The sequence below is a fragment of the Lissotriton helveticus genome, chromosome 2_1 (genome assembly GCF_964261635.1).
Source record: "Lissotriton helveticus chromosome 2_1, aLisHel1.1, whole genome shotgun sequence".
Lineage (NCBI taxonomy): Eukaryota > Metazoa > Chordata > Amphibia > Caudata > Salamandridae > Lissotriton > Lissotriton helveticus.
The window spans coordinates 2,125,410,501-2,125,698,858 of record NC_136059.1 but is presented as its reverse complement, the minus strand read 5'-3'; positions in this window follow the sequence as shown (position 1 = coordinate 2,125,698,858).

Here is a 288,358-nt window from a genome sequence, read left to right as displayed (position 1 = left end):
AAAAAATGAGTGCCCTTGGGGAGATCGTAAGAGATCAGACTGTGAAGCTTTCTGCAATTTGCACCAATGAGCTGGGACCCTGTCAGGCGGATATAATTTATGCTGAAACAATTGATATGATGGGTGCTCTCCTCCTTGATACTCGGGTTACAAGCCAGCCCAGGAACAGGAAACCTGCAGCCAAGTGGTATAATCAGGATTGCAGGGGGGCAAAATCAAAATTAATATCTGCCATTAAAACTCGCGATGCTGTTGAGGTACGCTTAGCCCGACTCCTATACAGGCGAGCATTATTGGTGGCAAAGAGGGCTTGGGAGGACACTCATTGGGATGAGCTGAAGTCGGCTAGTCAGTCCAAGAATGGTGAGCTGTTTTGGGCTCTGGTCAGAAGCTCAAATGGTGGCGACACTGATCCAATACCCAACCATATCACTGATAGGGAATGGTTTGACCACTTTAGGAGTTTGTATGAAGGGGCTGAGGTAATAGATAAAAGTGGGTCCCTTGAACACGTTCGACTTCCCATGAAAAATATTTTGCCCTCCGTTGACCCTGTAGGGCAAAAAGAGGTCGAGGTTGCCATTAACAAAATTATATCTGGGAAGGCACCGGGCCAGGATGTCATTTCAGGCGATCTATTCCGTGCCAATATTGAGCAATGGGCTAAATACTTCTCCCTCTTGATTAATGCCCTTCTCCATGGTTCTCCGGTTCCGAGCTCTTGGAAAGGGGCTGAAGTGATCCCCATTTACAAGAAGGGACCAAGGGGAGACCCTGCCAACTATCGTCCAATCAGCCTTATTGATGCTGGTCAGAAGGTGGTTGGTAGGGTTCTTCTGGAGAGGATCCTTTCGTGGGCGGAAGAGAACAATATCATCTCGCAATTCCAGGCAGGCTTCAGGGCGTGCACAAGCACTGTCGACCAGACATTTAGGCTGGTTTTGCTGCACTGGAAGATAGTAACCATTGACAAGGGCGGTCTGTATTTAGCCTTTATCGATTTAAAGACCGCGTTTGACTTGGTTCCCCGAGAGCGCCTGTGGACGGTTCTGCGGGAGATGGGGTTTCCCTTGCCCATTTTGAATTTGTTGGCCCGTATGCACAATGGAAATTATGCATGTATCCGGTGGGGTTCCCAGGAGCAGAAAACCGATAAAATCCCGGTAAATAGAGGTGTCCGCCAGGGATGTGTCCTGGCAACCAACCCTCTTTTCGTTGTTTGGTAATGGGGTTGTTTCATTTTTGTCTGACGCTGATGCACCTACTCTCCGCGGTACAAAAGGGGGTGGTGATGGACGGAGCATCAGAACCAATCAAACACTCACACCCAGTCAAAAGATCTGGGTTTGATCCATCACCGTTCTTTAGCCCACTCTGCCACCCTACTCTGGCCGGGGTCAAAGTCCCTGCTATGCTTTTTGCGGATGATACGTTATTGGTATCCAACGGGGCTCCAGAAGCTTTTAGATCGTTTTTGTCTATTTTGCAACCTGAGGGGCTTGGTAATTAATACCACCAAAACCATGCTCCTTTATTTTAACCCTAGCAGGAAAGCCAAATCTACGCTTACACTTGACGAGGTGCCCCTAGAGCGTGTCAAAATGTTTGACTATCTAGGGATAAGGATATCAGATCAATTGAAATGGTACCCACACATTGAGACAATGGCCTTAAACCACAAGCGCGTTTTGGGAGTCATTGGGAGGGAACATAGAGCTTCAATATCCAGACTCATAGCCCCTGCACTGGAGAATTATGCTGCAAAAGCTGTAGGTTGCGCATTGTATGGAACTGAGCTCTGGGGCTTTAACAATGTTGATGCCCTCGTTATGACAGAAAATACGTTTTTTAGAGAGCTCGTTTCATTACCTAGGGGTACTCCAACTAAGCCACTCAAGTGCGACTTGGGTCGCCGAGCAATCAAAGACCTAATCACTCTGCGCCCGCTTCTCTATTGGGCCCGTTTGTGGCGCACAGCGGAGCTATCTAGCTACGCAGATGGCCCAAGAGAAGTCATGAACATGCAGGGGTCCCACAAAATCGTCTGGCTTGCTAGGGTAAAAAAGTTCTTATTGGCTATTGGTTTTAATATTGCATGGGAGTCAGGTGTTTTGGTGTCAAAAACGGATATTAAGAGAGCCTACTGGACATGGGTTGATGCCCAAGATCTCAGAGATACCAACTTGGGCAGGTTGACAGATGAGTTCCGCTTACACAAGACAGTACATCGTCTTGAACCCTATCTGGACTTCATTAGGAAACCCAGAGATAGGGCACTTTACATTCAGTTCAGACTGGGAACTCTCCCAGTTCGCAAACGTACATGTAAGTGGAAACCACCTAACCAAACACCTGTTAATTGTCGGTTTTGTACCGATGTACCTGAAACTATCGCGCATTTTTTCTTTGTATGTCGCGCATATAACAAACCTAGGTCGAAATGGTTAAAACCTGTCTACCGTCAGCTTGAGACCAAGAACTACTCTTCTGCCTTCAGAATTTCGCAGACAGATCTTAACTAACCCTGGGCTTAAAACTACGCTACGCTGACGGAGCATGCAAAGTTTGTACTAACTCACACTTTGCAAATTGTAGGTAGCACTGTACCAAAACTGTGCTTAATCACATAGCGTAGCATCTAAATCAACACTATTCTCAGATGCTTTAAAAAAGCAATTTCACATGCTTAACAGCATATAACCAATTCACAAAAATGAACTTTTACAATGAAAACATTAGGTAAAGAGAGAGCTGATGATTTTGGGCCCCCCCCCTAACATAGGGGGAGCACCAAGCAGATGCCTTGAACACAAAGAGCATAAACAAAAAGCACATTTTGTTGAACTTCAGTGGTGATCCCATCATTTTAGGACCACCCCAAGCACAGTTATTGGCAAAAAAACATACCCAACCAAAGGCCCTGCAAAGCATTATGGGACGAGATTAGCAGTGGCAGTGAATATTATAGTATCCAATATCAAAATAATTCTACAAAGAGCTGCAGTTCACCTAGGGCCAGATGTAGGTAGGCTTTTACCGGTCGGTAACGGCCGAATTCGGCCGTTACCGACCGGTAAAAGGCATTTGAGATGTAGGGGGCAGAATCGGTAAATTTACCGTTCTGTAAATTTACCGATAGGTAATTTTACAGAATCTGTAAATATACCGGTCGGTAAATTTACTGACCGGTATATTTACAGAATCTGTAAAATCGATATGTAGGTGGGACTCTTATGAGTCCCACAAGGCCTTAGAAATCGGTATTTTACCATCAAATTCAATTTGATGGTGAAATACCGATTCAGGTGTGCATGCAAATGTGCGCATGCACACCTGTGCCATATGACAGGCAGACCTGCCCTTAGGGCAGGTATGCCTGCCATATGGCCCCCGAACCTTTTTTGGGGGTGCTAGAGGGTGTCAAAGTGACACCCCCTGCACCCTTGCCAAAAATCTGTATTTACCGATCGGTAAATACCGACCTGTAATGCCCCATTCATTCCTATGGGCTTCATAGCCCATAGGAATGAATGGAGCATTACAGGTCGGTATTTACCGATCGGTAAATACCGACTTTTACCGATTCGGTAAATAAACATCTGGATTTCCCTACATCTCCCCCCTTCATATTTACCGACTTTTAAATACCGAATCGGTAAAATTCGGTATTTAAGGGTCGGTAAATATGCTTTACCTACATCTAGCCCCTAGTTGTTACTAGATGTCCCTCACAAATCAAATGCAAAGCATTGAAATTATTCTTACATCAAGCTGCAGTTCCACTGGTCGTCCCTAGATGTCCCTCACGAGTCAAATGCAAAGCATTGAAATTATTCTTACATAAAGCTGCAGTTCCACTGGTCGTCCCTAGATGTCCCTGACGAGTCAAATGCAAAACCATTTAAACTCTTTCATCAAGCATTTGCATTTGACTCGTGAGGGACATCTAGTAACCACCAGTTGAACTGCAGCTCTCTGTAGAATTCTTTTGATATTGTATACTATATAATATTCACTGCCCACTGCTAATCTCATCCCATAATGCTTTGCAGGGCCTTTGGTTGGGAATGTTTTTTTGCCAAATACTGTGTTTGGGTTTGTCCTAAGAGGATGGCACCACAACTAAATCATTCAATAAGATGTACTTTTTTGTTTTCAAGGCATCTGTTTGGTACTTTCCCTAGGCTAGGGAGGATCCCAAAATCATCACATCTCCCACTGCTTGCTTATTTTTCAGTTTCACCATTGTGAAAGTACTATATGCACTTTAGCATATAAAGATAGAAATACTTATATTATCATATCTAGTCAAGTACAGGAAGCTTTTTGCAATTTTTGCACAGTGCAGACAAGTACACAGTGTTTTCAGCTACGCTATGAAAACTACGTGTACTGCGCAAAGTTTAAAGCATACTACGTGAAGCTACGTGTAGTGCTGCTACGCAAACTACGCCCAGGGTTAATCCTAACACCACCCTAGCTTGTGGGGTGGCCAATTTCCTTAGTTGGGCGTGGGTGATCAGACTGAAAGACTTACGTTAACCTTATAAGGCGACCACTTTTTAACTTGGTCCAAAGCTGTAATTGGTTTAATAGAGTTTTATTACTGCTGTATTCTTGTTTAAGTGCTATTTTAATCTATGTCTCAAATGAATTGTGTTTTTAACTGTAAATGTGCTTTTTAAGATATTTCATATCGAAATAAAGCTTTGTACTACTACTATTCACAACAATCTGTTGTTGGTTGTTTGTGACTAATATGTATTGGCAGCCCCACAAGGTGAGCTCGGGTTACCTTTTTAAATGTTGCTGCACAGTTTTTGTTACCCCGATTCTGAGTTCTCACTTATTGAGCTGTGTCTATCACATTGACTGAGGGATGGGGGTGTTGTGCAGGAGAGGTCTAATGGGCCTGCCTGATTTGGCCTTGGCAATTGTGACCTGTGTGTGAGAATTAGCTGGTTGATGTTTCACCATGCAATTCCCCTGTGATGATGGACAGTGCTTTCCTTTGGGGTTTGACAGCCTATGTCATTTGTTTCCAGACATGATTGTGCCTCATTCATTTTTGCCACATGGATGTAGTTCTGGTGCAACACTGTTTGGTCTTATTGTGCACACTACTGTGTTGACATTTTGCCTGGGATAAGGGTGTGTCCACGATGCAGCAATGATTTTGTTCTTCACAATTGCAGGCCCATTAGCTTGAGCATTGTTCTGATTTGAGACATGTGGGCCACTTCACATGACAGCCAGTGGGTCTTATGTGCTAGCAACTGTATGATCAGGTAATAGATGCCCCTGTGAGGATTGACACATTTCAAGTTGTCTCACATTGATGAATGTACCTTGGCACTCCCAACACTTGTTAACAGTTGTTTATGTTTTGAACTTGTTCATATGACGAATTGTGTAGGTTACACTTATGTGCCTGCATGATAGTTGTCTCACAAGGTAGTGCACACAAAACAACATTTGCAATTTTTTGGAAGAAGCAGGCAGCTTTTGAAGGAGGCCAGTGTTAATGATTAATGATGTTGTGCCTTGATCTCAATATACATGTCCCCACAGCGGTCTTGAGTTCTTGAGACTCCTTTGTTGTCAATTGTACAAACTAATGTGTGTCAAGCCATGAAGACCACCATTGGACCATGTATATGGCAAATCTGCTACGCCTTTTATTTCTAATAGTATTTCATCTTAAAGTGTGCTAGCTGTTTCAATTAATGTGTCTATGTTTTTTGCGTGCATTTCCTTGTGAGAGATCTTTCATGCAGGCACATACGTGTTCTCTTCACAAGATGGTGACTCCCAAGATGCCAACAATTTGTGACATTATTTTTCAGCCAAATGTACTTACAGGGCTCTGAGTGTGGTGTCACCTTAGAGAGTGCGGTGGGTTAGTTTGCCCTGAGGGGCACCACAACTGTTTATTTGTTTGTGAACTTGAGGTGGCATCACTTCATTGTATAGATCTGCTGTCCTGTAAACAAACAGAAGCTTCTCAGTGTAACTCTCATTCAAGTTAAGGCCTGGTGAGTTCTTTTGATCCTTGTGTCCAAGTACCATTGTGTCTATACCAACTGGGCAGCACTAGTCTCAAATATGTGCAGAGCTATCTGGCTGTTACTCATGATGCATGCCATGATTTGCAGTGTGACCAACTGATTCTGTGCTCATGTGTCAGATGTGTACAGGTGACTGATGCATTATTTTTCCTTCTCCTTGCCCACAGCATCATCAACCGACACAGGAGGAGACATGAGCACGGAGGGATCCAGCCACAGTGCCACCACAGCTGAGGAGTCGGAGGAAGCCAGTGGCACGGAGGGTGAGTGGAGTCAGGCGGCCGGAACTTTTGAAGGCGACACTTTCTACCATGCGGACGGATCGGCTTCTGACTCCCAGGAGGAGAGGGAATAGGCAGCGACACCATCTACTATCACTGTGTCTGTCCCCGCCTCCTCCAGACCCATCTCCACCCTCCAATTGCTAGGGTCGCTTCTGTCCGTGCTGCCCCCCATATATCCTTCGGCCCCGGCACCGCAGCCCCTGCCCCTGTCTCCCCTGCTGCCCTCAGTGCAGAGTCTGTGGACCTACTCCGGCAGATTCAGGTTGGTCAGACCTCAATGCTGACTGTCCTCCATGGCCACACTTGAATACTGACACAGTTGTTGTCATTCATGGAGGGCATGTCAGCTACGATGTCTGACCAAATTTGGATTCTATCGTCCATGGACTACTCACTGACGGCAGCAGTTTCCCTCCTGCACCGGTCCATCCCACCCCCTCCTTCGAACCCATCCACACCCCCCTCCCATACCTGTCTAGAGCACATGCAGAACAACCAGATCAAGCACACCAACGGACACAACCAGCACACCTCCACAGAAGTGTAAGCGCAGATCTCCTGGCACGCAATCTCAGTGGGATGCAGGCACACCCACAGGGACTGGGGTCAGCCGGCAGGCACGCAGCCACAGACAAAGTCCACAAGACACACAGCCCTCTACCTCCACTCCCATTGTGTCCCCGGGTGCAGGTGGTGGTCTGGCCGAACTGGCAGCAGTGTGCAGCTCTGAGTTTATTTCCACCTTTGGTGCTGCACAAGCCACTGAGGAGGATTCCTCCCCCCTGCACCCACAACACCTACCCTTCCAACTACTGTCCCTGCGGTGCCTGGCCCTGACCCAGATTATGCCCCCCATGGGTCAACAACCGTTTAGGTCCATCATGTGCAGGCAAGTTAGGGTTGACGACCTCCCCAACGTCCCCCAACCAGACTTTAAGGTGGACTGGCCATTGGCCTTGTTTGAGCCGGGACTCATTTTTTACACTCATTTTCTTTCGGATCTCGATAAAGCATTTTGGGGCACATTACCAAGCAATAGCGATAATTATCGCTATTGCTTGGTTAGAGACACAAATTTACCGCTGAGTTGCGGCGATTTTTATCGCAAATAAACCTTGGTATTACGAAGGTTTATTGCAAATGCAATAAAAATCGGCCGCAATGCATGAATATCGCTGAAAAGTCAGCGATATTCATGCATTACCGAGCTAATGCTCTTAGCCATGTTATCCACCTCCCATTGGATAACATGGCTAAGAACTGCTCAGGGGAGGTTTTAGCTTTTGGAGATATTCGCGCTTAGCGCGAATATCTCCATAAGTTGGTAATAGGAGATAGCGATGTTAGCGACTGTTTCCAGTTGCTACCATCTTGGCACGCCCACTTTGCATGTCAATAGTGATAAATATCACTGACATGCAAAGTAGGGCCCAAGATGGTCGCTATCTCCTACTAGCTGTCGCTAACTGGTGTTAGCGACAGCTAGGTAATAGGGAGATAATTTTATCTCCGCTTTCTTGGCTTTTAAAGCCAAAAAAGCGGAGATAAACCCCCTTGATAATATGCCCCTTTATTTTTCATTCTAAACTATTGCATTTCAGGTACTTGCTTTAGGTGCTGAGGGCCAAGGAGTTGGTATCATGGTAATGTTTTGGGGTTCTGAATTATGTCTATTTTATGATGGTAATGAGGTGGACCCTGGTACCTATGTGCCATCACAATGTCTCTGCAATTATTCTTTGGTTGTGTGTGTTCAGTTAAGCTAGAGACATTGTCCCAAGGAGTGTTCCTTCCTCTGTGACACATGAGATCTTCACTACAGACAGTTGCACAATTGTTGTGCTGACATGTGTGCAGATTTCATATATTGTTGGCCGTTCCCTTCAGCCATGGCCATGCCTGCTCACAGATGACTACTGCTCATTAGTCTGTGCCATCCATGCTACTCACTGTACTTGTATTTTTAGTATGTAGAAATACCTTCATGGACACATTCACCCTTTTTCCCACTATGCAGTTGTGTAATCACAGCCTACCCCTATGTTGGGAATTGTTATGCAGGGTGTTTGTGTCCCTGATTCACAATTGTGTACATTGAATCTAAGGGGTTTCAACCCTATTCCTTCCATGAGAGAGTACATGTTGGTGGTCTGACCACCACCTGGACATTCATATCAGCCCAGGGATGTGCATGACAGTGTGTATTCCCTTTCGCTCTCTTTGTTTGGTGGGCTGTTACATGACTATACACTATTGTGTCATTATGGTAGGGTGTGTAGGTTGCCTGCAACCTCCATGGGTGGGTATGCATGTGGGATCTGACATCACACCCACATGTGGTGTGTCACACAGTGTGTGACAGAAATCCATCCTCCGTGGAGTGGGACACTGCTGTTAGTGATGTGTTGCTATGGGACTATCAGGAAACTCACAGGTTAGGGATGTAAACATACACCCATGTAGTTGTGGTATGATGATTATAATGCCCCCCCTATATCTAAACACTGCTGGGAGTCCTGTGCACCCACCCCTCATAGGTCTGGACACTGCTGAGAGTCATATCCACCCACCCCCATACTGTAGGCCTATGCTGGGAGTCATATCCACCCACCCCTCATATGTGACGCACCGTACCCCAACATACATGGTGCGGTTCGTATCACTATTGCAATGGTGGTATACGCGAGCGTGTATGACGCACCGTACAGGTACACTTGCGTTGTTGAGGTACGTTGTGCTCACCGTCTGCGCCGTCGTTGGTTTCTATGCACCAGGTCGTAGGTGTACAGGACTGGGATGACACGAACGATGGGGTTCATGGCGTGTATGTCGCGTACCGGGTTGCGATTCGAGCCGGACTCTCCTTTTACAGCTGTTTTCGGGTCCCGTAGAAAAAGGGTCGTATGGAGTGTCACAGAGACAAATCATACACTTGCTTGGCCGGAAACTGCTGCTTGTTTACGTACAGACATAGCGTTCTGCGTGACCCGGATACAAATCGTATGTATTGTTGTGTCGTACGGTGTTTGGTACGATTCGTACAGGGATCTGCTTTGGGTTTGGATCGTACTTGATCGTACATACGGGGAACTTGAAGGTGTGCGATTCGTACGGGGAAGACGCTCCGTACAGCTATTCGGAGTTCATTTTCCCGAATCGGAATCGGCCCTTAAATGTCAGCCTAACTATAACGTTCCTGTAATCTGTGGTGATTTCTGCAAATTTCTAAGGTTTTTTTAATGGTAATTCCTAACTATAACATCTCTGAAACCTGTGTTTTTTTCAGTGTGTGTATATATATATATATATATATATATATATATATATATATATATATATATATATTCACTGAAAAAACCATAGGTTATAGACCATATATAGTTAGGAATTAGCATTTAAAAAACCTTATTTTACTCACACAAAACCATTGAAATTCCATATATAGTTAGTTGCACTAACTATATATCGCGCACCCGCAATCCACTGCTGATGATGTCACATATTACATCATTCATGACATGGTCAGTGACATCACTGATGACATCACTGATGACATCTCAAATGACATCACTGATGACATCACTGATGACATCTCATTTGACATCAATGACCACATCACTGATGATATCATTCATGTGACAATACAATGCATCTCCTCACACTTTAATATAACCTCTGTTACACCCAGTGTTAAATACAGAGTATAATTTTTGAAACCATTGACACACCAATACTAGTTACTACATACGCATTCAGTGATTCCTATGTTTACACACACATTCACTCATTTACCCATACAATCATTCATACATACAATCACTCATCTTTACAACACTATCATATGCACTCATACACCTATACAGACTCTCACACTCTGTCACTCATCCATGGAGTTACTCACACACCTAGTCAGTCCTGTAAAGAATCAATCACACTTCCATTTTCTAATCTATACAGTTAAACATAGAGCACCTTACATTTTGAAACATATACTAACACATAATTACTCTCTTATACAATCATTGATACAAGTACACATTGATCTGCACAGAGTCACACACCTCCCAGCCAGCCACACACACACTCAGTCTCCCATACAAATACTTGGGCAATCAATCAATAACCCATATAGTTACTCATATAGCTACTGATCAACACATGCAGCAGTTTACAGAACAACAGACATAATGATGCACAAATTAAGACAGTTTAGTCACTAACCCATGCACTCAGTGAGACACATTTAATCACTCACTCATACAGTCAGTCACGCACCTACTAAATCCTTCATCCAGACACTTCTACATCTACTCATTCTTCAATATGTAAAACATATTTAAACTTTACAGAAACACACAGTCACTGGATGATGTCATCAGTGATGTCATTTGAGATGTCATCAGTGATGTCATCAGTGATGTCACTGACCATGTCATGAATGATGTAATATGTGACATCATCAGCAGTGGATTGCGGGTGCGCGATATATAGTTAGTGCAACTAACTATATATGGAATTTCAATGGTTTTGTGTGAGTAAAATAAGGTTTTTTAAATGCTAATTCCTAACTATATATGGTCTATAACCTATGGTTTTTTCAGTGAATTTTCAAGGTTTTGTAAATGCTAATTCCTAACTATATATGGTCTATAACCTATGGATTTTTCAGTGAATTTTCAAGGTTTTGTAAATGCTAATTCCTAACTATATATGGTCTATAACCTATGGTTTTTTCAGTGAATTTCAATGGTTTTTTAATAGCAAATATCATAAGCTGTCGAATGTCAAGTACGTGGTAAGTAAAAACATTTTTGTGTTTATGCACACTGATCTGCTTTGAATGCTGCCCCCCACCCCTCATTTCTATTAGGAGTACTCTCTCTTTGCAGATAGTGAAGGGTAGTTAACGCAGCCCTTTGCCCCCTTTGTAATCCGTCGTGCCTGCTTCTCTCTCCATTTGATTGATTGTTCTCTTTGGTTCATTCTCTATTTACAAACAAGCACAGAGTCGCAATACTCTGTTTAGTCTTTGCAGATAGCGAAAAATCGTGTAAAAAAACAAAAGGAATCGAGCAAAATCAGTAGGCCACTAATGGGATCTCTTTTTGACCTCGCTAAAATAGAAACATTAGGAACAACCTGTTGAAAATAGCAATGCGTATGTATATAAGCGGCGTTCATTTGTGTTCACAGTACCCCTTGTTGATTGTTTCAATCGAGCATTGAATTGTTCGAAGTTAATTCTCTTAAGGATCTTCTCTACCTGCAAACGAGGAAGAATAGGAATATTCTCTCTCCCTTTGCAGATAGTGAAGGGTAGGTAACGCAAGCCTTTAACACGTCGTACCTATTTCATTCCTCATTGATTGATTGATTGTCCGAACATTGACTGTTTGGGAATTAGTTCTTTTTGGAGGTATTCCCTGTTTGCAAATAAACGTAGGAAAATCTTTGCAAGTAGTGAAAGGGTACGTAATGCGGACCGTTCTCCCCCGTTGTAATCTGTCATGCCTATCTACTCCCCACTGATTGATGCACCTTTTTCACCCGGACCATTTACTAGAGATACGTCATCTGGCCCGACCAGAGAGCACCCCTAGTGAAAAGGACATATGCAATAATAACGAAGTGATCACTGTATCCTGTTAACAGAAACTTTACCATGAAACAACCTGGAAAGAAAAAAATAGGAAAACGAAAATCAGTAGGCCACTGATGAACATGAACTTTTATTAAACAACGAACAAAGAAACGATAACATAACGTAATGATAAAACCTATTAATGTCCTAGAAACAAGAAAACGTTAAAATATGCCAGTGGTGAGAGACCAGAAAAACAGTAAGAGAAACCAAATCACCCCTCGCTGTCCCACCGCCTGCCACGCCAAAAAAATCGATAGACTAGGGAAAATGCAAGTCAGTAGAACATCCACCCCCACTCTGGAAACTTCCAAGGTGGGGCAGGGTTCCGGCTACGCCCAGCCGGGAGCAGCCCATATAAGGCAGGTCCTGCTGCCACGCCCAGGAGATCCTAACGTAGGGTGTAGCCGGAGGAGAGGCCGAGGCCAGCGGGACCCGGCCAGGGGATTGCCTTTACAACGCTGAACAGTTGCAGGGGGGGGGAATGTCTCCTCGACCCTCCCCTCTCTCTCCCAGTCCGGCCGCGGTGGCCCTTGAGAGTTGCAGGTAGTCCCGCCACATGCTCTTCCGGTCCGACCACCAACGGTCGGGGGGCCGAGGCCGACGGGATCCGGCTGCAGCCGATAAACCAAGAAACCCGTTCATGGGGCCAGAGCCAGGGGCGTCCGGCCGACATCCACCGGAAGCCCGGCCCGAAGACGGACGGGACACTTCTTTCTTTTATAATGGCTGCGACAACACTGGGGGGGATGTCTTGCACATGCCTCCGACCCCCCCCCCCCCCCTCGTCCTCATCGCCTGGTCCGGCCATAACAAATCTCAAGCGAGACGCCGTGGGGTGCACTGGGAGGGAGAGACGGTGCGAACAGGCCTCTCCCGCCTCCCCAGGTGGAGGCTTCCCAGCTGCACCCTCAGCGCTCCAGGCGCCCGGAAAAGGGTTCTTCCACTGTGGCCATGCTGCAACGTCTCGCCCGGCAGGGTGGAGCCCGTCCGCTCATGTGACCCCGCGATCGCCGGTAGCTGCCGAACTCTCAAAATGGCGGTCGACCTGGCAAGAGCGGGCCCAGCATAAAGAAATGGCCCGGTCACTGGTTGACTCCACCACCGTAGTCCTCCACGACCTTGAAGATTCTAGAGGAGCCGCGGGAGTCTCCGACCCCCGATGGGGAATGACTGCCATGATCGCCCGTGGAGTGACGAAACTGTATCCGCGGGACGTCGGCGCTCCCATGCTGGCGCCAGCCTCACTTTGAATTACTAGAATCCTGCAGACCTCACTTCCGGTGAAAGCACAGTGTGACCCGGTAGGAAAAATTATTGCACCCCCTCCCCTTTTTGACTGATAGTTCAAACCACCGATCCTTTCCTTTGCCCTTTTAACGGAACTTTGGACTGCCTCCCCCTCTTTTACATTTTCTAGAGAAAACAAAACATTAACCACTACATTAGCATAGCAGTTGACACCAGAACTGTTTTCAAATTGAAAACCAACAACATCTTCAACAGAATCCTTTTTGTTTCTGCTGTGACCCTGCTACAGCACAGGCATTGTCCCCAGCAGTAATTCTGCAATGCCGGTAAGAATAGCTGTGGTGCCTACTGGACTCACTCACCCCCGCGGCGCCCCACGCCGTTTTTTGCTGGGCGGCAACTTACTAGACATCACTTTCGTGCCATCTAGATTTCAGCGCGTTCTGCTGCCTTGGAACTATTCGCACAACAGACCGCTACTGACAAGAATATTTCATTATTGGTGCTGTCAATTTCAATAAATCTATTGGATAATTCAAAAGAAATTGCCACGGTCTCTTCGTTGTTTAAATGTTTTTACTGTTTTTGTTTTCTTGTATATATTTATATGTTATTAAAGTTTTATATTCCTACTACTTTGTTGGAGTGCTATATATTTTTAATGTGACACATAATTGTAAAAACTTTGATGTACAAAGAGTCATTCCTGGAATCTTCCGCTTCAGGCTCGGTCCCCTCCCCAATCACAATACAGGATGGTTTTCAGATAGTAGGAACACGTGTGGTGTGACGGATCTCATCGGGTGTGGGCCTTGATCTACTATAACTCCTTTGAAGAGGGGTGATTCTTTACAGCTGGGGCCATAAACTACATCTGCAGGGCTAGCTGATAGCCTGGACAATCGGACACAGAGAAAGAGGAGTGTCAGAGGGTGCGGTAGTGAATAGGGCGAAAGGGAGGTGTCGGGCGGGCACAGAGTGTGATTCTCAGGGAAGAGCAGCGCAGATGGGGGGAGGTTTATTGCCCATGCATAAGACAGAGAGCGGTGGTGACCAGTGCCTAGGGAAGATGCTTGCGTGGGTGAGGAGCCATGCTACGAATCGACAGCGTGCAGAGAGTGGGTCTGGTCAACACATCTAAAATGGCTGCCGTGCACGACAAAAGTGTGGCATTTCAAAAAAGGCAAGATGGCGCAGACAATGTTTTTCAACACTTCCTCATTTCCTTCGAATCGAACGTTAATAGACGTTGGGGCATATTACCAAAGTTAAGCGATATTTATCGCTAACGATGCTTACCAACCAATTTTTTACCACTAAGCATCGTCAAAAATTATCGAAGATAAACCTTGCTATTATCAAGGTTTATCGCAAATGCGATAATAAACGGCCGCAATGCATGAATATCGCTAAAAACTCAGCGATATTCATGCATTACCGAGCTAATGCTCTTAGCCATGTTATCCACCTCCCATTGGATAACATGGCTAAGAACTGCTCAGGGCAGGTGTTACTTTTTGGAGATATTCGCGCTTAGCGCGAATATCTCCAAAAGTTGGTAATAGGAGATAGATATCTTGCATGTTGTAATGCAAGTTATTGTGGTATATGGAACTCATACCATAATCTCTCAGGAAAGCAGAAACTGATCCTTTTGGGACCGCCTAAAAAGGCCTAGGGGGTGAGGAGTACTCTACTTTGCCCCCTTTTCACGTTCCGAACTATTTTATTTTACTCTCTTCTGTAATTACACAAAATAGCAGCGATAAGATGCATCGGAGACACACAGTGAGAGAAAGGAGGCCGGAGATGAAGAAGAGATGTCAAATACACATTGGAGATAATATAGTGGCAGAAGGGAAGTAAATATGAGTAAACTTACCATGTAACATAAAAATGTTGCACTCTATACTATAAGTCTCATTTTATACTACAATCACTTCGCTACAACCTCATAAATTAAAAATAAAAATGAATAATGTCTCAAACAATTTTTGATTTCTAAATATAAATTTATTCTTCAGAATTTTCTAAATTTGAAAGAACTAGTAACATGTCCTCATCAGCAATGTCCTCATTAAAAGTCTCCAATGATGATTCTTGTAACTCTATGGTCTCCAAACACTCGATAAATTCGCCATCAAGAGATTGATCAAAAAAATCATTCAAGTCATCTCCTCCTTGTGACAATATTTCATTATTGGTGCTGTCAATTTCAATCAATGTAGTGGAATCATTCAAGTCATCTCCTCGTGACAATATTTCATTATTGGTGCTCTCAATTTCAATCAATGTAGTGGAATCATTCAAGTCATCTCCTCCTTGTGACAATATTTCATTATTGGTGCTGTCCATTTCAATCAATCTAATGGAATCATACAAGTCATCTCCTCCTTGTGACAATATTTCATTATTGGTGCTCTCAATTTCAATCAATGTAGTGGAATCATTCAAGTCATCTCCTTGTGACAATATTTCATTCTTGGTGCTGTCCATTTCAATCAATCTAATGGAATCATACAAGTCATGTCCTCCTTGTGACAATATTTCATTATTGGTGTTCTCAATTTCAATCAATGTGTTGGACAATTCAAAAGAAATTGCCACGGTCTCTTCATTGTGAGCCATTTTATTTTGAAATTGCTTGCTGTAAATTGCAGAAAAAAATAATCACTTTCATTTATCGTTTTTAGTAATACATAATATAAAACTAACTTTATCAAGTATTTAGTATAACAGAAGGACTGCAAATAAATAACAGAAAACATTTTTCAAATTATCTTCAAGTGTACAACATAGTTCCCCTTACAAATTAACAACTCACCTTTTTAAAAGTAGCAGAAGTGTTAGTACTGTGTAAATCAAACACCAGAAATTCACCACCAAAAATTCCTCACAAATGTACCTCAGACAGTAGTATCACAAAATGGCTGTGGTTTCCTCTCATTTTAGATATATACATAACCAATTAACTTTCATCACACACAAATACAAAACCAAAGTAACATTTTAATTGGTTCTAAATTTTAACACTTTCAAATGTGTTTTCCCCATGCAATTTTCCATAGGACATTTACATACGTCTACAGCCTGAATGGCTGAACGGAATTACACCAAACTTGGCAAAATGGTACATCAAACCTAAGAGGTCAGGAAGGATCTACTATGCCCCCTTATGGTCATTTCCCCCTTCGCTTTGGCCTCCTCTTGTCTCTCAATCCTACCGAGAGACAAGATGGCGGCCGCTACGGACTGTTTGGAATGTTGACAGACGCCGGAGAACCAATCAGCTTCGCAAAGCTCCGTAACGCGAAAAGTACGCGAAGCGGAGCGCTGTTACAGATATATATCTTTTTTTGAACGTTAATTTCTCAAAATCCACTGGAGCACATATATTGAGACCTAGCAAAGGCACATCGGGCTACCAGTCCCTAATATTTTGCCAAGTTTCGTGCAAATCCATTCAACCGTTCGATTATTATTATTTTGTTTTTTTTTTGCCCCGCGGGGCCCTTTTAAAACCTCCACATCAAACCTAGGGGGTCAGCGAGGATCTACTATGCCCCCTTATAGTTATTTCCCCCTTTGTTTTGACCTCCTCTTGTCTCTCGATCCTACCGAGAGACAAGATGGCGGCCGCTACGGACTTTTTGGAATGTTGACAGACGCCGGAGAACCAATCAGCTTCGCTTCACAAAGCTCCGTTGCGCGTAAAGTACGCGTCCTGGGACGCTGCCAGGTCCGCTGTTACAGATATATATCTTTTTTTAAACGTTAATTTCTCAAAATCCACTGGAGCACATATATTGAGACCTACAAAAGGCACATCGGGCTACCAGTCCCTACAATTTTGCCAAGTTTCGTGCAAATCCATTCAGCCGTTCGGGCTAAAAGTGAGGCCAACCGCCCTATGGAAAACTCAATGTTAAAAACACGTTTTGGGACCCCCCTTTTTTCTCGGCCCCCCCTTGACAAACCCCCCCCAAATTTTCAAGGGCTGCTCAGAAACAAAATGTGCCATTTTCCTGAAAATTTCAGCCAATTCCGTCCACAAACGCCAAAGTTATTAGACATAGAATTTTCAAAAATCCCATAGAGAAAAAATCCTAACTATATATACCTACTGGCGACCGCCAGTAGGTAATATATATATATATATATATATATTCACGCTCCAAGGTTGTCCACCTTATGAGTAGCACGCGAGCAGCAGCTTTATTTATGTGTAGGTGAGGACGGGGATCCGCTCGTAGACGCCGCTCCGTAATGGATCTGCCGACGCGTTTCGAAGCTCCATCTGCTTCTCTTCAGGGGCTTTAACGGAAGCGGTGTGCGCACCCGTTACACTTCTCCAATTTCATATAACTCACCCGCCAATGGGAGGCTCCAATGAGACTTCTGGGAAGTGTAGTGCGGAAAGTACACAATCAAGTCCTGAATGGACTCCACGAGTGGGCCCGTCCTCGATCCCATGTACGGCTGCTACTTCACTGCCGTGACCCCCACGTTAACGGGGTGGTGCATACTCTGCGGCTGGACTGGAGCGGCGTCTACGAGCGGATCCCCGTCCTCACCTACACATAAATAAAGCTGCTGCTCGCTTGCTACTCATAAGGTGGACAACCTTGGAGCGTGAATATATATATATATATATATATATTACCTACTGGCGATAGCCAGTAGGTATATATAGTTAGGATTGATTTCCATAGGGAAATCGCAACATTCTATTGGGAATAACTTTGGCGCCGGTTGAGGAATCTGCCTGAATATTTCAGCAACTTTGCCTCGCGGCGCTCCGGTCCTTCCCTGAAAGTTTGGGGGGGATCCGTCAAGTGGGGGCCAAGATAAAAGGGTGGTCCCAAAACGTGTTTTCCCCATGTTAATTTCCATAGGGCGGTCTGTCGCACTTTTAGCTCGAACGGCTGAATGGATTTTCACCAAACTTGGCAAATTGTAGGGACTGGTAGCCCGATATGCCTTTGCTATGTCTCAAGATATGTGCTCCAGTGGATTTTGAGTAATTTAGGTTAAAAAAAAATTATATATCTATGGCAGCTTACCGGTGAGCTTACCGGTACGCTTACTGTAAGCTTACCTTTTGAGCTCGAGATGCATTCTGATTGGCTGCCAATATCTGTCAACACTCCAAAACAGAAACTGTTGGCAGCCATCTTGTGCCTCGGTAGACTGAGGCACAGGAAAGCAGAAAAACAAACGTGTAGAACTCAAAAAAGGGGCAGGGTAGAAGCACCCCGACCCCCTAGACCTGCTCAGGGGGTCCCACAAGGACCCCCAAGGCATATTCACTGAAAAAACATAGGTTTCAGGCCTTATATATTTAGGAATTAGCATTTAAAAAACCTTGCAAATTCACTGAAAAAACCATAGGTTTCAGGCCTTATATAGTTAGGAATTAGCATATAAAAAAACCTTTGAAATTCAATGAAAAAACCATAGGTTTCAGGCCTTATATAATTAGGAATTAGCATTTAAAAAAAAATTGAAATTGCTCCTATATAGTTAGTTGTACTAACTATATTTCGCTCACCCGCAATCCACTGCTGATGATGTCACATATTACATCATTCATGACATGGTCAGTGGTTGAAAATGAAGAGTCATTTGACATCGTTATAGACATTTTTGTGACTGTTATTGAGGATGTTCCTGTTGATGAGAGTAATCCTGAAGGAGAGCTTTATGATGGAGGAGATGGCATGGACGATTTCTATGATGAATCCTTGGATTCAGATTTAATGGAAGCTTTGGAGTTCATTGAGTTTGAGGATTCTTTTTGGGAGATTTTCAATATTGACATTGCTGTTGATGCAATCTTAGACGATCATTTAAATTTTGGAAATTCCCAACAATAAATTTAAATTTTGTAAATAAATATTGTATGAAAATTTATACTTAACTAAATGTAATTTATGAGGTAGTAGGAAACTGATAATTTTTTGTGTTACATAGTAAGTTTACTCATAAATACTTCCGTTCTTCCCCAAAATGTTATTAAATGTGTATTTGACATCTCTTCTTCATGTCCTGCATCCTTTCTCTCACTGTCTGTCTCTGATGCAGATGATTGCAACATAAGAAAGTTTAAAGAACAGCAAGTGTGTCTCGTCAGAGCAGGAAATCATGCAGTAAGCGCTGTTTCTCTTTCTTTAAATAGTACACTAACATAAAATGATGAATGAAAATGAGGAGCCTACCAACATCTTCTTTGAAATAACAGCAACGTTTATTAAGGCAACTTATTCTGAGGTGTATATTGATCCTATAGATGAAACAAATCATGAAGAACATGAAGGAGATACCATGGCAGATTTTTTTGATGAAACACTAGATATGGGATTAATGGAATGTGTAGACGTTGTTGAGTTTGACGAATCATTTTCAGACACTTTGATGGATGAAATTTCTGATGAAGAAATCCTACAAGTTCTTTTAGATTTTGAAAATTCTGATAAATAAATTTTAATTTAGTAAAGAAAAATTGTTTTGAAAATTATACTTATTTAAATGTAATTTATGAAGTAGTAGCAAAGTGATACAATTTTGTGTTCTTCATGTCCTGTATCCTTTCTGTCACTGACTGTCTCTGATGCACTAGTTTACAACATAAGTAAGTATATAGAACAGCAAATGTGTTTCACTAGAGTAGGAACTCATGACCCCCTACGCCAATTCTGACCACACATTGAGAAAGGAAGGAAACATGTGAACAAATCTATTTCTGCTTTCCTGAAAAACTATAGTATGGATTCAATATACCGCAATAACTTGCATTACAACATACAAGGTATCTACACAGGAGACGATGTCCATTTCCATTTAGTTTTTTTTTTTATTCCAATAGGTCCGCGCACCGCGAGTGCTCGGTAAATGCACTGTGCGCGAACCCTATCACCGCCATTTTGTGGTTTCAGAAGAGAGTGAAAAATATAACTTAAAAACATGGGAAGGGGGTAGGGTAGAGTGTCCCTGACCCCTTATGCCTTCTCAGGGGGTCGTTCAAGGACTCCTAAGGTTTAAAATAATGTTTTTTGTTTTTTTAAATAACAGAAAACACGATAGGTCCGCACACGGGGAGAGCTCGTGAGTGCTCGGTGTGCGAACCTCGGTAAAAATTAATACAAAAAATAAAGTTAAAAATTATATTTGAGTGTTTACATGTTAGTTGGCTCTAAAAAGAGCCGTTGTGTTCATTGTGTTTTTTTTGGTACCTACAAGTAAGTACCAATGCAGAGTCTGATGTTACAGAGATAGACTCTGTTCCCTTCATCAGTGAAATGTACACCATCTGTACTATAAATCCCTTGCACGTTGTAGCGCAAGTTGTTGTGGTATATACAACCCATTCCATAGTCTCTCATGTATGCAGAAACAGATTTATTTACATGTTTCCTTGCTTTCTCAATCTGTGGACAAAATTGATTGGACCAATTCCATTTTTGTCTTTGGCATATATTGGAATAGACAAAGGCAGTTTGAGGAAAAAGTGACATCAATTATCCAAAGATGTCCTTCAATAGCATTTCCAGACCAACCCCAGTCAAAGTTCATAAGTCATTTCCACCACAGTGCACAATTATAAGGTCAGGATGTGGGAGATGCATGAAGGATTTCACCAATGGTATCAATTGTTGACATCTCAATCCTCTCTGGCCAATCCATAAAATATCCACATTTGGTAAATCAAGGTTTAAAATTCCTCTGTTTGTTGCATACCTTTTAGACCAGAATACAAAACTGTGTCCTACAAACCATACTGAAGGCATCTTCAAGGCAGGTCTGGTTGTACTCAGATGAGGGCTGTAAATGAAATGGCAGTTGGAAAGCTTGCATTGTAGAAAAAAAAGAGGAGGACATTCACTGCACTTGAAGCTTAAGAAATGATTGGTGCTTTCTGAAAATGGAAAAGAGCATATTAGGGTGCATAGTTTTGTTTTTTAAAAGAAGCAATTCTATTGGTTCAGAAAAGGTAATTGAAAGGAACATTGCACATGATTAGCTGTTATTTTGAAAGCTCTAACAACCTTGGTGGATTCATTTGCAACAACGTATAATGAACTTTTAAACTCTGTTCTTCCTTAGGTGGGAGTTACCCTGGTGACAGGTTGAATGAGCACTAGGGGGATGGGTGAATATTATGTGAGTTTGAAATTGTGGGAATGTAAAACCAATTGAAATGTTAGTTTAGTTTTGAAATAGTGTGGGAAGATATTTCATTGGTTAAGACCTGAAATATGTGTGAAGAATGAGTGGGAAAGTGTGCCAGCTCTGGTTTCAGTGTCTGAGGTGCATTTCAGAGATTCTGCTTAAGAAAATCTGCTGTGTGTTTGACACTGTTCTATATTTTCAAAAGCGATTTTAAAGGTGAGTAATATAGAGAGAGTGCTGTTTGCAGTATTGGGAAGCATAACAAGCATATTGGGCTTCATTCCTGTTGTATTTTGAAAATGAGTCAGGTTTCTGCATTGTAGTGTAGTGTTCATTTAAATGGGTTGTGCTCTGTGTGTAAAATGATTTACCATGCTAAATGTTTTTTGATAACATGTGTGGCTTAAAGATTTTTGACAAGGATCACAGTGAGTGTCTGTGTGAATTAAGGAATTATTTTTTTACCTTTTTCCATAATGTTAGCTGTGTGTGCTTACAGTTTGTATTTTTTAGTTTATAAGGTAGACTTTTTTTTTAAATTGTTTTTTATGCTTGGATTCAATGCTGGTATAGAGATAGTGTAATGGTTTAATTGGAATTGTAAATATGCTCCTTTTTTAGAAGCGCCTTGTGCAACCTTTAACATGGGTGGAAGCAGTGAATGTATGGAGAGGGATAGGAATGGCAGATAGAAAACCATATGAAATGGTGTGCGAGATGCATAAAGGATTTCACTAATGGCATCAATTGAGATGGAATATAAGATAAAGAGGGGCATATTTACAAGCCGCTTGCGCAATCTTTGACATTAATGCTGGTATAGAGATAGTGTAATGGTTTCATTGGCATATTTACAAGCCGCTTGCGCAATGTTTGACATTAATGCTGGTATAGAGATAGTGTAATGGTTTCATTGGCATATTTACAAGCCGCTTGCGCAATGTTTGACATTAATGCTGGTATAGAGATAGTGTAATGGTTTCATTGGCATATTTACAAGCCCTTTGCGCAATGTTTGACATTAATGCTGGTATAGAGATAGTGTAATGTTTTCATTGGCATATTTACAAGACCTTTGTGCAATGTTTGACATTATTGCTGGTATAGAGATAGTGTAATGGTTTCATTGGCATATTTACAAGCCCCTTGTGCAATGTTTGACATTAATGCTGGTATAGAGATTGTGTAATGGTTTCATTGGCATATTTACAAGCCGCTTGGGCAATGTTTACCATTAATGCTGGTATAGAGATAGTGTAATGGTTTCATTGGCATATTTACAAGGTCCTTGCGCAATGTTTGACATTAATGCTGGTATAGAGATAGTGTAATGTTTTCATTGGCATATTTACAAGCCGCTTGCGCAATGTTTGACATTAATGCTGGTATAGAGATAGTGTAATGGTTGCATTGGCATATTAACAAGCCGCTTGCGCAATGTTTGACATTAATGCTGGTATAGAGATAGTGTAATGGTTTTATTGGCATATTTACAAGCCCCTTGCGCAATGTTTGACATTAATGCTGGTATAGAGATAGTGTAATGGTTTCATTGGCATATTTACAAGCCCCTTGCGCAATGTTTGACATTAATGCTGGTATAGAGATAGTGTAATGTTTTCATTGGCATATTTACAAGCCCCTTGTGCAATGTTTGACATTAATGCTGGTATAGAGATTGTGTAATGGTTTCATTGGCATATTTACAAGCCGCTTGGGCAATGTTTAACATTAATGCTGGTATAGAGATAGTGTAATGGTTTCATTGGCATATTTACAAGGTCCTTGCGCAATGTTTGACATTAATGCTGGTATAGAGATAGTGTAATGGTTTCATTGGCATATTTACAAGCCGCTTGTGCAATGTTTGACCTTAATGCTGGTATAGAGATAGTGTAATGTTTTCATTGGCATATTTACAAGCCGCTTGCACAATGTTTGACATTAATGCTGGTATAGAGATAGTGTAATGGTTTCATTGGCATATTAACAAGCCGCTTGCGCAATGTTTGACATTAATGCTGGTATAGAGATAGTGTAATGGTTTCATTGGCATATTTACAAGCCCCTTGCGCAATGTTTGACATTAATGCTGGTATAGAGATAGTGTAATGGTTTCATTGGCATATTTACAAGCCCCTTGTGCAATGTTTGACATTAATGCTGGTATAGAGATAGTGTAATGGTTTCATTGGCATATTTACAAGCCCCTTGCACAATGTATGTGTGACTCTGTCTAAGATCACAGTGATGGGTGAATCAAGCTTCAGTCACAGTGTGATCTTAGGCACATGATCAGAATGTTACATATAATGTATCCAGCTCACACAGCCCTCACAGCCCTCACAGCCCACACAGCTCTCACAGCCCACACAGCTCTCAGAGCCCACACAGCCCACACAGCTCTCATAGCCCACACAGCTCTCACAGCCCACAGAGCTCTCACAGCTCTCACAGCCCACACAGCTCACAGCCCACACAGCTCTCACAGCCCACACAAGCTCTCACAGCTCTCACAGCCCACACAGCCCACACTCCCGCAGCCCACACAGCTCTCACAGCTCTCACATCCCACACAGCCACTCTCCCACAGCCCACACAGCTCTCACAGCCCAGACAGCTCTCACAGCTCACACAGCCCTCACAGCCCACACAGCTCACATCCCACACAGCTCTCACATGTCTCACAGCCCATACAGCTCTCACAGCTCTCACAGCTCTCACAGCCCATACAGCTCTCACAGCCCACACAGCTGTCACAGCCCACACAGCTCTCACAGCCCACACAGCTCTCACAGCTCTCACAGCCCACACAGCCCACACAGCTCTCACAGCCCACACAGCTCTCACAGCTCACACAGCCCTCACAGCCCACACAGCTCACATCCCACACAGCTCTCACAGCCCACACAGCTCTCACAGCCCACACAGCCCACACAGCTCTCACAGCCCACACAGCTCTCACAGCTCACACAGCCCTCACAGCCCACACAGCTCTCACATCCCACACAGCTCTCACAGCCCACACAGCTCTCACATGTGTGGCTTAAAGATTTTTGACAAGGATCACAGTGAGTGTCTGTGTGAATTAAGGAATTATTTTTTTACCTTTTTCCATAATGTTAGCTGTGTGTGCTTACAGTTTGTATTTTTTAGTTTATAAGGTAGACTTTTTTTTAAAATAGTTTTTTATGCTTGGATTCAATGCTGGTATAGAGATAGTGTAATGGTTTAATTGGACTTGTAAATATGCTCCTTTTTTAGAAGCGCCTTGTGCAACCTTTAACATGGGTGGAAGCAGTGAATGTATGGAGAGGGATAGGAATGGCAGATAGAAAACCATATGAAATGGTGTGCGAGATGCATAAAGGATTTCACTAATGGCATCAATTGAGATGGAATATAAGATAAAGAGGGGCATATTTACAAGCCGCTTGCGCAATCTTTGACATTAATGCTGGTATAGAGATAGTGTAATGGTTTCATTGGCATATTTACAAGCCGCTTGCGCAATGTTTGACATTAATGCTGGTATAGAGATAGTGTAATGGTTTCATTGGCATATTTACAAGCCCTTTGCGCAATGTTTGACATTAATGCTGGTATAGAGATAGTGTAATGTTTTCATTGGCATATTTACAAGACCTTTGTGCAATGTTTGACATTATTGCTGGTATAGAGATAGTGTAATGGTTTCATTGGCATATTTACAAGCCCCTTGTGCAATGTTTGACATTAATGCTGGTATAGAGATTGTGTAATGGTTTCATTGGCATATTTACAAGCCGCTTGGGCAATGTTTACCATTAATGCTGGTATAGAGATAGTGTAATGGTTTCATTGGCATATTTACAAGGTCCTTGCGCAATGTTTGACATTAATGCTGGTATAGAGATAGTGTAATGTTTTCATTGGCATATTTACAAGCCGCTTGCGCAATGTTTGACATTAATGCTGGTATAGAGATAGTGTAATGGTTGCATTGGCATATTAACAAGCCGCTTGCGCAATGTTTGACATTAATGCTGGTATGGAGATAGTGTAATGGTTTTATTGGCATATTTACAAGCCCCTTGCGCAATGTTTGACATTAATGCTGGTATAGAGATAGTGTAATGGTTTCATTGGCATATTTACAAGCCCCTTGCGCAATGTTTGACATTAATGCTGGTATAGAGATAGTGTAATGTTTTCATTGGCATATTTACAAGCCCCTTGTGCAATGTTTGACATTAATGCTGGTATAGAGATTGTGTAATGGTTTCATTGGCATATTTACAAGCCGCTTGGGCAATGTTTAACATTAATGCTGGTATAGAGATAGTGTAATGGTTTCATTGGCATATTTACAAGGTCCTTGCGCAATGTTTGACATTAATGCTGGTATAGAGATAGTGTAATGGTTTCATTGGCATATTTACAAGCCGCTTGTGCAATGTTTGACCTTAATGCTGGTATAGAGATAGTGTAATGTTTTCATTGGCATATTTACAAGCCGCTTGCACAATGTTTGACATTAATGCTGGTATAGAGATAGTGTAATGGTTTCATTGGCATATTAACAAGCCGCTTGCGCAATGTTTGAAATTAATGCTGGTATAGAGATAGTGTAATGGTTTCATTGGCATATTTACAAGCCCCTTGCGCAATGTTTGACATTAATGCTGGTATAGAGATAGTGTAATGGTTTCATTGGCATATTTACAAGCCCCTTGTGCAATGTTTGACATTAATGCTGGTATAGAGATAGTGTAATGGTTTCATTGGCATATTTACAAGCCCCTTGCGCAATGTATGTGTGACTCTGTCTAAGATCACAGTGATGGGTGAATCAAGCTTCAGTCACAGTGTGATCTTAGGCACATGATCAGAATGTTACATATAATGTATCCAGCTCACACAGCCCTCACAGCCCTCACAGCCCACACAGCTCTCACAGCCCACACAGCTCTCACAGCCCACACAGCCCACACAGCTCTCATAGCCCACACAGCTCTCACAGCCCACAGAGCTCTCACAGCTCTCACAGCCCACACAGCTCACAGCCCACACAGCTCTCACAGCCCACACAAGCTCTCACAGCTCTCACAGCCCACACAGCCCACACTCCCGCAGCCCACACAGCTCTCACAGCTCTCACATCCCACACAGCCACTCTCCCACAGCCCACACAGCTCTCACAGCCCAGACAGCTCTCACAGCTCACACAGCCCTCACAGCCCACACAGCTCACATCCCACACAGCTCTCACATGTCTCACAGCCCATACAGCTCTCACAGCTCTCACAGCTCTCACAGCCCATACAGCTCTCACAGCCCACACAGCTGTCACAGCCCACACAGCTCTCACAGCCCACACAGCTCTCACAGCTCTCACAGCCCACACAGCCCACACAGCTCTCACAGCCCACACAGCTCTCACAGCTCACACAGCCCTCACAGCCCACACAGCTCACATCCCACACAGCTCTCACAGCCCACACAGCTCTCACAGCCCACACAGCCCACACAGCTCTCACAGCCCACACAGCTCTCACAGCTCACACAGCCCTCACAGCCCACACAGCTCTCACATCCCACACAGCTCTCACAGCCCACACAGCTCTCACATGTGTGGCTTAAATATTTTTGACAAGGATCACAGTGAGTGTCTGTGTGAATTAAGGAATTATTTTTTTACCTTTTTCCATAATGTTAGCTGTGTGTGCTTACAGTTTGTATTTTTTAGTTTATAAGGTAGACTTTTTTTTAAAATTGTTTTTTATGCTTGGATTCAATGCTGGTATAGAGATAGTGTAATGGTTTAATTGGACTTGTAAATATGCTCCTTTTTTAGAAGCGCCTTGTGCAACCTTTAACATGGGTGGAAGCAGTGAATGTATGGAGAGGGATAGGAATGGCAGATAGAAAACCATATGAAATGGTGTGCGAGATGCATAAAGGATTTCACTAATGGCATCAATTGAGATGGAATATAAGATAAAGAGGGGCATATTTACAAGCCGCTTGCGCAATCTTTGACATTAATGCTGGTATAGAGATAGTGTAATGGTTTCATTGGCATATTTACAAGCCGCTTGCGCAATGTTTGACATTAATGCTGGTATAGAGATAGTGTAATGGTTTCATTGGCATATTTACAAGCCCTTTGCGCAATGTTTGACATTAATGCTGGTATAGAGATAGTGTAATGTTTTCATTGGCATATTTACAAGACCTTTGTGCAATGTTTGACATTATTGCTGGTATAGAGATAGTGTAATGGTTTCATTGGCATATTTACAAGCCCCTTGTGCAATGTTTGACATTAATGCTGGTATAGAGATTGTGTAATGGTTTCATTGGCATATTTACAAGCCGCTTGGGCAATGTTTACCATTAATGCTGGTATAGAGATAGTGTAATGGTTTCATTGGCATATTTACAAGGTCCTTGCGCAATGTTTGACATTAATGCTGGTATAGAGATAGTGTAATGTTTTCATTGGCATATTTACAAGCCGCTTGCGCAATGTTTGACATTAATGCTGGTATAGAGATAGTGTAATGGTTTCATTGGCATATTAACAAGCCGCTTGCGCAATGTTTGACATTAATGCTGGTATAGAGATAGTGTAATGGTTTTATTGGCATATTTACAAGCCCCTTGCGCAATGTTTGACATTAATGCTGGTATAGAGATAGTGTAATGGTTTCATTGGCATATTTACATCCCCTTGCGCAATGTTTGACATTAATGCTGGTATAGAGATAGTGTAATGTTTTCATTGGCATATTTACAAGCCCCTTGTGCAATGTTTGACATTAATGCTGGTATAGAGATTGTGTAATGGTTTCATTGGCATATTTACAAGCCGCTTTGGCAATGTTTAACATTAATGCTGGTATAGAGATAGTGTAATGGTTTCATTGGCATATTTACAAGGTCCTTGCGCAATGTTTGACATTAATGCTGGTATAGAGATAGTGTAATGGTTTCATTGGCATATTTACAAGCCGCTTGTGCAATGTTTGACCTTAATGCTGGTATAGAGATAGTGTAATGTTTTCATTGGCATATTTACAAGCCGCTTGCACAATGTTTGACATTAATGCTGGTATAGAGATAGTGTAATGGTTTCATTGGCATATTAACAAGCCGCTTGCGCAATGTTTGACATTAATGCTGGTATAGAGATAGTGTAATGGTTTCATTGGCATATTTACAAGCCCCTTGCGCAATGTTTGACATTAATGCTGGTATAGAGATAGTGTAATGGTTTCATTGGCATATTTACAAGCCCCTTGTGCAATGTTTGACATTAATGCTGGTATAGAGATAGTGTAATGGTTTCATTGGCATATTTACAAGCCCCTTGCGCAATGTATGTGTGACTCTGTCTAAGATCACAGTGATGGGTGAATCAAGCTTCAGTCACAGTGTGATCTTAGGCACATGATCAGAATGTTACATATAATGTATCCAGCTCACACAGCCCTCACAGCCCTCACAGCCCACACAGCTCTCACAGCCCACACAGCTCTCACAGCCCACACAGCCCACACAGCTCTCATAGCCCACACAGCTCTCACAGCCCACAGAGCTCTCACAGCTCTCACAGCCCACACAGCTCACAGCCCACACAGCTCTCACAGCCCACACAAGCTCTCACAGCTCTCACAGCCCACACAGCCCACACTCCCGCAGCCCACACAGCTCTCACAGCTCTCACATCCCACACAGCCACTCTCCCACAGCCCACACAGCTCTCACAGCCCAGACAGCTCTCACAGCTCACACAGCCCTCACAGCCCACACAGCTCACATCCCACACAGCTCTCACATGTCTCACAGCCCATACAGCTCTCACAGCTCTCACAGCTCTCACAGCCCATACAGCTCTCACAGCCCACACAGCTGTCACAGCCCACACAGCTCTCACAGCCCACACAGCTCTCACAGCTCTCACAGCCCACACAGCCCACACAGCTCTCACAGCCCACACAGCTCTCACAGCTCACACAGCCCTCACAGCCCACACAGCTCACATCCCACACAGCTCTCACAGCCCACACAGCTCTCACAGCCCACACAGCCCACACAGCTCTCACGGCCCACACAGCTCTCACAGCTCACACAGCCCTCACAGCCCACACAGCTCTCACATCCCACACAGCTCTCACAGCCCACACAGCTCTCACAGCCCACACAGCTCTCACAGCCCACACAGCCCTCACAGCCCACACAGCTCTCACAGCCCACACAGCTCTCACAGCCCACACAGCCCACACAGCTCACACAGCCCTCACAGCCCACACAGCTCACATCCCACAGAGCTCTCACAGCTCTCACAGCCCATACAGCTCTCACAGCCCTCACAGCCCACACAGCTCTCACAGCACACACAGCAAAGAAACACTGGCAAAGACAATAACGGCAGCAAATAAACTTTGGCGCCGATTGAGGGATCTGCCTGTAGTTTTCCTTAAATTTGCATCGCTGCGCTCCGCTCCTTCCCTGAAAGTTTCGGGGGGATTCGTCAAGCGGTGGCCGAGAAAAAAGGGGGGTCCCAAAACGTGTTTTCCGGTGCGCGTACCCTCGCGATTTTTCGAAAAAAAAAAATTACAAGACAAGAATATGAAATGCTTTGAGAGATCCGTAAAGGATTTTACTAATGGCATAAATTGAGATAGAATATACAAAAAAGAGAGGCATATTAACAAGCCCCTTGCGCAATGTTTGACATGGGTGCAAGCAGAAAATGCATGCAGAGTAATAAAATTGGCACACAGACAAGAATATGAAATGCTGTGAGAGATGCGTAAAGGATTTTACTCATGGCATGAATTGAGATAGAATATACAAAAAAGAGAGGCATAGCTACAAGCCCCTTGCGCAATGTTTAACATTATTGCTGGCATAGAGATAGTGTAATGGTTTCATTGGCATATTTACAAGCCCCTTGTGCAATTTTTAACATTAATGCTGGTATAGAGATAGTTTAATGCCAATTTTATTACTCTGTATGCATTTTCTGCTTGCATCCATGTTAAACATTGCGCAAGGGGCTTCTAAATATGCCCCTCTTTTTGTATATTCTATCTCAATTGATGCCATTAGTAAAATCCTTTATGCATCTCTTACGGCATTTCATATTGTTTTCTATCTGCTATTCCTATCCCTCTGTATACATTTACTGCTTGCATCCATGTTAAAGGAAGCGCAAAGCGCTTGTAAAAAAGGAGCATTTTTACAAGCCCAATGAAACCATTAGCACTATCTCTATACCAGCATTGAATTCAAGCATGAGAAACACTTTAAAAAGAAATCTACCGTATAAGGTAAAAGATACAAACTGTAAGCACACACAACTAACATTAAGGAAAAAGATGAAAATATAATTCCTAAATTCACATACATACTCAGTGTGATGCTTGTCAAAAATCTTAAAGCCAGTCATTTCAGCAAAAAACATTTAGCATGGTAAATCGTTTTAGGCATTGAGAGTGACATGACACATACACACAAACAGACAGATGGTGTAGGCAGAGATTGAGATGACACACACATACAAACAGAGAGATGGTGGAAGGAGAGAGTGAGATGAGGCATGCAAAGAGGGAGATAGTGCAGGCAAAGAGTGATATGAGACACACAAAGAGAGATGTGAACTAGTGTTTATAATGTTTAGTTAATGTATTTGCTATGTGTTATGTTATTAGTGGTCTATAATATGTCACATTTTTCTTTCCAACAGATTGTAAATATCTACAGAGTCATAATAGATTATGCCTACGAAAGACCGCCAAAAGAGATTTTATAAGAACGTTTTATCGACCAAGAGGACTCAATTAGAAGATTCATGCAAAGGACAATCTTCAGAGAAAAGAAAAAATGCTCCTGGTAAGCAAACCAAGGAATTTTTAAGGAAATTGTTAAAATGCAGAAAAAGTCAAGAAAGTGTTTCTACAAAAAAAAAACAAGTTGTAACTAGAAAGAAAAAGCAGAGGTCACCAAAAAATGGTATAATGGTACAAGGAGATCATAGTGTGTCTGGTAATCATAGGAGAAATCAGTTTATTGACATTCGTAGACGAATGTTTCGTAACAGAGTAGTTTTGAATTTATTAAAAAATCTTAAGAAATATAATAGGAAAACAACTTTTTACAAGAAAAAGAAGAGAACAGAAAAGTTTGTTGATCAGGCTTTTGAAGTGAAGAGAAAGCTGTATATTTTAGTAATCAATAGAGTTCGTACACTAGATAAGGCATTCAATGATTTGAAATCAAAATGTAAGTGGAAAAGAGTAATCAATCAAACTAATTTTTGTGATGTTTTTTCGGGAGAATGGAAGCATAGTTCAAGTACTGAGCCATTTTTTAATGAAGAGAGTTACTTTCAGGATAATGATTGGGTGCATGCAGTTGACACCAGTGGTCGAGCATATGAGGTGAAGGACGGTTGTCCAGTTGAAAAAGAAAAAATTGTGTCTAGAAATGCAGAAGAGGTGTTAGCTGATGAAGTTTTAGGGAGACGTGCTAAGGGTCCGATGTATACTTGGAATTGTAGTAGTATTTGTAGTGTGCGACAGGATTCTATTAATTTGTTTTGCAATTTCTTACGTACATATAGTAAGAAAGTCTAAAACAAAAGTTAAAGATGTTACAAGACTTAGATCCTTGCAGAGTGAGGGAAACAACAGGTTTGCATGGTCATTCATTGGCTTGTCTTTCTAGAAAAGTATGTCAGAGTACTTTTCACCATTTTAGGATGTTAGGAGTGCATCAAACTAAAGTGAGGAAAATAGTGAGAAGGTTGTATTATGCAAAAAGTCCAGCACTTAGGCTAAAACAGTTAAACAGTGCTCTTTTGCATGGATCTGAATTAGATGTGAAGAAGATTTGTGAAGAAATAGAGTTTTGTTACTTTGGTGAAAAAGAGGACACTGCCGTAAATAATACAGTAATAGAAAGTAATGTGGAAGAGAATGTACAGATTGTAAGTACTCAAAATTTTGATCATGAAATTACAAAGTCTAAGGTCATTTCAAGTGAAAGGCCAAATTTTTCTTGTGTGTGTTGTCGACGAACTCATTATAAGAATCAGACTCGGTTAGTTGATTTATATGTTAAAAGTGAAATGGAAAATAATAATGAATGGAAGGATTTTGCAACTTATTTGTTGGTTGAGAATTGTTTTGATTTGGGTTCTGATCTGCGTATTTGTAAATATTGTTATAATAAATTAAATGAAAACAGAATGCCTGCTAGAGCTGTACATAATAATCTTGAGTTGGTAAAGATTCCGTCTAAATTGATGGGTTTAAATACCTATGAGTGTATTCTGATTCAATGGATTGAATTGATTCAATGTGTGCATCCTTTTCAGGCTATTGTTCGCTTGGAGCCTAAGACAGGGAAATTGCCTCCTTCAGATTTACAGAGAGGATTAAAGGGAAGAGTTGTTTATCTGTCTTTAGATTTAAAGAAAAATATTTGACACCATTGGCGTAGAAAAAGTGGAAGAGGAACCTCTAGTTTTTCTAGTTAATGGCGTTCCTACAAAGAGTCAGTAAATCTGACAAGAATTAGTGGATGTTAGGAAGTCAAAAAGGCAACGTTGTATTTAGTAAAAAAACAATCAGCACTACAAAAATGTATATGTAAGAGAAGAGGAAACAGCTGTAGAAGAGGACAGTGATTCATCAGCTGGGCAGATTGAAAAAGTAGATGTGTCTAGAAGTGAACAGATTTATGAGCATTATAGTGTTCATCCTCTGCATTCCAAAGAAGTAATGGGGAATGCTATTAAGTTGTTCCAAATGAAAGAAGCCAAAGTAAGTCCCATAAGTGTATGGGAAGAAAGCTTGGAAGCTCGTTGTTTTCCTCAATTGTTTCCAACAGGTCAAGGTGGAAGATATGATGACCGACCTGTTCGAATTCCTGCGTCGGAATACCGGACTTTAAGATTATATGCAGAAGATCCAAGATTTTGTCAATGCATTCCATATTTGTTTCATCTTCTGTTTGAGAGTGACTTCTCTGGACTATCTTATGCTGTCAACCATATACTGAAATCTGGAGTACATCTTCAAAATGTTTCGGCAAGGGACTTTATGGATTAAGTCCAAGTGGAAGACAGTATTTTGGAATCTCACCTAATCAATCTCATGGCATGTCAGCGTGGTACGAATGAGTATTGGTATCGTCGTCATGGGGAATTGAAATGTATGCTAAGAAACTTAGGAACTCCTACATGGTTCCTCACTCTTAGCTGTGCTGAGTATGCCTGGGAAGACTTACTTGAATTTCTTCGAGAGGCAAATGGAAACATAGAAAATATAGAATTCAAGACACCTGGAGAACTGTGCTCTTTGGATCCAGTTATTGTTTGTAGGTATTTTAATCATCGATTCGAAGCTATGATGTCTTTCATCACAAACAAAAAAAATCCTCCACTTGGAGAGGTTTTGGATTTCTTTTGGAGAAAGGAGTATCAAGCAAGAGGTGCTCCTCACATACATATGCTGCTATGGATCAAAGATGCTCCCAAATTTGGAACAGATTCGGATGACACAGTGATGAGTTTCATTGAACAATATTCCACATGTGTTTTTCCGAAAAGCACAGAAGAAGACAATTTACGACATCAAGTCTTACGCTTTCAAACCCATGGCTGTGGAAAGTACTGTCGTCAAAAGTTCAAATCCAAGGAGAAGTTCTACACAAAATGTCGTTTTGGATTTCCACAACCAGTAATATGTAAAGGAAGAGTGAACAATTTTATGTCTTCACTGCGGCATACTGTGACAAGAAAATCACCGAAAAATACGTACAACTTGAAAAGAAATGAAGAGTCCAAATACATAAATGACTACAACCCAGTCATTTTGTCCATGTGGAATGCTAACATGGATATTCACTATGTTGCTGACAACTCTATTGCTGTGGCTCGATATGTAACGTCTTACATCACAAAAACAGAAAAGACGGAACTGAAGGAAATGTGGGAGGATATTTCCCATGAAAAGAGCCTAAGTAAGAAATTATACAGTTACAATCTTAAGATGTTGTCGCATCGAGAAATTGGAGCATATGAATGTTCAGATCGGTTATCATCAGCAAGTCTGTACGCCAAATCGAGATCCATCATTTGGGTAAGTCTAGGTCTTGGTGCAACACGAAACCGAGTTTTGAAGTCTGCACAAGAAATTGAATATTTGGCGGAGTTTCAACCAAATAGTACAGATATTTTGAAGACAAAGATGTTGGATACATATTATCCAAATAGAAGTAGTCATCTTGAGAATGTTTGTCTCTATGAAGTACTGCAAAGCTATACTTTTAAGAGGAATTTGACAGAAGATATCAATAAAGGAGTATGGGCCAGATGTAGGTAGGCTTTTACCGGTCGGTAACGGCCGAATTCGGCCGTTACCGACCGGTAAAAGGCATTTGAGATGTAGGGGGCAGAATCGGTAAATTTACCGTTCTGTAAATTTACCGATAGGTAATTTTACAGAATCTGTAAATATACCGGTCGGTAAATTTACTGACCGGTATATTTACAGAATCTGTAAAATCGATATGTAGGTGGGACTCTTATGAGTCCCACAAGGCCTTAGAAATCGGTATTTTACCATCAAATTCAATTTGATGGTGAAATACCGATTCAGGTGTGCATGCAAATGTGCGCATGCACACCTGTGCCATATGACAGGCAGACCTGCCCTTAGGGCAGGTATGCCTGCCATATGGCCCCCGAACCTTTTTTGGGGGTGCTAGAGGGTGTCAAAGTGACACCCCCTGCACCCTTGCCAAAAATCTGTATTTACCGATCGGTAAATACCGACCTGTAATGCCCCATTCATTCCTATGGGCTTCATAGCCCATAGGAATGAATGGAGCATTACAGGTCGGTATTTACCGATCGGTAAATACCGACTTTTACCGATTCGGTAAATAAACATCTGGATTTCCCTACATCTCCCCCCTTCATATTTACCGACTTTTAAATACCGAATCGGTAAAATTCGGTATTTAAGGGTCGGTAAATATGCTTTACCTACATCTAGCCCTATATGCTTTAATTGGATGTGAAGGATGTCTGGTGAAACAAAGAAAAGGACATTTGATTAATCATCGTAAATTTAGTTGCGAATCTCCTGATAAAAGGGAATTTTACTATTTAGCTCTTTTGCAACTCTTTAAGCCATGGCTTCAGAAGAGGAAATACTTGGAGATTTTCTCAGTTTTGAAGATTGTTTCAATGCAACTAAGGATACCATAGAATGTCCTGTTTTTTCAAATTATCTGCAAATGTTGAACGATGAAATACAGCAAGAAGCTATCATTGCAGCAGAGATTGCTAGAGACAGTTCTCAAGACAGTCAGAGTTCTGCTTCGTTGAGTCAGGATCCACTAGGAGGACCAATTATCCAAAATGAAGCTGCCACTGCCATGGAAGAGGTGGAAAGAGCCATGTAACAAGCTCAGGAGGATGTAGTTAATTTAGAAGATTTGGAAAATCAACTAAACATGGAGCAGAAAAAAATATATGATGAAGTCACAGAACAGATTGAGCATGGTTTACGTCATGATAAAAAAGAGTGCTCATGTATGTCATTTGAACCTGTCCGACTGTATGTGAGTGGAGAAGCCGGAACAGGGAAAAGTTTTCTGATTAAATTAATTGCAAGTTATCTGCAGAAAAGAACAGAGTAATCACTGTCTTGTGTTGTTACTGCTCCAACTGGGTTGGCAGCACATAACAGCGTGGCTCAGTTGTTAGAGGCGGCAGACCCGGAAGCTGAGATCGACCGTGGACCAGGGTTCGATTCTCCGCCTCGGCGGGTCTCGGGCTCAAAAAATTCCACAGACTCGACAATTCTCGCTCCGGTGCCTACTCGAATCACGGGGTCACACCCTGCAACTCTGGGCAATAGCTTGCTTAATCTCCACTATGGCTCCTCGCGGCGGGATGCCTGGCTTTCACCTTGTGGACACCCTGCCGGGGTTTCTCACAGGGGAATACCAGGACGGGTTCCCTAAGCAATCGCCAGGATGCCCTTTGGGTGACAGGTTTGCGCTATATAAGTACACCTACATTTACATTTACATAACATTAAAGGGATTACTTTACATCATTTATTGATGCTGCCAGTAGAGCATGATAATAAATTACAATAACACAAGCTATCTGGAGAAGCTTGTTGTGAAGTTGGTAGAGTCCTGAAGAAAATGAAACTTCTTATCATTGATGAGGTAAGCATGGTTTCAAATGTGATGCTTGCTTTTGTGCATTTAAGAATGCAACAAATTCTTAAAACAGAGTATGATGTGTTATTTGGAGGCAAACACATAATTGTCTTTGGAGATCTACTGCAGCTAACTCCAGTGAAAGGACAACCAGTGTTTAAGATGCTTACGCATGAAGATACAAGTAAGTGTCTAGGAAGCATTGGAAATGTGAATATCTGGTTATATTTTAAATATGCAGAACTGCTTCAAAACATGCGACAGGCAAAGAATGAAGATTATAAAAATATTCTACAAGATGTAAGAATTGGAAAAGTAACTGAACATGGCAAAGAAGCTTTACAGTCACGATTAATTTCAAATTTGTTTCAAAAGGAAAATATTCTCCCAGAGATTATTTATCAGAAAGTTGCTGAAAACAAAACTGTAATCTGCTTGATGCCAACTCTTCGAGAATGTTCAGTCTTCAACAACAAAATGTTAGTGTTAGAACATCAAGAGATTGTGAAACTGGAAGCTATTGATAAAATAGAGCACGAAGGAGTTACTATTGTTTTGTCAGAAAAGTTGAAATCAAAGTTGGATTCTTTTGAGAAGACAATTTCTAAAACTGCTGGTTTTGAAAAGACTCTATATGTATGTTTAAATTGTTATATAATTTTACGACGGAATTTAAATGTTGAAAGTAGTTTAGTAAATAAAGCAATGGGTCATGTTGTTGATTTTGTGAATTACCGAAATAGAGATGGAATTGAATTTATAAAAATTAAATTTGATGATATTGAAGAAGTACAACAAATCAGTTGTTGTTCTGCCCGATTTTTGCTTGTGAAAGATTTATATGTCCGCAGAAAACCGTTTGCTGTTTCTTTGGCATATGCGGTGACTATTCATAAATCTCAAGGTTTAAGTGTAGATAGTGCTTTGGTGAATATTGGAAGTTCTGTCTTCAAGGAGGGTATGGCATATGTTGCTTTATCTCGAGTCAGAACTTTATCTGGATTGTACTTGATTGATTTTGATGAGACAAAGATTAGTGCAGATCTAAATTGTGTAAAGGAATATAATAGGTAAGAAGAGAGTATGCTCCAAATTTACCTCAATATCCTCTATTTGAAAAGCACGTGGTAGGCCGAAAAAGAAGACAGGAGAAAAATTGTAGCAAGGCTGTAGCAAAAAAAAGAAAACTAGATGAACCAGTAATTGTAAGCAGAAACAAAGAGGATTCTGTTGAAGATATTGTTGGATTTCAGTTTGAGAACAGTTCTGGTGTCAACTGCTATGCTAATGTAGTGGTTAATGTTGTTTTTTTTCTCCAAAGTTTGCAAGAACAGATTGTTGAAAATCGGCATCAAAGTTTTTGTTGTTTGTTGAATACTGTGTCGAGAAATGTAGCAGTGATAGAACAAATGTAGAAAGGGTTTCTGATATTCGAAATGATTTAGACATATGTTCTGGTATAACTCAATTTTCTCAGGATATTCAGCAAGATTGTCAGGAATTTCTAATGTACATGCTTGTTGTATTGCAAGAGGAAGGTATAGATGTTGAAAATATTTTTGGCCTTTCTTATAAATGGCAACATGTCTGCGATAATTGTTCCTTTTCAAGTAGTACAACAGTAGATACCGAAAGATTTATATATTTGACTTTACGAGACTGCAAATCAGTGTCTTTTAATAATCTAGTTAGAGCAGCTGATCAAAACATGGTTTGTACCCAATGTAACTGTGCAATGCTATCAACATTATTTATACAAATTTATGGACAGTACGTAATTTTAATGTTCCAACGATGTAGACCTGATGGAACTAAATTAACAACTTTAATTAAAAATGTTGTGGCTTCTCAATTATCAATTTCAGGAAGAACCTTTGTAACAGTAGCAATTATTTTCCATGATGGTCCTTCAACAACATCTGGACATTATACAGCTTATTTAAAATGTCAAAACGGTTGGACTTATTGTAATGATACTGTTTTGACTTTCAAAAACGTTTGCCTTTTGTTTTGTTTTTTTAACTGGTCTATATCGTACAATTTTGTTGATTAAGCCACCCCCCCCCTTGAACCCTCCCCGTACAGACTGTTTTAAATTATTAAACACGTACATACATCATCTTGATGAATCAAAATCAAAGTTGAAGTTTATTAGTTTAAAAACAAAGTAAGTTCAGCTGGAAATACTTCATACAGAACAAGAGAGAACAAAAACATGGAGCAGAAAGATAGAAGGATCCAGAGTGGAAAAGTGGAAGAGGAGGGAAAAAGGCACCTGTTTATCGTGTTTAAACAATATTACAACATCGATCTCCCCATCCATTGTGTAAGCGGATACCATATTTCAAGCCCTTTCTTTTTCCTTTTTATTCCCTTCATGCTGAATATGGCTATTTCCACGTTATATGCAGCTAGTAGTCGTGCCCGCCATTGATGGAATGAAAGTGGATATGGGTCTAACCAAGTTGATCTCAAGCAAATTCTTAGTATGGCCATTGAGATAAACAGAAGTCCCTGAATGGTAGCAGGTCTAGGATCCCTATCAATCCCAAGTATTATTTCTGATGTCGTGATCACAATTCTAGTTCCAAATATCTCTGATAGAAACAATGAGATTTCTCGTCTAATGGTTTTCAGGGTTTCACATGTGGCCAACATATGAATCAGATCCACCTTGGGCATTGCGCATCGAGGACATAATGTACCTTTACCTGTACTCCATTTAGAAATCTTTTCGGGGGTATAATATAGTTGGAAAAATGTCTTGTAGAATTGGGCTTGAAGTTTAGTGGACATTAGTAAAGAGAATGACATTTCCAATGTTTTTTGTATTGTGGTCTCGGACATGCCTAGTTTATTTTCCCAGTTATGGAAATGTTTCTCTAGGTCATCAGGAAGGCCAATAACTAGGTTTTTTATAGATTTCACCTATTCTAGCCCTATCCGTTTGACCCGTTTTAATTGCCGAAATTTTCCGAAATGCCTCTCTCCCCCCCTTTTTTGAAATATAATCTCTGATTTGTAAATATTTGTAAAAATCGCGAGATTCCAGTCCAAATTTAATTTTAAGGGATTCAAATGATCGAAAGCCCACTGAATCGTACAGTGACTCAACTTGTACTATTCCTGATCTAACCCAGCGCCTCATACAGGAGTCTTTGAATATCTCCGGGAGATTATTATTCCCACATAGCGTAGTGTAGTGGGAGAATCTGCCGATCCCCAGAAGTTTTCGTACTTGATTCCAAGCGATATAAATGCCTTTGAGTGATTTAAAGCGTACTTTTTGAAGTGACAATCATATATGTTAACCTCCACAAATGATTGCTTGCCTCCCCGCCGAGGATCAGTTCCTGTGGCGTTGGAACTAGACTCTCTGAGTTAAATTCCTGCCTGGGCGTTAGGAGCACTCTACAGTATTTAAGGATAGTGGCCCACCAGTATAGTTTGAGGTTTAGTAATGCCAGGCCACCTCTTTCCCTAGGTAAGGTAACAAACCTTTGGGCTCTACGTGTTCTTCCAAATCCCCAAATAAAACGTGCAAAAATGTTGTCTATAGTTTTAAAAATCTGTGGATCAAAGTTTAAACAAATCGTGCGAAAAAAATACAAAAATTTAGGAAAGAATAACATTTTGATAAGATTATATCTACCAATAATAGTGAGGAACAAATTGTATAAATGAGCTAGACTTTTGTCAGTCTGTTTTAAAAGGGGGCTCAGATTTAGGCTCACTAAGTTATCTAAATCTGCTGTGATGTTCACGCCGAGATATACTGCCTTGTCTACGACCCTTTCGTCTGAGTAGTTAGTCTTATTGTTGATTATGATCTGAGTTTTGGTTTGGTTCAATTTATACCCTGATATCTCCCCAAACCTTGTTGCTTCCTCCTCCATCGCTTTAACTGCCGACATTGGATCAGCTGTTACAATTGCAATATCGTCAGCAAAAGCCAAAGTTTTGGTTTCGCCATTAATGGTTTTTATAGGTGGTATGGATTTGTTTATCTCTAACCTCGTAATAAAAGGATCTATGTAAAGGGCAAACAGTAGAGGAGAGCAAGGGCACACCTGCCTTGTGCCTCTTGTCACTTTGATGGTCCCCATTAATCATAACCACTGCTTCGGGTGTGACATATAACATCTGTACAGCTTTGATGAACTGATCCCCGATCCCGCTCCTTGACATGACACTCCAGAGATATTGCCAGGAGACCCTATCAAATGCTTTTTCTGCATCTAGTAGTATCAAGGCCATAGGGTCTCCTGCTACCTCTGCCATGTCAAAAAGCATGATCACTCTCTGGATGTGGTCTGTTGTAGATTTACCTGGGACGAATCCATGTTGCCTAGCAGATATAATTTTATGGATAATTGGTGTGAGTCTACTGGCTAGCATTTTAGAATATATTTTGGAATCATTATTAATTAAAGTAATTGGGCGATAAGCGCCCAGTTCTATAGGATCTTTATTTTTGGGGGGAAAACGATGATTTTTTCCCGGGCCCAAGAGTCTGGAGGACGTCCACCCTGAAAGACGTGTATCCTTAATTTAGTTAGAATTTCTTTCAATGTCTTACTAAATTTAGCATAAAATTCAACCGGAATTCCGTCTAAATCTGTAGCCTTCCCTGGGGCCAGACTATTTATTGATAGGAGAATTTCTATCCAATCTGGGGTCTCCGAGAGATTGTCTTGATCTAGTAGTGGTAAGCGGGGCCTTGGATCTAAATTTAGATATTCCTGTATTTTATTCTGGCTGCTACCTGTCTCTGTATAAAGATCAGAATAATACCCCTTGAACGCTTCCCTGATTTTTATCGGGTCGTTGGTTAATCCAAAGATAGGATGTCTAATAGTTTTAATTGTACTTTCCGAATTTTGTTGTCTTGCATGGACAGCCAGTTGGTGGCCCACCTGCTCACTCATTTCATAGAATTTTTCCCTACATATTGAAGCTTTATAAATCGCTTTCCTAGTGAACATATCAGATATAAGATTTTTTGCTATGGCAACCTCTCTTGCAGCCCCTTCTTAATTATTCCCACCTATGACCGCTCTACTAAATCTTCTTCCTTACTTATTAGATTTTACTGTAGTTTTTAGCTTATCTTTTGCTTCTTTGTTATTTTGAATTGAGAATCTTAATGTTTCACCTCTTATTCCTGCTTTTAGTGAATCTCAGACCATAACCAAAGGGGCGCTACCCATATTGAAATTTAGGAATTCTGTGATCCAATTTTCCATATGGTTACAATACTTATCATTAATCAAAAGAGCCCTTTCAAACGTCCAGGTGCTTTGGACGGACTAGGTCACCCCAATATCTATTCTTAAAGTTAAAGGATTGTGGTCTGAAAGCACTCTGGGAAACCGTTCTATGGAACACTTGGAAACAATAGTGTGTGAAGCCAGTATATAATCTATTCTAGTGAATTTTTGATGAGGATGGGAAAAGAATGTGTAACCGGGATTTAATGGGTATTTAGTCCCCCAACAGTCTACCAACCCATGTGTGTGGCATTCCAAGTTTTTGGTTTTCTGCCTTTATATTTAAAGTTCTGATCAGAGCACCAGTTTCGTGTAAGGTTGAGGTTAAGGTCACCACAAACAATCATGAGTACCGGCCAATGTGCCAGTTCATTACTTAAAAACAGGAATACTTCCGGATCGTCAACTATACTGGCATAGACTGAGCATATCGTAATATTTTTCCCAGTAGAGTATTGGCATTTTGCAATCGCCCATCTGCCCTTTGAGTCTGCTGCTGATCTTATGACTCGAATTCTATTGTCTTGTGTCAAAATAGCCACCCCACGAGTTTTACTTGCCAGTGTGGTAGCGACAACTAATTTATATCCCAGGGTTTTTAGAATGTGTCTCTGGGATCCCTCAACATGAGTCTCTTGGCGACAGATGATTTTGGCCCCGATTGATTTCAGGCCAATCGCTACTTTTTGTCTTTTTTTATAATCGTTAAGCCCACATATATTTATAGAAAGTATTTTAAGTTTAGCCATTACAACTTTTTCCCCCACTTTTTCCCCCTATTCCTGTCCTTTCCCCCTTTTCCTTTCTTTTCTCCTCTAATCGCTGATTCAAGTTATTTCGCCTGTTATAATTGTTGTTATTTTCTTTTTCTTTTTGTCTGTATGGTCGCACCCTCCCCCTCCCCTTAAAACCCCTCCACTCCCCCCCGCCTTCCCCCTGTATCCCACCCCCTACCCTCCACCATCTAATGATGCTACCTGGTTCCCAAGGAACCCGGTTGTGGGCATCTTAGTGGTCAGTAGATAGCTGGCATCTCCGCCACCTAACCCCTGAACCTCAAATCATGTAGAGCGAAAAAGTTATTCTTAACAGTGTCTTCCATTGTATTTCCTGTGCACCAACTTTGATAGCCCCCAATGTGCCCCCGCCACCTTCAACTTCCTATCAATACCCTTTGTGTCATGACTGTCAATATATCGAAATATCATGAGTTTTTTTGTTTCATTTTTCCCCCCTTGTTTTTTTAAAGTTTATCTTTGTCTTTGCTGATTTCCGTTATCTCTTCGAGATAGCTTTGCGCCTGAATTTCACTAACAAAAATTCTAGTGACTCCATTCCAAATAATCTTTAGTCTTGCCGGGTTTTGTAGAAATACTGTGGCACCCAGTTGTTCGAATGGAGTGAAGAGTTGCTGCAACCTCCATCTTCTTTCCACCGGTGCGTGAGCACAGTCAGGTCTGCTAAAAAACGTGAACCCTTTAAATGTTCTTCTGCGAGTTGGACGTGCAAGATCGAATATTTTTTCTCTTAAAAGGAAATTCCCAAAATAGACCAACATAGCTCTAGGGTATTTCTCTAATGAATGTGAGCCCTTTTTGAGTGTAAGTGGAAAACGGTGGGCCCGCTGAACCTCTTTGTCAAAATCCCAATCGGTTAATTCAGGGAATGGCTCTTTGAACAGGGATAACATGTAGCCCCTTGGGTCGTTCCCCTCCGCTCCCTCGGGGATTCCCAAGAGGCGCAGATTGTTCCTCCGTGCCCTGTTTTCCTGATCTTCCACTTTCATCATCAAGTCTCTCACAATTCCCTCATGTTCTTTTCCTTGTTTCTGGAGGTCGGAGAAATCATTTTCCAGATTCTCGGTTCGAATCTCAACAGAAGCCATTCTGTCTGAAATTTCTAAACATGTTTGGCCCACTTTGCTGATTGCTCCTTGGAGTTTCTTATTGTCCCTTTTCACATCTTCTTGGAAGATCCTGATTGAGTTGATGACGTCCCCCAAGGAAAGCTCTGTTTTCTCTTCCTCTTTGCCGGATGTCTTATGTTCAGTTTTTTTCGCTTCTCTCCCTGGATTGGGATTGGGGCCAGACATTGTAACCGACAGTAGAGTTGCTTTAGGGGGTGTATGCCCTTTTCTTTGATTCATCCAATCAGTATTGTTTCATTGATCTGTAGTGTCTTCGTCAAATATGTTTTTTTGTCTTTTTTGTCTTTTTTTCCTCTTTTCCTGTTTTTTTACCTCCACTGTTATCCTTAATAGAATCTTTTATTTTTTCTTCCTTAGCCTTGGGGTTAATTTCGGAGTCGGACTGATCGGAGTAATCGTTAATTATCTGTTCATATCTCACTTTTTCTGTTTCACTCGAAGTGGACATCCCAGTCTCATATACTTCCGACTCAGACTCTACCTCTGACTCTGTTTCCGATTCAGGTTTGCCCGACGGTCTGTCTGGAAGTAAAGCTAGACCGCATAAGATTGGATCAGAGTTCAGATTCGAATATGAGCCAAGTGAGCAATCAGTTTTTTCGGGCTCTGTGTCTTTTTGTGTAACAGTTAGAGACGGGGTAGAAGCTGTAGAACCAGTACATTCCAGGTCTGGGAGGGTACTCCGTCTAGTTGTTGGAACGGTCGAAGATTCTCTGATTGCTAGAGTCGGTTGCCTCATCAAGTTGCCAGGAATTTTTGATACATTATATGGATTGTGTTGGTTGTCAACCGTTTCTATTGGCCCCATCTGACTGTGTTGTTCCTTAATTACTGGGGTAAAGATGTTTGAAATCTTGGGTTGAGCATCATTGGGCAGACCGCTAGTTTTTGCTGCAGATTTTAAGTTTTTAATGGCCTGTAGCCGCTTTGCTTTTCTTTCCAGAAGCTCCATTTTTGCAGTCATTTGGGAGCTATCAGGCCCCCCTTCATTGTCTTTATCTTTATCTTTGTCGCCGGCCTTGTTTCTGTATTTACCCTTGTCTCTTTCCTTGTCCTCTTTAACTTTATCTTTGTCTTTGTATGTGGTCTTGTCTTGATCCTTCTGTCTCTCCAGATCTTTATCAATATCTTTATCTTTTTCTTTTTCTTTCTCTTTGGTCATGATTTTTAGCCTTTCATCCTTATTTTTTACCCCTCTCGTCTCTGGTCGTCTTGCAAGGTTTGGTATCTTGCTCTGTTCACTCTGAGCTTGTTGCTCCTGTGGTGTATTTTCCAAGCTGGCCATGTTGCTTTCCTTACTGGCAACAGGCCTTTGTCTTTGTCTTTGCCGCGCTGTCTCTAGACCAATCAGGCACTAAGAGAATATGTAGCATGAAGTTAGGCAGAGGCAAACTATTTTTTGGGGGGGGTTTGATGTCCGTCTATGTTTTTTATATTTGGAAGACCCAACCCTAAGTTGTGCCAAGGGCCCCCCCGCTTCAGCTTCAGCTCTGGTCACTCTCCCTGGGCAACTCGTACAGCATCCTGAACCTGAACCAGCCTCAGCATTAGCCCAAACATGCAGCGTGATCCCAGTCCCAGTCAGAGTGGCAACTTGGCGGCGTTGATAGCTCCCAGACTTTGCTTTCTTAGCTGCTTTCTTAGCTTCCGGCAGCGTCCCCCTGACAACAGAGGGCTGAAGGAGTCGACCGTGGGAGCGGCAGCACATCGAGCTGTTGCAGGGTTTCTGTACTCACACAGAACTGTGCACAGAGGAGTGGAACCTCGGCAAATTAGGGTGTCCCAAAACTTACCTTAGCAACCAACTCACCCCTTACCGAGCTAGCTACAGTGTCTCATTGGACATATCAAACTCCCAATGTTTAGACAAACCAGAACATGAACTTACAGTACCTCAGGGTACGTGGGACTCATGAACACTCTTTTGTTATATTATCATTACAAACCAGAACATGGAGTAAAGAAGACACATGTGCATTTGAAATGTTTATTTACTAATGCCGTCTTCTCAGGCGCAGTATCTTAGATAATACAAGTATACTTATTATCAGTATCAAAATTATCAGCATAGTTACTAAGACATAAAAAGCGAATGGTGACAGCATGTTAACATGCTGTAATGAATAAGAGTTAACAACACTTATCTCTCACCCTCCCTAACACATATATTATATTATTAGCTAAGAAGGTCTCTTTGGGTTGTTTTAGGGCGGGCCCATACCTTAGTGTCCTAGCATGAAGGAATCACATCAGCATACACCAGCTCTCTCTGCATGTGCACCGCATCAAGTGTGTTAACAATTCTCGTTCAAAGCAATATCAATCCCGCCTCAAGCCCAAGTTGGCAAAGGCTGCACTTGTGTTATGACTATGAAGGCGTGGAGATCAGACCTCATAACAATTCCATATCGTGTTGCTCCTGAAACTTCAGCACTCTCCGTGCAGACATGGTTTATTAAACAAAACTGATATCAGAGCAATAACATATTATTCTCACATACACCACGGCAAACCACTAGGTTGAAAGCTAAGTCAACAATTAAGGGTCGTGTGCAGAAGTTGCAAGAAAGGAAAAATGGCATTTAAATCTCAAATGTACCTATGCTAACTTAACACGATATAAGGATATATAGGAGCTATACAACAGAGCGGTGAGTGGGAAGCACCGATAAAAACGATTATGTTTGTGTGCTGATCCGCTTAGAGCGCCGCGCTGCCTCGAGGACCACTTTTGACTCCCCTTGTTGGAGAAGTTTTGGGTTAGGTCAATCGGACCCCATGAGCGTGAGAACACGGAGCCCAAAAGGCAGCAGCAGCCATGACCGAAAAAAAGGTGCCTTGGCGCATTGGATGCAGGTGGATGCAAGCGGGACAGTCAGAGGCGGGCTTAGATACGACAACGTTGAGGAAGGCAGGGAGCAGAGAACAGCGATGGGCTGACGGCCCCAGGCAACCCCACAAGCACCGGGCTAGCGGACAAGCGATGGATGCAGGTACACAGTGACGATATAATTAGTATGAGTCCGTAGAGTTACAATATGAAAAAAAGTCAAATGTCAGATAGCTCCCCCGGCAATACATTTCTGCTTACAACTCGGCTAACAGCCTGGTAATCTCGAAGCCATTAAAACTGGTAGCAGATGCTAACCTCTGATCTGACCTTACCCGGACACCCAGATACTCCGTGGACTTGTTTTTGCCGTTCCGCTGGTTGGATCAGTTCGAGTCAGCCATCGCCCTCAGATACACTCAGACGCACTCAGCTTCCCAGGGCTCCTGGTCTGATGCCTCTGAGTCTAATGTAATCTCTTCCTGCCTTTTTGTCTCCACAGTAGCGGGCGGTATCAGAGAGACTCCCCGCAGACACCAAGCGACATCAAGCTACATCAGCGGGCACGTCAGGGGCACATCAGGAGGGGGGGGGGATGTAATCACAATCCAACTATCGCTCTGTGCTGCATCTCGGACAAAGACAAGGGGGTCAGAACCTTGCAGAGCTCAGCCTGCTACTCCCGATCCCACTGACGCCATCTTGCCTTTTGACTTAAAAAATTCTTATCTAGTGTTTTTACAACCTAAATTTTAGGAAAAGTAATTGGCCTAGAAAGATTGGAGCAATTAATAAAAGTTAGTCATCAGGATAATATATGATGTTCAGATTCTGATAGTTTACTGGTTGTTTAAGGTTTTATGGACATGATACACATCCTTGGGTGGAAATATAAATATTGTTAGGTGTTACGAAAGACGTTGGAGCTTTTCATGCAAAAGGTCGGGAAATGGAAGGTCAAGAGTATTATTAAGTATTTTCCAAAACAAGGAATTTTTACGTACTATTTGGCCATGTGGGAAAGTACATCAATGAAAAATGAGTTTCTCGGGTAAATGTTGATAATATATGTTTTTACATACTTTTGTAATGATACTCAATTGATTTTCAAACAACGTTTGCCTTTTGACTTAACAAATTCTTATCTAGTGTTTTTAGAACCCAAATTATTGTGTAAGTAATTGGACAATGAAGATTGGAGCAGTTAATAAAAGTATGTGTGTTGTTCAAAATTAGTTTGTGAGTGAAAGTGATCAAGATAATTAGTAAACTGGTAGTTGTCACCGAGGTAGTATAAGTGTATCACATAGTGAGTGATATCAGTATTATAGAAAATGTTTATCAAGAGTAAGTCAGAGTTGTAAATATAATTTTTGTTAGATGATGAAATAGATGTTGAACTTTTCATTCCGAAAGTCGGGTAAATGGAAGTTTAAAACTACTAATAAGTAATTTCCAAAAAGACGACTTTCTGTATACCATTTGGCCATGTGGAAAGGTATGTAAATGAAGATTACGTATTTCGGGTAAATGTGGTTAATATATGTTTCTATATCACTTTAGTTGGAGAGTAAAATAATGAGATACTGTATCTTAGAAATTGCTGTTTGGAAGAAAACATTTAAGATATGTTTTTTCTAAGTTTTATGGGTTTTTTAAACACAATCATTTTCATTGTGGTTTTTTTTGCCCGCTGTGATATGATGAGTAGTATTGAACTCGCTGTTTTTAGTGAAAATCAATATATTCTGAGAACAGTAAAAATAAACGATATAACATGTTGTACAAGTTAATTTGCATTTTGTATTGTGAAATATATATTATAACTGATTTCTTTACTCTCTTCTACAGATATTACATTTATGAGGTAAGTACGACTAATAAAAAATACATTTTCATTACTTTTTTATTTCTGTTTCTCTCTATCCTTCCCTTACTGCCTCTCTCTTAACCTCATTGCTTTCATTCCTTCAGTTTCTCACTCCCTTTCTCTTATGTTCACTCCCTTTAACTCATTCACATTTTGTCACTTGACTTTTTTTTGCTCTTTCACTCAGTCCCCTTCTCTCACTTTTTCCTTCTCTTCCTCTATTTCCTCACTCTTTTACTTTTCTTGTCTCATGCTCACTCACCTTTATTCATCCTCTATCACCTCTGTTTCGTCAAACTTACTGTCATTCTTTTACCCTACGTCACCCCTGTCCCTTTATTTTGCTTCCCTTACTTATCCTCATTCCCTATACTTCACTTCCCTTCTTCATAGTCTTCTCACCCACTAATGTTAAGTCAGTCCTTCTGTTTCACTCCCCTTCACCTCTCTTTCCTTCCTTTGCTCACTCACTAATTCCTCTTCTGTCACTCACCTAACTGCACTTCAAACACACCTTCATAAAACTCCCTGTGTCCTCTTACTTTCTCTGTACTCTTCCATCACTCCCTCTCTCCTAGACTCACTGTTGGTAATGCACCTGCACTAATTCCCCCTTCCCTCTCCCTCATTTTCCTTCCCTAACTTCTCTTTCCTTTTTCTCCTGTTTTGTCTCTTGTATTGTGAATAATGTATTATAACTGATTTGTTTTTTCGTTTCCACAGATATTTCATTTATAAGGTAAGTACGACTGACCCCAAAAACTTTTTTATTTTTCTTTTTGTCTATCCTTCCATCGCTCCCTGTCTCTTAGCGTGACTCTCTTCATCACCTCATTCTGTCACTCCTTTTCCCTCACCTACACTACCTCATTTTCCTTTTTTTGATCCCTCACTGAGTGTCCTTCTATCACTCCTTCATTCACTCTCTGTGTGTAGTCAATCACTCACTCCCATTGTCTCACACTCACTCGACTTTATCCACCCTCTATCATTTGTCTTTCTTCAACTTCACTGTCCTTCTCTCACTCACCTCTCCCTTGTTTCGTTAGGCTGCTTCCCTCAGTACCCTTTATTCCTATCCTTCATTCCCCTTCTCCTTTCTTGTTTCCCTCACTTACCTTTTCTCAGTTTATCTGATTTACTCCCCTTCACCTCTCTTTCCTTCTTTTGCTCCCTTACTCATTAACCTTTCCTCACTTACCTTACTCCACTTCACTTACTCCTTCTGTCACTCCCTTTGAACTCTGACATCCTCACTTCTCTTTCTTCACTGTCTCTCTGTTAGCCTTATTTCCTCTGTCCCTTCACTGTCTCACTGCCCTTCACTTACACTCACTCTCTTTAACTCACCCACACTCCATTACTTGTCTTTCTTTGCTCCCTCACTCAGTCCCCTTCTCTCACTCTTTCCTTCACTCCCTCTGTGTCCTCAGTCCCTTTGTCTCACGCTCATTTGCCATCTCTCTTTTGACTGTGCTAAGTCTTCCTTTGGCTGTTCCATGTTTCTCTCTGTGTGTGCCATCTTACCCTTTGTCTGCACAATATATACTTGTGCCTGTGTCATCTTACTCTCTGCTTGCACCATCTCACCTTCTACTTGTTCTATCTCACTCTGTGCCTGCACCATTTTACCCTCTACCTGTGGCATCTGTCCCTCTGCGTGTGCCATCTAACTTTCCCATCTTTTAATCTTGTTCCTTCTTTCTTGTATTGTGAAATATACATTGTATGCATTGCAATTTATTTTTTTCTTGTGTTTTACAGATATTATATTTTTTTAAATAATTTCCTTAACTTTTTTATATCTTAGAAGGTAAGTATAACAAATAAAAAACTTTTTTCGCAATAGTGTCTGAGTTTTTATTATTTATAAGGTAAGTATGAGAAAGAAAAATAAGTTTGTTATCACTCTGTTATTGTGACAGAATAACTGCCTCACTCTTTCTCAGTCCCTTGATCTCTCTCTCTCTACATATCTCTCCCTGACACTTAATCTTGTATGTTTTCTCTTTCTACCACTCCTCCTCTTTACCTCAGTCAGTTTCCCTCTTTCTTTATTTTTTTGTGTTTGATCTTATTTTGCTTCCTTCACTCTGTTATCCATTTCTTACCTGTTAGTAAGCCTTCATTTATTGTCACTCCACTTTCCCCAGTGCACTTCCTTGGCAAATCTAGATGTAGGTGGCACTGAAAACAGTGCCACAGGCCCTTAAGTATTCGTTAATTACCACCAAATACTATTCGGTGGTTAATACCGAATTCCTGTGTACATGCACATCTGTGCATGTACATTTGTGCCATGTGGCACACATACAAGCCGTAAGAGCATGTATGTGTGTGACATGGCACACAAGTTAGAATCAGGGGTGCAACAGGGTGTCAAAGTGATAACCCGTCCCCCTTGACAATTCAGTTATTTTACCAAATCGGTATTTACTGGTTCGGTAATTGCCATTGATTCCTATTGGCCTCAAGGCCCATAGGAATCAATGGCAATTACCGAATCGGTAAATACCGATTCGGTAAAATGACTGAATTATATAGATTTGGTAATTTCAAAAGAGAAATTAACTACATCCCATTTATCTACTCTTAAATGTTGAACAGGTATGATTTGGAATTTAAAAGTAGGTAAATGGAGATTACATACATGTGGCCCATTGAGTTGTAACATATTTATATACATATGTTACATGACACTGCTTTGGAAGTACTGCAGTATACTATAGGTAAACACCCTATAGATTTATGCTGTACCACATCCTTATAGTTTTGCACTTTTACATTTACTATAACAAACTTTTACATACAAACATAGAAATATAGTTCTTTTTTTGACCAGTAGAGGTAGTTCTAAAAAGAACTGGGTTTTTTTTGTATTTTTTTTGGTTGCTAGAAAAACGGTGTAAAAAATGGACTTTATAACCAAAACAATTGTTCAACATGAACAAACCATGAAAAATAAAGAAAACAATTATTTGGTGCACTTGTGGCTCCTGTTTTTCTGCAAAATAACTTCTACGGACTGTTGTCTAAAGGAAAATAATTTATTGCACTGTATGTACTGCATCATTAGATTTTTCAATTCCGGCTGGATATTGGCAATCGTGGAAGCTGGCATTGGTGGTGCTGTTGAAGTACTAGGAGCAGAGCCCTGCTCTTCAGATCTACGCACCACAGCTCTAGCCCAATTGTTGGGGTGCATATTCTTAACATGGCGTTCCATGCTAAAGGTTCCAAAAGAGTATTTTTTATTTGGATTGCCTCTTGACAATACTGTGTCACAGATTTTGCATGTGACATGCGGTGCATTGACTTTCTTCAAACCTTCTGGGAATGAAAAAAACTTCCAGACTATGGACTCTTTTTTAGATGGATGGGGGTCCTCTTCCACATATTCTTCTGAAGAAGAATGTTCTGATTCCTCACGTTCAACCATTTCCAAAAAAGCCAGGAGCTGTTGAAAGTAGATGTTGCTTCTCTGAAAGCCAAAGAAGAATGATGAACATGGGAGGGTCTGTCTACAATTGGAGTAGGAAGTATTATAAACCAATAAAATGTCTTGTTTTCAGATCACGTGGTTGAACGTAATCTTACGGAGCGTTTACGGAGCGTTTACGTAAGCTTACGGTGCGTTTACGGTGCGTTTACGTATTATTTACGGAGCGGTTACGTCATCTTACGATGCGCTACTTAATACGCACCCTCGCGAGATTTATAATTGCTTTAATAAAGTTATATATGGTCTTTAAAAGTTTAAATTAACATGTTCTTTATTATCCCAGATAATGTATACCTTTACATTGTGCAATGAATACGTAGATATAACGATTTAAAGTTTATAAAACTTTCGGGGGTAAGAGCTTAAAGCTTTCACGGTGCGCGGACGGAGCTCTTACGTTGCGTGCACGTGGGACGCACCCTCGCGAGATTTGTTACTACTTTAAAAAGTAATATACTGTTGGTAAAAGTTTTAAAAAACCATTTTCTACATTAAAGCAAATATTGTCCACCTTTAAAATCAACGATAAAAACGCAGATATTATGTTTTAGAAATTTTTAAAAATTTGTCGGGGTAAGAGTTCAGAGCGTTTACGGTGTGCTTTCGGAGCGCTCACGGTGCGCGGACCCTGTAATCATATAAAAAAAACTTGAAAATAAAAATATATATATTCACTGAAAAAACTATAGGTTTGAAGGCTTACATAGTTAGGTATTAGAAATTAAAAAACCTTGCAAATTCACTGAAAAAACCATAGGTTTCAGGTCATATATAGTTAGGTATTAGCATTTAAAAAACCTTGGAAATTCTCTGAAAAAAACATAGGTTTCAGGTCATATATAGTTAGGAATTAGCATTTAAAAAACCGTGCACATTCACTGAAAAAACCATAGGTTTCAGGTCATATATAGTTAAGTATTAGCTTTTAAAAAACCATTGAAATTGCTCCTATATAGTTAGTTGGACTAACTATATTTCGCGCACCCGCAATCCACTGCTGATGATGTCACATATTACATCATTCATGACATGGTGAGTGACATCACTGATGACATCACTGATGACATCTCAAATGACATCACTGATGACATCACTGATGACATCTCAATTGACATCACTGATGACATCATTCATGTGATAATACGATGCACCTCCTCACACTCTAATCTAACCTTTGATACACCCAGTCTTAAATACAAACTACCATTCTTGAAACCATTGACACACCAATACCAGTTACTACATACACACTCACTGATTCCTAGGTTTACACACACATCCACTCATTCACCCATACAATCACTCATACATACAGTCACTCATCAATACAATACTATCATATGCACTTATACACCTATAGAGACACTCACACACTTTCACTCATCCATGGAGTTTCTCACACACCTAGTCAGTCATGCAAAGAATCGATCACACTCCCATTTCCTCATCTATACAGTTATACACACACAACACCTTACTTATTCAAACAAGTACTAACACATACTTACTCTATTAAACAATCACTGATACAAGTACACATTGATCCATACAGCCACTTGCATAATCACTGGCTCTCATGTATAGTCATTTATATATACCAACTCTCACATGCACTGTGTTTTACATATGTACTTACTTGGACATGTAGCACTGAGATATACATTCACTCACCAACACACCAATGCACACAGTAAACCGCCCATACAGCTGTTTCCATATGCGCTCTTGAACTCATACATCTAGTGAATCAACTGCTCACACATCTATGCACAGAGTCACACACCTCCCAGTCATCCACACACACACTCAGTCTCACATACAAATACTTGGGCAACCAATCAATGACCCATATAGCCATTCATATAGCTACTGATCAACACATACAGCATCTTACACAACAACAGACATACTGATGCACACATTCAGACAGTTTAGTCACTAACCCATGCATTCAGTAAGACACATTTAATCACTCACTCATACAGTCAGTCACACGCCTACTAAATCCTTCATCCAGACACTTATACATCTACTCATTCTTCAATATGTAAAATATATTTAAACTTTACAGAAACACACAGTCACTGGATGATGTCATCAGTGATGTCATTTGAGATGTCTTCAGTGATGTCACTGACCATGTCATGAATGATGTAATATGTGACATCATCAGCAGTGGATTGCAGGTGCGCGAAATATAGTTAGTCCAACTAACTATATAGGAGCAATTTCAATGGTTTTTTAAATGTTAATACCTAACTATATATGACCTGAAACCTATGTTTTTTTCAGTGAATATCTCTATATATATATATATATATATACCAAGGCACTTTTGTTCACAGATTCTTACATGGCAGTCTGGCCATGGGGAGAGGCACCATCCTGGGCTGGAAGAGCAGTGTCCAACCAGCCGAGTGAGGCTGCAGGTTTGAACTATCGGAACTTGCGTGGCACGACGTTCTATATGCCGGAAAAAGAAGCCTGTCTAAATGAACCATATCCTACTAAGGAAATAATGGATTTTAAATTAAGCAAATAACATTTGAATTTACCAAAATAAATACTAACTCTCGCATTAAAGGATCCAGTGTCCCATCATGCACCACAAATGATTGAACTTTGCATACGCCCACTGAAGGGCAGGTGATAAAGAAAAAAAAACGGAAATACTAATCAGCAATGCGAGCCTCTGATGTTATAATTGCTGCCCAGGAAGAAGAGGTTGTTACCTCGAAACGCATTGGCGAACAAGCACTAAATGGATTATGAAGGCAGACTGCATTACACACGAGCGCCATTGTGTGCTCTCCCAAGCTCAAGGCACTTTTGTTCACAGATTCTTACATGGCAGCCTGGCCATGGGGAGAGGCACCATCCTGGGCTGGAAGAGCAGTGTCCAACCAGCCGAGTGAGGCTGCAGGTTTGAACTATCGGAACTTGCGTGGCACGACGTTCTATATGCCGGAAAAAGAAGCCTGTCTAAATGAACCATATCCTACTAAGGAAATAATGGATTTTAAATTAAGCAAATAACATTTGAATTTACCAAAATAAATACTAACTCTCGCATTCAAGGACCGAGTGTCCCATCATGCACCACAAATGATTGAACTTTGCATACGCCCACTGAAGGGCAGGCGATAAAGAAATAAAACTGGAAATACTAATCAGCAATGCGAGCCTCTGATGTCATATTTGCTGCCCAGGAAGAAGAGGTTGTTACCTCGAAACGTGTTGGCGAACAAGCACTAAATGGATTATGAAGGCTGACTGCATTACACACGAGCGCCGTTGTGTGCTCTCCCAAGCTCAAGGCACTTTTTTTCACAGATATATATATATACATATACATATCCACACACAGAGTTTCTCCTACTGGACCTCTTGGGCCCCAAGAAGAGTGGCGCGCACGCCGGAGGAGATCGCCGGCAATCAAATGTTCCAAACTTTGTACAAGATTCAGCGCGCTCTCAGAACAAACTACACAACCAGTCCAAGGAACAGTCGATGGAAATTTAATCACAATGCGTTTCAGTGGCTTGGTCACATCATAGTGTAAAACAAACACCTCATATTTGTAGTTCTCAATGTCCGGACATAACATGGAAAGTAAAATGGGACTAACATGTTGTTTCCCGAGAAAGATGCGGCCATGGTACAAAAAACATGTAAGTATTGAAATAACACATTGGAATCACTTGTGTCACATTTCTTGTGCTTATTGTAATGTAAACACAGTGAACATACACAGAGAAAATAAATACAGATAGCAGGCGTACGAACATGTGTTAAATACTAATGCGTATAATACTCAGTTTTAGCAGCATGGAAAGATTGTAACACGGAATGGTGATCTTCCCCATGACTCATAAATAAAGTACCATGAATGTGTTTTAAATCCGGTACCGACAGATCACGTTGTTGCCTCTTGCGTAACCTCTCGATCACATGATCGTTGGTTTCTAAGGTCCCGCCCCCAGTGAGGCTGCCCGCATCAGGAGTGAACTGTGTTGTTCAAATCACCAAGAAAGTCACAAATGCTATTGCTTGTGTGGTGACTGTACTGTTACCGATTGTGACGATGAACCTAATAAATCATCAAGCTGTATGGATCATTAGTGGCAAGTGCCTGACTTGATCAAATCGTGAAATACTTATTGTATGTCAGACATTGTATAATAAGAACATTTCTGGACACAATTGTTGTTATAGGTGACGTCTGCCGAGTTATAGTGATTACTGTGCCTGGTATGACAGATACAATTGTGACAGATTAAACATGCCAGGTGTAGTAATGACATGTGCACTCATATAGCAGCATCAATAAATCACTATGCTATAAAGTCCGGACAACCATACAATACCCACAAAGTGAGGAGGTGAAAATAAGTGCAGAAATATCCTGGTGCTCGTGAACTATGCAGGAGAAGAAGGGGGTAAAACGCCCCTGATCAAAAAGGTGCAAATGAAATGGGCCCCTATTTTCTTTCCTGAAAGAAAAAGATATTAAAATGATTAAAATTAAGGACTGAAGTATTCATAATAAAAAGCTACAGTCAACTGTGATAACATTGCAATGAAAAACAGGGCATGAGGTAAATATTGTACTAACAGTTGAAACATATCTAACAAAGAGGGAATCAGCACAACGCGTCTAAAGTGCTGCACAGTTGGTCACATGTCTATTCTTTCAAATGGACTGACAATTCTTCTTCCTGATTGAGACCCGCCGGCACCTTAGTTTGGAAATCAATTATAAGTTTAGATTCCCTTTGTCTCAAAGTCAAAACCCTGTTGCCCCCCCCTGGGTTTTTTGATAACTTGCTCCAAAATTATGGAACTCAAATCTTTGGTGTTGGAGAAATAACTCTCTCCTAAATGCTGTGCAACAGGCTACCTGGGATCACAATTGGTGATGGCACGGGTGTGTTCCAGTATCTGTTTTTTGGCCACACACGTAGTGCTTCCAATGTACCACTTGTTGCATGTACACACAATGGCATATACAACAAATGTGGTACTGCACGTCACAAATTGCGATATATGTTTGGCCATGCCATTATACAGAAACTGTTTGTGACTTTTGCTTTGGGCACAGGCTTTGCAATGGCCACAAGGAAAAAATCCCTCGAGACCATGCATGTTAGATGGAGGGTATGACGTGACATCACTATGGACCAGCATGTCCCTAACGTTGCAACTACGTCTGTATGTGATGTTGGGTCTTACTGGAAGATTTTTTCCAATGAAGTTGTTTGCTTTAAGAATGTTCCAGTTTTTTACAATGATCTTTCTAATTGCCTGAGCATCTGAGCTGTAAGTGAGGACCAATCTCGTGGTCTCTCCAACCTCCTCTGTGTCATTACTGGGATCTAAAAGAGTCTGTTTCCTTTCAATAGCATTGGCTCTGGTAAGGCCAGTTTGGAGTACCCAATTGGGGTAACCCGTTCCCTGAACCTTTCCATAATGATTTTACTCTCAATGGTGTAAGCTGATGGTGTCTTGCAATTGCGTTTGGCCCTCAGTAGCTCCCCGTACTGTATGGACCATTTGAGGTTATCCGGGTGGCTACTGAGGGCATGCAATATGCTGGTGCCGGCCATGGCCTTCCGATGTAATGATGTCTGAACTCTGTTGTTTTTTATTTCAACTTTGACATCAAGATATTCAATCTCAGAATTGCTCATGGTGCCACTAAGAACAATATTACGGTCATTGTTGTTGAGTTTTCTGATAAAATTGTCAGCCTCTTCTACTGACCCCTTCCACACAATGAACAAATCATCGATGTACCAAAGCCACATCAAAACTTTCTCAAAATCCTGTTGGAACGTGGGATCAGCTCGTATGTCCTCCTCCCAGCTCCCCATAAACAAATTGGCGAAGCTGGGAGAAAAACATGACCCCATAGCTGAGCCGTTCACCAGTCGGTATAGTTTCCCATTGAATAAAAAGATATTGTTGTCAAGACAATACTCCATCATGGCCATGAGCATGCGGGTGTGTTCTTTAAATCTGATATGGCGGGATGCAAGATATTTGTTGCATGCTGTCAAGCCCTGTATGTGGTCTATGATGGTGTATAAACTCTGAACATCCAGAGTTACAAGCAACAGACCCTCGTCCCATATGAGACGATTTTGGCCCAAAAATCTTTGGTGTCTCTAACATAGCTGTTTAAAGTCATGACACAATGTCTAAGGAAATGGTCAATATACTTAGACACTCGTTCTGACACACTGCCCCTTGATGAAACAATGGGTCTGCCTGGTGGTCTAGTGGCATTTTTGTGGACCTTTGGGAGAAAGTAAAGCACCGGGAGTACCGGATAATCACATTTGAGATAACAAAAATCTTCCCAAGATAAAATACCCCTGTCACACCAATCTATGAGAAGTTCCCATATAATGGTAATGCTGAGGTTATACCGGTCAAAGTTGACATTTTCATAATAAAGACTATCAGTTAATTGTCTCTCAGCTTCCTCCAAATATTGTTCACGATCGAGGATGACGACATTGCCTCCCTTGTCCTCAGGACGAATGACAATGTCATCATCCTCCATGAGTGATTTAAGAGCCTGTCTCTGTGTATACGTGAGATTGGAATCATTCCTGAATTTATATTTCTTTTTTTTTTTTTAAATCTGTTTATTAGCATAGTATTTTGAGCAGCAACATGCACACATTTCTATTTATATACGAGCACATTAACAATCTCGGTGGTACATGTGTGCTTTGCTCAGATCATAGAAAGAAACATAGTGTAATTGATTTTACATTTTCATTTTCATTTTACATCCAACGAACAGTCCCAACTATACCCGAACCCACCCTCCACCCACATGAAATCCCACCCGACACTCTCTCAACAGGTACATCATTTAAAGATCGACAAGTGGGCGACACCCAATGCATGAACACATTATAAGTGGAACACACTGAAAAGGTGTGGTAGCGTGTATTATGGGTCAGGGTCCCTCGTATTCCATCGCAGTGCACCGTGGACTGTACCCTCGCATGGAAGAGTGAAGTAGGGTTTAGCTATACCACAAGTGGCTACTCACTCGTGTCCACTTCATCGTCGGCATTGTCAGCCTCAAATGCCCCCACCATGGCGAACCAATCCAGTGAGATCGGAGTCCTCCTGAGCCCCCTGCGTTCCTCTCTCTGTAGGGCCTCACCCTCCGCCTTACCCCAGCGTACTACCTCCGCCCGCCACAGGTCGGGGTCAGGTGGTTTAGACGATTTCCATCTGATCGTGATAGCGCGCTTCGCCAGTAACATAGCCAGATCTGAGAAGCGCGTCGCTACGGACCTGGTGCGTGTTGATGGCCCCAGCCCCAGTATTGTACGTTCTAGTGTGGGGGACCTGGATAGAGCACCAGCCTGCTCAAGGGAGGTATGTACAGTGGACCAGAAATACCCTAGTTTAGGGCATTGCCATAACATATGCACCAGTTTTGCATCGTCAGCATCACATCTGGGGCAGTTGCTCTTGGAGGCAGGGAACATCACATGTAGGCGGTGTGGTGTCAGGTAAGCTCTGTGCAGTAGCATCAGTTGGATAAACTTGTATTTGGGGTTCCTAGCTACTTTTTTGGGGAACTGCAGTATGCGCCGCCACTCAGTGTCCCGCAACGGCCTCCCCATATCTGTTTCCCACGCCGCCCTCAGTGGCGTTAGTGTAAGTGCCCTTCCCGCTTTTATGCTAGCCGTTAGCCACCTGGACAGATGGCCACCCGTTCCCATGAGGTAGAGCATTGCGACAAGAGGGTTCGTACCAGGCTCCCGCCCGTCCGGCGACCATTTGCGTGTAAGATAATGGCGGAGACCGGCGTGTAGAAGAAAGGAGCCGTCGGGGACGCCCTGCTTGGTCCGGAAGTCCTCAAACGATAACAGGCGCCCTTCTGCATAGAGGTCTCCCACAGTTGTGGCACCTGCGTCATGCCAGGGCCCCAGTAGGGTCGCTGTAAGTGTGCCCAGGCCCAGAGGTATTCCCAACAGAGGTACTGTGGGGGCATAAGGTGTCCCGGGGGACGTGTACTTTATTGCTTTCCGCCAGTATGTAACCGCCAGCTTGAGAAGTGGCGGGGCGTTTCTAGGTAGATCCGAGCCAGGTAGTAGCAAGGTGTGCACTCTCCCCTTAGCGTGGTCATCCTTCGAAACATTAATCTCATGAAGATTACGGCCCGCCACCCAGTAAGCGAGCCATTGTAGCTGGCATGCATAATTATACGCCCTGAAGTCTGGCAAGCTCATGCCGCCGGAATCAGAGGGAAGCTGTAACTTGGCCAGGCCTATGCATCTACGGCCATGACCCCATACAAGGTCGGTGAGGAGGGAGTCGAGGGTCCGAAACGTCACCGCCGGGATCTGGAATGGCAGATTGGTGAAGTAATAGATGAGGCGGGGTAGCATCACCATCTTGGATATAGCCACCCTGCCGGGTATTGAGAGCGGTAATGTTAGCCAGAACTGAATTTGCGATTTCAGCGTCCTGATAGCCCTCCCCAGGTTGCCATCTATCATCATTCCCGCCTCTCTATATATTTGTATCCCAAGATATCGGAAGGTGGTCTCCGCCATCTGGAAGGTATAGGGGGCAAAAGGCAGGGGGGCCGATCCGTCTACTGCTGTAAAGGCGAACCCATAGGACTTAGCTTCACTGATGGTGAGGCCAGAGATCTCCCTGAAATCCTCAAAAACCTGGGAAATCGGACTCAAGTCGCCTCTCAGGTTCCGAAGATATAATATAAGGTCATCCGCATATGCAGATACTATGTGATCTGTACCATGCCGTCGTATACCATAGTGGGGGGCCAGCAACCGAAGTCTACAAAGCAACGGTTCCAGGGCAAGGACGAAGAGGAGAGGAGAGAGCGGGCATCCCTGTCTGGTGCCTCTCGCTATAGCTATGGGGCCTGAAATTTGATGGGAGGTGCGTACTCTGGCCGTGGGGATGGTATACAGCAATCTGACCCAAGCAAGAAATTCTGGTGGTATTCCGAAGCTTAACAGGGTGGAGAACATATAGTCCCACTTCAATGAGTCGAACGCTTGTTTTAAGTCCAGAGATACGCAGCCCTCTGAGTCCGTGTTCACAATCTCTCCGAGCATGAGCTGGGCCAGGCGCCTAAGGTTCATGGCCGTATTGCGGCCCATTACAAAACCACACTGATCCGGGTGGATCAATTGAGGTACATACTGAACGAGCCGTGTCGCTAGTACCTTGCTTAATATTTTAGAATCAGTATTGAGAAGGGACAGGGGTCTGTAATCGGCCAGCTGTAGACCATCTTTGGCTGGTTTCAGGAGGGACGTGATCAACGCTTGCATGGATGATTGCGGTAGAGAGGACGTACGCAGGGCCTCCAAATAAACAGTGTGTAATCGGGGCGCCAGGACTTCTATAAATGTCGCATAAAATTCGGCAGGTAGGCCATCCGTGCCAGGGGTCTTTCCCCTCGGAGGGGCACGTATCGCCTGCCGAATTTCCGCCACTGAAACAGTACGTTTCAAGTCCTCTTTCTGGGCGACAGTAAGTTGTGGCAGAGCCAGACCCTCCATGAAGGCCTCAAGGGCGGGCACCGACAAGGGCTGTGGGGGACCGTACAGTGAGGTGTAATACTCCTTGAACGCCGTATTAATCCCTATTTGGGTGGTAGCCGGGCGGCCCGATTGGTCCAGGACCCTCAAAATGGGTTGGCTGATCGGGGAGTCCCGCAATATGCGGGCTAATAGGGGGCCGGCTCGGTCTGCCTGTGAATGTTGCCTATTCGTGTATTCCCTGTAATCTATAAGCCGCAGGTCTTCCAATAGCTCCGCGTGTCTAATATGTGCTTCCTGTAGTGGTGTAAAGGGAACATTGGTGCCCGCTGCCTCAGTCTCCAGGGACGCAAGCGAGCCCTCCACCTCTTTCAGTTGGCCGATCACTTCACTCCTCCTCCCTACTCTAGTAGCTATGGCAGCCCCCCTAAGACAGACTTTGAAAGTATCCCATTCTATCTGTCGGGAGCTGGCTGTGTGCGCATTTGTGGAGAAATAGGTGTCAATAGTATCGGATAGGGAGGACCGGAAGACCGAATCCTCGAGGAGATCAGGAGACAGTCGCCAAGTTGGGATGGGAGCCAGTTGTCTACCCCACTGCCATATAACCTCCACGGGGTTGTGGTCCGAAAGGGTTTTCCCCATGTGTTGGGTCTGGACAATGAGCGTCATAAGGGAGCGGGAGCAAAAAACATGCTCTATTCTGGTATGAAGCTGATGGGGGGGGGAGTAAAAGGTGTATTCCCTGGCCATAGGATGTACGCTTCGCCACACATCCGCCAAATCCCAGCCCTCCGCCCAACTCGCAAGCGCGTCTGCCTGTTTCCTGCTCTCGGTAGCCTGTAATGGGGGATGTGATCTGTCTAGTCCAACATCAAGAACAGCATTGAAATCGCCCCCGATGAACCAGCGAAGATCAGCCCAACCCGCAATCACCTCATTGACAGTTTGCAAGAATTCCGACTGATTTATGTTAGGTGAGTACACACATCCAATGACAACCGCCTCCCCATCCAACAGTCCCCGCACAAACACATAGCGATCCTCCCGATCAATCCGTTGCTCTAGCATCTGGAAGGGAAGTGAGCCACGTAGCCAAATCGCCGCCCCCCTTGAGAATGCAGAATATGAGGTGGAAAAAAGTTGCCCTCTCCATTTCTTCCGCAGCTTCACCGCTTCATCAGCGTTCAAATGTGTCTCTTGCAAACAAGCAATCTGCGTCCCCCTACGGTTGAGCTGTGCCAGGATTCGGTGGCGTTTATGCACTGATCCCATGCCCCGCACATTCCAGGTGCACAATTGGTAATTGTTAAGAGGCCCCATTACCCATCGTGTGGTGCAGCAATGCGAAACTCCTGGGTGACCCCACAAGCCTTGTTGTACTTAAAAATGAGAGTGTCTCGCAAACTTTGAACCCCTGAACAAAAGGGTCCCTGAGCCAACGTACCCAGGAGCCAAACCATGATGCCCAACGTGGGCACAAGTCAGTCAAGTTCGTGTGCATACCGGGGGTGGTAGGCCTCCGTTGAACGTAACGGACTTCGTGAGTTTGATAGCCCACAATAGTATGGGCTCCCACACATGCAACCCACCATATGTGAAGGAGGGGGGAATAGTCATACGTTACCACCCGGAGAGGATCAATCGCTTCGTGGCTCAGAACTCCGCTGCCATCTGGGCTGTGACCTTTGGGAAGAGCTGTAAGCTGTCAACCGAGCCAGATACCTCAGTGCGGGTGTCGGTGGTGTCGGTGAGTCTGTCTCCGGGTGCTCCCGCGTCGTGGGCGGCCAGCGCCTCCTCAGTTAGACGTCGTTGCGGTGAAGTCGAAGGGCGGTCCACCGCTATGTGCCCAAGGGGATGCACCACCGCCGATGCTCCGTGGGACGAATGGTGGTTGGGACTGTGAGTGGTGCTCCGTCGTCCTGGCGAGCTCCTGTGGGTGTCCCTTCGGCGGTCTGTGGGTGGGTCCTGCGACGTCGGTGGAGATAGGGTGACTTCCATCCATTCCGCTGCTTCTTCTGGCGAGTCGAAGAAATGGGACCTGTTGTTATGCAGGATTTTGAGCCGAGCAGGGAACAAAAGGGCATATTTCATGTTCCTGTCCCGTAAATTGCGTTTCACCCCTAGGAAGTTGGACCTGGCCCGCTGCACAGTGGGAGTGAAATCAGGGTAGACCGATATATTCGTATCCTCGAAGCGTATCAGTGCTTCCTCCCTGGCTGCTCGGAGGACAGTGTCTCGGTCTCTGAAGTGGAGGAGACGAGCGATCAGGGGGCGAGGAGGCGCCCCTGGCTGTGGGGGCTTCGATGGCACTCTATGAGCCCGTTCCACACTGTAGAGGGTGGTGAGGTCCCTCTGGACCACCAGCTTACGCAGCCAATCTTCCACGAATCGCGTGGGGTCCCTCCCCTCGCTTCTCTCCGGAATGCCCAGGATTCGGACGTTGTTGCGGCGGGCACGTCCTTCCGCATCGTCCACCCTATCCCAGAGTCTCTTCAGCTGTTTCTCCACGTTTTCCAATTTTGTTGAATGTTCCGTCTGCTGCGGGATTAGGTCGTCGAGTGCTATTTTGTGCTCTGCCACCCGGTCCGCCAACTTGTTATGATCAGCCTTCAGTAGAGATAGCCCAGTCGCCATGGTGTCCATGCGCGTTTCGAGCGCTTCGCGCGTCGCGCGTATTTCATTCAGGATCAGATCCAGCTTGGCGTCCTGCGATCCCTTACCGGTCGGCGGGATGACTTCCATGTTGGAGGAGGCCAGTGGGTCGTCAGAGCCCGTTGATTGCGCGCCCTGGGCCCGGGGTTTGTCCCTGTGCTTGCCCATGGATCTCGTGAGCAGGGTGGCGCTGTAGTGGGTGCAGCAGTCCGCCGCAGTCCTGTCGGGTGTCTAGTGGGGGTTATGGAAGGACCACCACGTGTTGGGTAGAGGTGGAAGCAGCAAAGACCCCAGGGCTGGTATTCGCAGTGCTGGCTATCAACTCGATGTCACAACGCAGGGGGTGGGCAGGTGCGCCTCCGGTACTCCCTCAAGCAGATATTACCCCAGTGCCACCGAGCCGGTGTTGTGGGAGAAATGGTGGGGTCCAGGCCACTGCAGAGCTAGCCGCACCCGCTGGCAGCGCGATAGGAGTCAGGGCTGTAGCGCTTTGTAAAGGCGTCAAAGCGCTTTGCGTACTGCTCCACTTCCGACCTCTGTACCCGAGGACTGCGAGTTGGCAGCGCGTGTCACTGAGTTGCACGCCCAGGGTCTCCGGCCGGTGGTTCAGGGGCAGGCGAGTCAAGAGCGCTAGGTTCCAGGGACTCGCCGTAAACAAGATGGCGCAGGTCCTTAATGTCGTCGGGCCAGCCTGGTAAGGAATGTCTGAAGCCCGCTATGGACGGAGCCGGACTCGTGGTGGCGGCAGTATATCACATGGGTCGGTCGCCCTCCAGTTTTCGACCCCGTGGTGGAATGCCGGAGTCCCGTAAACTCCGCGGGCGGGGGGAGGACAGACCAGGAGGTTTCCCGCGTCCCGCAGGTCCCCGCAGCAGGCTCTCAGTCCACTTCGAGGCAGTCGGGCCGGGGGGCTGTAGGGTCCCAGGACCATGCAGGGAACCACTCCACTTACCGCAGTCCCGGTCGGGAACAATGCAGGAGTCCAAGCCCGAGTTCCAATCGGACCGCGAAGAGGGCAGGGGGTAGGCCGGCCAGGCCAGTCACTCGAGGCCGGGGCTTCACGGTGGTCCACAGGCTGCAACAGGCTCCGTCGTCAGAACTCGCTGGAGGGGCGGACTGCCAGGTGGAGAGCCGCACCGCTCCACGCCGCACGCCCCCGGAGACAATCCGGGCAGGGGTCAGGTGGGCTGCAGGTAGGGAAATGCAGGATAAATAGCTAGTTTTACAGGGCTAAGGACGGAGCTGTGGAACTACACGTCCACCATCAATGGCTCCAGGCCACGCCCCCTCCTGAATTTATATTTCTTGTGTCTATGGTCATTGAGACTTTTGTTGACACAGTCATGAAAGGTGTCAATGTTGTCATGCGGTAATATTGGTGTGAAGATGGACTTGGGTTTAAAAGGAGTGTTTGCTGCAGCATCAGTAACAATATCTAATTCAGCAAGAAGTTGTGTAGGAGTGATACCTTCCTCACTTGTATTGGTACCCAATTCCATTACAGTACTCAATGTTTCCGAGTCATGAATGTTAAAATTGTCATATACATTGGATATCATGTTGTTAGCTGCATCTAAGCTATTAACATTGCCCTTCAAACTGTGCCATTTTATCAATTTCAATTTCCGTATGAATTTGAACATGTCAATGCGGTTGTCAGTGTACTTGGAGGGATAAGAGGGGCAGAAAGACAAACCGAGACACAGGGTACGTTTTTGACACATACGGAGATCTTTCTTGGATAGATTAATGATGGTTCTATTCACCGTTTCATCATCCATTAGTACACTCTTCTGGAGCGTCTGTTGCTTCCCATTGCGCCACGTGCCTTGCCTCTTTTGCCATCGTTGTTTGATTCTTGCTCTTCTGTTCTTTCGTTCTTCCGCGTCCCTTTCCTGGTCCTTTCTATCCCCTCGTTTTCGGTGTTGGTCTTTCTCTTGTTGTTATCCGACTCCTTCTCAGGGTCCTGTATTCGTCTAAAAAAGACATCTGTTTCTTCTTGGGCTTGGTGACAGTATCGTTCATAATTGAAACGTCTGATTCACTCCCACTTGTGATTCCTATTTCATTTTCAGAGATGTTTTTAGAGTCATCTAAAGTGGTGTTTGCCGTTCCATCGTTCTTGTATAAATAATCATACTTGTGACTGAACGTGAGGATGCGTCCACTGTCATAATCACCATAATCACGGATCAATTTTCTTTCCTTCTGTGCTTTGATGATGTCATCTTCATGTTTTGTAAGTCTATCACGAATAGTTTTCATTGCTTTTTCCAAATCATAAGACTCTGTATTTTTCTTAAGTTCCTCCATTAGCTCATTGATGTCTTTGATCAGTTTTTCTCGATCTATCCATGCATACTTGATAAGAATTTCGAGCATTCTTCTTGAACTGGAAGCTGAGTTGCTCGACCATTCCTCCAGCATAAGGGGATTCGGTTTCTCGTATGTTGGTGTCGTGAAAATTCTGAGTCCCCTTGGTAACATATTCTGGTCCACATAATGTTGTAGGGACGTCGCCTCCCACCATTTTGTGATTTCATTCTTCTTCAGTCTTTCAAATAATTTGAGTTTGTCCTCTAGGGGTTGTGATTGGGTAGTGGGCTCCTTGTTATTGTTTGCGGGAGTTGCCCTTCTTGTAAACATGTTTTTGGCTGCTCTGCTACGTTCCTCATCTTCCTCCATGTTGGCCCTGCGAGCAGACAGTTCCTTGTACTGGTGTGTCTCGTCCCCCTAGTATATACTAGGTTCTCTTTGCCATAAACAATAGATTCTCCCAAAAAGTTGCACAGGTGCAGTAATAGAATATTCACTGTATTGATGTTGCATAACGTATTGCAACCATCTTCAAACGGTGTATATGAAGTGTGGAATCATAAGTCCATGCGTGAAGGTAATGCAGCGGTGTAGACGCAGGAACCCGCTGCCCCGGGTGTGTGGGAGTGAAAGCGTCAAACCGCCGCCGGGCGCCCCACCCCCTCTACCCCGAATGTACGGAGAACCTCGTACCCGCTTACCTTGTTCCCACGCTGATGCTCACACTTCCAATCCCTTCTGGCAACTCGAAAAAGGTTTTAATGGCCGGTCCAACTACTGAGGTCCTCAATTCAAATCCACACACAGAGGTTCTCCTACTGGACCTCTTCGGACCCAAGAAAAGTGGCACGCACGCCGGAGGAGATCGCCGGCAATCAAATGTTCCAAACTTGTATCTTTATTGGTGATTTGAACAACACAGTTCACTCCTGATGCGGGCAGCCTCACTGGGGGCGGGACCTTAGAAACCAACGATCACGTGATCGAGAGGTTACGCAAGAGGCAACAATGTGATCTGTCGGTACCGGATTTCAAAAACATTCTTGTTACTTTATTTATGAGTCATGGGGAAGATCACCATTCTGTGTTACAATCTTTCCATGCTGCTAAAACTGAGTATTATACACATTAGTATTTAACGCATGTTCGTACGCCTGCTATCTGTATTTATTTTCGCTGTGTATGTTCACTGTGTTTAGTTTTGACATTACAATAAGCACAAGAAATGTGACACAAGTGATTCCAATGTGTTATTTCAATACTTACATGTTTTTTGTACCATGGCCGCATCTTTCTAAACAACATGTTAGTCCCATTTTACTTTCCATGTTATGTGTGGACATTGAGAACTACAAATATGAGGTGTTTGTTTTGCACTATCACGTGACCAAACCACTCCGTGTGGTGAAACGTGTTGTGATTAAATTTCCATCGACTGTTCCATGGACTGGTTGTGTCATTTGTTCTGAGAGCGCGCTGAATCTTGTACAAATTTTGGAACATATATATATATATATATATATATGCATTTATTCATGTCTACACAATATCATATATGCAGTAATGAAACTGCCACTATAATGGAGAATTTATGGGCAATAGCTTAAAGCTGTGCCCCATTACTGGGATCCATCTGGACTTCATGGGAGGCGCAGACATTTTTACTGTTCCATAGGGGGCATTCTGTCACTCTAGGCACAGTGGCAAATGTTACTATCTTGAGCACTGTCTACAGTGTTCTTTGAGTCAGTGGTGTCCGGTGCTCAGAACTGGCCCTTAATTCTCAACACAGGCGCTAATAAGAAGTCAGCCACATAGTGGTGCTGTCTATCTAATGGTGAGATCAGCACAATAATAGTGTTTAATACTTCAGTATACATAAAAGATTAATACCTGCCGGCCATGGCATTCTTATAGTTTTGGGTGGGTACACTTGTAGGAATGCAAAAGGTAGTAGCTGTAGTGGCCGGAGCAATCAGTGCTGCAAGCTGCAGTTGCCTCCTGAGAAGGGTTCTGGCACTTAATTTTTTTTAACAAATGGAGCACTGCCTGTCTGTGGTGCCCTAGACAGCTATCTAGTCTACCTTGCTCTTTAAGTGGCCTTATCATTATACCAAATCACAAAATTACACGCAGACCGAGAGTGTACAGCATAGACTCCCAAATGACTACTATTAATTATGGCTTTAATTTTGCAGTATTGATGGGCACTCAGATTTCATTCATGCATGTAATCTTACACTATTCTTTCCTTCATTCATTCTGTTAGTGGAATTACTTGAGAACGGCAATGTTCGATTTCTAGTCTTCTATGTGGAATCTCTGTACACCCTGTGCAACGTCTTTGTCTCAGAGACTGGCCTTCCCCCTACACAGTGGACGTAGAACAGCCACTGACTTTTTAAAGAAAATGATCATTTCCAGAAGTAGGCCCCACCTCTTGTTCGTCTCTAACTCCTAGGCAGATCCTATTGGTTGCAGATTGACCTTTGGAAGGAAAAGTGTCAACTAATGTCCATTTCCATTTTGATGTAATTGTTTACTGAGATACACTGTATCTGAACAAATGTCTACATCTGATGGAGGGAGTCAGGGAAGAAGAAGGTTGGGGAAACATCAATCCCACTGCAGGGAGTAAAGGTGCATTTTTTGATTATGACGTATAGGTGTACAAAGGGAAGAAGGACCTACCTCATTAGAACCACAGTACAGTGGGGTCATGATCATCACAGTAATGAAAATAGACAACAGGCAAGCCACGGGGAAGCCAATGCCAGTGCTACTAGATTTGAACCATTGTGAACAGAGTCAGGAGGTTAAGGGGGAAGGACGTGGGAGTGGGGCGGTTGTTCTTCTGACTCAATGCAGAACCATAGTCAATGCCTTCATTATCAGTTAACTGATATATTGATAAATCTTATCTATCCTGACACCAACCCTGAAATCTTATAAGGCGGGCTGGCAGAGACCAGGGTGATTGGGGGATTATGGGCCCCATCATCCTGCGCAAGTAGCATCATGTGCTGCTCCGGGTAGGAACCTCCTGTGGGACAGCGAGAGACAAATCTCAATGGACCAGAGTAAGTGGTGGGTTCAGGAGCTAGGAAAATGAGCGGGGGAGAGAGGTGAGAAAAATTGTGCTATCTACTGTCTCAAAACCAATGTGGGTTCACTGACACAACATGTACAAAATATTGTTGTAAAAAATATTGAGTGAAAAATATAGACAACACAAATATTGACTTCTATACTTAAACAGGTAAGTAAAAAAATAATGACTAAAAATATAGATGTAAATAATATAGATATATAAATATCCACTTTTGGCTAAATCTAGCATAAAATATATATTAAATATATGAAATATTAAATATCATTTTAACTAAATAAAATAAATGTAATATACATTTAAAAAAAATAACAAATAAATGTAATAAAAAAATAAACACACATACATAATAATTTATACATATATATATATTTACTTTAGAACAATTGATAAACTATCACTTTAAATGTGTGTTAAAAAGTTGAAATAATATACAAAAACAATATCTATAAATCATTTAAAATATTAAAAAACAAAAATCTATAATAAATAAAAAATGTAACTATAAAAAACATTTCAACTTAAATTTCACAATATATCAAGTGCAACAGTAGAGAATGTGTTGGATAGCAAAGGGGTAAAAATAACTATACCCTCTCCACTGAGTGCAAAAGTAGGGTAAGTGTTAGATAGCGGAGGAATTAAATTTACTATTCCAACTCCGGTGATTGCAACAGTAGGGTAAGTGTTGGATAGCGGAGGAATTAAATTTACTATTCCCACTTAAGTGAGAGCAACAATATGGAAAGTGTTGGATAACAGAGGGGAAAAAATACTGTTCCCACTCCAAAGAGTGCAACAGTAGAGAAAGTGTTGGATAGCAGAGGGGTAAAAATTTCAATTCCAACTCCAGTGAGTATAACAGTGGGGAAATTGTTAGATAGCGGAGTGGAAAAAATTACTATACCCACTCCAGTGAGTGCAATAGTAGGGAAAGCATTGGATATTAGAGAGACAAAAAATACTATTCACACTAAAACACTTAAAATAAAAATAAAAAATATTAAACATTTACAAAATCATAAACATAAATAAACAATATTTAAAAAAAAGAAAAAATTTAATATATTGAATATAAAAAAAGAAAACATATTATAATATTGTTACATATAACAAAAACCTACAAATAATATATAAAATAAATGAATAAATAAATGTATAAAAAATAATTATTTTAAAGTAGAAAATATTTACAAACAAAAAAATTAATTAATACATAAACGTATTGATTTTATTTTATACCCTATGACACCACACCAATAACAAAGCACTTCAATATTTTAAATAAAATGTTCTTCCATAATTAACATAATTAATATTCAAATAACAATATTATTAATAAAAAAACTAATAAACATTAATTGACTACACACACTTTAACACTATAATATCCACAACACACCCCTAAATTAAAATATAAAATAATATAACACAATTAAAACGTACATTTAAATCAAAAACTATTTCTATTAACAACTAATAATAAAGTAATTAAAATGTATTTAACACCCACCCTTTAACCCTTTAAAAGTAAAAAGAACACACAAAAAATAAACAATTACCCAAAATAAATATCAAATAAATAACATTATTTAACAACTATATATTAATTAATTAATACACATTTCTTCCCACCCATACTCCTATAAACACCACAACACATACCTAAAATTAATTACCCAATTAACATAATTAATTACCAATTAGTTAATGAAAATTAATTAACAACCAATTATTAATTCATAAATTAAAACTAAATTACTTCCCACCCTTTACACCTATAAACACCACAACACACACCTGCAATTAATTACACAATTACCATAATTAATTACCAATTAATTATAATTCATTAACAACCAATCATGAAAGTATTAATAATACAAAATAATCAATACATTTAATATAATTAAATTACTTCCCACCCTATTCCCCTACAAACCCACAACCAACAACTAAAAACACAAAGTTCAAATAAAAAAAAACTACTAAAAATGTAACACATATATTAAAATACAAACAATTCTTATACAAATAAATACATCACATACATATACGATATATACTAATACATAACATTAACAAACAAATGATATTTTTAACAACTATAGTTTTTGCAAATGATATTAAACACAAAAAATATTTTTTAAATCGATATTACTTACCTCAAGTCGACATTCTTGACCACAATATTCTGGCTGTCGATATTTCTGAACCACGATATTAATGACTCGATATTTGTGCAACTCAATATTTTTTACTCGATATTCTGTCTCTGCACCCCAATGTGCCTATCCTACTAGGCAAGGAAATCAGTAAGGAGTATCAGGGCCCCTGCATCGTTGTCACTCTCATAGGCAGCCACTGGAAGTGTGAGGCGGAGAAGAGGAGGGGAGGTGTGCCAATTGGGTCCTCCCATTCGTCTGGAGGTGGGAAGCAGAGGCAGCAAGAAAGGGTTCCCATATGTGCAATGAAGCTTTCCTCAGTGTCTTGCACCATGAAAATAAGTCGTTCATACGTGGTTGTTATGTTCATCTCCGAAAACCATTTGTCATGGTCTAGTCTGTGCAGCACCCTCCAGTACCGCTGAATGCAAATGTTTGCCGTGGTGAGGCCTGTGGCAAGCAGTCATCTCATAAGGTTACTTACAGATGGAAGGTCAGTTGTGTCATTTAGTTGGACTAACTTGCTCATCAGTGGAATAGGTGTTTACAGGGACTCACCAAGAGAAGTATGTATGGAGGACTAGTACTCAGTCGGGTGAGAACTTATCATGGGTACAACTCCAACAAGTTATACGGTGTAACAACTCAGTAGTTTTAAGCTTCTAGGTAGATCAATACCAGTCCTGGCGGGTCTTGAAGCGGGTACATTTCATCCCGGATTCCCTAACACCACTGTCTAAGTTCACAATTACAGAAGGAGAGGGTGTGAGTTGGTGTACCATTAGGTTACAGAATCCTTAGACTATCCCCTTGAACATCCCTTAGTGTTCCAAATATTGCAGTGAAAGGGTGTCCTTTATCTCCCATGGTGGGGAACCAAAATGCTGGAGAGGTAGTGTTTCAATAGCAAATATTTCCATATCTGACACCAGGGTAGGTGGAATTCCTCTTGTAATTCCTCAAAGTATTTAAGCTGCTTGTCAGCCAGTAGTGGTCCAGCATTAGAATTTCGGTATATTTTCAGAGGACCCAGGAAAGTGGTGATCCTACCACACAGATTATGATGTTACATGAGCCCAATGTCAGATTCTTTTAGGCATGGGGATATTAAGTCACAGGATGTTGAGTCCACGTCAGGACTCAAACCTGGTTTCCCAGTTCTAAATTTAGCAGCTCCGACCAGTAAGCCACATATCCTCCCCACATTTAGTGCCTGATTTCGATGTCAGACGGAATTCCTTCCTCCCCACACTGACTCGGTCCTGGGACCAACCGACACCAGGTCGGAGGTTGCGACCGCCTCATTAGGATGCGACCCAACACTGTTCGGTAGCATTCCTACATTTCACAATGGGAGCATGCCCTTCAGCCATAAACCAGCCATAATGACTGCTCCCATAGTGAAATTGGAGGTGTAGGTCATCACTGCACCACATGGCTGGCACCGCTGGGTGCCTACATCAAGGTGCAGCTTTTAACAGTAGGGCACCATAGGTGCCCCCTCTGCCTGAACCAAAGGCGGTCCTGCTGTGTCAGACCGGCCGGCATGGAAACTGCATCGTCATCTCAAGGGCGGAACAGCCGGCCCTTGAGACTACTAGTCAGTTTCCAACTTGAAAGCCTGTCAGAAGCAAGCCGGAATGACCGGTCAGTTTCCTTTCCGATGCCTCCATCATAATGAAGCAGTCATAAAGGACACCATGTGGCCCATTATGATGCAGGCCTGAAGGCTCCAACCACAGATCAGAACCTTTACTGGCCACATGGTAATCAGCCCCTTATTGTTACATCAATAACCTAATGTAAATCATACCTTTTTAAGACATGATTCTGCATAATCAGTACTCTGACAGTGATAAGCACCCAGTGCCAGCGCTAGCAGTTACCTTGCCACCTGAGGAAGGTGATTTTGATCTAATTCAATTTTGTGTCTGACATCAAGAACATTATATGCACTAAAGTGAAAACAGAGCACTTTGCAAAATTGTATTTTCCCAGGCTTGCCCCTGCTATGCCCAATTTAGATCTAAAGTCATAATTAATCATAAGGCAGTCATGACATATGTTTTCACTTTTCCTCTCATGACACATAACAAAATGTTTCAGCAGTATTATGCTCTGTGTTGACATTCTGTTCTTGAACTCTGGAGGAAGCCTTTTGCAACATCCAAGGCTCTTCCTGCCTGTGTTACTGGATGTCATTGTTTTGAGTGAGGTCAAATTTGCATTGACACATCAGATGACATTAGGTCAAAGGGACAGTTTTAATACTGATATCAGGAGCTGCAATTGGGATAATGCTAGATAATGGTGTATTACATTTTGTGTTCCGATTTGCTAATTTCGCTAATGATATATGACCATTGTTAGACCTGACATCCTTGGTGTGGTTTTCCCTGACTTTTTGCCTCTACCTCCTATGTTTTTGATGCTGTGCTGGATTTCGTTTTTGCTGGCTTGGCACTTTGCCACTGCTGATCAGTGTCAAAGTGCAAGTGTGCCCTGTATATCTTGATATTGTGATTGGTTCTCCATAATTGGCACATTTGTTTTATCAGTAGTTCTCTTGTAGAGTGCACTGAGTGTACCAGGGGTGGTAATAACGCAAATGCTACTAGTGGGCTTGCAGCACTGATAAGTGCCACCCACATGAGTAGCCCTGAAAAGAGGTCTCAGGCCTGCCACCACAGTGCCTGTGGGCAGTTTTGTGAACTGCCATGTTGTCCTGGCAAGTGCACCCACTTGCCAGGGCCTACCCTTCCCTTTCCTGGCACATAGGACACCCCTATGGTAGGCCCAAGGGACCCCCCTGGGCAGGGTGCAGTGTATGTGAAAAGTAGGACATGTACTGATGTGTGTAACATGTCCTGATAGTGAAATACTGCCAGTTTCACTAGTGAAAGGCTATCTTGTCCTTAGGACAGAAAGGGGAATGTTTTGTAACATTTTACAAAGATATCTTCCCATAGGGATAAGACAGGAAATTAGCGTCTGGTATCCCTGAACTCCAATTTAATAACACATCTTTTAGTAAGGATGGTTTTTAACTTCTGTGTTTGAAAATAACATGTTTAGAAAGTGGCTGTTTTCTTGTTCAACTTTTCTGTGTACCTCTGCCTGTTTGTGGATTGACTGACTGGTTTCAGTGTGAGATAGACAGAGGATGTGCATTCCCTGTAGACAGCCTCTGGGGGGGTTGAGGTGTGCATGGCACTTCCTGGATGACCCGGCCATGAGCTGAATAGGCCTGAACTGCATTTGGTGTGGTGAGAGGAGTAGCACCTGTACATGAATAGGGCTGTGCCTGCCTGCCACAATGCTGGCTTTGCCCCCCTGTGGTGCGTCTGAAACCAAGGCTCACACTGACAAAGGATTTAGTTGTGCACTGGCACAACTGGTTTGGACTGGGCTCAGAGCCCCTTGGGCAAAGGGATCAAAGACATTTTGGGGTATACGTATTAGATCTAAAAGCCCTGAACTTTAGACTACTTCTGGTATCAAGAGGAACCTTTGCTGAGGAGAAGAGCTAAGTAAACTGTGGAGAAGTACTGCTCTTGCTGAGTGTCTGGGGTTGGCCTGCAGTTGCTTTTTTTGACATAGAAAGGAGAATTACTTTGGTGTGTGCTGTGGCCCCTGCTTGAGGAAAGTCTCCAAGGGCTTGAAGAAGAGCTTGCCTCCTGTTTTGAAGCCTCAGGGACAAAAAAGACTTTACCCCCAGCTCCCCTAGAACTCACTTGCTGGGAGTACGGTCCTGCCAGGAGGTGCCTGTAACTGTGTTGGGCCTCTGTTGGTTGTTTCTGCTGTTGGGAGCTGAAAGAAACCCAAAAGAAGCAAGAAACCCTGTTTCCGACTCCGACCTGCACTGGGGACTTGGGAGCCGCTAGTGAAGTAACGATGCATCGCCCGGCCTGCTCCACAGCTCTTAGACCCGACGACGCCCGCCAACACCAGCAGTGATCGGCCATGCCCCACACCATTGCTCACATCAACTCCATCCATGCCAGCGCCTGCATCTTGTTATCGCGACACCGATAACCGCCGAGGATGACTCAAGAAACTTGCCAACGTCGCATCATCACCGAAGCTGCAATCGGCCATCTTCGACGCCGTGGATCGTCACCAACATTGTTTTAAAGGTACTGTTGTTTGGAGGTCTGTGTGACTCCGCGCCTGATGCAGCGATCCTCGCGGGAGGGGCCATACTTTGGATTTCGCGCTGTCCTGACATCCAATAGCCCCAGTTGGTTCTAATTAATTTCTACAAGCTTATTTTTGCAATATCCGTTTTAAAGACATTTTTCGGAGTATTGGTTTGTTGGATATTTGTTGTTTTGGTCTTGTTTAGTTTAGATAAAGATACTTTATTTTTCTAACTGGTGTGGTGTCCTTTTGTGGTATTTTCACTGTGTTACTGTGAGTGCTGGTACAAATACTTTACACATTGCCTTTGGGATACACCTGTCTGCTCGGGCCAAGCTACCAAGGGGGTGAGCAGGGGTTATCTAGAGAGTGTATCCTCCTTACCCTGACTAGAAGCAAGGGTCCCTATTTGGACAGTGGTACCTACCTCTGCCAACTAGAGACACCCAGTTCTAACATGCATTGTATATGAAAAGCTGTTTTTGTTATTTTGATGCAGTGCAGTAGGCCGTTTTAAAAATATTTTTATCAGGACTCAAGCATCACTTTGAACCTAAGATAGTTACCTAACTACTTTTTGTGTTGACACATCAAGGAGGAGTGGCCTTGAAATGCCTGTCCTGACATCTTGCAAGATACTAGATTCTACTCTACCCTACAACCCATTGTTAATTTGGCTTTTGGCAGTCCCATCTTCGGCTCTATCAGACCCTCCTCTTCACCACAACATTGCAGTTTAGCATACCCAGTAGCTTCTCTAACTCACCTGCCTTGTATTAATAATTCACAGAAGACTCAGCTTTTGCTTTGCAATATCTACCAGTACCTATTACATGCTTGCTGGGTCACTCATTTCTTTTGAATTTGGAGCACCTGGCAGCCCCTGGGATGTGCTGGTCTTGGCAACGAAGATCCTTGCTACTAACATTACTACCATTACCACCACCATTTTCACACCACAACAATTACTATTACCACCACATCACCATTACAACTACATCATTAATAACAATCATCATTACCATCACCATCATTACCGGTATCAAAACCATCAACACTTAAGGGAACAATAAAAAGATACAAGAACCTTTAAGTTATTCAAATGCACAAAAGTTCATGATAAAATTCTAATGTAAATTCCTCAGAGTTTCAAGAATATAGTGAAAAAATAACATGTTTAGAAAGTGGCTGTTTTCTTGTTCAACCTTTCTGTTTCCAGATCGAATTGATCAAGTCCTATTCAGAAGTACCCGAGAGTCCAGGTTGCAATTTAGAGGAGCGAAGTCCAATCTTTCATTTGGTTGAGGCCAGTGTGTAGGCTACTGATACGCAGGATCCATTTGAGTTCCTCTTTGATGAGTATTGCTGAGATGTCAGTCCCTCGGGGTAGGGGGCTTGATCACAATAATAATCTGCCAATGAAGGTTGTTTCCAATATGTATATTTGCAGTGAAGTTGGCGACCATACGGGCTTTGGCTAATCACAGTCGGCTTCTGTGTTGGCAGATATGTATGTGGATTTTCTTTGTCATCTGGTGAATATAGATTTCAATACAGGGACACATAATAGCATAAGTAACATTCATTGTTTGAAAATTGCCATGAGGCAAATCTGATATTCCCATATACAAATTCCTTAGATTCAAGTGTAAATTGACAAACACTGCAGTTGCCACATTTTGAGTGTAACACTAATGGGGTAATCCTTCAGAGGTCAGTGAGTGTATGACCTGTGTATTTTCAAGAGTACCCTAGCCCTTACGAGATGGTCTTTTATGCATTAGATTACACATGCCATAACCCCACTCTTGTCTAAGGCATAACTTTGTATGTCCTGATGATGATACTAATATTTCACTAAGGATCGAATCGTCGTCGACTATGGTACCTTGACTCAATTGTTATAATTGTTCATACTTGCACACATGAGCATTTGTACTGAAAGACTGTGACTTAACCATGGTGGTTTATTTTGTTACACATATGCCTGAGTTTGTACGTTTTATGTTACCTTCTTGTGTTCGTTTTCCCATACCAATATGTTTTATTTGCATTTAATAAATATTTATGATTTTTCCATTTGGATAACATACATAAGCCTCATTGTATTTATATGTATATTTGATTGGCTGTAGTCTTGCCATGAGGGACTCCTGTTCCTTTATAAATACATAAACTCCTGGTCCCTTATTACCCATGGGTTTCCCTTGCACTTCAGAAATATGCCTATTTCAAAATTAACCAAAATGCAAATGATCAAGTTCAAATCTTATTCACATTTGCCTGAATCAACCTAAACATGCCATTTACTCAATGACGCGTTTACAACTCATGATTGGGAGTCACCCAAATGTCTGCTCTCTGCCTGAATAAAACTCTAATCGATTTATCGGTTTATCATCCACGCTTCAAAAAGATGTATGCATTCATGCAAGCTTGAATATTGCACATGCTCATGCAAGTGTCAGGAAAGAGGTCAGGGAAATTCAATTTAAATGAGGTAAATGCACACTCAGTAATTATTACACCTTACTGTTCATTGAAAAAAGAGTGTAGAAAGTGTTTGAAAATGTAGAATCTATTCTTTTGTCAGGGGATCAATGTAGAAAGAGGGAGTTTACAGGAAGAACTCATTTTAGTTTCCGGAAAACATGGCTGTTGAAGACAAAAATGTACTTTTATAAAGTGTCTAATCTTGCATATGGTTAATGTCTGCAATATGTGGAGTTGAGAAACACCAGTTTACGAAAGGTGTACTATTCTTGAATGTATGTGAATGCCATAAAGTTATATAAGAAAACACTGGAAATCACAATTGTGTCATGATTTACACACATTTTGTGCTTATGACCAAAAGGAAATAAACAGCACATTTTAATGTAGTGCAGCATCCAAAACTCAGCACCTTAAGCAGCTGAATCATCCTGCTAGTGGAAGTATAACAGTGGGTGTTGGACTTTGCCCTTTCTTCAGGGTCATCAACATACTTTTTGCCTTCCTCCTCCTATTTTTGCTGAATTAGTTTTTGCTGGTCTTATGACTCTGTGCATTTTACCACAGCTAACCAGTGCTAAAGGGATCGTGCACTCCGTTTAAAACTTGGTATAATTGGCTTATACCCAATTGGCATAATTAATTTACTTGTAAATCCCTAGTAATGTGGCACAACATGTACCCGGGCCTGTAAATGAAATGCTACTAGTGGGACTGCAGCACTGGTTGTGTCATCCACTTAAGTTGCACTTTAAACATGCCTCAGGCCTGCCTTTGCAGGACCTGTGTGTGATTTGTAAACTGCTAATTCGACCTAGCAAAATAAACCTTTTGCACGCCCCAAATCTTCCTTTTCAATACAAATAAGTCACCCCTACGGTAGGCCCTGGACATCGCAAGGGCAGGGTACAGTGTATATAAAAAGGTAGACACGTACTTTTAAGTTGCACATGGCCTGTTAGTCAGACTCTTAAATGTGTTTTTCACTCCTGAAAGACCTATCCCTCCCATAGGATAACATTGGAGTTACCTTATTACATTTTATAATTGCAATTTCTAAAGGGGACGAGATTATCAGTTCATGTTTGGTGTCTCTGGAATCACAAATTAAAATCCTAAAGTATTGCAAATACAGATTTTGAATTGCAGTTCTGAAAATGCCACTTTAAGAAAGATGGCATTTTCTTGCCTTAGCTATTTAGTGCCTGCAGCCTGTCTCTTGGTCACATGACTCCATGTGAGTGACAGTTGGGATTTGTGTATTCCTCCTAAACAGCCACACACAATGAGAGCTTAGGGATGACTGGATGGGCCATCACTGACAGTATGGGAGGCAGGAGCTTGGCACAATTCTACTTACACTTGAAAAGGCTGTGTCCTGCCTCCACAAGAAGAGCTACATACCCCATGTAGTTAGTCTGGTGCCATGGATAGGAAGGCAGGGCATCTGTGCACTTCAAAGGCATGCCTCTAGTAGCTTTTCCCCACGTCAAAGGCACAACTGCATAGAAAAGAAGGACCTCAGACAAGAACTCTTCAATAGGCTAGAGCGGAGCTAGAAGAGTTCTGCTGAGTGCATAAAAAACTCTACAAGATTCCAGGGAAAACGCGAGTGGGTGAAAGTACTCACCTGGCCTTTCGTGCTGTTTTATTTTATGCCAGTAGCGTGATGCGTACTTCTGAGTGGAAAATCAGCAAGGAACGGCACCCCATGGTTCACATGAGCATGGCCACCCGCCACCGCGGAGGTTTTACCTGCTTTCTGTTCTCTGCATGGTGCTGGGCCTGATTTTCTAATTATTTTCAATCCTCCTCCTATCCCGGTCACCCACTCCTCATTTACCTTTTTTTTGTTCAGTGTGTGTCTTATAGTTTGTGCATTTTATATATATTTATATATATTTTCTTTTTAACTTTTTCTGTGACTTTGGCACTTTTTTATTTTCCTATCTACTTTCTTTTATTATTCCTTTCTGCTTCTGTTCCTTATTTTCTATCCTACCCAGCACCATGACAGAGAACCAGGGAGCTAGCGGCGGCGCCAGTGTGAATTCTATAAGCTGCACAGCTTGCAGTTGCTGGCGCCGCCAAGGGGTGCAGCCCGCCCCATTCTTTCTGACACCGAGTTAGCCACACTTGTTTTCTATGTGCAGCGCCATCTCCCCTCCATGCTTACAGCAGGCTGCGGACCTTGGAGAGGCGTACCCTGCATGAGCATCGGCTGCTGTGGAGGAAAGTGTGCTGATGCGTGTACTGGCACAGTGAGTTGCAGCACATGGTGCAACAGCTGAAGCACTGCTGGTCTGATTGATCATGAACAGGACCTGCTCAACTTGCTGGGTATTGAGGTTGCAGGCTTGGTGAGTAATTATTTATTTCTATTGATATTGTTTTTTTTTTTTAATGCATGTTGCTCACACTCATAGTCAAGTTAAGTTTACAACATTGCAAATATTATGCGATCCAGCTTGACTAGCCATGTACTCGGCGCTACCTAATTGTACTCTTCGGTGCTCGCTAGAGCTAATTATTTTACGAGGTCAGACAGACTCCTCTGTTCTGTACTTAAGATAGTGGTAGTAAGTAATATTAGTGAGTTAGCATTCTTTGCCTTTCCTTATGTAGCTCATACAGCCCCAATCTCCTTTTACGGCCAGGTTTCCCAAAGTGCCTTTTTAACGGGGGTGATAGTAGTAGCTGAGTGCGTACATCAAGTGATGATGTGACATCACGTCTGTCTCCAGTTTGAACAACAACAGGCCCCCCACCCACCCACAACCACATAACAGAGGGAATTCACATTTGAGCCAGCACACACATTCAGTAATATTTACCAAATTAATGCACCTCTCTTCAGTCCACAGAGCTGAGTAAGCCTCTTAGAGTCATCATCATCATGTTGGTTTCCCTGAAGTCGAGAGCCTCCTTCTTCTGGCTGTTGAGGTTGTCTGCCCTGAGTCCTTCCATCATCATGAATCCGAGTAACGTATCATAACAACTCTGTCTCAACCCAAATGAGAGAAATCCACTTGTAGTGCACTGCTGTTGATGAACATGAAGATAAACCTAATTTGAGTATTTTTTTGAGTAGATTTGTGTTTGTTAACTAAACTGACTGGTCCGGTCTCTGAAGATTGGGAACCAGAATACAGGAGTGGGCCTGGCAAGTAAATCTTGCTAAGTGTGTAAGGGCCAATAACATTCAGGAAAAATGATCGTCCATCTCGCCCCAAATATTGCAAGTCATCAAAATCAAATAGTTGAACACCCTCCCTTACTGAATCATCAATCATCAATCATAATCACTCAATAATATATCACTCATTTGTGCAATAGTTACCTGCTTCATTCATTGGTACACCATTGTACCTCCTCTTTGATCCAAGCAACAGACATTGGGAAGACTTGTAAATCAAATGATCTGGGGCAGTCCTGCTAGGGGATGGAAAAAAGGAAAGGCATGAGAAGGATGCAGGCATTGTCTTCAATCTCCTTGAAGGAAATGGGGAGGTCTCTTCACTGCACACTGGTCCAACATCAAGTTAGGCTGCATAACTCAGACATACAAAAACGAAACATATAATGTTCCTCTAGCGATATCCATTTTTTTCTATTGTTTATTTTTGGCAAAGCAGTTTTATAATTAAAAAGTTCTAAGGTGGCTTGCCCAGAATTTGGTTAGCTAACACGCTTGAGTCTGACCAATCACCCTCAACCTCCTCCTGTAGTAGTTCAGGAACAGTGTAATTTTGTGGTATGAAGTTTTAGTTCATTTTGATCATAGTTAATCTCTCTATGTTTTGAGGCAAGAGACTGGTCCTTCTCACTGTAATATCTGCACCAGCTGCACTGAAAATGCTCAGCAGATACACTGGGTACTGGTCAAGCCAGATCCTTTATTGTCAGCCTGTTGAGCTTTGGCCATTGGTGCATCTTCTCATACCCCAATACACCAATGTGCTTTGATCCACATAGACCACTCTTGGGTCATCCATAAAGTCCTGAAAACATCTGAGCACCTGAATGGTCATTTGCACTGCTATTTGCTCAACCTCTTTTGCCTTCGCCTCTGCACTGAACTCAAGACCTGCCACTTGAAACCAAACTAATTGAGGAGTTGGGGCTGACTCTTCTATTCCTGCTGTATTTTAAGTATTTTGCAATACTTATTGCATTATGATATGCCCCTTGGTGTTTGAGAGAGTCATATCACAATCACTTCACAGTGATGAATTAACAAGACGTTTTGCTATTTGTTCATTGGTATAGCTAACTGTTAAACATACTACACAAGAATGCTAGATTAGTATTGCAAATTTACCTAGACTTATTCAATATGCTGGTGTTCCAAGACTGAAACTGCAAAGCGGTGCCTCACCCTTACACATGTGTGTCAGCAAAGAATGCAATAAGAACCAAGAGGTGTGAACCGTTCTTGGAGGAAAAAGCCGTAACTCCCATAGCGGAGCCGTATACTGTGTCAGAAAAATCAGAAAGGAGGGGAAAGCCTGTATAACCGTCTAACGCCTAGGCTACTCAATTATAAACCAACAAAACAAATGTGGCTCTAAAGGATGAATCAAAACATCAAGTTAGAGGAAGACGTATTATTTTTTGCCTCAATGGTGCTACAAGCACCCTTTAGAATGAATTGTTATTGTTCTTATGACCTGTGTTAAAATTGCAATGGGGCATTGTGGTGCTGCAGAAAAAGAAGACACCAGCAAAAAAAAGTAATTCTTATTATCAAAATGTACTTTTTAAATTAGATTTCCATATTTTACCATATACATAAATGCAAAATAATCTTATAATGTGTAAACATCAAGGTAAGCAGTAGATCTGCAATGACGGACAATGTACTGTTGTTGGTAATATACGAAAAATAACAATCGCCAGGTAGCAACACCTAATATTACTAGACCTATTGATACAATATACAACTCATTTGCATGGGACTATTATCTTGACATAGGTCTATAACAACATTTAAATTAGATGCTTGGTCTTCTCAATAGGCGCTGATCCCTGATGATGGAGGGCGACGCGTTTGGGCCCTTTGTGGCCTCCTCTGGACTTTGAGGAACAGGTGTTACCCAAACTTGATCAAAATCTATTTCAATGAAGTTAAAAACTTAGGGGCATATTTACAGGCCCCTTCTGCCACTTTTGCGCCACTTTTAACATGGGAAAAGTGATGCAAAAGTGGTGCAAGAGGCTTGTAAATCTGCCCCTTAGTTAAAAGCAAAAAGAGGAAGGCTTGTACATTCTATCTGCCCATCTTGCCCATGTGATGATCAGTGACAGGCATGTAAACCCTTAGCTTCAGTGAGCAACAACAAAATGTCTGGAGAAAAAATTAGAAAGTAAAATTAATAGGAAAGACTAGAAAAACTGACATAAGAACCCCTGGCTGATAGAAAAAGTAGGGATACATAAGAAACGCTTGCAAAATGTATACTACTGCGGTGATTTTCACAATGAATACTCTCATAAACTTTGGTGTTTTATGTACTGGTGAAAAAATGTATGCTATGAAATGCTTAATTGTCAGATGAATAGTAGATACAAAAAATGGGTCTCCCTGAAGGGGATTAAAAACAGCAAACTCAGTTTTCCAGTATAGGGAAACAGAAAGCGAACTGGTATTGTATATCGCTCTCACTTACATGATACAACTAAGTATGGGTGAATTTTGCAAATTCGCGCAAAAGCGTACTCGCGATCCGCAAAATCCGCAAACTTTCGTTCGATTGCGGATTTTTTTATTTTTGCGAGTTCGCGGGATTATTTTCTCCGCGGCTACCGCGAACTTACCCATGCGGTCTTCTATGGGCGTGGCCATCTTGTTCGCGTTGCGTATTTCCGTTTCCGGTCACTAGTTGCATGCTCGCGTCGTGCATTTCCAGTTCGGGGGCGCAATTACGTATTTGCGTCCGTTTTTGCATGCTCGCGAGGGAAATATTGAGCAAACTTACCCACGTGGTTGCAATGGGCACGGCCATCTAGTTTTTCATTCATTGCTATGGTTCTGGGCATGCCTTTTTCTATCCTGTTTCACTCTTTGTAATCCTTTATTTCTTTGAACTTTTTTTTAACTTTTTTGCTCATTATCTATCTCTCTATTTTTCTACCTCTATATTTAGTTTTTTTCTACTTTTTGTTACTTTAATAACTACTTTTTTTTAGCTCTCTCTTTTGTTTTATTTACTTTTTTTCCCTATTCTTTCGTATTTTTCCTTTCTTCTTTGACCCAGGACCATGGCAAAGGGAGCCGGCAAGTCGAAGGGGAAGAGTCCCGCATCCCGTAGTCGTCTCCCTTGCGGGCAATTAAGGGGGGAGTCAGTAAGTCCCAGGGAGATCTTCAGCACGGTGGAGGTGGCCGCACTGGTCTTCTTTGTTCAGCGCCACCTCCCCAAGAACGTCGCAGCAGGTGGCAGGCCCGGTACTGGGTACGGCCTCCGGGAGTGTTGCCAGCTATGGGGTAAGGTGTGCCGGGCCATGTATCGGGAGTCCGGGGTCCGGCGCACCTACAACCAGGTGACGCACCGGTGATCCGACATACTGGACGGGAACAAGACCTGCTCGACCTGCATTGCGTCGAGATCCCTGGGCTGGTGAGTACTAGTAGCTTTTTAATAACTACTTTGTTTTCTTCTGCGCTGCAAATACATGTTTTTTCCGAAGAGCAAGAATGCTGCCGATTACATTGCAGGTAAATTATGTTTCAAAAGCTTCTGTAATTGCAGGTGCTCGCCTGCTGAGTGGCGGTGCTAGTATGCTTACTTGTTTTAAATTTTGTGCTCATGTGTCCTGAGTGATTATGTATGAGTGTACTTTACAGAACTGCGTAATGCTAGAGAGACTAGAGACTCAAGTCCAGTCCTTCCTTTGTACTCCTGCCAGTAAGAAGAGATAGTGCTGGTGAATTGATAGGTTGAGTATATTATGACTTGTTATTTAGTAGGACATTTGTTAGTGGGCTGCAATCATGACGGACTGTGTCTGTCGATTTGCGTGCTGCTGAGCGCTGCCAGTCCTAGTAGAACCTTTTTTCAGTTGGTTTAGTGAGTTACATAACTTTCCAAGTAGACGGTCTGCGAATCCAGCAATAATATGATAATATCCTAGTAGACCACATCAGATAGGTCAATACATTTAGTGCAATTGTTGTTTATTTCCCCGAAATAATTTGTTATTGTTTTTTTTAAATGTTTGATTTTGTTGACAACAATCATCCATGTTTGTGTCTTTCTTTGATGTACATCAGCTCCTCCCAGGAGCAAGAGGACAGAGGTGGCGGTGGCGGCGCCGGCGGAGCAGGAAGGCCAGGATCAGTCGGCCGAGGGCTCTTCTGCTGGCCCCAGTAAGTTTTCCTGTAAATGTTAATAATTATACTTCTCTAACTTTTACATCACCTATTGATTCCAAACGTTCATCATAATTCTATTTTTTCCTAAATCGTCTTTGATCTTCTTGTAGACTGTTTCTAAATTCTTATTCTGCCTCTACTATGACTCTCTGTGCTACTACTATTTATTATTATTAGTCTGTCTGTGTAGCTAGCGAAGCTTGCACAGTTGCCAAAAGATGTTAAACAAAACTCCTATTCAGCAATAGCTCTAGGCACTCCTCTGGGTTGTCCATAATGTCTATTGAAGTCTTCTTAATGTTTATGCTTTGACAATTACCAACAATAAAATGTCAATGGCCACCAAGAATAAGATACCAGTTTACTTTAAGATTGGATAGGAGGACATACTACTACTGTTGCAGGGACTATTCTACACATACACAACTATGGACAAGAAATAGGGCATTGGTGATAATAGGCGCAGTTAGACTTTCCACATACCTCAGTAATAACAGAAGTTGAACCCCAATCTCCTAACTGACTAGCTAGTGTGTCAGTCATTATTTAACTCCCGAATGCAGCGATGATCCCCAATGATTATACAACCCAGAACATAAGACTATGGAGTCAGAGTCCCGACCTCTCAGAGTCACGGAATCATACTTGCAAATTTCAAACCCTTTCACTCACTCACTCATGACCAAAAACCACAGAGTCTACGTAAGTTTTAAAGCTTTATTAAAAGTAAAACAACTAGCCCTGTGTGTACTCTGTATATTAAATTTCAATTGTGCATTATATAAAAACATTTATTAAAATCAACTTCATATAAGATAAACAGTGAACTCTTGAAAACTGAACAGTGGCTGATTTTACACATTAACTGTGGGAGAGCCCTCACCTGGTTAGAACTTAAAGTCTTGGTGGTGATGATGATGACTCCGAGTGACATATTGCTCTTGTTCGTAGAAGGGAAGCTTCTGTCTGTTATGAGAAAAATGGTGCATGTTAAAAAGCAAGCATTCATCAGTTGTGTCAAAAGTGTAGCATGTTATGGCTAAGCATAAATAAAAACACCCTCCCCTTCCGAAAGGGGAATTTTTAGGTTAGACTAGAGAGTCACAAATAATTAAATTTGTTTATGTAGTAACATATTTTTTCATTCCTAGACAAAATAAGGAGTGGTGTATATGGCATCTAAAAATATGAAATGTATTTTCTAGGCGTAACACCATCGGCACAGCCCACCACCAGTGCCGGGGCCAGCGCGGAGGTGGTCACTCCAGGGGTGGGTGTGGTGCCAGCAGGAACTGCTGTGGGGGATGCAACTGTAGTGGCGGGCAGTGGTAAGCTATTATATTCCTTACTTATTGAGATTGCAGAGTAGGCTCGCTGCAGGGGTGTATATGTTGTACAGTACAAGTACACTTTACTTTTAAGAAGACTTACAAATTTAGAACTAAGTTTTTGTCAACCAGGTCGAAGACAGTCACCCTTGACTTCGCATTAGCAATGGCATTAGCGGCGGGAGTTGACGAGTTACCAATGGCCTCCTCTAAATTTGACTTTAACTCAGCTGTGAAAGTTATATCGAGAAGCCAAGTCAGATCAGAGATGAACTTGATGGATGGGATGAACGAAAAGGGAAAGAAGGGTGTAAGGAAGGAGGAGCGAGTTAAATTAATGACTGGCAAAGAAAGATACGTGTTTTTTAATGCAGGCATAGGTGGCTGGAAATCTGATGCATGGCCGGTTGAAGGCTGAAGCAAGGATGGGTGGAAGGAGAAAGAAAAGAGGACTGCATGGGTGGGTGAAACAGAAACTGTATGTGTGCGCAATATATCCTTTGGTTCAAATTCCAATGCAAGTCAAGAACGGATGCATGGCTGGCGGTTTACAAAATAAAATAAAAAGGGTGTTTTTCGGTGAGAAAAATTAAGGTTTGTCCAGTTGAGACATTAAGAAGAATGATTGACATTTACTTTGAAAGGATGGATGCCTGGGTGGTATCTTCCTCATAGATAGCATAGGTGTATGTAGAGTAGACAGAGTAGACGGTCACTGGATGAAGAGTGTTACTTTGAAGAGCATGTAGCACCGCACGTCTGTGCCAGAGTAGCAAAGCCGAGGAAAGTGGAAGTTGTAATTTTTCAGAATACTCTCTTGACTAACAGTAGTTTGCAAGCACAACATATATTGTGTATCTATATTGTATAGTTCACATTATCAAGTCAAGTCACAAGTGCCTTCCTCCGGCGATTACGGGGACCACTCACTACCTCTGTTAATAATTTTATTTCAACTCTGTCATTCATGTGTGGCCTTTCGGTGTTCACGCAATCAATAAAAACAAAGCACCTAAAGTCATCCCTTATATAAGCAAATATCCTGTGAAGGGATACGAGTCAAACAAGTTTGTCCCCTAACTCTGCATGTGCTGATATCCTCCCCTCAGCAGGATTCCTTGCAGTCTACACAGGTGACCAATATCCCATGTTCACCTCTATCCAATTCCCCCCCTTCTACACGCACCTGGCAGTCAAGGATTCCTCTGGGTACTAGAGGAAGAGAACCGCCTGAGAAAAGGAAAGCACATAGTGCTCCCAAAGGAAGCCATCAGAACTCTAAATAGGCAGGAAATAAAAATCCTGCTCATGGGTCGGGGATACAAATAGAAAAATTAGCGGATCTGGAAAATAACTCTAGGGCGGAGGGAGGGAGCAAGTCTTTGGGACCTATGCTAGGCCACGGTCCCATAAGTAACAATTATGATTTTGTAAATCAAATGAAGGAAAAATTCCGGGCACTTATTGGTCCAGTTATGGCGAAACTTGAATTAATTGACCGCAAACTAAATATTTTAGAAAAGCACTTGCTCAAAGAGCACCCTATTACTAACGGGACCCAATCCACTGATGAACAACCTATTAATGTTGATATAACCTCTATTATTGGTCCGAATTGCCCCTTAGTGGCTCCAACGGCCAACATATTGACCCCGTTAACACACAATGATCCCGGTGTGAAACTAGGACCCCGGGGTCCATTAGGGAGACTACAGGGAGTGGGAAATAGTACCCCCAAGTATGTGTTTCTTCATCTCCCTCTGGAAGCATGTCCTTATTCCATCATTTTGGCAAATGTTCCGAAAATCCCAGATGGTCAAGAGGAGCATTGGTCCTCTCTTAAATATAAGGCACTTCATTTCTTAAATGAGAAAACTTTGCTTGGGGATCACCTCTTCAAAGAGTTCAAAATAGTGAGAAGGGTCACCTGGGTAGGCAAATCACGAAAGTGCATGGTAGGAGACTGTGTAGTTTTAAGTTTTAGCTCTCCAGAGTTTTTGGGGCATATCTTGAGGCAGGCAGGGTCATTCAGGATTCGACCCGACTGCATTAATGTATTAACCTTGGTGTATTTTTACCAATCACTTATTTCTTTGGGGACCAATATAGGAAGATACCACCCAACTCAGGAAGGTACCTATAACAGTCTTGTTCCATTGAGTGATAGGTTTGAGGCTTTAAGCATGCTGGATGTTAATGATTGACTGCCATATAGACGAGATAAGAATCTCTTGGGAACAAGCACAGTTCATCCTCGTAGAGATCCTTCACTTCCAGGACCTAGCATAAATATAGTGAAATATGATATGTACCATTGGGTAGATCTGATACCAATTGCCTGACCCAGGAGTTTCCACAAATTGAGCAAATAGAATTAAATAAAGGGCTAGGTGATAGTGGGTTATCGGGACATAATATCATAGGTATTGGTCCCGATGTAACATCCTTGGTCTCATGGAACGTTGCTGGGCTGAGAAGTAAGGTATAGTCCCAAGATTGGCTGTCTTTTATAGACAGTAAGGACCTAGTTTTGCTCCAGGAAACATGGATGGTTGCACCAGAGTATAGACTAGCCTATCTTAACTTCTTTAAACCAGCGATTCCTAGTCTGCGGGGGAGACCCAAGGGGGGCTTAACCACATGGGTAAGACAGGACAGTAGATACACAGTCAAACAATTGGATACCCAAAGTAATGACATCCTACTAATACAAATACAGTGCCCCGAGTCCAAGTTTCTCTATATTTTTAATATCTATGCAAGGGGTATGCCGGGGGGAAAACCCTCTGATATTATTGTTCATTTAGAAGCACTCCTTGCGTTTTATAATGGGAAAGGTAGCATTTTAGTTGCGGGAGATTTTAACTGCTGCTTCGAACCACTCAACAATAACGACTTAGATCTTACCATGGAAGAGGATCTTTCATGGAATATTCCATAGTTGTCTCTTCCGCCTATCAAAAAGTGGACTGAGGCGGCTTTCAGCTCAAATTCTTATGTGTCGAGCAAGGGTTACGGGTGGTAAATGGCAGAACAGGTTCTGATAAACTAGGGGTTTCTACTTTTAACAATGGTATATGTAAGAGCCGTATTGACTATATCCTCACTAATAAGGAAAACTGGCCCTCTATTAAGGATATGTCGGTGGTAGAAAGAGTTGAAAGTGATCATGATCCATTACTTTTATCCTTTAAGTTACTTACATCCAGCCATCGAGAGGTATCCCCAGATGGTGTCAACATTGTCCTTTCAAATGATACAAGGAGAATCAAATGGGCAAATTGCTTACTGAAGGAGGACAATATAGTGGCAATGAGGGAACTGACAATACATGCAACAATTGATCTCCAGAAATGCACTACACAGGAGGATGTGGTAGCTAATGTCATTCCGATCCATATTACATTTTTTAATCAGAACCTAGGGAATTTTTTATAAAAAAGGTTTCTAATACACAGAAGAGGCCTCTAAATAGGGAAGAACAATGGTATGGGAAGTCATGTAGGGTTGTGTATAAAGCCTTGGCAGAGGCAGTAAAACTAAAGGATAGGTATAGAACTAAGTATGCTCGTGTCCTCTATAAAAAAGCCCAATATGATGCTAAACGGGCATGGGACGAGGAGTACTGGAGGGAGTAGAATTGTGCCAGTAAAGATTGATCTACGGGCACTTTTTGGGATCTGGTTAAATGGGGATGGGGATGGGGATCTCCTTTTCCATTGACCTTGGTGCATCAGAGAAACCCCTTCTATCCAAGAATATTTCTGCTCGAAATTGAAATCGGGTCGATTTTAACTCTCTTTATGCTTCCCTCACTTCTTCTCCTCCTGATCTCTTTGAGCTCCCCCTTGACCTCCAAGCAGACGCCGTGAATTCTTGGCTGTCTTCATCCTGCGATCTGGTTGCCCCTCTCAGGAAAGTCAAGGCCTGCCGCCCTCATGATGCCCATAAGTGGTTCACTGGCGAGCTGAAAACCCTCAAATTGGACCTCAGGCGCTCTGAACGCCATTGAAGGCGCAATTATTGTCCCCTTTTGCGGGCCAAATACAAGTCACTTTTAACTAACTATAAGAGAGCCGTCCTCTTAGCCAAAACCACATATTTTTCAGAGAAAATACATCATCAGCCAACAAGTCCAAAGAGATTTTCTCCATAGTTCCCAACTTAGTTGCTTCTGATAGGGTCAACCCTAATCTTGTCCCCTCCCAAGCTCTCTGTTCGTCCCTTAATGATTTTTTATAGAGAAGATTGCGAAGATTAAATCTAATATTCCATCAGCATCCTCGCCACTCCCTTCCCCTGCTCTTTCTCTGCCCTCCTCTCTTCTTGACCACTTTCCCCCTATCTCTATGGACTCCTTTCTTGTTTTACTCCAGAAAGTGAAGTCAGGCTCCCCGGCTGATTGTGCTCCGGCCCGCATCCTGAGAGAGCTCTTCATCAATTGTCCTGACCCCCCCTCTCCCTTCTTAATGCCTCTATTTCTCAAGGCTTAGTTCCTAAATCCTTTAAATCGGCAATAGTCCTGCCCATTTAAAAAAAGACTGGTTTAGACCCTTCCCTTCCGTCTAATTTTAGACCCATTTCCCTCCTTCCCTATCTAGAGAAGATCTCGGAGAGCCACATTACCACCAGCCTCTCCACTTTTATTGAGGACAATCATCTTCTGGCCTCCCACCAAGCAGGATTCCGCCCGGTCCACTCGACTCAGTGGTCCTGTCCGTCCTAGATGAGCTAAAGAGCAAGGTGGACTCCAACCTACCTCAAGCCTTGGTGCTCCTTGACTTGTCCGCTGCGTTTGACACGGTCGATCATTCCATCCTTCTCGGCCGTGTCAGCGCAGCAGGCGTTCGGGGGACTGCCCTCTCTTGGCTTGCCTCTTTTCTCAAAGGGCGGACTCAGGCGGTCCATCTCTCCGGCTTTTCTGCCTCTACCCGCCTGGTTCCTTGTGGGGTCCCCCAAGGTTCTTCCCTGTCCTCCTCCTTTTTAATCTTTACATCCACCCCCTTATTCTTGCTCTTCTAGAAATGGGGGTCTCCGTGTACAATTATGCGGATGACCTCCAGCTTGTATTTATCTTTCTTCTTCTTCTGACTCCCTGCCGAAATTTCATTCTACCCTTGTTTTCATTTCTGAGTGGATGAACCACAACCACCTTAAACTCAATCCGAACAAGACGGAGCTGGTCCTGACAGGCGCTACCATCACCCCTTGGTCCGCCGCCTTTTGGCCTTCCATCTTCGCCCCCCCCCCAGTACCGGTGGCCTCAGTTAGGACCTTGGGCATTAAAGTCAGCCAGGACCTCTCCATGCATGCCCAGATTAGTTCAGTTGTCTCCTCCTGCTTCCTATCCCTCCGGATCATTCGGAAAGTCTCCAGTTTTTTTTCTCCTGATGCTCTCAAACTTATTATTTTATTTATTTATTTATTTATTTATTTGCTGGTTTTTATAGCGCTTGAATCGACTCCAGATGGAGTATCTCTGCACTTTTGGTGCCGGTTAAACAGGAGGTGTAATTAGAGCAGAAAGTTAGATCTCATTTTTAAACAGAACGGTTTTCAATTGTCTTCTGAATTTTAAATGTTCAGTACACTGTCTCAGGGACAGAGGGAGTCTGTTCCATAATGTGGGTCCTGCAATTGATAACGCTTTATTCCCATGCCTCGCTTTCTTGGCACGGGGCACCACTAGGAGCAGATTATTGCTTGACCCTAGTGGTCGGGTTGGAATGTAGGGAATACATTTGTTTTCAAGATATGCGGGCCCTTGTCCATGTAGACATTTGTGGATCAGGCAACATATTTTAAATTTCGTTCTTTGCCGGATTGAGAGCCAGTGCAGTTGCTCAAGGAGAGGTTTAGATGGAGTTCTTGGCGGAGCATTAAGAACTAGGCGGGCCGCCGTGTTCTGAATGACCTGGAGCTTAGCCAACACGCCTTCATTGGCAGAGAGCAGCAGGCCATTACAGTAGTTGATCCAGCGGCCTATAGAAAATATATCATAAACAACGCTACCCAACTTCATAACCTATAAACAAAATTCTATACTAAATATGGACCCATTTATAAACCTGACATATTTTGGGCCTACTGAATCTGGTGGTCAGATTAAATCTATATACACATTATCTACAAACTATATACATTTTTATACATCTGCGAAAAGAATATTGTCATTAGAATAAAACATAACCATTTAAATGACCACCATTGGCGACGTGATCTAGCTAATAGTAACCTACACTTCTGAATAACCAAGACCAGCTTGTTTGTCAAAAGTAAGATTTTATTTACTAAATTATGGTATATAAATTGATAGTTTTATAAATGAATTTTATTAGCATTTAAGCAAGCATGAATGTAAAGAAATGTGAGAAAATACAATTTAAGTAAGTGAATCAAATTTAAAGTAAATATATAAAGTTTAGCATTTTTAAAACCTAATTCCCTAACTGAGCTAAATAGATAGAAATTAAATTAAAGTTCTTTGAGGATTCTTACGTGCTCCACGCAAAGTCCGACAGCACATCACCCTCATCGGAAAGTCAGAAAGCAGCAGCCAGCCCATCCCTAGGGGCATGACTTTTTATACCTTTCTATGCTAACTAAACTACGCAAAGGAAAGTTTTCAGAAATCTTCGACGTCCCATTGGCTGAGAGTGACAAGTGACATGTCACCCACTTTTCAAAACTTCCATTAAATCATATTTCTTAGAGACCATTGTCCCTTCCGAGTGCAACCAGGAGCTTCCTTATATTGCAACAATTGTATAAAGTCATTCTCGCAGCGTCCATTGACTTTCAATTGACTTCCGCGGATGCCAAGTTAAGGACTGACAAAATGTTCTTTTTCGACCTTGGCCATGTCCGACAGAATGACGATAGCACGTTAGTTTTTGCTTTGTGAACGCAGCTTTTGACGAATAATTTATTTCAGAATGGGCGTCTCGTGACTTTTGCAGAATTACAAGTCAGCTCTTTTTCTGCGACTCAAGTGATTAGGCCCAAAAGCAGGCAACTTAAGCTTTCTAGTATAAAACAAACACAAGAAAAGTATTAATGTAAGAAATAATGTAGATTCTGTATCCACCCCAAGATTTACTAATTAATTAACCCACCCGATTAATCAAAATGTTACCTAGCCATTGCAAACAAATAAAGCAGCGTTTATATCTACCAGTCTCCGTTATTCCATGAGACTCAAATGCACCTAGAATAGTAGAAATGACATCACACAGACAAGGAAAAGCAAAACAAGCACATGCTTCTTTTAAGTTTGCAGCAGTTAGTAATGACAAAAAACGAAAACAGTAAATTATTTTATTATTTTGCACGAACAAAAAGATGCAACAATTATGCACGTTTATGAGCACACATGTTAGTCCCCCCATGTGTAAAGTTTAATCTAAGTTGTATTAGCACGACATATCACAAATCATTAATTTTATTATTCATGTTATGGAAATGTGACTTCACGAGTTTAAACAAAATTTTGTTTTCTATCTCGCTCCATCAACTCCCTCATCTGGTGATTAACAAATCACCACACCAGCACTCAAAATTTTGATAATTTAAATTTCTAAGAAATCGATTCAAATTCATTTGTATCAGTAAACCTAAAAGTCTGTTTCTGCATAATCTTTGGAATTAGCATAACGCTCTCTATGTAACTCCTGTAATTCGATCTCTCTTTCTTCTTCTTTTCTGAGTTTATAGATTCTTTTCTTTTCTTTCAACTGTTTCTTTCTTTTATGTAACAAACAACCTATTTTGGTCAAAATAAAAATGAATACTATTATAATCAAAGGTGCCAGAATCTTGCCAAGAATTGAACTTCCGATATTATGAAACCAGTTTTTAATTGCTTGAAACCTTTTTGAAAGTTTCCCTGTAAAATCATCTTCTTCTAAAGGAATTATCTCTGAATGCATTTGTGTAATATTCTTAATATACATTTCAATATTCTTACTTTCATCAGGTATATATGTACAACAATGTTGTACATGTAAAATGCCACAGACTCCTCCCTCTTTTGCTAGAAGTATGTCTAAAGCAAGGCGGTCTTGTATTACCATAGATCTAATTGCAATAACTTCAACATTCACTAATTGAAATCCATCAGCTGTGTCAGTTGACAATCTATCAACTATAGTGGACAATTTTCTGATTCTCCCTGCATTTAGGGTTATACCAACAAAAGGTATTACAGCTTGAAAAATATCTCCCAGAACTTCAGTAAAAGTTTCTCTTTTAACTCTATTTACATAATTATGAATTTTAAACAATCCTTCTGAATCTCTGTCAACATGAAACACTTTAGGAAAAACAATTCCCACATAACAAGTTCCATACCAGTGGTCTGGAAGGTTGTAGTAGGCTTTGTCACCACAAACAAAATAAATCCCAGGAAAGATAGGATCTTTTCCACCTTTAAATCCCCAACCTCCCAAAATCTGATAAGTATCTTCACAGTTACTTGCACCTACAAAATAATTATCAAAAAGTGTATTATCTCTTCTAATGCAAAGTTTTCCACTAACTGGTTTGTCTATGTGAATTGCAATATTTTCAAGCATTTTGCCATTTAATTTCTCATCCTCTCTTTGCCAGAAACCTGACTTAGTCTGCTTGACTAATTCATTCCTCTTATAAATTGCTCTTCTCTCCTCAACCATGTTCAAAAATTTCTTTCCTTCAGCACTTAATTTACATGTTAGATTATTCTTGTAAGCATACTCGTAAGTGAGTTCGTTAGTAACAAGGAAAAATTCTCTCATTTGTTTTGCTTTCTTATGCTTATTTAAAGCATTATCAATCTTAATATTTGCAAAAATTTCATCATAATTTGAATAGTAATATTCTAAACGTCCAGTTTGATAAAATAAACTAGTTAATACACTACATGTTACAGCATAAGTGAGAGGAAGCATATTATATGTTACTCCCTCAGAAACAGAAGCAGGTAACTTAACGCAGACGTAGCAGTCTTTTGCATCCATTACCTTAACATATTCACTCAATAGCTTTGTGAATGTATTACTTGAGAAATCACCAATTGATTTATCTTGGTGAATGTTAGGCTGATGATCAATAACTTTTGCAGACGCACTATGTTTAGTTTGGCTAACCAGAGCTTTGCTTGTTATGTTAACTTTGTGTAATTCTCTATTCATTTCCAAAGGGATAATCACAGCTAGAACCAACCAGAGCAGAATTAAAATGAGCAGACACACCAGAGTCATCTTACAGCATCTTTTAAAAACAGAACACTTTGAAGTGCTCTCCTTAACATAAGGCATTTTTGGTTAATTTTAGCCTCAAAAAAATAAAAATAAATTTTAAAATTCTAAATTTATATTTACACCCCCCTTTTAAAATATATATATATTTTTTTTTTTTTAAAACCCTAAACAAGATTTCTTCGACCTTATGTCATACATAAGTTTTCTTCAACTAAACAGTTTTTCTTCGACCTTGTGTCAACTAACAAATTTTCTTCAGCCTTTTGCCAATTTAATATTTCTGTACTTCAATCATTGTCACTAATTTCTTGGATTTCGTTTTCTTCTTCACTACTATCATATATGTCAATAACAGGTGGAATTACTAAGTAAGTCCACTCAGGAGACTTGTATTTTTGGTTTGGTCTTATTATTCTCTTCCCTTTTCTCGATATCACTTCAATTTTTCTTCCGACTCCAACTTCTTTTCCAGGACTCTTTTGACTACTGATTTCTTCAACTTGTTCTTTTGGCTTTTTGATCAATCTGACTCTCAATCTTCCACCTGGCCAGTAGTCTGCTTTTCTCACGTACTTCTTCTTTGGTTCAGAATTATTTGATTCTGACTTCCAAGTCCTTTTCTTTCTGTTTTCACTTTCACCTTCCACGTCACTTTCTTCAGTTTCGTAGTCTGAAATTTCAATTGACTCAGGAACTTCTCTATTCGGCAATTTCACTCCTTCAGGAACTTCACTTTGTCTTCCATCACTGGTACTCGGTAATTCGTTCTCCTCCTCTTCCTCAATTACCCCTAACTTCCCAGATTTCGGATTTCTGTTCCTTACTTCAGAGTTTGTTCTCTGCCTTTCGATACTCTCCTGGTCTGAAACTTCTTTTTGTTTTGCTTCTTTGTTTTCAATGGAGACAACCGAATCCTCAGTTATCTTTCCTTTTAACAGATTCTCTTCACCTTCAGAATCTATTTCAATTATTTCCAAGTCTTTTCTTGTCAAATTTCCATTCACTGGCACAGTTTCCAGATGTCGACTTTCTTGTCGATCTTCAGAATCTGGAATTATTTCACCTTCTGTTTCGCCTTCTGCTTCAGAATCAGAATCATCTGTGGTATCACTTTCAACATCAGAACTCTCAGGAGTTGGTACTGGAATAGTATGACTAGGATGAATCCAACGTTTCAATCCTCTGCACTTTACAGCATTAGTAGTGATCAAAATTATCTGCCTAGGTTTCTGCCATCTAGGAGCTAGACAATTCCTTCTCCGATGTACTTTTGTTCTGACCCAATCGCCAGGTCTCAGATCATGTGTCAAAACCTTTTCATCTGATTGAGCTTCAGTTCCCACCTGATTAGACACAGAAGTTACCATATCAGATAACCTTTTACAGTAATCCAAAATAGCACTGTCATTTATGCTCAACAGTTTACCTACAGGTACAAAAGCTTGCCTCATAACTCTTCCCATTAAAATTTCATGAGGACTCAAACCTGTCTTTTTATCTGGTGTACTTCTTAATGACATCAAAACAAGTGGAAGAGCATCAGTCCATTTTATACCTGTTTCAAGACACATTTTTCCAATTCTGTTTTTAATTGTTCCATTTATTTGTTCAACTACTCCTGATGCCTCTGGTCTGTATGCACAGTGTATTTTCTGCTCAATGCTCAAAGCTTCGCAAATTAACTTCATCAGTTTGTTATCAAAATGGCTTCCTCCATCACTCTCAATAGTGACTGGAAAACCGTACCTTGGGATGATTTCTCTGAGCATTAGTTTTGCCACTGTAATTGAATCACAATGTCGTGTAGGGAAAGCCTCTACCCATCTTGAAAATAAGCATACAATTACAAGTACATATTTCAAACAATTGTGTAATGGCATTTCGATGAAATCCATTTGTAACCTGGTAAAGGGACCACCTTCTCGACCAATTATTCCTGTCCCCACCACTGATTTTCTGTTTGGATTCATTTGTTGGCATGACAAACACCTTTGACAAAAAGATTCAGCAATAGTTCTAAACTTGGTATTGAACCATGTTTCTCTGAAAAGTCTAACCATAGAATCTCTTCCTAGATGTGCTGGACCATGATATAATCTGGCCATGTCAGCAATCAAGCAATTTGGTAACACTACTCTGCCATCTTTGTAAACCCACACTCCATCTTCTTCACGTGGTCTACAATCTGATCTTAACCATAAGTCTTTTTCTTCATCTTCTGCTTCATTTTGTAAATCTTTAATCTCATGCCATGTTTCTACAACAGTTGTTAGCATTAATGAATTTGAATCAGTTTCTTTACTCCTCTCCCGATTGTATGAATAATTTTTCCTTGCGCAGTATTTAGCTGTTTCATCTGCGAAGGCATTTCCCTTGGAAATATAATCAGTTCCTCTAGTGTGCGCTGCACACTTAACAATGGCGATTTCTTTTGGCAATTGTATTGCTTCAATTAATCTCCTAATGAAAACTGCATTTTTAATTGGTGATCCTGCTGATGTCATGTATCCTCTCTGTGACCAGAGTTGTCCATAATCATGCACAACTCCGTACCCATATTGACTATCAGTAATGATGGTAACTCTTATATCCTTTGATATTTCACATGCACGAATTAAAGCAATCAATTCAGCCACCTGTGCTGAACAAACTCCTTCAAGACATGATGCTTCTTCAATATCTACGACTGTACAAACTGAATATGAAGCTTTTAAGACACCTCCTTCGGATCTTAAGCATGACCCATCTACAAAGTAGACAAAATCCGATTCAGACAAAGGTCTGTCTTTGATGTCTTTTCTTGGTTTAGTGCAGAATTCCATGACATCTAAACATTCATGTTCTGTTTCAATGTCATCAACAATTTCAGAATCAGTCAGTAATGTAGAAGGATTCAGATTTAAACATCTTGAAATCGAAACATTATCTGCTCCCAGTATGATTTTCTCATACTTTGTCAATCTGCTACTTGTTAAATGTTGAGTCTTACCTCTTGTCAGTAATATTTCAACTGAATGAGGCACAAAAACTTTCACAGGAAATCCCATAATGATCCCCTCACTTTGTTCGAGACTGATACTTGTAGCTGCAACTGCTTTCAAACAACCTGGTAATGCTTTAGCAATTGGATCAAGAACTGCAGAGAAGTATGCAATAGGTTTCTTTAAATTTCCGTGTCTCTGAATTAACACAGATAATGCACATCCTTCTCTCTCACTGCAATACAGTTCGAAATCTTTCTCATAATTTGGCATACCTAAAGCAGGAGCTTGGCATAAGCTCTTTTTCAGGTTCTCAAAAGAGTCCATCTCAGCATCATTGAGAATAATTGGATCTTTTACATCTGACTTTGTCAGTCTTTGTAGTGGTTTTGCAATTACTGAAAATCCACTTATCCATTGTCGACAGTAACCAACCATTCCCAAGAACATTCTTACCTGTCTTTGTGTTCTTGGTGGTAACATTGCTTGAATCATTTTTATTCTTTCTATTGTTACTTGTCTTTTTCCTTTTGCAATTCTGTGACCAAGATATTTTACTTCTTGTTTGCAAAACTGTAGTTTTGCTGGGGACACTTTATGTCCTTCTTCTGCAAGGCGATTTAACAGAATTATTGTGTCTGTTACACAATTTTCTCTTGTCTTTGCAGCTATTAACAAATCATCAATATACTGCACTAGCGTAGACCTACCAGGTAAGTCTAGGTCTTCTAATGATCTTTTTAACAATTCGTTAAAGATTGAAGGACTTTCTGTATAGCCCTGAGGGATTCTTGACCATCCGAGGGTCTTACCTTGGAATCTGAAAGCAAATATTTCATAACTGTCTGGATGTAAGGGAACAGTAAAGAATGCATTGCAAAGGTCAATGACAGTATACCATTCAGCATCATGTGGAATCTGAAATAGAATTACTGCTGGATTTGGAACCACAGGACAACATGGAACGACAATTTGATTAACCTTTCTCAAATCTTGTACGATTCTAAATGTTCCGTTAGACTTTTTAACTCCCATAATTGGTGAATTACAAGAGCTACTCTCCATTTCCTTTAATACACCTTGCTTGATTAATTTTTCAATTATAGGTGTAATACCTTCAATTGTTTCTGTTTTCATTTTATATTGTGGAGTGTTTGGAAATTCTATTCCCTGTTTCAGTGTAATTTTTACTGGATCTACGTTTTTCATTAGACCCATCTCATTTCCAGTAAAATCCCATATTTCAGATTTCACTGTTTCTTTCAGTTCTTCAGGTAAATCTTTTTCTTCAAATGCAGGAAACAATTTTGTTTCTTCTGCTTCCATCATCATCATTGTCATTCTGTATAAACCATCTTCCTCCATTGTTTGTAACTCAACTCCATCAGGAGAACAATATATTCTACAATTCATTTTACATAGGATGTCTCTGCCCAATAGATTCACTGGACTACTATTACAAACCACAAATCTGTGTTTATCTCTGTAGTTTCCAATTTCAACTGGTACTGGATCAGTTAAGTCAGTTTTAATTTGTTGATTACTTACTCCGACAACTTGGATGGTATCCCCAGAGAGAGGTAGGTTTTCAATTTCCACTGATCTAACAGTAGAACGGGTAGCACCAGTGTCCACTAGAAAAGTGATGTCTACATCATTAACTTTCCCGTTTACAAAAGGACCAGACTGGTCAACCTCAAGAGTGGCTCCAACAACACACTCTTCCTCCTCTCTCGGGCACCGTCAACAATAATCATCAGAATCGCTGTCTTGACTTTCTGCTAATAAAAATTGTTGTGAAGCATTTTGCATTTGAACCCTTTGCTGCTTTTGCTGTTTTTGTGGTTTTATTACCTGTTCACTTCCCTGAAATCCCACGTTTGGATTATATTTTTGAACTCCCCCACAATTCGGAAAAGGTGGTTGTGGCAATTGGTCTTGACGATTATTCACCTGTTGTTGTTGCTGTTGCTGTAACTGTCGCTGAATATTAAATTCGTTTAACCCCTGTTGTATCTGTAGCTGTCGCTGCAGGTTAACACCATTCTGCATCTGTGAATTCAATAAGGGATTCTTTAAGTTTTTAGGAGGATGAGGACACTCGTCTCTCCAATGTCCAATTTCGCCACAATTAAAACAAGGTAATCTTTGCTTCAACTCCTCAATCTTTGGGCTAAATTTCTTTGGGAAATTATTACTTTTAAACTTTCCTTGTATCTGGTTTGTATTTCCAGTTTGAACAAAATTAGTGTTCTTATTTCCCATGCTGGCAATCTGTTGCTCAGCCACTTTTACTTGAGCCCACATGGCTTTCTCCTTCAGCTTCTTTTGTTTTACTTCTATTTCATCGCTACAATACTTTGCTTTTCTTAGAATATCATCTACAGATAGTGATTGCCATCCGACAATACTATTTCTGATCATTTCTCCAATTTCAGGTTTTAGTCCATAAACAAATCTATAGACAAAATGGCTCATGTCTTTTTCATCTAATTTTTCATAACCACTGTATTGTTTAAAAATTAACAGTAGTCTTTCATAAAAAGAATGAACTGATTCTTTTGTTTCCTGTTCTGTCCTTTCTATTTTAACCCAATCGACTTCTTTGGGTGGAATTTTGTTTTTCATCCAAACGATTACTTTTTCATAAAAATCCATTACAAGTGGATTTGGAGCACCTGTTTCTTTAATTCTCTCAGGTTCTGTTTTTGGCCAACTAATCGATATTTTACATTCTGTCCAAAGATCTGATGGAACAACAATATCGAAAAATCCATCTAAATCAATCCACAGAACTTTTGATACTTTGATAAATCTATCGACTTGCCTGTACCACTCAACTGGTTTCTCCCTCAATTTCGGAAAGTCATTTGTAAATAACAGAATGTCCTGTCTCGACCAAGGGACATGAACATATCCTCCACCTGCAATTTCTCTCATTGGAAATTGTTTTGACAATTTTTCCAATCTTTCATCTTCCTTCTTTTTCGTCCATTTTACTCTCCATTTGTTCAGTTCTCCTAGCTTTTTGATATAGACAATCAAATCTTTAATATGAACTATTCTTCCCATCGAGTTTAAACTCTCGATGTCACTTTCTGAAAAGTCTAATCTGTAATGTTTTGCAAAATTCTTTTGTTTACTCACATCGATTTCAAGTTCTGTTGCTAGATCCTCTAGTTGATCATATTTGTTTTTCGTTTTCAACTGTATGCTTTTGCAAATGAACAGTAGTTCATCATCTCGATAGTAATTTAAACTATCTGGACCAATTGTTCCAATTATTAATTCTTCGATATTCGCTTTTAATTTGGCCACATCAAGTTTTGGTGTGGTTACCCTGACTTCAGGACTCCCTATATCTGATATAGCACCCATTGGTGTTTTTGGAGATAAATCCTCATTAAAGGTTAAATCAGGCATTCTCGATTTAGAAGAGTTTATTTCAGATAAGTCTGAATAAAATTTTTCAGCAGCCTTTTGAATTTCTGTATTTAAAGGAATAGTTAATCCAGTTTTGTTTGTTTCCTTTTGATCAAATACGGGCTGAACAGGACCAATTGTTACTGGAACTGTCACTGCTTCCATGCCTTTTGTCATTCTTTTTATTAATTCTTCTTTTGATCTTAAATATTCATTATAATCAACATCTTCAACATTTCTTGCCTCTCTTGTATAATCTTTTGGAGGTTCTCTTGCTCTTGGAGCCATTGTAAATTGTCTACCTTCATTTCGAGCATTTTCGAATTCTGGTCTTCTAGGAGTTTCAATGATTTCACAATTATTTGGATAAAGTTTAGGAGCTTCATTAATTGGAGGTGCACTCGGTGAAGTTTCAGTAGAAACCACCGGAGTAGACCATGATCTAGGAGGTCTCAAAGGCTGATTCTTTCTAGCAGTTGTATATATTTCTTCCATAACTGCATCCTCAGATTCACTTTCCATAGATTTCCCTGTAGGAGTACCCATTACCATTTCATGAATTAAATACAATCCTTCACTCATGTTTCCCTGTCTCCACATTCGCAATCTATCTTCATGAGTTTCTCTTCTCCAAGGTGGATTTTTAGAAGGTCTTTTAATTCCACTAGCTTCTCTTTGTAACTGATACATCTCGTCTTCCCACTCAACTAAAGCTTCAAATTGAGTTGGTCTCGGTTTCGGAACAAGAGCATTCATTTTCTCTCGTAAGTTTCTTAAGATTTTTACATTAAATGAACCATCATCAGGCCAAGTTAAAACACCGTCGTTCTTAGTATAGCGTTTCCAACTATCGAACCATAAGACAGTATGATATCCATATTCACCTTCCATATACGCTGCAGGTGTTTTATACTTATGAAGTAGTTTACCACCTCGCGTTTCGATTTTCTTGTCAGGTGAAAATAAATTCTTAAACTTCTGAAATAATGTTGGCTTTTTCTCAACATGTTTAAAATGATAACTCATTTTTAAGAGTTAAATCTAATTCACAAAATCGTTCGTAAAATATTTCCGGGATGTTCCGTAAAACAACCAATCCGTGCGCGAAACACACCAACAAGCCAATGACAGTTGAGCTACGTCACTTTTCTGCTCAACCAATAAATTTAGAGTTTTTCCGAAGGACCAATCAGCTCACAGGCCGTCAGAGACTCAAGAGCCAATCAGAATATAGCTTGTGACGTAGGTCACCCAATCCCAGCGCGGCTCTGTGACGTACACAGCAGCTGCGGTTTCTCGTTTCTCACTCCTGGCGCTTACCCCTCCTTCACAAAATCTTTTCACAGCGCCATTTTAAGAACGCTTTTCAGTGTAAATTAATTCTTAACGATGACTATAAAGACAACATCTGTTCGTTTCACTATTTAGGATAGTTTACATACATTCAAGTATCCACACTTCGGAATAGACGGCGCTATTCACATTAAGGATAATATTCAATTGTTAGTAGAGTAACCTTACCCCACCCTTCTAACACGTATAATTATGAACTCGCTTTGCTCTGAACCCACCGCGAAGTGAAAGTTCTAAGAGTTCCACTTGAACATAAAATACAATTCAAACTCGCACTTTCACACTGAAATTTCCCTAATTTCAAACACACATGAAATCCGTACAGGACTCTCACCTGTTTATAGAGATCATGTACCGTTAGCAAAATAACGACGTTATCCGTACAGGGCTCTCACCTGTTTATAGATATGAAACATGTACCCGTACAGGACTCTAACCTGTTTATAGATAATCATGCACCGACGCTAATTTACCCTTCACTCAAGCTCGGATATAACTAATACTCTCATCACAGTGAGTTTTATGGAAGGCGCTTTGTCCCTATTCTCATGCTGCTTTAATTTCTTAGAAAACCCTCACTTTACAAGATTCAGACCTAGCCCTAAAACTGTGCTGCTCGGCGACAACACTATGGTACACGGCGATACCTCTTGTGATACTCGGCGATATCACTACAAACAGAACAGATGGCTTGCGTGACTAATTTCTCGCCACACAATCTATACCGGTATAGCTTACAGATAGCACGAAAAACGAACTCAACATGTGTTAAAACATCGATCCTATTTCCATACCATAACACTTTAGTAACCCTTAGCAACCAACATATTACCTTGGTTACCCTTAGCAACCATCAATTTCTGCTACCAGAGAATTGATCCAGCGGCCTATAGAAAATATATCATAAACAACGCTACCCAACTTCATAACCTATAAACAAAATTCTATACTAAATATGGACCCATTTATAAACCTGACATATTTTGGGCCTACTGAATCTGGTGGTCAGATTAAATCTATATACACATTATCTACAAACTATATACATTTTTATACATCTGCGAAAAGAATATTGTCATTAGAATAAAACATAACCATTTAAATGACCACCATTGGCGACGTGATCTAGCTAATAGTAACCTACACTTCTGAATAACCAAGACCAGCTTGTTTGTCAAAAGTAAGATTTTATTTACTAAATTATGGTATATAAATTGATAGTTTTATAAATGAATTTTATTAGCATTTAAGCAAGCATGAATGTAAAGAAATGTGAGAAAATACAATTTAAGTAAGTGAATCAAATTTAAAGTAAATATATAAAGTTTAGCATTTTTAAAACCTAATTCCCTAACTGAGCTAAATAGATAGAAATTAAAGTAAAGTTCTTTGAGGATTCTTACGTGCTCCACGCAAAGTCCGACAGCACATCACCCTCATCGGAAAGTCAGAAAGCAGCAGCCAGCCCATCCCTAGGGGCATGACTTTTTATACCTTTCTATGCTAACTAAACTACGCAAAGGAAAGTTTTCAGAAATCTTCGACGTCCCATTGGCTGAGAGTGACAAGTGACATGTCACCCACTTTTCAAAACTTCCATTAAATCATATTTCTTAGAGACCATTGTCCCTTCCGAGTGCAACCAGGAGCTTCCTTATATTGCAACAATTGTATAAAGTCATTCTCGCAGCGTCCATTGACTTTCAATTGACTTCCGCGGATGCCAAGTTAAGGACTGACAAAATGTTCTTTTTCGACCTTGGCCATGTCCGACAGAATGACGATAGCACGTTAGTTTTTGCTTTGTGAACGCAGCTTTTGACGAATAATTTATTTCAGAATGGGCGTCTCGTGACTTTTGCAGAATTACAAGTCAGCTCTTTTTCTGCGACTCAAGTGATTAGGCCCAAAAGCAGGCAACTTAAGCTTTCTAGTATAAAACAAACACAAGAAAAGTATTAATGTAAGAAATAATGTAGATTCTGTATCCACCCCAAGATTTACTAATTAATTAACCCACCCGATTAATCAAAATGTTACCTAGCCATTGCAAACAAATAAAGCAGCGTTTATATCTACCAGTCTCCGTTATTCCATGAGACTCAAATGCACCTAGAATAGTAGAAATGACATCACACAGACAAGGAAAAGCAAAACAAGCACATGCTTCTTTTAAGTTTGCAGCAGTTAGTAATGACAAAAAACGAAAACAGTAAATTATTTTATTATTTTGCACGAACAAAAAGATGCAACAATTATGCACGTTTATGAGCACACATGTTAGTCCCCCCATGTGTAAAGTTTAATCTAAGTTGTATTAGCACGACATATCACAAATCATTAATTTTATTATTCATGTTATGGAAATGTGACTTCACGAGTTTAAACAAAATTTTGTTTTCTATCTCGCTCCATCATAGTCGATCCGACTTAGAACAAGTGCCTGAACTAGCGTTTTCCTAAAGGAATCCGGCAGCAGAGGGAAAACCTTACGCAACAGGCTGATGGTGTGGAAACAAGAACCCGAGATGTAGTTAATGTGTTGTTTTAGTGATAGTTCTTGATCCAAACGGACTCCTAGGTTTTTCACTATCTGTTTGGGTTCGAGGGCTGCTCCCAGGTCCTGTGGCCACCAGTCCGGGGCCCATAGCATCCTGGCTTCTCCAAACAGCATGACTTCAGTCTTGCTGACGTTGCACTGAAGGCAGTTGGAGGACATCCAGTGTGCCACTGCCTTCATACCTGATGAGAAGGAGTTTCTTACTTCAGCGGAGAGGGTTTTGAAGGGGAAGAGGAGCTGTGTATCATCAGCATAAGATACTGGGATGAAACCATACTTGCGCATCACTCTAGCCAGGGGTGCCACATAAATGTTAAAAAGGGTCAGGCTTAGACAGGAGCCCTGTGGCACCCCTTTTGATATCTCCACCTCCACTGAACGATATGCACCCATGGTGACACTCTGGGTGCGATCGTATAAGAAACTCCTTAACCAGGCAAGGGCTTTGTTCTTGATACCAGCGTTCGACAACCGCTCAGTCAGGATGGAATGTGACACGGTGTCGAACGCTGCTGACAGGTCTAAAAGAACCAAGATCACTGAGAAGCCCTTGTCCTGGTACATGTGCAAGTCATCAGTGACTGACAGAAGGGTGGACTCAGTGCTATGTTTAGGTCTGAAACCTGACTGAGAGTAGTCCAGGCCCCCAGCAAGTTCGATATAGCTGGACAGATGGTGGTTGACATGCTTCTCAGTCAGTTTCCCTAGAAAAGGTAATAGGGAAATGGGCCTAAGATTTGCTAATTCGGTCCACGGGGTCGCAGTGTTTTTCCTAATTGGTCTAACAATGGCTCGTTTCCATTCTGTAGGGACATTGCCTGTGCCAAGAGAGAGATTTACCAGTTCTTCAATCATGGGGCAGAGCTGTTCAGCTAGGGCGGGCATTATTCTAGCCGGGATAGTATCATCTGGGCTACCACTTTTGATCTGCGATATCAAGGAGAGGATGTTTCCGGAAGAAATAGGAGGGAAGATATCAAGTGAATGAGTATCCTGCTTCAGTTCAGCATCTATTTGGGGAAGTGCTATATCTGTAGTGGTAGTCTTGTTAGCGCTAATTATTTTCTCATAGATTTTGTCTATTTTGTCGGTAAAAAAATGGGATATTTCATTACACAGCTGTTGTGATGCTAACTCAGATGATTCACATGCTGTTGGTTTAACAAATGTTTGAAGAATTTGATATAGGACCCTGGGTGAGTTCACTGCAGCTGTGATTTGTGAAGCAATATGGGTTTTTCGTGCTACACAGATGGCTTTATGGTAGATGGATAGTGAATCCCAATATTTATTCTTGTCCTCTGCCAGATGAGAGGTTCTCCACTTCTTCTCTAACTTCCTGGCGGTTAGTTTTAGCGTCCTTAGATGGTCCGAGAACCAGATTTCCTGTTTCTTTGCAGGTCGGGGTTTGAATAGCTTCATAGGGGCAATTTTGTCTATCGCATCCCTAGTTGCACTTTCAAATTTTTCAAGTGCGACTTCAACATTTTCAGTGGGGAGGATGGGGAGGGGTTTGAACTTTCCTTTGAAGGAGTTAGCAGTAACTTTGTGCCATTGTCTGCGTACACTAGGTAGGGAGATCGTGCCTGCGGGGGTAGGGTTAAAATAAGGAGTATAGAATTCAATAATAAAATGATCAGTCCAGTTAGCCTGAATTGCAGGTAGGCATGAAACTGACAAGAAATTAGATAAAATCAGGTCTAGGGTGTGTCCTGCCTGATGGGTGGGCCCAGAGTTACATTCTGTGAGTCCTAATAAGGATAGATCGATTAATAGAGTTTGCGCTTCACTACAATCCAGCCTTTCGCTGTGTACATTAAAATCCCCTACTAGTATGAAGTTGCTCTCATTATTTATATGAGGGGCAAGTAACTCAATCAACATATTGGAAAAGTTTGTGCAGGGCCCAGGAGGACGGTATACTAGGGCACCTTTTTGACTTTCTTTGGGGGACAATATAATTTTGAAAACTAGTAATTCAATTTCTGGGGTACTCAGCTCATCTAGAATTGAGATGTTAATATCTTGTTTATGCACAATAGCTATCCCACCACCTGTTTTTATGGGGCGGTCCAGTCTGACTATTTTGTAGTCATCTGGGATTCCTAGGGTTATAGCAGGGGTAGAATGTGGTTTTAACCATGTTTCTGTGAGACAGCACAGGTCGGGTTGTTTTGAGGAAATTAGGTCCCAAACTTCAGCAGTGTGTTTAGAGAGTGACCTAATATTACAGAGGATGTTTTTCCTCCCCGAAGGAGTATGGTTAGAATCAATAGCAGCATTGCTAGGCGGTTGATATAGTTTATGATATTTAGTATTGATATTGTCTCTCGTTTGAGTATAAAACTGATTGTGGCAGTGGAAGCAGGAAAAAGGCCCTTCTACCTCAGGGAAAACATCCCTTCTGCAGCCCAGTAGCGGTGCAGATTTTGGCCATGATTCTTTCCCGTCTTGATTACGGGAATAGCCTCTACGTGGGTATCCCTGCCTACGAACTTCGCGGTCTACAGGCTATCCAGAATCAGGCTGCCCGCCTCATTCACCACCTTCCCAAGTTCCACCACATCACTCCTTTTTTGAAATCCCTTCACTGGCTCCCCATTTGCCAGAAGTCCCTTTTCAAGATGGGATGCCTGGCCTTCATGGCCCGTGCCCGCACTGCCCCGGTTTTCATTAATTCCCTCATCAGTCCCTACACCCCCAGCCGTACCCTCCGCTCCTCCAATCAGGCTCTCCTTAATGTCCCTCGTTTCCGCAGGACCAAAACTGGAGGTACCAGATTCTCTGTACTAGCTCCTCGCTTCTGGAATAGTCTTCCGCTGTCCATTAGATCCATTCCAGTTTATTCACAATTCCGCAAGGCGCTCAAGACTTTCCTGTTCTCCCAAGCGTACGCCTGCTGATCCTCACCTTGGCAGACTTCTGTGCTTCTCAGCCGAAACTCTAGCGCCAGGAAGCCACTTGGTCACAGTGCGCTCTATCAAGATCTTTTAACTTCAACTTCATCCAAAGGGGTGAACCCAGTAACCATGTCCCACCCATGCCCAATGATTAGGGATTGGTTAGTTGACGCTGCTTATTGTAGAGATAACTTTCTGATATATGCCGAGGAGCTGCCGACTGTTTCTAAGCCCTCAGACATTTGGGAACCGCTGTCTGAGTATTTACGTGACAATCCGGATCTCACTAAACAGGTCTCTGAAGCCATGCTCTAAACCTAGATTTTAACATCTGACATTATTGCCTGTTAAGATTTGATGACTTTATACTGTACGTGCGATGCATATGTGGTACTGTGCTAAGTCTGTGATTTACATCTTGGGTCTCACAATGTAACTTTAAGAATAGTATGTTCAGTGCTTATGACTGATGTATGACTTGTTCTTCTTGATTTTATGAGATATAATTGATAAATCTAGCAGGGTGGTGGCAGCTCTCTGTGTGGTTTGTTAAGAGCTCGTGCAGATTGCGAGGGGATCCTCCTCTGCACGCTACTGACGCCCATTGTGAAACGCTTATTGATTGAAATGTTCCCTAACTTTTAAAACGCACTTTTCACTTTATGCAATTGATTGACTAATTGTACATTTTAAAGTTCGTTTTTAACTCACCATTATTGTTGTATTATTACCACCCTTAGCCCCGTTCCATCGCGGCTCTGTGCCGTTTGTGTGGAGGGCAGGGTCAGCTCCATTGTGCCTCAGCGCTGGCTCACCAATCCGAACGGAGGTAGTGTTTCAGCTGGGGGCGGGGCTCAGGACATAAGTAGGAGCGCGATTGGGCAGCTCGACTGACTAGCAGGGTGGTGGCAGCTCTCTGTGTGGTTTGTTAAGAGCTCGTGCAGATTGCGAGGGGATCCTCCTCTGCACGCTACTGACGCCCATTGTGAAACGCTTATTGATTGAAATGTTCCCTAACTTTTAAAACACACTTTTCACTTTATGCAATTGATTGACTAATTGTACATTTTAAAGTTCGTTTTTAACTCACCATTATTATTACCACCCTTAGCCCTGTTCCATCGCGGCTCTGTGCCGTTTGTGTGGAGGGCAGGGTCAGCTCGATTGTGCCTCAGCGCTGGCTCACCAATCCGAACGGAGGTAGTGTTTCAGCTGGGGGCGGGGCTCAGGACATTAAATGGCCACCCGGAAGCGCAGCGGTAGAGCGCAGCGGGAGCGCCGTCTCTGCGCCGAAGCCGCGCCAAAGGGGTGCCAGTCTGCGCCAATCCGCGCTGGGACTGCGCTGTGCTCTAGTTCCTCTGGCCACTACATCCCCCAACAAACATCAAATGTAATTACCTACTCTAGATCACAGCTTCTGAGCATAGGAAACAGACTATACGACAGGAAGTGTGCTCACTTTGACTTTGGGTCACTGTACAATTCTTCTCATAATGGCTGTCCAAACTGTGCATTTACGACTAAACTACCCCTCTCCCAACACCCTTCCGTCTTACCTCATGGAGATGACAGTGTCAAACACATAAGTTGCGTACTCATAAGTACACGCTCCCTTATAAAACACAGGAATGATGTCGCGGAACTAATAAACAGCCAAAACATTGACGTCATGTTTATTACCGAGACCTGGGCAGATCTTGCATCTGGCCCGGACTTTAATATCGCCACTCCAGATGGCTATCAGGCAACAAGATTAGACAGATCATCAGGGAAAAGAGGGGGGGGCTAGCTATTATACATCGAGCTAAGTTAGCCATAAAAACTGAACCTCTTGATTATAATTTTGCGGAAGCCCTTGCCTTCACGATCTTTCTCTCTCCTACACAAACTTTTAAAGGAACTCTCCTTTATCGACCACCCACTTTACGCACACTCTTTTTGAAATCTCTCAATCATTTATTAGAACCAGTAGCTGCTAATCAGGACTACACCATACTGGGAGATTTTAACTTTCATTTGGAGAATGATAACGATAAGGACTCGCACACTCTGATATCTGACTTTTCGGCCGCTGGCCTAGAACAGCAGGTTAATGCAGCCACTCACCAAGCAGGACACACTTTAGACGGCCTATTCACCAACAACGTCCATATTACATTTTCTACAGTGCTCCCACTTATCTGGACGGATCACTTAGCTGTTAAATTTACAATCTCAGCTAAGTATCATAAGAACCCCTCTACCAGCACATGCCCTCCGATTTTATGTCGCGATTGGAAAAATATTGATGTCACTGCCCTACATAACATCTTGGAATCCACGATACCTGAAGATATATCTGATTCTCATGAAGCATCCCAGAACTACCAACGTTGGCTATATAAGGCACTTGACCATTTAGCACCAAATAAAAAAATGCAGCCAAATCGCACCAAACCTTCTGCGGCTTGGTTTTCGGAGTCACTAAGGCTCGAAAGACAACGCTGCAGAAACCTGGAGCGGCGTTGGCGCAGGAATTATGACAACTACGACAGAGACACTTACACGAAGGCCTTGCTTAGCTACAGAAAGCTGATTACTGCTGAAAAACGCACCTTCTACAGCACACAAATAGAACGCGTTCTCAACTCGAATAAACAACTGTATCCGGTGGTAAAAGAGCTAGCTAATCCACCTGCCCCCCCCCACAATTGAACCATCCCAATTATTCTGCAACAAGGTAGCGGACTTTTTCCAGGCTAAGGTTAAAGATATTTTCGACAATTTTACTAAAACAACGACTACCGATTCTGTTACCTCGGAGACTCCTCCTCCGTCTCCAACACCTAATTTTGAGGTTTTTTCTCCACCTTTGTCCATGGTGGAGCTTATAAATATCGTTAAATCAGGATCTCCACTGGACCCATGCCCTCCACGTTTCATTAAATCAGTATCTAACATAATAGCCCCAGTACTTAGTAACATCTGCTATACCATATTTCAGACAGATGTTTATCCCCCCATCTGGAAAAAGGCAATCGTAACACCTCTTTTAAAAAAACCCGCACTAAACCCTTTAGAGCCTAAAAACTACCGTCCCATCGCCTCTCTCTCTTACCCTTCAAAAATAATTGAGAAGGTAATGAACCAACAGTTGTCGACCTTCATTGATCAGAATGACCTACTTGACAACACGCAGTTTGGCTTCAGGAAGGGCCATGGGACGGAGACTGCTTTGATAAAAGCTGCTGAGGAGGTCAGGATAATCATGGATAGGGGTGGTGCAGCTATCTTGATACTCCTGGATTTATCTGCGGCCTTCGACACGGTCGATCATACCATCTTGATCGACCGTGTCGCCGCCATTGGCATCCAGGGCAGGGCCAGAGCAACGCTGGCATCTTTTCTGGCCAATAGAGTACAGTCCGTGAAGATGGGGTGTTTCTGCTCTCCTGACTTCATTCTCCCTTGTGGCGTTCCCCAGGGCTCCTCGCTAAGTCCAACACTTTTTAACATCTACGTGTCGGACTTGGCGAGGGTAATCAAGTCATTCGGTATAGGCTTAACATCGTATGCCGATGACACACAGCTGGTCCTGGAGATACACAAAAATGGAGAAGCAGTGGCAGCTAATTTTCAGGAGGGCATGAAGGCCATCAGTTCATGGATGAACCGGAATTGCTTAAAGCTAAATTCTGACAAGACGGAGGTGATGGTTTTTGGCGAACTTACTCCGTCTTGGTCTCCGGTCTGGTGGCCTTCGGAACTGGGAATTCCTCCACTGCCAGTAGCCAAGGTGAAAAACTTGGGCGTGCTTTTCGATGACAAGCTTACGTTTCTGAGCCATGCCAATGCTGTGGTTTCAGCCTCCTTCTTCAGCCTAAGAATGGTGAAGAAACTGCTCCCTTTTCTTCCCCCAACTGCAGGTAAAACCTTAATGTCCTCCTTGGTGTTATCCAAGGTTGACTACTGCAATGGTCTATTGCTTAACGCACAGGAGCAAGTTTTGAGCAAACTACAGCTTATTCAAAATGCTGCTGCAAGGATTCTCATGGGTATATCTAAGCACGCTTCCATCTCTCCCACAATTCGTGAGCTCCACTGGCTACCAATAAGAAGCCGGATAAAGTTTAAGGCCATGTGTATTATTCACAAGGCCTTGAACAATAACGGACCTGATTTCTTCAAAAGAGCATTCAAAGTGTACAAACCCAGTCGAACACTACGTTCATCTTCGGCCCAACAGCTCCAAATTCCATGCACAAAAAAGGTAACATGGGGAGATAGACGTTTTGTAGTGGCAGCGTCAAAATTATGGAATCAGGTCCCTTCCTATGTCAAAGACCATTCTTCGCTACTCTCATTTCGAAAACATCTCAAGACTTGGCTCTTTAATCAGTAAGATGTCAGTGGTACCCCCGCAATCTGCAAACTCTAGCGCCGAGACACCGCAAGGTATTTGTGCGCTTTCGAAATTTTAAAAATAAATAAATAAAATAAATAAATAAATAAATAAAAAAATAAAAAAATAAAAACATGTCTCACCCAACCTCTGGGTCTCTCCTTTTAGAACACAGTTTGCCCTTCCGGAAACTGCTAGTGAGATGGATGATGATTTTATCTTTAACACCAATGATATCATCCCATTGCATTTTGAAAGAACCGAGGTTGAAAGAACATTGAAAGTAATCCCAAAGGGAAGAGCTCTAGGCCTGGATCAGGTACCAGCTGATCTATTTATGCATGATAAGGAGGTTTGGGGACCGTATATTCAATCCCTAGCAAATTGTATTGCCAAAGGCTCACCCATACCCGACACCTGGAAAGGTGCTGAGATCGTTCCGATCTTTAAAAAGGGGGAGCGCTTGGATCCAGGAAATTATAGGCCGATAAATCTAATAGATTGTATACAGAAGGTGATAGCAAAACTTGTTCTGCAAAGAATCCAAGGATGGATTGAGGAGGAAGAAATACTATCACCTCTCCAAGCAGGGTTCCGCAGTCATACAAGCACAATAGATCAAGTTTTAGATTTGTTTTAATATACTGGCGTGTGGTATTGCTGGGGGGGGGCACGCTCTTTGCGTCATTTGTTGACCTCAAGTCAGCATTTGACTTGGTGCCACGGGCGAAAATGTGAAAGTCTTTGTAGACCAGGGCATGCCATTAGATAGTCTGGCTTTTTAAAATAAAATTACATGAGGACAATTTTGCCCGAGTTCGTTGGAACCAACAAGGGAGTGTAACAGATAACTTTCCAATCTCAAGGGGAGTACGCCAAGGGTGGGTACTGGCCCGACCCTCTTTTCACTTTACATCAACAGGGTGATTCAGTATTTCGAGAACCACCCCACTGATGCCCCCAAGTTGGATGGTAAACTGATCCCCCTGCTGATGTTTGCAGATGACACCTTAATAATTTCTAAAACACAGCAAGGCCTGCAGAAGGCTATAGATCAATTTGAGGTATTATGTGAGGATCATGGACTTTCCATTAATGTGAGTAAGACCAAGTTTATGGTTCTACATAGGTCCAAGCATGTAAGAGGGAGGGTGGTTATGAATGGAGCTCAGTTGGAACAGACTCAAGTCTTTTCTTATCTGGGCATAACCCTCGGTTCAAAATTAGACTGGAAACATCACACCAACCAGTTGGTTACGAAACATGCCCAGTTAGCAGGTGCCCTAACAAAAGAGCTATTTCTCTCCCATACGCATACAATTGCCCCAACACTCAAGATCTATGATACTAAGGTTAGTTTGGCGGTCCTCTATGGGGCTGAACTGTGGGGGTACAGTAATCTTGCCCTGTTGACTAGTGCCCAAAACAAGTTTTTAAGGGGTATAATGGGCCTTCCAGCATCCACTCCCTTATTTCCTCTCTTTTATGATTTGGGATGTCAACGCTTGGAGGATTTAGCTCGGTATAGACCGGTGGCATACTGGAGGAGACTGTGGGTTACCCCTGATCTCTCCCAGTATGCTCGAGCATTCCTCGAAGTCAGAAATGCTGATAGTGCACACAGAATTTCATGGATGAGGGAGGCAAGGGCAGCATACATTGCCATGGGTTTGGGTTATTTGTGGGAAGATCCCATTGCTAATCCTTTCCCGCCTAGGAACGTTTTTAGAGAATTATACTCGAGCATGGTTTCATTGAGAAGGTTTAGTAATTGTACTAGCCCATCATTCAAAGCTGATTTCGTGGAACTAAAACATTTAACTGCTCTAGAGGGCTACTAGGATTACATTATGGTTCCTGTGGATAGGAAGATGTACCATAAATGGAACAGTAACCTTAAGCCCAGTTGTCCCTTTTCTCCTATGCAACGGGAAAGCATTGCCCACATTTTATTTATCTGCCCAGACTACAAAGCTCCAAGGCAGATGTGGCTGAAGCCTATCTGTTTGCAGATGGGTCTCACCACTGGTTGTGAGGCTTTAAGAATTCTCAAAACTAACACTTCTCAGCCCGTAGTTTTAGCTGTTGCCAAGTTTTTACATTGGATGTGGATCATTCGAGCACGCAAATTAAGTATACAATGATTCTCATGTTTTTTTTTTAAAACATTGTATGATTTTGATGCTAAAAATACTATTCTGGGATACTAATTGTATATGGACCTTTTGTTTTCCCTCTTTTTAATCTTTTTAAATGTCTTTCTATAAATAAAAGTGTACATGAATGATTTTATAATGACACTTATACACAATATAATGTATTTAAATGATCTTTTTATATAATGGATGGACTAACTTATTTATCATACTCTCCTGATGGTTTTTTGTGCAATGTAATCGGTCAAAAGAAATGTTCTGTACTTGGTTTTATTCCTATTTTTATTTATATAATGTTGTCTTTTGTGATATTAATATAAAAAAAAACTTTATGAATGAATGATAGATGATCCTATTATTTTCTTCATTTTCCTTTTGTAGTAGTCAGGGGCAGGGCAGGGTGAAAGTTAAATTAATTGAGCAGTAGCCCTTGTAACAGAGTATGGCCAGTGCCACCCGAAATAGAAAAGTAAGAGCTTCACCACCTGCATGTACTGGCCTGGTAACAGTAACGCAAGTCTGCGTCATCATGGCTTGCGTCTGTTTTTCTTGGGTGAAAGCTGACTGCGCTGGCATTATGCTGGCTTCCACAAGTCTAGTACTAATTTCGCTAAACAAGAGAGAAGAAGAAGACTGATGTACTCTCTGAGTCTAATGTAGTGAGTCCATATAGTGCTAGTGGAATTCCTGAAACTCCCACTAATGTTAGAGCAGAGGTCGACGTAGTGGGAGGTTAGATAGATACATGCCACAAATGTTATGTACTGTGCTTGCAAGTTGCTAGTGCTACTGTGACACAACTTTCTGTTGAATTATTTTGTGTTAATCTTAAAGAGTATTGGTTACAGTATTTTTTTCTTTCTTCATATAGATACTCCTTCTAAACTATCAAGGAAGGAGTTGGCTATCCGGGCCAGGCAACGGAAGCTGGAGGCAATTGTCGCCGAATATCGGCGGCTGGTGGCTCAGGAGGAGGATGATGACTTGCAGTCAACATCCACAACAGCTGCATCCTCCTCCACTGCCCCTGGGTCATACAGCCAGCGCAATACTCCAGCGGTACGGCACCGTGGTCCGGTAGCCATCCGCCGCCGCCGAGCAGCGAAAACAACAGCTGCCCCCCACAGTACCTGCAAGGCTCGCACGCACCGATTGACCTTGCGAGTGGCCTACCTTGAGCAGGAGGTGGAGAGGCAGAAAGCCCTGCTCAAGGCCCTCCGGAGAGAGCTGCGTGACCACCTGGCCACAGGACACTGCCGGCCAAAGTAGAGACTGAAGAGAGACTGTCCCTTGCCCCTTTTTTATTGACTTTTGGGGGGGGTGAATTGGGCGTTGGGGCTTTTGAACTTTTGGGGACATTTCATGGACATTGATTGGGGTTAGGGAGGGGGTGGGTTAGGTCTTGTGGGATAGTTTATTTTTGTTAAGCTTGAAATAATTATTTATTTTACACTTAAACATAGCATACGCGTTTTTACTGTTTTGTAGGGGAGGCAGAGGGGAGGGGTTAACTACTGTACATTCGTTTTCCTGAAGTAATTGCCCAAATTTGTACAAAAGTGCCACTGAGTTAGTGAATTCAATTGTCCTACTACTTTACTGGTACTACCGTCAGTCTCTTCTCTCCTCCTACTCCTTTATTCTTCCTCCCCCAAAATGCTTATCTTACCTGTGATTCATGTTTGAGAATAGTGCTAGGCACAGGGCTGGCTGCATGGCAAATGGCGATTAAGGTTGGCTATGGAAACCTGGACGGATGAAATGGCATCGTTGCGGTGGTAGTAGTAGTGGTACAAACTGGCAGTAGCAGCAAAAAAAAGGAAATGAGACATTGAGTGGCCTGAGAGGAGCATTAGAACAGTACGATAGTACACAAGAACAGTGCCATAAATTGTTGCCTAAGCAATGCTAAAGTATTCAATCAAAAGTTAACTACTAGTTGCGTGGATTATGGCTAGTACAAGAACTAGTACTGAAGGACACAGCAGCGTAAGCTTTCGTCACGTGTAGGAGGATGTTGTTGTTGATCCACTCGATGGCGGACATGAAATTCTGAATTGATTTGCAAATACTCATGGGTGTGTGTCAAACAGAATAGGAATATATCCTTGGATTCCTTGACCTGCCTTGAAATTGATTTTCTGTTGCTTTGACCTTATCCTCCCCAGCAAGCGTGGGGAATTATTGGTGTCATTTACTCACACCTCAATGAAAACCACACAGCCCAGGGGAAGAGGGTTAGTGTTTGAAAAATGAATGGGAATGGGGGTTTTTGGGAAAGTTTTTGGGAGAGAGAAAAAAAAACACAGCATGGACAAACAACAAAAGAAGAAAAATAAATGTTTTATACGACCATATCCATAAATCTTTTAAGGGACATAAAGGAAGTGCATGCATGAAGTTGTTTGCTAAATGGCCGGTTAGGTTACTGAAAAGTAGTACTTAAACTACAACTTACTAACTAGCACTAAACAATTAGACAGTACACGGCTGCAGTAATTACGCAATTTCACTTGCCTCTCTGTCCGCACAGAGAATAAACACTTAGTAGTATATTACATTAGTTTTAAAAATAGCAAAGAAACTTATCAAATAGCTGTAGGGATGAATTTCAAGTGGAGAGCAAACGCACAGAGACATACTCATAGAAGTTCACAACAATAACATTATTTAAAAGATAAGGACAAGTGAAGTGGATACTGTAACTGTATGTTGTAGTTGTCCAGGTCAAATTGGTAAGTTGCATGCATCCAGCTATTCCTCCTATTCGTGGTACTCCTCCATTCCATCGGGCGCTCCGTCGATCGATCTTGGTGAACACACTGTCACTGCCTGCCTGGCGGATGCGGAATTGCGGATTGCTATGGTAAGCCTGAGATAATGTTTTTCCCATCGAACAGGGTAAGTGCCGGCCTGTAATTGCCGATGGAAAAACAGAAAGGGATATTAAAACACCCCAGAGGAAAAATATAAGGTACGGTGTGTAGTGCAAAAATAACACTTTCACTTTCAGAGGCGACAGTATTACATACATGCACCATTTCTAAAGTGCCTACTCTAGTCTGAGTCTCTGTTTCCAGGGTAATAATTAGCACACAGCAGGCACACAGCAGGCACACAGCAGGCCAGGGCCAAGGCAGGCACCTCTGAGTGAACCAACCTCCATGTAGCATACCTGTTTGACACAGACAGACAAAGCAGATCTAATTTTATACAGCAAGCCACATAGCCGCATTTTTACATGGACACTCTGTCTGGACTCTGGCATAACACTACACTGGCTGGACCACTCCATACCATGACTAGACAGACATGTAGTTCTGCTGTGGTTGTTGTTGACTTGTTTACCTGTTTGCCACTCACGAAATGCCCATAGTTCTTCCGTAAATCGACGACGATGATCCATCCATCCCAGTGAGTGACTGTAAAGATATTATGTATTTTTGGTTATCATGACTCATCATCATCATCATGGTGTTGGCAAACTCAATGTTGTTCATGCAGTCACAGTCTACACACAGTGAGTCCAAGGACATTTTCCATATTGAAAAATGCAACGTAGTGGCCCCTGCAGTAGAAGTACAATTTGTATTGAACAAGGTAAACAGAGTAGACTTGAGTTACATTTAGTGTGTAAAAGATTAAATAATAACAGAACACATAGGATTCATTTCATGCACAGCAAACAAACAGCAATTGCTTTGATCAGAGCCAGATAGCCAGTGTTGTCCACTGCATGCCATCTCATCATTCATTACCTGTTCCAATTTTTGTCAGCATCTTATTCTTAAGTGAAGGGCCACAGGGCAGCCTCTCTTGTCAATTTTAGAAGTAACAGTCAGCATAGTCAGTCATTCAAGTCCCACTTCTTTTGAGGGGACTCGTCTACGAAGCGACAGTTTCTTGATTCTGCGTAATCCGGCCATCTGCCTTGAGGGAAATGGATAGGGGGAGTCTGGAGGAGGAGGATGGAGGAGCATGACTGAGTTGTGAACTTGTGAACTTCAGGAATGCAGACAGCGGCGCCTTCAATAGGGAAATAAGACGAAGACAGTGCTGCTGATAGATTTGTTGTGATTAGAGTTTTGTTGTGCTGAAAGTTGCAAAACGAAAAAAAGACACACAGGAATAAAAGTGAATAAGGACAAAAAAAAGAAAGTCAGTTTTTCAGGCCTAGGTGTCAGGGAAGTAGAGCACGTCCTCAAACTCTGTGAATTGAAACGGGAGTAAGTCAGCTTACAGAGAAGAACTTCCATCACCTAAGTCGGTGTCCTCTTCTTCCTGCGTGGATTCACATATTTTGTAATCTGGTGGTATGACGTGTTGATTCATCTTGATCATTGTTAACCTCTCCACATTTTTGGGCAAGACGCGGGTCTTTTTTGAAGTTACAATGGCTCCAGCAGCACTGAAAACACGTTCAGTAGACACACTTGCGAGTGGACAAGCCAAATAATTTATAGCCAGCTTGGTGATCAGTGGCCATTGAGCCCTTCTCCCATTCCAATACGCCAATGGGTTCTGATCAAAGAAGACCTCTGTTGGGTCATCCAGATAGGTCTGCACCATCCACTCAAGGTCCTCCAGGGGTGCTCCACTTTGCGTACCATCTGTTGCCTTTGCATCAACCGTGGAACGAGCAAACCCTTGATGAGTTATCCAATCCGCTTCCGACAATATTATGGCTGGGCCTGGTGCAGGTGATGATGATGATACGGTTGCTGGTGTCGGTAACGGCTCAGAGGGAAAGTGACTGGCTTCGGCCACAGAAGTGGAACTTGACGCCGGATGGACTGCTGCTTCAGTAGTACTTGTGGTGGTTCCTTCAATTTCCTGCCACTCTTTTTCGAACCGAATGGCTGACAGAGCTAGCCAATGTTTGTACTTGGAAACATCTGCTTCATAAAAAGGAATGAATGTATTGATGGCCAGTGCCTTTTTGTACCGTGGATCCAGAATAGTGGCACAAATGTAATGTTGTTGAGAATGTATTCCTTTAATCCTTTCATTGTCAAGTAGGCGGCTTAATAAGCTCTCCGCCAACTGATATGCGTCTTGCTTTTCAGCATCATCTCAGAACGTTGAAGACACCGCCTTCAGTTGGTGCTCTAGCATGCGCAACAATGGGATAGCTTTGCCCAAATTACAGTCCTCCCTTCTGACTTCACGTGTGAAGACCTCAAAAGGACGAAGCATGTCTGTCAGGCTTTTAACTAGGTCCCATTCCTCCACCTCTAGCCTCATGTCTTTCAAAGAAGCACCCTGTGCGTAAAAGACATACCCGTTGATTACCAAGTACGCCTCAAACAGACACTCAAGCATGTAGAAGGTTGAGTTCCAATGTGTTGCCACCTCCTGGATGAGTCCTCTGACTGGCACTCTACGGTTACGTTGAATGATCCTCATCTGCTTCCGGGCCTTAAAAGAATGGCTGAAATGTGTGCAGATTCTTCGGCAGGTGGTCAGTAACTTGCTCACTGTTTTCTTTTTTATAGAAAACGTGAACAATAATGTAATGCTGCGCGCCAAACATGGCACTCTGAAATAGTCACCATCAAACATGGCCTTAACTATATTACTGTTAAACTCCTCCACAATGTTTACTGCAGTATGAGATTTCTCCATGGCAAACATGGCTCCTGTGGCATGTTTCCGACTAGCTTGAAAAATTGTGACACTGTTAACACCTGCAGCAATCTTCTCTCTAACCCCCCCAAAAGAGACCCAGTGTGCAGTGATGCACATGTAATCAACGGCTTGGCAACTGGTCCACATGTCTGTTGTCAGGTGGATAGTGTGAACAGCACTCTTCTGCAAAGCTGCCTCAATCACGTCCAGCACATTTTGATGTAGTACTGGAACCGCAACTCTGGCAAAATAGGACCGGCAAGGAACCTTCCATTTAGGAAAAACTGTTGCCACAAATTCTAGAAAACCCACCCCTTCTACGAAAGAAAAAGAGTGAAGGTCCAGCGCTAACATTTTAGACAGCATTGCATTATAAATACGTGCTGTTGGGTGGTTGCGTTCGAATGGCGCCTCTGACCAAAACATGCTTTTAATGGTGGTCTGACCGTTTTCATATGTGATGATGATCCAGACTTCTTCAAGCCAGTTAGGCTCATTGATGTACTTTTTTGCATTGGTGTCTCTACCAGACTATTATTGTGCCACCTAGATGTTGCTGGGGTAGAGGGTGTGGGCGCTACCTCTGCAGTGCTGTTGTCAGGGGTACTGTGTGCACCTCCCTCCTGCACGATCAGCTCCTCCTCATCATCATCAGATGCAATATTAATGGCTACATTTGGATTTCTACTTTTGGCTTTCCGGATGTTACTTAGGTGCTCCTCCCACCGAATGCTGTGGTGTTTTTGGAGATGACGTCTCTGGCCTCCGGTACCTTAGTTGGTACCAAGCTTAGCCCGACTAACTACTTGTTTACAAATCAAACAGATAACATGGTTTTTGACCTTTTTGCTAATACTAAAGAAGTCCCAAAATGGGGAGTTGAGATTTCTGGTGGTGGTGGTGGAGGTGCCACTTTCAATGCCAGATGAAGTGGAGGATGGGCGTGTTGGAATTTGACTCTGTTGTCAACTTACAGCACCACTACTTGAGGTAATGGAGGTCGAGCTGGATGGAGGTCGCTGCCGGCCCTTCTGAAATATGGAAGCTGTAGGTTGTGTGGTGTAGTAGTTACCTGTGTTGGTGGTGGTACCAGTGCCACGACGCCCACATCCTGCACAGCAGCATTTCGGCGTAGGGCAAAAATGTCTTTCTGCTGCATGCCCGCTGGGGCTGGAGTGACGACTGTGATGACTGGGTCATCATCGTCAGACTGTTCATCAGCAGCAGAATACACCACTTTGACTTCTTCTTCGTCATCACCCATAACTGAAAGCCTTGCGGGATCCTTCCTTTTACCTAGCATTGTCGGCTCATGGTGTGCCTCCCTCTCAGACTGAATTGGTGGGGGGCAATCAAGATCTAGATAATCAGAAGGAAGGGGGCTTGAAGAAGAAGTTGTACTATCCCTCCTTGACCTTTTCCTTGCTGGGGATCTGGAAGACAATGGATCATCAGGAGTGGCTTGCTCGGCTGATACCTCCGCATGAAACTCGATTTCCTGATGTGCCCCTACTTCTGGAGGAACAAGCATTGTGGGCAGTTGTGCCTCTCCTTGTGCCTCTCCATGCGCCCCTCCTTGCGCCTCTCCTTGCGCCTCTCCTTGTTGCACCTGTGGTTTTCCTTGCGGCTGTGGTTGAACACTCGTCAGATGAGTTACACCCTGCATTGATTGGATGCTTCTTTGCGATGAGTCAACGCCAACATCACTGGTCAATGGTGAAAGAGCAATTAAAGTGGCTGCCTCTGCGGCACTCATTGGCTTGGGCCTAACTTGGCGTGGTGGCACTGAGACCAATGAAGCAGAGGTGCTGCTCCCAGCTTGGTCCCCGGTGGACACAGCAGCTGCAGGCGTAGTTTTTTTTTTCCCCAGAAAAGTGTCGGTCGGCACACCAGTCTCCTTGGTAAGTGGCACCACATGCTTCTTCTGCTCCTTCTTACTGGCAGTGGCACTGGCAACTTTCTTGGTAGAGGAGCTACAGCCACATTTCTTTGGGCCCATCTTCTTCAGATGTCAGAAAGAACAGCAGGACGCAGTTTCACGAGTAGCAGAGTTGTCTGTGGCCACCGCATGTGACGTCACGTGAAGTTGTGCACACACCGCAGCAGCAGGACTTCTTCCTGGCACTACAACAAGTGATGATGATGAGGATGATTCCTGGTTCTCAGTCTTTGTGCACCTAAAAGCAAAGAAGCCAGAGGAACATCAGTTAAATAAATGTTGCATATGTCGTGCTTCAATTAATACTATGCAACTAGGCATTTATTATTATTAACACAACACACCCGAAAACGGACAGACCCAAAATAAAAATTGCAATTCTAATCAAAAATGGATGTTTAAATTAATAGAAAAGAGACCACAGAGACTACTGGCCCGCAAGCTTGCCGGCCTATGGCAAAAACTGCCTGGACTCAATATGCCCCCCCAACCACATGGCCAGGCCCTGGACAAGGCCCCAACAACACCCAAAAAATCGAAATACACACAAAAATCACCCCAATCCAATGGCATCCATGCCCTAAATGATGTTTAAATTCAAGAGACCCCACAGAAAGACTTGGTCCATGCACCACTGAGTAACCCTGGGCATAATGGATGAAAGCAAGGCAGACTGGGTGCAGGCCTATGTCACAAAGCACGCTGCCTGGTTTCAAAATGGCCCCTGGACCCCCACCCACATGGCCAGGCCCTGGACCAGGCCTCAAAATGACCCCCACCCACATGGCCAGGCCCTGGACCAGGTCCCAACAACACCCAAAAAATCGAAATACACACAAAAATCACCCCAATCCCATCCATGCCCTAAATGATGTTTAAATTCAAGAGACCCCACAGAAAGACTTGGCCCATGCACCACTGAGTACCCCTGGGCATAATGGATGAAAGCAAGGCTGACTGGGTGCAGGTCTATGACACAAAGCACACTGCCTGGCTTCAAAATGGCCCCTAGACCCCCACCCACATGGCCAGGCCCTGGACCAGGCCTCAAAATGCCCCCCACCCACATGGCCAGGCCCTGGGCCAGGCCCCAACATCACCCACAAAATCGAAATACACACAAAAATCACCCCAATCCAATGCCATCCATGCCCTAAATGATGTTTAAATTCAAGAGACCCCACAGAAAGACTTGGCCCATGCACCACTGAGTACTCTAGGGCATAATGGATGAAAGCAAGGCACACTGGGTTCAGGCCTATGGCACAAAGCACACTGCCTGGCTTCAAAATGACCCCTAGACCCCCACCCACATGGCCAGGCCCTGGACCAGGCATCAAAATGGCCCCCACCCACATAGCCAGGACCAGACCCCAACAATACCCAAAAAATGGAAATACACACAAAAATCACCCCAATCCAATGCCATCCATGCCCTATATGATGTTTAAATTCAAGAGACCCCACAGAAAGACTTGGCCCATGCACCACTGACTACCCCTGGGCCTACTGGCTAGTGTGGCTTTAACACGCACCCGAAAATTAAAAAAAACTTCTACATAGATATAACATTGAGCTATTCAATTCCATGCCGTAAATGGTAATTAAGTTCAACAAAACTCACAGAAACAGTTGTATCATGCACCCATGACTAACCCTGGTTCTACTGGATACTGTGGCTACCCTCAATATATTTTTTTTAAAGTTGTGAAAAAGTTTAGAAATTGTAGTTGCAGCAACTGCAATGCCCCAATCAAACAACACCAACTTACTTGTAAAATCTCAACTCCAAAAGTGATCCAAACAAAAAGTCCTCAAATACAAATATCCAGCAGCAGCCACAAAGAGTAATCCTTCCAGCTCCAGATCCAAATGAAAAGTGACCAGAACATGGACAAAGCACTGGGAGGAGCCTGCTGGACAGGAACAGGAAGTTGGAGACTCTGGGGCACTTCTTTCAATCAATCAATCAATCAATCACGGCATTTATATAGCGCGCTTCTCACCCGGGAGGGTCTCTAGGCGCTGGGGGAAGGGGGTGTGGTACTGCTCGAACAGCCAGGTCTTGAGTTGCTTCTTGAAGGAGAGATGGTCTTGGGTACGTCGAAGGTGAGTGGGGAGGGAGTTCCAGGTCTTGGCTGCCAGGTAGGAGAAGGATCATCCTCCGGCGGTGGTTCTGCGGATGCGAGGTACGGTGGCGAGTGCGTGGCTGGTAGATCGTAGCTGGCGCGTGGGAGTGTAGAAGGTCATTCGGTCATTGAGGTACTTGGGTCCCAGGTCGTGTAGGTCCTTGTGTGCGTGGGTGAGGAGTCTGAACGTGATTCTCTTGCTGACGGGGAGCCAGTGCAGTTCTCTCAGGTGTCCGGTGATGTGGCTGTGTCGGGGGATGTCCCAACCCCCCAAAAATGCACTCCTTGCACAAAAAAGTGCAGCCAAATGTCAATCTGAGGAGTTATTCTGATCGAAATCATCATTTTCAGAAGGTTTATGCTGCCAGCGATAGATTTCTTGTGCAGAATTGCAATTTTTGCGATTTCGGGAAAGCGAGTTGTTCAAATCTCCCGCCGGGTGTCAGCTGCACGTCGCATCTACATATTCGCTATTGTTTACTCTCGCAATACTTGTTCGCGGGCTCTTATGACGTATTCGCATTCTGAAAGTCTCGCATTGCAAGATGGCGGGACTCCATGACGTACTCGCGGTTGAATAGTCTCGCGCGATCACGCCATGACATACTCGCGGTCAAAAAGTCTCGCGCGATCACGCAGCAAGATTGAAAATGGCGCAGCGCACGGAAACCAGGAAGAAAACAACTCGGCGAACTCAGAATCACGGTGAGTCAACGCCGCGCACGCGAGATTGTATTTTTGAAGCGCGACCAAGCAAAGAAAATCCGCCAACTCGCGAATTGCGAATTCTTTGACAATTTCACACGATTCGCAGACAGCGAAATTGCCAAAAAATTCGGAAATACCGCAAGCGGAACAAATTTTCAGCCCATGCTTAGATACAACCCCACAGATTAATTTGCATGGAAAAATGGAAAAAGGGTAGAAGACACTCGGCCAGGACATACGATTAAATCAATATTTCGGGCAGGCTCTTAGATGGTGAACAGGCATAATTAATGCTACGCCCTATTGGGAATTAAAAGAAAATAATGGCGAGCTGGAATTATTTGCTGCTCTACATTGCGTGTAAACAATACCACAAAAATGGTTTGCTTTTGAAGAGTGTTGATGGCCCCCGGGGGGGATATCCGATGGAAAAACGTGTGGCCCTGCTGGCTGCTCTTGGGGGCTCAGACCGGCTGCATTAAAGTCAAATGATGCGAGTCACGTGGTGCTTGACGACTAACAGTCAAAATTAAATCCGAGAGCAATAATGGAATATCGATGGCCACTTACTTGAAGTAAAAGTATTAAATATGCTACTGTGAAAATGTTTCATTCACCTGTGCGATCACAGGCGTGCAATAACTCACTCGCCAATTCGTCTTGGACAGAGCATCCGTGCTGGGATAGGAGATAACACGTTCCTGAAGTCCTTGAGCTCAGAATTAGAAGAGACGTCATATTTTCAACACTGATAGACCTACAAAAGAACAGACAAAACAGTTATGTATCTTATTAATATATGCGAACAATGAACTAAGCTACAGAGAAGTTAAAGTTCTAGGAAATGCAATACCACTATATTACGCAAATGCGTATGCTGTAGCAGGTTGGCAACGAAAGCAGAACATTTGTTTGTACTTTGTCAGACCAAAGATTGCAATAATTGTGTAACACAAATGGTGACCTATAGCGAAAAGAACCTAGGGGCATTTTACCAACGATTAGCGATATTTATCGCTAACGATGCTTAGCAACGAATTTTGTAACGCTAAGCATCGCCGGAAATTATCGCAGAGATAACTTGCTATTAGCAAGGTTTATCTCAGAAGTGATAAAAATCCTCGCGCTAACTGCCAAATGAGAGATTATCGCTGGAAAACCAACGATAATCTCTCGAAGTTTGGCTTTAGCTTGATGATAGGGGCTCACAAACTTAGCCATGATATCCACCTTCCATAGGATATCATGGCTAAGTCAGGAAAATACCAGGAGTAAAAAAAGCAGTGCTAACCGCGGTTAGCGCTGCTTTTTTTATCACTAACAGGGTTAGCAAAATCCTTGATAATAGGAGAAATGTCGCTTAACAACATTTCTCCTATTATTTTTCTCTGGAACGTTCCCTTTGCATCTCATTAGAGATGCAAGGGGAAGTGTAGAGAAAAAGGGTGCTAATATGCGAATTTGCGTGTTAGCACCCTGTTGCTGATAGGGAGATAATTTTATCTCCGCTTTCTTGGCTTTTAAAGCCAAAAAAGCGGAGATAAATCCCTTGATAATATGCCCCCTAGTATTTCTCAGATGTCACTTCCCTGGAAGAGGTCAAAAGATCCTTACTCTTTGGAAATTATTTGATGAGAGCTTCTTGGAAAAGAAAAATACACAAATATTGATAAGCATGCTAAAAGCAATGCCATAGTCTTGAGGTAAATGATATACAATACATTAATGCAACTGATTACTTTGTGTTGACTAAAAGGCTAGTGACGTTTTTCAAAACTCAACTAAGGAAGACATCAAGAGAGCAACCAAGTTCTAGATATTCTGAGAGGGGCACCATTAGTAAAAATTATATGCACAATGCTAAATGCGAACATTGTCTTGCAAGTTTGATTTGTGATAATAATGCATGTCTTTTACCTGTAGATCATCAGGGCCTTCACGAAGTTGGTGTCCAAGGGCAGCACAGTTTGGAAGAACTGTGGGGCATAGTATCAAGAAACGGCGTTAAAATGATCACCGCTTTAGCGGCAGAAAACTGCTGCTAGAGCGGCGATAATGGGCTTGATAATATGCCCTTGTAAATTCCCTAAGAAGCCTATGTTCTGGTGTGAACATGGGCTTCTATGGGAATTCTCAAGGGCATCACCTTGACCCGGTCATCAGTGCCCACATAACCGCAGTTGACACTTTATACTTTTCGCTATATTTTTGTTTTAAACTTTTAAAATACATATCTCTTGTTCTACTTATTGGATGTTTGTCATTTGTTTTGGTGTCATTTTATTTATTAATTATTATTCCCTATTTTTCTAAATTCTTTTGGGATTGTTTTGTGTGTAGCGTTTTCCTTTTATTGAGTACTGCATAAATACTTTACATATTGGTAAGCCTGACAGCTTTGGGCCAAGCTAGCAGAGGGTTAAGCAGAGGTTAATTTAGTGACTTTAGTGGTTTTTTCTGACATGCATTGTGATTATTATTTGTGGTGGGTTCACATCCCCTCAGCAAATTCTCAAATTTCTCACAATCTTAATATCCCAAGCTGTTGTAACATTACTTTGATTAAATTAATTTATGAGTGGAAATTTACTTTTTAGAATGGAGCATCAGCAAATGGAGATATTTACACACATAAGTTAAATTTGTGTGCGTAACTACTTTCGATAATAAGATTGTATATATTTATTTTAAATGTAGAGCAAAACAAAAAATGCTGCAGCAAAATTACCTTAATTTTGAAATTAATTATATTAATTAATGGAAACATTAAATTAAATTAAAATCATTATTCGCACATTTTAATTTATAAAATAAATCTCCACCTAACTAACAAATTGGTGTATAGATTGATTAAAATAAATTTTGTTATATTTTAATAAAATATATTCATACTTTAATTTTAAAATCAAGATAGAGTATAGCAATTCTGTATAATTAAATAATACATAATTTATCATTAAATTATGTTTATATATATGTTTAACTATTATAAATTAGTTAATTTAATTTTTCAGTATTTCCCCCGGGGCCTTATTTTAATTTCCTTCCTACATTTTTTTTGTTGACAATTTGTGGTGCTGGGCTTACTACTGTTTATTTTAGTTACACTTATTTGTGAATAGCCAAATGTAGTAAACGTACTTAAAAGTGCAAGTTACTCAGGAAGTGTACAATAGCCTTAATTAAAAATCATAAACTCTCCTTCTCAATAACCATTCGTGCAATATTAAAACCTTTTTAATCTATCTACTCATACAGCTTTCATAAATCAAAGTTTCTCATTTGTTCTAACCTTCCCACTCGCATAAACGCCTTCTAATAATTACATCTAACTCCTATAACTTAATATATCACCACCTGAAACAGGAAGACATTCTTAATTTTCCATAGAGCACAAGACTAACTCAATAACCAACAAATGTACGACAATATTAATAGTCACTGGATTAACTGCTAACTTTTGGCTACGGAGCAGTGTGATGCCCGCATAAAGGAAATCAATGCATCACCAGCTGTAGTAAGCTCTATAAAAATGCTATTTCAATGGAATAACAATACTGTTTTCAAGTCATTAGTAAAGGTTAAGAGGATGGAGAAATGACATTATTTAACCAGCAGAAAAGCGTCTTTTTAGAGGTCCAAAAAGCCCACCAGGAAGCTATAAAACTTTGGCAAGACACAGAAAGATAAAAGGTTTGGGAACAGAAAAACAAGTTAAAAGAGGTAACACATTGCACATGATCTTCAAGGTGTTATTATTAGCGATACCGTGCATAGTGATTCCTTAATGGTTGCAGTCATGGAGTCGGGTTTGGCACACGTGTGTCCTATGATGCAACCTGTAATGGGTTTCATCTGCTGCTGGACGTGTTGTGCATGCTTCACATGAATGTTGTCAAATTAAAGGGTTCCTGAGGGAAAAGGCATCTTTCATGCTAAGTGAGTGATCCATCACTTCATCCTCACCTTTGGAAACCCCAACTATTTATGCAGCCAGGCCTTTTATTCTTCACAATACATTCCAACTCTTGGAATATAATATAATATAATATACGGGAATTACTGCTCAATTACGACTGGATGCCTCATCGAAACACACATTTCAGACTCTATACTGCGTTGCGTTCTACTAAGTTATAAATAACTTGTGGTTCATAGAATATAAGGTGGAACATAATTACACCCACTGGAATATTAATATTGTCAACATGCATAAATGACGATTTCTTATGGAATCCATTGCAGGGCATAAATACAGTACTTTAAATTAGGTGGTGTTGCATGTTTCTTTGAGTTCCCACCACAGTAGAATTGAAGCTGGAGATCAAAAATTGTGGTTGCCGATATACTTATCATTAATTCAACTTATAAGTACGCATTTAAATGCCGTGCTCTGTGCTTTGAGTATTATGGCTTTAATATTAAAGTGCATAAGTTGCCATTCTCCAAACAACTGAGGGCCATATTATCAAGAAAGGGTGATACTTTATCGCAGCTTTTATCGGCAGAAACTGCTGATAAAGCGGCGATAATGAGCTTGATAATAAGCCCTTGGGAATTCCCATAGAAGCCCGGGTTCTGGTGTTAGCCTGGGCTTCTATGGGAATTCACAAGGGCATATTATCAAGCCCATTATCGCCGCTTTATCGGCAGTTTCCTGCCGATAAAAACGGCGATAATGTATCGCCCTTTCGTGATATTATGGTCCTGAGATCCAAATACCAATCAAAGGAAACACTGTAAAACCAAGTTCATTGCATCGAAGAATACAAAGATCAAATGGATGCTGTTCTACTTGTAGATTTCTGAAATTAAGAAGCACCCGGGCCATATTATCAAGTAAGGGCGATACATTATCGTCGCTTTTATCGGCAGGAAACTGCCGCTAAAGCGGCGATAATGGGCTTGATAATATTCCCTTGTGAATTTCCATAGATGCCCAGGTTCTGGTGTTAACCTGGGCTTCTATGGGAATTCACAAGGGCATATTATCAAGATCATTATCGCCGCTTTAGCGGCAGTTTCATGCCGATAAAAACGGCGTCAGTTCTGAGTGACGGAACTGCTTTTAGACAAACATTCAAATTGAGAGAAATGGTTGGTAATCCTCATGTCAAAGGAAAAAAATCCAAATAAATCAAAAAATGTTTATGCCTGTGAAAAGTTACTGTGTCATTTCGCCAAGGTAAATCCAGTCCACAATGTATTTTTACAGCCATCATTTCTTTTTTGTCAGGAATTCAATGTCTGTCAGAAATTCACAAATATATTCCAGAAAGTGGGAATAGCATTGACTACTGTGATTTTCTCTGCCACGAGTGTGGGCAAAGTTGCAGTAATAACCCCCACTTAAGGGGAGTGAGATGGGCATTCCAAAGCGAGGCTTACATTGGAGGTTTGTGTGCGCCCATCAGCATATATGGCATTTCCAAACTTTGATCCGACCCCCTTTTCATCACTGAAATGGGGGGGTGTTCCTCTTGCCAAGGGTGGCACTAACTCTTTCCAGGATGGGGAAGGTAACTGATTGTTCCCAGATTTGGTGGGTGTGTAGTGGATGATATTTGAAGTGATTCATGAAATTACTAATTTCTTTATGTATTACCCCTGGAATGTTCATTCTTAGTCATTCAACTTGTGTTCGTCTGTATTCCTCGTGAATATGTTTCTTGAGCTGTCCATTGCAACAAGCACTCTGAAGGTCTGATGTTGCAGCATGGTTAATGCAAAAAACCAAAACTGACAGAATGAATGTGTCCTTTGATATTAAGAAACTGCTCAACTACCAATGAAAAGTAGCCATACTGGAGAGCTTTAAACAAAAGGAGCATAAGGCAAATCATTATTATTATTGAAGAACTAAAACATGATCGGTCTGTGAGACGATTACTGAAGCACAACCTAGGGCTTCACAGAATTGAGCCCCAATCAATACAGCAAAAGCAAATTATCATTTTCCCTGTGTGACTGCAGGGTTCAGTTATATGGTGTGGGAATCCCGTTACTCAACATAAACCTGGACATGGCCTGCAGTTCCTGGAACGCATTTTAACTAGAGAACAGTCAGCGATGGGCCTTTAGAACTCAATGAGCGTGGAGCTGTAATACGTGAAAAAACATGAAGCTGAGTTCATTTAAAGGAAGGAAAGGCTGTCAGTGGTTACTGAGTGTCAGTGCTGCTTAGCAAAGTCTTTGGGGCATATTCACAAGGAGCTATCGCCTAATTAACGGCACTTTATCGCAGCCAAAGTCGTGATAAATGTACCCCACTATTCACAAGCTGGTGCTAACATCCCACAGCACCAGTTTTCCTGCGATAGCAGCCGCAAAAAACATTGCCACAAAGGACCCCTGCAACTATCGCTAATGAGATGCAGAGTAGGCGTTCCTGTGACAAAACCTGCGACAGCACCACACCTCAACGTTCACAATGATCAGCCAGATCGGCGATAAGAACACAAAACACGCAATAAGGCGCGTTATCAGCAGGAAATTTACACCTTCTCTGACCTGGTGTAAAGTCGGACCACAGCCTGCACCACAAAAGGGAGCACAGCCCACATCGACACCTAAAGATAAACAGATGCCATAGAGAAACTGAACATGCAGCATGGACATCCAATAGGGCCAAAACACCTATCAACATCACCCCCAGGACCACCCATCCCTGGCACCCAACGACCAAAGACATGCCACATCAGCTAAACCGAAACATGTACGAAATATTCTGCCTGATGTCACCCACTCACAACTGGTGACATGCATGTGTCATCACAGAAATTAGCATCACACATTCACTTTTTGAAACAAAAATGAAACTTTATTGAAATTAACACAGAAATCAAAAGAAGACACATGGCGGCTTCCCACAACACAATCCGTAGGTCACAGCCTGCAAGACAAAAAACATGATGAGAAGGTGTGTCCTGCGCACATCAAAGGACAGAGAGAGAGCAAAGGAGAGAGAGAGAAGAAGAGAGGGTGAGAGAGAGAGAGAGAGAGAGAGAGAGAGAGAGAGAGAAAAGAGAGTGGGAGAGAGAGAAGAGAGGGGAGAGAAAGAGAGAGAAGAAGGAGAGAGAGAGAGAGAGAGAGAGAGAGAGGACGAGAGGAAGAGGGAGAGGGAGCCGACCCTGCGCACCCAGGCGACACTGCTCACCTGCTGCCACCGGTGTGTCTCCAACCACTTGCCTGTACGTATAGCGGTACACCAGGTCACACATCTGAGATACAGCCGTCATCTGAAACAGAGTCCAGAGACATGACTTGCACAGTACACACACTTGCACAAGATAACATCGCCCGCCCGCCCATGTACACCCAGGTAGAGGCATCCCAGCCCCTCCCGCCACCCATTGGAGCATGCCCGCCCATGCACACACGGGCCTTACTGCTCACCTTCCGCCACTGGCGTGTAGACTGTAGGTCCCACCACGTACTCCTGCAAGCCACAAGCCCGGGGCCCCCCGAACATGGCACCCTCCACACTATGCAGTCACGCCGTGTTGGCCACCAGGTCTCACGTTTGGTGCTGGGCTTGATTACACCATGGGATGGGACATACCAGGGAACCCGGCAACATCGCAGCCTGCACAGCCGCTCAGCCCAATGGGTACCACTAACTCTGTGATGCCAGAAGCGAGGCCCACGCAGCCCGCTAGCGCAGCCTACAATGCAGTCCAGCAAGGCACACTAATCCTGAGCAGTCCGGACCGCAGGGACGGGGCATCATCACAGGCTGCACACCCGCTCAGCAGCTCAAGGTGCCAATGACTATGTGCACCCTAGGACACCGTCCTGTGGCGGAGTGCCTGTGCCAGCCGCAATGCAGCCTGCGCCACAAACCCTGTTCAACCCCAGTCAATGGCACGTGGTGGTAGGCCCATGCTGGCCTCAAGGCCTCAGGTCTGTCATCCAGTCACCACCGGCAGAGGGGTATGTGATGTTGTCGGCCCCTTATATTTGTGGGTCACATGGCCTGTGATGCCTGTGCCGGGTGGGTGCGGTGTGCATGCAAATCTGCCCTTAGGTCGTGGCTGTGACATGCTGACAACTAGACCAGTGACCTGCACAACACCAGCGAGGATGCCTAGGATGGGTAGCAATAAGCCCCCCCCCCCCTGGGAGCGTGAGCGAAGTGGTCTGGCCTGCCGTATGCCGGAACAGCACAGGGCTTGCAAATATGTCTTGTGGGCACTGCGCGTGGTTCAGTCCATGTCCGGACAAGTAAGTGGCTGGTGCGTATGTCCCTGTTGTGTTGTCCACGGGACCCGTGCACACATCGTTATGTAGCACACTCTGACTGGCATCCCACAGGATGAGCAACATTGAAGCAAGGGAAATCACAGGCCCTACATTAATCCACACACTCATACATAAATGATGAAAGAGATGACATAGCAGTGAGTCACTAGATGTTTATTGCACATCGAGTGCAGTTCTGAGCCCTTCTGATCACAATCCCATCCACGTCCTCGTCCCCGGATGTGTGCCCTGCCCCACCTGGGGGTGTTGCTGTACCGGCAGCGGCACTATATGCGACTGACACCTCAGGTGCGAATGTGGATTGTTGGTCGCTCTGTGTGCAAATGACACCTCAGGTGCCGGAGGTGGATTGTTGGCTGTATTGTGTGGCACTGTAACAGCAGGTGCTGGAGTGGTTAGGCCTGCCGCACAGGGAGGCATAGACACACCAAGGGGCAGAGATGTGGATGGTGTGGGTGCAGCAGCATTCAACATCGCCTTGCCTTGTGGCAGCAATGCCATGATGAGGATATGCAGGGCATGGTAGATCCCAGCTACATTCCGCTGATGTGGATCGGTGGCTGCCATCCTTTCTGCCTCAATTTGCACCCTGTCCTCCATGAGCATCCGAATGTGTGCCAGCTCACGACTGGTATCGCAGGAGACACTCTGAGCAGACAGGTGTTCTTCTATCCACCTCAAATTCAAGGAGAGGGGTCCAACACACCAAAGGGACAGGACACGACAAAGACGTTAAAGTCTAGAAACAATTCCCTTTGGGATTTTCTTTTAGCACATCAATTGTACATACAACATCCAAACTTCACTCATATCCTAGTTACATTCAATCCACAGTGGATCAATATATTCAGTTGCCAGGAAAATTCAATGAATATAATTTTTGTAAAAAGTATTTCCTGAAAGAAATTTATTAAATTGGTTTGCATCAGACTCAATTATGTCATTTAAAAAGAGTAACACATAAACTGTACACATTAAAAACAATAAACAAAATGAACCCCCAAACTGCAGCGGTCCGTGGTTCTCTATGCGATTGAGCATCGAGGAGATATCAAGAGACTCCTAAAGCAGGGTTCCTCCCCTGTGTAAGTTATGATTGTTGGAACACATCTATAGCAAGCCTGAAGAAAGAGGTTGGACCAGTGTTAATTCTCCGAAACACGTCGCTCTTTGGCCTACGTTTCGTAAACATGTTCCCATGAAATGTATTGTGCACTGCATCACTTATGCAGTTGATGATGGACTTATGTATTTCTGCTTTGTCACATTTATTGATCTTCTCATTTTGTGATTTTTATTCTTATGTTTACTGTTTTTAATGTGTACAATTCATGTGTTACTCTTTTTAAATAATATAATTGCGTCTGATGCAAACAATCTAATGCATTTCTTTAAGGAAATACTTTTTACAAAAATTATATTCATAGAATTTTTCTGGCAACTGAATATATTGACCCACTGTGGATTGAATGTAACTAGGATATGAGTGAAGTTTGGATGTTGTATGTAAAAATTATATGCTGAAAGAAAATCCCAAAGGGAATTGTTTCTAGACTTTAACATTCTTCTCTCCATGTCATGACTCCAGCCATGTCAGTCAGGGCTCGTTGGAGGCCATGGAGTGGGGCTACACACCCAAGGGTGGCATCAGGTTTGCTTGCCATGTTGCCGAAGCCCAACCGCACCAGCTCTGCGGTCTCCCTCTGGCACTCCAGCACATGGCGTTGGAAGTCCATGTGTTGTTTCTGGGGGCCTTGGGGGAGTGCCAGGGCTGTGAGTGCCTCCTGCTTGGTGCTTTGGGTAGTGGGTGGGGTCTCCTCGATGTAGCTGGCCTGCCTTGATCCTGGAGGTGAGTGGCCGATGAGGTCAATGATGTTTTGGATGGCTTAGGTGTCGATGCTGGTGTTGTCCTCCTCGTCATCAGTGAAGAGTGATGGGACTACTCTGCAGGAGGTGTTGACAGTGCCCCTGCGATGTAAAGGGGAGATGGTGTGTTCGAATGTGTCCAAATGTATGTAGCCGCATGGTACATGTTGACATTCAGACAACATGGCATTGTAAATTGTGACAGTCTGTAAATCTGGGCAAGGATTCAGAGTCATTGTGGTTGTGCACTGTGCTCTGCTTGATTGTGCATGTGTGCCATTATCCCTATCTCCACCCTTCCCCCCAGTACCTGGTAGTCACTCACTCTGTTGCGGTTGTGTTATGTCCTGTCGAGCAGTGTCCGATCCCCCGACTCCGGCCACAGTCTCCACACTGATGACTGTTGACACTAGCTCCTCCATGTCATCCAGCACGAGCTGTGGCGCTGGGCTCCCACCTCCAGTCTGCGTTGCTGACTCCTGGTTGGCAGAGAGTTTCTCCTTGATCCATCCCTTGATGTCATTCCATCGCCTCTTGACCTCGTCCATTGTCCTCTTGTGCTCCCCGATGTCATTCACCTTGTCCACGATGTCCCACTGTTAGACCTGCAAAACACACAAGGTGATGGACGGAATGTTGCACAATGGCAAAACATTCACCCCCAGTCACAGATCTGGGTTTAATCCATCGTTATTTTGCTCACCAAGCCACCCCAGTTTAGACATGGCCAAATGCAAATCAGTCTTGACCCTGTAACTCATGGGAACAGTCCAGACCGAACTGCCAAGCCACATCTTCCCTGGACCGGAATCAAGCATCCTAAGACCGGTTTTTGGCTATCAACCGTCTTCAGCCAGGATAGCTTGACTCCAGTGACGAAGTGAGCACGGGACCCACGTCTGGGCATACCCTTCCCACATAGTGTTAACAGCAACATACACAAGATGATGGACGGAATGTTGCACAATGGCAAAAAATTCAGCCCCAGTCACATATCTGGGTTTAATCCATCGTTATTTTGCTCACCAAGCCACGCCAGTTCAGATATGGCCATATGCAAATCAGTCTTGACCCTGTGCCTCATGGGAACAGTCCAGACCAAACTGCCAGGCCATATCTTCCCTGGACCGGAATCAAGCATCCTAGGACCGGTTTCTGGCTATCAGCCATCTTCAGCCAGGATAGCTTGACTCCAGTGGCGTAGTGAGCACAGGACCCACGTCTGGACATACCCTTCCAACATAGGGTGAACAGCAAAACACACAAGATGATGGACGGAATGTTGCACAATGGCAAAACATTCACCCCCAGTCACAGATCTGGGTTTAATCCATTGTTATTTTGCTCACCAAGTGGCAATACCATCTGCAATACCATCGCCAACTACCTTGAGCAAAAGATACAAGACATAATCAAAGACTTCCCTCAACCGGTGTTATCCCCCCCCCTGATGGGGTGTATGGGGAGGACTCCAGGACAGTGTTGTTTAAAACGTTCTGCCCCATTAGTCTAGAAGAGTCCCGCCAGGCTATACTAGCTAGTAAATCTGGCTCGCCCTTCGACCCCTGCCCCCGATGTTTCTACGAGGTATAGTGGACACAGTGAACCCTATTATTAACGGCATCATTAATTCCTCACTTTCCTCTGCTGATATTCCCCGGGAATGGAAACTCGCCGCTGTAAAGCCCCTACAGAAAAAACCTCTAGCAGACCCGACAACGCTTTCGAATCTCCGTCCCATTTCATTACTTCCAGTACTATTCAAACTGACGGAAGCATTCGTAAATAAGCAGCTCACCAAGTTTCTGGAGGATAATGATATCCTGCACACTAATCAGTCAGAGTTCAGGGCCCAGCACTCGACGGAATCTGCCCTCCTGTTCACTGTGGAGACCTTGCGGTAAGCCATAGACAGAGGGAAGAAAGCCGTCCTGATTTTACTCGATCTATCGGTGGCTTTCGATACGGTCTCGCACTCCATATTGATAGACCGCCTGGTAACATCAGGGATAGCAGGAGTGGTGCTGGAGTGGCTGAAAAACTTTCTCAATCAAAGGCGGCAAGTCACCGTTCTAGGAGAGTTTTGCTCTGAAGAGAAAGCCTTGGAGACAGGGGTGCCACAGGGCTCTAGCTTGAGCACTGCACTTTTCAACCTGTATATGGTCCCCCTGATCGAACTAATCTCATCCTTCCAGATTAGCACAATTTCGTATGCTGATGATATTCAGCTAATCCTAGTGCTGGATAGCGAGGTACCTGGAGCAGAAGAAAATCTTAAAAAGTGCCTCACAGCCACCTTCGATTGGATGAGGAATAATCACCTCAAGTGTAACTCGGGCAACACCGAAATTCTGCCATTTGGACAGCAAAACCTGTTTTCACCTAAACAATGGTGGCCAGAGGATGCAGAAGTTCCTACCAACACCATTGTTACTGCCCGTAATCTGGGCATTAAGTTCGATGACTCCCTGTCATTTAAACAACAGGCGGTGACGGTGGCTGGCACCTGTTTGGATATCATCAGAGGTCTCAGGGAATGTTTTGACCTTCTTCCATTGGCAGTCAGGTAAACGGTGGCGGTGGCACTTATATCATCTAGGTTGGATTACTGTAACAGCCTGTATGCGAGAGCGAATAAATCGGTTCTACACAGGCTGCAGATGGTCCAACATGCAGCCGCCCGTTTAGTTCTTGGATGGCTGAGGAAGTCGTCCGCCTCGGCTGCGCTTAACGCCCTTCATTGGTTGCCAATACACAAACGCATCCTGTTTAAAATATTGGTCATCACATTCAGGGCCTTCCATCTGCGAGGACCCAAATACCTCTCGAATGGCTTCAGACGGTATCTGCCATCACGGAATCTTAGGTCCTCAAATATGAATCTATTGGCGATCCCTAAATTTAAGCTTATCACCAAGGGAGGGAAATCCCTTGCAGTGATTGGATCTAGGGCGTGGAACCAGCTCCCTTTTCATCTCCGGCAAATCCCCGCGGAGAGCCAGTTTAGGAAATCTAAACTTGGATTTATAATCTTACGGACACCGCCTGTAAAGCTTTAGTATAAATGTGTAGGCCTTCTGATTTTCGAACAGTCTGTCGGCCAAGTCCATCTGGCTACGGTCCACAGCGCCAAGATGCTCCATGGAGTGATAGCCGCGCTATAGAAATGTGCCCTTACATTACATTACCAAGTCACCCCAGTTCAGACATGGCCATTTGCAAATCAGTCTTGACCCTGTGCCTCATGGGAACAGTCCAGACCAAACTGCCAAGCCATATCTCCCCATGACCAGAATCAAGCATCCTAGGACTGGTTTCTGGCTATCAGCCATTTTCAGCCAGGATAGCTTGACTTCAGTGGCGTAGTGAGCACGGGGCCCACGTCTGGACATACCCTTCCTACATAGGGTGAACAGCAAAACACACAAGATGATGGACGGAATGTTGCACAATGGCAAAACATTCACCCCCCGTCACAGATCTGGGTTTAATCCATTGTTATTTTGTTCACCATGCCACCCCAGTTCAGACATGGCCTCCTGTATTTTTGACACTGTGCTGGATTTAGTTTTTTGTTGGTTTAGATGCTTTGGGCACTTTGCCACTGCTGATCAGTGTCAAAGTGTAAGTGCTCCCTGAGTAAATTGGTATTGTAATTGGTTATCCATGATTGGCATCTTTGTATTGCTAAGAAGTCCCTAGTAAAGTGCACTGAGTGTGCCAGGGCTGGTGATTCAAATGCCGGCAGATTGTCCTACCCACATGAGTAGCCCTAAATGGTGTCTCAGGCCTGCCACTGCAGTGCCTGGGTGCAGTTTCTAACTGCCATGCTGCCCTGGCCAGTCTTAACCCTTCCCTTTCTGTACAAATTGGACACCCCTATAGAAGGCCCAAAGTACCCCTCTGGGAAGGGTGCAGTGTATATGAAAGAGCATGTACTAGTGTGTGTGACATGCTCTGGTAGTGAATTTCAGACATTTTCGTTTTTCACTATTGAGGGGTCTATCTTGCCCGTAGGCTTTCATGGGGAATGCAGTATATAATGTTTACCTGCATATCTTTCCATAGGAACAAGATAGAAAACTAAAGTCTAGTATCCCTGAACTCAGAACTTAATAACAAATCTCTTGGGACAGATGTTTTTTAAATCCTGTGTTTGAGAAAAGCACTTTTAGAAAGTGGCTGTTCTCTTGTCTGACCTTTCTGTGTGCCTTGGCCTGTTTGTGAATTGACTGTCTGGTTTGTGAGTGACAGGGGCTGGGGAGCCCCAGGAGGTTGGATGAGTAGCCCTAGGCTGAATGACTGCATCTGCATCTTGAGTGGTGGGAGGGGGATAGCACCTGGGCCTGAATAGGGTGGTGCCTGCCTTCCACAATGCGGGCTCCACTTCCTGCTGGGTGGCTGACAACTCTGCCCCTCTCTCTAAAAGGAAAGGAGAAGACAGAAAAACAAAGTGCTCAGGAACTGACCAGAACTGGTCTGACCAAGCCAAGGCCTCTTTGCCTCTAGAGAACAAAGGAAAGACTGGTATAAAAAGGGCTACCCAGACTACAGAAAATTAGATCATCCTGGAATCAAGAAGGAACCTCTGCCAAGGAGAAAGCTGGAAGACTGATAAAGAAGGAATGTCCTGCTGTGTACTTGTGGACTGACTTGCAATTGCTTTGCTGCCAAGGAGAGGGGAAGGACTTTGCTGTGTGGTGTGTCCCCTTGCTTGAAGGGATCTCCAAGGGCCTGAGGATAGCTGGCCTCCTGTTAAGAAGTCCCAGACACAAAAGGACTTCACCCCCAGCTGCACCCTGAACTCTGCCCTTCCTAGAGTGTTTGATCCAATTGTGAGGCCTCTGGAAGTTGTGCCTGCTGTTTGGGAAGCTCGACAAGGAGAAACTAAGACAATCTGCAATTTTCACGCATCTCTCGCTTGAGAAACACATCCCCGACACTGCAAGGAAATTCCCCCCGCCGCGAAGATTGAGATCGTCGCAGCGCCTGTTTCTGCTGCAAAAGTCGACGCATCCTTCGCTTGCGGAACGCATCGGCCCTGTGCGGGAAGATTCCTGACGCTGCGAATACCGTTGCAGAGCCTGTCGTCGCTGGATGAGATCGCCGCACCACTTGCCGGCGGACCGCATCACATCCCTGCGAACATCGTCGCAGAGCCATCCCATCGAGGGGTCGCGAGAGGAGAAGATCGACGCTGCGCTGCGCCTCGCCACCGCACCAGAGATCGTCGCCGTCCCGAAGATCGTCACACCCTGCCTGTGTGATACGCTTCCTACCAAACCTGCACACCGGAATTCAATGCTGCAGCTTCCATTTGGAACTTTTATCGCATCTACAGGTACTTTGGGCTAAAAGTGACGCAACTGTGGATTATTTGGACGCAAACCCTAGAACTCTTTTGAAATCATATTCTTGAACTGTGTATGTTGGATTTTTGTTGTTTTGGTCTTGTGTAGTTTAGATAAAGATACTTCATTTTTCTAATCTGGTGTGGAGTCCATTGGTAGTGTTTTCACTGTGTTACTGTGAGTGTTGGTACAAATACTTTACACATTGCCTTTGATAAGCCTGTCTGCTCGTGCCAAGCTACCAAGGGGGTGAGCAGGGGTTATCTAAAGAGTGTATCCCCCTTACCCTGACTAGAAGCAAGGGTTACTATTTGAACATTCGTACCTACCTCTGCCAACTAGACACCCCCAGATCTAACACCCAGCATATTCCATTTTTGGTGCCCAATGACACATTGGAGGTGACGAACAGTTGATGATGGTGTTCCATCACCTCCGTGACTATGATCCTGTTCGCCAGTGGACTGAACTTTGTCTTCCTCTTCCTCTTGTCCTTGCCCTTCCCTGTCCCGAGGTCCCAGGCTGGTCATCCGGGGTTCTTGTGGAGTTGCTCTCGTCCTCTGCGCCTGCTCTGGCTGCCTTCATGGTGCTTGGGTGTTGGTCAGTTTGTGTTTGGGTGTTTTTTCTACTTTTATGGTGATTTTTCTCGCCGGCCAGGTGTGTGTTGCAGGCCTGGCGCTGCTTATCGCTGGTTTCCTCATCGCGTTTTGGCCCATCGCATGTTTTTTGGTGTTGTCGTTTGTATTTTTGTCTCCATCGAGGTGGTTGTATCCCGGACATTGTCTGTGGTTTTGGCAGACTATCGTATGTTAATGCCATGTTGTGAATTCCACGTTGCCTCTGGGTCCTTTTCCTGTGATAGTCTGCGATGTTGAAAGATGTGTTACGCTACTCTTGCGGTACTTATCACACGTTCTTGTGAATATACCCAACTGTGTCTATGGAAAGCAAAGCACACAACCCAATGGTGGCCCACAGCAAAACCAAATTTACCAGGATTCTTGGGACTCTCACATTGTATAGGGATGGCGATGTGGTACAATGTTGCCACAGCCAAGTATATTTTACTTCCGTCGGAGATTGATGGATAACAGTTTGGGAATAAAGAGAAATATTCTAAAATCAAGATTTGTTAAAAAAATATATATATTTTTTTTAACATCGATTTTAGAAACGTTAACAACATTAGGGGGATTGTTTTAATATAAAGTGCTATGAGAAATACTTTTTAAACTAATACTATTAAGGTTCTATGAGTGTATCCTTTAATTAATTTTTCTATATTGCTTTCAGCTTTGGGTTGCTTAAAACACTATTCTCTGTTTCATCCTTTCATTTGACTTTTTATAATAGTGTGTCCCATTTTGGATCCTGCCGATTACGCTACCTTGTTTTAAGCAATCTCCATGAAGTACAGATGTTCTGATGCATTCTTTCCATTGCAAATGCATCTTTCTGAGCTCCTCACAAGATTTTAAGGCTTTGTTATTTTTTGCATCTCATAATATTTTCAGGCCCTTTTCATGGCAATCTTTCCTCGTAAAGGCTCTTCCTTCCATCATGAGAGTTAGATAAATTCTATCCTAACATCCCACAAAAAGTTTTCTTTCTTCCGGGTGTTACCTGAGAACATTTTACCCAAGTACTTGTTTTTAAGATTGGGAATCTAATAAGTTAAAGATACGTTTGTGCTTCCCGCTGACAAGAATCAAATGAAATACAAGTTGTATTTTACATATTTACATGATAATTTTTATTTTTTGTGAAAATATTTAAATTCCAAAAATCTAGTATTTTGTAAAAATTACTCTTTTATTTCAGTTATGTATTTTGTATGTTTTGAAATTTTTTTTGTTGAAACTTTTTATTGAAAGTAAAAACAAGAAAACAGAAAAAAAAAACATAGCAAGGCATTACAATAGACTTGTGTCACCATTCGGCTCGTGGGGGGGGTACAAACGTAAATCAGATATCGTTGCAACCAGTAAATCGGGGGGAGGGGGGGAAAAAGGAGACCAGAAGTATACAAAACATCTATAATCCTGCGGAGGAAACATCAGGTTGGGAGGAAGACAAGTCAATATCACATTCCGATATGGGGGGAGTACATATATCACCACGGTATGTGTTCCACTGAGTCCAGATTTTCCCCCATTTGCCAGGTGTGCCACGGGAAACAAACCGTTTTTTCTCGAAACATGCACCAATCCATGTTTTGTTTCCACACTAAGACTGTCGGAGGTCTCTGGGCGCCCCATAGCTGGGCAATGTCACGCTTGGCGATCATGTTACCCAAGGTCGCCCATCGAAGCTGCGCCAGATTGTAATCATTCGGCTCCCAGACGTTCGGCAAGCACCTCCGCGCTTCAGGCATCAACCGTACACCCGTAACCTCACTCATTACCGCATGCACGCGATTCCAATAGCTCAGCACAGCCGGACATTCCCAAATCATATGGAGAAATGTGGCCACCATACCACATCCACGCCTGCACAATCCATCCGTCGAGAATCCCATTCGCACCAGACGCGAACCAGTCACATACACCCTATGCAGAATTTTGAGTTGGACAAACCGAAGGCGTGCCGGGATAGCCACCTCTTTCGGGGAAGAGATCGCGGCTTGCCAGTCTTCATTATCGAGCTCCAGACCATCACCGGTCCACAACCCTCGGAGGCCTTCCAATAAGTCAGTCCTAGTATTAATCAGTTTTTTATAAATGAGCGAGATAGTGCTATCAGGGACATGTCCATCTAGTATCCTATCTTCAAGCGGGGATGCTTCCGGCACGTCCGAGCTGCGGGGAAAAACAGACAAGACTGCGTGCCGGACTTGCGCATACCGAAAGGATTCCCTATCATTCAATCCATATTCAACTTTCAATTCCTCAAAAGTTTTGATCCTACCCTTGATCCACACATCATCGACCCTGCTGATCCCTATCATGTCCCACCGATCGAATCCCTTCGATTGCCAAAGGGAGCCAAGTTTATCCGAGGCATAGAGTGGAGTAGCCCGGGTCGGTCTGTCAGCCCATCCCGTGGCCGCCGTAGCCGGATACCACACCTGCACCGCTGTTTTAGTGGGACCCGTAAGAGATCCACTGGCTGACGTCGCGTATAGAGCCCTGTTGTAATCGCCGCCGGGCAGCAACCATTTATCCATCGCAAAGGCCGGGTTTAGTGAATGAGCATAGGTGCCGTGGTTGATGGCCCCTAACTGAGAGGCCCAATAATAGCGACGGATGTCCGGGAGTGCGATGCCGCCATCATACCAAGGGAGCGTGAGCTTCGAAAGGGCAATACGAGAACGGCCCCCCCATATCAACTGTCGCTGTAGACATTCAATCTCCCGGAAATACCGGGCTGGTACTACGTCAAGTGTGTTTTGAAGCGCATAAAGAAATCGGGGGAGCGACATCATCTTAAACAACGCCGCTCGTCCCAGGGGAGAGAGAGGGAGTCTGTTCCACGTTTCTATATCCGCCCGAAGACGTCGGAGAGGGGGCAACAAATTGCGCTCGTAACGAAGCGTGGGGTCTAGGGTAACAAAGATTCCCAGATATTTGAATCCCTCGAGCACCACCGAAATAGGACATCCACTTGGCAATAGGGGAGCATCGCCGGAAAGAACATAAACACAAGATTTTGACCAACTGATGACTAGACCGGAATTTTTACTGAAAGAAGTCAAAACGTCGAAAAGGACGATCAACGACTTCCGGGGCGACGTAAGGTATAAGAGTAAATCATCCGCGTACAGAGATATACGGTCTTCAAATTCCGGAGACCATCTAATACCCTTCAAGGATGGTTCCCATCTCAACCAAGCCGCCAATGGCTCTAAGGCAAGAGCAAACAGAAGTGGGGACAGAGGACAGCCCTGGCGCGTACCCCTACCAAGCGCAAAGGAGGCCGAAACACGCCCATTCACCACTACCTGGGCTAAAGGGCCGGCATAAAGCAGCTGCACCCAACGGATAAAGGCGGGTCCAAAACCGAATTTAGAAAGGACCGCCCAAAGATAAGGCCACTCAAGCGTATCAAACGCCATAGTGGCATCTAGGGACGCCAAGATGGCCGACTCCCGCAGAGTCCCGGCTCGCGCTAGGACTCCATGGAGGCGCCGAAGATTAAGTGCCATATTGCGATGTGGTATAAAGCCGGATTGGTCCGGGTGAACAAGATCTCCTATAACAGATATCAAACGAGTAGCAAGAACTTTGGCCAGGATCTTAGGTTCCACATTGATCAGGGAAATAGGTCTGAAAGATTCGCAGCGGTCACGCGGCTTTCCCTCCTTATGGATAACCACTATGGAGGCCAGCCTTTGATCAGGAGGAAGAGACCCTTTCTCTAGGGATTTCAAATACATCGATCGCAAATACGGCGCCAGTACGTCGGGACGGAGCTTGTAAAGCTCGATGGGGAGTCCATTAGGGCCCGAGGCCTTCCCGGAGCGAATCGATCGGATAGCGGTCGCAATTTCATCAACCGTGAGCGGAGCTTCCAGTAGTTCCCGCTCCGGGTCAGACAAGCATGGTAGCGAGATATCGCGTAGAAGCAAGCGGGAGTCCTGCTCTGGTCGATCGGACACAGGGGAGTACACTACCCGAAAATAATCGGCGAACCGCGCCACGATCCCAGCAGGGTCAGTGATACTTTCACCATTCACATCAACTATGACGGGGATAACTCGACTCGCGCATTCTCTCCTATCCAACCAAGCAAGCAACTTCCCAGCCTTATCTCCCACATCATACAGACGCCCCTGCTGTTCACGACCCATCTCTTTCGCAGCGTCAGTCACAAGTGCTCTATATTCGTGCTGTTTTAGGTCTAACAAGTGCAGCTTCTCAGGGGAGGCTCCAGAGTCCAACTCTCCCTCAAGGATGGTAAGTTCAGTCTCAAGACGGACAACCTCTTCCCGCTTACACCTCTTAACATTGCCAATCGATGAGAGGGCTTGTCCCCGAATGACAGTTTTATACGCCTCCCACAAGGAGACAGAAGAGGACACTGAACCCACATTTTCAGCAAAGTAATGATCGATCGCTTTAAGTAATTCCACTCTAATCTTAGGATCACGGAGGTACCATGGGTTAATCGGGGCAATCCGACCTCCCAACCCCAGACGAGCGTTTACAACTAACCACAGCGGGGAGTGATCCGAAATACCCCTGGCAAGATGTTTCACCTCCCCTATGAGGGAAGCCTGGGAAGAGGGCATCAAAACATAATCTAATCTCGAAAGGCTGCCATGGGCCCCGGAGTGAAAAGTATACTGCCGTTGCCCCGGATGATGTTAACGCCAGCAATCGGTTAGCCCCATTGCCTCCAGGAAATCCCCCAGCTAGGATTGAGATTTAGCGAGGACACGGGGAGGGTGACGATCATACATTCCAGACACTACTGAGTTGAAATCCCCCCCTGCTACAAGTACACCATCGGGCACTCCCAGGATCACTTTTCCCAAATCAGCATAGGTCGTAGTTTGAAGGCCAGGTGGTATGTAAACCGAGAGTAAAGTAATCACCCTCCCTTCCCAGCGCCCTACAATAGCGGCATAACGCCCCCTATCATCAAGTATAACGTCATCAATAGCAAGGGGGAGGGAGGTCCGAACCAGAATGCCCACCCCTCTGGAGCCGGAAGTGAAACCCGAGTGGGCCATGAGACGGTATCCACGCCTATTCATGGCGTGGCACGTATTACCAAGCAAGTGTGTTTCTTGAAGCAAAACCACATCAGGAGACAAGCGTCGTAGCAACTGTAAAACCACCCCCCGTTTAATTCTGTCGCCCAACCCATTCACGTTCCAACACAGAATGCGTAGTCCCCTATCCCCCATCCCAGCATCCACCCCAGGTCCCCCCCCCACACCCGCCGCGACACTGCAACACAGGAGATCGTCAGTACTATGCCTTGAATAAAACAAAAAACCCCAAACTTGAACCCCCCAACCCCCCAAACCAACATTATACCCCCCACCCCGCACCCCTGCGTGAGACTCAAAAGCCACCCCAACTTGCAGTGTGCCAGCCGCCCTAACATACAACTAATCTACGAAAAGAACCCCAGAGGAGGAAGACACACCCGACCCCCTCCCACACCCCATTAAGACAACACAATAGCAGACAATAGTAGCTTAGCATCAAACCACTGCCGAAAGTCAATACGTTGGTCCAGGAGCCGATTCACTCCCTATTCCTGCTCCATCAGGCCGCCCTCCGCTCCACCGGAGTGTTACGAATGATATGTTTTGAATTTTTAATACCAATTTAACATTCTTCAAGCTTTGATTCATGCAATCCCAGTTTATTAGGTTATTTTTTATATGTTTACTCCAAAATGCAACTTGCCTGTGATCGTTTTATCAGAAGAGACATGCTAACTCTGCTGTAATGTTAAAAGTATTTGTAGAGCACACGTTCACCAGTTGGTTTCTTTGCGCTAAATATGGTAATAGCCTACTGCCTGGTTGGGTATTCATATGCCTGGGCAAACAACCAGGTCTTAAGGAATCTCCTAAAGATAAGGAAGTTTGTTCAAGATTTGATGTTAAGGGGAAGGGCTTTCCAAAAGTGAGGGGCCAACACCGCAGATCTACACCGACTAGTCTCTTCAGTTTGTAGGTTGGTGTAACCAGGAGGTTAAGATGGCTTGAGTGCAGGTTGTGAGCAGGTCTATATCTTTGGATGAGTTTGGTGACAAATTTCAGACACGGGCCATGCAGAGATTTGAAGATGAAACACCCGATTTTGAATGCACAACATTGTATTACAGGGAGCCAGTGTAGCTTCCTCATTAGAGGAGAAGTGTGTTGCCATCCTGACTGATAAAAAATAGTCTGGCAGCCTGGTTTTGTACCAGCTGCATTCTGTTAGTTAAATACACCGGAAGACCGAAATAAAGTGAGTTGGCATAACTGATGTGTGAATTGACCAGAGATTAAATAACCTGAACAAGAGCTTCCATAGTAAGGAATCTGCTGATTTTCCTGATCTTCCAGAGCTGGAGGAAGCAGGTTGAAACTACCGTCGTAATCTGGGACTTTATGGGAAGGTCACCATTGATTACAACACCAAGACCATTAGCTGAAGAAGATGGTACCGGGGGTGAACCCAGCTTGATTGGCCAGAAATTAGGGTTCCAATGATTGCAGGCACCACCTATAAAGTTCAGTTAGGTTTTATCAGGATTTAGCTTTAGATGATAACTATTCATCCAGGTGCTGTCGATGGTGAAAATCAATTGTAGGTCATCTGTAAAATGAAACATGCACACATTTCTTTCTCCTAAGGAAAGAATCAGAGGTAGTGGATACAGATTGAACAGGTGCGGGGATAATGAAGATCACTGTGCCACCCCGCAAGTTAATTTAACATTAGGCCTTGTAAAATAGGAAAGGGGGACTCACTGGGAATGGCACTTCAGAAATAATGTGATCCAGCTGAGATGATAATTTAGTGGGATCAGGGGGTCTGCACCAGTTTTTTGATAAGGGGAACTATTACTACTTTTTTAAAGGCTCTAGGAATGCAACCTGTGTTAATAAATCATTCAAAAAAGAGGGAGGGCAGGGCCAGGGTTTGCAGTGAAAGCTTCTCTTAAAATGTGTAGGGGACACTTTTCAGCACGATTTCCAGACTTAACTCTGATCAGCAATTTCAAAAAGACTACTCTGCTGATTACAGGTAATTGATGGAGAGAGTAGGGATTTCACAAAGTCGTTCGTAGAGCATCACAGGAAAGGTTAATGGGGATGCTGGCTTTAATGGTAGTGGTTTTATTAAAAAAAAGGTATTCAAAGAATTGCAGAGTGACTGAGAGGGAGCTAGTTTTATTGTGACTCTTTCAGGATTGGGTAGCTCAGTGACAATTGCAAACATTTCTTTCGATTTGTTGGTGGAGTTCAAGACCTTTGTAGAGAAATAAGTGGCATTAGTATGTTGGATGGCTTTTTTTTATTTTTTAAGTTGGGCTAAGTAATGGCTTTTGTATCAGGGGATTAGTTCTGTCTCCAGTTCCGTTCTGTTTGGCACAGGGCTAATTTTTCAAGTTTTAAGTCTTCTGAAACCCATCTCTGGGCATCGTGACACTTTTCCTAAAGGGGTCATGTTTATTGCTAGCTGCTGTTAGCCAAGCTGTAATATTTTCCTCACATAGGTTAACAGAAGATATAATTCTTATGAAAATGTTAATATTAGAGAGGGGAGACATGGTGCTTACTCTGATCCCCTGTTGCCATTTGTAGATGGTCCATTATACATAAATACATGAATTTAAAAACATAGCATGTGGGTCGGCCCGGAGGTTGGGGTGTCCAGGGCCAGTAATGGTTCAGGGAGGGGCGCCACTTGGCCCTCACCCTTTAAATTATTTAAGCAGCCACGTGGGATGAGTCCCCAGGGCCTTTAGAGGCTCGGGAAGGGTGGCCATGCAGCCACTTTCCCAAGCCACCGGAGTCCCTGGGGACCTCATCTCCAGGGGCAGATTCCAATAATGAAGGGGAGCGGGCCAAAGTTTCTCAAAATGTGGAGTAAGCCACTCAGCCCACCCTCCCAAGCCATGACATGCCATGGGGGGCCCACCCCTGGGGCCAAAGATTTTTCAAAATAGAGATGGGGGCCATGTGGACCCCATTTCCGAGCCTCTAAAGGAAATGGGGATCCTATCCCCTGGGGCTTCTAAACTAATTAAAAGGGAGGAGACCTTTCAACCCCCTCCCTGAGCCATTAATGACCCTGAGGACCCCAACCCCTGCGGCCGACTCACATGCTATGTCTGCAGGACGTAGCAGTTTCCCTGCCTCTACCGGCTTGGGCAGGGATACCTGTGTTCGCTTTTTTAATCTCCCTCCAGGTGGGGACAAACACAAAATATGAACCTTTAAAAATGCTTCCGCCAGCTCGGTGCAGAATTTTGTTATGTTTGTCTGCCCATACTACCCAAGTATATGGTTTGTGCCAAGGGTGGGCACAAGGGCACCCACCTTTAAGTAATGGGGGGCCAGGGGAATGGGGTCCTGGCTGCCCATAACAGCTTGGGGAGGGCGGCCACTCAGCCCCCTCTCCCCTTTAATTTTAATAATGGCCTTGGGGAAAGAGTTCCAGAGGGCCTAACAAGGATCAGGGAGGAGATCCACATGAACCCTCCACTTTAATTAAAAACAAATGGCCCTGGAAGATGGAGTCCCCAAGGTCTACTAAGGTTTGGGAGGAGCCAATGTGGCCCCCTACCATTTAATAAAATAAATCTCTCTGTGGGATGGGAATGTCCAAGGCCTAAAAATTCTCATGAGGGGGGCCATGTAGGCCCTCTCCTTTGATGAAAGAAAACAGATTTGGGGAATGCAGTCCCCAGGACCTAAAAGGCTGGGGGACAGGGCCACATGGCCTGCCTCCCCCTCAATTAAAAAAATTGGACACAGCGGGATGGGTTACCCGGGGCCTAATAAGTATCAGGGAGTGTGACCCGTGGTCCCTCTTTTCATGATAAAAAAAGCCCTGGAGGATGGGGTCCCCAGGGCCTAATAACCATCAGGGAGGAGGGGCCACACGGCCCCCTCCCTTTCAATAAAAAGTAAACCCTGGGGCATGCGGTTCACAGGGATTAAAAAGACTGGTGAGGGGGCTGCATGGCCTCTCTCCCCTGTTTTGTATGTTTTGGCCCACGGTTGGAATCGAAGGGGCCTTTAATGCTGTTTGGAGGAAAGCTCAAGGGTCCCCTTCCCTTTAGCAAAAAAAGGTCCTGGAGGATGGTGTCCCCATGGCCTAGTAAGGCTCAGAGAGGGTGTCCCCTTCCCCTTGAAAATGCATAGGGCCCTGGGGGATGGGGACCACACAGCCCACATCCCCTTCAAAGAGATATGGCCCTGGGGATGGGTTCGCCTGGGCCTTTCAAAGGTTTGTGGAAGAGGGCCATGCAGCTCTCTTCCCCTTAAAAAAACCATGAACCTGGGGATGGGTCCCCTGGGCCTTTTAAAGGCATGGGGATGGGAGCTGCACAGCCCCCCTCCTCTTAAAATAAACACAGCCTAGGGTGATGGGGTTCTCAGAGGCTAAGGATAAAAAAAGACCCTTGGGGATGGGAATCCCAGGGCCTAATAAAGCTTGAAGAGAAGGGCCACGAGCCCCCCTCCGCTTTAAATAGAAAAGGCCCTTGAGATAGGATCCCAAGAGCCTAATAATATATGGAGTGCACTTGCCCCACTTCCCCTTGAAAATACATCAGGCCGTGGAGGAATGGCATCAGGGCCTAATAAGGCTCATGAGGAGGGGCCATGCAGAACTCTCCCCTTTAATAATAATAGGAGGCATGCGGACCACAGGGCCTAAAACTACTTGGGGAGGGGGCTGCATAGCCCCTTTCCCCTGTTTTGTAAGTTTTGGTGCCGGGGTTGGGATCCTTGGGGCCTCTAAAGGCTTAGGGAGGGAACCCCAGGGCCTGTTTCCCTTCAATACAAAATGGCCACTTAGACATGGTGTTCCCAGGGCCTAATAAGGTTCGGGGAAGTGGGGCCCCCTTCCCATAAAAATACATAGGGCCCTAGGGGATTGGGGCCACGTGGACCCTTCCCCTTAAAAGAAATATGGCCTGGGAGATGGGGTCCCCAGGGCCTTTTAAAGGTTTATGGAGGAGGGCAGCTCTCCCCCTTCCTAAAAAAAACATGGGGATGTACCACTTGGTTACCCTACCCTTTAAAAAACATAAGGCCCTGTGGGATGGGGATACCTGGGACTATTGATGCTCAGGGCTCAGGCAGTGTGCCATGCAGCCCCCTACCCCTTAAATAACATGGCCCTGAGGGATGGGGTCCCCAGGGCTTAATAAAACCTGGAGAGGGCCACTTGGTCCCCCCTTTGAAAAACATAAGGAACTTGGCTATAAGGTTCCTAGGGCCCAATAATGCTATTGTGGCCCACCTCCCTTTAATAAAAAAGACCTTTGGTAATGGAGTGTCAGGCCCCCCATTAGACGTGTCCCTAAAGCAGCGCAAAGAGGCAATAAGAACAAGGGGGTAGTGTTAGCAGCAATCACACAATTGCAGGAACTACATAAGAAGCAAGGCAAGAAGCAACATGGATGCCAGCGATCCTTTAAGCTTGGTGAGGTTAGCGTTCTAGCTGATTTACCGAGTTGGACTCAAGCAGGTGAAGTGAGTGTGGAACTACGCACTTCACCTGAGCCTTTGGAGTAGCAGGACGTGTATCCTTGTGCGGCGCTTAGTCAGGGAAATTATCGTGTCGCGTTTATCCAGAGTTTGTTGCAGCAGTCACTTGAAGAATCTCCGATAAGTAAGACTGTTCCGAATTAATTGCAAACTAACCGTGTTGTGATTTGACTAATGTGCGCACGCTCCTTGGAAGTTTTCTCTTCTTTTGAGCCTGCGCACTTTGTAGCGAATTTCAGACGAGGAAAAAGACAAGACCTAACAAGTGGTTTCGAAAGTTGCATAGCGTATTTCCAACTGTGCTAAATTGGTTTTGTTTTGCGCACACTCCTTAGAAGCTCCGCCTCACTTGAGTGTGTGCAGTTCAAAACTGTGGCGTTTTTCTGAGAATAAGATTCAGAGACAGAACAAGCATTCTTGATGCGAGTGTCGTAGTTGACACTTGCGATAACGATACATAACATTTTCCAGTAAAGGGAGTTTGGTAGCTGTGAAGTTAACAGCAGTCGGCTCCAGCAATAAGCTACAGCGTAGGTGAATAAAAGGACTTACCTCAGCAGCGGCTTCTTGGTAAAACATAGGTGAGAGTAGAATACAGTAGGAAAGAAGACAAGACATATGTAAGAGAAGAATACATTATAGAAATAAATTGCATTTGTCATTACAGCCAGGAAAGAGCTAGAAGAAAAGATAATAAAAGAAGAGAGGAAAAGGCACACAGAATACTGGGTTAGTGTAAGAATAGATATAAATGATTAAGGAGAATAGAATTGTAGGTCAATGCAAGTGTAACTTTTATCTTACAGCAATATTCAGCCAGAGAGAAGAAGATACAGAATACTTCTCAGAGAGGAAGAAGAATTCAGACACAGAATCCTCCCTTAGAAGAAAGAAGAAATTTGTGTGCATTCTCTTCTCTGTCCAATTCCCCTTTCCCCATGAGGGCTCTGCTGGCAACTCATATATATCGTTAGTGAGCGGCTGGGGAGTTCTTTTGCGGAATAGGGAGCTAGCGTCATTCTGCTCCTGTGTCGAGTGCCAGCGGGAAGAGCAGCTGGTTCTGACATGGAGTCTCCAGGGCATAATAGGGCTCAGGTATGGGGTTCCCAGGGCCTTAAAAATAATTTTTGTAAATATCATCACCAGGGTGGGCTCCCCAGGGCCTACATTGGCTTCTGGAGGTGGGCCCCTTGGCCCCTTCACCTTAAAAGACAAAGGTCAAGTGTCGGGGATCCCCAGGGCCTAATGAAGCTTGGGGAGGGGGCCACTTGGCCCCTTTCCTTGAAAATACATAGAGCCCTAGGAGATGGGGTCCCCAGGGTCTAATGAGACTCTGGGAGGGGAACTGCATGCTCTATCCCCTTCAAAAGAGACATGGCCCTGGGGTCCCCATCCAGGGACTTTTGACGGCTCGAGGGAGGGTGTTGTATGACCCTCTCCCCTTAAAAAACTAAAACAGCACAGGGGACGGGATCCCCAGGGTCTAATAAGGCTCAGGGAACGGGGCCGCTTGGTCCCCCTCCCCTTTAAAAAGCAGACGGCCAAGGGGATCCGGTGTCCAGGCCCTAATAAGGTTGGGAGAGGGAAGGCATTTGGCCGCCCTCCCCTTTAAAAAATGCACAAGGCCCTGGGGTAGGGGGTCCCTAGGGCCTTAAAGCTTGGCTAGGGGGCCATGTACCCCCCTCGCCTTTAAAAGAAGGCCTTAGGTATGTTACCCCCAGGGCCTAATAAGGCTTGGGGAGGGGACCACTTGGCCTCCTTCCAATTACATTATAAAAAACGGACCAGAAAGAAGGGGTCTCCAGGGCCTAATGAGGCTCAGGGAGGTGGGCCACGCCATCCCTGAAAAAACTTGGGCCTGGGTTTCCCGGGGCTAAACAAAGTTTGGGGAAGGTAGCCACTTGGTCCTACTCCCCTTTAAAAAACATGCAGGCCTGGGGGATTGCTTCCCCAGGCCCTAATTAGGCTTGGGTAGGGGGTTGACTTTGGCTATGGTTATAAAATATGACTTTACATTAAAGAAACTCTAGAAAGTTAGGTGTGATTAAGAAATCTTTTTTGGTTTACCTAAAAAAAGTAGAAATGTATTTAAAAAAAGAAAGGTTAAAGTAACATTGTAGTTAGGTGAATATGTCATTAATTATGTCATTTAGGATGTCATCAGTGATGTCACTCACCACATCATGAGTGATGTAATTTGTGAGGTCATAAGCAGTGCATTGCGGGGTTGTAAGTTATAGTCAGCTCAGGTAACTATAACTGCTGAATTTCACTGATTCTGAATGAGTGAAATCTGAGCCCAACAATAATGTCCCTGTAACCTTTGTTTTTTTTCATGGTGAGCGGCTACTTCTCACAGAACAGCACGGTCTTAGTGGGACTGTAGTCTGGTTCCCTGGTGACTCGGACCAGGGGCAATCAGCATGATCATTGTATATGAAGTGCCCCAGTCACACAAAGGATACAAACAGTAAAGAGAGCAATTGTCGGATCCTGAGTCTTTCAAACGAGTAAGTAGAAAGACTTTAAATCAATTATGTGCATTTTGGGATTTGCACAGCACGAAGGAACTCCAACTAAAATACAAATACCTCGAGCGATGATACAGCAGTAATACGAAACACTTTAACAAATGCAACAAAGCGACCTAAGCTCAAGGAGGATTAGCGAACAAAGTGTTTGAGTGAATCTAACACTTAATTGCAATTGAACTACAAAAGGATAAAAGTGTAATGATGGCAAAAGCTGGAACAAATAATGGCTAAAGAATTTTGAGGGGGGGCGACCCATCGCTAGTCAAACTGAAATATTGAACGCCTAAGGAACTCCAAAAGTGGCGACTCAAATAAATAAAGGGAACGAACGTTCAATAAAACGGAACAAGGCAACTGATACACCACATCGAGCCATTAGGGGATACGTAAAAACAGTCAAAAGAAAGAAACAGCTCTTGATTAACAAGACCTATATAGGAATACATTTGAGTACATGGACTGCCTGCAAAGGGAAAGAATAAGCCCCTCCAGCATTCAGTAGTATCAACACCCCCACAGATAATGGCAGACAGGTGGAGTAAACGTAAACAGTTATTGAAAGAAAGGTTTGATGATGAAGGTAAACTCATCACCACATAAAGCGACACATGCCCCACCGGCTCAAATGCCACAAGCACACCTAAACAACAGATAAGGGAACTTGAACAAGCAAGAATTGTGGAGATTAATAAGTGCTGGGAAAGCATGACTTTAAAAAATAATCTGGACTGGAAACGCATCCCGAGGGGTTTGAGGATTTTTGTTCTCACCACTTTAAGTGAGCTGGAGCCGGACCTCCTCTCTCAATGGCAGACTGATACAACAGAATGGTCTATGAAGCTCATAAACATGTTCATAGTACATGCTGAGAGGAGGCTAAAAGCAAGCAATGGAGAAGACTAAAAGTTTAAAAATCCTTTGAAAAATTTAAAGAATCAGCCGAGGGCACCAAACTATTCGAGGAACTTGAAAAAAAGGCTGGATAAACATGAAAAAGAAGTACAGAATAAGAAGATAAGAAAATTCCAGCTTGATAAGATTGACTACCCACAGGGCGAGTCTGCAAATTTCCCAGTAGGGATGATGCCAACTACAATGAACATTGGATGGATTGGGTCCAGATACAGGAACAGGCCAGAATGTCAAGCGTAGAAAGCTCGGAAATCAGCTCCGGGGACAAGGGACCAGGCACCAAACAAGTTAACAAAGGATGGATTTTTCTGGGGAAATGTGTCTCCTTCGGATGACTACGTAGGGGAAAGGCAGAGGTGCACAACAAAAGAAAGAACATCAACAACTGAGAGGAGAAGATCAACAAAAATAACAAGATTGAGTCACAAAAGGCAGAGGCAAAAAAAGCAAAGATGCAAAATATACAAAAGAATTAATGATGAACTCAGTACCTCAACAAAGAATAACCTGGTCATCAACTTGTCATCCAAGGTTTTGAACTCGAAACATCAACATCTGCTAAATTAAGGACTGACATTCTTCCTAACATCTGGCATGGACCTAGAAATAACAAGGTTCTTTATGAATTTTGTCGTAAATTCAAATTAAAAAAACACTTTGTCAATCAACCACCAAGGATAGTGGAAAACAAGACTTCTGACAATCTGACACCCTTAACCATGAGTGCCATTACACACCTGAGAGCACTCTTCCGTCTAGAAAGAGAAAATATAGAACATCATACTACCTTTACCCCAGAAGACATTTCTGTTGTACAATTATGTGAATGGATATCCATTGATAAAAACTCATCAATCAGCAGCAACTGCAGGACACACCCCAGATTCTACCCCCAACTTCCACCTGGAAACAGAGTGGACATCTTTCAGGAATTATTTACTGAGGAGCTACATTCCATATATATCATAGAGAAGAAAGACAAACAACACAGGAGACAAAACATGACCAAAGATGATCATTGGGCATTAAACAATCTACAAAAGGATAACAATATGATAATCAAGCCCCTGAAAAGGGAGAGAACATCGTGGTTTTGGATTGTCTAAAATACTACCTGGAAATAAAAAGAAAATTGAATGATGTAAATAACTGTGAAAGACTTAAGGAAGACCCAACACCATGCATCATGAGAACTTACCACAACATGATTGTGAATTGGCAAATGCGAGGTTTGTTGCATGATGACAAATTCGAAAATCTTCTAACACGGTGACCCACAATCCAAACACTATACATCCTCCCTAAAGAGCATAAACGTTTGGATAATCCACTGGGACGCCCAGTCGTCAGCTCATGTGGCTCCCTCTTGGAAAACATATCAAGATTCATTGACATCTTTCTCTTTCCATATGTAGAGAATCTACCCTCATACATTTGTGACACTATGAACTTCCTAAAATGCATCAAAGGAAATAAAAGGAAGGAGGACTACATCATGACCACTGTTGATGTGGGGCGTTGCCAAGAGGGCCATGATGGTGGATGTGCATTGCTGAGGCTCCTCGGCAGGATGGTCCATCTTACAGTCTTCCAGCGTCAATCGTCAACCTTTTCTACCGATACTGAGGTCGGAACCCCTGCTGCTCCTGACGAGGTGGCATCGCTCCTGAAGCAGGGTGCATCTCCAGGAGAAACGGGCGCTGGGGCGAGACAACCTCCCCGCGAGGCGAAGACAAAATGGCAGCCGCGTCCAGGCCAGCCTAATTCCTGAGGGCAGTGCCTTTCTGATGGCGGCTTAACCAGCGCGGCCGCTTGCGACCCTGACCAGCGAGGGCTCCGGTGCCGTGCAGACATCGCGGCAGACCCCCACCATTGGCGGCGGACCCCCGGGGTAAATAGCGGAGGGGCGCACCTTTAGACCCGCGATCTGGTCCCGGGAGCCCCGCCACACTGCGGCGAGTGAGAGGCACCGGGCGGCTGACCCGCTCGTGTGCGGCTGGCCGAGACCGCGGACAACAACAGTGCCGGCGGGAGGTGGCTGAAGGGCACGGATGGGCCCTATCACCTCGCCGCTGGCCAGTGAAGGCGCTTGAGACACCGGGGCTGCCAGACCCCATTGTGATGCCAGGCACTCGGCCACACACCCCCAGTGGCGGACCAAGAGCAGTGAACACCCGGCGGTGAGTGGCGCAGAGGAGGGCGATACACCCCCCAAGGGATTGCTGTATACCAGGGGGCACAGACATCCAACTCCACCTTCAGCCCCTGCCAGCAGCCTGCCTGATCATGTAATGCCACCTGCGACCCCACCCAGCGGGAGCTCCTCAGCTGCGCCGCCACGTCGGGCAGAGTGAGAGGTGCCGGGCGGCTGACCCACCTGTGTGCGGCTGCATGGGGCCACGGAGGACAACGGTACCAGCGTGAGATGGCAGGAGGACACGAATCGTCCTCATCACCTTGCCGCTAGACAGTACTGGCGCCCATAGCACCGGGGCTCCCTGATCCCATTGTGGTGCTCGGCGCTCAGCCGCACCCCCCTCTTGGCGGCCTAAGGAACAACAAACGCCAGGCGGTAGGTGACGAGGAGGAGGGCACAAGCCCCCCCTCTCCGGGCACAAACATCCCACACCTCCCCGAGCCCCCGCCGGCCACCTGTCCTTGCAATGGCGGCCCAGTGAGCTTCTGACTGCCTGAGAGGAGGCTCCAACGACGCCCCAGGCGCTCCGCCTCTTCATCTGCTAGATCCATAAGGGCCGGGCGGGGTTGGCTCTTACAGCGCGGTTGGCCCTGGATGCCGCTGGCTTCGGGGTGTGAGGTGGCGCAGCTTGGCCGACCCCTGGGACATTGATACCTCGCAGGGTGCCAGTCTACTGCTAAGTGAGAAGGTGACAGCAGGGGGACATTGTTACATCCAGATCCAGCAGCTCCACAACAGTGGGTGCCCCCATCAGTGACTGGGACAGGGGTTAGGATCCGCTCGCCTCCCCTTCTGTGGAAGGAGTTGCCCATACGGAACCCGCCCGCTCTCCACAGCCCGCGACTACAGCGCCAAGCAGCCCCCCTCACCAGCGTGATGGGGAAATCTAGACATACGCAAACCACGGTCGTGCCGGAAACTGCGCCAGATAATATGCCCCACCACCAAATGGGTGCCGCGTCGTCTGCTCCCCCGCCAGATCACTCCATTTCTGACAAGCTGGACCGCGTCCTGGCAGCCATCGAACAATCCCGAATCGCCATGGAGGAACGGCTGGGCGCTCTAGCAACAGACCTCACACTAGTCAAAGATGACCACCGGAAATTAGCGGACAAGGTTACCAATGGGAGAAAAATACTTGCAGATCTGCAACCGATGGTCAAGGACCATAAGCAGACAATTGGAGAGGTCCTGACTCGTCTGTCCACCATAGAGGAGCGCATGGTCGACTTGGAGGGGTGTTCTCGACGCTGCAACATCCGGGTCCTGGGCCTGCCGGAAGGAGTGGAGGGGCAGGATCCAGTGGGCCATATGGAGGCATGGACGAAATCCTTCACCCCGGACACCGACCGGTCGGCGTTCTTCTCCATTGAGTGCGCCCACCGGAGCACCACCTCACCCGATGCTGGCTAAATTCTTGCACTTCAAAGACCGGCGCGCGGTGCTCCGGGCCGCGAGACGTTCTGGCCCTCTTCGGGTCGACAACAAACAAGTAATGGTCTTCCCTGACTATGCCAGGGCTGCACAGCAGCAGAGGTCGCTCTTCTTGGACGTAAAACGTCGCCTTCGGGCAAATGACATTCAATACTCCCTGCTGTTCCCCGCACGGCTCCGCATCATCTTTAAGGACACTACACTCTTTTTCACGAGCACGGAGGAAGCACGGGACTGGACAGAGCTACATTGCCCATGCCCACCACGAGCGGGTCCTGAACCGAGTTGGGGTCAAAGGGACCCGCGACCCAAGAAACGCAGTCAACCCCGGCAACTCGCGAACAGGCCTCCTAGAGCGTGCACCCTCACGATCAACTCTCCGGACCTGGAACATATAATGCAAGAGCGCAGAGAGGTCCTTCGGACAGTCTCGTCGCTGCAGGCCTCACCACGTTCGGATGACCTGAATGGGGCTCCGCGATTGTTCTCTTCTGCGGGGGAAGACGACAGCGATGGCACATCATCCAAGGGGGACTCGGTCACCCTCCCTCGGGTGACACCCCAGACAGCGGATCTTATTAGTTAATGGACAACTGAACCCACTCGGAAATGCACCCCAGAAGGGCCCCCAATTTCTGACGACCTGTATCTACATAGGAGGCCGCACCTCCCTGGGCAGTCCGGGGATCTCCTCCCTCCCCCCCTACAAAGCTAATACTCGCCACAGGGCACATTCGCAGCACTACTCTCCACTACGCAGAGACCCTTGCTGCACATTAATCCTACACAGTCCGCCGAGGACCATTCTCGCATGCACACTCCACCACCCCATGAGTGTTACTTGTTCGTTACCGCACTCCTTTTCGTGGAGGGATAGTTTGAACGTATCGCTTTTGATGATAGGTCCCCTGTTTTGGGATAGTTTCCCGTCCCCAGTTTGTAGTTCTCCTACCCTGCCCATGACCTTCCGATAGCTTCTATTTGTAGGGCAGGGGCGTACACTCGATCCGCTCAGCAGACACAAATGGGGGACCCCAATGCACCCACCGTTGCGCGCAGGCATGATGCGACACTGAGTCCATCATGGCACATGCAAACGTGAAGTTTCTCACCCTTAATGTGCGGGGGATGCACACAGCCAGGAAGCGCTATGCGATATACGCATACATTAGGCGGCAGCAGGCGCAGATTATCACCCTTCAGGAAACACACCTTACTGGGGAGGAACTGGGCGAACTCCAGAGGAAATGGCACGGCCTGTTCTGTGGTACCACGTACTTCGCCTTGGCAAGGGGTGCGCTCATCTGGATTCGGCCCGGAGTCCCCTTCTGGGAACTTAGCAGGGCGATAGATCCCGGAGTCCGTTATGCCCTGCTGAGGGGCTCTTAGACGGACAACCCATCCTGGTGGGCAGCATTTACGCCCCAAATGCAGACAAAACCACGTTCTGGGGTACCCTGTCAATTGCCTTAGCGGGATACACGCAGACTCCATGGGTGCTGGGAGGGTACTACAATTGTGCTTTAGACTTAACGTTAGACAGGTCCCATCCCCCCTAAACACTCACCGGCCCATGCACACACAGCTGCCTTCAAAGCCTGGATGGCCCATTGGTCACTCACGGATGCCTGGCGCCATATTCACCCAGCTACCAAATTATATTCTTTCCATTCGATACCACACGACTTGCGGGTCCGATTAGATCGATTTTTATGTGCAAGATCTCTTCTGACGCACATTACCCACTCCGATTATCTAGTCAGGATTGTGTCGGATCACGATGCGCACACAGTTTCCCTAGCATGGTGTCCACCCACACCACCGATTCCTACATGGCGCCTCCCCAGGGATTGCCTTTTAGACCCAGCGTTCCACCAAGAAGAGACTGACACCATTCGCCATTACATTGACGAAAACAGTGGCACCGCGGCGTCTTGTTTCCTAGAATGGGACGCTTTCAAAGTGGTCTTGCGAGTGGCGTGTATTCGCCAAATCACGGGCGTGAAGCAGACCCTGGAAAGGGCGGTTCAGGTGGTGAAGCAGCGGTCGCGCAGTTATCTAAGGCGGAGGATAGACGGGAGGTCCTCCCCTTGCCCTTGGCAGAAGCCAAAACCAAATATGAGGAGGCCTGCGCAGACCTGCGACGTTACAATTTTCGAGCTTACACTACCCGAGCCCATTAAGAAGGGGACCGTGCTGGTGCTTTACTGGCATGGCTCATCCGCCAGGATACCCAGACACAACCGGTCACAGGCATTCGAGACGCCACGGGGGATATTTTCTATGCACAGGCAGATATTGTTTCCGCCTTTTATGACTACTATACAGTACTATATAGGGAACCAACGCCCGACCGGGAGGTTCACATCCGACACTTACTGAGCGCTGACGCGATAATCCACCTCACCGACGACGAACGCACCTCACTGGATGCACCGAGTACGGTGACAGAGATCAAACAGGCCATACGCCATCTGGCCAGCAACAAAGCACCGGGCCAAGACGGTTTTCCGGTGGAGTTCTACGCCACTTACTCCCAACAGTTAACCCCCCGGCTTGACGGGGTCTTCCGGAAGGCAGTAGAGACCGGCATGCTTCCCCAATCCATGCGGGAATCTCTCCTGGTGACATTCCCCAAACCAGATCGGGACCCACTGCTCCGTACCTCCTACCGCCCCATTACCCTGCTGACCAAGGACTGCAAAATCCTAGGTCGAATCCTTGTGGACAGACTGGCAGACCTTCTTCCCAGGCTGATTCATCCGGATCAGAGCAGATTCGTCCCTGGGAGGAATACCTCCCATAATCTACGGCGTCTGTTCCAGGCCCAGATGGTGTTCGGCATCTGTTCCCGCGGGCTGCTTGCCTTGTCCTGGACCTCGAGAAGGCGTTTGACACCCTGGCATGGCAGTACCTGTTCAAGGTGCTTCAGAAGGTAGGAATAGACCCCCACTTCATTGCACATACAAGCTTACTATATTCCGGCATCTCCACTAGGGTGCGGATCAACCGCTCGATCTCCCCTTCTATACTGATCATGCATTGGACACGCCATGGATGCCCTCTGTCCCCTGTCATCTTCGCCATTGTTTTGGAGCCACTGGAAGTCTGACTACGTGAACTGGGCCACCACTGGGGGATCCCGCTAGGGGACCGCGTGCACTGTGTTTCCCTCTATGCGGATGACCTCCTCATTTATATTAGAGACTTTGCTGCGGATCTCACTACTATCTGGACCATGCTCTCAGACTTCGAAAGGGCCACGGGACTGCGAGTGAATTGGGAGAAATCCTCTCTCTACCCCTTGCACCCGAACTTCCAGCCCAGGAGGGTCAGCCTTGGGGAAGCCTCTCTGACATGGACTAGCGATCCCCCGCGATATCTGGGGATCCGACTTTATCATGACCCCCGTGATCTTCTGGAGGGAAATCATATCCGAGCCCTCCGAGGCCTTAAGAGTTAGGTGGGCTTCTGGAAAACACTACCCTTGGCTCCCATCGGGAGGATTGCCCTGTCCAAAAAGATTATAGTGCCCAGGCTCCTTTACTACTTGGCTAACATTCCAGTGGTCCCACCGCGATCCTTCTTTCTTGAGTTAAATTCCTTACTAATCTCACTGATCTGGGGGCGGGCGGCAGCAGAGTGGGCCTGTCGATCCTGCAGCTACCCCGAGATAGAGGTGGGCTAGGTGCCCCGTCCTTCGAAGCCTACTTCCTGGCGGTGCAGCTCCAGTGGCTGTCGCGCTGGACAGCACAGCGGCACTTAGGGGAAACTGCCACCCCAGATGGGAAATTAATGGTCCCACAACTAGCGCGCTTGCTTCTCCCAGGCACGCGACCCAACCGGGCTTATCCAATGTTGGTCCAGGTAGCTCGCTCCTGTATGATGATGGTCCATCGCATGTCCAAAGGGACACCGGCTTATTCTCCACTGCTCCCTCTGGCGGGCCTCCCAAAAGGGCGCGGGTTATATACGGCGAGCGATCTTCGCGTTAGGACTGACCTCCAACTCACTGAAATGGAGGTCTTATTTATCGACGGCCAACTAGCCACGTTTGCGGAACTAGCCGAATATAGGGGGTTGCCAGCGGGCCAATTCCTACTACATCGGCAACTAGTGGCAGTTTGTAAACGCGCGTGGGATCTACGGCACGGGGAACCTGTTACACCCCCGGTCATACACGCTATACTCCATATGGGGGCGGGCCGACACCACATCACATGGATATACAAATCCATCATAGAACTCGCCCAGGTATCCCTGTCAAACCTCAGGCTCCCATGGGAGGAGGACATGGGGCACAACCTTCATTTTGGGGAATGGCGAAAGGCCCTAGCGCATCATAAAAAGGTGTCACGTAACCAACGATTTTAAAATGTGCAATTCAACGTTTTACACCACGCCTACTTCACTCCGGCGCGTCTCAAGCGCTTTTACCCCGCCTCCCACTTTGAATGCCCCCGCTGTAACGCGCCAGATGCCCCATTCATACACATGTTCTGGACTTGCCCAAAACTACAAATCTTATGGACGGCGGTCCATACCACTCTGCGGACAGTCACCGGCCTCGCAGATATTTACGCATGGGAGGCTTGTGCCCTAGGCATTTTTAAGCGCAACAAACACAAGAAAGTGGAGACCAAATTTGCTATTCTAGCTATAGTGTTGGCTAAGCGCAGCATAGGCATGCATTGGCGCACAGCAGAGGGCCCCCCTTTGGCAGCATGGTGGCGGGCAGTGAAGAAGACCTTATTCGCTTGGAGGAGGCTCGCGGAATTCGCCGGAGACCCATCTCCATGGAGTGGGCAACACTCCTTCACGCCTTCCAGCAAACACAACCGACGGGCGCAACCCCAGCGCAGGCACTGCAAGAGACACCAGGCTCCCCCGCCATCGAACCATCTGGAGCACGCTCCCTCCGCCCCCCATCACCTCATCGTTAAGCTTCTGTTCTGCTTAGACATCACCACCATACAGGAACACTTTACCTAGGTTTTGCGCAACAGGTAAGACACATTTTAGTTTTGGCTTCCCGCTAACGATGCCCCCTTAGCCCCCCCTTCACCCCATAGTTTCCCTGGTCTTCTTTTTCAACCCCCCGTTCCAATTAGACTTTGGATTATCATTTCCTGACTGCATGCACGGGAGGAAGGGACATGGACACGGCGGCATGCGCCTAAGAACTGTGGTCCCCAATATATTATCTGTATCCTACATACCTCCGATCCCACAGGCGGTAGTGAGGTGCCAATCCTCCCCTCACTATATCCGGTACTCAATCCGAGATAAGATCCTCCACTGCCATATTGTTACATGTTAGCACTGGATCAGTGTTATATATCACAAGTGCACATGTTTTGCTGTATGTCAATGAGCAAAATGCAAAATCCAATAAAAAGGTTTATAAAAAAAAAAGAAAAATTACCACTGTTGATGCGGTCTCCTCGTATTACATCCATCAATCATGCAGATGGTATCAAAGCCAAATAATTTTTCTTGAGATCACGCTCATTTAGTCTTTTTGAGCATACACAAATGATTCTAGAAATGATTCACTTTTGCCTCTATAATAATGTGTTTGTACTTGACAAGTTTTACAGACAAAGAAGAGGGACTATGATGGGTACATCTTTCCAGCCCACATATGCCAACTTAACCATGAGTTTCTTTGAAGCTGAATATGTCTGGTGTGAGAAGAACAAGGCAACAGCAGACAAAGTGGTATTTTGGGTACATTATATAGACGACTTATTTTTAATTTGGAAGGAGCCGTGGAAGAACTGAACTCTTCTCAAAATCTCTTAATGAGAATGATTCCATCTGAAATTCACCTTTGCCACGAACCGACAGGAAGTCGAGTATTTAGATACACGAGTATACACTAAAAATAAGAAGATCCGTACCACTTTATACCACAAACCAACAGCTTTCAACAGCATTCTCGTAGCCAACAACGCTCATCCTAGATTCCTGAAGTGGAGTGTCCTATATGGTGAATTTTTACGGGCTCGAAGGAACTGCTCAGAGGAACATGAATTCATGTCAAAATTGGACACAATGTATGCCAGATTTCTGAGAATGGGTACCCCACAGTGGTCCTGGATAATGCTAAGTCATGAGTCATGAACAAGAGGTGGAAAGATTTGCTATACCCTAAAAAATTAACTGCCAAATATGAGAAAAAATATGACTTGAGATTTATCACACAATTTAAAACCTCAAGTGGCTCAGTTATAAATATCCTACAACAACATTGGAAGGCCCCTTCTTAGAGTGACACTTTAACACACAGCTATTTTGAGAAACCAATATACAGAGACACTACTGGGAATTGGTTAAGAACGAGTGGGTTCTACAAGTGCCACACATGTAAGGCTTGCCCATATGGCTGTAGCCACCAGTACGTAGAAACCTTCACTGGAGAGAAAAAGAATATCAGAGAAAGAATCTCATGTAGGACTACGTCCTCGTATGCTAATGTGGGAAGAAATATATTGGCAGTACTATAAACAAACGAAAAATACGAATTTCAATCACATTACAGCCACGATCAAAAAGGATTTCACGTATGCCATGGTGAAACACATTTGGAAAGATCAGGAAGGAAATCTGAGCAAATTGTCTTTTTATGGAATTGAAGATTTACCGTGTAAAATAAGAGGAGGGGATCCAAATATAAAATAAGAAAAGCAGAGTCCAAATAGATTATAACCGTTGGAACAGAGATACCGTGGGGACTCGACATGGACGCTGAGTTACACACTTTTCTCTGATTTCACAGTCTAGGTTTACAGTGTTTTACGATGCCTAGAATTTGCTTTTTAGAGACTTCCTCTTGTTGGCATCTTTTCTCCCACTCAGGCACCCTAACGTTTCCAAAAACCTTTGGATTAGAATATGATGTTTATAATTCTTTCACCATCTTAGCACTACGCATTTGAACATGCTTGATATCACTCCAGCACATTGCACTTTGTTGAACGAGGGCGAACACCACTGTGGATTATCTGGGTTGATGATATAATAGATGATTGGCCACAAGGTTCCTTTTAAGCATTCAAACAGCTGAGCACTGTGCACGTTAACACTCTGGGCATCAGCACAACACTTAGCACTTTATTGAACCAGACCACAAGCCTCTGGGGGATATCTGATATGAGAATTGAAGAGTAGGTTGTCTATAGGGTTTTCACCTTCTTAAGCACTGGGCACTTTCATAGTTTCCTTGATGCTATAAAACATCTGAGTTGTTTATATACAGATGGATGCCTATAAGGGTCTTATAAGCATATAAACAACTGAACAACGTGCATTTCAATACTCCTGGCACCAGTCTAGCACCTTGCACTTTATGACACCAGCTTACATGCATCTATGAGATATCTTTTGTGAGCATGTAATACGATTTTGTTTTCTAAGCGCTTACTAGCCTAGCACTACTCACTTTAATACTCTGTTTCTAGCGTGACCATGCAAGACTACTCTGCTCTCTAAGCTCTTTGCAGCCTAGTACTGTGAACTTTAACATTTTGTCTTATGCCTTGGAGGTTTCTGATGTCAACAATGTCTTAATAGTCGATATTTTGTTGACTAAGCTCTTCCCAGCCCAGCACTACGCACTTTATTATTCTACCTTACGCTCTAGAAGTTTCATGGCATAAATAGGGTCTCAATAGTCCATATTCTGTTTACTGAACTTTCAACAGCAATACAGTTGTGTATGGTGATTTTAATAATGGGGTACGTTACCAGGATTTTGAATCATAAGACACCTATTTTGAATAGATATTTTTATGGACAATGCCACTTATTACAAAACACACACTATTGGGTACTTTGGCATGATTGTGATATAATATGTACTCCAATCCTGCTCACAGAGACAACTGAATAATGGTGCAATTGTATGATGTCTGGCTTTCTAACCACTGTTATAATACTCTTGTCAACAACTGAGAGCAAAATTGTATATGTGCCTTTAAATTCTGTTTTTATGGTTATGGGCGGGACCAGATGAGTCCCTATTTATGTACACTCTGTACGGCACACTCTATGACCCCGACGAAGGCCTCAAGCTGAAACGCATTGGTCTCTATCTCCAATTTGCACTTGCACTTTGCTTGAAATAAAAAAACTCTAAAAAGAATAAAATCGTCATCAAAAGGAAAAACAGATCCTGCTACCTTTCTGAACTGCTCGGTGCGGATGTATGATGTTACAACGCAGGCTATTACAACGCCTGCCTTTACAACACGGTTTTTACATCGCATACCATTACAACGCATAGCGCTTTTGGGTGCTGGATAGTGAATAGTTTAATTTACTATTCCAACTCCAGTCCCCGTGGACACTAGGGAAGGTTATTGGATAGTAAATTAACCTATTCCCTATCCTAGAGCGCCCCCCAGCGCAATGCGCTGTAATAGTTTGCGTTGTAATGACCGCATTGTAATGGTAGTGCGTTGTAAAAGTTTCGTTGTAAGTGATGTTTCCCGCTCGGTGCTGTCTTCCTGTGGTGCCCTCAGTGAACAGTATGTGAAGGAGGGTTACAGCGGGACACGAGCATTAAAAGAAAAAGAAATATTACCTACTGGCGGTCGCCAGTAGGTATATATAGTTAGGATTTTTTCTCTATGGGTTTTTTGAAAATTCTATGTCTAATAACTTTGCCGTTTGTGGACGGAATTGGCTGAAATTTTCAGGAAAATGGCACATTTTGTTTCTGAGCAGCCTTTGAAAATTTGGGGGGGGTTCGTCAAGGGGGGGCCGAGAAAAAAGGGGGTCCCAAAACGCGTTTTTCCCATGTTAATTTCCATAGGGCGGTTGGCCTCACTTTTAGCCCGAACGGCTGAATGGATTTGCACGAAACTTGGCAAAATTGTAGGGACTGGTAGCCCGATGTGCCTTTTGTAGGTCTCAATATATGTGCTCCAGTGGATTTTGAGAAATTAACGTTTAAAAAAAGATATATATCTGTAAGCGCGGACCAGGCAGCGCTCTGGTTCGCGGACTTTTCGCGCAACGGAGCTTTGTGAAGCGAAGCTGATTGGTTCTCCGGCGTCTGTCAACATTCCAAACAGTCCGTAGCGGCCGCCATCTTGTCTCTCGGTAGGATCGAGAGACAAGAGGAGGCGAAAGCGAAGGGGCAAATGACCATAAGGGGGAATAGTAGATCCTCGCTGACCCCCTAGGTTTGATGTGGAGGTTTTAAAAGGGCCCCGCGGGGCAAAAAAAAAAATAATAATAATAATCGAACGGCTGAATGGAATTGCACGAAACTTGGCAAAATTGTAGGGACTGGTAGCCCGATGTGCCTTTGCTAGGTCTCAATATATGTGCTCCAGTGGATTTTGAGAAATTAACGTTCAAAAAAAGATATATATCTGTAACAGCGCTCCGCTTCGCGTACTTTTCGCGTTACGGAGGTTTGCGAAGCTGATTGGTTTTTCGGCGTCTGTAAACATTCCAAACAGTCCGTAGCGGCCGCCATCTTGTCTCTCGGTAGGATCGAGAGACAAGAGGAGGCCAAAGCGAAGGGGCAAATGACCATAAGGGGGCATAGTAGATCGTCCCTGACCCCCTAGGTTTGATGTGGAGGCTTTGAAAGGTTCTCGCAGGGCAAAAAAATATATACCGTTTTTTTAGTTTTTTTGCGTGGAGTGCGCTCGGTTCGCGAACCGGGAAGCGTTCTGGGGAGCGTACTTTCTTGAAAATTAGTGAAAAAAGTTAGAGTACAATAATAATTGTGAGTGATCAGATGTAGGGTAGCTCTGAGAAGAGCTTTTGGGTTTATGGTACATTTAGGTACTTATAAGTAGGTACCAATGCACATTCTTAAATTCAGAGTGAAAACTCTGTTGCCCTCATCTGAGAAGTGAACTCCATCTCCTCTGTAGATATCTTGCATGTAGTAACGCAAGTTATTGTTGTAGAGGGAGCCCATTCCATGGTCTCTCATGTAAGCTGAAACAGATTTGTTTACATGCTTCCTCGATTTCTCAATTTGTGGACAAAATTGGTTCGACCACCTCCATTTCTGTCTTTGGCATATATTTGAATATACCAAGGCAGTCTGAGGAAAAAGTGCCATCAATTGCTCAAAGGTGTCCTTTAAAAGCATTTCCAGACCTACCCCAGTCAAAGTGCCCAAATCATTACCTCCACAGTGCACAATTAACAGGTCAGGTTTTGGCAAATGCATAAAGGTTTTCACCAATGGTATCAATTGGTGACATTTTAATCCTCTGTGGCCAAACCACTTAATTTCCACATCTTGTAAATTGAGGTTAGGTAAATTCCTGTTTTCAGCGTACCTTTGAGCCCAATAGATGTAGCTATGTCCAACAATCCAGACAGAAAACATGGCGAGAGAAGGTTCTCCTGCAGTCAGATGAAGTGTGGCAATGAAATGGCAGTTGAAAAAATGAGAGTGTAAAATGAAAAAAACTGAGGAGTTTCTGTGTTAATGAAGCAGTAAGAGTGATTGGTGGATTTTGATTGCTGAAAACAGAAAGTTAGTGTGCATGGATGAGTTCGTTGAAAGATGTATTTTGAGTGGCGAAGAAAAAATCATTAAATGAAAGAATGCTTTGGATATGCAGGTGCACTGAGAGTTCAGAGTTCAATTGCAACATTGTTGTGTGAGAGGTCTTGCAAGAGGTGGTTGCTATGCAGAAAAAGCAGAGAGGGGGCAGAGGGGGGAAGGGTTTTGCTTTGAAAAAAAGTGAGGGAAGAGTTTTGATTGGGTGACATGAGAGATCTGTGTGAGGAATTACAGCATTTCTGTGCTTTTGATAGCTGCAGACTCTGGAGTGCATACCTTTTGCTCTGCTGAAGACAAATTGGTGTGTTTCTGAGACTGTTTTGAAACTCAAAGTATTTGCTAAGGTGAGAAAAAAATTCTTTAATTTAGATAGAAAATAGTGTGCTTTAAGGAGAAAATTATGAAGAAAGTTGTGTTTTTCAAATGTTGCTTTGTCTCAAGTGTTTCACAAATAGATTTTGTTTCTTTGAGAAATTGTAATTGGAGAAAATGTGAAGTATTAGTACTGACAGGGCTTTTATGTGCATAGGAGCTGTGGAGTGTTTTCAAATTATGACTTGTAAATCGTTTTTGAGAAAAAGCAATGGTTTTAATATTGATGAGAAGGACATAATGGTGTCTGCTTCTTTATAAGGTAATTGAGAGTCTCTGATGTTATTTTTCCCATTTCAATGTAAGAAGTTTGTCTGTGGAGCAAATTGCTTGTAAATATGCTCCCACCTGTGCATGGCAAATTTAGATTTTGAATGTTTCCGTTACATAGGCATGTTAAAGGTGACTGAAACATGCTGCAAAGGCAATCAAAAAATGCTTTTATGTGTCTTAAGGACATTTTAAGTCATTTCCCCATGTGCAGTGTTTTCAAATTATGAGTTGAAAATCGTTTTTGAGGTAAAGGAATGTTTTCAAAATTTATGTGCGCCATATGACCCCAAATTTTTTTTTCAGGGGTGCAGCAGGGTGTTCTTGAGATACCCCTGCACCGTCGGAAAAATTCGTAATTTGCGATGAGGTAATTGCTAATCGCAAATTGCACCTTCATTCCTATGGGCCTCCTGCTGCATGGAAATGAATGGGTAATCTTGCTGAAATGCAAAGTCGAATCTGTATTTAAAAGGGTCTGCACCTCTGTACGGGTGTTCGCTATGTGAAGCACGAAAGTTTCACGGGCCGAACTCAAGGCCACCTCTCTCTGAGACAAAAGAGCTCTTATTCTTGCCATGCTGTTGAAATGTGCTCCCAAGGTTGGTATTTGTGGCCAGATTGAAAACTCCCTATGTTCATGTGTGGGAGGAAATAGAACATTTCTGCAGCAAATAACCCGTTCATTTACTGTTACGATAAAATGAATACTTTTAATTAACCCAGAACAATCTTCATTATTGAGCATCAAATAACTACCATTTTCCAAGAACTTGAACGTGGGGATGATAGCAGGAACTGGCGTGCCTTGCAACACGCAAGCCATATTTGGTCGGTGTTTGTTGCATGAACCGTGTAACTGTCTGTGCCTACACATTAGTGAATGATCTGGCGTCTCAGTGCATTCCTCTCCATTCAGATAAAGTTCTTGATCATCTTTGAAAATCTGTATGTGTATGGAAGCGACCAGACTTGATGAAGAAAACCACTACCTAAAGGTTAATAACGACCTATTGGTATATATTTCATACAATTTGAAAACTTATATAAAGCAAAAGGCAGCGTTATTAAACCGTGGATAAGGCACGTTGCCAAAGCAGTCAACCTTTTGGATTTATACTGGAAATGTTAAAGGAAGAATTACGGAGTAGGGCCTGTAAATCTTTAATAGACAACGAGTAAAATTACTCCAACCATCGTATTCCTCTAACTCCGGGATAGTAGGGGTGTTTAATTTTTTAGAAGTAGCCAATCCAAAGCATTTGGTCTGGGAAATTGTTTCATTCACAAACAACATATGTTTTGGGATGAGACATGCACGGTGGAAAGCCTCAGTGCCTTGTACCTGCCAGGTTCGTGAACCCCAAACTGATGTAGATCCTGGATATTTTTACTCTGTATTACGTTAGCATGGTCTCATTACTGGTTTAAACGCCATTTTTCCTTTTTTGTAACTTCTGCACACGACACTTAGTTGTTGCTTTAGCTTTCAGCCTACCTGCGTCAAGATCTATGCCTGCTTCAAGCAGGCGCAGGGTTTTGATGTAGCTTTGTCCTATCTGATTGTAAATGCGGCACACCGTGGGTGGCAGAGCAGCGGTGCACGTTAACTGGTGCATCCCTGGGGATGTGCTAGTTAATATAAATCTGCCCCTTTACATTTAATTATGTGCAGGGGACACAGAGTAGGTGAGGTTTATCCAAGGTTAAGAAGAGATGAGTCCTGTTCAGTGAAAAATTGGAGATAGGCTTCAGTATATTATATACTTAAGTAGTGTGTTAAGTTTTTGATGACTGTTATTAATTTACTGTTGGGTAATAGTGGTTAATAACATTTTTTATTATATTTTACCACAGATTCAACTGCAGATTATTTCAAGATTTTAGGATGCCTAGCAAAGAAAGAGTAAGAAAGGCTGGAAAACGTCAAAGACAGCAGGAGCATGGAATATTGCAGCAGTCCTCTAACAAAAAGATTTGTCAAGTCACCAAGAAAGCACCGGGTAAGAGTCGAAAAACAGTCATAAGAAATATGTGTAGTAAAAAAAATATTACTACAGAAAATGTTTCACTCCAGAAAAGGAGAATGAATTCAAATGGTAAGGAAAGGCCAATGAGAAATGTTACTGCTAGAGTAAGAGATAACTCTATGCATGAAAGTAGAAGGAAACAACAGTTTAGGGATATTCGTAAACGAATGTTCCGCAACAGGATAATTGGGAATTTGTTAAAAAATATTAAGAAAGGTCAGCAGAAAGTGGTTTTTTATAAGAGAAAAAAAATAGTTGAGAAAGTTATTGATCAGGCATTTGAAATTAAACGTAAGTTATTTATTTTGACAATCAATAGAATTAGGAAGCTAAACAAGGTAATTTATGATTTCAAAAGAAATAGTAGATGGAAGAGAATAGTTAATCGTAGTAATTTTTGTGAAGTTTTTTCTGGAGAATGGATGCATAGTTCAAGCTCTGAGGCATTTTTTAATGAGGAGAGTTATTTCCAGGATAATGATTTGGTGCATGCAGTTGACACCAGTGGTCGAGCTTATGAAGTGAAAGATGGTTGTCCAGTTGAAAAAGAAAAACTTGTGAGAACAGAGATAGAAGAGGTGTTAGGTAATGAGGTTTTAGGGAGACGTCCTAAGGGTCCTGTGTACACCTGGAAGTGTAGTAGTATTTGCAGTGTACGACAGGATTCCATCAATTTGCTTTGTGATTTTATACGGTCATTTAGTAAGAAAAGTTTGAAGCAGAAAATGAAGTTGTTGCAAGAATTAGATCCTTGCAGAGTGAGAGAAGTGATAGGTTTGCATGGTCATTCACTGGCTTGTCTTTCCAGGAGAGTATGCCAGAGTGTTTTTCATCATTTCAGGATGCTAGCAGTGCATCATAATAAAGTGAGGAAATTAGTTAGAATGTTGTATTATGCTAAGAGTCCAGCAATTATGCTTAAACAATTATGCGCTGCTCTTTTGCATGGTTCTGAAATAGATGTGAAGAATATATGTGAAGAAATTGAGTTTTGTTACTTTGGAAGTAAAGAGGAGAATGTTGAAATTGACCAAGAAGAAGAGAGTAATGTGGAAGATAGTGTACAGGTTTCCAGTACAGATAATTTCCAGAGGGAAATTGCGACGTTTGAGGTGAAATCAAGTGAGAGGCCAAATTTCACTTGTGTGTGTTGTCGACGCACTTATTATAAGAATCAGACTAAGTTAGTGGATTTATATGGAAAAAGTGAAAGGGAAAATAATAGTGAATGGAAGGATTTTACAACATACTTGATGGTAGAAAATTGTTTTGATTTGGGATTGGATCAACGTGTGTGTACTTATTGTTGTAACAAATTAAATCAAAACCAGATGCCTGCTAGAGCAGTTCATAATAATCTGGAATTGGTTGAAATTCCTTCTGAATTGAAGGATTTAAATACTTATGAATCTATTTTGATTCAAAGTATCCATCCCTTTCAGGCTATTGTAAGAATGGAGCCAAAGACAGGGAAATTGCCTCCATCAGATTTACAGAGAGGATTAAAGGGAAGAGTTGTTTATTTGCCTCTAGATTTGAAGAAAAACATTAACACAATTGGAGTAGAAAAAGTGGAAGAGGAACCTCTGGTTATCTTAGTTAATGGGGTTCCGACAAAGAATAAGAAAATATGGCAAGATTTAGTAGATGTTAGGAAAGTCAAAAGGGCAACATTGTATTTGAAAAAATATAATAAATACTATAAAAATGTATATGTTGCAGAAGAGGAAGTAAGTGAGGAAGAGGATAGCGATTTGTGTGCTGGTCAAATTGAGAAAGTAGAACCCTGTACTAGTGAAGAAATATATGAACATTATAGTGTTCATCCTTTGCATTCCAAGGAAGTCATGGGGAATGCTATTGAGTTGTTTCAAATGAAACAAGCGAAAGGGAGTCCCATTAGTGTTTGGGAGGAAAGTTTGGAAGCTCGGTGTTTCCCACAGCTTTTTCCAACAGGTCAGGGAGGAAGATATGATGAGCGACCTCATCAAATTCCTGCTTCTGAATACCGGACTTTGCGATTGTATGCAGGAGATCCTAGGTTTCGACAATTCATTCCTTATTTGTTTCATCTCCTGTTTGAAAGCGATCTGTCTGGACTGTCATATGCAGTGAACCACATCTTGAAAAGTGGTATACACATGCAAAACATCTCGGCAAGTGACTTTATGGATAAAGTCAATGTCCAAGACAGTATTTTGGATTCTCACCTGATTAATCTCATGGCGTGTCAGCGTGGTACTAATGAGTACTGGTACCGTCGTCATGGTGATTTAAAATGTATGCTGAGGAACTTAGGAACTCCCACATGGTTCCTCACTTTGAGCTGTGCTGAGTATGGCTGGGAAGACTTACTTGAATTTCTACGAGAGGCAAATGCTAACGTAGAAAACATCGAATTCAAGACACCCGGAGAACTGTGCTCTTTGGATCCAGTCAATGTATGTAGGTACTTCAATCATAGATTTGAAGGTATGATGTCTTTCATCATGAATAAGAAGAATCCACCTCTTGGAGAGGTGTTGGATTTCTTCTGGAGGAAGGAATACCAAGCAAGAGGTGCTCCTCATATACATATGTTGCTGTGGATCAAGGATGCACCTAAATTTGGAACGGATGCAGACGACTCAGTGATGAGTTTCATAGAACAGTATTCTACGTGTGCTGTTCCAAACGCAAAGGAGAAAAAAAGCCTAAGAGAAAAAGTTCTACGTTTCCAAAGCCATCGATGTGGAAAGTACTGTCGTCGTAAATTCCGGAACAAAGACAAGTTCTACACCAAATGTCGTTTCGACTTTCCACGATCGGGGATTTCTAAAGGAAGAGTGAACAGTTTGATGTCTTCGCTGCGACATAATGTGATGAAGAAATCACCTAAAAACACATACAATTTGAAGAGGAACGAAGAGTCTAAGTACATCAACGACTACAACCCGGTGATTTTGTCCATGTGGAATGCTAACATGGATATACAGTTTGTGGCTGATAACTGTATGGCTGTGGCTAGGTATGTGACATCTTACATCACCAAAAAAGAGAAGACAGAATTGAAGGATATGTGGGAGGACATTTCCCATGAAAAGAGCCTCAGCAAGAAGTTGTACAGTTTCAGTCTGAAGATGTTGTCGCATCGAGAAATCGGAGCTTACGAATGTTCTGACCGGTTGTCTTCAGCAAGTCTCTATGCCAAGTCCAGGAGTATCGTTTGGGCGAGTGTTGGTCTTGCTGCAACGCGTAATCGAGTTCTGAAACCTGTGCGGGAAATTGAGTATTTGGCGGAAAAGGAGCCAAACAGTACCGACATTTTGAAGAGCAACATGTTGGATACATATTATCCAAATCGAAGCAGTCACCTCGAGAATGTTTGTCTGTATGAGGTTCTGCAAAATTACATATTCAAGAGGAACATCAAAGAAGATACTGAGAAAGGAGTGTATGCTGTAATAGGAAGTGAGGGATGTCTGGTCAAGCAAAGAAAATGCCACTTGATAAACCATCGAAAATTGAGTGGCGAATCTCCTGAAAAAAAGGAGTTTTTCTATTTAGCACTTTTGCAACTTTTTAAGCCTTGGCGTGCAGAAGAGGAACTGCTTGGAGATTTCCTCTGTTACGAAGACTCTTTCAATGCTGCCAAGGAGACCATAGAATGTCCTGCTTTTTCCAAATATGTAGAAATGTTGAATGTGGAAATTGAGCAGGAAGCAACGATTGCAGCCGAGATTGCCAGAGACAGTTCTCAGGACAGTCAGAGTTCTGCTTCATTGAGTCAGGATCCACTAGGAGGACCTCTTATCGAAAATGAAGCTGCCACTGCTATGAATGAAGTGGAAAGAGCCATGGCACATGCTCAGGAGGATGCGGTTAACTTAGAAGAGTTGGAAAGACAACTCAACGTTGAGCAGAGGAAAATATATGACGAACTTACCATGCAAATTGATCATGGATTAAGTCATGATAAGAAAGAGTGCTCATGTACGTCGTTGAAGCCTGTCCGACTGTACGTGAGTGGAGAAGCGGGAACTGGAAAAAGTTTCCTTATTAAAGCAATTTCATGTTATTTGCAGGAAAGGACAGAGTCATCGCTGTCTTGTGTTGTCACTGCTCCAACTGGACTGGCAGCACATAACATTAAAGGGATTACTTTACATCGTTTACTGATGCTGCCAGTGGAGCATGACAACAAATTAGAATATCACAAGCTATCTGGAGATGCTTGTTTTGAAGTTTCAAGAGTCTTGAGGAAAATGAAACTTCTTATCATTGACGAAGTAAGCATGGTTTCCAATGTCATGCTTGCCTTTGTGCATTTGAGAATGCAAGAAGTTCTCAAAACAGAGTATGATGTGTTATTTGGTGGCAAACACATCATTGTTTTTGGAGATCTTCTGCAGCTGACACCAGTGAAAGGGCAACCTGTGTTCAAAATGCTCACGCATGAAGATACCAGGAAGTGCTTAGGGAGTATTGGCAACGTCAATATATGGTTAAACTTCAATTATGCTGAACTGCATGAAAATATGCGTCAGGCAAAGGATGAAGTTTACAAGACTATTCTACAAGATGTTAGAATTGGAAAAGTGACCGAGCATGGGAAAGAAGCTTTACATGCACGATTACTGACAAATTTATATCCAGACGAAGATGTTGTGCCTGAGAATATTTTTCAGAAAGTTACTGAGAAAAAATCTGGAATATGTTTGATGCCAACTCTTGCAGAATGTGCCAAATTCAACAACAAAATGTTGCATTTAGAAAAGCAAGAGATTGTGAAATTGGAAGCTATTGACAGAGTAGAGCATATGGGATCAACAATTATTTTGTCTGAGAATCTGAAAACAAAATTGGATTCATTAGAGAAGAGTATATCTAAAACTGCGGGTTTTGAAAAGACTCTGAATGTGTGCTTGAACTGCCGTATAATTTTAAGAAGGAATTTACATGTTGAAAGAGGTCTGGTAAATGGATCAATGGGTAATGTTGTTGATTTTGTGAAATACAGAAATAGAGATGGAATGGAATTTTTAAAAATTAAATTTGATGGCATTGAGGAAGTACAGCTAATTGCTCGTTGTTCTGCTAGATTTTTGCTTGTAAAAGACTTATATGTTCGTCGTAAGCAGTTTCCTGTTTGCTTGGCATATGCGGTGACAATCCATAAATCGCAAGGTTTAAGTGTAGACTGTGCATTGGTGAATATTGGCAGTTCTGTGTTCAAGGAGGGTATGGCATATGTGGCATTGTCACGAGTTAGGACTTTATCGGGATTGTACTTGATTGAGTGTGATGTCACAAACATTTGTGCGGATCTAGATTGTGTTAAGGAATACAATAGGTTGAGAAGAGAGTATGCGCCACATTTGCCTCAGTATCCTTTGTTTGAGAAACGTGTGGTAGGCCGGAAACGAAGAAATGTGACCAATACTGGGGAGGTTGTAGCAAAAAGACGAAAAGTTGATGAACCTGAAATTATAAGCAGAAACAAAAAGGATTCTGTTGAAGATGTTGTTGGTTTTCAATTTGAAAACAGTTCTGGTGTCAACTGCTATGCTAATGTAGTGGTTAATGTTGTCTTTTCTCTAGAAACTTTAAAAGAACAGATTGTGGTCAATTCGGATCAAAGATTTTGCAGTTTGTTAAATTCTGTGTTAGAGAAATGTAGCACTGATAGAACAAACATAGAAAGTGTGTCTGAAATTCGAAATCTGTTAGACAGATGTTCAGGCCAAACACAATTCTCTCAAAATAGTCAGCAAGATTGTCAGGAGTTTTTAATGTATATGCTTGATGTATTGCATGATGAAGGTGTAGATGTAGATCACCTGTTTGGGCTTTCTTATCAATGGCAGCATGACTGCGAGAACTGTAGGGTATCAGCTACTACTAGTGTAGACTCAGAAAGATTTATATATTTAACTTTGCCAGACAGTAAATCAGTCTCTTTTAATAAGCTAGTAAAAGCAGCTGATCACAACATGGAGTGTAGCCAATGTAAATCTGAAATGATGTCCACTTTATTTATACGAACATATGGCCAGTATGTCATTTTAATGTTCCAACGATGTAGGCCTGATGGAACAAAATTGACAACTTTAATTAAAAATGTTGTGGCTTCACAGTTGTCAATATCAGGAAGGACTTTTGTAACTGTAGCAATTATATATCATGATGGTCCTTCAATAACATCAGGACATTATACAGCTTATTTAAAGTGTAGAAATGGCTGGTCATTCTGCAATGATTCTGTTTTAATTTTCAAAAAAAAATTGCCATATGACCTTAAAAACTCTTACCTGGTGTTTTTAAAACCAAAATTTTAGGGAAAGAATCTCGGGATGTGCTCTGAGGAATTTCAAGAAGTTCTCATGGCTCCTACACTATTTGGCCTTGAGGATAAGTGTAGTACAGAGACATAACTTTTTACCATAACACTGGACGTTATTGAGAAATACGTGCACTTTGAATGAGTTCAGAAAAACTATTTCTTTTTATAAGCTAATTGAAGCAGCGAATCAAAACATGGAGTAGAGGGAATGTAAGTCTGCAATGCTGTCTACTGTTTTACATTGCTTTGTGATTAAAAGTGATGTAGAGAATTAAATAATTGTACTAGTCATAAAGGTAGTGTAAGTCTGCTTCATAGTAAGCAGTATCAGTGTGATAGGAAATGTAGAACATGATTGAGCAAGAAGGGGAAGATATTACTAGTCCAGGATTGTGTAAATGATCTTCAACATTTTAATTCTGAAAGTTGCGGAAATGCGAAAAGACGGGATTGGCTTACAAGAAATCCAAGAGTTATACATGGCTCTGACACGATTTGGCCTTGTGGAATCGTGTGGTAGAGAGCGAGAAGTCATTTATTGTATGTAACATGTTTTTGAAAACGATGGAGGTTTTCTTTCAGAAAGTGGCGGGTTGAAAGTAATAACAGCACAACAGAGTGTAAGCTGTTCATAGGACATCCTTGGCCGTCATGGAAAGTAAGTTAACTTTAAGGAGTTCTGAATTCTGATTTGTAATGTATGGGTTTTTTAAACACAATCATTTTGATTGTGTTTTTTTTTCCCCGCTGTTATATGATGAATACCTTCAAGTCACTGTTTTAGTGAAATTTGATACATTCTGAGAACAGCAAAAATAAACCATTTAACATGTATAATTAATTCTGTTCTGTTTGCATTTATGATGTACATGTAGAACTGTGTAGGAGGCATGGAGAAGGTGAGGCTTCTGTCAGTGTCAAAGTTGTTGCATACAGTGCTCATATTCTACGTAGTCTTTTATATTTCATTACTTTCACTGTTTCTGACAGATCTAAAAAAAATTTTTTTAAAAGAACAGTAAGTATAAGGGAAGGAAACAGACAGTTATGTTAAAAGAAACACAGCTATAGGGAATAAACTAGGGATACTGTTACCCGCAATCCTCTGCTGATGATGTCACTGAGCATGTCATGAATGATGTAATATGTGACATCATCAGCAGTGGATTACGGGTAATAGTATCTCTAGTTTACTCCCCTATAGCTGTCTTTCTTTTAACATAACTGTCTGTTTCCTTCCCTTATACTTACTGTTCTTTTTTATAAAAAAATTTTTTTGGTTCGCTTCCGGTTCGCGTACCGGGGAGCGAACTGGGAAGCGAACTAAGAGAAATAGAGGTTGGCACAGTTGCAAATATTGTACCAATTTTTTTATAACGGGGAGGTAGTTCTGAAAAGAACTTTTTTTTAAATTGTTTTTGTTGTTTTATATTTTTTTTATTATTTTTCTGAACATTTTTTTACTTTTTTTGAATTTTTCTGAACAGTTTTATATTTTTTTTGTTTTTTTTTCGGAGGGGGCAACGAAAACGATTCATTGTAAAGGGCTCAACAGGAGGAAGAAAACAAAAAAAAGAATTTATTGTTTGGGGAGTTTCGGACAAACATGAGCATGATTGTTAATAGCTCTGTTGATCAGAGTGATGCTACTTTCTGCGTAGCAAATGATTCCACTGCAATGTACGCAGACTTGTTTTACTTCACGAAATCTCGTTTGTATATTTGGCACCATCTCCCTGCCCTCTGGTCCCGTTACTTCCGGTACAACAGATCTTCTGGCCATAATAGGGAGATTATCTAGGTCATCCTGTTCCTCTTCTTCCTCTTCTTGCTGAATTATAACTTTAGCAGGTGGTCCACTCTTCCTTGGATGTGGTGGAGGTGGTGGGGAAGCACCAGCTGAAGCTAGTAAAGAAGCCATTGCTCACTGGTAACAAAGGGTCTTTCTCTCACAATGATGAAAGTCAGAGTGAGGAAAGAAGGAGGGATTTTCACCATTTGGGAAAAAAAATAGTTCTCAACCAATGAAAAGTGTTCATTTTAGATCATATGACCTAGTCTTACATCATTAGGAAACCGAAAGTGAAATGAACCAAAGAAAAGTGTTATTACCAAGTCACATGACCTGCTGTGTTTACGTTACGCGCTTTGCAGGGCCTCCCGGTTTGCTTCCAGAAACCTGTGCTTTGCGACTCGGTAAGCGTACGAGTTCGCTAACGTAGCACGTCATATGACGTATCACGCGACAACGCGAAACGTCATGCGGACGGGAGGCGTCACGATGTTGTTTTCTAACGCGGCAGTTGCGGTAAAGAAACGTTTACCGGCTCGCGGTCTATTTCGCGGCATCAAGGTCAGCTAACGGGAAGCTTCCCGATTCGCGAAGCGGGAACGAAGAAAAAAAAATATTTTAAAAAAAAAATTATTCATAAACATATAAAATATATTTTTGGATTTAAAGAAGAATACATTTTACAGCTACAGATATTAGCTGTTAAAAAACCAATGAAATTCACAGAAAAAACCATAGGTTATAGACCATATATAGTTAGGAATTAGCATTTACAAAACCTTGAAAATTCACTGAAAAAACCATAGGTTATAGACCATATATAGTTAGGAATTAGCATTTAAAAAACCTTATTTTACTCACACAAAACCATTGAAATTCCATATATAGTTAGTTGCACTAACTATATATCGCGCACCCGTAATCCACTGCTGATGATGTCACATATTACATCATTCATGACATGGTCAGTGACATCACTGATGACATCACTGATGACATCTCAAATGACATCACTGATGATATCTCATTTGACATCAATGGTCACATCAATGATGATATCATTAATGTGACAATACAATGCATCTCCTCACACTTTAATATAACCTCTGTTACACCCAGTGTTAAATACAGAGTATAATTTTTGAAACCATTGACACACCAATACTAGTTACTACATACCCACTCACTGATTCCTACGTCTACACACACATTCACTCATTCACCCATACAATCATTCATACATACAATCACTCATCTTTACAACACTATCATATGCACTCATACACCTATACAGACACTCACACTCTGCCACTCATCCATGGAGTTACTCACACACCTAGTCAGTCCTGTAAAGAATCAATCACAGTTCCATTTTCTAATCTACACAGTTAAACATAGAGTACCTTACATTTTAAAACATATACTAACACATACTTACTCTCTTATAGAATCACTGATACAAGTACACATTGATCTGCACAGAGTCACACACCTCCCAGCCAGTCATACACACACTCAGTCTCCCATACAAATACTTGTGCAACCAATCAATAACCCATATAGCTACTTATATAGCTACTGATCAACACATGCAGCAGCTTGCACAACAACAGACATGCTGATGCACACTTTCAGACAGTTTAGTCACTAACCCGTGCATTTAGTAAGACGCATTTAATCACTCACTCATACAGTCAATCACGCACCTACTAAAACCTTCATTCAGACACTTATACATCCACTCATTCTTCAATATGTAAAACATATTTAAACTTTACAGAAACACATAATCACTGGATGTTGTCATCAGTGATGTCATTTGAGATGTCATCAGTGATGTCATCAGTGATGTCACTGACCATGTCATGAATGATGTAATATGTGACATCATCAGCAGTGGATTACGGGTGCGCGATATATAGTTAGTGCAACTAACTATATATGGAATTTCAATGGTTTTGTGTGAGTAAAATAAGGTTTTTTAAATGCTAATTCCTAACTATATATGGTCTATAACCTATGGTTTTTTCAGTGAATTTTCAAGGTTTTGTAAATGCTAATTCCTAACTATATATGGTCTATAACCTATGGTTTTTTCTGTGAATATATATATATATATATATCCATATATATATATATATATATATATATATATATATATATATATATATATATATATATATATATATATATATATATATATATATATATATATATATATATATATATTACCTACTGGCGGTCGCCAGTAGGTATATATAGTTAGGATTTTTTTGAATAGGGATTTCTGAAAATTCTATGTTGAATAACTTTGGCGTTAATGGACGAAATCGGCTGAAATTGTCAGGAAAATGGCACATTTTGTTTCTGAGCGTTCCCTGAAAGTTTGGGGGGGGTTTCGTCAAGCGGGGGCCGAGAAAAAAGGGGGGTCCCAAAACGTGTTTTTAACATTGAGTTTTCCATAGGGCGGTTGGACTCACTTTTAGCTCGAACGGCTGAATGGATTTCCACAAAACTTGGCAAAATTGTAGGGACTGGTAGCCCGATGTGCCTTTGCTATGTCTCAAGATATATGCTCCAGTGGTTTTTACGAAAATTGACTTTGAAAAATATATATTGGGCTACATTGGGCTATATATATGTTAGAGCCCAAATGTAGCCCAATGTAGCCCAATGTAGCCCAATGTAGCCCAAAGATGGCCACCAGAGACAAAAAAAACCAAATGTAGCCCAAATATCAGCCAGATGTAGCCCAACTATAGCCCAGTGACAGAATGTCCCAGAGTGTTCTAAAGAACAACTAGAGCGCTAACAGTCTTACTTATGACAAAAGTATGGCACACCTGAAGTCATCTTGATTGGAATAAAGTGTTAACACTTAAAACATTTAATTTGCAAAGGAACAAAATGAGGGGGTTCATTTTGCCATAGAAATTATGATTAGTGCTGAAGAAAGAAAAATTAGGGCACATTTTGAGTGACTTCTCAAATCCTCTTATATTTCATTAAAAAAATTCTGATATGCAGTCTCCCAAGATGGCCACCAGAGACAAAAGAGCCCAAATGTAGCCCAAATATCAGCCAGATGTAGCCCAACTATAGCCCAATGACAGAATGTCCCAGAGTGTTCTAAAGAACAACTAGAACGCTAACAGTCTTACTTATGACAAAAGTATGGCAAACCTGAAGTCATCTTGATTGGAATAAAGTGGTAACACTTAATACATTTAATTTGAAAAGAAACAAAATGAGGGGTTTCATTTTGCCATAGAAATGTTATATATATATATATATATGTATATATATATATATATATATATATATATATATATATATATATATATATATATATATATATATATATATATATATATATATATATGTATATATATATATTACCTACTGGCGGTCGCCAGTAGGTATATATAGTTAGGATTTTTTTGAATAGGGATTTCTGAAAATTCTATGTTGAATAACTTTGGCGTTGATGGACGGAATTGGCTGAAACTTTCAGGAAAATGGCACATTTTGTTTCTGAGCGTCCCCTGAAAGTTTGGGGGGGGGGTTTCGTCAAGCGGGGGCCGAGAAAAAAGGGGGGTCCCAAAACGTGTTTTTAACATTGAGTTTTCCATAGGGCGGTTGGACTCACTTTTAGCTCGAACGGCTGAATGGATTTCTATGAAACTTGGCAAAATTGTAGAGACTGTTTGCCCGATGTGCCTTTGCTAGGTCTCAAGATATGTGCTCCAGTGGATTTTGAGAAATTAACGTTCAAAAAAATATATATATCTGTGACAGCGTCCCGGTTAGCGCCCCGGTTCGCGTACCAGACGCGTAACGGAACTTCGCGAGGAGAAGCGGATTGGCTCTCCGGTGACTGTCAACATTCTAAACAGTCCGGAGCGGCCGCCATCTTGTCTCTTGGTAGGATCGAGAGACAAGAGGTGGAAATAAACGAAGGGGGAAATTAATGAAAGGGGGCAAGGTAGACCCCTCCTGACCCCCTAGGGTTGATGTGGGGGCTATTAAAGGGCCCAGTGGGGCAAAAAAAGAAAATAATTTTTTTTTCGATTTTTCACGGTGGAAGCGCTACCCGGTACATGAAAAGCGCTACCCGGTACGCGAACCGGATAGCTCACCGGTAGCGTAACGGGAGTCCGCCATCTTGTGTTTCGGACGAATTTAATCACAAGATGGAGGATAAACAATGTTGGGAATGGGTATAAGGGGGCACGGGAGACATATCCTGACCCCCTAGGTTTTCTGAGGGTGGCTGAGGAGGCCCATATATGTAAAGAAAAAAAACCTTTTTTTTTCAAATTTTCGCACGGTTAGCGCCCGGTCCGCGCACCGGGTAGCGTTCCGGAAAGCGTAACAAGGGGAAAACCAAGGGAAATATTAAAATAATATTTTAGAGTGCTTTGAGGTAGGGTAGCTCTGAATAGAGCTGTTGTGTTGTGTGGGTGATGTAAGTACCAACATGTAGGTACCAATGAAGAGTCTAAAATTCAATGTACACCGTCTCCTCTGTAAATATTTTGTATGTTCTAATATGGGTTATTTAAATGTAAATGTGTGGAAAAGTACTTAATGCTTTAAAGCAATTGTATTTTTGAACTGATTGTTCTTTCCTTTTAGTCCTAGTCTTTTTTTCCCCACACTCTTCTTCAGCATGATAGTTGATAAATTCGTTCCCTCAACATAAAAATTCGTTCCCTATATACATAAAAAAATTATATTAAATACATATAAAATATACTTTTCCTTTAAAAGAAGAATACATTTTACAGCTTTTGATATTTGCTATTAAAAAACCATTGAAATTCACTGAAAAAACCATAGGTTATAGACCATATATAGTTAGGAATTAGCATTTCCAAAACCTTATTTTACTCACACAAAACCATTGAAATTCGCATATATAGTTAGTTGCACTAACTATATATCGCGCACCCGCAATCCACTGCTGATCATGTCACATATTACATCATTCATGACATGGTCAGTGACATCACTGATGACATCACTGATGACATCTCAAATGACATCACTGATGACATCACTGATGACAACATCCAGTGGCTGTATGTTTCTGTAAAGTTGAAATATTTCTTACATATTGAAGAATGAGTGGATGTATAAGTGTCTGGATGAAGGATTTAGTAGGTGCATGACTGACTGTATGAGTGAGTGATTAAATGTGTCTCACTGAGTGCATGGGTTAGTGACTAAACTGTCTTAATGTGTGCATCATTATGTCTGTTGTTCTGTAAACTGCTGCATGTGTTGATCAGTAGCTATATGAGTAACTATATGGGTTATTGATTGGTTGCCCAAGTATTTGTATGGGAGACTGAGTGTGTGTGTGGGTGGCTGGGAGGTGTATGACTCTGTGCATAGATGTGTGAGCAGTTGATTCACTAGATGTATGGGTTCAAAAGTGCATGTGGAAACAGCTGTATGGGCGGTTGACTGTGTGCATGAGTGTATTGGTGAGTGAATGGATATCTCAGTGCTACATGTCAAAGTAAGTACATATGTAAAACACAGTACATGTGAGAGTTGACATATATAAATAACTGTGCATAAGAGCCAGTGAATGTGTGAGTGGCAGTATGGATCATTGTGAACTTGTATCAGGGATTGTATAAGAGAGTAAATATGTGTTAGTATATGTTTGAATAAGTAAGGTGAGTATAACTGTATAGTTGAGGAAATGGAGGTGTGATTGATTCTTTGCATGACTGACTAGGTGTGTGAGTAACTCCATGGATGAGTGACAGTCTGTGAGTGTCTGTTTACACTGAGTGTATCTAAGGTTATATTAGAGTCTGAAGAGGTTCATCGTATTATCACATGAAGGATGTCATCAGTGATGTGATCAGTAATGTCAAATGAGATGTCATCAGTGATGTCATCAGTGATGTCATTTGAGATGTCATCAGTGATGTCATCAGTGATGTCATCAGTGATGTCATTTGAGATGTCATCAGTGATGTCATCAGTGATGTCATCAGTGATGTCATTTGGGATGTCATCAGTGATGTCATCAGTGATGTCATTTGAGATGTCATGAGTGATGTCATCAGTGATGTCACTGACCATGTCATGAATGATGTAATATGTGACATGATCAGCAGTGGATTGCGGGTGCGCGATATATAGTCAGTGCAACTAACTATATATGCAAATTTCAATGGTTTTGTGTGAGTAAAATAAGGGTTTGTAGATGCTAATTCCTAACTATATATGGTCTATAACCTATGGTTTTTTCAGTGAATTTTCAAGGTTTTGTAAATGCTAATTCCTAACTATATATGGTCTATAACCTATGGTTTTTTCAGTGAATATATATATATATGAATAACACCGCCGATCCTGTGATCCAAATACCGGACTAAAGCTGCTGGTGTCCTTTTAATAAATCGAAAGATTTCATCAACTGGGAGTGTGTCCTCATTGCTCTTGGGCCATTGCGTTACACAAATTAACACGGCAGCCCTGCCGTGGAGGGCGGCACCATCGCGGACACTTAATGGCGAAGCTGTGGTTGGAACTATGTCCAAGCCTGTTTTCAGCTCAGGAGATGGGACTTCACTAACCAGCAACTCACTCTGGGGGCCCACGAAGGGTAACAAATATGCTGTAAAATTAAGGAAGATGACAAACCTTACTATAAGAAAATAATGGTGCTTGACTGGACCACAAGTCCCTACATGCAACACAGTGACCACGCCCACTGAGGGTTAAAAGCATGCAAATTATCGAAGCATCAAACAATCCTTCCGAGCAGATTCCAAGCCAGCTATGATTAAGAGGCTGAAGGCTCGAAACGCGTCAGCAAAAGCAAGGAAACAAGGAACAAAGAAATGGATCCAAATACCGGATGAAGCTGCTGGTGTCCTTTTAATAAATTGAATCATTTCATCATCAAGTGGGACTGCGTCCTCATTGCTCTTGGGTCATTGCGTTACACACATATATATATATATCCCAAATAAATATATATCCCAAATACACAGCTGGATGAGTGATTCATCACTAAAATTAAATGGGTCTAAGACCGAAGTGATGCTCCTGGGAAAACAATGGGCAACTATCCCCCCAACAGTCTGGCCTGACGTATTCGGAGAAATCCCCGCCCCGAAGCGTGAAATCAAAACCCTTGGAGTATGGCTCGAACCGGAGCTCACCATGAAGACGCAAGCGGCCAAAACTGCGGGCACCTGTTTTGGGCTCATGCGCACTACCCGTAAGATCCTCCCATTACTACCACCTGCCTCTAGGAAACTCCTTATCCAGGGGCTAGTATTGTCCCGTCTTGACTACAGCAATATGGTCTACCTGGGTGCTCCAGAGGCCACCCTGACTAGACTACAGCGGACACAGAACGCTGCGGCCCGTCTGCTCACGAACCTTCCTTCGAGAATGTCAGCAAAACCAGCCCTCAAGGCCTTGCACTGGCTCCCTGTTCGCCAAAGGGTTGAATTCAAAGCCATGTGTACAACACACAAACTTATCAACGGATCTGGCCCTACTATCCTCAGCAGCATGGTCACCCCCTACAATGCATCCAGATCCCTCCGTTCAGACAGCGAGCACCTGGCCAACATCCCCAAATTCAAAAGGACTCGCACCGGAGGCCGACGATTCTCGGTGCAAGCGGCCGTGAGATGGAATTCCCTCCCACGTACCCTCAGACTGGAAGCCAGCTACCTGGCCTTTCGCAAAAAACTGAAAACGCACCTATTCCCGAAATAATCGTTCCTCCTCCCTCCCTCTCCTTATAGGATAAACAATCTCCTTACAGCGCGGGGATGCCCTTGGGTCACCAGGCGCTATACAAATCGCTAAAATAAATAAATAAATAAATAAATATATATTCACTGAAAAAACCATAGGTTATAGACCATATATAGTTAGGAATTAGCATTTACAAAACCTTGAAAATTCACTGAAAAAACCATATGTTATAGACCATATATAGTTAGGAATTAGCATTTACAAAACCTTATTTTACTCACACAAAACCATTGAAATTCGCAAATATAGTTAGTTGCACTAACTATATATCGCGCACCCGCAATCCACTGCTGATCATGTCACATATTACATCATTCATGACATGGTCAGTGACATCACTGATGACATCACTGATGACATCTCAAATGACATCACTGATGACATCTCAAATGACATCACTGATGACATCTCAAATGACATCACTGATGACATCACTGATGACATCACTGATGACATCTCAAATGACATCACTGATCACATCACTGATGACATCTCAAATGACATCACTGATGACATCACTGATGACATCTCAAATGACATCACTGATGACATCACTGATGACATCTCAAATGACATCACTGATGACATCACTGATGACATCTCAAATGACATCACTGATGACATCACTGATGACATCACTGATGACATCTCAAATGTCATCACTGATGACATCACTGATGACATCTCAAATGTCATCACTGATGACATCACTGATGACATCTCATTTGACATTACTGATCACATCACTGATGACATCATTCATGTGATAATACGATGAACCTCTTCAGACTCTAATATAACCTTAGATACACTCAGTGTAAACAGACACTCACAGACTGTCACTCATCCATGGAGTTACTCACACACCTAGTCAGTCATGCAAATAATCAATCACACCTCCATTTCCTCAACTATACAGTTATACTCACCTTACTTATTCAAACATATACTAACACATATTTACTCTCTTATACAATCCCTGATACAAGTTCACAATGATCCATACAGCCACTCACACATTCACTGGCTCTTATGCACAGTTATTTATATATGTCAACTCTCACATGTACTGTGTTTTACATATGTACTTACTTTGACATGTAGCACTGAGATATCCATTCACTCACCAATACACTCATGCACACAGTCAACCGCCCATACAGCTGTTTCCACATGCACTTTTGAACCCATACATCTAGTGAATCAACTGCTCACACATCTATGCACAGAGTCATACACCTCCCAGCCACCCACACACACACTCAGTCTCTCATACAAATACTTGGGTAACCAATCAATAACCCATATAGTTACTCATATAGCTACTGATCAACACATGCAGCAGTTTACAGAACAACAGACATAATGATGCACAAATTAAGACAGTTTAGTCACTAACCCATGCACTCGGTGAGACACATTTAATCACTCACTCATACAGTCAGTCATGCACCTACTAAATCCTTCATCCAGACACTTATACATCCACTCATTCTTCAATATGTAAGACATATTTTAACTTTACAGAAACATACAGTGACTGGATGTTGTCATCAGTGATGTCATCAGTGATGTCATTTGAGATGTCATCAGTGATGTCACTGACCATGTCATGAATGATGTAATATGTGACATGATCAGCAGTGGATTGCGGGTGCGCGATATATAGTTAGTGCAACTAACTATATATGCGAATTTTAAAGGTTTTGTGTGAGTAAAATAAGGTTTTGTAAATGCTAATTCCTAACTATATATGGTCTATAACCTATGGTTTTTTCAGTGAATTTTCAAGGTTTTGTAAATGCTAATTCCTAACTATATATGGTCTATAACCTATGGTTTTTTCAGTGAATTTCAATGTTTTTTTAATAGCAAATATCAAAAGCTGTAACATGTATTCTTCTTTTAAAGGAAAAATATATTTTATATGTATTTAATATAATTTTTTTATGTATATAAATTTTTTGAGGGAACGAATTTATCAACTATCATGCTGAAGAAGAGTGTGGGGAAAAAAAAACAAAGAGGAGGACTAAGAGGAAAGAACAATCAGTTCAAAAATACAATTGCTTTAAAGCATGAAGTGCTTTTCCACACATTTACATTTAAATAACCCATATTAGAACATACAAAATATCTACAGAGGAGACGGTGTACATTGAATTTTAGACTCTTCATTGGTACCTACATGTTGGTACTTACATCACCCACACAACACAACAGCTCTATTCAGAGCTACCCTACCTCAAAGCACTCTAAAATATTATTTTAATATTTCCCTTGGTTTTCCCCTTGTTACGCTTTCCGGAACGCTACCCGGTGCGCGGACCGGGCGCTAACCGTGCGAAAATTTGAAAAAAAAAGGTTTTTTTTCTTTACATATATGGGCCTCCTCAGCCACCCTCAGAAAACCTAGGGGGTCAGGATATGTCTCCCGTGCCCCCTTATACCCATTCCCAACATTGTTTATCCTCCATCTTGTGATTAAATTCGTCCGAAACACAAGATGGCGGACTCCCGTTACGCTACCGGTGAGCTATCCGGTTCGCGTACCGGGTAGCGCTTTTCATGTACCGGGTAGCGCTTCCACCGTGAAAAATCGAAAAAAAAATTATTTTCTTTTTTTGCCCCACTGGGCCCTTTAATAGCCCCCACATCAACCCTAGGGGGTCAGGAGGGGTCTACCTTGCCCCCTTTCATTAATTTCCCCCTTCGTTTATTTCCACCTCTTGTCTCTCGATCCTACCAAGAGACAAGATGGCGGCCGCTCCGGACTGTTTAGAATGTTGACAGTCACCGGAGAGCCAATCCGCTTCTCCTCGCGAAGTTCCGTTACGCGTCAGGTACGCGAACCGGGGCGCTAACCGGAGCGCTGTCACAGATATATATATTTTTTTAAACGTTAATTTCTCAAAATCCACTGGAGCACATATATTGAGACATAGCAAAGGCACGTCGGGCAAACCATATCTACAATTTTGCCAAGTTTCATGTAAATCTATTCAGCCGTTCGAGCTAAAAGTGAGTCCAACCGCCCTATGGAAAAATGAATGGGAAAAACGCGTTTTGGGACCCCCCTTTTTTCTCGGCCCTTCCTTGACGAAACCCCCCCAAATTTTCAGGGGCTGCTCAGAAACAAAATGTGCAATTTTCCTGAAAATTTCAGCCAATTCCGTCCACAAACGCCAACGTTATTAGACATAGAATTTTCAGAAATCCCATAGAGAAAAAATCCTAGCTATATATACCCACTGGCTATCGCCAGTAGGTAATATACATATATAAACATATATAATCTGCATATCTATATAAATATAAATGCATGCATACATATACATATATGCATACATATGCATGTTATTTACATGAAAGTTTTAGAAACACTAATAAAAGCAAAGCTAAAAAGCCACCTCATTACAAACAGAATGGCTTTAACTTAAACGAGGGCGAGATCTATTGCATTTTCAATGCTTGTTTACTTTGGTTCTATCAAGAAGGCATTCAGATGTGTCACACATTTGCCATAAATTCTGAATGTTAGCACTCTAGTTGCTCATTAGATCACTGTAGTAAAGCTAGTGCTCACCAGGGAAGTCCGCTGCTAATCATGGTTTGCAGCCATTTTCCCGCATTTTTTATCCCGCAGACTTTCAGTCCGCATACCATTATCCCGCAAGGTCATTGACCTCGCATACCATTATCCCGCATTTTTTCAAACCGCATGTGCATTTATCGCGCATGCCTTTACAAAGAATTACGTTTTAAAGGCATGTATGGTAAATGCATTTGCGTTGTGAAAACCACGATGACGAGAGAGGTAAGTGGGTTTGTGTTACTTTTTTCGTGGGTTAGTGATTGTGTAGTGTAGTGTTGTGTAGTGTAGTGTTGTGTTAGTGTAGTGTAGAGTTGTGGTGGTTGTTTAGTGTAGGGTCATGCTGGGGGTAGTGTTTTAGGGTTTAGGGCAGTGTTGTAGTGTTTGCGTAGTGTAGGGTCATGCTGGGGTGTAGTGTTTTAGGGTTTAGGGTTGTGTTGTAGTGTTTGCGTAGTGTAGGGTCATGCTGGGGGTAGTGTTTTAGGGTTTAGGGTAGTGTTGTAGTGTTTGCGTAGTGTAGGGTCATGCTGGGGGTAGTGTTTTAGGGTTTAGGGTAGTGTTGTAGTGTTTGCGTAGTGTAGGGTCATGCTGGGGGTAGTGTTTTAGGGTTTAGGGTAGTGTTGTAGTGTTTGCGTAGTGTAGGGTCATGCTGGGGTGTAGTGTTTTAGGGTTTTGGGTAGTGTTGTAGTGTTTGCGTAGTGTAGGGTCATGCTGGGGGTAGTGTTTTAGGGTTTAGGGTAGTGTTGTAGTGTTTGCGTAGTGTAGGGTCATGCTGGGGGTAGTGTTGTAGGGTTTAGGGTAGTGTTGTAGTGTTTGCGTAGTGTAGGGTCATGCTGGGGGTAGTGTTTTAGGGTTTAGGGTAGTGTTGTAGTGTTTGCGTAGTGTAGGGTCATGCTGGGGGTAGTGTTTTAGGGTTTAGGGTAGTGTTGTAGTGTTTGCGTAGTGTAGGGTCATGCTGGGGGTAGTGTTTTAGGGTTTAGGGTAGTGTTGTAGTGTTTGCGTAGTGTAGGGTCATGCTGGGGGTAGTGTTTTAGGGTTTAGGGTAGTGTTGTAGTGTTTGCGTAGTGTAGGGTCATGCTGGGGTGTAGTGTTTTAGGGTTTTGGGTAGTGTTGTAGTGTTTGCGTAGTGTAGGGTCATGCTGGGGGTAGTGTTTTAGGGTTTAGGGTAGTGTTGTAGTGTTTGCGTAGTGTAGGGTCATGCTGGGGTGTAGTGTTTTAGGGTTTAGGGTTGTGTTGTAGTGTTTGCGTAGTGTAGGGTCATGCTGGGGGTAGTGTTTTAGGGTTTAGGGTAGTGTTGTAGTGTTTGCGTAGTGTAGGGTCATGCTGGGGGTAGTGTTTTAGGGTTTAGGGTTGTGTTGTAGTGTTTGCGTAGTGTAGGGTCATGCTGGTGGTAGTGTTTTAGGGTTTAGGGTAGTGTTGTAGTGTTTCCGTAGTGTAGGGTCATGCTGGGGGTAGTGTTTTAGGGTTTAGGGTAGTGTTGTAGTGTTTGCGTAGTGTAGGGTCATGCTGGGGGTAGTGTTTTAGGGTTTAGGGTTGTGTTGTAGTGTTTGTGTAGTGTAGGGTCATGCTGGGGGTAGTGTTTTAGGGTTTAGGGTAGTGTTGTAGTGTTTGTGTAGTGTAGGGTCATGCTGGGGCTAGTGTTTTAGGGTTTAGGGTAGTGTTGTACTGTTTGTGTAGTGTAGGGTCATGCTGGGGGTAGTGTTTTAGGGTTTACGGTAGTTTAGTTGTTTAGTGTATGCTAAAGGCATATTCGTTCTAAAAGTTTTCGTTATTTTAATTTGCAGCCTAATAGTACATGCGGGATTTTTTTTGCGGACTGATGGTATGCGGGATTTCGTCATATATTCGCTAATCATACTTTCTATGGCAAAATGAACCCCCTCATTTTGTTCCTTTTTAAATTAAATGTTTTAAGAGTTACCACTTTATTCCAATCAAGATGGCTTCAGGTGTGCCATACATTTGTAATAAGTAGGACTGTTAGCACTCTAGTTGTTCTTTAGAACACTCTGGGACATTCTGTCATTGGGCTATAGTTGGGCTACATCTGGCTGATATTTGGGCTACATTTGTTTTTGTTTTTGTCTCTGGTGGCCATCTTTGGGCTACATTGGGCTACATTGGGCTACATTTGGGCTCCAACATATATATAGCCCAATGTAGCCCAATATATATTTTTCAAAGTTAATTTTCGTAAAAACCACTGGAGCCTATATCTTGAGACATAGCAAAGGCACATCGGGCTACCAGTCCCTACAATTTTGCCAAGTTTGGTGTAAATCCATTCAGCCGTTCGGGCTAAAAGTGAGGCCAACCGCCCTATGGAAAATTGCATGGGAAAAACACGTTTTGGACCCCCCTTTTTTCTCGGCCCCCCCTTGACGAAACCCCCCCAAAATTTCAGGGGCTGTTCAGAAACAAAATGTTCCATTTTCCTGAAAATTGCAGCCAATTCTGTCCTCAAATGCCAAAGTTATTTGACATAGAATTTTCAAAAATCCCATAGGAAAAAAATCCTAACTATATATACCTACTGGCTATGTGATCAAGCCTCCTTGGAGGCGAAACGCGTCATGGCGGCAGCGCTGGCTTTCACGGAATAAAGACTTTTTTCACCAGCACTTCATGGGTCGGCTCTTTGTTGCTGAGGATTTTCTTTGAACTGCGTGCTGTTCATTGCGACAAGATTCGTCATATATATATATATATATATTACCTACTGGCGGTCGCCAGTAGGTATATATAGTTAGGATTTTTTCCCTATGGGATTTTTGAAAATTCTATGTCTAATAACTTTGGCGTTTGTGGACGGAATTGGCTGAAATTTTCTGGAAAATGGAACATTTTGTTTCTGAGCAGCCCCTGAAAATTTGGGGGGGGTTCGTCCAGGGGGGGCCGAGAAAAAAGGGGGGTCCCAAAACGTGTTTTTAACATTGAGTTTTCCATAGGGCGGTTAGCCTCACTTTTAGCCCGAACGGCTGAATGGATTTGCACGAAACTTGGCTAAATTGTAGGGACTGGTAGCCCGATGTGCCTTTTGTAGGTCTCAATATATGTGCTGCAGTGGATTTTGAGAAATTAACGTTCAAAAAAAGATATATATCTGTAAGCGCGGACCAGGCAGCGCCCCGGTTCGCGGACCTTAAGCGTACCAAAACTTCGCGTAGCGAAGCTGATTGGCTCTCCGGTGTCTGTCAACATTCTAAACAGTCCGGAGCGGCCGCCATCTTGTCTCTCGGTAGGATCGAGAGACAAGAGGAGGCCAAAACAAAGGGGGAAATAACCATAAGGGGGCATAGTAGATCCTCGCTGACCCCCTAGGTTTAATGTGGAGGTTTTAAAAGGGCCCCGCGGGGCAAAAAAAAAAAAAAAATGTTTTTGTTTTTTTGCGTGGGTAGCGCCCGGTACGCGAACCGGGAAGCGTTCTGGGGAGCGTACTACAGTGAAAAATGAATGATAGACTTTTCAAATGCTGTATGTTAATTGATTGTTGGATTTGTTGATTATTTTTTATTTTCTTTATCTTCCCAGGGAGCGACCCGGTACGCGAACCGTTGAGCGCCTCGGTTCGCGGACCTTAAGCGTTCCGGGAGTCCACCATTTTGTGTTTCAGTCGAATTAAGATACAAGATGGAGGGCAAATAATGTTCAGAATGGGTAGAAGGGGGCACGGTAGAGTTATCTTGACCCCCTAGGTTTTCTGAGGGTGGCTGAGGAGGCTTATATGTGCGGAAAAAAAACATTTTTTTTAAAAAATTTCGCGAGGTTAGCTCCCGGTACGCGTACCGGGTAGCGCCCCAGGGAGCGTACTTTGTTGAAAATTAGTGAAAAAAGTTAGAGTAAAATAATAATTGTGAGTGATTAGATGTAGGGTAGCTCTGAGAAGAGCTTTTGGGTTTATGGTACATTTAGGTACTTATAAGTAGGTACCAATGCACATTTTTAAATTCAGAGTGAAAATTCTGTTGCCCTCATCTGAGAAGTGAACTCCATCTCCTCTGTAGATATCTTGCATGTAGTAACGCAAGTTATTGTTGTACAGGGAGCCCATTCCATGGTCTCTCATGTAAGCTGAAACAGATTTGTTTACATGCTTCCTCGACTTCTCAATTTGTGGACAAAATTGGTTTGACCACCTCCATTTCTGTCTTTGGCATATATTTGAATATACCAAGGCAGTCTGAGGAAAAAGTGCCATCAATTGCTCAAAGGTGTCCTTTAAAAGCATTTCCAGACCTACCCCAGTCAAAGTGCCCAAATCATTACCTCCACAGTGCACAATTAACAGGTCAGGTTTTGGCAAATGCATAAAGGTTTTCACCAATGGTATCAATTGGTGACATTTTAATCCTCTGTGGCCAAACCACTTAATTTCCACATCTTGTAAATTGAGGTTAGGTAAATTCCTGCTTTCAACGTACCTTTGAGCCCAGTGAATATAACTATGACCAACAATCCAGACAGAAAACATGGTGAGAGAAGGTTCTCCTGCAGTCAGATGAAGTGTGGCAATGAAATGGCAGTTGAAAAAATGAGAGTGTAAAATGAAAAAAAAACTGTGGAGTTTCTGTGTTCATGAAGCAGTAACAGTGATTGGTGGATTTTGATTGATGAAAACAGAAAGTTAGGGTGCACAGATGTGTTCTTTGAAAGATGTATTTTGAGTGGTGAATAAAAAATCATTAAATGAAAGAATGCACTGGATATGCAGGTGCACTGAGAGTTCAGAGTTCAATTGCAACATTGTTGTGTGAACTTGCAAACACCAGAGGTATTCCAGGAGGTGGTTGCTATGGAAAATAGGCAGAAAGGGCAGAGGGGGAAGGGTTTTCATTTGAAAAAAAGTGAGGGAAGAGTTTTGATTGGGTGACATGAGAAATATGTGTGAAGAATTACAGCATTTCTGTGCTTTTGATAGCTGCAGACTCTGGAGTGCATACCTTTTGCTCTGCTGAAGACAAATTGGTGTGTTTCTGAGACTGTTTTCAAACTCAAAGTATTTGCTAAGGTGAGAAAATATTTCTTTAATTTAGATAGAGAATAGTGTGCTTTAAGGAGAAAATTATGATTTATGTGGCGCAAATTGCTTGTAAATATGCTCTCACATGTGTATGGAAAATTTTGATTTTGAATGTTTGTGTTACATAGCCATGTTAAAAGTGACCCAACCATGCTGGAAAGGCAATCAAAAAATGCTTTCATGTGTTTTAATGACATTTTAAGTCATTTTCCCATGTGCAGTGTTTAGAAATTATGATTTGAAAATCGTTTTTGGGGAAAAGGAATTGTTTTTAAATTCATGACAAGGACATAATGGTGTATGCTTCTTTATAAGGCAATTGACTGTCCCTGATGTTATTTTTCTCATTTTAGTGTAAGACCTTTCTCTGTGGCGCAAATTGCTTGTAAATATGCTTCCACATGTGCATGGAAAATTTTGATTTTGAATGTTTGTGTTACATAGCCATGTTAAAAGTGACCCAACCATGCTCGAAAGGCAATCAAAAAACGCTTTCATGTGTTTTAATGACATTTTAAGTCATTTTCTCATGTGCAGTGTTTTGAAATTATGATTTGAAAATCGTTTTTGGGGAAAAGGAATTGTTTTTAAATTCATGACAAGGACATAATGGTGTACGGTTCTTTATAAGGCAATTGACTGTCCCTGATGTTATTTTTCTCATTTTAGTGTAAGACATTTCTCTGTGGCGCAAATTGCTTGTAAATATGCTCCCACATGTGCATGGAAAATTTAGATTTTGAATGTTTGTGTTACATAGCCATGTTAAGAGTGACCCTACCATGCAGGAAAGCCAATCAAAAAACGCTTTTATGTGTCTTAAGGACAATTTAAGTAATTTTCCCATGTGTAGTGTTTTGAAGTTATGATTTGAAAATCGTTGTTGAGGTAAAGGAATGTTGTTAAAATTTATGTGCGCCATATGCCCCCAAATTTCTTTTTTAGGGGTGCAGCAGGGTGTTCTTGAGACACCCCTGCACCTTTGGAATAAATTCCTAATTTGTGATGAGCAAATTGTTAATCGCAAATTGCACCTTCATTTTATGAGCCTCCTAGCCCATGGAAATGAATGGGTAATTTGCAATTAGCAATTTTCTCATCGCAAATTTGGAATGGTAAAGAATCGCTATTAATTCCTTAAAATTCGCTTTTTTGGAAATGCAAAATAGTTATATGATACATATGGCGGTTGATGTCTAACAAGATAAGAAGCTTATGGATTCATTTATGGTGACTGGCGCAATGAAGTAGACATCACTTACTTCATTGGTAGAGCTTTACATGTATTATCTCCTCTGTATTCTTCATCAAGCGTAACTTTAATCTGCAATCCTGAGTAGGCCTCACTTTAAACAAACCTCTGGATAGGCTACATCTTATTGTTATCCTGTATTAATCATTTAAAATGCTAGGGACAGATTTATGATAGGTGTATGCCTCTTTTGCGCCACTTAGAAAACATTGTCCATGGGGAAATGACTTAAAATGTCCTTAAGACACATGAATGTGTTATTTTAAAACGTTTGCAATTTTTTTGGGTCACTTTTAACATGGCTATGTGACTCAAACAGTCAAAATCTAAATTCGCAATGCACAGGTGGGAGCATATTTAGAAGGAATGTGCTCCATGGGGAAAGGTCTTATAATGTAATATGGGAAAAATGACATCAGAGACACTGAAATGGCTTATAGAGAAGCATACACCATTATGTCCTTGTCATAAATTTGCAAACCATTACTTTTCCCCAAAAACGATTTTCAAATCATATTTTGAAAACACTGCACATGTGGAAATGACTTAAAATGTCAATAATTCAAAATTTGCGATTCCTTAAATGCAATGTATCAAACAAAAAATATGTAAAAAATGATATTAAGGATTTGGAAACTACCACCAACTTCTAGTTTGTGGTAATTTGCGAATTCTTTTCAAAAAGCATTTTTTTCTAAAAAACAAAAGGTCCCATATGACGCCCATACATGCCATTAGGGCATGTAGGTGTGCCATATGCTCCCAAATTTCTTTTTCAGGGGTGCAGCAGGGTGTTCTTGAGATACCCCTGCACGCTTGAAAAAAATCCTATTTTGTGATGAGCTAATTGCTAATCACAAATTGCAACCTTCATTCCTATGAGCCTCCTAGCCCATGGAAATGAATGGGTAATTTGCAATTAGCAATTTGCTCATTGCAAATTAGGAATAGTAAAGAATTGCTATTTATTCCTTAAAATTTGCTATTTAGGAAATGCAAAATAGTTTGATGGTACATATGGTGGTTCATCTGTAACAAGATAAGAAGCTTAGGGATACATTTATGATGACTGGCGCAATAAAGTGTACATTACTTACTTCATTGGTAGGCCTTTACATGTATTATCTCCTCTGTATTCTTCATCAAGCGTAACTTTAATCTGCAATCCTGAGTAGGCCTCACCTTAAACAAACCTCTGGATAGGACACACTTTATTGTCATCCTGGATTAATCATTTAAAATGCTAGGGACAGATTTATGATAGGTGTATGCCTCTTTTGTGCCACTGTGCGTCACTTTTATGATGCAGCGGTGGTGCAAAAGATTTGCTATGAGGCGACAACATTACAAATTGATGCATTTAGGCAGATATGTCATGGTGTAAAAAAAACGTACCACATAAAACCCAAGCAGCAGTGATGCAAAAGATGCACCATGTCGCAAGACAGGCCTCACTTGGGGCCATATGTATCAAGCTAATTAGCATTTGCAAAGATCAAAATTCTACGAATTTCGGCCTTTGCGAATGTTAATTAGACAAATGGTATGTATCAAACAAGTTTGATGCAAAATAAGGAGTAGCAAAATTTGCTATTCCTTATTTTGCAATTGCACTGAAGGATTTGCAAATTTTGTGACTACTTAAATGCAATGTATCAAACAAAAACTATGTAAAAAATGACATTAAGGATTTGGAAACTATTGTGGTAAATTGGTGGTAATTTGTGAATTCTTTTCAAAAAGCTTTTTTTCAAAAAAACAAAAGGTGCCATATGACGCCAACACATGCCCTTAGGGCATGTATGTGTGCCATAGGCCCCCAAATTTGTTTTTCAGGGGTGCAGCAGGGTGTTCTTGAGACACCCCTGCACCCTTGGAAAAATTCCTAATTTGTGATGAGCAAATTGCTAATCGCAAATTAAACCTTCATTCCTATGAGCCTCCTAGCCCATGGAAATGAATGGGTAACTTGCAATTAGCAATTTGCTCATCGCAAATTAGGAATGGTAAAGAATCGCTATTTATTCCTTAAAATTCGCTATTTAGAAAATGTAAAATATTTTGATGATACATATGGCAGTTCATCTGTAACAAGATAAGAAGCTTAGGGATAGATTTATGATGACTGGCGCATCACCAGGGATGTGACAGTCATCCTGCGCCGCTGTTCCGCCACCCATGGTGTACTGCATTTACAATGCGGCGCAGCATGGGGCAAAAACGGCACAGATGCGTGACGCATCTGTGCCGTAAAGGTGGCGCATTGCTGGAGTTGTATCGCAAGTGCGATGCAGCTCCAGCAAGGCTCAGGGGTGCCCCATCTCCACAATGCTGCGTCAAGACCTATGCCAGCTTCAAGCAGGCGCAGGGTTTTGACGCAGCTTTCTCCTATCTGATTGTAAATGCGGCACACCATGGGTGGCAGAGCAGTGGTGCACGTTAACTGGTGCATGCCTGGGGATGTGCCATTTAATATAAATCTGCCCCTTTACATTTAAGTATGTGCAGGGGACACAGAGTCGGTGAGGCTTATCCAAGGTTAAGAAGAGATGAGTCCTGTTCAGTGAAAAATTAGACATAGGCTTCACCTGCTCAGCATTGCTGGACATGGCTAAATAATAGCTGCTAAATGTTAATCTTGTTAAACAATTTTACTATTATAATCTCTGAGATTTGTCTCTTACTCTGCAACATCTCATTGTTGTTATCTTTCTTTAAAGATAAAGACAACCTCAACATGAGCGACAATCTGCAATCAGTTGATTTTGACCTCATCATTGAACTTGTAATTGAAACATCAGTGGATGTTGATCCTTTGGATGATTTAAATCCTGAGGATGAAGAAGAGCGTGATGAGGATGCAGATTTGTCCGAATTATATGATATAGGATGGGAAGCTGACCTGATTGAGCCTTTGGAAATATAAACATTTATTTTTAAAATTTATAATTAATAAAAAGTAAAAAGGTAAACCGTTTAATTTAAAAATAAAGACACCTTCAAAAACAGGTTATGTGTAGTGTCTTCAATAAAATATTAAAATATGCTCATAAAATTAGATCAGATTCACATATAAAATAGCATAGGTAACATAAATATAAATGTCATTTCTTTTCTGGTATTTCTGTATTGTAAAATTGCCAATGACTAAAAAATCTTCAAATTAAAATGTCAAGTAGTGTGTTAAGTTTTTGATCACTGTTACTGATTTACTGTTTGGTAATAATGTTTAATAACATTTTTTATTATATTTTTCCACAGATTCAACTGCAGATCATTTCAAGATTTCACCATGCCTACAATACAAAGACAGATAAAGGCTGCAAAACGTCAAAGACAGCAGGTGAAAAAAAAAACGCAGCAGTCCTCTAACAAAAAGATTTCTCAAGCCACGAAGAAAGCACCGGGTAAGAGCTCTAAATATTTCATAAGAAATATTTGTATTAAAAAAAATATTACTACAGAAAATGTTTCAGTCCATAAAACGAGAAGGAAATCAAATGGAAAGAAAAGGACAATGAAAAATGTTACTGCTAGAGCAAGAGATAAATCTGTGCATGATAGTAGAAGGAAACAACAGTTTAGGGAGATTCGTAAATGAATGTTCCGCAACAGGATAATTGGCAATTTGTTAAAAAATATTAAGAAAGGTCAACAGAAACTAGTTTTTTATAAGAGAAAAAAAAAAGTTGAGAAAGTTATTGATCAGGCATTTGAAATTAAACGTAAGTTATTTATTTTGATAATCAATAGAATTAGGAAGCTAAACAAGGCAATTTTTGATTTCAAAAGAAATAGTAGATGGAAGAGAATAGTTAATCGTAGTAATTTTTGTGAAGTTTTTTCTGGAGAATGGATGCATAGTTCAAGCTGTGAGGCATTTTTTAATGAGGAGAGTTATTTCCAGGATAATGATTTGGTGCATGCAGTTGACACCAGTGGTCGTGCTTATGAAGTGAAAGATGGTTGTCCAGTTGAAAAAGAAAAACTTGTGACAACAGAGGCAGAAGAGGTGTTAGGTAATGAGGTTTTAGGAAGACGTGCTAAGGGTCCTGTGTACACCTGGAAGTGTAGTAGTATTTGCAGTGTGCGACAGGATTCCATCAATTTGCTTTGTGATTTTGTACGGTCATTTAACAAAAAAAGTTTGAAGCAGAAAATGATGTTGTTGCAAGAATTAGATCCTTGCAGAGTAAGAGAAGTGACAGGTTTGCATGGTCATTCACTGGCTTGTCTTTCCAGGAGAGTATGCCAGAGTGTTTTTCATCATTTCAGGATGCTAGCAGTGCATCATAATAAAGTGAGGAAATTAGTTAGAATGTTGTATTATGCTAAGAGTCCAGCAATTATGCTGAAACAATTATGCGCTGCTCTTTTGCATGGTTCTGAAATAGATGTGAAGAATATATGTGAAGAAATTGAGTTTTGTTACTTTGGAAGTAAAGAGGAGAATGTTGAAATTGAGCAAGAAGTAGAGGGTCATGTGGAAGATAGTATACAGGTTTCCAGTACAGATAATTTCCAGAGGGAAATTGCGACGTTTGAGGTGAAATCAAGTGAGAGGCCTAATTTCACTTGTGTGTGTTGTCGACGCACTTATTATAAGAATCAGACTAAGTTAGTGGATTTATATGCAAAAAGTGAAAGGGAAAATAATAGTGAATGGAAGGATTTTGCAACATACTTGATGGTAGAAAATTGTTTTGATTTGGGATTGGATCAACGTGTGTGTACTTATTGTTGTAACAAATTAAAACAAAACCAGATGCCTGCTAGAGCAGTTCATAATAATCTGGAATTGGTTGAGATTCCTTCTGAATTGAAGGACTTAAATACTTATGAATCTATTTTGATTCAAAGTATCCATCCCTTTCAGGCTATTGTAAGAATGGAGCCAAAGACAGGGAAATTGCCTCCATCAGATTTACAGAGAGGATTAAAGGGAAGAGTTGTTTATTTGCCTCTAGATTTCAAGAAAAACATTAACACAATTGGAGTAGAAAAAGTGGAAGAGGAACCTCTGGTTATCTTAGTTAATGGGGTTCCGACAAAGAATAAGAAAATATGGCAAGATTTAGTAGATGTTAGGAAAGTCAAAAAGGCAACATTGTATTTGAAAAAAAATAATAAATACTATAAGAATGTATATGTTGCAGAAGAGGAAGTAAGTGAGGAAGAGGATAGCGATTTGTGTGCTGGTCAAATTGAGAAAGTAGAACCCTCTACTAGTGAAGAAATATATGAACATTATAGTGTTCATCCTTTGCATTCCAAGGAAGTCATGGGGAATGCTATTGAGTTGTTTCAAATGAAACAAGCCAAAGGGAGTCCCATTAGTGTTTGGGAGGAAAGTTTGGAAGCTCGGTGTTTCCCACAGCTTTTTCCAACAGGTCAGGGAGGAAGATATGATGAGCGACCTCATCAAATTCCTGCTTCTGAATACCGGACTTTGCGATTGTATGCAGGAGATGCTAGGTTTCGACAATGCATTCCTTATTTGTTTCATCTCCTGTTTGAAAGCGATCTGTCTGGACTGTCATATGCAGTGAACCACATCTTGAAAAGTGGTATACACATGCAAAACATCTCGGCAAGTGACTTTATGGATAAAGTCAATGTCCAAGATAGTATTTTGGATTCTCACCTGATTAATCTCATGGCGTGTCAGCGTGGTACTAATGAGTACTGGTACCGTCGTCATGGTGATTTAAAATGTATGCTGAGGAACTTAGGTACTCCCACATGGTTCCTCACTCTGAGCTGTGCCGAGTATGGCTGGGAAGACTTACTTGAATTTCTACGAGAGGCAAATGCTAACGTAGATAACATCGAATTCAAGACACCCGGAGAACTGTGCTCTTTGGATCCAGTCAATGTATGTAGGTACTTCAATCATAGATTTGAAGCTATGATGTCTTTCATCATGAATAAGAAGAATCCACCTCTTGGAGAGGTGTTGGATTTCTTCTGGAGAAAGGAGTACCAAGCAAGAGGTGCTCCTCATATACATATGTTGCTGTGGATCAAGGATGCACCTAAATTTGGAACGGATCCAGAAGACTCAGTGATGAGTTTCATCCAACAGTATTCTACGTGTGCTGTTCCAAACGCAAAGGAGAAGAAAAGCCTAAGAGAAAAAGTTCTGCGTTTCCAAAGCCATCGATGTGGAAAGTACTGCCGTCGTAAATTCCGAAACAAAGACAAGTTCTACACTAAATGTCGTTTCGGCTTTCCACGACCGGTGATTTCTAAAGGAAGAGTAAACAGTTTGATGTCTTCGTTGCGACACAATGTCATGAAGAAATCACCTAAAAACACTTACAATTTGAAGAGGAACGAAGAGTCCAAGTACATCAACGACTACAACCCGGTGATTTTGTCCATGTGGAATGCTAACATGGATATACAGTTTGTGGCTGATAACTGTATGGCTGTGGCTCGGTATGTGACGTCTTACATCACCAAAAAAGAGAAGACAGAATTGAAGGATATGTGGGAGGACATTTCCCATGAAAAGAGCCTCAGCAAGAAGTTGTACAGTTTCAGTCTGAAGATGTTGTCGCATCGAGAAATCGGAGCGTACGAATGTTCTGACCGGTTGTCTTCAGCAAGTCTCTATGCCAAGTCCAGGAGTATCGTTTGGGCGAGTCTTGGTCTTGCTGCAACGCGTAATCGAGTTCTCAAACCTGTGCGGGAAATTGAGTTTTTGGCGGAAAAGGAGCCAAACAGTACCGACATTTTGAAGACAAACATGTTGGATACATATTATCCAAATCGAAGCAGTCACCTCGAGAATGTTTGTCTGTATGAGGTTCTGCAAAATTACATATTCAAGAGGAACATCAAAGAAGATACTGAGAAAGGAGTGTATGCTGTAATAGGAAGTGAGGGATGTCTGGTCAAGCAAAGAAAATGCCACTTGGTAAACCATCGAAAATTGAGTGGCGAATCTCCTGAAAAAAAGGAGTTTTTCTATTTAGCACTTTTGCAACTTTTCAAGCCTTGGCGTGCAGAAGAGGAACTGCTTGGAGATTTTCTCTGTTACGAAGACTCTTTCAATGCCGCCAAGGAGACCATAGAATGTCCTGCTTTTCCCAAATATGTAGAAATGTTGAATGCGGAAATTGAGCAGGAAGCAACAATTGCAGCCGAGATTGCCAGAGACAGTTCTCAGGACAGTCAGAGTTCTGCTTCATTGAGTCAGGATCCACTAGGAGGACCTGTTATCGAAAATGAAGCTGCCACTGCTATGAATGAAGTGGAAAGAGCCATGGCACATGCTCAAGAGGATGCGGTTAACTTAGAAGAGTTGGAAAGGCAACTCAACGTTGAGCAGAGGAAAATATATGACGAAGTTACCATGCAAATTGATCATGGATTAAGTCATGATAAGAAAGAGTGCTCATGTACGTCGTTGAAGCCTGTCCGACTGTACGTGAGTGGAGAAGCGGGAACTGGAAAAAGTTTCCTCATTAAAGCAATTTCATGCTATTTGCAGGAAAAGACAGAGTCATCGCTGTCTTGTGTTGTCACTGCTCCAACTGGACTGGCAGCACATAATATTAAAGGGATTACTTTACATCGTTTACTGATGCTGCCAGTGGAGCATGACAACAAATTAGAATATCACAAGCTATCTGGAGATGCTTGTTTTGAAGTTTCAAGAATCTTGAGGAAAATGAAACTTCTTATCATTGACGAAGTAAGCATGGTTTCCAATGTCATGCTTGCCTTTGTGCATTTGAGGATGCAAGAAGTTCTCAAAACAGAGTATGATGTGTTATTTGGTGGCAAACACATCATTGTTTTCGGAGATCTTCTGCAGCTGACACCAGTGAAAGGGCAACCTGTGTTCAAAATGCTCACGCATGAAGATACCAGGAAGTGCCTAGGCAGCATTGGCAACGTCAATATATGGTTAAACTTCAATTATGCTGAACTGCATGAAAATATGCGTCAGGCGAAGGATGAAGTTTACAAGACTATTCTACAAGATGTTAGAATTGGAAAAGTGACCAAGCATGGGAAAGAAGTTTTACATGCACGATTACTGTCAAATTTATATCCAGAACAAGATGTTGTGCCTGAGAATATTTTTCAGAAAATTACTGAAAAGAAATCTGGAATATGTTTGATGCCAACTCTTGCAGAATATGCCAAATTTAACAACAAAATGTTGCATTTAGAAAAGCAAGAGATTGTGAAACTGGAAGCTATTGATAGAGTAGAGCATATGGGATCAACAATTATTTTGTCTGAGAATCTGAAAACAAAATTGGATTCATTAGAGAAGAGTATATCTAAAACTGCAGGTTTTGAAAAGACTCTGAATGTGTGCTTGAACTGCCGTATAATTTTAAGAAGGAATTTACATGTTGAAAGAGGTCTGGTAAATGGATCAATGGGTAATGTTGTTGATTTTGTGAAATACAGAAATAGAGATGGAATTGAATTTTTAAAAATTAAATTTGATGGCATTGAGGAAGTACAGCTAATTGCTCGTTGTTCTGCTAGATTTTTGCTTGTAAAAGACTTATATGTTCGCCGTAAGAAGTTTCCTGTTTGCTTGGCATATGCGGTGACAATCCATAAATCGCAAGGTTTAAGTGTAGACAGTGCATTGGTGAATATTGGCAGTTCTGTGTTCAAGGAGGGTATGGCATATGTGGCATTGTCACGAGTTAGAACTTTATCGGGATTGTACTTGATTGAGTGTGATGTCACAAACATTTGTGCAGATCTAGATTGTGTTAAGGAATACAATAGGTTAAGAAGAGAGTATGCGCCACATTTGCCTCAGTTTCCTTTGTTTGAGAAACGTGTGGTAGGCCGGAAACGAAGAAATGAGAACAATACTGGGGAGGTTGTAGCAAAAAGACAAAAAGTCAATGAACCTAAAATTACAAGCAGAAACAAAAAGGATTCTGTTGAAGATGTTGTTGGTTTTCAGTTTGAAAACAGTTCTGGTGTCAACTGCTATGCTAATGTAGTAATTAATGTTTTGTTTTCTCTAAAAAATGTAAAAGAAGAGATTGTGGTCAATTCTGATCAAAGATTTTGCAGTTTGTTAAATTCTGTGTTAGAGAAATGTACCACTGATAGAAGAAACATAGAAAGTGTGTCTGAAATTCGAAATCTGTTAGACAGATGTTCAGGCCAAACACAATTCTCTCAAAATATTCAGCAAGATTGTCAGGAGTTTTTAATGTATATGCTTGATGTATTACATGCTGAAGGTGTAGATGTAGATCGGCTGTTTGGGCTTTCTTATCAATGGCAGCATGACTGCGAGAACTGTATGGTATCAAGTACTACTAGTGTAGACTCAGAAAGATTTATATATTTAACTTTGCCAGACAGTAAATCAGTCTCCTTTAATAAGCTAGTAAAAGCTGCTAATCACAACATGGAGTGTAGCCAATGTAAATCTGAAATGACGTCCACATTATTTATACGAACATATGGCCAGTACGTCATTTTAATGTTCCAACGGTGTAGGCCTGATGGAACAAAATTGACAACTTTAATAAAAAATTTTGTAGCTTCGCAGTTGTCAATATCAGGAAGGACTTTTGTACCTACAGCAATTATATATCATGACGGCCCTTCAATAACATCAGGACATTACACAGCTTATTTAAAGTCTAGAAATGGCTGGTCATTCTGCAATGATTCTGTTTTAATTTTCAAAAAAAAATTGCCGTATGACCTTAAAAACTCTTACCTGGTGTTTTTAAAACCAAAATTTTAGGGAGATAATTTCGGGATGTGTTCTGTGGAATTTCAAGAAGTTCTAATGGCTCCTACACTATTTGGCCTTGAGGATAAGTGTAGTTCAGAGACATAACTTCTAACCACAAGACTGGACATCATGGAGAAATAAGTGCACTTTGAATGAGTTCAGAAAAACTGTTTCTTTTTATAAGCTAATTGAAGCAGCCAATCAAAACATGGAGTAGAGGGAATGTAAGTCTGCAATGCTGTCTACTGTTTTACATTGCTTTGTGATTAAAATTGATGTAGAGAATTAAATAATTGTAGTAGTCATAGAGGTAGTGTAAGTCTGCTTGTAGCAGTGTCATAGGAAAAGTAGAACATGACTGAGCAAGAAGGGGAAGATATTACTATTCCAGGATTGTGAAAATGATCTTCAACATTTTAATTCTGAAAGTTGCGGAAATGTGAAAAGACGGGATTGGCTAACAAGAAATCCAAGAGTTATACATGGCTCTGACAAGATTTGGCCTTGTGGAATCTTGTGGTAGAGAGCAAGAAGTCATTTATTGTATGTAACATGTTTTTAAAAACGATGGAGATTTTCTTTCAGAAAGTGGCGGGCTGAAAGTAATAACAGCACAAAAGAGTGTAAGCTGTTCATAGGACATCCTTGGACGTCATGGAAAGTAAGTTAACTTTAAGGAGTTCTGATTTTTGATTTCTGATGTTGTATGGGTTTTTTAAACACAATCATTTTGATTGTGTTTTTTTTTCCCCGCTGTTACATGATGAATACCTTCAAGTCACTGTTTTTAGTGAATTTTGATACATTCTGAGAACAGCAAAAATAAACCATTTAACATGTATAATTAATTCTGTACTGTTTGCATTTATGATGTATATGTAGAACTGTGTAGGAGGCATGGAGAAGGTGAGGCTTCTGTAAGTGTCAAAGTTGTTGCATGCAGTGCTGCACTTCTGCGTATTCTTTCATATGCTAGACTACATCTGCACAATGAGATACCTAAGCAAAGGAAACACAAGTGATGTGATTGTGAAATGAGCAAAATAAATTGCATGTATTTCAATTACATCACCTGTGTTTCCTATCATTACGAATCACATTGTGCAGATCAAGTTTAGGTCTGTCCAGGGAAACATAGGAGGTTTGGACTTTGTTAAAGATTGCAGTGGACATGACTCACTTCATTGGTAGACCTTCACATGTATTATGTCCTCTATTCTCTTCAACAACTCGAAATTTCATCGGCAACCCTGAGTAGGCCTCACCTGAAACAAAACTCTGGATAGTAGACATCTTATTGGCATCCTGAAGCAATTATTTAAAATTTTAGTGTCTTGCAACACTTTTCTGAAACAACAGCAATGCAAAATATGCACCATGTTTTAAGATAGGCCTCACTTCATCTGCATCAAGATAGTGTTAGTTTAAAATGTATATCTTTAGGACTGTGTAGCTTCTGTAAGTGTCAAAGTTGTTGAAAAACTGTTTGTCCTTCAATCTTTGCCCTTGTCTTTTGTAATTTTTTAATACATGTTTTTATATTTTTCTAATGTTTGTTCTCTCTTTCACAGATTGAAAGTATAAAAACAAAAAGTGAGTAATTTAACGACAATTATAAGGTAAATATTTTGTACTCTTTTCGTTACATTTCTATCACATTGAACTACTATTAGTTCCACTGCTTCATTTCTTTAATCCTCAGTTTCCTGCCTTTGCTACTTCCCTCATTCCTTTCTCTATTACCTACTTACTCAACTCCTTCCACTCTTTTTCTCAGTCCGTCTCTTCTCATAGTTCCTCACTCTTGTTCACTCACTCCGTCTCTATTACTCTTAGTGTCTTTGACTGATCACTGTATCACTATTTGTTCATAATGCTTTCTCTGTGTAGTTGAAGCACACTAAGTGGCATATTATGAATACAGCCAATAAAATTATTGCTCTTTTTATTGGCAGAAAACTGGTGCAAAAGCGGCTTTAGCGGCAGTTTTCTGCCGCAAAAGCAGCTTTAGCGACACATTTCTGCCGATAAAAGCTGCAAAACTTTTATTGCCTATGTTGATAATATGCCCCTATGTTATTTACATTAGGGCTATATTGTCCAGTATAACAATCAAAATTGCTCTCCAAAGACACCAGGCAAAGCAGACGCTCCCTCAAACAGATCACCAAGCGCAATTTACCCTACTTACAGCCTAGCCTGTTCTCTGTCGAGACTTTAGCAATCTTTAGAGCACAAGATAAGATCTTTTCACATGGAAGAGTCAGACATATTGCAATTCTACTTAAGAAACAAGCATTGGCATAGACAATAGGTCTCGCTTTTGGGACCTTATACGTGTTTAGACATGCAACAGTTGATGTTGCTGCACCAAGGATATTATGCTGCATAACTAAATACTTAGAAGGTCCCAAAGGCGAGACCTATTGGCTATGCCAATGCTTGTTTTTCTTTCACTTCGTTATCTATTTTGTTTTTCACAATTATACCCTCTTCTGTCTTTTCTTCGGTAAATAGATCTATTAAACAGTATCTCTTCTTTACTCCCTATAGCTGTCTTTCTTTTAACATCACTCTCTGTTTACTTTCCTTATACTTACACTTTTTTTTTTTTTTTTTAATTTTTGGTTAGCTCCCGGTCCGCGTACCGGGAAGCTAACCCGGGAGCGAACCAAAAGAAATAGAGCTTGCCAGAGTGCTAAACATTGTAGCAATTTTTTTTGAAAGGGAAGGTAGTTCTGAAAAGAACTTTTTTTTTAATATTTTTGTTGTTTTATATTTTTTTTGTATTTTTTGAACATTTTTTGTTTTTTTTGTATTTTTTGAACGATTTTATATTTTTTTTGGTTTTTTTGGGGGGGGGAAACAACAAAAAACAGGCGTTGAAAAGGGCTCAACAGGAGCAAAAAAAAATTACTGGGGGCGGTTAGGGCAATCATGGTGTTCATATGCAAGGTTGAGTGCATTGATGCTCATGTTGCCACAAGCTAATAATGCACGACAGTGCATACATAAATGTATCATATGCCCAAAATTTGGTTGGATATTTGGCACAGTTTCCCGTGCCTCCTCTGGTGTTAAAGAAACCGATGTTGTTGATCTCGCCACAGGAGTTGCTCTAGGATTGTCCATCATATCCCTTAATTCCGCCCGGCTGTAATTTAGGGGATGTTTCCTCGTCATGTGCCTATGCATGGTGTGATTACCATAACTGTATTTTTTGTCCGTCCCTCTGGACAATTGTTCCTTGCATATGAGGCATGTTGCGTACCTGGCATTGACCTTTTTTTGGCCAGGAGGGATGGAAAAAAACTGCCAGATGAAACTGGCTTTCTTTCTTGAAACCCGGGGCAACTCTTCCAGGAATTGTGGTTGTTCTCCCTCCTCATCCATTTCTTCATCTTCCTCCTCAGTGTTGGTAACCACCTGGGGAGGTGGTCCTCTCTTCCCATGAGGAGGTGGAGGTGGTGGTGGGGGTGCACCAGCTGCAGCAATCAATGAAGCCATTTTCACACAACCAAAATAGGTCTTCCAAGAAGCAAAATAGGTCTTCCTCTCACAATAATGAAAGTCAGAGTGAGGAAAGAAGGAGGGGTTTTCATCATTTGGAAAAAACAATACTTCTCAACCAATGAAAAGTGTTATTTTTAGGTCACCTGACCTAGCCTTCCATAATTATGAAACTAAAAGTGAAATGAACCAATGAAAAGTTTTATTAACAAGTCACATGACCTCTAACGCTCATGTTACGCGCTGCGGAACGCTCCCCGGTTAGCTTCCGGTTCGCTGCGCTTCGCGCCTCGGTCCGCGCCCCGGGACACTTCCGGGTGCGCTAACGCGATACGTCACAAGACGCATTTCGCGGCAACGCGATACGTCGCGCTTTCGCGCCGCGGATCGCTTCCGGGGAGTTGCGTTTCGCGCCTCGGTCCGCGCCCCGGGGCACTTCCGGGTGCGCTAACGCAGTACGTCATAAGACGCATTACGCGGCAACGCGATACCGTCACTATGTTGATTTCTTACCGGTTCGCGGACCGGATCGCGGAATCAAATTGAGCTAACGGGAAGCTTCCCGGTTCGCGGACCGGGAGCGAAACAAAAAAAATATTTTAAAAAATTATTAATAAACATATAAAATATATTTTTGGATTTAAAGAAGAATAAATTTTACAGCTATAGATATTAGCTTTTAAAAAACCAATGAAATTCATTGAAAAAACCATAGGTTATAGACCATATATAGTTAGGAATTAGCATTTACAAAACCTTGAAAATTCACTGAAAAAAACCATAGGTTATAGACCATATATAGTTAGGAATTAGCATTTAAAAAACCTTATTTTACTCACACAAAACCAATGAAATTCCATATATAGTTAGTTGTACTAACTATATATCGCGCACCCGCAATCCACTGCTGATCATGTCACATATTACATCATTCATGACATGGTCAGTGACATCACTGATGACATCACTGATGACATCTCAAATGACATCACTGATGACATCACTGATGACATCTCAAATGACATCACTGATGACATCACTGATGACAACATCCAGTGACTGTATTTTTCTGTAAAGTTAAAATATGTCTTACATATTTAAGAATGAGTGGATGTATAAGTGTCTGGATGAAGGATTTAGTAGGTGCATGACTGACTGTATGAGTGAGTGGTTAAATGTGTCTCACTGAGTGCATGGGTTAGTGACTAAACTGTCTTAATTTGTGCATCATTATGTCTGTTGTTCTGTAAACTGCTGCATGTGTTGATCAGTAGCTATATGAGTAACTATATGGGTTATTGATTGGTTGCCCAAGCATTTGTATGGGAGACTGAGTGTGTATGTGGGTGGCTGGGAGGTGTATGACTCTGTGCATAGATGTATGGGTTCAAAAGTGCATGTGGAAACAGCTGTATGGGCGGTTGACTGTGTGCATGACTGTATTGGTGAGTGAATAGATATCTCAGTGCTACATGTCAAAGTAAGTACATATGTAAAATACAGTACATGTGAGAGTTGACATATATAAATAACTGTGCATAAGAGCCAGTGAATGTGTGAGTGGCTGTATGGATCATTGTGCACTTGTATCCAGGATTGTATAAGTGAGTAAATATGTTTGAATAAGTAAGGTGTGTATAACTGTATAGTTGTGAAAATGGAGGTGTGATTGATTCTTTGCATGACTGACTAGGTGTGTAAGTAACTCCATGGATGAGTGACAGTCTGTGAGTGTCTGTTTACACTGAGTGTATCTAAGGTTATATTAGAGTCTGAAGAGGTTCATCGTATTATCACATGAATGATGTCATCAGTGATGTGATCAGTAATGTCAAATGAGATGTCATCAGTGATGTCATCAGTGATGTCATTTCAGATGTCATCAGTGATGTCATCAGTGATGTCATTTGAGATGTCATCAGTGATGTCATCAGTGATGTCATCAGTGATGTCATTTGAGATGTCATCAGTGATGTCATCAGTGATGTCACTGACCATGTCATGAATGATGTAATATGTGACATGATCAGCAGTGGATTGCGGGTGCGCGATATATAGTTAGTACAACTAACTATATATGGAATTTCATTGGTTTTGTGTGAGTAAAATAAGGTTTTTTAAATGCTAATTCCTAACTATATATGGTCTATAACCTATGGTTTTTTCAGTGAATTTTCAAGGTTTTGTAAATGCTAATTCCTAACTATATATGGTCTATAACCTATGGTTTTTTCAATGAATATATATATATATATATATATATATATATATATATATATATATATATATATATATATATATATATATATATATATATATATATATATATAACATTTCTATGGCAAAATGAAACCCCTCATTTTGTTCCTTTTCAAATTAAATGTATTAAGTGTTACCACTTTATTCCAATCAAGATGACTTCAGGTGTGCCATACTTTTGTCATAAGTAAGACTGTTAGCGTTCTAGTTGTTCTTTAGAACACTCTGGGACATTCTGTCATTGGGCTATAGTTGGGCTACATCTGGCTGATATTTGGGCTACATTTGGGCTGTTTTGTCTCTGGTGGCCATCTTGGGAGACTGCATATCAGAATTTTTTTAATGAAATATAAGAGGATTTGAGAAGTCACTCAAAATGTGCCCTAATTTTTCTTTCTTCAGCACTAATCATAATTTCTATGGCAAAATGAAGCCCCTCATTTTGTTCCTTTGCAAATTAAATGTTTTAAGTGTTAACACTTTATTCCAATCAAGATGACTTCAAGTGTGCCATACTTTTGTCATAAGTAAGACTGTTAGCGCTCTAGTTGTTCTTTAGAACACTCTGGGACATTCTGTCACTGGGCTATAGTTGGGCTACATCGGGCTGATATTTGGGCTACATTTGTTTTTTTTTGTCTCTGGTGGCCATCTTTGGGCTACATTGGGCTACATTGGGCTACATTGGGCTACATTTGGGCTCTAACATATATATAGCCCAATGTAGCCCAATATATATTTTTCAAAGTTAATTTTCGTAAAAACCACTGGAGCATATATCTTGAGACATAGCAAAGGCACATCGGGCTACCAGTCCCTACAATTTTGCCAAGTTTTGTGGAAATCCATTCAGCCGTTCGAGGTAAAAGTGAGTCCAACCGCCCTATGGAAAACTCAATGTTAAAAACACGTTTTGGGACCCCCCTTTTTTCTCGGCCCCGCTTGACGAAACCCCCCCAAACTTTTAGGGGACGCTCAGAAACAAAATGTGCCATTTTCCTGATAATTTCAGCCAATTCCGTCCTTCAACGCCAAAGTTATTCAACATAGAATTTTCAGAAATCCCTATTCAAAAAAATCCTAACTATATATACCTACTGGCGACTGCCAGTAGGTAATATATATATATATATATATATATATATATATATATTCACTGAAAAAACCATAGGTTATAGACCATATATAGTTAGGAATTAGCATTTAAAAAACCTTATTTTACTCACACAAAACCATTGAAATTCCATATATAGTTAGTTGCACTAACTATATATTGCGCACCCGCAATCCACTGCTGATCATGTCACATATTACATCATTCATGACATGGTCAGTGACATCACTGATGACATCACTGATGACATCTCAAATGACATCACTGATGACATCACTGATGACAACATCCAGTGACTATGTTTCTGTAAAGTTAAAATATGTCTTACATATTGAAGAATGAGTGGATGTATAAGTGTCTGGACGAAGGATTTAGTAGGTGCATGACTGAATGTATGAGTGAGTGATTAAATGTGTCTCACTGAGTGCATGGGTTAGTGACTAAACTGTCTTAATTTGTGCATCATTATGTCTGTTGTTCTGTAAACTGCTGCATGTGTTGATCAGTAGCTATATGAGTAACTATATGGGTTATTGATTGATTGCCCAAGTATTTGCATGGGAGACTGAGTGTGTGTGTGGCTGGATGGGAGGTGTGTGACTCTGTACAGATCAATGTGTACTTGTATCAATGATTGTATAAGAGAGTAAGTATGTGTTAGTATATGGTTGAAAACGTAAGGTGCTCTATGTTTAACTGTATAGAGTAGAAAATGGAAGTGTGATTGATTCTTTACAGGACTGACTAGGTGTGTGAGTAACTCCATGGATGAGTGGCAGAGTGTGAGTGTCTGTATAGGTGTATGAGTGCATATGATTGTGTTGTAAACATGAGTGATTGTATGTATGAATGATTGTATGGGTGAATGAGTGAATGTGTGTGTAGACGTAGGAATCAGTGAGTACGTATGTAGTAACTAGTATTGGTGTGTCAATGGTTTCAAAAATTATACTCTGTTTTTAACACTGGGTGAAACAGAGGTTATATTAAAATGTGAAGAGATGCATTGTATTGTCACATGAATAATATCATCAGTGATGTGGTCATTGATGTCAAATGAGATGTCATCAGTGATGTCATCAGTGATGTCATTTGAGATGTCATCAGTGATGTCATCAGTGATGTCACTGACCATGTCATGAATGATGTAATATGTGACATGATCAGCAGTGGATTGCGGGTGCGCAATATATAGTTAGTGCAACTAACTATATATGGAATTTCAATGGTTTTGTGTGAGTAAAATAAGGTTTTTTAAATGCTAATTCCTAACTATATATGGTCTATAACCTATGGTTTTTTCAGTGAATTTTCAAGGTTTTGTAAATGCTAATTCCTAACTATATATGGTCTATAACCTATGGTTTTTTCAGTGAATTTCAATGGTTTTTTAATAGCAAATATCATAAGCTGTCGAATGTCAAGTACGTGGTAAGTGAAAACATTTTCGTGTTTATGCACACTGATCTGCTTTGAATGGTGCCCCCCCCCTCATTTCTATTAGGAGTACTCTCTCTTTGCAGATAGTGAAAGGTAGTTAACGCAGGCCTTTGCCCCCGTTGTAATCCGTCGTGCCTGCTTCTCTCTCCATTTGATTGATTGTTATCCAAGTATTTACTGTTTTAGAATTAGTTCTCTTTGGTTCATTCTCTATTTACAAACAAACACAGAGTCGCAATACTCTGTTTAGTCTTTGCAGATAACGAAAAATCGTGTAAAAAAAAGAAAAGGAATCGAGCAAAATCAGTAGGCCACTAATGGGATCTCTTTTTGACCTCGCTAAAATAGAAACATTAGGAACAACCCCTCATGACAAATACAAAACTAGTGAGATGAACTGAACTCCACACAATGATGGCTGCAAAACAGCTCGGCTCCGCCACCCACCCCGCCCAAAATAACGATAAAGAGCGGCTGCCATGATTGGTTGCGGAATGGCCACGACGGAGCTACGAAATGATGCTGCTCTCATGCTAACCCCAGCTTCAGTCTGAAACATCCAGAAACACTGTAGACTACCAATTCGATCAGTTCCGGTAGCGCCCCAATGTAACCCGGTAGAGAAGAACTAGCCCTCCCCTCTTTGACTGATGGTTCTTGTTGCCTGTCCCTTCTGTTGTCATTTAACAGAACTATTTAGCCTGCTGAAAGGGGTTGTGTTCCGACCGCTGGTTGGTGGAGACATTTTGACTATATTCTGGACCTGCGTTGTCGCGTAATGCGTCATATGACGCGCCGCGTTAGCGCATCCGGAAGTCATCCGGGGCGCGCAGCGCGTAACGTAAGCATAACAAGTCATGTGACTTGTTAATAAAACTTTTCATTGGTTCATTTTACTTTTCTTATTGTAATGATGAAAGGCTTGGTCATATGACCTAAAAATTACGCTTTTCATTACTTCCGAACATTATTTTTTCTTAAATATATGTTATAATGTTCCAGACTAATGTACTTTCCCGGAAATTTTACAACTGTCCTGCAAGTAAAATATATTCTTTTTTCGAGAAAAAGAGCGTTTCTTCGTTCCATGATGGAGCCGTTGAGCAAAAGAGGGTCGACCTGCTGTCTTAGTCGCCGATACGCCTGAATATGAGATTCTTATCGATCACTTTATGTTGCAGGAATAGAAAACACAACAGCCCTTGACCATTTATCTTTACTGCGTTCCTTCGTATTATACCTTTTACCCTTCATGTAATTGGTCTGCTTTATTTCACTTGCCTTTTAATGATTCTAAAACAGTGACTATTATTACAAACTTTACCAATGTATATACTACTACCATGTTTTCTTTTAAAAACCTTTATTGTGAAAATTTCATTATACAAATACGAGCCTATAACCACGTGGGCCGGCCACGGAGCAAACTGTAATCGTATGTGATGAGTAGACATTTACACTGTAGAGGAACGTAACGGGCGGGCCATTAGGTTGCAAGAACTAAGGTGTCTAACAGTTACGGAATCGGTGGACGTACATTTTATAATTAAAATACGACAGGGCCAGTTACAATAAAATTATCTAGATATACATTTGCGGGCAAGTACCATGGGTGACGTTAATTCGAACTTTCAACAGTACAGTAATCAATAACACATCAGAACTTAATATCAATAGGGATGTCGAAATATTCAATCAATTCTCGTCCCCGCCCGCCATGTGCTTCAAAACTGCATACGTATCTCGTGATTTCAAGGTTCTGCAACCAGTACACAACAAGGAGTTACGAGTCCCATTTATTCCGGCGCCATTTTGGGCGAGGACGGGCAGGTCCAGGATATAGTCAAAATGTCTCTACCAACCATCGACTATGATGATGTTCATATGCTGTATTTATTAGAGTAACACTCATCTGTCCACATGAAATTAATTTGCCACAATCTAAACATGTCATTTTAATCTTTCCAAAGTTCTTCTAAAAATTTGGGACCGTTTCCCTTGCCTCTGAAGCTCTCAGTGCCACTTCTTTGATGAATGTACTAGCAGGTCAGGGGTTCTCCTCCAAATCTCTCTTTTATGCAGCACTATAATTAATTGGTGCCACCTCTCCATATGACGATGCATGGTATAGTTACCACAACTATATATTTTTTCGGTTCCTCTGGAGAGTTCATCGTGGCAGATGAAGCGTGTAACGTACCGGGCATTTACCTTTTTTTGCATGTACAGGAAAGGAAAAAAAAATCGAGCGTCCGAGTTCTAAGGTGTCCCAGGGCCATTTTAGTGGACCAGGCCCAAATCCAAAGAACAGGCCGCCATTTTGAGAGTCCTGTTGCAGCCGCCTGTCGCTGTAGCATCAAGAGCAGCCGAAACTCAGCTGAATGGCAACTGAAACGGTAAAGGGGCGCCCCACTACAGCAGACGAGCCAGGCCCAAATCCAAAGAACAGCTATCTCACAGGCTAATGGGGCGACCCACGCCGAGTTTCAGCATTGTAGGATGACCACACAAGTACAGCAACTTGCTAGACATCACCTCGGTGCCATCCGGATCTCGGCGCCCCACTGCAGATGAAGTGCCTCTCAACTATGAAACCACCACGGTGACATCCGGATCTTGGCGCGTTGTGCTGCCTTCGGCCTATTCGCACATCGGTCCGCTACTGACGCCATCTCACAGGCTAATGGGGCGACCCACGCCGAGTTTCAGCATTGTAGGATGACCACACCAGTACAGCAACTTGCTAGACATCACCTCGGTGCCATCCGGATCTCGGCGCCCCACTGCAGATGAAGTGCCTCTCAACTATGAAACCACCACGGTGACATCCGGATCTTGGCGCGTTGTGCTGCCTTCGGCCTATTCGCACATCGGTCCGCTACTGACGCCATCTCACAGGCTAATGGGGCGACCCACGCCGAGTTTCAGCATTGTAGGATGACCACACCAGTACAGCAACTTGCTAGACATCACCTCGGTGCCATCCGGATCTCGGCGCCCCACTGCAGATGAAGTGCCTCTCAACTATGAAACCACCACGGTGACATCCGGATCTTGGCGCGTTGTGCTGCCTTCGGCCTATTCGCACATCGGTCCGCTACTGACGCCATCTCACAGGCTAATGGGGTGACCCACGCCGAGTTTCAGCATTGTAGGATGACCACACCAACTTGCTAGACATCACCTCAGTGCCATCCGAATCTTGGCATCTCAACGCCTAGTGGTATCTTCCATACAAAAAATATTGTTACGCTGCCTTTGGCCCCATTCGCACATCAGTCCGCAACTTAGACATCACCTCGGTGCCATCCGGATCTTGGCATCTCAGCGCCTTGTGGTGTCAGTCAGAAAATATTGTTGTGCTGCCTTCGGCCTATTCGCACATCGGTCCGCTACTGACGCCATCTCACAGGCCAACGGGGCGCCCCACGCCGACTTTCAGCATTGTAGGATGGCCACACCAGTGCGGCAACTTGCTACACACCACCTCGGTGCCATCCGGATCTTGGCATCTCAGCGCCTTGTGGTCTCTTCTACACCGGAAATATAGTAGAAAATATTGTTGCGCTGCCTTTGGCCCCATTCACACATCAGTCCGCTACTGACACCATCTCACAGGCCAACGGGGCGCCCCACGCCGACTTTCAACATTGTAGGATGGCCACAGAAGTGCGACAACTTACTAGACACCACCTCGGTGCCATCCGGATCTTGGCGCGTTGTGCTGCCTTCGGCCTATTCGCACATCGGTCCGCTACTGACGCAAACTCACAGGCCAACGGGGCGCCCCACGCCGACTTTCAGCATTGTAGGATGGCCACACCAGTGCGGCAACTTCCTACACACCACCTCGGTGCCATCCGGATCTTGGCGCGTAGTGAAGCTGCAGCAGCTGCAAATAAGCTTCAGACAGTGTTACAACCGCTGCTCAGAACTCTCAACTATGACACCACCTCGATGCCATCCGGATCTTGGCGCGTTGTGTTGCCTTCGGCCTATTCGCACATCGGTCCGCTACTGACGCCGCCTCACGTGCCAACGTATTTTCTCCGCATTTTATACCCTATGCCGCATAACAGGTCATGTGACTTGTTTATAAAACTTTTCATTGGTTCATTTTACTTTTGGTTTCCTAATGATGGAAGGCTTGATCATATGACCTAAAAACAACACTTTTCATTGGATGAAAACTTTTTTTTTCCCCCAAACGATGAAAGCCCCACCTTGTTTCTGGATGTTTCAGACTGAAGCTGGCGTCACCATGAGAGCACCACCATCTCGTAGCTCCGTCGTGGTCATTCCGCGAGCAATCATGGCAGCCGCTCCCCACCAGAAGCCTGCAGGAGTCGGGGCCCCCAAAACTTTTGATGAATTCTCAAGGCGGAGGGGACGCTTTCGAGAATGGGGTCCAAGACCTAGCAGACAAGCGTCCGATTTCCAAGGTGTCCCAGGGCCATTTCAGTGGACCAGGCCCAAAAAGGAAACAGCCTGCCGCCATTTTGAGAGTCCTGTGACAGCCGCCTATCGCTGCACCGCAAGAGTGGGCGCAACTCAGCTGAATGGCGGATTTTGACACAGTGGACCAAAAGCGGACGGAATGGCAACTGAAACGGTAAAGGGGCGCCCCACTACAACAGACGAGACTCCACCTGGAGAGGCCCGTTCACGCCGCCTCCCCCGGGGCGCTCCACACCGTTATTCGGAGCAGCATTGTAGGATACCAAAACCAGTGCGGCAACTTACTGGACATCACCTTGGTGCCATCGTTCTGCTGCCTTGGAACTATTCGCACAACAGTTTGCTACTGATGACCCACCCCCCGCGACGCCCCACGCCGTTATTTGCTGGGTGGCAACTTACTAGACATCACTTTTGTGTCATCTAGATTTCGGCGCGTTCTGCTGCCTTGGAACTATTCGCACAACAGTTTGCTACTGATCACCCACCCCCCGCGACGCCCCACGCCGGAAATCTGGACGTTGTGCTGCGTTGGGACTATTCGCACAGCCGACCGCTACTTCGTTGTTTTTCTCTAAAAATGTTTATATGTTATTACTATTTTTGTTTTCTTGTATATATTTATAAATTATTAAAGTTTTATAATCTTACTACTTTGTCGGAGTGCTATATATTTTTAATGTGACACATAATTGTAAAAACTTTGATGTACAAAGAGTCCTCCCTGGAATCTTCCGCTTCACGCTCGGTCCCCTCCCCAATCACAATACAGGATGGTTTTCAGATAATAGCAACGCTTCTGCTGTGACGGATCTCATCGAGTGTGGGCCTTGATCTACTATAACTCCTTTGAAGACGGGTGATTCTTTACAGCTGTGGCTATAAACTACATCTGCAGGGCTAGCTGATAGCCTAGGACCGGCCTGGACAATCGGACACAGAGGAAAAGGAGTGTCAGAGGGTGCGGTAGTGAATAGGGCGAAAGGGAGGTGTCGGGCGGGCACAGGGTGTGATTCTCAGGGAAGAACAGCGCAGATGGGGGGAGGTTTATTACCCATGCATAAAACAGAGAGCGGGGGTGACCACTGCCTGGGGGAGATGCTTGCGAGGGTGGGGAGCCATGCTAAGGATCGACAGCGTGCACAGAGTGGATCTGGTCAAGGCATCTAAAATGGCTGCCGTGCACGACAAAAGTGTGGCATTTGAAAAAAGACAAGATGGCGCACACAATGTTTTTCAACAATTCCTGATTTCCTTCGAATCGAACGTTAACAGACGTTGGGGCATATTACCAAAGTTAAGCGATATTTATCCCTAACGATGCATTGCAAAGATTTTTTTACCGTCAGAAATTATCGCAGATAAACCTTGCTATTATCAAGGTTTATCGCAAATACGATAAAAAACGAGCGCAATGCATTAATATCGCTGAAAACTCCGAGATATTCATGCATTACCGAGCTAATGCTCTTAGCCATGTTATCCACCTCCCATTGGATAACATGGCTAAGAACTGCTCAGGGCAGCTGTTACTTTTTGGAGATATTCGCGCTTATCTCGAATATTTCCAAAAGTTGATAATAGGAGATAGCGATGTTAGCGACTGTTTCCAGTCGCTAACATCTTGGCATGCCCACTTTGCATGTCATTAGTGATAAATATCACTCACATGCAAAGTGGGGCCCAAGATGGTCGCTATCTCCTACTAGCCGTCGCTAACTGGTGCTAGCAACAGCTACGTAATACAGATATAATTTTATCTCCGCGAAGCGGAGCGCTGTTACAGATATATATCTTGTTTTTGAACGTTAATTTCTCAAAATGCACTGAAGCACATATATTGAGACCTAGCAAAGGCACATCGGGCTACCAGTCCCTAATATTTTACCAAGTTTCGTGCAAATCCATTCAGCCGTTCGATTATTATTATTATTTATTTTTTTTGCCCCGCGGGGCCCTTTTAAAACCTCCACATCAAACCTAGGGGATCAGCGAGGATCTACTATGCCCCCTTATGGTCATTTGCCCCTTCGCTTTGGCCTCCTCTTGTCTCTCGATCCTACCGAGAGACAAGATGGCGGCCGCTACGGACTGTTTGGAATGTTTACAGACACCGGAGAGCCAATCAGCTTCGCTTCGCAAAGCTCCGTAACGCGAAAAGTACGCGAAGCGGTCCGCTGTTACAGATATATATCTTTTTTTGAACGTTAATTTCTCAAAATCCACTGAAGCACATATATTGAGACCTAGCAAAGGCACATCGGGCTACCAGTCCCTACAATTTTGCCAAGTTTCGTGCAAATCCATTCAGCCGTAAGATTATTATTATATTTTTTTTTTTTTGCCCCGCGGGGCCCTTTTAAAACCTCCACATCAAACCTAGGGGGTCAGCGAGGATCTACTATTCCCCCTTATGGTCATTTGCCCCTTCGCTTTGGCCTCCTCTTGTCTCTCGATCCTACCGAGAGACAAGATGGCGGCCACTACGGACTGTTTGCGGCCACTACGGACTGTTTGGAATGTTGACAGACGCCGGAGAACCAATCAGCTTCGCTTCACAAAGCTCCGTTGCGCGAAAAGTACGCGTCCTAGGCCGCTGCCCGGTCCGCGCTTACAGATATATATCTTTTTTTAAACGTTAATTTCTCAAAATCCACTGGAGCACATATATTGAGACCTACAAAAGGCACATCGGGCTACCAGTCCCTACAATTTTGCCAAGTTTCGTGCAAATCCATTCAGCCGTTCGGGCTAAAAGTGAGGCCAACCGCCCTATGGAAATTAACATGGGAAAAACGCGTTTTGGGACCCCCCTTTTTTCTCGGCCCCCCCTTAACGAACCCCCCCCAAATTTTCAAAGGCTGCTCAGAAACAAAATGTGCCATTTTCCTGAAAATTTCAGCCAATTCCGTCCACAAACGGCAAAGTTATTAGACATAGAATTTTCAAAAATCCCATAGAGAAAAAATCCTAACTATATATACCTACTGGCGACCGCCAGTAGGTAATATATATGAATAACACCGTCAATCCTGTGCTCTGTTTGTCGTCCACAGCACAAAAGGTACAGACACGGACCAAAATTTCAAGATGCAATTATTTTATTCGTGTAATTCCTGTCGCCATAACGTTTCGGCTCCAAGTAGCCTTGTTCACATGACAAGGTGTAAGTATAGACCACCCATATTTAAAGTGCCCGTGCAAACACAATCTTAGGTCACATGGCATAAACATTGAAGACAGATTAAGAATTGAGCAGCAAATGGGTACAATATATAGTTTCTAATATAAAACATATATATAAATATAGATATAAAAATAAATGTAAATATCCATATAAGTACAGGTCAAGAAAATTTGCTAAAAACATCATAATCAGCACACTATGGTCAGCATGTACAGATTTGTAAAGTGCAGAATTAGCCAAACAGAAAAATCAAAATAATATTCTCATGTGCAAAACAGCATATATTTACATCCTGACCTTCCTGGGTTAAATTTCGGGTTAAATCCCGTTAGAATATGCTCTTTACTGCCACAGTTGCAATGCATCATGTCAAAGCTAAAAAGTGCAACTGAAACCTATACAGTGCAATAATAAGGTGCCACCGTGCATATTAATAGAAATCCATAATACAATTGAGGCAATCGGTAGACTAAGCCCAGTCATTAAGTAACTCAACTCATGAAAATCAATAACTTGAACAGTGACTCTGAGCAGCTTCAACAAGAAAAATGGTGATCCAGTAATACAGTGAGAATAATAATCCAATCAAATCAGAAACACTTCATAGGTGCAAAAATGCATAGAACCAGAAACATTAGTCTTCATAGATTTCAATCATGGTCCATCATATCGATATCATTCTTTGCATATTTAAAATTCCCATGTAGCTACAAGGGTATGCCCGCAATGAGCCAAGCGGCTGAAAACAGTAGGGGAGATAAGTATCAATAAAACAATAAATATTATCAAATGGTTAAAAAAACTATATATGACAATACCTAATGTATACAAACACAAGGATAAACAGTCGCCAATAATTTCTAACCTAATACAGACTAGTATGTAAATCCTCTGTAACGTTAAGCCCCATTGGCTGCTTGGTGTCGAGTTGGAGTATATATTTAGTTTCCAACTTGCAGAGTTTTGACTCCCTGTTGCCTCCCCGTCTGCTGGCACTTACTGCATCAATTACATAGAATTACATAGAATTTGAGGCCTTTGGTATTACTTTGGTGGTGTTCTCTGAAGTGCCCCGCCACAAAGTATGTATTAGCTTGGTTAGTAATAGCCCTAAGGTGTTGTAGGATTCGCTTATGTACAGCAAGTCTGGTACTACCTACATATTTAGGTGAACATGGACACCCCAAAATGTAGATAGCATACTCCGTTTTACACGTGAGTACTTTGTCAATCCGATGTTCCTTGGGGCTAAAACCATCAGTATACGATTTCTTGTTGATCCCGTGGGTACAAGATTTGCAGGTCTTACATTTAAAGAACCCACTATTGGTTTGCAGCCAGGTGGTCTTTTCAATAACCTCAGGGTTAGTGTTAACCAACTTGTCCCTCATAGAAGGAGCCTTGCTAAATGTGATAGATGGTTTTCTGGGGAGAGTTGTTCCAATGACCGGGTCATTGAGAATGGTGGGCCAATTTCTGTTAATGATCCTCCGTAGTTCACTGTGTTGTTTATTAAAACCTACAATGACTCTGAATGGAGTGACCTGATTCATGATTTGGGCCAGCGTAACAGGGTGTTCAGGAATGGTGGTAGAAGTAGATACCGTACTGACATCATATTGCTTACGTAGGGCTTCACGGCTGACTGCATAGATTTAAATCTAGCCTTATTGATAATCTGATTAGAATAGCCCCTTTCTACGAACCGATTTTTACTGGCTTCCTGGGCTTGATTCAGGTCATGGCCATTGCTACAGACTCTTCTCAGGCGTAACATCTAACCATAGGGAATGCTCATAATCAAATGTGGTGGATGAGCACTTCCCGCATGGAGGATAGTGTTCCCGGCGGTGGCCTTTCGAAATAGTCTAGTCTCAAGTTGGTTATTATGGACATCGACTTCCGTATCTAAAAAGGGAACATTGGTTTCACTGAGTGATGCAGTGAATTTCAAATTGCACTGATGGTCGTTCAGCATGGAAACGAAATTCAATGCTTCCTCCTGTGTCTGTCGCCACACTACAAATAAATCGTCAATTAAACGATACCACGCAATCACATGTGTCCTGAAAACAGCATCATATTTTGCTCTGAGGACCAGTTCCTCCCAAGCGCCCATATGCGAACAGGCATAACTTAGAACTGGCCCCCATTGCTACTCCTTGTAGTTGTCTATACCGCAAGTTGTTGTACATAAACACATTGTTTTCTAAACAGAACCTTAACATCTCTTCCAGCATGGAATTATGATCCCTAAAGAGGGCACTCCTCCAAGCTAAAAAAGTATTAACAGCAGCTATTCCATCAGCATGCCTAATACTAGTATAGAGCGCTGTGACATCAAGCACTATCAGCCCGTAATTAGATTCCGACTTGATTTTCTGCAATTTGAACTCCCCCGTATCTTGAATATAGGAGTCCAACTGTCTAACATACCCTTGTTGAAAATAGTCTATGTAAACAGATGTATTTTCCAAAAGTCCACCCCTGGCAGAGATTATAGGTCTACCTGGGGGGTTCACATTGTCCTTGTGGACCTTAGGTAAAAAAAGATCAGAGGTGTTGTAGGAAAATCAACTTTAAGGTACCTGTATTCTGCTTCTGATAGCAATGTCTTGCTCCTCCATAGGGAAAGCTTCCAATGGTAATCCTTTTGCATAGTCTTCAATTGACATATGTTTACCCGTTCATAATGCTGCCTGTCATTAAGCTGTTTATAGGCTTCCTTGTCTCAATTAATTTGGGTCATCAGTACAACATTACCTCTTTTATCACTGGGAGGAATGAAGACGCTGTGTCCTTGCTCTATTTCGCCACTAGTTGATCATATTGGCTACACTGGCTATCACATTTATGTTTGTTAGAATGAATTTTTCTGTGCAGTCCTTTCAATTGAATAGTCAAATTCTCCTGGAAAACATCAATCATGTCTCGCGGCATGATGGGGCTAAATGTCGAGGGAGGTTTAAATGGAGTAAGTGGTGCAATTGGCGTCATGTTGGAAAGGGTGCCTGTTGTTCCACTGGCATCCCTTGCCTGGCTGGCAGTATATCCAGCTCCTTCAGTTTCCCATAGCTCTAGGAGATCAGCAATTGCATTACCTTCAACTCTCGTGGTATTTAGATCACTGATACTGCTTTTGTTGTTACCGGGGCAGACTACAGCCCCCTAAGAGCCCAGCTCTTTTCTCCCACCAGGAGGTGGCTCCATCTGATTGGCCCAGTCTGGGCTCTTTAGCTTGGAAGAACTCCTGCAGCTTGGGATACGCATGTGACTGGGGTAAGAATTCAAGCGTCAGAGGATCCTGCTCTTTTCTCCCACCAGGAGGCAACTTTACCTGATTGGCCTAGTTGGGGCTCTTAAGCTGGAAAGAACTCCAGTAGCACGGGATGAGTTTATGAATGAGGCAGATTACAATCCCCAGAGGGCCCTACTCCTTTCTCCCACTGGGAGGTGGCTTCACTAGATTGGCCCAATCCGGGCTTTTAAGAACTCCCGTAGCCAGCCGCGGTTGGTAGGGGAGTACCTGCCGAGGCAGTGACGTGGAATTTCGTTCCACGCACTGCATCCCCAAATGCAATGCAGTGAGCGCAAAGAAATTCATTTGATTTATTTAAATGTTTACTTACCTGCAAACCTCCATTATCCATACATTACTAACCCGCACCCTGCCCCTCCCCCTCCCCACGTCACCGCCCCGGCAGGTACTCCCCTACCGACCGCGGCTGCCCGTAGCAATGTACACACTTCTGACTGGGGGCAGACTACAACCCTCAGAGGGCCCTGCTTTTTTCTCCCACCGGGAGGCGGCTTCACCTATTATGCCCAGTTGGGGTTTTTAAGCTGGGAAAAATTCCCATGGCGTGGGACGAATCCAGGCAAAGCCCGGGCAGTGCCTGGCAATGCAGGCCCATCCACACCCATCGGAGCCCAGAGGAGGCTAGAGTAACCGCCCCTCTGGCATCTTCACAATGGCAGTGTTATTGTCACTGAAATTTGTGTGGTGTCTCCCATAGTATATTTGTGGCTAGCAATTACTAAGTTGCAGTGTAAACTATTAAGGGGAAGTATTCACGGTTGACTTTAATTGACCTTGCAATAGCAGCGAATTATTACTAATGGGAAAGAGGAAGGCTTTGTATGTGGCAACTGGCCTGCCTACAGCAAATGAAGTCCCCAAGTCAGCAGGAGAGAACTAGGTTATGAACAGAATTAAAGACCTCTTGGAGGAACTCGAGAAGATATTAAATCCTACTGCTGTGCCATAACCACTGCTCCTCTAAATGAATCCCTTTGCCTGTTCAGAGTAAAAGAACCCTGACTCTGTTCCACGTAAAGCCCCTCCTGGGAGTCCCCTTAAGGTAAATCATGTGAAAATGGGCACTTGGGATAAAGTCACAGTAATTGTAAATCCTGATGTCCCTTGCCAGAACCGATATTCTGTGCTTCATACACAAGGGAATAGTTAAACTGGAGGGGAGGAGGGGGGAGTCAACACCCATTCTAAGCATCCTAGTGTGAATTTCCATGTGGAAAAGTTGGTGGAGGTGATTATGTGGCTGAAAGATGAGGTCTGTAACCTGAAGCGTACTTTAAAAGCCCTGGTTGGAAAAATTAATGAGGCATTGATAAAAAAAAAACCTTGTCAGATTGTGTAGGCTAAAAGTGATCATAATGGGGCATTGGTAGCAATGCCTCACAGTGACTTCCTGGTATAAGGCCCTGTGTTCCAGGCTGAGCCTTCATTCTCCATTCTCAGAAGGGGTGGGGAGACATGCTATAAACAGCTGGTCTGTTGGGGAGGGATGAGGATAAGTAGAATGAACTCGAGTAGGTGTAAGTCCAGATGTGAATGTTTTAAGGGGGCTGGCCACACACAAGGAGGCACCAATTGTAGAACCAAATGCTCCCAGGGGCCTCATTTATGAAAAAGTGACGCATTGCTGCGTCAAAACAGCGATGCGTCACTTTTCATTGCGCCCTCCTTGCGACACCAATGAAGCGTCATATTTACAGTATGAGGCATCATGTCGCAAGAAGTTACAGATACGTCAGTATTTCTGACGTATCTGTAAGCGCAAAAGTCACGCTTTGCTGGAGTGTGTCACAAAAGTGACGCAACTCCAGCAATGCGTCCTTTCACATGGGGAAAGCCCCATGTGAAAGGGCTTGCGTCAGTCTTACGCCTGCTGTGAGGCAGGCGAAAGATTTTGACGCAACAGCGTCCTAAAAGTGACGCAGTGAAATCTCATAGATTTCACTGCGTCACTATTATGAGTTTTTTTGCGGTGGAACGCCCCCTCTGCTTACATTATACCTGACGCAGGTATAATGTAGCGCAGGGGTTTACAAAGTGACGCATCTGCTTAGATGCGTCACTTTGTAAATGTGGTGCAACAAGGCACATTTTTTACTCCACTGGTGCGTCACTAAAAGTGACGCACCAGCGGCGTAAAAGTGACGCAAGGGCTCATAAATGAGGCCCCCAGTATTTTTCTTCCATGTTTGTCCCATCATCACCCAAAACGGAGTGAATTTGCACAGAGAGAGCCAGCTGTTTATGCTAATTCCCCTGAATCAAGAACAGATCTTTTTAACAAAAGTCCCCAAAGCTGCGCAGGGACACAGGGAAGGACACGATTCCTTAAACAATAAAGTCATTTATTGGCTACAGAAGGCAAAACAATTATATGTAATTATCAGGAGTGATACATGAGAGTTGAGCATACTGTGAATCATGGAGAGTCCTGTGCTCTGGTGAGAGTGGATCAGAAGCATCAAGCTCTGGAGGATGGTCTTCTGTCCATGGTCGCTCGCAGAGTCTATAATGTTAATATCCAAATAAAATATAAGAAACAATGTGATGTGGCCTGCAAAGGGGAAGAGCAGCATGACTCAAATCCAGCTGTCCAGAGTCCACATTGGACTAGTGGGATGGGTGACTTTGACTGACTGGGTGCAAGTGTCTATCATAGGATACCCGATTTACTGACAAAACTTTGATGTAAAAAATGTTGTTGTTAAAAATATCGAATAAAAAATATAGGCAACAAAAATATTGACTCCTATACTTAAACAGGTAAGTACAAAAATATTGTCTAAAAAATGTAAAAAATATAGATGTATAAAATAGTGACTTTTATATAAACATAAAATAATATATATATAAAATGTGAAATATAATTTTCACAAAAATAAATACATGTAACATGTATTTTAGTAAACTATACCAAATAAACCTATAAAAAACACACAAACATAATAATGTATACATATACATTTACTTTAAAACAATTAATAAACTATTATTTTTAATTTATGTGAAAACTTTCAAATAATATAAAAAGTAAAAATATATATTACTGATTGAAAATATAAAAAAAATATTAAATGTAAACATTAAACTATTTAAAAATATATGATCCTCAATTTCACAATACAATCAGTGCAATAGTAGGGAAAGTGTTGAACGCAAAGGGGTCAAAATAACTATTCCCACTCAAGTGAGGCAAACAGTAGGGTAAGTGTTGGCTAGCGGAGAAATCAAATTTACTATTCCAACTCCAGTGAGTGCAACAGTGGGGAAAGTGTTAGACAGCGGAGGGGTAAGAATTACTATCCCCACTACAAAAAGTACAACAGTAGGGAAAGTGTTGGTTAACGGAGGGGTAAAAATGACTAAACCCACTCCACTGAGTGCAACAGTAGGATAAGTTTTGGATAGCAGAGGGGTAAAATTTACTATTCCCACTCAACTGAGTGGAACAGTGGGGAAAGTGCTGGATAGTGAAGGGGTAAAAATTACTATTCACACTCCAGTGAGCGCAACAGTAGGGAAAGTGTTGGATGGCGGAGGGGTAAAATGCACTATTCCCACTTCAGTGAGTGCAACAGTACGGAATGTATTGGATAGTGGAGGGGTAACATTTACTATTTCCACCCCAGTGAGAGCAACCATAGGGAACTGTTGGGTAGCAGAGGGGTATAAATTACTATTCCAACTCCAGTGAGTGCAACAGTAGGGAAAGTGTTGGATAGCGGGGGGGTAAAAACTACTATTCCCACTCCACTGAGTGGAACAGTAGGGAAAGTGCTGGATAGTGAAGGGGTAAAAATTACTATTCCCACTCCAGTGAGCGCAACAGTAGGGAAAGTGTTGGATGGCGGAGGGGTAAAATGTACTATTCCCACTTCAGTGAGTGCAACAGTAGGGAACGTGTCGGATAGAGGAGGGGTACCATTTACTATTCCCACTCCAGTGAGAGCAACAGTAGGGAACTGTTTGATAGCAGAGGGATAAAAATGACTATCCCAACTCCAGTAAGTGCAACAGTAAGGAAAGTATTGGATAGTGGAGGAGTAGAATTTACTATTCCCACTCCAGTGAGAGCAACAGTATGGACAGTGTTGGATAGCAAAGGGGTAAAAATAACTATTCCCACTCCAGTGAGTATAACAGTAGGGTAAGTGTTGGACAGCGGAGAAATTAAATTTACTATTCCAACTTCAGTGAGTGCAACAGTAGGGAAAGTGTTGGAAAGTGGAGAGGTAAAGATTACAATTCCCACTACAAAACGTGCAACAGTAGAGAAAGTGTTGGATACCGGAGGGGTAAAAATTACTATTCCCACTCCACTGAGTGCAATAGTAGGATAAGTGTTGGATAGTGGAGGGGTAACATTTACTATTCCCACTCAACTGAGTGCAACAGTAGGGAAAGTGTTGGATGGCGGAGGAGTAAAATGTACTATTCCTACTCCAGTGAGTGCAAGAGTAGGGAAAGTATTGAATAGCTGAGGGGTAATATTTACTATTCCCACTCCAGTGAGAGCAACAGTAGGGAACTGTTGGATAGCAGAGGGGTAAACATTACTATTCCCACTCCAGTGAGTGCAACAATAGGGGAAAGTGTTAGACGGCGGAGGACTAAAATGTACTATTTCCACTCCAGTGAGTGCAATAGTAAGGAAAGTATTGGTTAGCGGAGGGGTAACATTTACTATTCCCACTCCAGTGAGAGCAACAGTAGGGAACTGTTGGATAGCAGAGGGGTAAAAATTACTATTCCAACTCCAGTGAGTGCTACAGTAGGGAAAGTGTTGGATAGTGGAGGGGTAAAATGTACTATTCCCTCTCCAGTGAGAGGAACAGTAGGGAAAATGTTGAATAGCAAAGGGGTAAAAATAACTATTCCCACTTCAGTGAGTGCAACAGTAGGTTAAGTGTTGGATAGCGGAGAAATTAAATTTACAACTCAAATCAACTCAAGTGAGTGCAACCGTAGGGAAAGTGCTAGATGGGGGAGGGGTAAAAATGTCTATTCTCACCCAACCAAGTGCAACAATAGGATAAGTGATGGATAGCGGAGAGATACCATTTACTATTCCCACTCAACTGAGTGCAGCAGTAGGGAAAGTGTTACATGGCAGAGGGGTAAAATGTACTATTCGCACTCCAGTGAGTGCAACAGTAGGGAAAGTGTTGGATAGCGGAAGGGTAACATTTACTATTCCGACTCCAGTGACAGCAACAGTAGAGAAAGTGATGGATAGCAGAGAGACATAAATTATGATTCACACTTAAAAAGTTATAAAAATATATTAAAAATTAGAAATAATCATAAAAATAAATAAACATGATATATTTTTTAATCAAATATATTAAATATATTTAAAAAACATATTATAATATTAATTACATTTAACAAAAACCTACCAATATTATTTAAAATAAAATATTTAAATACATTTAAAAAAAATAAAACTAGGAAATATTTACAACAAAAATAATTAATAAATAAATGTATTTCTTTTATTTCCTACCCTTTACCACCACATCACAAAAAAAAACACTTCAACATTTTAAATTAAATTTCCTTCCATAATTAACATAATTAGTAATCATTTAAAAAATATTATTAATTACAAAAACTAATAAACATTTATTGACTACACACACTTTATCACTATAATAATCACAACATACACCTAAATTAAACTATAAAATATTAAAACATAATTAAAACTTATTTTTTTAATTAAAAACTATTACTATAAATAACTAATAATAAAGTAATTCAAATGTATTTAATACCTACCCTTTACCCCTTCAAAAGTAAAAACAACACACACAAAAATAAACAATTACCCAAAATAAGTATCAAATATTTAAAATTAATTAACAATTATATATTAACTAATTAAACACAAATTACTTCCCACCCTTTACACCTATAAACACCACAACACACATCTAAAATTAATTACAAAATTACCAAAATAAAATTGTAATTAATTTAATTAATATTAATTAACAAATAATTAAAAATAAAAAAATAACCTACTTAACACCCTTTACCCCATGTATCCCAAAACACACACCTAAATTTAATTACACAAATACCATAATTAATTACCAATTAATTATTTAAAATTAATTAACAACCAATTATTAATTCAAAAATAAAATACTTCCCACCCTTTACACCTATAAACACCACAACACACATCTAAAATATTTACACAATTACCATAATTAATTACCAAATATGTAATTGAAATTAATTAATAACCAATTATTAAATCATAAATTACAAATAAATAAATTCCCACCATTATACCTGTAAATACCACAACACACACCTAAAATATTTTCACAATTACCATAGTGAGTTACCAATTAAATCATTCAAATTAAATTCAACAACCAATTATTATTTAATTAATAATAAATCACACATTCAAAACTATAAAATATCAATTAAACTAATATTAAGAATTAAAAAATAATCAATTAAATTAATATAATTAAATTACTCCCCACCCTATTCCCTTATAAACCAACAACCTACTACGGAACTAAAAACACAACATTCAAATAAAAAAATTAACATCTACTAAGAATGTAACACATATATTAAAAATACAAACAATTCTAATACAAAAAAACATACATCACATACATATAAAATAGATACTAAAATACATAACATTAATTAAAAAATGATATTTTAACAACTATATTTTTGCAAACGACATTAGACTCTTTGATATTTTTAAAATCGATATTACTTACCTTAAGTCGAAATTCTTGACCACAATATTCTTGCTGTCGCTATTTCTGAACTACGATATTTATTACTCAATACTTGTGCAACTCGATATTTTTTACTCAATATTCTGTCTGCAAACCGTGTGTATTGAAAGGGAGTATCCCTCCAATGATATCAGAGAGGGTGGGGTTCAATTCCCAGTGGGCAGTGTGGGGCATTGTGCCTCCAGATTGACAAAAGTGGGCCTTCTAGAAAATGTATGCCAGAGTGGGCTTCTGCTCCTAGTGACAGGGTCATATCCATAAACGGTATGGGCAACCTGATTAGAATTTTGTCCTGGAATGTGGCTGGGATTAACTCCAATCTGAATTATGCAGAATGGGGGCAGAGGGAAATTGGTTTATTTCCTTTTGCACTAATGCAATACAGCTATCAAGGGAAAGACCCTTAGGGGAGCCTAGTAATTTGGGTTAAGACAGAACTGCAATGTTCAATAGATCCTTACCAGTCAAGTCCTTGGATGTGTTGGCGGTTAGGACGGACTTTCATGGTGGTAATTCCCTGGTGTTTGTTTAATGTGTAGAAGCAGGTGGATGGACGTAATGAGGAAACCAAAGTTATAATTATACTTGAGGATTTCTTTCTAGAGTATAATGGAAAAGGGAAGGTTATAGTGGCGGGAGATCTAAAATCCACCTTTAAACCCCGGGTGGTTGCCTCCCTAGATCTAACAACTGGTCTGGATAGTAAATGGAGAACTCCTCCCCTGAACCTACCTACAGTGAAATGGATCCTAAGGGTGGCAAAACTATTTGTAACAAGAACCATGTGTGATATTGAGGATCAATTAATAGACCGGGCCATTCTAGTCAGATTGATTATATTTTAATTGACTTGAATATTTGGCCATTTGTGTACATTATGGCTGTAATTGACAGGGCTGATAGTGATCACACAGCCCTGAGCCTCTCACTATTGGATCCTATGTCAGATAGCCCCCGAATCTGAGGTAAACTTCAAGTTGGGGATGTTGCACTGTCTAACAATGGCAAAGCAATTAGGTGAGATTGGGTCGAGAAGCATTAGTAGTTAGCTAAGTTATGGAGCAGCTAGGAAAATTGGCTGGCTTATGTCCTGTCTGAGGGAGAGTTTTGGCCCTGGAAGAAGATCATGAAGCCCTTTTTGTCACCATTAGAGATCTCCTAGGTCAAGAGAGCAAGTGTGTTACCAAGAATCTGAATGAAGCTCCCTGGTACAATACAACTTGTAGGTTAGCTAATGTAAGCTTACTATCTGCAGTCACGTCTAAGGATAGGCTTGATTTAATGTTATGTAGGACAAACTTTAAAAAATAATTGCCAAAATCCAAGCGAGAGTGGGAGAACACGCTTTAGGAGCATCTCTTCCTAGTTATGAGCAGTAAAGATAATAGAGGATTTTGGAAAGCCTTGGCACTTAGAGAAAATGGCTCTAAAAAGGAAGTGAAACATTTTGTTCAGACCCAGGATCTATTTTACTAACTTGTACTCTTGTACAGAGGATTCCTCATAGGTCGGTATTGATCACCTGCTGGGTGCTCAATTAAGGAACCATACTCCCTTGTAATTTGAGATCTGGGAATCTCATATCTGTGGTGGCTCTCAGGACTACTTTACCAGTGATAGCTCCAGGCCCAATAAGATTTCAAAGGGCCCTTTTTTGGAGCCCCCTGATGTTTGGAGTCTTTACATAAACCACCTTTCAAAATCAATACTAACAGTATGAAGATCCCTGCTTCTTGATATACTCCAGAAATCATACCAATCTACAGGAGGGGTCAGCATAATGTGCCAAGTAATTACCGGCCATTCAGTTTGATAGCTACCTCGCATGTATTATTCACCTTCAGGATGAGATTAACATATTATCAGACTTCCAGACGGGGTTCAGAAGAGACATTTGTAAGGTTGACCAGATGTTTCACTTCAGTCGTATTCACTCTAAGACAATAGCAATCACAACGGTCGACTTTATGTTGCCTTTGTTGATTTGCTTGCAGCTTTTGGTTTAGTCAGAGAGCAAAGCTATGGATGGCTCTAGACAAGATGGGTGTCCCCTTTAATCGGTCAGCAATCCTTATTTGGTTATATGAAAACACTTATGCTAGGGTGAGGTGGGGGATCAGGGCCAACTTATCTATTCTATAAGGATCATGTGTGAAGTGCGGCAGAGTTGTATTTTGGCCCCTACTCTGTTCTCATTATATATATATATATGATGTCGTAGAGCAGTGGCTGCCGGCATTTCTTGCGACTGGTGAGGTGGGCACGGGGAGTTGCGGGGGGAGTTGCTTGGGAAAGAAAACGTACCTTGAGGCTGGGTCCCACTTCTCTGCTCCTGCTCTCCTGCCTCCGACTCCAGGAACAGGAAGCAGGCAGCCAGGCTCCCTCCCCTAAGCCAATCACAATGCTGAAATGCAGCATTGTGATTGGTCTGAGCACCATGACATGGCGCTCAGCCAGGGGCTTGAAGGGTGGCATCTTCTCCATGCAGGGTGTAATGAGGTCTGCATGGAGAACGGGGAAAGTGAGCATGACTTGTTTGGGTATCCCGAGAGGACCGACCAAATAGTCATTGCGCACTTAGGAGTGGGCAAACCACTCCTCCCCTTCTCCAAGAGCAGAGCATCCTCACCCACCTGCCCGCCGCAAAGCAGCAGGACATAAAGCATAAAATGATAATAACACGAAATGTTTTTGAATAGTGAAAGGCTTTCCTGCTTCAGGGAAGGCTACCTCTTTTGTATTGTGTAAGGATCCAAGGAAGCAGTTGTAGTTAAGATGATTTATTGAGCAGCACAGCATCCAGTCCTGACACAGCAGGACACAGGTTACAACTGACTAACAGTGGAGAATGCTGTATGAGCAAAGCTCTGTTAAGAATGCAGAGTTAAAAGGAAACACAGCATGGCTCATGCAGTTAAAGAGGTACAAGCATAAATAATATAGGCACTTAATAATAACAGGATATAACACACCTCACACCTCCCTCATTAAATGAAAATAAAAGGAGTAAGGCTGGGAGGGCTACAGACCAAACAAAGGAAAGAGAAAAAACAGCTATACAAAATCTTGCAAAGAAACTGGTCTTCTTCTGATTCGCCTATCGTCTTTGATCCTTGAAGCTACAGAATCAGAAAATGAATCAGACCCACCATCAGAAATGTAACCTCTATCAGTAACAGCGTGAGGTTGGAATTTAGACACATCTTGAGTAGGACATTTAGCAACCCTGCCTGAGTTCCAAACCTTGCCATCCTGAGTAACAACTGAGTTACTGAAAACTCTTTTGATTTGAATAGGTCTGCTAAACTTACTCGTACCTTTGGTGACTAAGAAAGGTTTTAAGATTCTTACCCAATCCCCAACACACAATTCATGCTCTCTTGTTTTCCACTTCTTATTGTACCAAACTTCAGATTTACTTTGTTTCCCACTTACTCTCTTTGCAACTTCCTTGACATCTACATTATTTTGTACCAGAGCTTCACATTTTTCCTTGAACCACCAAGGGCACGTGTCTGACGCAGGATCCCTACCTTTGAGTAGTTTGAACGGACTAATCTCAGTAGTGCTATGGGGAGTTATACGATAAGTCCAAAGTTTCTGTCTGATACGGTTTAACCAATCCCCTTTCTCTTTGATGGCATCAGAGACAAAACCCTTTAAAACACGGTTGAAACGCTCAACCTGCCCGTTCTCATGTGGCTCGTAAAGAGATGTACACATGTGTTTGATGTTGCAGGATTGTAAGAACAATTTCATTTCAGCGGAGACTAACTGCACCCCATTATCAGAAACTAATACCGAAGGACAGCCTTCCCTAGCAAAAACTTCTTTAAAAAAAGAAATGACAACTTCAGAAGTGATTTTTGCTACAAATTTCACTTCTGGCCACTTAGAGTGGTAATCCACAATGACCAATGCAAAACGTGAACTTTCTGGCAACACTTGGAAGGGTCCTGAAATATCAAATGCTATCTTGCTCCACGGAAATTCTGGCCATTTCACTGTCTTAAGAGGTGGAACATGTAATTTTAACATCTTGTCGCTGTTACAGCACTCATTGCATTCTCTGACAGTACGGTCTATGAATCTATCCATTCCAGGCCACCAGAAATGTAACCTTATAATACGCTTCATGGCCGAGATTCCCGGATGGGTCTTGTGTGCTAATTTGAGAATAAGTTCTTGCACCCCACTTGGTGGAATACATTTTTCAGATTTGAAGAACAAATCCCCTTCACACCATAACTCTTCTGCTATGTTGTAAAATGGTAGCAGATCATATTCAACGTTATTCTTGCTGGGCCAACCTTCTAGAAGGTATTTCTTCAGCTTAACAAATTTCTCATCCTTATTCTGGCATTCTAACCAAAACTGTTCAGAAATATCTTGATACTGGGGAGATACTAAATCTGTCAATCCTAACACAAAATCAACTTCAGAAAGATTATTCACATTGTCTACTTTACTTTCACACGGAAGACGTGACAAACAGTCAGCAGTGACATTTTTCTTCCCTGGAATATATTCAACCTTAAAATTGTACTCCTGTAGCTTGGATGAAAGACGTGCAATCCTAGCTGTCGAATTCCAACCACCCCCGGCTGATAGGATATGCACCAAAGGTTTGTGGTCCGTTCTTAGAATAAACTCACTGCCCCAAATGTAAATCCTATAGTGTTCAATGGCCCACACACAAGCAAGCAACTCACGTTCAATAACCGCATATCTGCGTTCAGTTTCACTCAAAGTTCTGGAGGAGAAAGCTACGTTCCATTCTGCAACATCATCAGTTTGAGATAGCACACACCCAAGACCGTACAAACTTGCATCAGTGGTGATGATGCATTTTTTCCCAATTCTAAATGGTTTCAAAGTCGGGGAATTAACAATATCATGTTTGATATCTGTAAAAGCTTTTTCCTGTTCAGTTTCCCATACAAAATCGTTGCACTGTCTTAACAGTTTTCTTAAAGGTTCCATCTTGGTGGCAAAGTTCACAACAAATTTACTATAGTATTCACACATCCCGGAGAAAGAGAGAAGTTGTTCCTTATTCTTTGGGGCTGGAGCACAGAGGATGGCCTCAACATTAGATTTTTTAGGAACAAGACCTTCCCCCGACAAGGTGTGACCTAAGTATTCCACCGACTTCCTAAAAAGTTTGCACTTGTGTGCTTTGAGGGTAAGGCCAGATTTTTCTAATCTTTTGCATACAATACTCAAATGTGAACTATGTTCGGCCTCATTTTTTGAGAAAATTAAGATGTCATCCTGAAAGCATTTTACGAATTTATCAAGATCCCTAAAAATTTGAAACATAATACGTTGGAAAACGGAGGCAGCGGATGCTAATCCAAACGGCATCCTTCTATATTGAAATAGTCCCATCGGGGTAATGAAGGCTGTATATTTCTTGGAATCTTCAGTAAGCTCAATTTGATGATACGCAGATCTAAGGTCCAAGGTGGAAAAGATCTGCGCACCATCAAACAAGGAAACCAGCTCATTAATATTGGGGAGTGGATGACAGTCTATAACAATATTAGAGTTTAAAGCCCTCAAATCAATGCAGACCCTCAATTTCTGGTCAGGTTTGCGCACCAAAACGATGGGCGAAACCCACTCTGAAGATTCAATGGGCTCTATAATACTGTCCTTGAGTAGGTCATCCAACATTTCTTTTAGCTCATCCCTAACATTTAAAGGAACTCCCCTAAGCTTTTGTTTGACTGGTACAGCACCCTCCTTGAGAACAATTTTGTGTGCAAAATTTTCCAATCTTCCTAAACGGTCACAGAAAACTTTATTGAACTTTTCAGACCATGAAATAATTACATCATCCTTTCCATTAACATCAGAAACAGAGTTGATCATATCTTGTTCACTACAAAGAGAGATGGGATCCTTGGCACGTGGATTCAACGTGATGCCAAGTTCCCATTGATCATGCCAACCCAGAACATTGACTCCTTTGATAGCTATATAAAGCTTGATTTGAGCTGATCTACCTCTGAAACATAAAAGAACATCAAAGAAACCTTCAATATCGATAGTATTTCCATTGAAACTTTCAGCTAAAATGTCTGAAGGTTGTAAATCAGAAATATTGCAAACACTTGTTAACTTTTCGTTAAAATATTCTTTGGTAATAATTGTCCATGGAGATCCTGAATCTACCATAAGTTCAATAGCAATACCTGAGACATGAAAAGTACATTTGGGAGATTTCTTAGTGGTTGATCCAAGAATAGAAACAACATAGCCACGTTCAACTTCATGTTGTACTTCAACCACCCCAACAGAAGAAACCTTTGAGGAAGAGGGAGTGACAGATCGTCCAGAACGAGGTTGAGAATTGTACCTCCTTTCTCTACATACGTTGCTGAAATGTCCTACCTTGTTACAAATATTACAAGTTCTGTTTATGGCAGGACAGCCCTGAAAAGAGGCTATATGTGATTTACTCCCACATCTGTAGCATAAAAGTGATGAACTATTAGAATCAAATCTTCTATTACCAATACCCACAGTATTTTTAAATTTAGATTGGAAAGGAACAACATTTTTTTCATCAACTTTGGATTTAACAATACACACTTCTTCTTCAGTGTTGGATTTAACAGAGTGAGAATTAGATGTTTGTTTCACAACAATATTCATCCATTTCTCTGACATTTCTGTAGACTTAGCAATAGCTATAGTTTCTTCCAGATTAGGATCACCTATACACCAAAGCTTATCTTGAATTTTTTTGTTTTTGACATGGACAATGATCTGATCGCGAATCATTTCATCTGCCATGGCACCAAAATTGCAATGTAAGGTTAATGCTCTTAGAGAAGTAAGAAAATCATCAAAGGATTCCTCTTGTTTTTGTGCTCTAGTATAAAATTTAAAACGATTCAACGCAATGTTAGCGGTAGGCTTAAAGCGTTTTTCCAACCTACCTAGAGCTTCAGTGTAAACATTCACAGAGTCACCACTACCACTAGGCGCAGCAAAAGGAGGCAAGGTCCTAAAGATTTCCTGACCCTCAGAGCCTAAACAATGTAACAAAATACTTTTTTTTCTTTCTGAACCCATACGCTCTCCATCAATAGCTTTCATATAATTGAAAAACTCCTCTTTCCACCTTGACCAAGGCAACGGTGGATCGCCCTTGACTTGTAAAAATTTTGCAGGAGGATCAAACTGCATGTTGTTAATAGTAAAATAGAATAATAAATTGAACAAACGAATAAAATGATAAAATACAAAAAAAATAAAATGTAAATATGCAGAAAAGGTAAAAGGTAAAATGTAACAGTACTTATGCCAATTGAAGTCAGCGTGGTCAGTAGCTTGTCAGTGGAGAAGAGGCGAAGCTGTGGTTTTAATAATGGTTGTGGAGCGCTTGGCGAGGTAAATAAACAGTGTGAACTGTAATTAAGAGAAGCGCTAGTAAAAAGGGCTAAAAACTAGATAAAATCAAAAAGAAACGAAGCAAAACGATGACTGGAAAAGGTTCCTTCGTGAAAGTTGATCGCCGAGTGAAGTTGCTAGGCAACCAAGAAACAAAATGGAGGCACGTGATGTAGCGTGCGTGTAGACGTCCAAACAATGCGTGCGTGATGACGCGAAGACGTTGTTAGCAGATCCAGACCAATGATAGCGTGGCTGGTAACGCAGGGTGATGACGCGGAGGCGTTGCTGGAAGTTACGGCCCAATTGTAGCTGGTTGCTAAGGAGCGCGTAGAAAACTGAAATGACTCCGACGATGTTCAAAGCGTCATCGCTAATTAACCAAGGCGATGACGTGTGCGCTGGCAACAAAGCGTTGTTAAGGAATGAGGCAATGACGAGTGAATGTTGTCAAGGCAGCAGGAACACTCGTGAAGAAGTCGCGTTGTCAAGGCAGCAGAAACGCTCGTGAAGCGATCGCGCTATAAAGTACCAGCTTGAAAGATGCCAAAAGACATTTAAAGGTCAGAAAAGGAAAATAAATGCCACAAAAACATCTAAATTGCAGGGAAACGTTGGTAGAGACGTTGGTAGAAGCCAGTAGGTAGTGCAGGATGTCTTGGGTATTTTCAAAGCAGGCAGATCAGTAGAATTTTGTAAAATAAGTAAATATATCCAAAAATGGGTTCAAACTCCGCTCCTGTGCTGTAGATGGCTGGAGTAAGGTTGTCCTCGTCGCCAATTTTGTAAGGATCCAAGGAAGCAGTTGTAGTTAAGATGATTTATTGAGCAGCACAGCATCCAGTCCTGACACAGCAGGACACAGGTTACAACTGACTAACAGTGGAGAATGCTGTATGAGCAAAGCTCTGTTAAGAATGCAGAGTTAAAAGGAAACACAGCATGGCTCATGCAGTTAAAGAGGTACAAGCATAAATAATATAGGCACTTAATAATAACAGGATATAACATATTGCTTCTGTATCTGCACGCCTTACACTTTGTTAAATCTGTAAAAACCTTTAAGAAGGGTGTTTGCACAGGCTGAACTGAATTCACCATGCTGTTGCAAATCATATCTCTCAGTGATTTGCATCTCCTAAATGTAATTCTGGGATGCTGGTTAAGGTGATCAGCCAGAATCCCATCAATGTGGAGGACATGCCAGTTTTTCCTAAGTATTTTTATTACTTGGGAGGCCTTTGTGCTGAAAACGGTAACGAATCTAATTGGTTTCTTTCTCCTTCAGTTTTATTGTTGTTGCATTTAAATGTTTTTTTTCTTTTGACCCCTTCTACTCTTTTGATGGCATTCTGTGGGATCTTCAAGGAATAACCTTTTTCCTAAAATCGCTGGGTCATGGTATTTTTTCACTTTTGAAAGCCTTAACTATAACCCTGGGCGGAGTTCGCGGAGTTGCACTACGCGGAACTCCGGGAAGTGCAAAAAAACCTCTGCCTGATGCTTGTCCGCACTGTGCAATCATTGCGAACTGCACGATGCAAAGTGTAAGCACTCCCTGTTTTTTTACTTTTCTGTCGATGAGTCTCTGTGTTTTTTTAATTTCCAAACTTTAATGTTGTCTTGTACCTGAGAAATTCACCTAACTATAACTTTGCATCATGAATGAAACCTTCAGACAGTTCTTATTTTACAGCCAAATCACTTTCCATGCTGGTTTTTTCAAAACCATACAATGATTAAAGTGAAAATATGAATACAATATAGCAGGACACTATTAGATAAAATATCATAGCTGGGTAAAAGTGTTGCATAGGTTATTGGCTACTTCACACCTATAAAAATATTTAACATTTGAAGCGTTGCCCTTATCATTCTTTAACAGCACACAAACATGTTGTCAGAATGCTATTGGCTCAACTGTCACCCAATTTATTGTGATTCTTTATCACAATTGATGGTTTGAGGTGCTGAGGATTATTTCAATGCCCCTTAATACCAACGTCTAGCCAGGATACACCATACACAAGATAATTTGCTGACTCATTACAGAGTGGTTTCTGCCCTTTCTGACTTCTTTCAGTAAATCACACCACTGTGTTTCAGTGGAAAGCTTATATCCAGTCCAAAGGAACAGAGTCTTGTGCCCCCCTTGTCATCTCTTCATGCTCCCCCAGGTTGAGGGTGCCCCAAGTTTTGAAAATACATTCAGTGTAGAAAATCTGTCTTTTTTCCTGGCCTCCTGTGCTTTCTTTGTATTTTTGGTCTCCATTTCTGTTGGTTTTAGGAGTCTGTGCACTGTGACACTGCCATTCAGTGCACAGTGCATGTGCTCTGTCCCTTAAATAGTACTGTAAAACTGGTAAGGTAATTGCTGTAGCTAACTTTCCAGTAAGGACATTGCAAGTTTGTTAAAAAATGTCACCAGTGACATTGACGATAAATGTCATATATGGGTTGCAATGGACATTTACAACACCTACATATATAAAAGAAATCTATGGCTGTCATTATGCTCTGTTTGGGCTGCAATTTAAAAGGATATGCAGTAACACATGGCTGGAAAAACTACTTTTGCTATGTAGGAAAACAATCTATATATTTTTGATAAGTCACCTCAATGTCAATATTGTAAATCAGCATGGAATGTGCAAAATATATAAAAGTGTGGTTTGCTATAGAAATAGCATGCCCTTATGGTGAACTATCTTCTATATACAGTTTTTATTGTGTAGGTAAGGCTAGATGTTCTATGTAAATGAATCCTTATTTTACATATCAATCTGGGAAAATACTAGAAAAATAACAGAAAGTTATTTTCCACTTCTTTTAAAAATCAAATTCAATGGTAAAAATATATTTTATACCTTTGAGGGAAAAATAATTAGTAAAAAGTGTAGTTTGTACTACATGAGATAAAAGAAGCTTAGATCACGTTTGTCTATCAGTCCTACTTCACAGGCCTCGAACACATTCCTGGCAGGGAGTTAACAATCCTGTTTTCATGACATGATGTGTTAGCTTCTATGAACCAGAAGGCAGTTGTGTTGTCAACAACTGGCCTCTTGACATGAATTAGAAAACTGAGAAGGGGATAAGAACATTTGGTAGAACAAAAGACCACCTTAACACTTCTCCTATTGACTTGCAGATGTCAAATGGGGCTGGAACGTTTTCATCCAACCTAGGCTTTCTGGTTCCAACCCCAGGAGAAGGGAAAACTGGTTTAGATCCTAAATGGCAGGAGTGCACCTCATTTCATCAAGGGAGTAGCTTCAAAATGATCAAGGCCCCTGCAAATGGAGGAGTGGCGAACTGTGTTGGCTTCAGGACTTTTTAAATGTTTGCAGTAAATCAAGAAGAGTTTCTGTAAAAGGAGGTGAGGACAGAGTGAAACAGTAATCAAGATTGGCTGTAAGAATGTCTCCAATCACTGGCTTATTTACAAGACAACAGTCATACCTCACAACATCCTCCCCCACACATTCCTGTTCTTGGGAAGACACCTGGAAAAATAATACTTTAAATGAAAAGGAAGATCCTTGTACTCCTGACTCCTGCTTGCATGCAGACACTGCATGGGTAGACAGAATGGTTAAGAGGTTGACGTCCTCTATGCCTTCTCCAGGGCAGAAAAAAACAGAAAGAATCTTGAATCCATCAACGCCCAACTGACCAGTGAGGACTGAATCCTGCAAGAGTCTGGATTGAAAATAGACTTCATGCCTAGAAGCCTGTCCTGAGGACCTGGAAATGACCAGGAGGAACATTCCAAGTACTTGCAGAAAATAAATATTTAGTTCATTTTTCCAACTCTAGCAGATGGGGACCATGTACTGAGTTTTGCCCAGTCACAGTGTGTTGTTAAAAAAATAGGTTTGCTCACCTGCAGATGTTCCTGTTTCAAAAAATAATTTGGGAGGCTTCATAGAAGAGGATTTCAAACTCATGGGCCCTTGCCAGGCTACATTGCAACACTGGTAAGCGAAAAAAGTGACCATGTCTGAAGGTAAAAGTTTGGTCTGGGTGAGGTGGTAAAGCTATCTCAGTGGTGAAGTGCCTCAGCAGCAACAAACTCCAGCTTTGTTCACTTTGAGATTTTTGTATCAATGCCAATTGCTTCAGCAAGACCTGAGTAATAACATATGGGACTTCCCTGCATCCTTGCTGACTTCAATCTTGGGGACTGATCCACTGGAATACTCTGTCCTCCAAAAAGTAGACCATGCCCTAGGGTAAAAACATTGGTAGAAACCTGGTGGTGAAAAGAGCAGGTTTCCCCAGAGAGACCTCATATTCCACCACCAGGTAAGAGATCCATAGGATAAGCAGGGGCGTAGCTTGAGGGGGGGTTGGGGTGTCACACCCCCGAATGCATGTCCTCTATAGAAAATAGTTGGGCATGTGAGCTTTTAGTCTGGTATGTAGCGCTAAAAATCTGCACTGTTTTCCTTTCCTCTGCCCGTTGAGTAATCCTCATTACCTGCTTAATGCATAATAGCAAGATATGCCAGCGTGATTGTTGGGAAATCTGATGCTCACCCCCCCCCCCTCCCCAATCTTACTGACCAAGCTACGCCTCTGAGGATTAGGAATGACCATAGGGGAAGAGTGACTGCCTTATGTCCATAGTCTCCTTAGACTGGAGGGATATAGTTGCCCAGAGGATGGTAGCTATATATCTTCGAACATCTATAGATTGCCTCTTTAGTAGTGAGTTATCTTACATGGTAATGGAACCAGTGGGTCAGAGGATCTAGGTTACCTCACCACAGGTTTCTGAAGAGATTGAGATTGGGATCCAAAGAAAACGAAGGTTATGAGGTGGGCTCCCATCTCCAGCTAGAAATTACCTGCTCTGACAGGAGAGAGGATAACTTCTAGGTAACTCCTTCCTTTCGTTTTTGTAGTTCCCTACACCCTAACCTAAGTGTCTATCTCTTCATGGACAAGCAGCAGGAGACCTCAGACTGGCACTAATTAGTCCACCCCTGTCCTGGAGGTATTGTGATGGCTCATATAGAGACAGGTGAACCGAGACTTGTTTCAGACAAACAAGCATGGCACAAATAGAGGGGCATATTTACAAACCCATATCGCCACCGCAATGGCACTTTTAGTGATGTTGTGGTGGCGATAGGGGCTTCACCTTATTTACAAGGCAGCGTTAAGCCACTTAACGTGACTTAACACTGCCCTGTAAATAAGGCATCATTTCATGCTGTACTTAGCCTGAAAGGGGAGAGAAATGGGTGTTGCGGTGTGCGTTCCACCGCAACACCTATTGATTTTGACACTGCCCCCTATCAATAAGGATGGCATAAATAGGAGTCAGCACCAATTTTAAGACCAGGTATTTTTTGACCTAAAAAACTGCCTGTAATTGGACTTGGCAGCAGTATTTTGTGTTTTGCAACATACAAGGAAATCCGTGTAAATATTGCGTAGTGTGTTTTGCTGGAGTTTTTACAAGGAAGCGCCTACCTTGCATCTAATTTTTGGTAATTCACACTGACACAAACGCCGATGTGAAAATGTTATGTTTACAGTAGAAAATTGCCGCTAGCTGGAGTTAACAGCAACTCATAAATAAGGCAATAAAAAAAAACACCGTAACGTCAAAAAATGTATACTACAGCGGCATTAAGTTCTTGCAAATATGCCTCTCTGGTTTTAAACAGGTGAAACAAAGAGAATTGCTTAATTTCTCCTCGTTCTCGCTGCTTCCATGTGTGCTGTGTTGTGCAGCACACATAAAAACTGCAAATTGCCCTTGATTGTTTATGTGGAGGAAGTTGACCTTTACTGCACAAAAAAAGAAGAGATTTTGCAACCTCTATGTGTGGTGCATTAAGCAGCACACATAAAAGTTACAAAACATCATTGAAAGATTAAGGGAGACCCTACTGCCCATAAACAATCTTCCCCTTCACGCAGACACCCTTGCACTACGGTGTAAGTGTCGTGCAGGCCTCAGCCAGGCCCGCTAGTGCAAGGGGTTCGCCCTTCTCTGCACGAAGTCCTCAGACCCAATTGGAAGAAGTTGGCACAGAAACTGGAAAAAAAACATAACGTTTATTACACCTCATGAGGTGGTGCTACAATTCAAACAGTACCCTTCGGCATTGCAAGAAGTAGCACAAAGGGCTACAGACGCATGGTTTATTTATACCCACACAGGGGCTCAAAAGAAGGCGGTACAAAGCACAAGAGCACATTTTATGTCCATATAAGGCAATATTGAGAAGCACGATCGATAAGCGGGAGGAGCTAACAGTCTTGGGGTCTCGGCTAACACATTCCAATCTAGGGCTAATCACTAACAGATGTGGACCCTATTGGTCAGCGGCAAAACAAGGGAACGCTAATAATAGCCTGTTGCTGGGCAGATTCAAAGGCCATGAGCAGAAAGATAGGACAACGCACATGGTCGACACGAGGTAGCGTGTGGCAGACAAAATGGCTGCCATGAAGACAAGATGGAGGCCGCTAAATGTCAAGATAACGGCTAAAACTAAGATGTCTTTTGCTTACGCTCAACCTAATCGCTGTTAGATTACAACAGATGACCCTTTTAGCGTTAGCTAAAGACATACGCTCTCTTAGGATAATCTATGTATTCATCTTGTACATCTATCCACATTTTTCTAGTCACTTCTTTCTCCAACCTATGATGTGCTTTCATGGCATTCCTTTTAGATGGTATACAAGCAGTTATGCACATAGAGCATAGCAATGGGCCACAGTGGATGCACATACAACAGGTGAAAATCACTGAAATTGTAATATATAGAACAGTCAGTAATTTCCAACACCAAGCAGAAACAAGAGTCCAAAACTAACCAGCAAAAGTCCAGGTGCCATTTTTAACATGAATATTCGCAGCGATCTTATGCAGTTTAAGAATTGCTTCATATACTGAAGGCGAATTATCTGGGATAAAAACACAACAACTACTTCCGATAACTTTACATGCTCCTTCTCTATCTGCTAACATAACGTCTAATACCATCCTATTTTGGAGAGTTACAATTCTAGCAATTTGTAACTCTTCAGTAATGTTGCCAAGAGCTACAGCAGTTTCATTGGTGACAGCCTCCACAACTCTAGTTAATCGTCGTATTTTCCTACTATTTAATGCAGCACCCACAAAAGGAAACAGACCCAAATTAAAACCGACATATTGTTGCAGACTAGTGTCTGTTTGGTCCACATCATCAATTCTTATTGTCCTTTTATAGCGGTTCATAGAAATGTTTCTAAACAATTTAAAATCTCAGTGATACGAAGCAGGTGCTAGGAAAACAGGAGGCAATAGGAAAGAAACATGACATATACCTGACCACCCTACTAGTAGTCTATGAGACCCATGACTTCCACATACTAGATATGTGTTATGTGAAGCCAAGAACGTACTATCATTTATTCCATCTATATTTAATACAATAACACAATCACTAGTTCCAACTGGAATTCGTCCAGTACTTTGCACGCACAGGTCTGCTTTTGTCCGTGTAACAGTAATTACAGATTCATAGCTTGTAGTAGAGTCTCTCGTATGGGTGAAAACATATGGCGTAGAAGCATTGTCCGGTCGATATTCTTCCCATTCCCATATAATTCCATTCGCTTGAGGATACCCATGTTCATCTTGGTAACACTCTTTATTCAGACGAAAGAGAAGTCCACCTACTGAAGGTTTCCTGTTTGCAAAGAGAAGAGTGTACCAGGCTCGACAAGAACCATTATGCGAAAAAGGAAGTGGAATAAACGGTGTTCCACCTTTCTTTTGATGTGCTGGAAGCATACCACATATCCAGCAATTTGTGGCATTCGTTACATTGTGAGTGTGATGGAGCATCTGAACAAACGTATTATTCAAATAGGATTCTTGATGCTTGTACTCATGATACGGAAGAGTGAAATGCTGATGCTCCTCTGGGACTGGAGTAGTAGGAAACACAAAAAACTCACGAGCAGGAATCATCATTTCAACAGACCAGGTGATCACTGCTATAATTGTCAAGACAACAAAAACACTTAACACTCCTAAAATCTTTTTCTTAGTGGTTATCATAGTAACAAAGTCAGTTCTTTTCAAACTAAAAAATAGAAAAACCAAAAATAGTCAATGAGCTCTTCACCCGTGGGTAGACGTTGTGTTCTTCACCACAGATCAAGACAGGTGTCACTATACTACGCAGGGCTGACCCCCCTCCCTTGTCATATTGGCATTCCGTTCCCACTACCCAGGGCGGTTGCTCAACCTGTCTCTCAAGAAAAAAACTGTAGATCACTTCCTCGATCTCAAATTGTATCCCGTTACTCCAGGAGTCATCTGGTCCGGGAAGAACTCCGCAGATCTGTCAGGTGATACATCAGGGCTTTTCTCCGTAGTCAAGATCTCTCGATGGTCGGTCAACACAGCAGGTTCCACCAAGGTCGACAATACCTTCCGACAATGGGTGCCATGCACCCAGTTCTTCTTGTTGGTGACTCGAACCGCCGTTCTCGTGGCGAGGAGCACTTGCTCTGGTTCCCGCCATCTCGGCTCCAGGCTGCTTGACCTCTCAAAAGATTTCACCATCACGAAGTCACCAGGACGGAGTTCATGGCCCTCACCTTGGGATTTATCGGGGAGCGCTTCTCAAACCTGTTGATGAATAGAAACCAAGCTGTCAGTTAATTGTGCCAAATAGTCATTCATCAAGACACAAGGTACATCATACACAGAACTCGGTTTCGGAACTCCCCAAATATTCATCGGCCGTCCGAATACCACCTCGTACGGGGTGAGACCAGTTCTAGAATGTGGTACCGATTTAATGGACAGCAATGCCAATTACAACGCACCTGGCAAAGTCAAATTCGTGGAAGCTTGAATTTTCGCAATTTTCTGCTTCAGAGTAGCATTATACCTTTCCACCAATCCTGCTGATTGTGGATGGAACACAGCATGGAACTTCTGCTTGATTCCTAATCCCTTCAAGACATACTTGATAACTTCCCCAACAAAATGAGGTCTGTTATCATTCCATAAAAGTCTGCAAACACCAAACCTCGGGAAGAACTCCTTCAAGAGCACCTTAGCAGTAGTAATAGCAGTATTTTCTTTTGTGGGGTATGCCTCAATCCATTTACGGAAGGCGCAAACCACCACCAAAACATACTTCAAGTTATTACAACGCTCAAGCTGAATGCAGTCCATTCACAGGACTTCAAAAGGTGCAGTCGGTGTAGCAAAACCTCCAGATGGAACTCGTGTTCCTTTTCCAGGATTGTATTGTAAACAAATTAAGCAAGACTGTACTACTCTCTTAGCTGTGCTAACAATTTCTGAATGCTCCCAAACTTGCGTAAAAATTCTTGTTATTTCGGAAGCTCCAACATGTGCTAGCCCATGTGCCATCTGAACCATAGGTTGTACGAAAGCTATAGGTAGCTTCCATCTGTCCACCTTCTTATTTCTCCAACCTTCATCATCTAACTCTCCTTCTTTAGACCACTGTTCACGTTCTTTGTCAGAGGCTGTCCTCTGTATCTCTCGCACTTCCTGCCTAGCATCATGCCATCTCTCAGCTTGTGACTTCACTGCGTACATAGGAGTAGTATTTCTCTGCATCGCAGTTTCACGTGCCACGTGGTCTGCAAAGGCATTTCCTTGTCCAATCTTTATCTGTCACTTTCTTGTGCGCAATGCACGTCACTAAGGCTACTTTCTTGGGACATGTCAATGCAGTCAAGAGATTATGCACTAATTCTCCGTGCATTGACTGTATTCCATGAGATGTAAGAAAGCCCCTTTCCTTCCAGAGTAGGCCAAAATCATGCGCTACTCCAAAAGCATAGCGGCTATCTGTGTAAATGTTCACACACAAACCGGCACTGAGTTCACATGCTCATGTCAAAGCTATCAGTTCAGCTGCCTGGGCCGATTTCTGTGGTATGCGAGCTGTCTCCACTATTGTCTCAAGTGTGGTAATTGCATATGCGGCTGAGGTCGTACCATCTGGTAATTTTAAACAAGACCCATCAACCCACAATTCACCATCCACATCTGGAAGGGGCGTATCCTGCAGATCAATGTGACCCTTTGTCTGTTCCTCAGTCAAGAATATACAATCATGCGTTTCTTGTGACTGAGGCTGAGTCACCGGATATGGCAACAAAGTAGCTGGGTTCAAAGTTGCACATCTCTTCAATGTAATGTGAGGAGCTAGCAATGTCAGTTCGTATCCTGTAAGACGAGCGCTAGTTAAGTGATGCGTCTTTGTCTGGTTCAAAATGGCATCAACAGCATGAGGTACTAACACTAACAACTTGTGTGACAAAACTATTCCCTCACTCTGTCATATTGACACAGCTGTTGCTGCAACTGAGCGAAAACACCCAGGTAAAGCTCTAGCAACAGGATCAAGAACTGCTGAGAAATATGCACATGGACGTTGCTTATCGCCATGTAACTGAACTAAAACTGACAATGCACATCCATCTTTCTCGTGTACGTAAAGTGTGAAAAGCTTTGTGTAATCTGGTGTACCTAACACTGGTGCTGAACAAAGGGCTTGTCGTAACTGTCGAAAAGCACTTTCACATTCATCTGTCCAGGGAAGGGGTACTGGAGTGTCTTTAGTCAGAAGCGCTAACAAAGGCTTAACAATGTGTGAAAATCCCAAAATCCACTGTCTACAAAAGGAAGTGAGACCCAAAAATGCACATACTGCTTTCTGTGTGGTAGGAACTGGTGTGTCTAAAATTGCTTGCATGCGATCTGATGTCAATGCACGCCCCTCCTTAGACAAAAGGTGACCTAAGTAGGTTACCTTTAGTCTACAATATTGTAGCTTCTTTCTAGAGACTTTGTGATGATGTGAAGCAAGGAAAGAAAGCAAAGACAGAGTACATTTTTCACACTGTTCTGGGGTGTCGGCTGCCAACAAGATGTCGTCGACATATTGTATGAGAGCCACACCCTCGGGCAATGCAAAAGAATCAAGTTCTCTTTTTAATGCTTGACTTAAATACTCAGACTCTCAGTATAGCCTTGAGGAAGTCTACAAAATCGAACGATCGATTATTCAAAGTGAAATCGAACAAATATCGGCTGTCAGGATGAATAGGGATCGAAAAGAAATCCTTCTTCAAGTCTATCACAGAAAATGTAGTGGCAGTCGTAGGAACCAAAGTAAGAAGTGTTGTGATGTCCGAACCCACAGGATACTGTGGTACGACAATCTTATTCACCTCCCTCAAATCAATAATGAACCTGTAAACTCGGGTATCAGTGTCTCTTTTCAGAATCGGAAGAATCGGGCTGTTGCAAACATTAAATGGGACTTCCTCAACAACCCCAACTTGGATCAAATCATGTACAATTCGTATGAGTGCTTCTTCTCCTTCCTGTGAGATCCTGTATTGTGGCAAACGTGGTAACACAGCTTCCTCCTTGACACTAATCTGAACCAGTGGAATAACCATCTGACCCACATCAGTGTCTGAGGTAGCCCACAAAGAATCAGGAAGTGAGGCTAGTGCAATATCTTCCTTAACAAGGCAAATTCTTTCAGGCTCAGAATGATTATCATTTAAAATGACACGCACCCCTTCAGGAGAACATCGTATCGTGGCTCTAAAATACTTCAACATGTCAAGACCCACAATATTGTCTGGTGTGTTTGGGGAAAGCAAAAACGGGCATGGAGCACTAAATTTATCAACATAAAATGGAAGTGGTTGTGACAATAGGCTATGGGAAGGTGTTCCATCGAAACCTATCGAAGTATTAGTCGTGCCAGACAGGGGAGCCCTCGGAACCAATTGTTTAGACAGTGCGCTACGAGTAGCTCCTGTATCAACCAGAAACCGATCAGTAGAACCCAAAACGTGCTGTAACATAGGGACCCGTCTGATCTACTGGAACTTCAACTGATTCCTTACCCCATCCTAGGCAATCCTATGCATGAGCAGAATCGTAAAGATCGGGCTGGACATAATCAGACATTTGACATTGATTTCGTCTATCAAAAGTGTTTTGGCTATTTTGTGGTCGTACATTTGCATCAAATCGGGCACGATCATTCACATTTCCCCGAGGTCCCGAAAACCCTGAACGATTTCTCATTTGGCCCCGCCCCCGTGAATTCTGCTGGGCGCGCAGCAATGGGCAATCAAGCATTCAATGGCCAAACTGCTTACAATACGCACATTGATTAATGGACAAATTCGTACGAGTGTAAGGGGTATTGAAAGATCCTGGTCCGCCTCTATCGTAATTCCTATCGTGGCCTCTATCATAACCTCTAGAAGGCGGACCGTAAACCTGGGCCAACATAACTTTAGTTTTTAACTCTTTAGATTTCTTGTCCTCATTTCCCTTCGCTTCTAATTCTTGACGCTCATAGTATTGAGCCATCGTTAAAACAGATGCTGGAGAGGACGTAGTCCAAGAACTTTCACTAGTTTTTAGAGGGCTGGCTATCCTTGGTAACAGATTCGTGACATATTTATCGACAAACAGATGTCTACCGGTATCATCTGTTAAAGACTAGCCACTAAAATCATGAAAAGCTTCCTCGAAGCGTGTAAAGAAATCAGAAACTGATTCATCTGTCTTTTGTTTACACGATGCTAAAACAGTCCAAACAATCTTTTTAGGGGGAATAACTGTTTTAAGTTTAGTCAAAATTGCTGCAGGAAGATCTAATATTAACTTATGTGGCTTTTGGGCGGGCTCTCTATCCGCATCTATTCGTTTCAAATCTTTCCATTCGGCACCAAAAATAGTACGGTCATCAATTTTACGAACAGTCCGCCACATATCTGGGGGCAAAATTAAGCAGAAAAATAAATCTATATCACATAGGGTCATAGTACAAGAATTTAAAGGGCCTTCAACTTCCTCATAAAAGGCGGCTAGATTTTGACGCGGATCAGGCAACGCTGCTTTAAGCGCCATTACATCTGCTCAATTCCAAGGGGTGTATACCCAATTATAAATAAAATATCCTTTAGCATTAACAGAATTTTTATCGTCCTCATCACCCGTTCCTTTAGGAGGAACATACTAGGGCGCAGCTTCCCGCATAGGTCTCTTTTCAACAGGTATTATCTTATCTGTTACGAAGATAGGAGACTGCGGCTCTCCGGGCATATTGGACCGTGGAGCAGTGGCCATGGTCTTTTTCTGCACCTTCAAGTGGAACGCCTCATTTGGTAGTTTAATCAATCGTCTAATCGCGAAGTCTACCTGGGAAAAAACAAAAGCACCATCACGTAACTGACTATGATCATTTGCTATATCAACAGGTTCTAAAACTGGAGAGTACTTTCGAAACATATCTACAACTTCATCAGCAAATGTCTCAGTAAAATATATCTGCTCCTTTTCCGACCAATCTTTCATAGAGGCTAAAAGAGTAGGAGCAGAATCAATATTACGTAATGCCAGACGAGCAGCTTGTCTAAGCTTGGCCAAACGCGCAGTAGTCAACATGGATCGAGTATCCCGCGCTTTTCCTTGGTCTGCGTCAGAGTTCTCGTCGTCTCCGGACGAAGCGGACGGAACAGCATACGGAGGTGGAGGTCGATCTAATAACAAAAAATCATCTTGCGGTTTATTAAGGACAGGATAAAGAGGCTGACAGACAGGATATTGGCCAGATACCTGCAACCTATGTTCTTTCTCCTCTCGCTCCTTTAACTCTTTCACTTCTTTCTTTCTCAACTCCAGCGCTTTCTCATACACATTCTTTCGCTGTTCCTTTTTAATCAACGCTTGCTGGACGCTTCTCTTGCTGTCGTACTTCCTTTTCCCACATTCGCAAACTTTCAAACATATCACGTCTAGACCTTCGCTCATACAAACATCGTTCCACATACTCAACCTTTCGCACATCAAATGACCAATGCAGTGGCCACCGTAACTCAGGATCCTTTTTAGTGTATTTGTGCCACAACTTGCTGTACATTATGGCAGAAAGACCAAACTTCACATACATATCTCTATTAGGCGTCCCTTCTGGGGGAGCCGGCTGCGATGCCTCAAGTCGTAAACTGGTACCATTACAAAAGCAGCACAACCTTCGAAGTGCGCTAAAAACAGGCATGCCAAAAAATAATGCAAGATATGCACTATTATACGTAAAGTAGCGCTTAAGGTACTTTCTTAGTACGTTGCGCCGTTCAAATCAAATGGTTGAAGAAAAATCCTCGCATTACCCGCCTATATGAGTCGCAACACATATATTCAAACAAAATTCCAAATGCAAAATTCCAAATGCCAAACTAGACTAGTCTATTCCAAATACAAATATGCCACAGTAAGTGTTCCTAAAACTACCTTACTATACAAGGGCATCCAAAACCTACAATAGGTGCCGCAAAACGGCTCTTACCAATCATAGACTGTCCAGGTTCCAACTGCCAAGTTCTAAATTCGACCAAACGGTCACTGCACGGCAGACCAACAGCAGAGATCTCAGTCGGGGACCGGCGCCGCCTGGATGGTCAGATCGGAAAGAAGGGAAGAACCGCCTCGGGTGCCAAGACTCGGGTCTCCTCTGGCAGTGATCGCGTCCTCAGCGAGGATCCGAACCTTCGTCACGACCAATCCTTCGGGCATCCGAGTCGCCGATGAGCCCCACGTGTTGGGCGCCAATTTTGTCGTGCAGGCCTCAGCCAGGCCCGCTAGTGCAAGGGGTTCGCCCTTCTCTGCGCGAAGTCCTCAGACCCGATTGGAAGAAGTTGGCACAAAAACTGGAAAATACAAAACATAATGTTTATTACACCTCATGAGGTGGTGCTACAATTCAAACAGTACCCTAACGCCGCGCTCTGGCACTTCATTGTAAATCTGCCCCAGGGTGTCCGGGCCTCCCAGTCAGGTGTCGAGTTTCAGGGTAGAGTCCCTGTACTAGGAGCCCTCAAGCCCTCAGGTCTCCCATGCATGGTTACTCGCTTGTCAGCCTTCAATGGAAAATACATGTGATTGAAATCACCAAGGGGCATATTATCAAGAAATGGCGTTAAAATTATCGCCGATTTAGCTGCAGGAAACTGCCGCTAAAGCGGCGATAATTTTAACGTTCTTGATTATATGCCCCTACATTCGTGAACTTGGCAAAGCAAGCAGGGTTTTCTAAGTGAAACAATCTACTGCTGGGGTTCGATTTCAACTATTTATCAAACTGTGGCAGTCGTGGTTGTAAATGTCCAATAAATACAGCTTATTGAAATAAGGGGACATTATGCCATGCTGATGTTCATCTGAAAATGTTTCTGTACTAAAACAATTCCATGCGTGAATTGCACGTTTCATGAAAACATTGGGGCATATTACCAACGATTAGCGATAATTATCGCTAACGATGCTTAGCAACACATTTTTTAACGCTAAGCATCGCCGGATATTATCGCAGAGATAACTTCCTATTAGCAAGGTTTATCTCAGAAGTGATAAAAATCCTTGCGCTAACTTCCAAATGAGAGATTATCGCCGGAAAACCAACGATAATCTCTCGAAGTTTGGCGTTAGCTTGATGATAGGGGCTCACAAACTTAGCCATGATATCCACCTTCCATAGGATATCATGGCTAAGTCAGGAAAATACCAGGTGTAAAAAAGCAGTGCTAACCGCGGTTAGCGCTGCTTTTTTTTATCACTAACAGGGTTAGAGAAATCCTTGATAATAGGAGAAATGTCGCTTAACAACATTTCTCCTATTATTTTTCTCTGGAACGCCCCCTTTGCATCTCATTAGAGATGCAAGGGGAAGCGTAGAGAAAAAGGGTGCTAACATTCGAATTTGCGTGTTAGCACCCTGTTGCTGATAGGGAGATAATTTTATTTCCGCTTTCTTGGCTTTTAAAGCCAAAAAAGCGGAGATAAATCCCTTGATAGTATGCCCCATTATTTGTGTCAGATATAGTTATGGTATTATCAAGAAAGACTGAACAATATGTAAATATTCTCTTTTAAAGTTATTGTTTTTTTCATTACAACAGATCGCTTGCTTAAGAGGATTTGAGGCGTCCCAGCGGGCCTAATCTCTGTTTACCTGCGACCACTGGGCACATGTGGAGTGGGGAATTGGTAGCGTGCCATATTCATTAATCTGACACCACGTAATGGTTACGATTTTGTGGTTGCTTGCTGAGATGTCATGTGATATCATGAACTACAGGAGGATGAAATTACAAAGGTTATTGTTCACATTTGCATTTCGACTTCTCATGGCCCTTTCTAACATAACTACCACATTCCTGAACGATTACCACACACAACGGATCTCATTTTTTTAGATGTTGATTTTGTTCAAAATACAACCAGTTTTGTAACAAATTACTTTGGACTCGGCACTGATTTTCAGAGTCCTTGAGTGAATGTCAAGGCACTTTGAGGAAAACAGGCCTGAAGCTGTTTACAAAGCTAAGAACATGCTTAAGAAATAAAACAAGTATGCTGGCGCAGACATTGGAACTGGTTGCAACGACGAGAGGTTACAAAGTGCAAAAATGTACTGGATGTGAAACATATCTAGCAGCCATAGATTTCAATAATGAATACCAGTAAATGACATGCATTTTCTAGATGGGATTTCAGCGGCCGTTTTCACTCTAACCACTGCGTTTTGGCTAAGGATCATTTGGGCTCTTCTCGTCCTGCTTTCTCTGAACTTCGCCTTAAAGCAACGTGTTTAGGGAGCAGGACCATGTTTTATTTAGGAGTACAATATGTATTACCTAGCAGTTTAAGATGGAATTCGTGTTGTCCTTAGAGCAGTAAACAGGCCAAAACGACAGTCCTGATTCATGTGGGAATGTAAGGCAAACATATACAGCACACAGACATAATTGGAATATAATATTTTTCAGAGAAAGTCGTTGATCCAAAATGTAGCTTATGTTTTTTCACTCATAAACTTTGCTCTGGTGCAACTCAGAAAAATAATTGCAGATTATTATTTTTTTTGCAACGAATGAAACGTGCACTTAATGGTGCGAATGTGTTTCTGCAAAAGAGCATGAACATGACAATTTTCCACCAGCTAGTAATGACTGAAAAATTACAATGCATTAGTGCACTGTTACACATACCGCCCGTCGTATTTTGACTTTCTGTCAATGGGCTTAAAATCTTTTTTGAAGTCTGGCTACACGCATCTCTAGCATTAGCTTGTTTGGGTATGTCCACTTAAGTTATTGGTTTGCTGTGTTGTCCTTCACATTTTGGGGCCAACCTACAGCATTTCGCAAGGATTATGGGCCTTATTTATGAAGGCCTTGCGCCACCGGTGCGTCACTTTTAAAATGGGAAAAAGTGACGCACCGGCGGCGCAAGGCCTTCATAAATAAGGCCCTATATTTTTGGCATTACAGTTTCCTTAGGTGAGAGGGGTAACTAACAAAGTAGTCTGTTTACATTCCATCTGCTCCAGGCTTTTGCACTCTCTGCAGACGAACTTTGATTGCTGTAATTTTTTAATGTATAAAAAATATATATATTTACATGGAGCATGGAATATACATGAGTGGAGGAAGAGGGAAGAGAAAGAGGAAAAAGAAAGAAAAAGGTGCCGGGGGGGAGGGGGTGTTTGGCCACCGGCCTTCCGTGTCTTTGCGATAGTTCAATAGTTCGAATAGTTCGAATGTCAGTTTTCCAAGTCCTGCTTGTCGTTGTCTTCTGCTGCCCCCTTCGCGATGCTTGGTTGGTAGAGAGGATAGAGAAGGATAGAAGTTGAAAATGAAAGAGGAGAGGAGCCTTGCATACTGGTTTCCTTTTGTTAGCGCATGGATCCGCCGAGTGCGCCCTTTGATGGTTGTCTACATTCTGCACCTATAGACGAACTTTAATGAGAAATAAATACGGGAAAGAAATTGTAATGCTACTCGTGTCCTCGGCAGTGCTCTGCAAAGCCCGGTTCCCTTGCTTGTTAGACGTCAGAGTGGGATATAGGGGGCATTTTGGTCTCAAGTATCATTTAGACCAACATATTGTCACACACAACATGCACACCATGGCAGTCTCCTCTGCCATTGTGCTTTGCTTGTCAGTGTTGCTGTGTGACATGTAGGAGCAAGGTGGGATTCAGGCTGTGGCACTGAGGTGACATGGTTGATACTCAAGGAGAGAAATTTGCAATCAGGGCTTCTGGAAATGTTTGCAATTAGCCAAAGGAAAGTTGCTGGAAGTAGAAATGATAACAGGAGCCGCGGCCGGTAGTGGGAGTACCGGCCGGGCGGTGATGTGGGGAGGGGGAGGGGCAGGGTGGGGGATAGTAATGTATGGATTACGGACTTTAACAGGTAAGTAAACTAAAAATAAATAAAACGAATTTCGTTGCTTGCACTGCATCACCAAATGCGGCCACTACCGGCCGTGGCTGGAGGACAGTGTGCGAGAGCAATCAGGATTGTTTATAAGAAAATATCCAATCACTGGCTAATGTACAGGCTAACACTTGTATCTAATCAGCACGTCCCCCTTACATTCCTGCTTTTGTAAACACATCTGAAAAAATTATACATTGCCTGAAAACTGTAAGGAAGAGGACCCAAGTACTCCTGACTCCTGCTTGCACCCAAGGATTGTAATGGTTCTCCAAGGATCAAGTGATTGACCTCCTGTTAGCCTTCTCCAGGGACAGAAAAAACACGACCCTTTAATACAACAAAGCCCAGATGTTTGCTGAGGACTGGATACTGCAAGAGTCCAGACCGGTGAGACACCTTCTGCCTAGAAGACTGACCAGAAAACCTGAAGGTACAGGTGTGCCAAGGAGGAACATTACAAGCTTTTTCAGAAAAGAGAAATTTGGGGAGTCAATATGATGTTGTGCGGAAAGCACCTCCGAATGGCATTCGGATTCCCCTAGACCGTGTCAGAACCTATCCCCTTGACTCAGTGGGAAGCACTTCTGACTGACTGATTTCAATGCTCGAGGTTGGAAAGGAAACCGTTTAGTCAATCCAACTCTGTTCCAACCGGCATTTGGAGAAACCAAGTCGGTCGGAGCCGAATCGTACCGGACTATGGACAGCGTTTCTGACCCATATATTATCATGTCGGATTCGGACAGCCTTTCCGACTTGGTTTATTCGACATGGAAAGGCTGTCAGTAACTGTATTTTGGGGCCCTTAGCAGGCCCTCTTTTATCCTGAGGCCTCCGGTTGGTGGCTGTGGGGCTATCCAAGGGACCACCTGTAAATCCATGCAGAGTGTGGCAGGCACCATGGGGTGCCTGCGACGGGGTGTTAGGTTTTCCGCAACTACCCCTTTTCACTATGGAAGCCTGTGTTTTCGGTCGGAACACAGGCTCCCGTAGGAGTCAATGGGAGGCCTTCTGAACGGTTTTCGGAGGCATTGTAATCAGTCATGCGGAACCAGAGAACGCAAGTCAGTCATAAACTGATTCCGACAAGGAGTCGGTGGAAAGTTTCTGCACAACATCATAATCGGTACCTAAGTCCTTGTTTCAACCTCTAGCAGGCAGAGACCAGGTGCTGAGGTTTGCCCAGTGACTGTGCACCCTCACCAGGCCAATTTTTATTTTTATTTTATCACATTCAGATTTTACCATTCTGAAAACTAGTTTAGGAGGCTTCATGGTATAGGATTCCGAACTCATGGGCCCTTGCCTGGCTACATTGCATTACTGATGAACCAAAAAAATGACCAAGTCTGAAGATAAAAGTTTGGTCTGGGTGAGACGGCAAATCCCAGTGGTGAAGGAACCTCAGCAGCTACGAACTCCAGCTTTGTCCGTCTCTGAGCTTTATGTACCAAAGGACTCTTTCTTAATCCTTCGAAGCCCAGCTGACCACTGAGTACTGGATCCTGGAAGAGTCCAGGTTGGAGAGAGAACATATGCCTAGAAGCCTGTCATAAGAACCTGGGAGTTACAGGAGTGACCAGGAGGAACATTCCAAGTACTTGCGGAAAAGAGAGATTTAGTCCGTTTTACCACCTCTAGTAAGCAGGACCAGGTACTGAGGGTTGTCCACTGACAGTGCACCCTTGCCAGGGAAAGAAACAGGTTTGTCCTACTTGGATATTTTTGATACTCCAAAAACTAGTTTAAGAGGACTTTATGGTAGAGGAGTCCGAACTCATGGGACTTTGCCTGGGTACATTGTGTCGCTGGTGGATTAAAGAAACCAAAAAAATTACTAAGTGTGAAGCTAAAGGTTTTTGTCTGGGTGAGCTATCCCAGTGGTGAAGCAACATCAGCAGCTATGAAAGCCAGCTTTGTCCCTCACCAAGCTTTTTGCACGAAAGCCAATTGCTTCAGCAGAAGCTCAGAGATGACATATGAGACCTAGGACTCTTGCTGGCTTCTGCTTTGGAGCTTGTTCCACTTTATGGCTCTGACCTTCAAAAGGAAGACAAAGTCCCACTGTTTAAATGTTAGTGGTATTTGGTTAGTTGAATAGGCATTTTTAACCAGAGAGCAGGTACTTCACCACAAAGTGATACATCTGCAAGATATGGAATGTCCATAGGGGAGAATATGACCACCTTAGGGCCATAATTTCGTTACGGCGGAGGCAGACAGCTGTCCAGAGGAATGTTGCTGTATGCTTCCACTTACATATAGGTTACCTCCTTGGTAGTGGATTACCAAAGGTGAGAATGGAACTAGAGGGTCAGAATATCTGGGTTGCCCCACCGCAGTACCTCCAGGACAAGGTCAGACTAATTAGTGCTACTCTGAGGTCTTCTGTTGCTTGTCTTTGAAGAGATTGGCCCTTAGGTTAGCGTGCAGGGAAGCAATAGAATAGAAGGGTAAGAAGTGCACTCCTAACTAACTGCAGCACGAGGACCAGTTGGCTAGAAGTTACCTGCTCTGGCAGGAGAGCATGTGAGTACCAGGTGAGGTTCAGGCTGAGGCACTGGGGAAACAGCTGCATGGTTTATGAATAAGGAGGGAAACTTGCAATCTGATGACACTGGGCGCATGAGCAGGATTTATTGGGCATGCTAGCGCCAAGCATTATCTGAACCATATTGCTGCCATATACGCCACACACAGCCTGGCAGCAACCACAAGCATGGCACTTTTACTTTGAAAACTAGTGTGTGGTCTGTAACTTATGCGTGAGCTGTCAGGAACTGACAAGCTGTTGGAGAACCCAAGCAAAGGCAGGCAGGAAACATCTTGTAATTATCTGGTGTGACACCCACCAGTGTAGTTGGAATATTTTTATTTTTTTAAATAATTGTGATCACTTCAATAATAGTACACATCTTTGCACTGTGTGTCTGTAAAAATGTCATGTTTTGAACCACATTTGTAAAGTCCTGTTTGCTAGTGTCTCATTTTATTGTTCCCAAATATTCTATTCCTCTTCATGTCAAATCTGGAGTTCACTGCAAAAGTGACTTTTGATGTCAGATGGCAGCAGTAAACCGACAGCATCTCAAGGATCGTGCGTTCCAGCAATTTACTAGCAGACTATAGACTATAGACTAAAACCAGCGGTATGCTTTAAGTTTAGAAATATGTCAGACTTTGCTTCTCGGCAAGAATGGCAAAGGAGAATTGCAAGTACACATAAGAACTTTCAGTAAATGTTACTGTGAATTTTTGATGAGTTAGGATTCTGTTTTGCAGAGCAGGGACTATGTCTGAAAGGGCCTTTTAAAGCTGAAAATAAATATTGTCCTTACCTGCAGTAATGCATTTGTAAAAGATCATATACATTAATTCTCATTAAATCGTAAACAATGTGAAGAATATCCATCTCATTGCAGGATTGGGAGCCTCTGATTTCACCAGGACCTAGGACAAGAAGTGTCATGAACCGGACATTCCTACTATTTCAGCGTCTAAGGCAATATTTATTCAGATTGTAAGAAACCATAAAAGAGTACATAAATATACATATCGTCTGTAAACACTAGATCTGGGATTCCTGGTTGGCTGAGGTATGCACCCAGGCCAGGCAGGAACCACCACTTTAGTCAGGGTAAGCTAAATACGCATTAAAAGGTAGGCTGTGCCCACCCTCTGGTAGCTTGGCACAGAGTAGTCAGGATAAATAGGCAATGTATAAAATATTTGTGAAATACACACAGTAACACAATTATTACACCACGAAAGGACTCCACACAGGTTTATAAAACTAGATGATTATATTCTGAACAAAACAAGACCAAAACAACAAAAATCTAATGTATAAAAGTTGAGATATTGAATGTAAGAAAATATGGAAAAATAGCACTTAGAAGCAAGTAGCGCTTTGTGGGTTACTTGAAGTCACGCTGGACTGGTGCAAAGTCAAATTTCGGCCAGACCTCGAATGAGTGCCAGCTGACTACAGGATCCACGCAGGTCCCGGTGAACTAAGTACCTTCCCTTGTCGCAACAGCAAGATGGGACATGAGATGCGCCGCTGCATATCCTGCAACTTGAGGATGCGTTGATTTTCTCCACGCAACTGGTGGTAATGTGTCGGTTTCCATATTAGGGAGAGAGTTCAGAGGCCAGCCACAGCGGCTGAAGGTAAGCACAATGGGCCAGTTGAGGAGGGATTTTGAGAGATGACCACCAGGGAAATTGCATTATTTATTTAATTTTCCCTTGTGGTCGTCTCTCGAAATCCCCCCTTACGTGGCCCACCACCCCACCGCTTTTACCTGCAGCGGCTGCTGCTACAAGAGGTGACATGCGATGCAGCAGGTTTCTCCACGCAGTCAAGGGGATGTGTCGATTTCTCCAAACTACAGTGGCAGAGATATGCTGTCCGATGCTTCAATCTCAGGCGGCAAAGCCTTGGTTCCAATGCGATGCTACAATTTTACTCCCGCAAACCAGTAGATACATCAGTTCTACTACATGCGACAGGGGATATGTCTAAGGCCCAGATGTAGGTTGCCAATTACCGGTCGGTAATGCCCGATTTCGGCCGTTACCGACCGGTATTTGGGAATTGGCATGTAGGGGGCATTTTATTTACAGAATCGGTATATTTACTGATTCGGTAAATTTACAGAATCTGTAAAATACCGAATCGGTAAATATACCGATTCTGTAAATCAAGATGTAGGTGGCACTGTAATCTGTGCCACAGGCCCTTACCAAATCGTTATTTACCATGGAATACTATTCCATGGTAAATAACGAATTCCAGTGTACATGCACATCTGTGCATGTACACCTGTGCCATGTGGCACACAGACATGCCCTAAGGGCATGTCTGTGTGTCACATGGCACACAAGCCAGAAACAGGGGTGCAACAGGGTGTCAAAGTGACACCCTGTCCCCCTTGTAAATTCAGTAATTTTACCGATTCAGTAATTACCAAATCGGTATTTTCTATTGAATCCTATGGGCTTCAAGGCCCATAGGAATCAATGGCAAATACCGATTTGGTAATTACTGAATCGGTAATTACCGAATATTACCGAATCGGTATTTTTACTGAATTATTTACCTACATAGCAATTACCGAATTGTAAATACCGAATCGGTAAAATTCGGTATTTACCATTCGGTAATGTGCTATTACCTACATCTGGGCCAAAGTCCGTGTTGCAGGTATCTGGGCCACTTCCAGTGAGCCAGGCACAGGAGCAATGGTGGGGACTTTGATATCCCTGAGTCTCAAGCAACAGGAGGCACACCAACAAGCCATTGGGGCATATTTGGAGGGAAAGAAGAGTCCAGCTCTCCTACAGCAAAGTCAGAGAGCAGCAGGCAGCAGAGCAACAAGCAGAAGAGCAGAAAAGCAGGCCTTCCAGATCATCAATCCAGTTGAGTCCTTTAAGCAGCACAGCGGTTCTTCTGGTAAAGCTTCAGGTACAAGCCCAGTAGTGTCTGATTTTAGGGAGTCAGAGACCCAGTACTTTTGCCCAAAAGTGCCTTTGATGTGGGAGTGACTTCAAAGCAGTTCCTTAAAGTGCAAAGGTCCTTCTTGCAATCCAACCCTGTCTTCTAAGTTATCCATGGGGATATATTAGCCCTTTGTGTGGGGACAGGACTATTCAGTGAAGTGTTAGCCCTTCACTTCCATCCTGCTCATGCAGTGCCATCAGAGTGCAGATGTATGTAGATGGGTACTCAGACACTCCTATACTTCATGTGTTTGTAGCTGTCTAGAGCGAGTGCATAAAGTGTGGCTGTCACCCACCCCAGACGTGTATTCGAGACAGGACACAAGGCACACAAAGAAGTAAGTGCAGAGAAATATCCACTTTCTAAAAGTAGCATTTCTAAAATAGTAATGTTAAAACCAACATCACTAGGAAGGAGGATATTATCATTACCATTTTAAAGGTATAGCACATGAAGTAGTTACTCCTTTCTGATCAGGGATTGCCACTTAAAAGTATATAAGGGAATTCCAATTGCTAATCTATGAGAAGAGTATGCCTCCCAGTAGTAAAAACAAATGTAGCTGTTTATCACTGCCAGGAAATGCAAAACATAAAACTACACATCCTACCTTTTACTGAGAGAGCACCCTGCCTTTAGGGCTACCCATGGTCTACCTTAGGGGTGACTTATATGTAGTAAAAGAGGAATTTAAGGCCTGGCATGTAATTTTTAATGCCAAGTTGAAGTGACAGTAAACTGCACACACAGGCACTGCAATGGCAGGTCTGACACAGGTATGAATGGCTACATATGTGGGTCACACAATTTGTGCTGCAGACCCACTAATAGCATTTAACTTACTGGCACAGAGTATAGCGTATACCACTTTGCAAGGGACTTGCAGGTAAACTAAATATGCAAATCATGTATACATGAATTGCATACATGTTTAGGGAAGAAGCACATGGACTTTAGCACTGGTCAGCAGTGATAAAGTGCTCAGAGTTTTAATGCCTGCAAAAGATTCAGCAAAACATGGAAGCAAAAATCTAAATGTTTGGTTGAAGACCTCACTAAGGATGACAGGTCTTATTCCAGCTATTAAAAACAAGTCATAAAGTGCCTTGTGCATAATAACATATAAACATTAATAAAAAGCTTTAAAACCATTCTTAGTTAAAAGTCAAACATGGTCAATCTTTTTTACATTATTTAGCTCATCTATCTCATACCATTCAAATTAAGATAAAATCATTTGGAAAATGATAGCGCTGGCAAAACAAATCAAATCACATTTCAAAGTATCACTGCCTCATATCATTTGCTCATCATATTTCTCAGTTTTACTGCAGCTATGATACATTTATACACCATTATCCACACAAACTCTGACAGGAGCAATTTTATATGTAATAGGGTTAGCCTGCATTTTCCTATATTAAGAGACTTCACTAAATGGATCGAAAACAATTTCCATGGAACAATATAATGCTTGCAAAAGAAAAATAAATTGCAGCATTTTTTGCATTGACTCTGACTCACAAGGACATGGGGCAAGATCCAGTTCTCTATGCACATCTTTTGGGTAGGAGACCAAGAGCTAGGCTGTATTGAAACTAAACATAACCAGATAGTCCCTATGATGAGATTAAGTATAAAATAGAAACGAGGCTCCACAAGGTTTGCAGTAGATAGGAGTTGAGATACAGTCATGATGCTCTTGCTATATTCAAATGTTTTCCTTTTCCGCATGAACATAGTTACAAATGTTACTGTATCTTTCAAAGATGAATTAATATATTCAGGATTATTATAACGTTCAGGGCAAATCAATAAGATGGATTTCTCCTTTATGTATGCAAGTTGCATACAATTTCATGTCCCAGCCAGTGTAAAATCAAAAGTCGCTTTGGATTTGTTTCTTTCTTAGCGGTTATGGAGAGTCATAGCATTAAGGGGGAAACTTTACAGAGTCCCCAAGATGTGTTATTCCCAATTCCTAATGGGAAACATGCATTGGAGAGCTAGTTGACACAGAAAATAATCTTTTCAGGAAATAATTTTTGCTAACCTGGATATCAGTTGATCACATGTTCCCTAAATACCTGCACCATAGGTGGCCACGGAGAAACACCTGGCTTTGTAGATGTCTTTCATTGTATCCCAGTGTTTAGATCCTAATTTTTCAGGGGAAACGGCCTTTACAACGAAGCCGTTTCCACGAAATCTTTAACCACGCATGCAGTACAACGCATGCGTGGTTACCACTAAAGCCTTTACCACGCATACCTTTACTACGAGGTTTGTAGTAAAGGCATATGTGGTAAAGGTAAAAAGTAAAACAGGGGGGGGCTTGGGGGTTTCCCCCCCCAAATAAAAAAACTTACCAGATGTCACGTCGGGATCTGCACATAATCAGCGTCGTTTAAGAGAAATCGGAAAAAATATTCAGTTTCCTCTTAACGACGTATGACGTCACCACGCAAGTAGTCGAGGTAAAGGTTATGCGTGGTAAACGAATTCCGTTGTAACGCATGCGTGGTAAAGGCATGCGTTGCAACGGAATTCGTTATAACGTCATACATTCATTTTGCAGAGTACCTAAAAAGTCCAGCTATGGATTGATCAAACTGAGACTTTCTCACCTTCACTAAGAGTGGCCAGGTGCCTTTTTTATCAAATGGTACCACCAGATATGTACACATGGTAAATATAAAAGTCTTATTTTTACATAATGAACTTTTGGCTTAACATTTCAGCCAACCGCACACCATAGTGTATGATATTGAAACAATAGTAGATAAATACAATTGATTTATGAACCGAACGGAATTATCCAGTAACCTCTGCAAACCTACCACTTTTCTTACCATTAGAACACAGTCTTCTATGTATAACAGTAAGGAAGTTTCCTGGCCCCCACCTTGGGAGTGTCAGGCCCTACACACATCAATGATTGTTCAAGATCGTTAATGTAGAGGATAAAGAGATAAGGGGCTGTTAGACCTGGATTTTCCAGCTGGTTTATCCCCAGACTTTTTGCTTTTGGGCCTCCTAATTTGCTCCCTGTTTTTGTTGGTTTTAGGACTCTTTGCCCTTTACCATTGCTGATCAGTGCTAAAGTGCATATGCTCTCTGTGTAAATTATTATTATTATGTGTTGGTGTTTCCATGATTGGCTTATTTGATTTACTGCTAAATCCCTAGTCCAGTCCACTGTGTATGCCAAGGGCCTATAAATCAAACACTGCTAGTGGATAGTACAGGATAGTGGTGTTAATCATAGGGAAGGCACCCTGGAAATATTCACTGATTATTTTTTAGGGACTAGTATTTCTGCAGTGCTAAAAGGAGGAGAGAACCACCCACCTCTCCTAATTCCTGCAGCCTAGGCTGCAACACAAACATACATAAGATTCCCTAGCACACGACAATTGTATAATGTAACAGTAGTACAGTAAGTTAATGCAGAGATTACATTTTGACGCAAAATGAATGCGATTCTTCAGTCATTTTAATTCTTTGTCTTGATCCTTCTTTAATGCAAGATACTGTGACTGTTCCAAAGCCCAAATGCCAACACGTGTTTCGTCGCCTCTGTATATTTGTACATACGACTTTTTCAAGGCTACATTAGAGATAGACCACAGTCACTATCATAGTATACGAATCCATTTACATGGCTCTAAGACATTGCACCCTAGTCCCACTTAATACTCCTTAGGGTGAACGTCATCCATATATTTTGTTTGCAGTTAACAGAATAATTTAAGCTACGCAATCGAGTCATTTTGGTTGTAGTTCTTTTTAGCAATTCTTCACAAAATAACTCATGTATTATGTGTGACGATAGTTCTATAAAGTGACTATTCACCAATAATCCTATCCATAAATTTATACATCACACGTGAGTGCCCTGCCACCCAAACATGTACTAAAAGTGGGTAAGTAATACACAAACCTTAGCAGGCTTCTTTTAGTGCTTACTGTAAAGTAAGAGGAACACAAGCCAGACATCTTGATTAGTATAGGTCCCTGATTTTCAATATATTAAAACTGACAGTCATCCGGGGCTCATTAAGTTCCCATTGATAATACCTACTTAGCGTGTGGTGATACTTACGACCCACACGATCCTCCAGTGCGAGTAAAGTTTCAAAGGGAGTATTCAATAACGTTGTTCTTTGCCCTGATTGGTGTGGCCAACTATAAAAGATAAGCTGAGATATAGCCACCTGACGTAAGCTACACATCCCACATTGCCAAACACACATGTCCACCTATATCCAACCATGTCAAATTCAACCTTTGTTTCCTTATCTGCATGAGCCAACATTAATTTGTGTTTAAACACCGCGCTCAAGTCAGGCAATACCGCACCATATTTCATGGACATGCGATTGTCTGTATTAGACATATATCTATTCCGATCACCAAATAAATTCCCTTAATATGCTCCTTCACATAGTCAATTGTAACATCACATGCTTTATCGCTATTCTATTATACCATATAACAATACCATCAAAAATTAACACGCACATACTTTCTGTTTCTCCAGGCCGATATTTCATCAGTACTACTCCCATCTCCACTTAAACTCCTTCACACAGTCAGTTATAGTATCACATCCTTTGTTGCCATTAATTATGCCATATACCAATACCACCGAAAATTAGCACGCACATCCTTTCTGTTTCTCTGGATCGATATTTCATCAGTGCACCTCCCGTCATGTAGTGCTTCATTCTAACACGCCCATTCAGAGACGCAATAATATCTATTGATGCAGACCATAAACCCTCCTTTCCAAGTTCGTATCTCCAGATCCTATTTTCCCAAGTAACCCTTATGTCAAGACATAGCTCTTCCTATCCCAGCTATCCAATGCCCGATATATATCTTCTATTGGCCATATGCTCACTTACTCACGACACCACCGTATCTCATTTAACTATCATTCTTCCTGCATCGATGCCGTCTCTTACCTTCCAATTCTATAGTTATGTTGTCTATGACTCCCACGCCGGCGTCCTTGAGTATGAGGCCGACCCCTCCCGTAACGCGCCCTTTTGAACTTTAAACTTCATCACTTCATCACGTGTCCTGCCCAATTAGATTACTATTTCGGGATAAACTCGGCACCATCTTAGAATGGTCAATTACTCCCTATTGTTAAATGTAATCCAGGGGAAATGATCGCATTTGTAATTCCTACTCACTAAGGAGTGCCGCAATTACGTACTATTTGTTTTTAATGCCCCATAATCTAAATTTGAGAATAAAATAAACGTTATGTAGTACCTAACATAGAAAAAAATGGGGTCCACTAATACAACTAATAAGTCAAATGGGGAAAAGGGATCCCATTCAAAGGTGAAAAGGCCCTGATGTTCCATTTCCGGTCCACACGTTCTGAAGAACATCAGTTGCTCCTCTCTTATGTTTCATTAGCATACGTGTAGTATAGTCGCCATCTATTATCTCCTAAATCGCATCAAATGCATTAACACAAGCACATAGAGCTTTCACCTTCTCCCGGAAATGCTGAGGGGTATGCGATCTAATATTGAAAAATACTCCGCATTCCAGCTAATGAATGGGAGGAATGTTTCACATAAATAATAGAGGGCGGCTATACTACAAATATGCGAATGAAAATAATAAGAGAGGATCAACAGATGCGATTTAGGAGATAATAGACCATACTACGAGTATGCTAATGAAAATATAAGAGAGGAGCAACTGATGTTATTCAGAACACACAGACCGGAAATGGAACATCAGGGCCTTTTCACCTTTGAATAGGACCCCCTTTTCCCAATCTGACTTTTTGGTTGTATTAGTGGACCACATTTTTTCTATGTTAGGTACTACATATAGTTTAATATATTCTCGAATTTAGAATATGGGGCATGGAAAACAAATAGTACGTAATTGCGGCACTCCTTAGTGAGTAGCAATTACAAATACGATCATTTGCCCTGGAATACCTTTAACAATAGGGAGTAATTGACCATTCTAAGATGGCGCAGAGTTTAATCCGAAATAGTAATCTAACCGGGCACGACACGTGATGAAGTTTAGAGTTTAAAAGGGGACGTTACAGGAGGGGTCGGCCTCGTACTCGAGGACGCCGGCGTAGGAGTCATAGACAACATAACTATAGAATTGGAAGGTAAGAGACCGCATCAATGCAGGAAGAACAATAGTTAAATGAGATACGGTGGTGTCGTGAGTATGTTTGCGTATGGCTAATAGAAGATATATATCAGGCATTGGATAGATAGGATAGAATGAGCTATATCTTGACATAAGTGGTACTTGTGAAAATATGATCTGGAGATACGAACTTGGAAAGGAGGGTTAATGATCTGCATCAATAGATATTATTGAGTCTCTGAATGGGCGTTTTAGAATGTAATACTACGTGATGGGAGGTGTACTTAATAAATATCGATCTGGAGAAACAGAAAGGATGGGCGGGTTAATTTTTGGTGGTATTGGTATATGGCATAATTAATCGCAACAAAGGATGTGATACTATAACTGACTGTGTGAAGGAGTCTAAGTGGAGATGGGAGTGGTACTGATGAAATATCGGCCTGGATAAACAGAAAGGATGTGCGTGTTAATTTACAATGGTATTGTTGTATGGCATAATAGAATAGCAATAAAGGATGTGATGTTACAATTGAGTATGAGAAGGAGCATATTATGGGAATTTATTCAGTGATTGGAATAGATATATGTGTAATACCTACGATTACATGTCCATGAAATTTGGTCCGGTATTGCCTGACTTGAGCGTGGTGTTAAAACACAAATTAATGTTGGCTCATGCAGATAAGGAAACAAAAGATCAAGACACAGGATTAAAAAGACTGAAGAATCGCATTCATTTTGCATAAAATTTCATCTCCACAATAACTTACTGTTCTACTGTTACATTATACAATTGTCGTGTGCTAGGGAATCTTATGAATACTGCTAGTGGCATGCAGCACTGATTGTGCCATCCACACAAGCAGCCTTGCAAAAGGTTATCAGACCGGCCACAGCATGTGTCTCTATGCCATGTCGGCCTGGCAAGTGCATCCACTTGCCAGGCCCTAACCTTCCCTTTTATTACATGCGAATCACACCAAAGGTAGGCCCAAGGTACCCCTGTAGGGCAGGGTGCAGTGCATGTGAAAGGTAGGACATGTACTGATGTGTGTGACATGTCCTGATAGTGAAATACAGTGTATTTCGTTTTTCACTATTGCAAGACTATCTGTCCCATAGGATAGAATGGGAGTTTATTTATAACATCTTATAATTATAAATTTCCTTTGCTATAAGATAAAAAGATAGAGTTTAGTATGCCTGAACTCAGAATATAAATATGCATCTTTTAGTAAAGATGATTTTTATATTGTGTGTTTGAAAATACCTCTTTTAGTAAGAGGGTATTTTCTTGCGTTGCCATCCTGTGTGCCTCTGCTGGTTTGTGGATTGACTGTCTGGCTTTGGAATGACAGGGGCTGGGGGTATACATTCACTCTAGACATCCACAAGAGAGGCTGAGGTGTGTCCTGCCTTTCCTGGATGAGTCAGGTCTGGGCTGAATAGACCTTGGCTGCATTTAGAAGAGGGGGAGGACATTTCCTTGCACCTGAATGTGCCTGGTCTGCCTTACACAATGTCATCTTCACCTCCTGCCGGAAAGCTGGACCAAAGAGGACAGTACTGGTTTTGACTGAGCACTGAGTCTCTCTGCCACAAAATAACAAAGGAAAATGCTGTATAAATATTGGGGCCCAGACCCCAGAACTTTAAAATACTTCTGGACTCAAGAGGCACCTCTGCCAAGGAGGAGAGCTGGGAAAACTGAAGGAGAAGTGCTGCCCATTCACTGTGCACTGTCTGGGGTTGGCCTGCTGTGGCGGCTGTTTTTGCCAAGGTGAGGACAAATACTCTGCTGTGTACTTTGTATCCTGCTTGAAGAAGATCTCCAAGGTCTTGAAGTAGAGGTTGCCTCCTGTTCTAAAGTCTCAGAGACACAAAGACTTCACCACCATTCCCCTGGACTTCCTTGCTGGGAGTTCTGACCTGCCAAGAGGTGCCTGTTTCTGTGTTGGGCGTCTGGAGGTTGTTCCTGCTGCTTGGAGCTGGAAAAGAGATTCAAGTAAGAGAAGAGCGGTGTATCTGCACCTGTCTCTCATGCAGTGCTGCTGGGCCGCTGAAGAAGCAGATGCAGTGCCTGCCCGTGGCTGGAGAAATTGCTGCACGCTGAATTCTGTGCACCGAACTCTGAAGTCCGAGATCACCGTACCGATTCTGACACAGGCCCTGCTGTGCGGCTGCAAGAACCAACACATCATGGGACCGCAGCTGGAGAGACCAATGCAGCGCCATTGACACATTGAGAACCAACGCATCCCCGATCCCCATGCATCGCACCAGGGTGCAAGTCCACAAGAACACCGGGGCTGCAGTAGGAAACCGACACATCACCTCACCACAAAGCAGGAAACCGACACATGACCTCCTCTTCAGTAAGGAACCAATGCATCACCTCTCCTGCATGGTAGTAAGGAGCCAATGCATCACCTCCCCTGGAGTAAGGAACCAACGCATCACCTTCCCTTGGTGTAAGGAACGATGCATCACCTTCCCTGCGGCTGTTTTTTGTCTATGATTGTGACGCATCCAAGATACACACTGCCTCTGTGATAAGCCAGTCTGCTCCTGTCAAGCTACCAAGGGAGTGAGCAGAGATAATTTTAGAAGTGTACCCCCCCTTACCATGACATGGAGGAAGGGTCCCTACTTGGACAAAGGTGCAAACCACTGCTAACTAGAGACCCACGCCATATCTTAACTTGGGAAGTGTACTCTTCATTGACACACCCCGTAACATTGCTATCAAGTTGACATAAAAAGTGACCAATATGGGGTTTCACTCCATTTTTAGCATTCTACCTGCCTAACTATGTATGATTAACACAATCAAAAGTGGAACTAAGGTCCATGAATGCTAGGTGAACACAATGGCTCTTCATCCTAGTGTATTTGATAATCATAAGAAGAAGATTCAGTCATTGATCTACAGTCCCCAGGCCTCACCAATACTGAGCATATGACAGAATGAAATGTTCTATAGCCCAAATCTCCATGCGCTCTAACAGGACTCTGCCCAGCACCTTAGTTGTAGAGTCAATAAGCGATATAGAGAGATAACATCTGGGGTTCACGCTGCCCTCCCGTATTAAAAATCGGGACAATTGTAAAGTTTCACTATGATTTAGAGGGCCCAATTTTTGTGGCACTCTTTGAATCATTAGTTAATAAATGCACCCATAGATCGAGAGTGTCTTTAAAAAGATCAACAGGGACCCCCATCTACAACTGGAGCCTTATTCCTTTGGCTTCGGTCATTGGTGGTAGTTACCTCCTTCACGCTGATTGCTGGTAAATCTCTATTATCCAAATCACTTTCACCAATGGATATGACTTCATCCATGTCTGTCATGGAATTATCATACACCTTGGAGAAGTGATCCTCCCACTAATGAGGTGTAATAATGTAATCAATATTAGTTTTATGACTATCTGTTAAAAAAGGCATGTTCAAAGTTTTCAAGAAAAGGGACACTTCATTTCTACTCTTGGCTTCACTTAGCTGTGCCTAGGATTCCTGCCTTATGACATTCTGGCTTGCCATGATCACCTGCTTAGAACTGGCTCAACATTACTTAACTTCCTCCAACTCCCACTGAGATTTCTTGAGAGCTCCCATTAAGTTCCGATGGGCAGAGGAACAAGCTCCTTCAAACCATTTTTTATATGTATTTCATTAATTGATATAGAAGTAGTCATAAACTAGGGCATTCATTGCAAGTGGTAAGTATTTGTGCATAATCACACCCATCCCCTAGGTAAGCCATTTAATCCTCCCTATTCATGCCTACTAGTTTCGTCAATAGGAGTTCAGAATCAATGTTAACTCATTTTTACAAAATACCCTTATTTCTATGGGCCTCTATCGGAAGTATGATTGTGTACAGCCTAAGGACAATGAATGAACTAGAGGCTTCTGGCCACTTAAAAAATTCTGTAAAGTTGTGGAATTTAAACCTTTTGACCCAAGCAATTTTGAGATAACAATGTACTCAATCACTCATCTGCTGCCCTTCCCTGTAAAGGTAATTAGCTACGACCCATTGCAGGTACTAGATCTAATGGAAACACCAAATTGTGCCATCTCATGATCTTATTAAAACTTTCGCCACAACAGTTGTATTAAAAATGCAGGTCATCAACATTGTCGTACCATGAAGTACCACAGTCTATGTTCTGCAGGAGGGTACAGAGTCTTCTCTTAAAATTGCATGCCCACATTACAACACGACCTTCATCTACCTTACCAAGTATATTGTTGACAGCCTTATCAAGTGAATTATAATGATTAAAAATTATTGTGATAAAATGTAACCACAATGATATATGCTGCTTAACGAGAAAGGTAATACATATAACCTAAAAATGTGAAGAATGGCAATACATCTTAGATATCCTGTCCACTAGGGAAACAGTCATCAGAGTTAATAGGCCCCTTTCGTGACACTCTCTATTAGAAGAAACAGCCAGGGTAGCAAAAGAAGTAAACTCGTTTATATGTACAGTATTACAGGCCCAGGTTTCCTGCAGGCACACAATTTGGAACTCATTTATCAGGTTAAGCCAAGTGGAATATTCAATTTGGTAGCAAGCCCAGCCATATTTTAAGACATTAAATTAAGATTCTGGTCAGGTACTGTAATTGAATGCTCATAAAATATTTGAATGGAGGTATTTTCTATAACAGTTTGATCTAAATGGATAGATACTGGGAACTCTGGCTTCGAGGGACGCTTTTTTCTTTTTGGGTGGTGGAGACCTCACAAGTACATTACTGTTAGAATTTCTAGTAACAGCTTCTATTGGTAAATCACCCCAAAAAAATGCAGGGATTAGATGCCTCACCCTCCATATACTGTTTTATATTTTCATTAGCTATGCAATTGAGAGTAGAGTTTGGGCCGATAGCCAGGGACTGTGATAAAGGTTCCTGGACGACCCCCAAACTTTCTTCCTTACACTCAGTCTCAGAGTTAATTGCATTCATTGCATTTGTTAGGAAATTGATTATTGAAGCTGTTACTAGACCTAGTCCGTTTCATAACTTTCTTCTTTCCCATGAGTTCAGCTCTAAAATGATCATGTTGACAAAAGTGAGAGCCTAGAGGGGTGGCCCCTGCCTATTTCGGACTCTGGAGGGCTCAGACAGGCCCGCGCTTGACCCAGTCTTCAACCAGGCTCCCCTCCAAAAGCGTCCCTTTGACACCAGAAATGTAGCTGCACCTCTCACGCTGTGGTGACCTTAACCTATTTAATGGTTCCAAGACAGGAAGTTCAGTATCCAGGTTCATCTGAGACCTCATAGAATTGTGGGAAACGAAGTCCTTTGCCATAAGAGATTTAGTTGTGTATCTCATATTTTGGCACTTTTTCATTAGAATTGTTGGGAACTGATAGTTATGTTCTAGAGAATAAAGAGGACTTTAGTATGAATCCTGTCAATAAATGTCAGTGCAGCTTATTGTTTTATTCTTTCCTGTAACAGTCATTCTCACAAATAACACAAATTGTGGGAACTTACAAATCAATGACCAGGTCTCCTGTTTTCAGTACCTTCCAGATGCTATCAAAATGATTGACCCCAACCCACTGAAAGTGCATGTCATCTGACAGGGCAAAACTAATTATTGGGGAACAATTGATTAAGCTCATCACAGATTCCTTCATTCAATCTAGCAACATCTTCTTCTGTGACTTTAATCTTAAGTGGGGCGAAAAATAGGAATCCGCAAAAACCCTCCCTCCTCTAGTTCTACACGATACCCAGCTCTGGCAATTCTACACAACTACCGCTCACATAAAAAGCTCAACAGCTGACCTAATCAGTGAAGAAGGTACAATCAATAATGTTACTCCAGTCCACATTGAATGGTCAGAGTAGTTCCTCTTTCCCTTTTCTTTTCACTCTATTGCAGCCCAACCTCCAAGAATGGTCTTCCTAGAAGTCCTGAGCACTGAGTGGGAAAACAGAAAAACATAAACACCCACATGATTACTTCAGAAGTGTAACAAACCCTACTTCAGACCCCACGTACTCAAGAAGTTGATGGCCTGACAGACCAACATAACAAAAACATAACAGGGTTTATTGCCACTTTAGCCCCTAAGAGACTTAAAAGACAGAAAATTAGAAGGCAGGCATACTGGTTTATGAAAGAAATAAATGAAAGCAGGAAGGTACTAAGAGCCTCAAAAAAAGCCGGCATCTGAAATCACAAAGGACTCACCTTTGAGTCTAAAGAAACAAAGATAAAAGCTCACTTTTGAAGATAAAGCTTCACTTGCAAGAAAGAAGATTATCCAAGCAAACAACCACCCAAAAACCTTAATATTGTGAAGCAAGCCTTACTCCTTAAAATCGATGATCTATGCACCTCATCAAAGAAAGATGTGAGGAGTTCTGTAACTTCTTCAAAAACAAAGTGCAGAAGTTTGTACTATCTCGTTCACACCCCAAGGACCGTTGTAATTTTACTTTAAGAGACAAATCCATCTGTACCAACGTCGAAGAGGTATCCCTGTTTGAAGTGATTAAAACGATCAACAAAATCAAACACTCATTCCACTTCTCAGAATGAATCTCAACTATGCTTCTTAAGAAAATCAGTATCTCTGTCAGTGCCTATTGGAAAAGTCTAATCAAACCCTATTTTCACAAGTTAAACAAAGGTATGGATCCAACTGTAAATGCCCACAAACCAATCTCTAACATTTTCTTTCTTGCTAAAGTCTTGGAAAGATAGGAGAAGTCCCAGCTCAAACAATTCATTTAAACAAACAGCCTATAAGATGCAATCAGGATTCCGACCATGTTACAGCACAGACACTACTACTCTAAAAATAGCCAATGTTGCTCATGTCTCCTTGCTCAAGGGAACACATGTCTCATAATCCTTCTGAACCTCTCAGCCAACTTTGACACAGTGAATCTTGGCACTCTCCTTAAAATCCGTAAGAAAGGAATAGGCTGAATAGCACCACCCTTAAATGGTTGTCCACAAACCTAAATGATCATAACCAATGTATAAAAATGGGCAATCTCACCTCTAATCCTACATCTGTCCATTTACTTGTTTCCCAGGGTATATTGTCACCCCAACACTTTTAACCCTCCTCGTAGGGCCACTATCCGTGACTCTGAGTAACTCTAGCATTTCTTTCCACGTATACACTAACAACACTCAGCTCTGCCTGAAAGCATCCTCCCCGAAGATGTAGCACACATGGTCAATGTCTTCTACGATATTCAAACTTTGAGACTTTATCCCAAGTCAGACTCAACCCACTAAAACTGAGTTGTTCCTATATTTTCCAGCACCCAGCCCTGGATCCATTCAAACGTGGCTCAATCACCTCTCAGTTCTAAACTCTAATCCCTAGGATCAGGAAGCTGCAAAATCACTGGGCATCTACCTAGAGAGAAACTTAAATCTCCCAACATATCAATGCAATGGCAAAAGGGGCAAAATTCCTACTCAGACTATTCTGCTGAATAAGCAGTTCACAACCAACTCACATTTTCTGCTAATTATTCAGTAACTTGCGTTATCAAGGTATAACCACAGCAAAAATGTACTAGTAGGTATTCATAACTTAAATCTGGTCCACACAAATCAAAACTTCATGCAGTTGCACAGGTGGCGATGGACACTAGGACACTGATCCTGCTGTTGCTCAGAGGCTCTCCATTGAATTGAGAAGCGTCTTCAAACATGCCTGCATCCAGTGGTGGCTGGTACGGAATGGTGGCGGAGGTGCGGGGACACGGCGAGGGGCATTTAAAAAAAAAGAAAAGACTTACCTTGTATTTGTCGACAGCCTCTTCTCTTTTCTCGCTGTTCGGGTTACCAGCAGCACCCTGGTTCCCAGGTTTTCCTAAGTCAATCACAACGATGCTGTCACCATGACAGCAGCATTGAGATTGGTCTGAGTTGGTGGTTCATTGCTCAGATGGGGACTAGGAGGCTGTGCATGTACTCCACCCAGGCTGTACAATATAGCCTGTGGAGAACATGCAAAGTGGGCATGAGGGATTGGCCGGCTTGACACGGCAGCCAAACCGTCATAGGCACTTATAATGCAGCAGGTGCCACTCCTCCTCTCTCAGTCCCTCTTCCTGTGATGAGCCCAGCCCTGCCCCAATCTGGCTCGCTCATTCCAGAAGAAGAAAATTATAATAACTTAGGGGCATATGTATAAACATCCCGTTTTGCGAATCATCATCATCATCATCATCAATAACTTTATTTCGGTGACCGCGGACCATAAAAGTGCAGATAAAATACATACATTACATACATTACACAGAGAATAGGTAAAACAATAAATACATTAAAATTCAAACATCTAAAATCAAATTAAACATCTAGGCCTAGATGTAGGTAAATGTGATTTACCGATTCATAAATACTGAATTTTACCGATTCGGTATTCATGAATCAGTAAATCATATGTAGGTAGAAATTTGGTAAAAAATACCGAATCGGTATGAATCGGTAATTACCGAATCGGTATTTGCCATTGATTCCTGTGGGCCTTGAAGCCCATAGGAATCAATGGCAAATACCGATTCGGTAATTACCGAATCGGTAAAAATACCGAATTGCCAAGGGGGACAGGGTGTTGCACCCCTGTTTCTGGCTTGTGTGCCATTTGACACACATACATGCCCTTAGGGCATGTCTGTGTGCCACATGGCACAGGTGTACATGCACAGATGTGCATGTACACTGGAATTCGGTATTTACCATGTATTAGTATTATTATTAGGTAAATAACGAACCGGTAATGGCCTGTGGCACTGTTTTCAGTGCCACCTACATATTGATTTACCGATTCGGTAAATTTACAGAATCGGTATTTTACCGAATCGGTAACTTTACCGATTCGGTAAATATACTTATTCTGTAAATGTTAAGGCCCCTACATCTCCATTTGTAAATACCGGTCGCTAACGGCCGAAATCGGCCGTTGCCGAACGGTATTTGCCGACCTTTATCTGGCCCCTAGTAGTTATCAAGATGTACATTGAATACAATATTATAATTACAAATGATCTTTATAAAAAATGTCTTCGTCTGTGCCACATACCAATTAGGAACCGCGAAACAGCAAAGACAATTGGGGGATGGGTGTCATACTTAAAACCCTGCGTGCTTGAGCAGATTGACTGAAGCCTACGTTTCTACAAAGTGGTGTCAGCCAACATTTCCTTATTACCTGGTAGGCAGGGCAAAAAAACAGGACATGAAATTCATCTTCTAGGTTACATTTACCTGCCGGGCACACAGGATTCTCGGTATTGACCCATTTGCTGGTAAATGCCCTAAGCGGGAGACTGCCAATCCTAAATTGCATGTAAAATTTCCTCGCCAGTGTGGGATAGATTAAATCCAAAAAGTCCTCCTTTTTATGTTCAATTTTTACTTGGAGGAATTCTGCTGTTAGTCTTCCCACTGTAGTACATCTATGGAGAGATAGTAAATTATGGTACCTAAAGTGGTGGACCAACACTGTCTTGGATAAACATGGACAAATTTCTTCAGGATTGTCCCACAGCTCGGGTAAGCCAATCCTGGTACTAACTGCCTTAATATGTGAGAGCCACGAAAAGTTCTTAATTCTTAACGTAGCCCAAACCTCCAGGAATTCTTTTTTGTAGGAGACTAAGTCGGGCATTGACCATAATCTTTTCCAATACATCAAAGGACGTAGTGCTACTTCTTCCTCTATAGGATCTAGCCCCAAGTCCATGCTTAGGGGAACAAGCGGTGTACTGGCTGGTAAACCCAATAGATTTCTCATGAAGGTATGTTAAACCTTCATGAGGCTGGTTGTGCTTTGATGTCCCCATAGTTCCGCCCCATACATGGAAGCCGTTCTAGCCTGGAGTTTATAAATTTCTATGACCGGGGCCGCTGGCTTAAATTCAGGTATTCTGTGCACTTTTCCAATTTCCACTAGCCACTTGAGATAACCTAAGAGCTGCCTTTGCTGGCTGGATGCCCCAGTCAAGATTTTCAGTCAAAGTGATGCCTAGGTACTCAAAGGTCTGAACTCACTCCAAAGAAATTCCATTCAAAAGTGGATTTGGACGGGTTTGCCTTGGGGGACTAAAAATCATAAACTCAGTCTTATCTAAGTTTCTTTCTAGACCTCGCAAAGCACAGAATGCGGCAAAGCCATCCAAGGTTCGTTGGATACCCGTTGATGTTCTGGACAACGACAGAGTGTCGTCCGCAAACATCAGCGCGGGCACCTGACCTGAGGCTAGCCTAGGGGCATCATTATCCTTTAGTCCAAGCAGGTGGTCTATTAGCCCATTTATATAAAGACAGAATAAGGTAAGGGCCAGGACACACCCCTGGCGCACCCCCTTTTTCACAGGGAAGCGGGATGAGAGTTTTCAATACTTCCCACACCTGACTTGAGCATAATTATCAGTATGGAGTCTAATTAGCACATCCAATAAATAAGTAGGCAAGCCCAGATCAAATGATGCACTCCACAGCTTATCCCTCGGCACTAGATCGAATGCGGCCCGCAGGTAAACAAAGATGAGGTAGAGGCTGCCACCCTCCACACTCACCGTTTTCCAAAACAATACCTGGAGTCTAAATATCTGATCAAGGGTTGAAGTACCCAGCCTAAACCCAGCCTGCAGAGTACTCAGAATCTCATTTTCCTCTATCCACCCCTGGACTCTATCTAAAATGATCCTTCCCAACAGTTTTTGTGTGGTGTCTATCAAACTGATAGGCCTGTAATTAGACGGCATTAGGGGACAGCCTTTTTTGTGGATAGGAACTATCTCCGCTCCACGGCAGGTATCCATGCCCATTAGTATTGCATTAAAAAGAACACCCAAGTATGGTGCCCAAATTTTCGGTTCAGACCGAAATAAGTCCCCTGGGAGCTTATCCAGCCCGGGCGCCTTGTTGGGTAGGAGTTTAACTATTGCGGTTGCGACCTCACTTAGCGTGATATCCCAGGACCCCTCCAATCAATACTCATGGAGAGGTCCTGGGCTGAAAAACGAGGGACACTCTTCACCAAAATTTGCATAGTGAGCTCCAAAGTGGGCTTCCCAGACGACAGCTGCTGTGTTCGGTTCAGAATCTGTTCTGCCCTCTCTCGTCCCAGAGCTTACAATAGCCCAAAATGATTTAGAGTCCATACGTAAGAGTGCTGTTCTTAAATCTTCCCATCTATTTGATTCCCAATCTGTCTTTTCCCTTTTGATAACCTGTTTATACTTAAGCCGGCATTGCTTGATGCTTGGCTTATCCTTTACTTTTCTTGCGGTTAGCAGATCTTTTTTTGCTTTCCGACAAGTACCGTTATACCAGGGGTTGGTTGCAACTGGGCTTGCCTTCTTGCTTCCTTCGGGGTAGAACAGATCAGAAAGTTTAGCAACCATCTGTTTATGAATTTCCAGAGGCCTAATCAAAGATTCTTGGTAGGTGTCCTTATCCCCAGTCTCTCCCATTTCTATCAACTGTGGCAAAGCCTGTTGATAAATACCTGCAAGTTTAGTTGGGGAGCCCTGTAAGTATGACCATTTAACTCTCCGCCTGTTGTTGGTTATCAGGAGAGGCAGTCTTATTCACTATGGCAAAATGTGCAAGTCTTAGGAGTATTGGCACAAAGGACCACAAAGAAGTAGGGTTTGTTACAAGCAGCACTGGAGGTGAGGTGACTAAGGTCCTCTTTCATTCTGCTTAGGTGAAAGATGCGATGGAAAAAGCTACAAATGAGTTACAAAAGGAGGGGATTAGACTGGTAAGAAAGGAGGAAATACAGGGACAGTATTTCCTGACGAACCATGCTGGTCTAGTGTTATGGCAGATAAGGCTAATTAACTCGAATTGGAATAACAAGGAGGATATTGCAATTACTGTAACTGACTGTGAATCTGCAGGGTATGAAGAAGATGTATTTGCCAGAAATAGGTATGAAGTCCTACCACCCCCAGAATCTAGGGAGTATGATGAAGAGGGATTTCTCGGCGAAATCGATTAGGAGAACGGGTCGTCACACAGCCTTTCAATCCTATCATGGAATATAAATGGTTACAAGAAAATATCGGCACAGATGGAGTTCGATAAAATTATAAAGAGTAACAATATTGTGTACCTACAGGAGTCATGACTGTGTTACGATACCCTAAAATCCTTAGTTACAGAAGGATTTGCCCAATACTCCAAAGCAGCAAAGAAAAATAATCTGGGGAGGCCATCAGGGGGTCAGCTAACGCTGATCTCCTCACAGATAGTCAGGAAGGTTGAAAGGTTAAAATTACTTAGTGAGTGGGCACTAGGTTGCAGAATTTTACTGCAGAAGGTAGATCCCTGCTATGAGGGAATATGCATCATTAATGTATATATACAGAAGGGAAAGGACCATGAATACAAGTAGAATTTGGGTAAACTGAAAGAAGACCTAGAGTCCATTAGTGCTAAGCAACAGAAGGACTTAGTATTCGTGGTAGGTGATTTTGACCATAGATTAGATCCCAGAAGGGTGGATAGTTGGTATAAAGAATTGTTAGAATCCCATAATATTGAAGTAGCACTCTTTCCAAGGGGGGAGCTCTCACAGCAGGACGAGTTATTCAGTCAGCTAATGGGGTCCCTGGGCATAGTACGGCAAATGGGAGATTTCAGCCAAACCGTCCAGCGGGAAGGACTTTTGTGAGGGCCCAGCAACTTTGTCCAATAGATTATGTGTTTTGCCAGGCCTGGTGTTTTGATCTAATTAAAAACTTTGAGGTGATGAAAATGACAGGTAGTGACCACCTCCCTTTGAAGGTAGTACTACACATACCAAAAAGCAAAAATAGAGAGAAGGCTCTACAGGTCCATGTGGACTATCCCAAACAACCTGTATATCGGATGAACAGATAGAAAAGCTCAAGCTAATTCAGCAGTCGACCCCAACTGAAGAAATCTAACCTAAATCAGGAATTCCTTGGTTTGAACTAACCATAGGTAAGCTGGCAGATTCCCTTAAGAAGGAATTCAAGACAAAAAAGTCAGTACTGGGCAGCCATGCTGTTAATAAAAACAGGAAACCCTGGTTCGACGAAGAGTGCATGGTAGCCAAGGCCCTGATAAGACAGTAGGAGAGAAGACTAAAGGCCAGGTTTAAAGTGGACCTACACCAGGCACTTCAGCAACTAAGGTTAAAGTATAAAACATTAATTCAGAATAAAAAAAGAATGTATGAAGAGAAATGTTGGGGAAATATGATGGAGGTAATTGAAACCAAAGATGTGAGAGGGTTCTGTAAATTAGTCCAAGAAAGCGTGGGTAGGAAAACAGGTTCCTTGGTCTGTATGGTCCCTGAAGATGACTGGGTAGGCTATCTGAAAGAAATCTATGGAAGATGGCCGACGCAAGCAATGCCAAGACCAGGACCAGGGTCAAAAACGGACTCGATAATTCTCGCCTCAGTGCCTACTCTAACCAGGGAACACACTCGGCAACTCTGGGCATTAAGCTTGCCTCATCTCTACAACGGCCCCCCACAGATGCCGGGGATGCCTGGTTTCACCTTGGAGACACCCAGAAAGGGACCATCTCACAGGGAAAACCAGGACGGGTTCCCCAGCGGTCTTCAACGCCTAGATACTCCTTGGAGTCGTAGTGCGCTTTACAAGTACACCCACATTTACAAGAACCCTAGATTGGTCACAGGTGAGGGATGAAATAAAGGAATACTTTACCCCAAGATATATAATTGAAATTATAGCTAGTTTGAACCTTACCCGTGCCACAGGACCAGATAACCTTCCGGCAGTGATAATTAAAATGAGTCCAGAATGGTGGGCGGAGTTTTTGGCAAAGATGTTCCTAGTAATTCTGGATACGGGAATTGTTCCAGAAAGTTGGAAGGCCAATACATAAAAAGGATAGCCACAAAATACCAAAAAACTATAGGCTGATAAACCTTCTGGATATAGGGGAAAAGTCTTCGCAAAAGCCATATTGAATATATTAAAAGATTGGGCAGAGGAAAACCAGATCATCCCCCCTGAACAGGGCGGGTTTAAAGCTGGCCAGTCTACAATTGATCATTGCTTTGCTCTTTGGGCCATAGAACGGAAGTCAATGGAAACACAGGGCAGGTTATTTTGTTGTTTTGTAGACTTCCGTGCAACCTTTGATCTAGTGGATCGTGAGCTGCTGTGGGAGGCTTTAATTAGTTATGGAATTCTGAATGATATACTGCGGCTGCTACAAATGCTCCAAACTAAAATCTGGGCCCAGATAATTTTAGACATAGATGGTAGCTTATCTGGAAAAATATAAATTGGAAATGGGCTGCGACAGGGATGTGTATTAGCTCCCCTGCTGTTTTCCTTGTTCTTAGCAGACCTGACATTAATTTTGGGGAAAGCAACTGGGACAATCCCGAAATTAAATGGCAAGCAGATCGCATTTTTACTTTATGCCGACGATCTGGTGATTATGGACCAGACCGAGGTTGGCTTGCAAAGAAAATTGAATGTATTTAATGACTACTGCTCAAGGAAAAAACTTGTGATAAATATGGATAAGACCAAAAACTTGAGCTTTGGCCGGAAGAAAACTGAGCTCTCATGGTGGATAGGGTCAGAAAAAGTGGAATCGGTAACAGAGTATAGATACTTGGGGCTATGGTTCGAGAAAAATTTGAAATGGAATACCCACTTAGAGGCATCTAAATTAAGAACCTCTGCATTGATTAGCGGATTGAATTTGTTTAATAAAGCCTATAGTGCAATGACCGATAGACCAGTGCTAAAAGCATATTCCGCTATTGTACCCCCGCAATTTTTGTACGGCGCAGAATTGTTATTTTTAAGTGGCAAGGAAAACTGGGATGTTGAAGAAGGTAAAAACTTTAAAAAGTTATTTACACTCCCCCAGTCAGCAATGGCTCAGGCCGTAAGACTGGAACTAGGACTGACTTCATGGGGTATTCAAGTTGGTATGGCCCTATTACGCTTCTGGCAACGCCTAGAAGGAGGCGTAATCACCAAAATATCTCAATGGTGTAAAAATGAAATACAGAATAGCGAACTAAAATGGGCAAGAGAGATTAGGGGGACTATAACAAAGCTATGCAATAAGATGAGTGTTAATGTGTGCCCTATTGTCTCTGTGGCTAATCTCGATAAAAAGATACTCAGGTTGATGGGGAAGGAAATATCTCATGCACAGGACAAAATCTATCTTGCAAATAAAACTTCGATTCGTTTTATGATTGATGCATGGAATAATGATCAATGCTTCCCCTACAATTACGAAATGAGGTTTTGAGGGTAAGAATTGGGGTAAACCCTTGTTATATGAACAATCCGGTAAAGCGGGCTCTGATCAACGAGACAGGAAGCTGCACTTGCTCTTTAGGGACCAAATGCGATGTGCCGCATATTTTATTTAATTTTATGAAGTTCTTGTATTTACGTATTATGTTTTTAAAACTAATATTCATGAAATATGAGATCAAAACTAGGACCCAGGCTGTGACTCTGATGACGGAAATGGCCCATTTAGATATTGCCGTGGCTATGGGGAAATATATGCAAAAAGTGAAGGCATTTTTATATCTATTTAATTAGGTTTTAACAAATAGCTATCCGCAATTCAGGTAATAGTGGGTTTTTAGATTAAAGATGTTTTTAGGATGTATTTATGTGTGTTAATGAAATGTTTTTTAGATGATTTTTTATCGATATGTATTGTTTGTGGAACAATGTTTCGAATAAACGTGAAATAAGCTGAAACTGAGAGGCAGTTGTACAGCGTTGGGCTCAGGAACGGGGTTTGACAACCCAAAACTCCCTGGTTTCAATGTCAAGACCAGGGCGTTGTGGT